This window comes from Xenopus tropicalis, chromosome 4 (assembly GCF_000004195.4).
Source record: "Xenopus tropicalis strain Nigerian chromosome 4, UCB_Xtro_10.0, whole genome shotgun sequence".
Taxonomy (NCBI): Eukaryota; Metazoa; Chordata; class Amphibia; order Anura; family Pipidae; genus Xenopus; species Xenopus tropicalis.
Window position 1 is genome coordinate 135,907,758 of NC_030680.2, and position 288,358 is coordinate 136,196,115.

Consider the following 288,358-nt stretch of genomic DNA (forward strand, 5'->3'; position numbering starts at 1 on the left):
ATAGGTTTGCGTGCTGTTTAGGCCGGGTCTCCATGACCCCTATAAACACAAACACAATCCAATTAATATGTAGAAAATAGTAATAAAAGACAATATTTCAGTGCAGTACATTGGTGGGGCAGCAGGACATTGTTAGTGCACCAAGCTCTATGATCCCAGGTGAGAATAAGGGGGCAATGCCCATTTGTCCCCAGTGTTGGAATAATTCTGTTACATTCGAACATCCCAACAAGAGACACACGGAACTGCTGCGTGCCAAGGGAATGTGGGTAGTGCATTACTACACCAGTGAATTTAGTGATAGTCCTTCAAAAAGCAAGTGGGCACAGTTGTGCAGAAGCAGCGTGGCCTGCACAGTTTCTCCTAAATGAGCCCCAGAAACACAAATACAAGAAAACACATGACAGAGCTGTCAAACACAGGCATGTCTGAAAGGGCTAGATTTCATCAACATAAGGCTACCAGTATGCTGAATGAATTGCAAATGGCTGTTTTTATGTTAAACAATGCCCTCTAGTGGCTGTCTTGATTACTGAATGGTTGAATTTGTAAAGCAACCTACCCCCCCCCCCCCCCACCCAGTACTAAGGTGCTGCCAACATTGCACACAACTGCTGCATGCAATAGCCTCTCACTGCATGAACTGGTCACTAGCTTGGAGATGGCTGAGAAACCCCAGACATCTTGGGGCAGATTTAGGAAAATGTGAGTTTAGAGCTCAATATATAAAAACTCACATACGTTCTATTCATTCCTATGGGATAAGTGTATTTATCAATGGGTGAAAGTTAGGACAATTGGATAAATATGCTTCTAAAAATCCCATAGGAAGGAATAGAACATGTGTGGGGGTTTTATGCCCCTGAGGCAAGTGTCTCAATTTGCCTCTCACAGCTGGGTCAGGCGAGTCATAATGTATGACATGGATACCTGTGGGGCTGGGGGCGGGTCCACAAGGGGGCATGTCATTATGTCAATGGGTGAAGCTATGGCACTGGGGGGGGGCGTCATGACGTCCATGATGAGGGCACAGTCCTGTTGTGGCAAATTTTGTAAGTATAGGAGCTAGGGAGGGGAGAAGAGGTAGTTTACAGTATATTTCTGGTAACTCTGTAATACCGGCCCCAGGCTTAGCTGGTGTTTTACTGCCTCGCCGGGGAAATACCGGCCAGTTGGCAACCCTAATTTGTACATGTATGGTCAGTTGATATACTAACCTTTCAGTTACAGAATATTCTTTACATACATTGTAGATTGTAAGCTCTTTTGGGCAGGGCTTTCTTCACCTCTTGTATCGGTTATTGATTGCTTTTTATGTTACTCTGTATGTCCAATGTATGTAACCCACTTATTGTACAGCGCTGCGGGATATGTTGGCGCTTTATAAATAAATGTTAATAATATTAATAATACAGACATTGCTAGTCACTGCACTTGGCACACCTGGTAAAAAAAAAAACATAGTAGAGATCAGAGGCACCAGGTTATATGTTTTAAAATCAGAAATTGGAGCCAGGAAGAGTGTAATGCACACAGTGGAGTTTTGTTACTCTGAACCCTAACCGTACTCATCTCTTCTTTCTCAATTTTTCTTTGTTTTAAATCCTTTGATATTAAAATCAGTGGCGTTCAAGCCCCTAGTGCCACCCTAGGGCGGCTGATGTAATACTGTCCCCCTTGCCCCTTTGCATCAGAGAGGACCAAGGGGGGGCTTCTTTGCTAGTGCAGAAAGCACAATAGCACTCTCTGCACTAACTGAATAAAAAAATTGTAATTTCAGGTAACTTCATTGCCTCTGGCGCCTGAGGCGAGTGTCTCAACTAACCCCATGGCAGCAGCGCCCCTGATTAAAATGCTGCCATTCTCAAATGTCATTTTAGAATAATGATTACAGCAGCAGCAGCCAAGCAGATGGGGCTTAAATACTAAAGTATAATTACAATGAGGTCTATACAGTTTGTTGGAAATTTGAAAAAAAATGCTGTGTCATTTAGAACAGAAACATTGCCAGGATAGCTCACATCCCTGTACAGGTTACAGTTCTAAATATTCATTTTTAAAGCTCCAGGAATGGTGGAAAATACTGGTATCTCTGTACAGGGTCAGACTAGGCCACCGGGAAAAATCTCGGTGGGCCTCGGCGGCCCAAACCCGACCCTTGCCGGCCCTCCCCCTGCCGTGTTACATTTACGTGAGCTCAGGGGAGGACGTCGGGTGGGGGCCCCTGTGGGGGGTTAGTGGAGCCCCTGTGGGGGGGGGGGATAGGGGATGCGGCCAGCGGGGGCACCTGCAGGGCCTACCCAGTCTCTGTAGCCCCATTAAACACAAAATACATGTTCCTTGCAGAACTATAAAAAAAAAAACAAAGTGCCAGACCCAGTAATCCAATAAATGCACTTCATTACCATTTTATGGGCTAATGTAATTAAAGACACAATAGGGCTGATTCACTAAGGTGCATTCAAACAAGCGCTATTTATAGCATGTGTTAAAAATGTTATCGTGTCTAATTTTTTGCGTTTTAACACACAATTCACTAAAAGGATATTTGCGTTAATTTAGACGATAAGCTGTGTGCGTTATTTAAGTCGCGAAGACTATTTTCGTGTGGTATTTGACACAACACGCGCTAATTAACGCAGAGCGCTACTTGTTGGTGCGCTAATTAACGCACGTGCGCTACTTATCGCGTGCACGCCATATTAGCCATACACACCATTACGTTCATAAAACTACTTTTTTTGAAAATGCCCATTTCCCTGCAAACTGGCGGCTGCATCACTCTGGGGCCAACACAGACTTGAATAAATAACACTGCAAAGTCCTTATTGTGTTGCCAAAAGCTCATTAACTGTACTTTTCTGTAATTACCGCCTCCCCAAGTAGGTGTTAATTTTCACACAGACTAATGTGATATTTAGCGCGTCTAAGTGTTTGTGAATCATGCGTTAGTATTATTTCTGCGCAAGAATTAACGCAATGCAGTAAAATTAACGAATTTGGTTGCACGCTATTTAACGCACGCGATATGCAACTTAACGCATGCCATAATAATTTAGCGAATCACTCGCTATTTTAACGCAAAAAAGCATGCGAATATGCTTATCGCACCTTAGTGAATCAACCCTAATGGGGCAGATTTATCAAAATCTGAGTTTTTGCGATAGAATATTCCCACGCAAGTTTGTTGCATGCTGGCGAGTCACAATGATCCATTTATTTTCAATAAGGTTAAAAAACTCCTAAACTTGGAAAATAAATAAATAAATAAACAAAGTTGGCCCAGACAATTCCCATTGACTTACATTGAACCTTGGCAGCTTTTACTTGTCAGGTTTTTTCTGGAGAATTTTTTCAGATTTTTTCTTTAACAAATCCAAACTATTTGTGGTTCTTAAGAATATTCTCAAGTATATTAGCATTCCCACTTTTTTTAGCCACATTTTTTTCCTGAAAAACGCAAACTTGAACTTTTGATAAATCTGATTTAGTTTGCACCCAGGAGCACTAACCCATAGCCACCAATTAGCAAGTAAAATTTATTAATCACCTGTTTAAAAGCAAACATCTTATTGGTTGCTATTGGGTTACTGCTCCTGGGCAAACTTAGCGCCCTTTATAACATATAGGGGATAGAGTTTTCCAAAAAAGATTTCTTAATTCTCAAAAAAAAAACTCAACAATCACAAATGTATAGATAAAAGGAACTTTATTTATGTTCAGGTTTGTTAGCGTTTTCCTATATTTAGGAGATAGTTTGATCGCCCCTTTAGTTTCATTGTAGTAGCTGGCAAGGGGTTCTTTCCATGTTTGTTTTAAAAAAATTAAAAATCTATCTTTTAAAAAGTTTGAAGAATAAAATACTAGTAATACTAGGGGCCTGTCCAACACTGATACTGTGCTTGGGGTACCAGTGCCCACTGCCACTCACTGTTTAATGCATTAAGGATGCCACATATGTTCTACTGGTACTAGTCCAAAATCTATCTCTTAAAAAGTTTTCATGATTAAAATACTAGTATCTTGTACACAAAATGGATTTCCACCCACGTAAGTGAAAGATTGAGCATTTGTCCTTGTTACTGTAACACTTTCCATTGATGCTTCTCTTAACAAAGCCAAGAACTCTTGTTGCAGTCGGCAGGAATCATATCTTCGTATTTAGGCAAGTCTAAAAGAGAATTTCAATACGAGAAAAATGAGAATTAAATCAATCATATATTTTTGTTGTTCAGTTTATCCAATGAAATACTGAAGTGATGGGGCTAAATTTGTATATTTTTTAGGGATCAAGGGATAGTTTTTTGAGAATGGGGCTAATTAGTGCCTGTTTGTATGAAGATGGAAAAGAACCAGCAAAAAGTTGGGTCTCCTTCCCAACCATTATTGCCCGCTAGTACCAAGCCATGTCATTCTCATTTTTCTCTGGCTGCAGCTCTCATGCAAGAGATAGCACAAAGAACAGGCCCACTTCTGTTTCAAAGCAAGGTGCAAAAAGCTAAAATATCTTTGATTTTTTTCAACCAAACAGCCAAAACCAGGCTGTCAGGTTTTCAGAATGTTGGAAACAGGCAGATGGTTTTAACCTGGAAATCCTGTGAAAACACTGTCTGTCTAGGTCAAAACTGGATAGGTGGCAACCCTACTTCTGGTCCTCCTGACATAGCAATTGAGCTTTCTACTCTAAAGCCGACCATACACGCACCAATAATATTGTACAAAACCTTGTTTTGTACGATATTCAGTGCATGTGTATGGCGGCTTGATGAGGGGACTGATATCGCAAAAGGCTGCTGATATCGGTCAACTCATCGATCGGCCAGGTCAAAAGATTTTGTTTGGGCACCATTGAAGGAGCCCGAGCAAAATCTATGTTCAGGGCTGAATCAGCAGAAGGAGGTAGAATTTCTATTGTTTCTACCTCCATATCTGATGATTCAGCCCTAAATGTCAGTGGAGGGTGGGTACGACCATTGGTCGCATGAAAGATCGAAATTGCTACGTGTATGGCTACCTTAAGGCTAATGGCACACTGGGCTGATTCTTGGCCTGTGGATAAATGCAGGCTGAGAAATAGCCCCTACACTGCCACCAGCCTTTCCCTGTGCCTGCACCAGGAACTATTGTGTTGGCCTGGGTGTGGGCACACAGAGCGGTTTTCTGCCACAAAATGCATGAGCAAAACTCTTCTCCTTGTGCCTGCATTAAGGCCAACGCAATGGGTCTGGATGAAGGCACAGGGAAAGGCTGATGCCACCGTAGGGGCTAATTCTCAGCCTGTGTTTATCCACAGGCTAAGAATCAGCCCAGTGTGGCATTAAAATGCCTTAGTGTAGACAGCTCAATTGCTACATCAGGAAGACCAGAAGTAGGGTAGCCACCTATCTGGTTTAAACCCAGACAGCCGGTTTTTCATGTGGCTTTCCAGGTCAAAACCGTCTGCCTGTTTCTCAACAGAAATCCTCCAAATTGCATTCTGGAGGATGCAATAACCCTGCCCCCGACATCATCACATGGCCAGAAACGTCATTGATGACACAAGTCACCGATGTCATCACGCACAACCCTTTGTCCAGGTTTATTACCGACAAAGGTGGCAACCCTAACCAGAAGCAACCCAGCAAAGACTTAACAGGCTGGACATAGTCTTTGCATGAGCGCTCCAGCCTATCAGGTCCTTGCATTACCCTAAAGACAGCCTGGAGCTGGAGAAGAAACACTGTATGAGTATTTACTAATCTGACAGGAATAAACACAAATGCTAACAAGACACACTTACATCACTGTCTTTCATATCCTGCCGGCTGTGTGTCCTGGAGATGTACATGACTGCATCGTGGACAGAATTAAAGAGAAGGTTCTTGGTGATGGACTTGGAGAAAAAGTTCCCAACATCCAGTTGTTCAATAATGGATGCTGCAAAAATATTCAGCATTTTAATTACTCAATTTCCTTATTATTGAAAATAATGCACCGGGTTCTGTATTGCTGTTCTTTATTATTACCTTGGCATCCAGTAAGGTAAACCTGCACGTCGATTTCTTGGAAATCTCTAAATATCTGAAACACCAAAAGGAATCAAGGCAATATTAAAATATAATACAACTTTACATTTTATGATGTATTCAAACACCTTTTACAATATCATAGTGCATGTATTGTGTTTTTGTGCATGCTGAATTCACAGCAAGACTAACTGGCATTATTTACAAAAAGAAAGAAGTAAAAAAGTCTAAAGACCTTTTATTCTCTAGGCTTTATGGTGTGTCCCATTGCCTGAACACCAGCAGGTTAATATTAGTAATTGTGTATACTGTATGTCAATGCAGCCAGTTCAGGCTGTCTAAAATGCTTTTTACCCAACACCAGTCTAGATCTGGTACAACATTGCCCATTAATTGGACTATTTCCATGTAAAATACCAAGCTAAAGACTGGATCACTGTCCAAATTAGGCACTTACAGGAATGGCCCTATTACACTGATTAGATGGTTGACCTGTGTGTAGTCAGAATGAACAGTAAGTACAATGGAATGAAGCTGCTGCTATGTACCATAGGCCTGTGCCCTTCCACAAATATAGATGTAATGTATATTCATTCACTGCAAAGTGTGTACTAAACAAAGAAACAAAAAAAAAAAAGATTTTTACTCTAAAGACCAGACAACCTTTTGGTCTTAATTCAGCCTTATGAATAGCATACCAGATGTGTATCTGTTTACGCCTATTGCTTATGTTGAAGTAAAAAAAGATTGTTTTTATACATCTTTTTACTTTCAAAAATATTTTCTTATATTTTTAAGCCTTTGCATTTCTGTTTTTTCCTTGTAGTCCTATTGGATAAATGTCTGGGCCATGCCCCCTGGTGGGTATATATTGTATGAACTGTGAGTTTTGTACCCAGCCCATGAGTGCTCTGTCACAAAACACATAAGGCTGCTACGTGTCCTACTCATATCTAATTTTAAAGTTCTACAATTAATTGTCTTTGCCTGTTTGGGGGAGTCTGTGTGCAATAAAACATTCTTGATGGTAAACTATAAAAGTGAACTTACATTTTTTAAAACTTTAATGCTGACTGTATCCAAAAAGCCGGCTGTGCTTAAGTCCAAGATAAGAGAGTGGAAGGTGCATTTTTCAGAGCCAAAGTAGTCGAGGCCAGCATCCTCTAAGGCTTCATAGCCTGGCGCAATCTGAATCTCTGGCTCTTTGGCAGCAGGACTATTAGAGACAATGGAGTCCAATTCCTTTTCCTATAGAGAGTACAATGTAAGGAACCAATTTATTACCATTTAAATATTCAGGTTTTTCTTTTATATATCACATTATGTCTGATTATAACAATGCTACTGAAGTTTTATTATATAAGGAGACACTATCAGTGAGGGTGATACACATGGCCACATTCTAATTCTGTCCGTACTTACTTTTCTCTTGTTTTCTTTCTTCCTCTGTTTCTCTGCTTTCTCCTGCAGCTGCTTCTGCTTCTTAATTGCTTTCTTCTTAAGTTCAATCAGTTTATCCACCTCAGCACCGCACTGTAATACATACAACATATCCATCATACTATCATATCATACCATCATCATTTGAAATCCTGATAGGGAAGAAGGGATTAAACCCTGTTAGGGGAGGAGGGACTAAAACATTGATGTAACAAATTGTAACAACTTCTCCACAGCTTACAGACAGCATGCAGGAACTGCATAACCCACAATGCATTGCACTGTGATGTTCCTTTCTTTATTGACATCACATGTACAGGGAATTGTGGGATTGGGAGGATGCAGGCTGAAGGCAGGCTGAGGACAGTTGACTACTGTTACATTTTATTTGAGTCTGAAAGTAGTCAACCAGATCAGCAGGGGTGGGGCTTAGGGAACTGTTCCAAACCATATTATTACACCACCAATCCCAGTGATTTTAACTTTCCTTCCTCCTTAAGTTGTGTTTGGGTGGAGTTCCCCTTTACCGATTTGCACAATTCTTTTCCACTTTAGAACAGTCATTCCAGTGTAGAAAAGAAATTGTTACAGATGAAATCCTGAGTATTCTCTATGGCAGTGATCCCCAACCAGTGGCTCGGGGGCTACATGTTGCTCCCCAACCCCTTGGATGTTGCTCTCAGTGCCCCCAAAGCAGGTAGTTATTTTTGAATTCCCGACTTGGTGGCAAGTTTTGGTTAAATAAAAACAAGATTTCCTACCAAATAAAGCCCCTGTAAGCTGATAGGGTGCATAGAGGCCCCTAATAGCCAATCTTAGCCCTTATTTGGCTCCTCCATGAACATTTATGGTGCTTGTGTTGCTCCCCAAGTCTTTTTACATTTGACTGTGGCTCACGAGTAAGAAAGGTTGGGGATCCCTGTTCTATGGGTTGGAAGCATTGTTAGTGACTGGTGAGTTGTTATCTTACATATAATAACATACTATTTTGTGTGTGGGACTAGGTGTGAAATTTCACTAATCTTTAGTGAATCAGGTCCTAAAAGTTTCACACACTTACCATCCTTTTAACAGACTCTGCATACAGATTGGCATTGGCAAAGTAAAGGGTGCAGGATGAGCGGAAAATCTTTATTCCTTGTATTTCTGTTACCTTTAATAGAAGCAATAAGATACGTTTTATAATGTTTAGATCATTTAAACAGACGTGAAAGCATTTATTTGCTGTAAGATGGGGAGATCAGAGAACTCAACAGCAGCTCAGGGGCTACCTATACATAAGTACGGGGCATATATATATATATAGGTGAGACTATACTCAAGAATAGTGTTTCTCAAACTGTAAGGCCAGTTTTACAAAATGAGGGTTCCATTGAATTTTTTTAAAAAAACACTGCATTTTTTCTTGGCAATTTAAAAATGCATATACATAATGTCTGAAGACAGCTGTAACCCTTATTGTAATTTTAGAAGTTGATGTTTCAAAAAGTGACCCTGGACTTAAAACCTTGTACATACATACAATACATGTGGGGCCACTGGAATACAGACACAATTCTACAGATTGTTTAAAAGTGCAGGTGAGAGAAGTGATCCCTCCGGGTAGACAAGACAACCTTATGGTGCTCATAAACTGCAAGAAGACCTTTTGGATCTTTCAATTAGAAACCAAAGAATCTTAATGAAAGGTGGGATATAAATTGTCCTATACAGGCCAATAATAAACTGCTGCTACATTTGAATGGTATTGTGACATGTATGAGTTGATAAATGACTTACTGTAAATGAATGATATTATTTAGTGGAATAGTTCTTCATTGGCTCAGGGGTCTTTTTGAATAATGATTTTAGAATCCGATTTGTCATGTATTTTACCTGTCTTGTATTTATCCATGTTTAGGGGCATCTGTTTTATGCCTATAACTAAGGACCAGAGCGGTTCGAAATGCGTCAGGTGATAAGGTACCTGACTTTCTTAATGTATTTTAATAGTCAGCAATAAAATATATAATTTTAACAAGATACTTTTGGAGGTGTGGCTTACTCCTTGGTATGCCTTAATACTCTCCATATATAACAAATGCAACAAAGAATATGTAGCGGGTGAAATAGCAGTAAAACCTAACAATACAGTTACCTGGTCAAACTGGGCTACGTCTCTGTAGATATCTGTATTGTCAACCTTTCCCAGGATGGAGTAATGGGGTCTAAAGAAAGATCAAGATTTGTTTGTTTTGTGGATAATTCAGGATACGAGGATACCTAAATACACAAAAAGTGGGGTTGTGGGAGCATTTCAAGGCTAAATAAAATATATGAGCCCAATGGAAGTACAAAGTTATGATCATAACATTGGCACACCCCATATGGTGGTTGGTGGTAAAAACTGTATATACCTATCACTGTAATCTGTTCCTTCAGATTAATGAATAAATACCATTTTATATGCTGAAATCCAGCTGCAAAACAGTTCTTCTCTTTCTGCATCATTTAAACTCCTAGCAAGGGAGGGGGGACTAAAACAGTGATGTAACAAGTTCTCCACAGCTTACAGACAGCATGCAGGAACTACATAACCCACAATGCATTGCACTGTGATGTTCCTTTCCTTATTTTGTGAGGAGGGGTACAGGCTGGGAACAGGCGACTACTGTTACATTTTATTTGAGTCTTAAAAGTAGTCAGTCAGATCAGCAGGGGAACAGGGGGAACTTAGGGAACTGTTCCAAACCATATTCTTACATTGAAAATTGTGAAAAGACTGCAAACTTTTTAATTGATGTATATTGCAAAGTTGCTTGAAATTATGTTTCATTTTCAAAAAGCTTAGTTGTGTTTGGGTGGAGTTCCCCTTTAATGTACACAGTTCAGCAGCTATATGTTCCCTGAAGTCCAAAATACCAATATGACGCACCAATTTAATGGCTTTTTTAACTTAGAAAAACACAAATAATATGTTGGTGCAGAATTGCTATTGTTTATCTGCTGTTCTTATTGCTTTTATTTAATAAGTTTTGAAACCATTGCAATCTCACAATGACTCTTATACCTAAAATTGGTTTATGAAGAGATTTAGCTTAGTGTTCAATAACATAAAACAGAAAGTATAAAATGAGTATGGAATAACTCACTTCTGGGTTCTGAAGATAACAGTTAAGAGTGAAAACGCCACAGAAACAGCCAGTCCGATATCCAGGTTCAGCAGAATTGTGGCAAGAAACGTAACCACCCACACCAGCTGTAATGAGCCACAAAGACAATCACACACAAGCAGATTTACACAATGCCGTGTCCATACTAATGCAGGGTAGCCATACAGCTAGCCCTGTACATGATTATCCAGGTATGGGACCCATTATCCAGAATGCTCGGGACCTGGGGTTTTCTGGATAAGGGATCTTTCCGTAATTTGGATCTCCTACCTTAAGTCTACTAAAAAAAAATTATGTAAACAGTAATAGGATGGTTTGGGCTCTAATAATGATTAATTATATCTTTGTTTGGGATGGAGCATAAGGTACTGTTTTATTATTACCTATAAAAAAAAAAATTAAAAATGTGAATTATTTCATTAAAATGGAGTCTGTGGGAGACGGCCTTTCCGTAATTTGGAACTTTCTGGATAATGGGTTTGCAAATAAGGAGTCCGATACCTGTACTGTCATTTTTGCTTTTATTTTCTCAGAATGTTCATTTGCCTTTGGAATGGACCATAAGGGCCTTATTTACTGTATTAAGCATCAAAGCAGTACTATTTGTTAGCAGTTATTTGTACTCCTTTAGGAAACTGTGCATTTTTGCAAGCGGCTTAGGGACTTATCTTTGGTCGATTAGGTTCTTTAGGGGGAATGGTTCTTGTATAAAAACAAAGAGGTTTGGCCAGTTTAGCAAGAAAAACAAAAAAAACAAAATCATAACTGCACTATAATGGCATGCCCACGTTAAAAACATTAAGATTAAGTCCTTACCAGGTCAATTTTGTTGGATCTCCACAGCATTGGCACGTCAGTAAACTGCTTGTAAATACCCTTGAGATTGACTACAACAACTGCAGCCAGTATTGCCTGAGGGGAAAAATAAATAGAATTGTGATACTCAGATCATATATACATACAGTACAGGTATGGGATCCATTATCTGGAAACCCATTATTCAGAAATCTCTAGATTACAGGAAGGCCGCCTCCCATAGACTCCATTCTAATGAAATAATTAAACATTTTTTAACTGATTTCCCTTTTCTCTGTAATAATAAAACAGTACCTGTACTTGATCCCAACTAAGATATAATTACCCCTTATTGGGGGCAGAACAGCCCTATTGGGTTTATTTAATGGTTAAATGATTCCTTTTTCTCTGTAATAATAAAACAGTACCTGTACTTGATCCCAACTAAGATATAATTACCCCTTATTGGGGGCAGAACAGCCCTATTGGGTTTATTTAATGGTTAAATGATTCCCTTTTCTCTGTAATAATAAAACAGTACCTGTACTTGATCCCAACTAAGATATAATTACCCCTTATTGGGGGCAGAACAGCCCTATTGGGTTTATTTAATGGTTAAATGATTCCCTTTTCTCTGTAATAATAAAACAGTACCTGTACTTGATCCCAACTAAGATATAATTAACCCTTATTGGGGGCAGAACAATCCTATTGGGTTTTTTAATGCTTAAATGAGAGCTCGGATATGGATATCCAAATTACGGAAAGATCCTTTCTCTGAGAAAGCCCAGGTCCCGAGAATTCAGGATAACAAGTCCTGTCTCTTTATTTACTTATATACACCACAGCCAGTATTTATTCAATATTCAAACTGCACTAGACAAGGTCTTTGTTGATTCATAGCTGAGCTAACACTGCTCTTGTTAATGTGTATCATTTCCCTTTAGTAGATTTATATTCCTGTGGAAACAGATTCAACTGCTACTTTATAATCAGACACTTTATAATCACAATATTTTTACTCATACTAGACCCAGGCCATAAATATATTATATAAATATTAAGTTACACATGGAATACAGTTTATACAGTAATTCTACAGTAGCGCTTCTGAAATATTTCATACAACAGTAAAGAAGCAGAACAGGAGGTGAAACTCACCATGTGATTAAACTCACTTTTGGTAGGGTTTGAAACAGCTCCCCAGCTCTTAGAATGATAATAAGGATGACCAAGGATGAGACAGCACTGGCCACCTGAATACAAGCAGATATGATTTTTTTTGTGGGGGGGCACATAAAGTGAGCACAATCAGGGCCATATTGTCATTAAGAAGAAGAATGTACCTGGCTGTGCCCTCCTGTGCTTTCTTGCACCAGACTTCTCGACATGGCTGTCCCAATTGTGAAACATTGAAAGAAGCTTCCTATTGAATTACTCAGCCCCAAGGCTATCAGTTCCTGCAGGAGAAGGCAAACAGTTGTAGGGATGCATTTGTAGTATTTACTTACAATAACATGGAAACAAAATTATATATAAATATATTGCTATATAGGGTCATCATTCTTAAAATAATTTCTTTCAGAGCTGAATTTGATTTATATTTCACACTACCCATAACTCACTGCAGCTGATTGCTCATTTTGTTCTTTTAGCAAATTACTCCTCAACTCCTTGCCCATTATCTCTTCACACATGCATTCGAACTCTGGCTACATCTGCAACCCTTAAAACTACAATTAATGGAGGGCACTCCCTTTACACAAGGGTGCAAGGCACTTACCCAAATAGAGCCAAAAATGAATGCGAACTAGAAAAGCTCACTCTGCACACCCCATCATGAATGCAGACACACAGGCAAGCAGAAAGTTATTTAATAAGGCAGATAAGTTGGTGAGTGGGAGATGGGTATAGGTGGGTATTCTCCCACACACCCATGTATCTGCCTTATAAGCCTGAGTGCTGCTGATTTCTTCTGGGACACTGTGTTTGGTATGTACAACATGATATGTTTTAATGATTTTGTAATTATACATTGTTAACACTGTATGCTTTATTAAGTCACTTTTCTGCATACCTGTGTGTCTGCATTAATGATGGCGAGTGCAGAGTGACCTTTTGTAGTTTAAAGCTGCATCCTTCTCTGGGATTTCCGTCTACACAAAGTTTCTCTGCATTTAAACGGTCTCTTAAATCACATTGCTTTAGAAAAGATTAACCTTATCTAGCAAAGCATTTCTTTAGTATGCACTAAATGCCACACCTGCTAAGTGAATGCTCAATGCCACATCTCTCACTTTACTTAATCCTGATCAGGTCCATACTGAGATTCTAAAAGGGCCCTGGTATTTCATATACACAGAGCTACTTCATATGCCTACAGACCCAATAAGTAGACACCATCCATAGCATTTTACAATAGCCCCTCTGGTATTTGCAATTTGAGTCTACAGACTAGCAGGGTCGGACTTAGGCCCAATGGCCTTTACAACCCCCCCCCCCCCCACAGGGGCCCCCCTCACCTGTCCAACCCCTCCCCCGAGTACACGTAAATTAAACTTACCTGCAGCGCGTCAGGGGAGGGAGAACGGAGGATCGTTGGAGCGCCCTATGGGGATCGGGTCTGGGCGGCCCAGTCCGACTCTGCAGGCTAACAGCCCAGGGCTGCTCCTGATCTTGCCTATCCCCAGGGAATTATTTAGGTCTGGTGTCAACCTAAACACAGGACATACATATGACCCCCCCCCTAGATGGCGGAAGTGATGTCACTTCCTGTGACATCACGGCAGAAAATGTGGAAGACCCCTTGCCCCCCTCCCAGCTGGCAGCAGCAGTGATGGGTTATTTTTTTCATTTTTAAAACTTAATTTATTATATAGGCACCCAAAGGCTGCCCCCCTAGGCACAGGCCCTCAAGTGCCTACATATAAATACAGCCCTGCCCATCCCTGCATCTTGTGTGTCATACCCTTTTCTTCTTTTATATGGTGAGCTGTATTGAGCAGGACCCTATTTACCACTTAAATCAATATTTATAATACTTATAATCCGCATAGAACTGTGGAATATGTTGGTGCTTTATAAATATATGTTTATATCACAATAATGATTCTAATATAACTTCCACATGGAAGACGTCAAACATTTTATGTAATAGGCAATATAAATATATATATATATATATATATATATATATATATATATATATTAGAAATGTATGTATATCTTTATTTATAAAGCGCTACTTACAGTATGTACGCAGCGCTGTACAGTAGAAATAACTAAATATTAAAATATATGCAACTGAAAAAAGCTATGCCAATAGAGAAAGTGTAAAAAAAATAATAAGTAACCCACCTGATTGCTGTCAACATTGTATCCATGTTTAACAGCAAACATCTTAGCCAGGGATATGGTAAAGGCATAGACCACAACAGCAATGGCAAAGGCGTTGCCAACCACACTAGCAAAAATACTGGCATTTGGTACCATTGGTGCTTTCATCCTGTAATGAGAACACTGCATAAAATCTAAAGTTAAGGAAAATAATCTATCATTTTCCATTAGATTTAGAGTAGCACCAAATCAGTGGTGCAAAGATGACCTGTACAGGCATGGGATACATTATCTGGAAACCTGTTATCCAGAAAGTTCAGAATTACGGAAAGGCTATCTCCCATAGACTCCATTATAAGCAAATAACAAATAAAAATGATTCCCTTTTCTCTGTAATAATAAAACAGTACCTGTACTTGAACCCAACTTAGATATAATTACCCCTTATTGGGGCAGAACAGCCCTATTGGGTTTATTTCATGGTTAAATGATTCCCTTATCTCTGTAATAATAAAACAGTACCTGTACTTGATCCCAACTAAGATATAATTACCCCTTATTGGGGCAGAACAGTCCTATTGGGTTTATTTAATGATTAAATGATTCCCTTATCTCTGTAATAATAAAACAGTACCTGTACTTGATCCCAACTAAGATATAATTACCCCTTATTGGGGGCAGAACAGCCCTATTGGGTTTATTTAATGGTTAAATGATTCCCTTTTCTCTGTAATAATAAAACAGTACCTGTACTTGATCCCAACTAAGATATAATTACCCCTTATTGGGGGCAGAACAGCCCTATTGGGTTTATTTAATGGTTAAATGATTCCCTTTTCTCTGTAATAATAAAACAGTACCTTGTACTTGATCCCAACTAAGATACAATGAATCCTTATTGGTGGCAAAACAAGCCTATTGGGTTTATTGAATAGTTAAATTATTTTTAGCACACTTAAGTTATGGAGATCCAAATTACGGAAAGATCCCTTATCCGGAAAACCCCAGGTCCCGAGCATTTTGGATAACAGGTCCCATACCTGTACCTTAATCCAATCTAAAGCTCCCTCACGGTTCACCTAAGGAGACAGAGCACCCCTCTCTCCACCCCATTGTCCCATAGTAGCCACAATAGGCTACCCTACCCTATTACCATAACGGCACATGGGGCAGTTTTGGGCACTATAAGCACCAAGCTTTTAAGAAGCTGGGGCAATAAAGCATCTAAAGCCCACCAATAGAGTTCCATTTGCTTGACAACAACTGTACTTCATAGATATTTGCCTGAAAAAGTTAAGCCCTGACATGTAATGATACGAGCACTTGTGAGTCAAGTGATTGCAATGTAAGTCTAGGGTGGCTGTTTCAGGAACTATAAAGTACATAAAGTACTCATGAAAAATTTATTTTATAATATTGAAAATATTAAGTCTAGACAAACATTTTAAAATTTATAGCTTTTAAAAATTTTGCAACGTTATGGCTAATTATGGAAGCAGCCTCCCATCCGTCAGTGACACAGAAATGTGTGAGTGACAGAACAGAGTGAAAGCTGATTTGCTGTGGCATGTCATGAGGCCACACCCCTCAACGGCAAACATGTGCAAAGGGAAAGTAAAGGAATGGAGCCGGCCTGGGTGCTGATGAAGCTGCATTTGTACATATAACAGTAAAGCAGCTTATTGTTTATATCCTTTATATCCTCATATACACAGCACTTCAGGCTCTTTTGCATTTGGGTTTGTGCTTCTCACCAGCAGGCTTAGGATGAAGACACACAGAGCTACTAGTAGCAGCTACTTGTCATGGCTATTAAGATAGACAACGCTGATCATTTACTGATAATTGTCTCTACGTGTGTTTTAGCAGAGGCAATTTTCAGTATTGTCTATGGCAGGGGATTTTCTGGTATTTAGTAGCCATGAAAAAGTAGCTGCTACTAGTAGCTCTGTGTGTCTTCACTCTTAGTCATCCTCCTACAATTTACACATGCAGATACAAATCTTAGTTCAATAGCCAGATACTGGGTAACAAAAGACACTCCCTCCATACCAATGCCAGTGCCCAAAACAGCCAAGTGTATAAAATATAAAGGAGAACCAATACTTAAAAACAAATATGGCAAACCTACAGCACCAGGCTAAAGTTTCAGAATCTCTATATAACAGTACTGATTCAGGCCTTTGATGTTGTGCACAGGAGCTCCCTATCTTGGATTTTGCTAGTGTCAGTGGCACTGCACATGCTCAATTTGCTCTGAGAAGCTGTTGAGAAGCTAAGCTTAGGGGTTGTTGCCAATCATCAAGCAGAATATGAGGTGTGTCTGTCTTAGACGCTGAGGCTACATGGCTGCTTATTCATTTCTGATGCTAGTAGTAGTGGTTTTAGAGCTGCCATGTATTGAGAATCTGAATTAATTACTAATCAACCTTATATTGTTGCCTTTATAGTCCATGTACACAGTATATTGTGCATCAGCATCACAAAGTATGTGCAGTGAATCAGGAGAAAAGAAGATGGGGGGCTACTAGGGGCATCTTTGGGGGCACAGATCTTCCCTGCTGTGGTTGCCTTGAGCTGGTATGGAATCTTAAAAAAGTAGTTTACAGCATTTCTAACCTACTTCTTTGGTAAGCACTTTTGGGTTAATTTATCTGCTACTTGATGTCTCTACCCAAACTACAGATATTTGTTCTGAAAGTAATAAGGTATTCCAGAATATGTTTTACTTCTTATGCAAGAATGCTTACCCAGTTGGGATCTCCCCTACAATGTCCACTCCATAGACTTGGTTGAGATTGGCACCATATGATATCCCAGTGGCTACAATTAGCTTAAAAAAAAAAAGAGCAAAAGATCAATAATCAGTAAAAACACAAATCCAAGTACAAGTGATGTGAAGTTAACAGAATGAGCACAACTAATACTCTAGACTACTGAATTAAACCGGAGGGGCATGATATTTAGATATGAGCTAAAACCCATGGAACTTTTACAAACAACGATTTTGTTCCACTTAAAGTATTGCGTTTGGATGCATAGAAGTGTCACAGAAATGTTCAGCTGAGGGCCGTTGGGTCGATGGCCTAAAACCTTGGAATTCAGCTATCATTTCTAACTGTATATGACAAATTTATTGAGAAATATTCAGATTATTGAGGGGGATAGGATAAGGCTTTGTAAACTGATAATGAAAGCTTCTGCCTGAGCTATGCCATTTTTTACTTTAGCAGGTAAATACAAGGAACAAATACTATATGCAGTGGCATTTGTTTCCCTTAATCACAAACAGGATAATCCCACAATTGGGAACCATTGCCTCAGCATACATACATATTAGCAAGAGTTACAAAGGTCTCTCACCGTGATGAGTTCGATTGGAATGGGCATTCGGATCTTTGAGCTGTATTTGTCGTTTAGAAACTTTACAACAAACAGAACCGTGATGGCGATGCCTCCAATGAGAAGAGAAGCAATATTTGTCTCAGGAAGCTTGGCACAGAGATTCACAATGGCCTAAAGAAGAAAGAAAGAGTTTATGTGACACCGCAGGCATATAGGTACCCAATGTGTGAATTTATAGTTTCCTTTATCCTTATATACACTATGTGACATGTAAATGCTATTCTTCATTGTATAGAATCATGTCCGTGCAGATTTTTTAACTATTGGGGTCTCTGGAGGTAAATCATTATGGGATATATTTCATTAATACTTTCTAAAGATGATGTTACACGTATGTTGAGTATCTATATGTACTGTATGCTTTGTGTATATGATCCATAGCAGTATATCATTAAATGGAAGCAAGGAACAATACATTCTGAATTCTTACATAAATTAGAGACAGTGGGTGACTTCTCTGGCTGATCTGCACACCTAGAACACTCTTCATCTGAGACACAGTCACATGGATTGCAGCTGCACTGGTGTAGCCTCGGATCAATGGTTCAGAGAGGTAGGTTACAACGAAGCCAACTTGCACCAAACCCAACATAATCTGTGAAAATTAGATGGGAAATGACAAATGAATATGAATTACTTATCAATTAGTACACGTTTGTTAAGAGTGCTTAACGTCTGGTAGGCAAGGGTAGCATTATATACGGGGTGGTATTTGGTGTGTAAGTGTATATTGTATCAGTGTATCATGCTCGGTTAAATCAGTGGATGTAGTGGGAGCTTAATTCAATAGCAGTCATGCCACTATTTCTAATATTTGTGAATTTCACAAACAGGAGACTATAGACTGGTATATCTTAAATCAGCAGTAAGGAAATTTTTTAAATGGATATCAAGAGATGTAACTCAAGACTACATTAAAGACAACCAGGGGTGTTTCTAGCATATGTGCTCTCTTAAGGTTGTATTTTGGATGCCACACCCCATTATTACTTTTTTTGCTTAAAAGCTGGTTGGGAATGGTGCATTGCATTCCTTGCACTAGAAGATACAACATTCCAAAACTGGCATTTCCACTCTGAAAGTTACCAGGAGCAGTTTTTTTCCACCCCTGGTAACCCGTGGGGTGCTGCCACCTAAGGAAAGATTCTCAACATGCCTTATGCCTGCAGAGCCCCTAAAAAACTGACTACAAAGACAATTCATGTTTTTAAAGGATAATTCACCCAAAAATTTGGAAGCAAATCTGATCAGTATCACACATGTCAGTCTGTACTTAATGATACTGTAGTTAGACTTACAGGAAAGGAAAGCAGAATTAAGCTCTAGCTCTACTGTAAAAAATGATGAGGTTACAGAATTCCCTACCAAGAGAGTTGTCAGTCAGTGACTCATTGGTGCAGAAAGCAGACCCTGCAATTCTAGGTGAGGGGTTGTGGCAGTGATTGATTTGTTTGAAAATATGTTTATGAAAAATGTCTTATTCACAAAGTTTATGGGGGCTCCCATATCATTTCGCTGTGGGCTCCAATGGCTCCAAATTCTACCACTGCTCGTTACATCACTCTTAGTTAAAATGGCTTAGAGAATAAGATCAGTAAATAACCTGGAATACATTTTCTAGGTAAGAATGAACATTGCCTTCTATTGGATCAACTTGTAGAGTGTTTTTCGCTGCTAATAAACTTGTGTTAATAAATCTATTAGATTGTGTTAGACCATAAACATGCACCAAGGAACCATGCATTCTGTATAGATAAGAATAACTGCTAAGAGTAGACAATGTAGTTGCAGAAACCCTGATAGTGTGATGGTTCATGTAGATTTATGTTCCACATCTATATCAAGCTTTGATATAGACTTGGGATAGGTTTATGTATGCTTGGCCACACCATTATACCAAAGCCTTACAGCCATAAAGCCATAATGTATTATGTTCTCACAGAAAACCTTTTACCTGAAAGAGTCCAACTAGGAATGTCAAGGCTGATGCCACCGCCACTCTGTCATTATCTCTTGCAGTTATATTAATCAGCGTTTCATTTCCTGGCAACGTGTAGAGTTCTGAGGGCACAAGTGATTCCGTCACACTTCCAACCATCACAGAAATCACAGCAAAGGTGCCTATGGTAAATAAGAGTGGCATTAGTGAAAACATTATTGGGCTTAGAAGCTGTTTAAAACTTCAGAAGCTTAGTAAAGTGTAAGTAAACACTACTGATAACATTAAGGTTGCTCTTGGCATATTATCTTATACTGTATATTAAGTTTTGTTTACTACTTAATTTGCTTCAAAAATATAATAGAATCATTTTTTAAACAATCTGTCTCAAAGCAAATTGCTGAAGAAATATTCCTACCAGGAGAAATATGTCTTGATGTCCCAAATATGGCATAGAGAAGCACAGGGAAAAATGAAGAATACAAGCCATACACTGGTGGAACTCCAGCCAGCAAAGCATAAGCCAAACCTAAAGAAACAGGGAAAAGTAAAAACAACAAAAAGTGCATTAAAATATTGCACCTAGCAAAAATGTTACATGTAGACAGCTGGTCAGAAGTTCCATATGCCTAATGAATATATAGCAGGCAGGCCCAGCCCAGGTTTACTAGGGATTGGGTGGGAAAGGGTGAGTCAGACCTCAAAGATTCCTTGCCCAATTTGTTAGTATTTGACTTGATAGAATGTATGGAATCCCTGTGTATTCATCTAAATAGGGGGGGCTTGAGCCTCTGGGACACTAGAGATATTAGTAAGTATGACTGGGCCCCTAATAGCATATTTATTGCAATTTCTAGGTTGCCTGCAGCTGAGCAAGCACATTAAATAATATAGAAAGGACTAGGTGCTGCTGTAACCAAGCTACTCTCTCAAGCATATGGGAAAGCATTTAGAGAGTAACATAGGGACCTCAGTTCTGCAGTTTGTTTTTATGTAACTTCAAAACATTACACCACCTATTAAAGCTATACGACTGTGGTATTTACCTTGTGGGAGCTGAATGATGCCAACGCTAAGCCCAGCTACTATATCACCCAGCAGCCATTCCCTTACTGGGTACCTTGGTATCCAGCCAAGGATTGGAATGAATTTAAGGAGCAGGGACTTTGCAATTGATCCGGAACATCTGGAACAGACAATATATGCAAGTTTAGTGGAACCGCTTAGCACTCACAGGTATGCAAACACCATGAGAAACCAATAAAAATTGGATATGCTCTAACTGCTTTGCCTAGCACACCCCTGTACCTTATCCTCTTCTTCATTCTGGCTAACGTGGAAGGACCTACTCGCTGAGATCTGGGTGCTATTTCCTCCAACTCAGCCTCACTCAGCACTAGCTGCCTTGCTGCAGGATCCATCACTGCCCCATTACCAAGATCTTCTTTTCTCCTTGCAACACCCATCTTCTTCCAGATCTACAAGACTACTATCCTGGTGCAAACCTAAAACAAGATAAAAAAAAAAAAAATAATGGTCACCAAAAAGTCTTTTTCTGCCTATAAACAGTTGATTGTTTCTGAATAATGTATTCCAGTTAGGAGCGGCCAACCCAACAACTGCATAAAACACAGTTGTTTTTGTACTTCAGCAAGAATTAGAGAGATGCTCAGTGTATTTGGTTGGAAAAAGTACATCAAATTAAAGGACAAGTAAGGCCCATATATTGTTTATTTTGTTTGGCCCCTTACCAGTGCCTCTAATTTGACAGTCCCCAAAGCAATCCCTTCTTACATCCCATATACTGCCCTCCTTATTCCAGTTCTGGCACCCAGCACCATGGGCAACCCAGTCCTGGTAAACTCTGAACAAGATGGCACAACTTAAGATACATTCTTTTGCATTGTATTATTTATGTAATTTTTTTGAGGTCTCAGTTCAGAATAGGATTAAGAGATGCCCTTTTAGCATTGCCAACCCAGTTTACACCACAATTGTATATCTTTGCTTCAGCATTTTTGGCTGTGGCATTAAGATGCTGCTGATATTGGTGAGCCAAGCAAGGTTGATTAACTTTACTCAAGTGGTAGGCATGCACTTTCTGCAAACATTTACATGTATATGAAGCCCATATTTATCTTCTGTGGTCCTGTGATTCAGTGCCTTGGTCAGTGCCACAGAGTCTCCTAATGATTTGCAAATAAAGCTACCCCTATGCCAGCCCATCACATGAATCCATGGCAGTCGTTTTTATACTTGGTTCAAGCCCCACTTAATATTGCAAAAATTGGTATTTAATGTAGTTCTGTTATATTCCCAGTCATATCGAGTAATTAAGTGTTCCCTAAAACTAACCGTAACTGACCTACAGAACTGTTGTTCTATGGATATTTCTGGAACCCGTGATTTCAAGAAAATGTAAACACAATAACGGTCTGTAAAGGGGAAACAGCACACCTTAGAGACAAAAGATAAAGAAAAGTGTGCAACATTCCTACCTACACAACAGGAATCCCTGAAAGGTAAGTCTCAGCAGTCCTAATGATCAATCCTGAAGACTGAGAGGTGGGGGTTGAATCTCTGTCCCATGTCTCTTCTGACTTTCTCAGCAAAAGAACTTTGGACTTTCTCTTGCTGTTTAGATGTCTTGTAAAAAAAATGATTACTCTGTAACTGCTGGCTTGCCCTTTAATCCTTATCAGTGCAAAATGCACAATCATGTTAACCTCCTTGATGCCGGAGTTGTTTGGCAGCAGCTCATTTTCGTCCCATAGCAATATATAAAGATATTGGAGTAATGAAGATTTAACCTATTTCTACCAATGACAGAGGTACAATCAGGGATGTTTTAGCCTCTGCTGCCCTGAGGCAACTGGTAATGACAGGCCTGAAAAATGCTGCCATGCCTGTTTCCAGGACGCTAGTAAAGTAAAATACTGTACCTCCTAAAACACCTTACAGGATAAAGGAAACATGGCAGGAAAGATACAGTAGTGTCAATTCCATATACAGTATAATACCCCCAGAACTCATGGTAGCATAGTGGCAGTTTTTATGTACAATACCCCATATCAGGGCATGAATAATATACCCAGAATGCACAGCAGGATAAATACAGTACCAATATTATGTATAATAACCCAAGAGCACCTAGGAAAAATGCAGTGCCCACTTTATGTATAAGGCATAGTGGCTAAAGGTGGCCACACAAGGGGCTATAAAAGCTTCTGAATCGGTCCGTCCATAGCGAGCCAGCAGATTATTGGCCCATCTGTCGAGCCTGCTGACTTGTATCTGTCCGAATATTGGCAACTCGATGCAGTCTTCGTCCTGATGGCTGGCTTTTCCTTGATTGTGATTTGACTGTTTGACTCGACGGTCACAAAAACACATTATCTTGCTATCACTTTTGATCTGCTTGTCTGGTGACTTTTCCAGACTAGTAGGTCTTTAAATGTATGACCAGCTTTAGCCCCTCCAAATCTTGTAAAATCTTCCCATGTAGAGCAAATTCCTTATGTGCCATGGGCTTTAATACCAGTTTTGTGAATTGCGCCCACAGGCTCATCAAGCAGAGAAGAAAACCCCACTCAGACACTAGAGCAGCATTCCTTAAATACAGTGTATACCATGGAAAATAAAAAGCACAGGGACATCAAGGCATTATGCAGCTTTTAGCCTTACCTTATAAATCCCTCCACTTGGGGGGAAAGGAAGTTGCAAGAACATCAGAGATTCTAATAGGCCCCAAATGTTGTGGTGACCATGAAGGACAAGGTTGCCTAAGTGCTGCCAATGCAGAAGGAAGGTGTCTCAGGCAAATGAACGGATACTCAGTGTCCTTGTAGTCAAGCAGAGAACCCTCTAATCATGGAGACAGAGAGCAGATGTGCCAGATAAAATAACATCCCTTTCTTTCAACTAAGGAACTAACATCACAGTCCTCTAGTGGGAGGGGGAATGCAAAGAGTGTGGGACACCCAACAGCTTTAGACTGGTTGCACTGCACGAAAACCAGGAAACAGGATCCTAGGAAATCTCTAATGTTTGCTGACGCCAGTTAGGCACCTCTGGGTCCTAAAACCCCCCCTTTCACACACAAAAAAATACATTCCAGACTGGCTGGTCTTAATTAAAGCAGTGGTTGTCAGACTTTTCAGTTTAAAGGACCTGTGAACCCAAAAAATAATTTTGCCTAACAAAAAAACCCCATAATTCTAAGCAACTTTGCAATATACATTCATTACAAGTTTGTAATGGTTTTTAAGTTATTTGTATATATTATTTCTATTAAAGGGGAACTCTGGCTTCCAAACCAAAATTTGTTAAAGAGCCCAACACAACAAAGAAACCTCTTATATACTTATTACTGCAATCTGTTCCTTCAAAAAGTATAAATAAATACCATTTTTATATGCTGAAATCCAGCTGCAAAACAGTTCTTTTCATTTGAAATCCTGGCAGGGGAGGAGGGACTAAAACATTAATGTTACAAATTGTAACAACTTCTCCCCAGCTTACAGACAGCATGCAGGAACTACATAACCCACAATGCATTGCACTGTGATGTTCCTTTCCAGCGCTGGATTTCAAATCCGGGCGCCCCGAGGCCGCCCACCATTCGTGCCCCATCCCCCTGCGCACGCATGCACGATCAAATCCAGGCCTGTTCCTTTCCTTATTGACATAACATGTGCAGGGAATTGTGGGATTGGGAGGATGCAGGCTGAAGGCAGGCTGAAGGCTGGGGACAGGCGCTACTGTTACATTTTATTTGAGTCACAAAGTAGTCAGCCAGATCAGCAGGGGAACAGGGGGCGGGGCTTAGGGAACTGTTCCAAACCATATTATTACATAAAAAATCACGAGAAGTCTGCATATTTTTTAATTGCAAAGTTGCTTGAAATTATGCGGGTTGTGGGCAGGTTCACGTTCAGCTCACTGACCTTACACTGCCGGCTTGCACTTCTGACTTTCAGATTTATAGGATTTATAGTTGCAGGTCTATAAATAAAGGGAAGAAGCCAGGTCAGGTAGGGTCAGGTTGGGAGCGGGCGGGTTAGGGTCAGGTGCGGGTTGAGTTTTTTTCGAGTTTTTGGACAGTGCACTTTTTACACAGGCTGCCCAGTTCAAAACTGCCTGTCCTGATTTCAGTAGTCTGGAACCCTGTCATGGACTCTTGGCCAATCATGGACTGCTGCCAGGGCTGCTTTTAAAGGGTGGTTCACCTTCAGGTTAACTTTTAGTATGTACATTTAAATAGCCTATTTTTAGCAACTTTTCATTTGGTCTTAATTTTTTATGTTTTATAGTTTTTGAATTATTTGCCTTCCTCTTCTGGCTCTTTGCAGCTTTCAAACCATGGTCCCTGACCCCTGAGCCAAAAACACAATTGCTCTGTGAGGCTACAATTTTACTGTTATTATTATTATTATTATTAACATTTATTTATAAAGCGCCAACATATTCCGCAGTGCTGTATTGTTACTTTTTATTACTTATATTTCTATATAGGCCTTCCTCTATCAATATTCCTGTCTCTCTTTCAAACCACTGCCTGGTTGCTAGGTTAAATTGCACCCTAGCAACCAGGTAACTGTGAAGTTACAAAAGGTGAACAACCCCTTTAAACCTTGGTGTACCCTTGGCAAAGTTTATTGGTTGCCTCCCTCCACCTGCCCATTGCTGCATCATAGCCCCACCCCTGTGACAGCGTGACCTGCCCCTCTGATGTCAAGCCCCGTCTCCCTGCCTGGAGTTACCGGGCAGGAGAGGTGGTAACCCAAGTTCCAATCTAATGTTTGTAAGCACATAGCGAGAGTGAGGGGGCAGCAGCAGCAGTACCAGAATCGCCGCTGGGTATTTGGACCTAATTACATTTCATACTGGAGGGTTTTTTTAATTATAGGTGAAAGTCCTAATTACATTTTATTAGCTGAAATAATAATTCTGATCAAACGTTAAAGGGACATCGAACAGCAGAGGAAGGGGAGGGAGGATGTTGGGCGGGCACTGGGGGCCATGTGGGAGGTGCGGCCAATGGGGGCACCTTGGGGGGTGTGGGGCGGCTCCCCCAGTCCAACCCTGGAGTCAAGATTTGTGTAACTCATGGATAAATGGGGGAGGTTGACAGGTCTGCACACCCACACAATATGCACACAATATGCACGCAATAAGTTAAACTTAATACAGTTTTTTATTTTTGCACATTAGTGTAGGGAGGCTGTGATTACCTGTCTCTCTCCCTCTGTTTTGAGGTAATATAGAGAGACAATAGTGTAAGAAAGACACACAGACATTCTCCATGCAGGGAGTGGGAGGAGTCCCCACCTCTGTGAGCTGACAGGAAGCAAGGCCTGCACAGGAAGTGCTGGGAGAGAAGCAGCAGGGTGCTGTAAGGTATTACTGTGTGTGAAAAGTCAGCAGGAAAACCCAGTGGCAGAAAAGCGCACTCTGTATAGGGTGGGGAAGGGGAGTCCTTGTTAGAAAAACAAAGTGTGTTCTTTTCAGGGCACGGAAAGCCAAAGAAATTCCCCCTCAGGACTCTGAAGAAACTGCCACATAGGTAGGGATCCAGCCAGCAGCTCAGAGACCAAATATTCTGTATTATTATGTGAAGTTGGTCCTGGCTGGCACACTGTACGTATGCACGTTATGTAAAGGTGCAGTGTCCTGCAAATAAACCTATAAACCTTCCTCTGTGTGGGATTGTGAAGGGACAGACCTGTCAACTCCCCCTATTTTCCTGGGAGTTACTTGATTCTTGACTCCCTCCCCCCTGTTTCCCCTCACTCTACAGTGTGAGTATGCTCTCCCAGGTTACCCGTCAGTAAAGCCGACCGCTCTGGAGGGTTACTACATCCCAGTCTGTCCTGAGTGTGGGTGGATGCTCGCCAATTTATAGTGTACCTGCTCTCCCATATATAAGAGGCACAGGACTCAATCGGACATCCTTTTGCTTTACATACACACACATTGCTCTTCTCCTGCTCTGCAAAACTTTGGGTGGAACAGGGTGGAAATAGGCCGTGACTCCTGTTACTCACCGATGAATACCTGTCTGCAGTCCATTCTCATTAAATGATAAAATATCCTTCCTAAATGTATGGACATAGAGAGCCATCTAAAGTGTGCTCTGGGCAAATACCCCTCTTGCCCCTTTATAAAAACAGCCCTGACCGCTGCATCATAACCCTGCCTTAAACTTGGATGAAGCATAAGCGAAACGCGCATCGCTGTGTAATGATTTCTTTTAAATTAATGTCCACCTAGGAAGGTTAGGGGAAGCATGGGGAGCTTGTTAATGTATTAGTCCGGCGAAGTAGACGCTCTCAAGGGACATACGTCAATTAACTCTGTATTAAAGGAATATGAAGCCTTTGTTCAGGCATGAGTAGTAGTAGTGTAGTAGTGTAACCCCTATTTGGCTGTAAAAACAGACAGCGCTAGCTAGAATGGCTTTAGAGCATGGGGTACATAGGACTCTACACATCAGATGGGCTTTCAATTCACTGATGCTGTGTGCAAAGTAAATGGAAAATAATGGATGCCAGAAGGTTCTTGCTGATGAAACAAACTGTAACTTGGGTTATCGTCCCACACAAATAGCTCACAGGGTTATAGATTATACTCACATCCTGAGGACAGCAAGAGTGGATACCCACCAGTTTATCCCGCCTCTAATGAGCAGGGTAAAGACACCTGTCAGCACAGCACCATTATGGAGGGCAGTCTGGAGAGACACCTCAGGATGAATACCTTAGCTGTATTAGGATCCCGACAGCCGACTATGGATGAGGGGTTAGGTACTAGCCTGATTCCTATGTCTTAACCATGTGCCTATACTAAGGCAACAATGCCTGTAAGGAAGAGTACTTCCAGCTACTTGTCCTGGTTGGAGCCAGAAACTGCTCTTACTCCCTTTCCTATCTGCCTCACTTTCCTAGAAAGGGCTCTACTGAGTGCTTCTCTCCATCTATTCCTTATTCGTGGGGTCCCTGTTCCCTGACTTTGCTAGAGTTTGGATGGTGACTCTAGGGTGTGGTCAAACTAAGAACCAATAGGCACATAATGCAATTTGTAAACTAGATACATGAGTCTTTGCCCAGTAACAGCATAAAGAAGGAGATGGTAGGGTTTAAAGCCATAGGGGCATATGAACCCTATGGGTCCCTACACAGGCTAAACTTCTGATGTTATATTGGTATTAGCTTTAATGATTTGGCTGTATAGACTTGATCCCTGATACTAAACAGTGTTCATCAAAGTTGTTAAGTGTTTGATACAGTAATCAGTAAAAGTTATTTTTTTAACACAGGGAATGCCCTATTTAGTTGCACCTTGGTCTAGTCTAGTGCCTAGAATTATAAAAACATAGTCAGAACCCTGCTGCTAATGTCACGCCCCCCCCCCAAAAAAACATCATCTTTTCTCCACCCAAAAAACTCTTGATATCAGGTTCTCTGTTGGGAACTTGGTGTCCCAGTCTGACACTGATGCCCACCGGAGCTGCTGGGAGCCCCCCACACCAGTCACAAGCTCCTCGACCAGATGCCAAACCCCCACCACATACAGCACCTCCTCCTTGCAATGGAGGGGCAGAGGGTGCCGGCACCCACTGTTACCAGTGGGGGGGAACTGGGTTGGCCCATCGAGTTTTTTCCCAGTTCCCCGCTGGGCCAGTCTGGCCCTGCACTCAACTAACCTATCTAATGATCTAGTTTCTCTTTTATTTAAATATCATTTAAAGAAACTATAGGGTTCCTCTTGTTTTTTTAGTCGATAAACAGAGGGGTATGGGTGCCTGGGTGGCTCACCAGTACCTACCTATGTCTCTGATTTTTTCATATAATTTAAAAATGCTTCATACCTGTGTGCCAATCTTGCCCTGGCATAGCGGCATATGCTTTTTATATCATGGTCAAGACCGCACACAAATGTAGATTTCCTGGCCCCATGTTTTAAAATGCAATGATCTTTGCCTGGGCTATTAGGAACTCTGCTAACACAGCAGAGGCATGTGTTTTAAGCAGCCATGGTCACTACTGGTAACTTAAAGAGCTGAAATTCTGTTTTTTTAAATTGGAATTTTGGCTCCTCTAGTGCAAAGAGCGCTATTGTGCACTTTGCACTAGCAATGTGCCCACCCTAACCCCTGTGGTGATGCTGGGCACAGTTAGAGGGTGCAATGGGGGGGTTATGCAGCACTTGGAAGAGAGTGACAAAGGGGACCAAGTGTTAATTGCTCCATTTTTAAACCAGAAATTCAATTTTTCTAGTGCAGGGAGCACAATCAAGCTCTCCACACTAACGATGTTAGAGCTAGAAATGGCACTGGAGGGGTGCCTAACATTTGGCACCCCCCAGTGATTGAACCTTTCCTTCCAGTGGCGTAACAAGAATGCACAGGCTCCCCTCTCATGAATATCTTTATAAAGGCCAGGAGTGCACAACTGCCTTCCCACCGCCCCCTCCTCTGCCTGCTCACAAGTGGTGATAGCGCACATACTTTCCTGGGACAAAAGTGGCTATAGAGGAAGCGAACCCCATGGTCCGGGCCCCGCCACTGCTGGGTCTGGTTCCTCTATAGTTACGCTACTGTTTCTTTCTTCTTTAATAGTATAAATACCTATACAGGTGTAGGATCTGTTATCCAGAATGCTTGGGGCCTGGGATTTTATGGGTTAAGGTGTCTTTCCTTAGTTTGGATACCTTAAGGCAGGGATCCCCAACCTTTCTTACTCATGAGCCACAGTCAAATGTAAAAAAACTTGGAGAGCAACACACGCACCATAAAAGTTCATGGAGGAGCCAAATAAGGGCTTTGATTGGCTATTAGGCAGCCTCTATGCACACTATCAGCTTACAGGGGGCTTTATTTGGTAGTAAATCTTGTTTGTATTCAACCAAAACTTGCCCCCAAGTCAGGAATTCAAAAATAACTACCTGGTTTAGGGGCAACGTCCAAGGGGTTGGTGCCACTGGCCACTGGTTGGGGATCACTGCCTTAAGGCTTTAAAATGGTTGAAAATGGTTCTGGTTAAAATCTGATATACCATAGACTGCCCAGCAGTACCTGAAATCAATAACATTTCACTAAAGAAAGGAAAAACAAAACTCTAGCAGTGATCCCCAACCAGTGTCTAGTGCCATTATTACATTTCTGGCTTGGAGACAAGTTTTGGCAGCCCAGAGACACAGTTTTACTCCAAGCAGAGTCTCCTGCAGGCCAGCAGTCCCCATGGGCCTACCAAAATATACCAAAATGTTCGGGGACCCCTGCTCTAAAGCAATCTTTCTAACTGACTTAACTCCTCAGGAATTGCCCCTTCCCAATGCATAAAAAAGGCTTATTGTCCTAACAATCCTAAATGCAAGAAAAAATAACTCATTAAACAAATAAATAAACAGAAAAATGTGATATTTTATTTATACAAGAAGTAGCAAGTGGTTATCTGGGAAGTTAACTTCCAGTCATCTGACTGACACTTCCTTATGGATGGTTCCCTCCAACTGATACGCCGACTCCTGAAGCTAGAAAAATTCTAGATTTTTTTTAGCGTTTTATATGATGGGGATCCATCAAAATCTTTTCTTATCTTCTGATCCATTACTGTAGTTACTAGTGATTCTGTTTGGTCATTATTCTCTCCTCTGCATATTTTTCTGTATTTTTAGTCCATCTGTGTATATCACTAATGACAAAGGTACTCAGAGGTAGTCCCCACTCCCTGTTCCGCTCACGTGAGGAAGGGCAACTGTCCTTCCTCATCCAACCCACCCTCCCATGCGGCACAGAGATTCAAAGAACGATAAAATGTGGGGAATATTTTCATGTCAAAACAGTCTTAACATGCAGCCATGATCATCTATCCTGAGATAGAACAGGCATGAAACGGTTATGATCAGGCGTTATTCCTTGCACTATTCTGAGTACCATTTATGTTGTCTCTTCTTCTTTCTTCTCTTCATTTTCTCACTGTTATTCTCATTACTTATTCACTTTTGGTCTCTTTAAAATATCTGAGGGAAAACCAGTACTCACAAAAGCTGGTTTCTTAGGCTTGGGGCAAGTACATATTTGCCCTTTGCAGAATATACATGGATGTTGTTTAAGCTTTTCTTTGTCATCAAGTTTTTTGACTGTATCATTTACCTTAAAAGGCTTTTCTAATACAGGTTTGGTGTTGGAGAGCCTATACAGGCTCTCATTCGCTCTTTCATTGCTTCGGTCTCGTAGTTGTTTAGTCTCTTTCCTCTTTGGCTTTGCTTGGACAGGTTCTAGTTTAGGAAGCTTTAGATCTATAAAGTCTCTTTCCTTATGTAACACAGATTCCTTCACTTTTAGAGGCTTTTCTGTTGCAAGTTTGGTGAATCTTTGGTTGTCTCTTTCTTTGCTATGATCTCTTACTTTCTCTTTTCTCACTATCTTTGCTTGATCAAAATTCACATTAAGGAGCTTTAGATCTTTCTTTGGCACCACAGGGTCCTTTGCCTTTTGGATTGTTTCTGGTATCTGTTTGGTGCACTGCTTGGCTCCTTCTAGGCTTTCAACTTGCACTTTAATGCTAGGTTTGACACTAGCTTTCTGGATGTCAGGCTGGGTGTCCCTAGCAGCATAACGCTTTTCTAAGAGATGTGGTTTTCTAATAGCCGTTCCTTTCACTAGCAGGTCTGGTCTTTGAGCTTGAATTGTTTTGATGACAGGCTAAAATGTAATGTGTTACAAATTGTTAGAACAGAAGTGCATTAATGCAATGGTAGTTTTAACCCTATGATATGTGTAACCTTTTCAAAACAATATTTAAATAATGGCTGCTAATCATTAAAAGGTTTTCAGACCCAGTTTACTCCCTTGAATGTAACTATGCATTTACTTTCCCAGTTATTTCAAATAAATTTAATTGATTGATATATACATACCTGTTGATATAGGAGCTCAAAGTCTCCCACATAACACTCGCTGTCTTGTTTTCGGTCAAGAATGACACGTAGGATGTCTTCTTGGACCTGTGCACTGAGCCTGCTGCTTACTGATGTAGCTTTTGAGAGTGCAGGGCTGGCATTGATTTCTATCAGCCATGGCTGGAAATTCTCGCCAAACATAAAGTCTGCACCGTATAGATGGAAAGTATTTTTCCTGTGCTCGACTTTATCCTGTGCACTCTTCATTGTTTGGATGATAATTTCTTTCATTCCTGGCAAGATTATGTCATCCCAAGCATTGGTTGCTCCTATCTGCTGCAGATAATCCTTGAACTGGTGGTCGAACCACATGTTCTCAGCAGGAAGATCTGGGTGACGTTTTGGGGAATTCTTATAATGCTTCTGTACGGCATTGTTGCATAGATGTACAGAGCTGCAAAGACAAAAACAATAATGCATCACGGTTTGTGTGCTTGTAGCTCAACAACGAGAAAAACCATCTTATAACTTATATCTTATATAGTTTATGTATGTGAGTTATATAGTTTATGTATGTGAGTGTATAGATTGGTAGGTGTGGGTTGTGTGTGCTGGGTTTACTTGGATTATATTATATAATGCCCATATCAACTGCAGGAAATGATCTAAGACAGGGCATTGCTTACTAAATATGCTTTTATATCTAGTGTTAATAGAAGGTCCCACATATATATATATATATATATTATTTTACCTGTGTAGAGTCTCCAAAGAGAAACACTGAGATGAGAAGCGGAGATAACACCTCTTGTAGAACCATACAGTCAAAGGGTTCCAATCCGTTACCATGAACCACTGACGCACATCAAATTTGGTTCCATGGATTAGGAGTGGCCGCTCAATGTATTTCTGCACTACACATAATTCATCATCTACCATCACTGGATCAAAATCCACAACTGATAGTATGCGTTCCAAATTATCCTTGCACGTAATCCCTAAAAAAAGAATGTACAGTTAACAGCAGAACAATTTCATATTATTATTATTAGACATATTATTACCAATTATATATTTTCTAATAAAAAATTTACAAAAGGTCTCTCACCTTTTCCTTGGGATCTAGCTCCGGGTTTTACAATCCAGATGTTCCTTCCACCTTCAATATCTAACTGTGGGAACACTGCTTCTAGCTTATTTAAGAGATAACGGCACTGCTCTGCATAGAGGTGAGCATGGTCTATAGATGCGCCGTCACTGCAAAAAAGACACAGATAGGGGTCAGGTTGTGTTGCAATTATCCCTTCCCCCTCCCCAACACACTGATTTTAGGTTTTGTACTATGTATAATAACATGACATTACTTACTGGATGACCCGGTAATAGCTATGTAAGAATTCTTTCCAGAGTTCAGGTGATTTAAGTTTAGACACTTTCTGGTCTATGTCATTGTGCTCCTTATTGTTAAGGTACGTCTCACATATTTCCATAGCTGTGGAGAGGACGTCTAATCGCACACGTCCTCCGCGAGTCGACCTTTTAGCTTTTGGTAAAAAAAAAAATACAGGAAAAGGATCAATAAAATGCATGAAATAGAACATGGAATAAACACAGTTAACAACAAAGAGTATCCCCTTTAAAAAAACAACATTTCTTTCTTCAGAATGTCTAAATAGGGATTTGTGAATCTCTTAGCTGGTAGTTATTGTTCATAACACCTATATGGGGCACTTATGATGTCTTTTTTTCGATTTGGATGCTAAATGTTGTGGAGCCACAGTATAATATGGATCAGGGATCCCCAACCTTTTTTACTCATGAGCCACTCAGATGTAAAAAGTGTTGGGGAGCCACAGAAGCATGAAAAACGTTCTTTGGGGATGCCAAATAAGGGCTGTGATTGACTATTTGGCAGCCCCATGGGGACTGCTGGCCTGCAGGAGGCTCTGCTTGGAGTTATACTGTGTCTCTGGGCTTCCAAAACTTGTCTCCAAATCAGAAATGTAAAAATGGGCACCTTTGATATAGATCATTGACTTTGAATTTTTTAAAAATTACACAAATTCCAGCAAATAAAGTTATGGACAATATCTTGACCAATGAAGAAGCTGTAATATTCCAGGACACTCATGGTAGAAGAACTGATTTTTTTTTACTTACCAGTTTTTGCCAACCACTGTTTCTGTGGGAATCTGCTTTTTTCAAACACATATATTGGAGCGTGTGTATCTGAAACCCATTTCAAAATTCCACGGGCAGCTGTTTGCAAAAAGTCATCTAAAGGAAAAAAGGAAGACATCATTAGAATATATATATAAAGTGAGGTTAGATAAACTGTACATTAAGCAAAATAATGGGCCATTATTCATACAGTGCTTTAATAAATCAGCGAAATACCTATCGCTTAGAAACAACAAGATTGGTCTTCCTTCCCCATATTATAGGGCGGATAACCGAGGACATGTGCACTTACCGATAAATTCCTCTTTCTCACTTTCCTTTCCCAGTTTGTAGCAACGTGGGATAAAGGAGTGTGGATTAACATCTGAAAACCAATGCATTTCGCCTACAAGGTCAGACAACCCCACCTAGAAGAAAGATACAAAAATGAGATGATATAGTATGAACTAAGATTTAAAGAAAAGTATGTACATGGGTCACTGAACAGCATTTCATTAAACGATCAAATAATTATCCCCAGCTCTTAGCTATAAGGCATATATGAATATTATAGCGTTGTGGTAAGCTGTTATATACCAAAGATATACCAAGGGGACCCAAAGAAAGGAGAATTATCAATCAAGGTGCCAAGGTATATAAGAGACCCCTATAGAACTGTACTACTTTGTATTCATAAGAATGATTTAGGTAAGTAAAGCCGTTAAAGGGTATTTACCTTGGTTGTAAAGCACTTGGAATTGCGAAATTGGTTTATTAGTTGATCCTTTTTGAGTAAGGAATAGTCCATCATGTCAGATCTTGCAACCCAGAAGAAGCTGGGTTCTTCATTGCAGAGAAGCTTTGCCTACAAAATGGAAAAAAGGTTGATTATTAATAATGATAAAATAAGTGTTCACCCAACATCTCATGCTATTTGATCTTTAATCTGGATTTCCAGGGGTGTCATGAAGGGTAAATAGGCATTTCTCCCAAGTCTCATGACTGTCCCCCCCCCATCACTGCCTTAAGCGAATTTAAGAAGCCAACCCCTATACTCTATGTACTCATATAGCAGCACAAAACAAACTTCACATATAGGTTTACCAACCATGTGGCTGTTTATGAGAGAGAGCAAGTTCATTTTATATTTACAGATTAAAGGTTTTATTTACCTTGATAAGCTCTATTCCTTCTTCTTTTCTGGCATCTTCACCTAATAAACCAAAACAAAACATGTTTATGATCATGCTCTAAAATTCAGCATATAGGAATTGGGAATTTAGGAATGGTATATATCTTTTTATAAACAGAGAAAAACATCCTAATACTCTCAGGTTGTTTAACTACAACTCCACGGAGCTTGGCTCATGAACAGGTTATGACAATAAAGTCCAAACATTCACTCAACATTTCCAAGGCTCAAAATAAGTTCTTATCCCATATCTCATCCACCCACTCTTCAGTTTATCCCTCCAGGGTCGGACTTGTGGGCCCCGCCGGCCCAGAACAGATCCCTGCTGGGCGCTCTAGGGCCCGCAGGTCCCCTCCTCCCAAAGCGCCTAAGTATGCATGCTCGGGGAGGGGCTTGGGGGTGTGGGGACCATGGTGGGGGACCCTTGGGGGAAAGGTTACACACAAAGGTTCTTTGTGTGATCTTACCAGTTTTGAGGGGCATTTTTTCCACCCATCCTCTTTTCAGCAACAAGTCTTGCAGAACAGGGTAACAGCCACGCATAGTGAATATCTTCTTATTCTGTGAGTTTGTAGAAAGACACATTATTATATATATTGTCATTTTTTTCTTAGTTATATAAAAGGCTAACAGTTATGAGCCACCATAGGATTAATGGTTTCCACTAAACCTTTAATATAGAGAACTGTAATCAATAAAACATAGGGCAAATATGCTCTGATTGGTAAATGAGCAGGACCCTGTGATTGGACACTTAACTGTGTACTCTGAATGGTGCTTGTAGCTTTAAATACTGTATGATTTCAAAAATTCTTTAGCCTATGATTAAGTGCCTAACCAAGCTAGAAGGCTGAGGATTGGACATGCCTAACCAAGCTAGAAGGCTGAGGATTGGACATGCCTAACCAAGCTAGAAGGCTGAGGATTGGGTATCCCTAATCAAGCTAGAAGGCTGAGGATTGGGTATCCCTAATCAAGCTAGAAGGCTGAGGATTGGGTATCCCTAATCAAGATAGAAGGCTGAGGATTGGGTATCCCTAATCAAGCTAGAAGGCTGAGGATTGGGTATCCCTAATCAAGCTAGAAGGCTGAGGATTGGGTATCCCTAATCAAGCTAGAAGGCTGAGGATTGGGCATCCCTAATCAAGCTAGAAGGCTGAGGATTGGGTATCCCTAATCAAGATAGAAGGCTGAGGATTGGGCATCCCTAATCAAGCTAGAAGGCTGAGGATTGGACATGCCTAACCAAGCTAGAAGGCTGAGGATTGGGTATCCCTAATCAAGCTAGAAGGCTGAGGATTGGACATGCCTAATCAAGCTAGAAGGCTGAGGATTGGACATGCCTAATCAAGCTAGAAGGCTGAGGATTGGACATGCCTAATCAAGCTAGAAGGCTGAGGATTGGACATGCCTAACCAAGCTAGAAGGCTGAGGATTGGGCATCCCTAATCAAGCTAGAAGGCTGAGGATTGGACATGCCTAACCAAGCTAGAAGGCTGAGGATTGGGCATCCCTAATCAAGCTAGAAGGCTGAGGATTGGACATGCCTAACCAAGCTAGAAGGCTGAGGATTGGGTATCCCTAATCAAGATAGAAGGCTGAGGATTGGGCATCCCTAATCAAGCTAGAAGGCTGAGGATTGGACATGCCTAACCAAGCTAGAAGGCTGAGGATTGGGTATCCCTAATCAAGCTAGAAGGCTGAGGATTGGGTATCCCTAATCAAGCTAGAAGGCTGAGGATTGGACATGTCTAATCAAGCTAGAAGGCTGAGGATTGGACATGCCTAATCAAGCTAGAAGGCTGAGGATTGGACATGCCTAACCAAGCTAGAAGGCTGAGGATTGGACATGCCTAATCAAGCTAGAAGGCTGAGGATTGGACATGCCTAATCAAGCTAGAAGGCTGAGGATTGGACATGCCTAACCAAGCTAGAAGGCTGAGGATTGGACATGCCTAATCAAGCTAGAAGGCTGAGGATTGGACATGCCTAACCAAGCTAGAAGGCTGAGGATTGGACATGCCTAATCAAGCTAGAAGGCTGAGGATTGGACATGCCTAATCAAGCTAGAAGGCTGAGGATTGGACATGCCTAACCAAGCTAGAAGGCTGAGGATTGGACATGCCTAACCAAGCTAGAAGGCTGAGGATTGGGCATCCCTAATCAAGCTAGAAGGCTGAGGATTGGGTATCCCTAATCAAGCTAGAAGGCTGAGGATTGGGTATCCCTAATCAAGCTAGAAGGGATTAGACATCCCTAATTATCTTACACCTATACTTTTATATGCAATGGAATAAAAAAAACAGTAATTTCTTGTACTGGTAGGTAACTAACCTTTATAGCTGTCTCTACCAAGGTCCTTGTGCTCTTCAGAAGATCGAGATCTTCTTTTGTGTTCCTGGTGGTATTCTTCACAAACGCGTTATGAATAAATTCTAATAACAAAATAGATTTCGTTTTACTTATTGCCAACATAACCTGTTTTTTTCTATATATTGATGGCATTTTACTATAATATTATTTATTCAATTAGATTCAGTATTATGCTCACTATGTTCCCCTTGCTATGTTCAAGATGGAACTAAACCTGCCAATAATATTGGTATTTCAGGAAGTATGCATAATTGCTTTTCATTGCAATTACATTTACAAATAACTGCAAAACCACGTTTTTAAAGTAATCCATATATATATTTAATAGCTGACATGTAAAATAATGACATTATTTTCCGTCATTAATAAAAAATCTGTATTTGGGTGGATACCCCCAAATAATATATATTAATATATAGTGGAATCACAGACTTTGGCTACTTGTTAAATGGCTACCTACCATCGCGTTTGGGCTTCTCTTTTTTGGTACAAGTTTTTCTTGTAAAAGTTAAAGGTTTGGTTTGCTGTGTTTCAGGTTTTTTCTGTAGAAAAAAAATGAACTGTTATGAGACCATTAGAACAATTAGTGCCTATTTCATGTAATAGGGCCACTAGCATTGTTTTGCCTCCAATAAGGAGTAATTATATCTTAGTTGGGATCAAGTACAGGTACTGTTTTATTATTACAGAGAAAAGGGAATCATTTAACCATTAAATAAACCCAATAGGGCTGTTCTGCCCCCAATAAGGGGTAATTATATCTTAGTTGGGATCAAGTACAGGTACTGTTTTATTATTACAGAGAAAGGGGAATCATTTAACCATTAAATAAACCCAATAGGGCTGTTCTGCCCCCAATAAGGGGTAATTATATCTTAGTTGGGATCAAGTACAGGTACTGTTTTATTATTACAGAGAAAAGGGAATCATTTAACCATTAAATAAACCCAATAGGGCTGTTCTGCCCCCAATAAGGGGTAATTATATCTTAGTTGGGATCAAGTACAGGTACTGTTTATTATTACAGAGAAAGGGGAATCATTTAACCATTAAATAAACCCAATAGGGCTGTTCTGCCCCCAATAAGGGGTAATTATATCTTAGTTGGGATCAAGTACAGGTACTGTTTTATTATTACAGAGAAAAGGGAATCATTTAACCATTAAATAAACCCAATAGGGCTGTTCTGCCCCAATAAGGGGTAATTATATCTTAGTTGGGATCAAGTACAGGTACTGTTTTATTATTACAGAGAAAAAGGAATAATTTAACCATGAAATAAACCCAATAGGGCTGTTCTGCCCCCAATAAGGGGTAATTATATCTTAGTTGGGATCAAGTACCCTTGTATAATTACTCCAGTGGGCCCTTCACCCCCCCAGTCCGAACCTGTTTATAATCATAGTATAGTATAGTATAATCAAGTATATTGTCCCCATGAACACCCCCAACTTACCCGAAGCATCTTTGTGCTTCAGTTGATGTTAAAGGCCTGTAAGATAAAAACAAGATATCACTATTGGGTTCAACAGTATACTAAATCTTCTGAGAAAAATGCACACAAAAACACCCATTGACATTAAAGCATTTTTAATAAATGTGAAAAAAAACACCCATTGACTAATGTAGTTAACTTTAATGCATTTTGATAAATTTCCGGCGTTTCACCAATTTTTCCCCGGTTTCACAAGCTTTTCAGTGAAGCGAATTGGGCCAGATTTGTTCGTCACTAATCATAAACTATGGGGGTCATTTATAGTGATGAGCAAAATTTTTCAGCAGGCATGGATTCGCAGCGAATTTCCGCGTTTCGACTTTTATGCAAAATGGGTGTAAAAATTCACCACGTAAAAATTCACATCACAGCAAAAAAAATGACGTACACTCGAAAAATTGACGCACAACGTTCAATTTTTCTTGCCGTGCATCATTTTGGCATTTTGCAAATTTTTATATTATATTTTATATATGTAAAACCGGACAAGACTGGTGCATTTAATGCGCAAACATACTTGCAAATTTTTATGCGCAGCGCAGCAAAAGCTTTTTAAATATGGCAGATTGTCAAATTGCAAATATATATGCATACACTCTGCGTCCAAGTTAGGCCACAACTTTGGTGGCAGAAAAAATATTCGCTAAACTGATTTTACAAATTGCGCATTTCTATTCGTCAAGTAAAAATCGGCGCTATATTTGTGCAGAATAATCTGGAACAGAGGGCTCATGCAAATCCCAATCTCATTTCACTGCGATCCGAAAAAAAAAAGGAAAATCGGGCACAGCCGCGCAAAATGTAAATGTTTAGGGGTAAACATGAGCAAAACAACCATTTGTGAAAAAATATGCGCTGCGCAAATTTAATAAATGACCCCCCTGTATGTTGTTATGCAACGTTCATTTCTTTGAAGTTAAGTTTTCATATTACAAATACAAATAAGTATATTTTGTATTTTTACAAAGTATACAGGTATGGGACCTGTTATCCAGAATGCTCGGGACCTGGGGTTTTCCGGATAAGGGATCTTTCTGTAAATTGGATCTCCATAACTTAAGTCCACTAAAAATCATTTAAACATTGAATAAACCCAATAGGATTGTTTTGCTTCCAATAAGGGGTAATTATATCTTAGTTGGGATCAAGTACAGGTACTGTTTTATTATTACAGAGAAAAGGGAATCATTTAACCATTAAATAAACCCAATAGGGCTGTTCTGCCCCCAATAAGGGGTAATTATATCTTAGTTGGGATCAAGTACAGGTACTGTTTTATTATTACAGAGAAAAGGAAATCATTTAACCATTAAATAAACCCAATAGGGCTGTTCTGCCCCCAATAAGGGGTAATTATATCTTAGTTGGGATCAAGTACAGGTACAGGTATAGGATCCCTTATCCGGAAACCCATTATCCAGAAAGCTCCTAATTACGAAAGCCCATCTCCCATAGACTCCATTTTAATAAAATCATTCAGAATTTTAAAACTGATTTTCTTTTTCTCTGTATTAATAAAACAGTACCTTGTAATTGATCCAAACTAAGATATAATTAATCCTTATTGGATGCAAAACAATTCTATTGGGTTTAATTAATGTTTTATTGATTTTTTAGTAGACTTAAGGGTATGGAGATCCAAATTACGGAAAGACCCCTTATCCGGAATACCCTTGGTCCCGAGCATTCTGGATAATAGGTCCTATACCTGTACTGTTTTATTATTACAGAGAAAAGGGAATCATTTAACCATTAAATAAACCCAATAGGGCTGTTCTGCCCCCAATAAGGGGTAATTATATCTTAGTTGGGATCAAGTACAGGTACTGTTTTATTATTACAGAGAAAAGGGAATCATTTAACCATTAAATAAACCCAATAGGGCTGTTCTGCCCCCAATAAGGGGTAATTATATCTTAGTTTGGATCAAGTTCAAGGTTCTGTTTTATTATTACAGAGAAAAAGGAAATCATTTTTAAAAATTCGAACAATTTGCTTATAATGGAGTCTATGGGAGATGGACTTTCTGTGATTCAGAACTTTCTGGATAACGGGTTTCTGGATAAGGGATCCCATACCTGTAATATATATATATTACATATACAAATAAATCGAACTCGTCCAAAAAATTACAGGTTCTCACCCTCACACAGCAGGAAAAAGTAAAACAAAAATAAACTGCAAAAAGTTCTTGGTTCTAGACTAAAAACTAACAGGACAAAAATGCCTGTCTGTCTTCAGTCCTCGCACAAGAAACAGTGAAATAAACTGATGCCGCCCAGGAGGAGCTAAACAGGTTACCAGAGTAAGCATTATGATGTCATAATGCCAGAGAGCTTACCATGGTTAACCACTGTGACATCATAATGTTAAAATGAAAACATTTTGTTTTATATGTTTTGATCATAAACTGAATTGTAATTGGTTAAAAGTTTATTATTCTCTAGTCCTTACACAAGCAACAATAAAAGACAAAAAAAAATGCCAAGGTAAACAAGAATTATAAGACAAATAAAGCTTACTGCAAATAAGCGAAAATATAAAAAAATATTTAAGAATTCTCACCTTTACACAGCAAAGACAAAATTGAAAACAAAAATAAATAAATGTCTCTTGATTTTAGACTAAAAACTAGCAGGGAAAAAAGTTCCCGTATGTCTCTAGCGCTCACTCAAGAAACAATGAGAGAAAGTCACATGACCCTGAAGGAGATAAGCTGGTGACCATGGCAACCTTTGTGACATCACAATGGTAAAGGCCACACCGGGCCTGAACGCTGGAATGCCCTAAGATGTATGCAATAAAGGTGTTTTTTAATAAGAAATACAAATGGTGCTGTTCGAAACTGTTTGTCGCCATCATAATGATAAAGTAAAAAGAAAAAAAAATCCTTTGATTGTAGAGTAAATTGTGAGATTATAATGGAATATCCTGTTCCAAACTGAAGTCCCGGGTTGGTTCTGTGGATGAGTGTATTGATGTCTCTCATATTTACAAATTTATATATTCATGGATTCCTTCCTTTCCATATACAGGCATGGGATCCCTTATCCGGAAACCCATTATCCAGAAAGCTCAGAATTACGGAAAGCCCGTCTCCCATTTTAATCAAATAATTCAGAATTTTTAAACTGATTTCCTTTTTCTCTGTAATAATAAAACAGTACCTTGTAATTGATCCCAACTAAGATATAATTACCCCTTATTGGGGGCAGAACTGCCCTATTGGGTTTATTTAATGGTTAAATGATTCCCTTTTCTCTGTAATAATAAAACAGTACCTGTACTTGATCCCAACTAAGATATAATTACCCCTTATTGGGGGCAGAACAGGCCTATTGGGTTTATTTAATGGTTAAATGATTCCCTTTTCTCTGTAATAATAAAACAGTACCTTGTAATTGATCCCAACTAAGATATAAATAATCATTATTGGATACAAAACAATCCTTTTGGGTTTAATTAAAGTTTTATTGATTTTTTAGTAGACTTAAGGTATGGAGATCTAAATTACGGACAGTGCTTATACTGTGGGTGAATTGCTGCCTATTTTGCAGTGTAACACACAAGGGGAGTACGGCCTGATGCAGGGGTGCCCTCTGTTTAACAGTTGCCCAGGCAGTAAGTGCACAGCCTGTCTATAAGTGCTTCCATTTGTGGCAGTTGCATGGGCAGTGGGCTTGAAACTGAATAAACAAACTGTGCCCCAATTCTTACCCAGGCAACTTAATTGTCTGTAAATAAGAAAAATCAGCCACAGGGGAAGAGAATATATGGTTGGCTACTAAGCTTTGTGGGGTTTTGGATAAAATCAGAAAAAAAAGCAAGCAAAGGGGACTCTGGGTTTGAAATCCTAGAAGACAGATGCCTAGAATGATGTTAGAATCCATAAATGAATACACATTTATACCCCTTTTTATTATTATATTTTATCGTTAGGATTTTCCTTTTACTGACATTGTAGCTATCAGTAGAGGCTATATGCAGACGGCTGTGTATATTATATATATATACACACACCTTTCATAGCATTTCCAGATGTCCTACATAGTCAATGTGTATGATGTAGTTTTTGGCCCAGACCTGACCCTTGCTGGTGCTCCCTCGACCGTTCCTCCCGACGCTTAGGGGGGCCCCTGCGTGGGTTTTACGTACAAATTACTGCTGGGAAAAGTGCAAGTTGCACGCTGCGCTTGTGCGTGTAAATGGTCTATGGTTTCTGTGTCTATTGTGTATACCCCTGGGGTCAGTAAAGCGGCTCCTGTTATGTTTGTGGCCCTATATATATAGCATTACGCATGATACACAGCTTTATATCAGCCGACAAAAAGACGGTAATAACAAAACAAAGACTTTTATTTGAAACAATATTTCACTGCTGCAGAGTGTTTAATCTATAATTAAATTTCATTCATTTAGCTGATTGTCCCAGGGAAAGCTAGAGGGTCAAAGATCATTTAGGCCAAGTCATAAAGTTCATCAAATAGTATAAAATTGTTCCATAGAAGTGTTGCCCAAATCATGCTGGGGTACCTAGCAAGCTCGGTAATAGTAGCAATGGTTAGAGCTGTCATTTAACAACACCACAGTACTATGTTCTATACACACACACATACTATATATATATATTTATATACTGGGAAGTGTGTGCAAGATAAACTACATTGTAGGGCGAAGACACACGGGGCGGTTAAATCGCTGTGATTAGTCGCCGCGACCAAGGTTTTAAAAGTCGCAACGACTAATCGCAGCAATTTAACCATCATAGTAATAATATGTGAGTCACCACTACTAATTGCACATTATTTGCGATGGCCAGATTAGTCGCAGAGACTTTTTAAAGAGTCATGGCGACTAATCTGCACCTGTAATGTATGGCCAATTAGGTTATAGATAACAGCAGAATCAATTTAGGGATGGAGTTAGTGGACGGAGTTTCAGGGAAGGTTTGTGTCTTTGGATTAGTGTGAAAGTGAGGAGCACGGGGCAAAACTGCTCAACATAAAACATAAATGGGCAGGCAAGGTGTTGAAATGTCAGGTCAGATTTCTGTAATTTCTTGGAGAGAGCTGGACTCGCTGGTACCAGAGGAGAGATAGGAAACTGCGTCATGGACCGAAGCGAAAACTGAGGCCTTGCCGATGGATCCTTTAAAGAAATGACTGTGTTCCAACTGCCTGAAAACTGAGGCTGCAAAAAAAACAAGACAAATAAAATGAAAATTTAGATTTGAAGTTCAAAAAAATTCTCATGCAAACCCCCCCCCCCCCTGCATTTGATATTCCAGACATTACAATCAATGGGCTCAAGCTGACCTTAAGGCTGGAGCTTAACAACCAACAACATAAAACATTTATGAATGCAGTGCAAAGTGAATTGTCATGTTTTTACCCACAATGTAGTGCCCCCCCCATGAATGTCAGAGTAACTGCAACTGCCCTAAGATTTCTGCAATTTGTCTTTAGTATTTATTCTTTATAGTTTTTGCATTATTGGCTTCCTCCTCTACCTCTTTCTGGCTTATAAATGGGGGTCACTGACCCTGGCAGACAAAAAACTATAGGGCTGATTCACTAAAGTGCGATAAAACGTGCGCTATTTATAGCGTGCATTAAAAATTTTATCGCGTCTAAATTTTCGTGACTTATCGCACGATTCACTATAAGCATACTTGTGCTAATTTACGCGTGATATTGCATGCGTTATTTAACTCGCGAAGACTATTTTCGTGCGGTATTTGATGGTACATGCGCTAAATAACGCCCGTGTATAGTCGCCGCATATAAATAGTGCATATAAATTGTCGTCGCATATAAATAGTGTATATAAATAGTAGCCACATATAAATAGTGTATATAAATAGTAGCCACATATAAATGGTAGCATATAAATAGTAGCATATAAATGGTAGCATATAAATAGTAGATGCTTATAAATAGTAGCCACTAGTGATGAGCAAATGTGTTCTGGTTATCTTTGGTGAAAAATTCGCAAATCTTTCAAAAGATCCATGAAACATCAAAAATGTTGTGCAGCCAAAAAAATTGTTGCCCGCGACTATTATTTTTTGACACCTGTGTTTTTGGACGTGTGGTGAATTTTTGCGTGGCAAATTTTTTCATGCGTTTTGCCATTGGCAGATTGTTTTGCGAAACGCATGAAAAAATTTGCCGCACGTCCAAAAATTCGCTGCGAATCCATGCTGTCACTGGGCCTGGAGAAACTGGATTTCCACTCCCTGATCTTGGACTTCTCCGCTGTCAGTTTCATGTGGATAGATAAGTCAGTGTGGGTCTGTATGTGAGTGGATAGGTCAGTGTGGGTCTGTATGTGAGTGGATAGATAGGTCAGTATGGGTCTGTATGTGAGTGGATAGATAGGTCAGTGTGGGTCTGTATGTGAGTGGATAGATAGGTCAGTATGGGTCTGTATGTGAGTGGATAGATAGGTCAGTATGGGTCTGTATGTGAGTGGATAGATAGGTCAGTGTGGGTCTGTATGTGAGTGGATAGATAGGTCAGTATGGGTCTGTATGTGAGGGGATAGATAGGTCAGTATAGGTCTGTATGTGAGTGGATAGATAGGTCAGTGTGGGTCTGTATGTGAGTGTATAGATAGGTCAGTGTGGGTCTGTATGTAAGTGTATAGATAGGTCAGTGTGGGTCTGTCTGTATGTGAGTGGATAGATAGGTCAGTATGGGTCTGTATGTGAGTGAATAGATAGGTCAGTGTGGGTCTGTATGTGAGTGGATAGATAGGTCAGTATGGGTCTGTATGTGAGTGGATAGATAGATCAGTATGGGTCTGTATGTGAGTGGATAGATAGGTCAGTATGGGTCTGTATGTGAGTGAATAGATAGATCAGTATGGGTCTGTATGTGAGTGGATAGATAGATCAGTATGGGTCTGTACGTGAGTGGATAGATAGATCAGTATGGGTCTGTATGTGAGTGAATAGATAGATCAGTATGGGTCTGTATGTGAGTGGATAGATAGGTCAGTATGGGTCTGTATGTGAGTGAATAGATAGATCAGTATGGGTCTGTAAGTGAGTGGATAGATAGGTCAGTATGGGTCTGTATGTGAGTGAATAGATAGGTCAGTGTGGGTCTGTATGTGAGTGGATAGATAGGTCAGTATGGGTCTGTATGTGAGGGGATAGATAGGTCAGTGTGGGTCTGTATGTGAGTATATAGATAGGTCAGTATGGGTCTGTATGTGAGTGGATAGATAGGTCAGTGTGGGTCTGTATGTGAGTGGATAGGTCAGTGTGGGTCTGTATGTGAGTGGATAGATAGGTCAGTATGGGTCTGTATGTGAGTGGATAGATAGGTCAGTATGGGTCTGTATGTGAGTGAATAGATAGGTCAGTGTGGGTCTGTATGTGAGTGGATAGATAGGTCAGTATGGGTCTGTATGTGAGGGGATAGATAGGTCAGTGTGGGTCTGTATGTGAGTATATAGATAGGTCAGTATGGGTCTGTATGTGAGTGGATAGATAGGTCAGTGTGGGTCTGTATGTGAGTGGATAGGTCAGTGTGGGTCTGTATGTGAGTGGATAGATAGGTCAGTATGGGTCTGTATGTGAGTGGATAGATAGGTCAGTGTGGGTCTGTATGTGAGTGGATAGATAGGTCAGTATGGGTCTGTATGTGAGTGGATAGATAGGTCAGTATGGGTCTGTATGTGAGTGGATAGATAGGTCAGTATGGGTCTGTATGTGAGTGAATAGATAGATCAGTATGGGTCTGTATGTGAGTGGATAGATAGGTCAGTATGGGTCTGTATGTGAGTGAATAGATAGGTCAGTGTGGGTCTGTATGTGAGTGGATAGATAGGTCAGTATGGGTCTGTATGTGAGGGGATAGATAGGTCAGTGTGGGTCTGTATGTGAGTATATAGATAGGTCAGTATGGGTCTGTATGTGAGTGGATAGATAGGTCAGTGTGGGTCTGTATGTGAGTGGATAGGTCAGTGTGGGTCTGTATGTGAGTGGATAGATAGGTCAGTATGGGTCTGTATGTGAGTGGATAGATAGGTCAGTGTGGGTCTGTATGTGAGTGGATAGATAGGTCAGTATGGGTCTGTATGTGAGTGGATAGATAGGTCAGTATGGGTCTGTATGTGAGTGGATAGATAGGTCAGTATGGGTCTGTATGTGAGTGGATAGATAGGTCAGTGTGGGTCTGTATGTGAGTGGATAGATAGGTCAGTATGGGTCTGTATGTGAGTGTATAGATAGGTCAGTGTGGGTCTGTATGTGAGTGGATAGATAGGTCAGTGTGGGTCTGTATGTGAGTGGATAGATAGGTCAGTGTGGGTCTGTATGTGAGTATATAGATAGGTCAGTATGGGTCTGTATGTGAGTGGATAGATAGGTCAGTGTGGGTCTGTATGTGAGTGGATAGATAGGTCAGTATGGGTCTGTATGTGAGTGGATAGGTCAGTATGGGTCTGTATGTGAGTATATAGATAGGTCAGTATGGGTCTGTATGTGAGTGGATAGGTAGGTCAGTATGGGTCTGTATGTGAGTGTATAGATAGGTCAGTGTGGGTCTGTATGTGAGTGGATAGATAGGTCAGTATGGGTCTGTATGTGAGTGGATAGATAAACTTTGGGCTTTTTTCAACCCAACTTAACTATGTAACATGGCAAAATTTTTGCGAAGATTTACATATTTTTTTAGCACTCATCCCTATCCCACCATCCTATGTTGATTAAAGAAACTTACTGGGGCAGCTGGCAAGATAAACATCCACTTCAATCTCACGGAACTCTTCAAAAATCTACAGAATCAGGAGCAGAAAGTAGTAAGAGTCATTGGAGTGTGTGCATCATAGTGGAAGTAGAACAACTATTTCAAGAACGTGGGTTTGGGGAGAATTTGTTCTTTTACTTCTCTTTTTAAAAATATGCTCTAAATCCTGTCTGGGAAATCCAAAAAGGATCGGGCCCCATGAGGAACAAATCTGCAATCAGGGTTGTGGGCATCATATCTGTATCTCTTATACATCACTCAGTTACCTGACAGATTTCGGAACTTACGTTTTTTAGCTTCTTTACTCCGACGGTGTCTATGAAACTAACAGCGGAGAAGTCCAAGATCAGGGAGTGGAAATCCAGTTTCTCCAGGCCCAGGGACAGCAGGGTAGGAGCGTTCGGTATGGTCTCGGACAGAGTTCTAAGACTTCCCAGCATGCCATCTTTGTTTGTTAGAAACTCCAGCCCAGTACCCTGTGGTGGAAACCAAATGACATTCACAGCACAGCCTCACTATATAAAGAGAAACATAATGACTGTGGTTGATCTTATATTGTTTTAATACAGCACCGCACACTGGGAGCCGCACTTTAGTGGGGCCGGAGAAATGAATAAAATGGGTTTTGATTGCTGATCCCTGCAGGCGGAAGGAAAGAGTTCTCTGCCCTGTGGAGCCTGGATAAACTCTATTCTTTATAATGGGGAAAGCTGTTACTTAGAGGTCACTTACAAGAAATAAAACGTGTGAATCTGGGAACTGTGCAAGTGATGCAGCACTAAATGGCGTCCCTGTGCTTAGTGATACCCCTTGTGGTATGTGTGTGGGTAACAGGAATAGCAATACAAATAAATGACTATATATACTTTATATATGGCAGGTTATAAATATAAACTGAAGGGGGAATGCCTATTGTATCTATTACAATGATGTATATCGGTGCTATGTAGTATTGTAAGGAAAGTCTCTTACCATCTGTGTTTTTGCCAAGATGTTTTTAGCCAAACAGATTACTTTTTGTAGCCCTTTCTTCCTCTTCATTACTGCTTTCTTCTTCTTTTCAATAAGTTTGTCAACATTGACACCCATCTGAAAAATATAGGTGTAAAATAACTATGGATGCACCAAACCAAGGTTTTGGGGTTCGGCCAAACCCCCAAATCCATGTTAAGGGATTCAGCCGAATACCGAATCAAATCTGAAGGAAGGGTTAAATTTCACACTTCCATGTTTATGCGGTGGCATATGCTAATTAGGATTCGGATTTGGTTCAGCCAGGACCGTGGATTTGGTCGAATTTTGAACCCAGTCGAAAAAGGCAGAATCCTGAACCGCGGCGGCCACCTTGCCCTTCGTTTGTTTCACCCGTAACGCACTGATTTCTCGTACCTTAGTTTTGAGAGCTTTGCTGTACAGCTCCGCGTTGGCAAAATAAATTGCAGTGTTCCAATGGAAAATCTTTATGCCTGAGATTTCTTTGACCTGAAACAATAGGGGGAAAATATTCACATTAGAATGACAGCTGCATATTTTATATACAAACAGCAAAGTGCACAAATCAGGCCCACTTTTTATTCTCCCTCCCCTGGAATTTGTACCCACTGAAGTGCTATCCCTAGGGCTAGACTTCTAAAATATATTGATGACTATCTGTATAAGTACTTAGGGCTGCAGTATAACACTTAACCCGGCCCTTTCAAGCAAATATCAAAATATTACCCCAGTGCCAACAAATGACTCAGATGACAGCTGGGATTTCCTCTGACTCTTCACTTTGCTATTACAGGGCTTCTGTGTCTCTGGCCTTTGACAGTTACAGCCCTAGGCTTAGGGACCATTGTTTTAGCCTTATTTGTTGCAGTCCCTCCAGCTGTTGTTAAATATGATTCCTGTACCCGAGAAGTGCATTTCAACCATAAGTGTGTGTGTGGGGGGGGGGGGGCAAGATGTTTTTTCAACACTTAAAGGGAAGTAGGAAGGAAATCTGGTCTTAAGTACCATGGAGCTTTCTTCAGGATCCCTGTAGAGGTCTGTTTCAAAAACTTGTCCCAAAATGGAGTAATGAGGTCTGTGACAGGATATAAACAACTGTTAGATGGTCCATCAAAGTTTTGCTAAATATTAAAAAAATCTATATATTGGTCTTGTATAAAAAATGTAAATGCACATACTGTACGCCAGTCCCTTCCCTCTAGTAATTGTAGATTACAGCTTCACCCCCCAAAATTATCAATACCTACAGTATCTATAAGGGGGCCATCTATTTCTATTTGGCTTCTAATGTGTTCAGGATAAGGACAGCCCTTTGCAGCATTACTGGGGCTATGGGAGCCGCAGTTCAGTTTGTTGCCTCTGGAGAAGAAAGGACTTACAGTTGGCTCCTGAAAGTGACTGTAAACAGGCCAAAGACAACGGATACGGCCAGCCCTATGTCCATGTTCAGGCAGATTGTTGACAGGAAGGCCACTAGCCATATTAGCTGAAATACAGGATATTTATGATCAGTGACTGGTCAGTTATATAATCTAAAGTGAAATACAAGAATTTCAAGTTCATCCATTAAAGGGATGATGCCATGCCATTGGCTATACCCTCTAGGGAATTTCAAAATAGAACAGGGGCAGCGAGTAGCAAGGGGCTGAATATATAGCTCTGTGGGACCCCCAACCAGCTACTCCGAGGGGCAACTTATGTTCCCTGCATCTGTTACAAGTTTCAAGTTTTATTGTCATATGCCCGGTTGGCTGTTCTAGAAGGCACTGTGCTAGTTAGCTTCTCACTTGGCACCGCCCATAGCACTGGTCCCTTCTGCTATGGAAAATCTCAGGAACCCCGTAGTAAATGTATTAATAATTGTTATTTTTGTTATTTGCTGCCCTTAAGCTACAGTATTTGCAGCAGGATTCATGTTATATAGAGTCAGACTTTCAGTCAGACAGTTCTGTTCCTCACGCAAAGTGCATTCTAATCAGTTAGGAGGATGTTGTCTTATTAGTGTAGGAGACACTAATAAAATTCAGTAAATGCTTCTAAAATTAACAGTTGATTTTTCACTATAATAAGCAGTTCATATAAATAGTTTATCTTCTAATTCCATCTATTTAGCCTCTTTGTTTTCATACAGGAATAGGGAATGACCATGAAATAAGCCAAATGGTCAGGAGCAGAAGGGCACATTGACACCTGGGCCCACCGGGAGTTTTCCTGGTATCCCAGTCCAACATTGCTTCTGCCCCTTCTCTGCATTGTCCTTTGCTTGTACGCGAGTTACCCAAGTTTCTAGGCAAGTTACGTCGGTTTCTTAAGTTTCTAAACAACTTTTACAAAAGTTACGGAAATTGCATAAGTTTTAACGTAACCTTATGAGCCTGGGCCCCATTCCAAAGATGATTTTCACAGGGCCCTGCACAACTGTATATAACCAAAAATTGCCTCAAGAATCAAAAAATAAGCACCTGCTTTGAGACCTTTGGGGGCAACATCCAAGGGTTTGGGGATCACTGCTCTATAATATTACAACTGGATAAAACTAAGTGTGTTACTATGTGATGCTGAATTAAATGCTATGTAGTGTGGAGCTAGATAGAAACATATATGTTACCCTTCTACTCACCAGATCATATTTGTTGGTTCGCCATAGGACGGGTATATCCATGAACTGTTTGTACATTCCTTTCAGATTGGCGATAACGATAGCTGATAATATGGCCTGTGGAGGAAAAAGTTATGTTGGCCATCTGTTTTACTACTACAGTCCATATATCATTATCAAGTACCATATGGAATTGCATTGTGGGTGCATAGCTAAATCCCTGCATACAGTATTCACATTGATGGATATGAGCGGGGTGAACCATTCACCACAGAGGGCATGTACTAAATCCCCCCTAGTGGGACTTGATTTAAGAGTCTGTAGAGAATACATTGACCAAAACCACCAATAGAGGAGCTGTTTCCTAGCTTTATAAATACTATTACATACACCTTGAGCAGCTATGTTTCATACTGTATTAGTCAATAAAATAAGAGTAAATGAGATATTAACTGGCGTTACAAGAAGGGTACAAGCAAATACTTACTCTGGGTAGGCATGTAAAGAGCTCCCCCGCTTTTAGAATAATTACCAGGATAATCAGAGCAGAGACTGTGCCAGCAACCTGGAATATAGCGATGTGCAACATTAGTCCCAATAACTGAAACCAAGTATGACTATATGAGATAGCATATCCCCTCCTGTTAGTAATATACTGTAAGAACATTAGAAGTCACCTTGGAGATCCATCACTATATATAAGGCACAGTGCCATAGGCTGGTCAAGTTACTCTAAAATGACTTAAGATACTCCGGTATTATACAAAGCAATGAATAATGTATAACTTATAAACAGTAATGAGCAGTACTTAGTGGCTTAGTGTTGTCACATAAATCAACGAAATGTATAATGTACAACCTACATTGTTTGGGGGTATAGTTTCCCTTTAACATAAACCAGATAGGGAGAGAGTGTAAGCACAGATGGTCCTGCTGTTTTCCCATATTGGGATCCAGCAGCCCCATTTGGTGCCCTCATATCTGGGACAGGTACATATTCACCTTGATTCATCACAGAACTGTCCCTGCTTTATGGCATTGATATTTCATTACCTGGGTGTTTCCTCCTGTGCTCTCCTGCACAAGGGTCCTAGACATGGATGTTGTGACAGCAAAACAATGGAAAAAGCTCCCAACAAGATTACTAAATCCAAGGGCAATCAGCTCCTATAGTGATAAAAAAATATACTGTATATTCTCACTTTTATCCTAGGGTTTGAATAAAAACATCCAACATCCAAAAACATCCAAGCAATTGGCTTACACATTGTACAATTTAATGTTATAGCAAAGCCCCGTGCACATCTGTATGGGCAATAGAAGCAAAGAGACTTACCTGGTTGCTGTCCACTTTGTAACCATGCTTCATTGCAAACATTTTTGCCAAGGAGATAGTGATGGTATAGCCAACCACAGCGATAGCAAATGCGTTGCCTACAACTGCCGCAAAGAACTCCGCCTTGGGCACCATGGGTGTAACCAACCTACAGAGAGGCAGATTCAACATACACAATATATAATAATTCTTAATAGAAGTATCTAAGTTATTTTTATTTTTTTAATGGCTCCTACTATCTCCAAAGGCATAGGGGCCACTATAGGGGGTCTCCTTTGCCCCCCCATATGCCAGCCTCTATATGAAGTTGGCAGGAGCAGCCCCGCAGAAACTCTAGGGTCCTTTTTGTATTTTGCCAACCAGAATGACGTGAATATTGTATTTACCGTGACTCATGATAAGTGTAAATTGAGTTTTTAGATGTTATTTCAGAAGGGGGTGTTTCTGGAAAAAATTGTTTCTCAGATTCTTATGAAGCCCACTGTGGGCAACACAATCCTCTGCGCTGACACTAGTCATCCGCGACATACCGCTAATAGCATCCCCTTCAGTCAGTTCTTACGCTATAGATGGAATTGCTCCTCTTTAGAAGTATACGATGAACAGGCTGTTGTGCCTAAGAATAAATTGATTCAGAGGGGCTATGCGAAACCATTGGCTGAGGCAGCTTATATCAGAGTTTGTTTAAGAGATAGAGAGGGCTTATTTAACAAACTTGCTAAAGTTAAAAGGAGTTAAAAGGATTCCTCAGTTTATTTCAGTACGGAGTATAACACAGAGTTTTAAGATGTTTGTAATGTTATTCGTAAATGTTTAGCAATATTTTACAGGTATGGGATCCCTTATCAGGAAACCCATTATCCAGAAAGCTCAGAATTACGGAAAGCCTGTCTCCCATAGACTCCATTTTAATCAAATAATTCAGAATTTTAAAACTGATTTCCCTTTTCTCTGTAATAATAAAACAGTACCTGTACTTGATCCCAACTAAGATATAATTACCCCTAATTGGGGGCAGAACAGCCCTATTGGGTTTATTTAATGGGTAAATGATTCCCTTTTCTCTGTAATAATAAAACAGTACCTTGTAATTGATCCCAACTAAGATATAATTACCCCTTATTGGGGGCAGAACAGCCCTATTGGGTTTATTTAATGGTTAAATGATTTCCTTTTCTCTGTAATAATAAAATAGTACCTGTACTTCATCCCAACTAAGATATAATTACCCCTTATTGGGGGCAGAACAATCCTATTGGGTTTATTTAATGGTTAAATGATTCCCTTTTCTCTGTAAAAATAAAACAGTACCTGTACTTGATCCCAACTAAGATATAATTACCCCTTATTGGGGGCAGAACAGCCCTATTGGGTTTATTTAATGGTTAAATGATTCCCTTTTCTCTGTAATAATAAAATAGTACCTGTACTTGATCCCAACTAGGATATAATTACCTCTTATTGGGGGCAAAACAATCCTATTGGGTTCAATTAATGTTTTATTTAGTAGACTTAAGGTATGGAGATCCAAATTACGGAAAGACCCCTAATCCGGAATACCCTTGGTCCCGAGCATTCTGGATAATGGGTCCTATACCTGTATAATGATTCAGTACTTAAGGATGTACTGATAAAGACTCCTATACAATTGGTTTGAAGGCGAGCACCTACCTTAGAGACTAAACTGGCACCAAGTTTGGTTTCCTTCCCCAATATAATGTGTCTGGAAACTGTACTTTCCAAACATAAAAGTGTTGTAGAGTTCCATGCAAAATGTGTCAAGTGATTACTACCACTTCAGACTTTAAATCGACTATTACCGGTAGAATTTTTAAAAATAGAACATTTTGCAATAGTGACACGAACATGAGTGCCATAGAATCTAATGATTTGAGATCCCCTATAGGAAGACATTTTAGCATGTGTGGAAAGTGTGCCATAGGGAATTTAAATGTTAAAGGGGTGGTTCACCTTCCAGATAACTTTTAGTATGTTATATAATGTACCATTTCTAGCAACTTTGCATTTGGTCTTCATTATTTATTATTTGTTTTTGAATTATTTGCCTTCTTTGTCTACATCTTTCCAGCTTTCACATCCGGGTCACTGACCCCGCTAGGCAAAAAATAAGAAATCTGATGATACTACTATTATAAATACATGAAATTACAAACCTTGTAGTGGATACAAACCCTGTAGGAATGTCACCCACGATGCCAACCCCATACTTTTCGTGCAGGTTTATTCCGTATGATATCCCAGTAGAGATTATTAACTGAGGAAGGAAAGGCAGATATAGATCAGTTAGTCACCTCTGCTATTTTAGGGCAGGTATCTGATAGATAGATAGATAGATAGATAGATATACACTACATGGCTATGTTATTTGGGAAATAAACATTTTGCATGGCACATTTAGCATTCACTTGAGATATGGTAAAATGGTCATCATATAAAGATCCATGTGTTTGGCCAGAATCACCAAACAAAGGGATCATTGTCTGATTTGGTGGTCAAACTGGGCTCATCTGAACCTTTAAACCAATATTCAGAACGCATGGACTAACAAGGTCTTCCTTGTTAGTCCTTGGCTGGTGGTATTTTCTCTATTTCTGGTCTATATCAAGGGGAAGACCAATGTTTTGGTAATGAACATGGCCAACAGATTGTCTGAAAATAGTCAAGTTGACAGCCAATCCCTTTCGGTGTATGAGCATCATAAATGTGGTTTAATGGGGACTTGGAATTATGTATAAACACCATGATGATATATATCACCTATAAATGCACAAATGCATCAAGTGGCTCTTACCACAATCAGCTCAATAGGGATGGGCATCGGAAACTTCCCTCGGAGTCTTTGGTTGACTTCCTTAACTGCAAAGAGGCATGTCAGGGAGACAAGGCCAATAACCAGGGTGCCAATATTTGTCCTGTGGATCCTGCGGAACAGACTGATCAGGGACTAGAAAGGAGAGAATTGGAAATGTACTGATTACAATTCCCAATGAGAACTTTCCATTGTTATATTTTACATAAGAGGGGGAAAAATGTATGCCTTTAAAGTTAGAAGCTGGGCAGCACCAGAGGAACCAAATGGATCAGTGGGGAGAGAACCAGTGACTAACGTTAACACTAATGTAGCAAGGATATTTTCATTAAGGGGGGCAATTACATTTTTTTAAATAATAACACAATTAGAAAACTCACAAGAATCAGAGACAGCGGCTGAGACCTCTCACTGAGGGGGAGTCCAAAAATGTGTTTTAGTTGGGACACAGTGACATGGATTGTGGCTGCAGTGGTATATCCGCGGATCAATGGCTCCGATAGGTACGTAACCACAAACCCAAACTGCACCAAGCCGAGAATGATCTGCGGGAAGATAAAGAAAGATGTGCGCATGGTTCAGCATATGTTAATCAGTGACTATTAAAAAATGTCCCATATAGATATCTAGTAGCCCTAAAGAATCCTCTGCTAATAATTCTCTATTTTAACAAGACCTCTGGTCTTATTTATTTAGAACAGTAGTCCTGATTTGTATTATATTCAGAGTTAAACTGGGGTACCTGGGGCCCACCGGGTACCTGCCTCAAGGGCCCACCCCCCAGCCACCACAGGGCCCACCACCCAGCCACTGCCATTCCTTGCTCCCGCTCTGCCCCCAATCACCACCACTCCCACTGAGCTACTTACAGTGCATTCTGTGGAATGCACAGCCATCTAGAGATATACTGAATTCTATATGTGCAGTTCTGGCTATATACAGTACAGCTAGTCTCCCACCTATGTGACTAGGCTGCTGAATACTTCACTAAACATTGCATTTAATCACTATGCCAAGGTACAAGGAAAACTGGGGCACTACAAAACATAAAAGGATTTTCTAATGTTAAAAAAAAAGTGTTTTCAAGAAATATAGAAATGTATATTAAGTAGTATATATATACATTTTTACCTGGAACAGACCCACCAGTAAAGTCATGGCAGCCACAACTTCAACCCTGGCTTTATCTCTTGCAACTGTATCAATATGTAGGCTGTCATTTCCGGGCAAAATGAAGTTATCATTGGGCACCAAGGACTCGGTCACACTGCCAATCATGATGGAGACAACAGCGAAGCTTCCTGTAAGCAGAGTACATGGGCAGTGTGTGTTTAAAAAGATACTACAGCAGAACAGATGGGCCAAAGTTGGTGTCCCAGCTTGCTAGGAGAAGCAGCCTGAGTTGTGGTTTATATAATTTGTTTCTGAAACATGAATTTTAAACACATGGATATTTTAAACTTTTATTGCCCTCTGTACTGTTGTGATGAAAATGCCCTGTGTGTGTTGACAGTGCCGCACATTCATGGGTGATTCACATTTACCAGCAGAAGTGTCGGCCATAGTCAAATTGTTTGTGTTTAATTGCCATGGTTCTCCCTAAGAGGACCTCAGTGGCCTAGAAATCTTGAGTGCCAGCAGGCAGGCTTTATAGTGGGACCAAAATTAGTATCAGTTGTCTTCTCCAGTTCAGATTCTTTACCACAAAGCTATAGCTTAGGCCAGTGATCCCCAACCTTTTTTTACTCGTGAACTACACAAGCATGAAACAGTTCTTTGGGGATGCTAAATAAGGGCTGTGATTGGCTATTTGGTAGCCCCATGGGGACTGCTGGCCTGTGGGAGGATCTGCTTGGAGTAAAACTGTGTCTCTGCGCTTCCAAAACTTGTCTCCAAGCCAGGAATTTTAATATGAGCACCTACTTTGGGGCCACTGGGAGCAACATCAAAGGGTTTGGTGAGCAACATGTTACCCCTGAGTCGCTGGTTGGGGATCACTGCCCTAGAAAATGCCACAAGCAATATCATGTCAGCGTGGCCCAGTAGTATTTTTTGCATAGCCACAGGTTGGAAACAACCCAAGGGAGAGGAAAACAGCTTCTGCAGTTTTCAGGGTGAATGAGATTCTTTATTTGTAACTAGCAGGTCATGGGATCTACTGTACCCATTAATTACCCATTAATTTTCACTCCCTTTATCTAATGTCCCGTATCTTACCTATAGATACATGTCTAGATGTCCCAAAGATGGAATAGACCATGACTGGAAAAAAAGATGAATACAATCCAAACACTGGGGGCACTCCAGCCAGTAAAGCGTACGCCAGACCTGTGATCAAATCAGAGTGGTATACTGTTGATTATATATATATATATATATTTAAATGAATTTTAATAATAAAATAATATCTCTGTTTAGCAGTATTTGTATTTTTGTGCATGTGATTTTCATATGGGTGCATCCGTAAAACATGGAGCAGTTCCAAAGCCCGACAGACTGTATAAATCATTGTAATTACTGCAATTACTGGTTCCTGCTTTACCCTGGAGTTGCACTGGTCCCAAATTAACTGTGTAATATCTATTCACATAGATAGATGCCCTATATAAAAAACCTAGATAGCAGACATACTAGAGGTATGGGATCTGTTATCCTGGAACACGTTGTCCAGAAAGCAACAAATTACAGAAAGGCCATCTCCCATATAACCCGTTTTTATCAAATAATTAAAATTTTAAAAAATAATTTCCTTTTTCTCTGTAATAATAAAACAGTACCTTGTACTTGATCCCAACTAAGATATAACTAATCCTTATTGGAGGCAAAACAAGCCTATTTATTTCATGTTTAAATAATTATTAGTAGACTTAAGGTATGGAGATCCAAATAACAGAAAAAAACCTTTATCCAGAAAACCCCAGGTCCTGAGGATTGTGGATAATAGGTCCCATGCCTGTATGATGACAATGTCCATTTAAGCCCTTTGTGTAGGTCTTAGTCTATTAATGGTTGGGACAAAAACAGGAGCCTGTTTGGGGCAGGAGCTGACTGTACAATGAGATTTTAACCCCCCCAATACAGAATTCAGATGTCCATGTCGCATACCTTGTGGAAGCTGGAGAATTCCCACGCTCACCCCAGACACAATATCGCCCAGAAGCCATTCCTTGACAGGGTAACGGGGCAACCAGTGGAGAATAGGAATGAACTGAAAGAGTATGTGCTTAGCTGCAGATACCGAACATCTGGAAAAGAGAAAAAACATGACTGGAACTGGGGCTCCAGTGGCACAGGTACACGGGTGCTGCTATTAATCAGCATGGGCATGCCAGTAGCTCCAGCCTACACTCATCTATAGTTTTCAAGCTTGGGCAAACCAGAAATCTGTTATGGATGTTCCATTCCGCCCTTGATAATACTCTGCTGGCGGTTTTGCTTGCCATCAGCAATAAATGGAAACCTACCTACTCTTCTGCTCCTACCAGCTACATCTTGACATTAGACAGGCCAAGCGATCCAAGCTCAGCCTATAGATCAGAGCTGGGCAAAGCTAAAGGCAGGGGAGACTTTGCTTTGTCTCCTATGTCAAGATTACATTTGTTTTTGTCTTACTTGTAATGTAAGGCAAAAAGGCAGTTGCTGAACTGCAAAGCAAATTCCAGAATTCCCTGCCAGTAAAGCCATATGGGGGGGGGGGAGGGGGGTACCATATACCTGCTGTAAAAAAAATCATCATGGTGTTACAGTCCTTTTGCTTATGCTTTTATTTTCTTCCCAATGCAGAATTTAGGTGAAATGACTTTGCAGATATAGGTTTTGGACCCATTATCCAGAATGCTCTGGACCTGGGGTTTTTCTGGATATGGGATCTTTCTATAATTTGGATCTCCATACCTTAAGTCTACTAAAAAGTCATTTAAACATTAAATAACCCCAATAGGTTTGTTTTGCTACCAATAAGGATTAATTATATCTTAGTTGGGATCAAGTACAAGGTACTGTTTTATTATTACAGAGAAAAGGGAATCATTTTTAAAAATTAAAATTATTTGCTTATAATAGAGTCTATAGGAGATGGTCTTCCCGAAATTCGGAAATTTCTGGATAATGGGTTTCTGGATAAGGGATCCCATACATGTAATAGGTGCTTTATCAATTTCCCATACCCACTCCCATCCTGGAGAATTTTTAACGGGTTTCCTTGCTTCATTTGTATTCACTCTTCATCCCCATTTCTTTATTATCACTATTTTCCTCCTCCACTTACTCCTACACTCAGTCTTCTCTACTTTTCTTTGTATCCCACTAAGTTCCCGCTGCTTCCAAATATTTGGGGTAATGTAATAAAAGCCTATAATTAAGTGCCTATTGCACCAAATGCATCAGGCTAGTTTAAGAATATTATGTTAATAATTATTTAGAATTTTTATAGATACATTTGGCCCAAGTGGGTCCTTGTAAGTGCCTGTCTCTATTTTTTGAATTGTTATGTTAATTCCATAAGGTTGTGGATTTGGGCTGCTACCTTTTTTGCAAACAAATTTAGCCTTTGGGTTGGCGGTAGGCAATAATGGCACTTGGGGCAGTGATGACATAACAAGCCAGGGGAATTTGGGGGGTGTTGGAATGGGTGGATGGGGCGGGGCACAGGCCGGCCTGGAGGGTCTGGGAAGGGAGGGATTTATAGATACACTATTAGGTACAAAATTAACTGGTAACTGGCCGCTAGGCTGGTCAACCTGACTGAGGATATGAGATTTGGACCCTGGGTTTCCATATTATGGCAAGTATTTTGATTTTGTTTTCTATATTAATCAGTCTGAAGAACATTGTTTTGGATATCTTTAAAGGAGACATTTTGGATAAATGGGAAAAACCCTAATTTTGTAGGCAGTTATGAATAATATACGGTGCTGGTTTCCCTTTGGGCTAAACATTAATCCTATCTGTAAAAATGGCCCCTTTACTGGAGCTCCCTATAGATCCTATCACTTCTCTGTCCAAGTTTGAAATGGAGAGTGGGCGTGTCCTAATGGTCCCTGCCAGAAGCACAGTAGGAGGGGGAGAGCCAATCACAACCCTGCACTCACAGAAGAAAAGACAGGCTTCAGTTCCCTATCAAGTCAGCCTAGCTGCTGATTGGTTCCTATCCTACAGTGCAGTGTACTGAGGGCCGCCGGCCCCCCTGCACACCCAGAGAATTCAGCCAGCAGGAAGTGGAACAGATAGGCGGGACTTTTGGTGGAATTTCTCAATAAATCAGTCTGAAATACAACTTTTTTAAGCACATTCCTTCTATATCTATAGGAGTATAATTCTCTGGTACATTCTTAATTTTTAAAGGATATGTCTCCTTTAAGCGTGGACAGTGGTGGGCAAACTGTGGCTCTTTAGCCCCTTGAATTTGGCTCTTCCAGCTGCGGGCTTGCATGTACAGTGCGATCGCATTTTCGTTGCTCGTAGCAAAAATCAGCAGGAGGGGTTGGTCTTTGGGCTACGGGAGACACGGCGCAGGCGGGGGGCGGGATACGCAGTGCAGGGGAGGCTCGTTTTATGCACCAGTGAGCCAGTGACAGTCTGCAAAAAATGTGGCTCTCAAAAGAAGTTTCAGTTGCTGTTTTGTTGATATTTGGCTCAGCTGACTAAACTAATTGCCCACCACTGAGCGTGGAGATCACAGACCATGTAAGTGGTTTGGTCAGTTCCCTCACTGTGAGGGGCAGTGAGGTATAAGTAGTGTGAGGGCAGCGTTGTTTCAAAATGTTTGTTGGGGAACATCCAAAAGAGATCTTTGCCCTGGATCCCCGGGTGCCCTAGTGCGGCCATAGGCAGATTTTCAGTAAGACTAGGGGAAGCTGAGCCTCCCCAAACCTGCTTGGCACCTTAAAAAAAACAACAACAAAAACCCTCACTCCTTTTCTGCACTGTTCTGGTAGCTCCGGTTCTGCTGTAATCAGCTGTCTTGATTGGATCTTTCTTCTTGTAGATTCTCCAATCAGAGCACAGCTTTCTTGACAGATTGTAAAATTGGCCAATCAAGGCACAGGTGCAGACAGGGCTCGGGAGATGTTACAAACTGCAGGCAGTGACTGAAAAGAAGAATCTGCAACTCACCAACTGTGAACTTTTGCTGCAGATTTCATCCCACAGGTACTATACACAGATACTATACACAGGTACTATACACAGATACTATACACAGGTACTATACACAGATACTATACACAGGTACTATACACAGATACTATACCCAGGCACTATATACAGATACTATACACAGGTACTATACACAGATACTATACCCAGGCACTATACCCAGGCACTATACACAGGTACTATACACAGATACTATACCCAGGCACTATACACAGATACTATACACAGGTACTATACACAGGTACTATACACAGATACTATACCCAGGCACTATATACAGATACTATACACAGGTACTATACACAGATACTATACCCAGGCACTATACACAGATACTATACACAGGTACTATACACAGATACTATACACAGGCACTATACACAGATACTATACACAGGTACTATACACAGATACTATACCCAGGCACTATACACAGATACTATACCCAGGCACTATACACAGATACTATACACAGGTACTATACACAGGCACTATACCCAGGCACTATACACAGGTACTATACACAGATACTATACCCAGGCACTATACACAGATACTATACACAGGTACTATACACAGATACTATACCCAGGCACTATACACAGATACTATACACAGGTATTATACACAGATACTATACCCAGGCACTATACACAGATACTATACACAGGTACTATACACAGATACTATACACAGATACTATACACAGATACTATACACAGGTACTATACACAGGTACTATACACAGATACTATACACAGATACTATACACAGATACTATACACAGGTACTATACACAGGTACTATACACAGATACTATACACAGATACTATACCCAGGCACTATACACAGGCACTATACACAGGCACTATACACAGGTACTATACACATACACAGGTGCTATACACAGATACTATACACAGGTACTATACCCAGCCACTATACCCAGGTACTATACCCAGGCACTATACACAGGCACTATACACAGGTACTATACACAGATACTATACCCAGGTACTATACCCAGGTACTATACCCAGTCACTATACACAGGTACTATACACAGGCACTATACACAGGCGCTATACACAGGTACTATACCCAGGTACTATACCCAGGCACTATACCCAGGTACTATACCCAGGCACTATACACAGGTACTATACCCAGGCACTATACACAGGTACTATACCCAGGTACTATACACAGATACAGGCACTATACACAGGCACTATACACAGGTGCTATACACAGGCACTATACACAGATACTATACACAGGTACTATACACAGATACTATACACAGATACTATACACAGGTACTATACACAGATACTATACCCAGGCACTATACCCAGGCACTATACACAGGTACTATACACAGGTACTATACACAGGTACTATACCCAGGTACTATACACAGGTACTATACCCAGGTACTATACACAGATACAGGCACTATACACAGGCACTATACACAGATACTATACACAGATACTATACACAGATACTATACACAGGCACTATACACAGATACTATACACAGGCACTATACACAGGCACTATACACAGGCATTATACACAGGTACTATACACAGGCGCTATACACAGGCGCTATACACAGGCACTATACACAGATACTATACACAGGTACTATACACAGATACTATACACAGATACTATACACAGGTACTATACACAGATATTATACCCAGGCACTATACACAGGTACTATACACAGGTACTATACACAGGTACTATACCCAGGTACTATACACAGATACAGGCACTATACACAGGCACTATACACAGATACTATACACAGGCACTATACACAGATACTATACACAGATACTATATCCAGGCACTATACACAGATACTATACCCAGGCACTATACACAGGCACTATACACAGGCACTATACACAGGCGCTATACACAGGCATTATACACAGGCGCTATACACAGGCGCTATACACAGGCGCTATACACAGGCACTATACACAGGTACTATACACATACACAGGTGCTATACACAGATACTATACACAGGTACTATACCCAGCCACTATACCCAGGTACTATACACAGATACAATACACAGGTACTATACACAGGTACTATACACAGGTACTATACACAGATACTATACCCAGGTACTATACCCAGGTACTATACCCAGGTACTATACCCAGGTACTATACACAGGCGCTATACACAGGTGCTATACCCAGGTACTATACCCAGGCACTATACCCAGGCACTATACACAGGTACTATACCCAGGCGCTATACCCAGGCACTATACCCAGGCATTATACACAGGTGCTATACCCAGGTGCTATACCCAGGCGCTATACACAGGAGCTATAGACAGGCATTATACCCAGGCGCTATACACAGGCACTATACCCAGGCATTATACACAGGTACTATACCCAGGCGCTATACACAGGAGCTATAGACAGGCATTATACCCAGGCGCTATACACAGGCAATATACCCAGGTGCTATACACAGGTACTAGACACAGGCATTATACCCAGGTACTATACACAGGTACTAGACACAGGCATTATACCCAGGTATTATACACAGGCATTATACCCAGGTACAATACCCAGGCGCTATACACAGGCATTATACCCAGGTACTATACACAGGCATTATACCCAGGTACAATACCCAGGTGCTATACCCAGGCATTATACCCAGGCACTATACACAGGTACTATACCCAGGTACAATACCCAGGCGCTATACACAGGTACTATACCCAGGTACTATACACAGGCATTATACCCAGGTACAATACCCAGGTACTATACCCAGGTACAATACCCAGGTGCTATACCCAGGCATTATACCCAGGCACTATACACAAGCATTATACCCAGGCACTATAAGTTAACTCTTTCCCCCTGAAAAAACTAATTGTGCTTTTATATACTTGTTGTTTTTTGCACTTACAATTTTTTTTTTTTTTTGTCATTGTTTTGTTCATTTCTACTTCTTTACAGTGGGGCCAATGTTGTGTATCAGTGCCAGTGTTATAGTGCCAGGGCCTAAATATCTGCCATCTGTACCCACTGCGTCTCACTGTATATAATGTGCTTGCTCTGTACATACAGACTATTCCTAGCAACTTTGCAATTGGTCCTCCTAATTCATTTTTTTTTATAGTTCTTGAATAATTTACCTCTCTTCTGCCTCTTTCCAGCTCTCAAATGCGGGTCACTGACCCCGGCAGCCAAAATGTATTGCACTGCGAGGCTACAATTTTATTATTATTATTGTCATTTTTTATTACTTATTTTTCCATGCAGGCCCTTTAACTATTCATATTCCCATCTCTTGTTTAAACCACTACCTGGTTGCTAGGGTAAATAAAACCCTAGCAACCAGATAGCTGCTGAAATACCAAATGAAGAGCTGATGAACAAAAAGCTAAATAACAAAAAAAAACATTAAAAATCAAAGAGGACCAATTGCAAAGTGTCATAATATCAATGTCTACATCATATTAAAAGTTAATTTAAAGGTGAACTACCCCTTTAAGCTAACTGATAACAAACACAAATGGATGGAGAACCCCTCACAGAAGTGCTTGTATGAATACTTTTACATCCTAAGCATCCTAAGTTTAGGGTAAAAAAAAGCCCCCCCACCCGCACTTTGGTGCAGTATCCCTGGGAGTCAGTGGGAACGGCAACAGGTAGTTGGGAGGTTAATTTTTCTGAACACAGAACCCATTAGCTTTAGATCAGTCTATGTATGGCTCATCTTTAGCCCCCCGAACAGAAAATTTACCCTCCACCAATGAGTGCAGCCCTGCTAAGTACCTCTAGGTTGGTATAGCTACAAGGGGTAAATGAAAAAGAGCTGGTTTGGGGCAGTTGTTCTGTGCTTCACTAGCCAAAAACAAATACAATTTGTTACAGGGCATTCATATTTTTTACTATTTACCTCAGCTTCCTTTTTGCTGCGCCAAAAAAAGAACGTACTGAACTCGTTGGGTTGGGTGCTGGTCCTCCCAAGTCTTGTTCATGGAGCACGGAGCGATTAACGGTGTAGGCCACGTCGCGGAAACGCATTTCCTTGTTCTCCATAGCGGGGAGAACTGATGCCAGGCAGAAACTCTATTCTTCTCATGGGAATGTATCTTCCTGCTCTGCGGGAGTACAAACTCCTGCAAAACATTAAAAAACAAATGACACAGACGCACAATATTTATTGCTGCCCCATTTAGAATTTTTATTAAAGCACAAGGAAAGCTAGCAGGCACCCTGTTATATCTTATTTTGCTGATGTTCAGCAGGTTCAGTATAGTGAAGCTGAGCCATACTCTTCCCAAGCTCCAAGCATCTCACCAAAAACTGTAACTGTAACCCTTTCTTGGCTGTAACCAAGCCAACAGCACGGCTAGATAGGTCTAGAGCATGGGGTACACGCGACTCAGTCCTTCAGGATGGGCCTTCGCTATGTGGAAGTGACCAAACGGAGCTATGGTGTAGTGCAACTACAACCCACTGTAGCTGTGTGCAGTGCAGAATAACAAATGGGCGCCAGAAGGTTCTTGCAGTTGAACAGTAGAACTGGTTTATTGTCAGAGACAATCAATATTCAGGGTTATTGCAATATACTCACACATCAGTTAGCATAGCATTTCCCTGAGGACAGCACAGAGAGGGTGTACACCCGCTCCCCCCAACTCCACTTGAGCCTGGGCAGGATCAGTGCCACCGGTTCAGTTGCCCACCTCTTGGAACAGTCAGCTTGGGTACCACACTCCTCAGGCCCCACGGCAACTCTGGATCAGGGTTCACACACTACCTGCCTCCTATGGCTAAACCGTGGCCCTACGCTGAGGCAACAGTGCCTGTCTGGAAGGGACTCCCACAGCTACTTTCCTCTGAGCCAAACTGCTCTTCCTTCCCTCACTATCTCACTTTCCTAGAAAGTGCTCAACCAAACTTGCTATCTAACTGCTCCTCATTCATGGGGCCCTGTCCCCGACTTCACCAGAGTGGATGACAACGCTCTGGGGCAATAAGGCTTTACTGGGGCCTAGTCCTGCTCCCAGGCTTACTGCTCCTTCCCCTGAGAACAAAAGCAGCCAAAGAGGCAGCCCACCCCCCTGCTAAGCACTATATCAGAGTGCCCAGGAAGTGGTCTTCCTATTAACCAATAAACACACACATGCAACTCAAAACTGATACATGGGTCTTTGCCCAGTAACAGCACAAACAAGGAAGCTGCAGGGTTTAAAGCCATAGGGACAAGTTAACCCTATGGATCCCTACACAATTTAATATGGAGCTACAGAAATTGGCCAACCCTGTCCCTAAATTGCTAAATATCAGTATTTATTGCATATAGTCATAGGGTCTCTTAGCACTTTGGAATATAATTCTATGGCAGCACAAGGATCCATTGAAGGGCTCATCTAATGGAGCAGAAAGATTAAAAGGTGTGGAATTCTGTCCCTAAGGGCAATGGCACGTGGGTAATATGGTTGCTCTGGCCGCAGCATTTTTAGTTGCTTCATAGGCGTAAATCTCCCACCATTGCCTGCAGTTGCATTGAGTTGTTGTGTTACTTGGAAATATGGCAGTTAGCATTTCTAAGAGACATTCATTGGTCAAGTCCTTGCTCTAGTTCAGTGATCCCCAACCAGTGGCTCGGGGGCAACATGTTACTCTCCACCCCCTTGGATGTTGCTACAAGTGGCCTCAAAGTAGGTGCTTACTTTTGAATTTTTGTCTGCCAAATAGAGCCTCCTGTAGGCTGCTAGTCCATATAGGGGCTACCAAACAACCAATAACAGTCCTTATTTGGCACCCCGGGTTTATGCTTTTGTTGCTCCCCAACTCTTTTTACATTTAATGGAACATTTGGGTAAAATAAGGTTGGGGACCCTGCTCTAGCATGTTTAAGTGATCACCATGATAGCAGGCTAGGGGCCAGTAGGCCAAGAGGGTTTGATGCCTAGGACATAGGATGCCTCCTTGCTCCTATCCTTCTCCTCTCCATAATGTCCCCCACTTGCCTTTGTCCATACATACAAACAGCCCAGGGAAGCTGCTACCTGTTAATGGACCCAGGCACACAGGCTGCAGGTAAGGATTCATGAAATCTTACTTAGGATTACGTAGAAGATCATGTTTTATTATTACAGATTAAAGGGAAATGCTGTTTAAAAATTTGAATTACAGGTATGGAATCCATTATCCAGAAAACTGTTATCCAGAAAGTTCTGAATCATGGGAAGGCCATCTCCCATAGACTCCATTATAAGCAAATAATTCAAATTTTAAGTAATAATAAAACAGTGCCTTGTATGTGATCCCAACTAAGTTATAATTCATCCTTATTGGGGCAGAACAGCCCTATTGGGTTTATTTAATGCTTAAATGATTCCCTTTTCTCTGTAATAATAAAACAGTACCTGTAATTGATCCCAACTAAGATATAATTACCCCTTATTGGGGGCAGAACAGCCCTATTGGGTTTATTTAATGGTTAAATGATTCCCTTTTCTCTGTAATAATAAAACAGTACCTGTACTTGATCCCAACTAAGATATAATTACCCCTTATTGGGGGCAGAACAGCCCTATTGGGTTTATTTAATGGTTAAATGATTCCCTTTTCTCTGTAATAATAAAACAGTACCTGTACTTGATCCCAACTAAGATATAATTACCCCTTATTGGGGGCAGAACAGCCCTATTGGGTTTATTTAATGGTTAAATGATTCCCTTTTCTCTGTAATAATAAAACAGTACCTGTAATTGATCCTAACTAAGATATAATTACCCCTTATTGGGGGCAGAACAGCCCTATTGGGTTTATTTAATGGTTAAATGATTCCCTTTTCTCTGTAATAATAAAACAGTACCTGTAATTGATCCCAACTAAGATATAATTACCCCTTATTGGGGGCAGAACAGCCCTATTGGGTTTATTTAATGGTTAAATGATTCCCTTTTCTCTGTAATAATAAAACAGTACCTGTACTTGATCCCAACTAAGATATAATTACCCCTTATTGGGGGCAGAACAGCCCTATTGGGTTTATTTAATGGTTAAATGATTCCCTTTTCTCTGTAATAATAAAACAGTACCTGTAATTGATCCCAACTAAGATATAATTACCCCTTATTGGGGGCAGAACAGCCCTATTGGGTTTATTTAATGGTTAAATGATTCCCTTTTCTCTGTAATAATAAAACAGTACCTGTACTTGATCCCAACTAAGATATAATTACCCCTTATTGGAGGCAGAACAGCCCTATTGGGTTTATCTAATGTTTAAATGTTTTTTTAGTTAAGGTATGCAGATCCAAATTACCGAAAGATCCCTTGTCCAGAAAACCCCAGGTCCCAAGTATTCTGGATAACAGGTCTAATACCTGTATTTGCTTAAAATGCAGTTTATAGGATATGGCCTTCCTGTAATTCAGAGCTTTCTGGATAATGGGTTTCCGGATAACAGATCTGTACAAAAAACCTTATCTAGAGACTGCTCTGACTTTGCAAACAGAAATACATAAGCTAAGCTGGGACTGTATAAACAAATGATTGAATCCAATGAATGTGAGCATTATTCCATCTGACCAAAGAGGTTAGTTTGGCTTTATTCTTCCCGGCTTTACTCAGCATCACGTAGGGGCCATTCACTGAGTTTAAGAAAATAATTTCCAAAACCTTTTTACCATGTTGTGGCCACCATAAAAAAATGATTTTCCATAAAATAAAAGAGAATATTTGCACTTTTGCATAAAAAATCCAATTTGTCCAGGAAATTAGAGCACGAAAATTGGCTTAAATATTAGTAAATGAGCCCCTTACTATTTTCACGTGCAAATAATACCTACAATACCATTCACCCCATAAAGCTATAAATGAAGGGCAAGTGAATACTGACAGGCTTACCTGTGTGTGGTGCTTGTGGCTCGGCTGGTCTGATCTAACTTGCCCGTCTGGCTTTCATTTATAGCAAGGGGAAGAATGCCCTGCAAGTTAGGAGCACGTATGTCTGTGAATAATATTTTACTGCGATCTTTAAACCTTCATTAAAGTGCTGATTCAGTTGGTCATGAAATGGGAGAATACTAAGCTCTGGAACACTGGTGTCACTAGGCTAAAGTGTAGGTTAGTGGGGGCGGGTAAGCTGGGTATTTCTCTCTATTCCCAGTTCCATAAGTTGAGTGGCTAACGACCCATACATGCCATGAATATCACCTGATTTTTACCTCAGCCTTTTGGCATTGGGTGTATGAGAATTTTTTAAATCCAGCCATTAGGCTGGGGCCACATGTGGTATCTTTTATGATTTTATCATTTATTTGATCTGATTGGAGGGGGGGATGTGTGGCCATTAGGTTCCTTTCCCCCTTTAGCCCGGCCTTGCGGGGGCACAAGGACATAGGGCATTTGTTGTTCCCGACCCCTTATATGCCTTTTGGCTTGCAGGGGAAGGAGAAAGGGACCCCCCAAGGGAGGACTGAGGACCTTTGCCTTCTAGGAGCCTTTTGGGGACAAAGGGGCTCCTCCTAGCTTCTGTGAAGGGGAGCCCAAAGACTTCAAGGTTATTTTTGTGCCTTTTTGACAGTGACCTTGAGGTTTTTATGGACTTAGCCTTTTTTAAGGCCAAGTCAATTGCATTCTTATGCATTGTGTGTTTCTTGGGCACTGGGTAAATTGAGGCATGCCCCGAGCTTCAATGGATACTATAAGAAAAAAAAAGTGCGAAGCCAAACAGGCCAATATGAGGCAATTTGAAGCTTGAAATTGCCCCCATTTACCTGAAATCCATCAATCATTTTGCTCTTTTTGCTTTTAGTTGATTTTTATACAAATTGAATGATGGTGGTTGGGTGATATTAAGCATTTTTCCCACACACATGTAGATATAAAAGCTGGGGTGACAAAACATGGCCTTGTGTGCCAAAGCCCTCAGTTAGATTTGCTATTGGAATGTTGTTGGAGTTAATGCTCCGTGTAAGCACTCTGGCCCACTGCATATTTACTAGTGGCTTTAAATAGTAAAGTCCATAAGGCAGGAACAATGATTTCAGGGTTCATTGCACGTAATTCAACAGCATTCCACGCTGTATACAGGTATAGCACCTATTATCCAGAATGCTTAGGATCTGGGGTTTGCCTAATAAGGGATCTTTCTGTAATTTGGGTCTCCATATCTTAAGTCTGCTTAAAAATTATTTAAGCATTAGATAAACCCAATAGGAATGTTTAGCTCCAATAAGGATTAATTATATCTTAGTTCGGATCAAGTACAGGTACTGTTTTATTATCATTACAAAGAAAAAGGAAATAATTTGTAACATTTTTTTAATATAATGGAGTCTATGGCAGATGGCCTTTTTGTAATTCGGACCTTTCTGGATTACAGGTTTCCGGATAACGGATCCCATGCATCTATATAAATACACAAGGGCTGGAGACAGAAAAGATATAGCCCTTGTGAATTCCAGAATGCATCATGCTATGCCCCCCACCCTCCTCCATGGAATGTGGGCCAAAGCTTGGAAACCCCCACTATTTAATGCTCTAGGGGGATTCTTTCATGTAGATATTGTATACTGGTGTCTCCAGCTCGAAGGTGCAATGGGCAACAAATAATCACAAAATACTACCTTTCAGACTCAGCCCCTTAGCTCATAACAAGGTTACCGACATATAGATCCAGGGGTACCCAGGGCACAAATAACCAAATCTCCCCCTAACTGGCCTTCAGGCTGGGCCCCCTTAGCTCATAACAAGGTTACAGATATATAGAAATATTGGGGTAACAGTCACCCTGCTATATTATAGTTCCAGGGGTACCCAGGGCACAAATAAGCACTCACCCCAAATCTCCCCCCTAACTGGCCTTCAGGCTGGGCCCCCTTAGCCCATAACAAGGTTACAGATATATAGAAACATTGGGGTAACAGTCACCCTGCTATAGTTCCAGGAGTACCCAGGGCACAAATAAGCACTCACCCCAAATCCCCCCCTAACTGGCCTTCAGGCTGGGCCCCCTTAGCCCATAACAAGGTTACAGATATATAGAAACATTGGGGTAACAGTCACCCCGCTATAGTTCCAGGGGTACCCAGGGCACAAATAAGCACTCACCCCAAATCCCCCCCTAACTGGCCTTCAGGCTGGGCCCCCTTAGCTCATAACAAGGTTACAGATATATAGAAACATTGGGGTAACAGTCACCCCGCTATAGTTCCAGGGGTACCCAGGGCACAAATAAGCACTCACCCCAAATTCCCCCTCTAACTGGCCTTCAGGCTGGGCCCCCTTAGCCCATAACAAGGTTACAGATATATAGAAACATTGGGGTAACAGTCACCCTACTATAGTTCCAGGGGTACCCAGGGCACAAATAAGCACTCACCCCAAATCCCCCCCCTAACTGGCCTTCAGGCTGGGCTCCCTTAGCCCATTACAAGGTTACAGATATATAGAAACATCGGGGTAACAGTCACCCTGCTATAGTTCCAGGGGTACCCAGGGCACAAATAAGCACTCACCCCAAATCTCCCCCTAACTGGCCTTCTGGTTGGGCCCCCTTAGCTCATAACAAGGTTCCATCCATCCAACCTCCTTTACCCTACCAGTGACCAATCAGAAGCCGGGCCTGCCCAGTTCCACATTTTCCCATCATTAGAATGGAATACTAGAACGTCTCTGACATACTCTCACTTTCTTGGCAGGGAATTTATATCACCGTCTGGGAATTTAAAGTTTACCTTTATAAAGCTTTAATATTTTTCTTTTTTTAGAGCCTGCCATGCTTTCTGAAACGCGGATACTGCTTAAAAACTGGGTGTGGTTAAAAAATTCACTTTGTGCCAAAATGCAGAAACTTGCTGACACAGTGTAACCAGCAGTGGCCCTCAGCTCTCATTGCACTTATATTACTATCTATCTAGGGTTCTGCCACTATTGGGTGATTGTGTAATGTAAGCATTTGGTTTTAAATATTGGCCAATAGGTCATCTGGCAGCAACCCATGGTGGCCATTATACTGTTGGTGCCTGGACAAGGTCTCTATGAATCTTACTGGTGTTGGCCTTGAGCTTTTCTTGACATGTTTCTGTTTCCAGCTTTTCCACATAATAATTGAATTGACTATGTTGTCGCTTTAACTGACCATTTGATTCCCGACCTACCTGCATAATACTCCTGCCCATTGCCAGTTACTGCCTTCTTAGCCCCTGAGTGTCTATGATTAAAGGGGAACTCCACCCAAACACAACTTAAATGTTTTTAAAAATTAAACATCATTTCAAGCAACTTTACAATATACATCAAATAAAAATATGCAGCCTTGTCATGATTTTTAATGTAATAATATGGTTTGGAGCAGGAGAGAAGGGCTGCTAACACCAAAACAAATCCTGGCATTGTTATGATGTTTGGTATCAGTCCCAAATCTCTGACCTGCCCAAAAATGATCCTCCGAAGTTGTTGATACACCATCCAGATTTAGCTGCCAATTTACTCCCATCGAAATCAGGTTGGTTCCTATTGGACCATTTATGAAGCCATGCTGATCCTCATCATTTATTTATATATGGCCTCTGCCACTCAAATCTGCCCAAAGATCAGCCAGATATCTATCAGGTAGTTTTAAAAAGCCTGTTGGGCAAAAACCCAATGGGTTCTTTCCCAGTAGGTCTCTATATACCCCTATTGTGATCCACTATTTGGTCCAGGGGGGAAATTATGTCATCATTTTGCCAAGCACGTAGGTGTTCTATTTGGGCGAAGATCTGCTTATTATATATATTTTTGGACCTTGCTGTGTGTGCCACTGGGTTTGTATTTTCCATGTTTGAGGTATTATAGCTACTATTTCTGTATCTAATCTATTTATCTATTATATGTGAATCTGCCACTTGTAGCACCGTTGTGCAGCTATTTGAGTGTTGCCTTGCTGAGCCTTCCAGACTCACTTCTCCTGGGTTTCTGCTGGGTTGTATTATGGAGTCGGCCGCTCCCTGGGATCATAGGATTCACAGTGCACACAAACAAGCCAAGGCACACATACATGCTAGGTCTCATCAGCCAATGAATGGGCAGAGTTCTGTCTTTTGCTCCCACACTTCTTCCTGTTACAGTCAGAGCTGCATTATTTCCTGTCAGCTGATCTCTGAGGGAGCACACAGCCCATCACAAAATGGCGGCTCAAGGGAAACTATGTATAATGGCAATATTTACTGATATATATATATATATATATATATATATATTCACTTTTGAGACACACTTCTCCTTGGTTTGTGCCAGGTGTATAGAGGAGTCGGCTTTAGGAAAAGGAACGTTGCAGCTGTCTCAACATTTATACCTTTTGCCATTTATACCTTTTCAGGAATGCAAACTGCTGTTCAGGGGGAGTCAGATTCACTTCAATCTGTTTATAAAATACATGAACATAGAATGTGACAATGACAAGTCAGATTGTTTTTTTACAGTATTTTATTGTCAAAACTGGCACTTTTCATTTTTACAACTTTACAAGAAACAAAATGAACTGCTTTCAGATTTCAGTCTTCAACCCACAAAATGAAAAGAAAGGATGAAAAGACGTTTGATACAAAAAAAAGAGAGTCTTAACCGAGTTACAATCATCTCTCTGTCAATCTGCTAGGAACCCAGTCTTACTGGGGGGTAACCCTCCCCTCATAACCTTATAAATACATTCTAAGCTCCAGGCCAATGCTCTGAATGAAGCAGAAATACAGAATATGGGTTTTTCCCAGATGTCTGCGTATAACTGCTGATCCTCATTGATACGGTTCCACGTTGTGCTTATAGGACCCACAGTGGCATTGTGAATTGTAAGGAACTCACCACTGTGACTTCACAACGCTCAGAACCTGCTTTTTGGCACATTTTTTGTAGATTTGGCTTTAATTTGACTTTTGCATAACCCTGTACATATTTCTAACTGTGGATTTTGGAGCATAAACTTGCATTTCAAGTCAGGTTATAGCATTCCCGGATGGGATTTGTTTAACAAAACAATATGGCACGTTATTCTCTTAATAACAGAAAAGTATGCGGCTGGAAAAAAAATAAATATATAAATACATCATTAAATAAACAGGTTAATACATTATTATTATTTTTGTTGTTCAGCTTCAGTATCCTAATACAGTTACAGGCAAACTGAAAAAGAGTGCATATCGTTGAGCATACAATTAACATTTATTTCAAGTAACAGCAACCTGCCTTGAAAGTAATAATTCAAAATAAAAAATTCCAAAATAGTAGAAGTGCAATTAAATTGTAAAGGTATTGTGTCAAATAAATAAAGCTAAATAGCGTGAAAGTAAAAAAAATCATTTAACTAAAATCATTATATAATTCATATTTAACCAAACAGGGAATTTCATAGACTGAGTACAGGATATATTGATGACATATAAATTTAACTGAAATAAACATGAGCTAATGAGCCGCTCTGTAGCCAGTAAGATTTACTCATTTATGTTTTAATATATAAATTAGGGATGTACAGAATCCAAACATTTCAGTGCATCCCTATAATATAATTTCCGACTTCAGAATGAATCATCACAATGTAAAAGTTAAAAAAGGAAAATCTAGTTTTTCTAAAATGTGTGGGCAAATAAGAAATATACGGCCAACTGCTTAATGACAAAAAGTGGGAGAATCGGAGAAATGGAGAGCGCAGCTCATGTAACACAATTAGGGTTCCATTCTTATCTTTCCTTATATCCAGTGTTGTATAAAAAATAAAAAAAATGCTTTCACTATAATGAAAAAAAAGTGTAAAAAAAACAAAACAAAAAGATTTTCTATTTTCCTTCCGTAATTTACAAAAATTAAAAAAAAAAAAAAGATCTTTTTTGGTGAAAACAGTTTGAATATTTATCAAAAACACAAAAAAAGTCGCTTACAAATGAACCACATAATGAAAATAATCAGGCCGTCATAGAAATATGCATAACAAATAGAATTTCCAGTTTCTTTATATACATCCTGAAAAAATAATGTAAACATGTTTCGTCCTTTCCCTCTGTTTCTACAGATAACAAGGAGTCCAGAACTGAACAGAGCAAAACCGCGCACACACACACACACATTAGGGTTGCCCGGTTTTTGGAAAGGCTGCCTGGGTTAAAACCTTCTGCCCGGTTTCCCAAATTAGGAAAACCGGGCAGGACTCAGTAACATTGATGTGGTGATCAGCCAATCACTGCGTCATAGCCCCACCCCCATGATGTCACATCATTATATAGTTTTAAGAAGGGGCTGGATGGCTTCTTAGCAAGTGAGGGAATACAGGGTTATGGGAGATAGCTCTTAGAACAAGTTGATCCAGGGACTGGTCCGATTGCCATCTTGGAGTCAGGAAGGAATTTTTTCCCCTCTGTGGCAAATTAGAGAGGCTTCAGATGAGGTTTTTGCCTTCCTCTGGATCAACTAGAAGTCATGCAGGTTATATATAGGCATTATGGTTGAACATGATGGACGTATGTCTTTTTTCAACCTAACTTACTATGTTACTATGTCACAGCCCCACCTCCTCCCTGCCCCGCGACACCAAGGCCCTGCCCCCCTGTGACATCATCCCTGCCCCCTGCCTGGCTAAGAAAGCAGGCAGAGGTGGCAACCCTAACACACACACATGCACACCTCCATATGTCTGTGTGTGCCCCTTCATATACATACAAACACACCAACACACTGCAACTGCATTAATAGCTGTCATTCAGATCATGATTTACTGCTTAATTTGGGTAAAAACCACATTCATTTGAATTTTTATTAACCTGCCCCTAGTTTCAGGTGTTTGGGATATATTTGGGGTTGGAGCAGTGGAACAACTGGACCAAGGAAAGGCATCCATTAGCAGTTGGGCTGTTTAACGCCCTACTTCATCCCCCACTAGTACAGAATGCATGGAAATGCAAGATGGCAGCCAAAGTTATATCTCGGATTAAGGTTAAGGCCCAGATTTAGAAATTGGTAGATGGGATTTTGACTGAAATTTTGCATGCCTGATAGGTCTAAAGTAGGGCAGAGGGGGCGTTTATGAACACCATTGTTAACTTTGAGAGGCTTATAGTCATCAAATCCCCATGGGTACTATGAACCTTGCAGTTTTTTGGAATATTTTACTGAACAAAAATACTGCAATATAAAAGAGAATATTGACGGGAAAGCTGAAGGGGCAGCTTGTTGCATCTCCTTCACCTTGGCAATATCAAATGCTTCTTCGGGAGAAGCAGGTACAATATGGTGGTTGTTATATTAGGACGGAGTGGAAATGTATGGGGACCACTTATTTCTGTAGCTAAAGGATAACTGCACCAATGGCAAGCACTGGAATAGGAGTCACTGGTTCTACAGAATGGGGAAAAAAAGAAGATAAAAGGGGAAATAATGTTGAGTCTATGTATGTTGGATTTATGGCTCGGTATGAACACAACCAGAGAGTACGTAAAATACTAGTAAATGGAACCTTCCATAGACAGACAATGATTATTTCTATGTAGCATTCTCCGTGCATATACAGGACAGAACAATGTGGGCTGTACGTGTGTGAATGAATTTGGCCACTATATGAGGTAAGCTGTCCGTCACAGAGGGCAAAATGGACAATTCTGCAGTTGCCACAGACTCCCTTTGGAAGCAGGTCGAGCATAAAATCTCCACCAAAAAACAATGTTTTTGACTTATTGTTAACAAACCTACTTCCCATGATGCTCAGTAGTTCGCCAGTCCTACCTTTACACGCATGGTAACTGGGCTGGTAATAAGGCATTTCGCTCATGTCAGAAGAACTCATGTAGACACGAAGGGCAAGCAGAAGCCTCTCGGATGTTATTAGCCTACAACTCACAGTGTCCCAATCATTTTGCTGGACTCCTGTCTGCACCTGATTGGCCTGATGTTACAGATTCTCACTGCTCCCTATTACAGTGAGCAGCTAAAGTCAGACGTATAGAGAAAAGGTTTAAAGCGCCAGATACAAATACCCCTCACACAAATGGAACTCCTTTGCCACTCACTACCCCGGCTCCATTAGGATTCTGTGCTTAAAGGGGAGGTTCACTTCACGGTATGCCAAAACTATTCTGCAACTGATCTTTTAATGAGGATTTTTAAATGCCATTGAAACTCATATACGATCTGGTAACTCATCCTTGCAACCTCGCAGTGGTCTAATGCAAGACAAGAAGATGAGCAAGAGAGGGCCAAAATCAACACAAAGTCTTCAGATTCAAGAAGGCAGAGAAAATAAACAAAAAACCGAAGAGCAATTGTCAGAATATCTGATTTAAGTAAACTTCCCCTTTAAATCCAGATTTGAGAACAGACATGCCCCTCCCTAATCTTGCAATCCAAGCGTCACCAAAGGCTTTTTAGGAATTCACTGGAAATAATCCCAGTAGGAACAGCATCTGCATTGGAATGACAACGACAATAAAATCCGTAAAAATAAGGATAGAAATTTTTCTTTTAGCTCTGGTTACAAACATACAAAATGTATAAAAAAAAGTCTGTTCGGTTTATTCTGCCCTCTCTTCCCCCCCCCCCACCCCACCCCGACGGCAGTCTTTTGAAAGGAATGTGTCACAGCCACGGCGGCCTCTGACTGGTGGAGCCAGTGCTGTCAGTTGCGCCCTATCGCCTTCTCTCTGCTCCGCTCGCACCTCTGTATGTTCTTCTGCCTTAGGTATCCCACTTCCATGTGCTATAAGGAAATACCTGAGGTTCTTGACCTTCTTCTCCTGCTTAGTCACCTTTTGTGGCAACTGGCCAGTGGACTACAGACATCTGTTGGCCAATATTTTGTCGGGTGCTCACATGCGCAGTTGACCACAGTGCCTTCCTTTCTTTTTGACCCAACTGAGTTTTTCAGGAATGAGCATCATTCCTCACTAACCTTTAAAAAGAAAAGCACGTTTAGTAAACTATGCATTTTCATGTGGAGGCATACTGCAGAAATAAAATGGCGGCTAAGCAACTATATAATATTACTTATTGGCCAAGCAACAGGCTTCAATTCTATTTATTGAAACTAAACATCTATTAAACTTCATATAAAAGTATCATCTTCAAGTAAAAGATGATTCCGCAGCGGGTCAGGACCTGTGGGTTACCCACAAGAGAAGCAGGTACCCTGCGAGTTACAGGTAGATTTTCCCTATGTGGGTATAGATGCAGGTCTGTGGGTTGGGTTCAGGTCTTATCTATAGTTCTTATTTTATATTATATTATCTGTATTAACTTTTTTCTCCCCCTGCCCACTTCTGATTATGTCACTTCCTGTTTGCAGCAACAGCATTTACTGTTTAATTGTCATCATCGGGTTACAGATCAGGTTGCTAATAAGGCAGTTGTGGGTTGGGTAAGGTAATGGGTTCAAGTGGGTAGAAATGCAGGTTGCAGGATCAGGTCGTGGGTCCGGGCTGGGTCTCAAAAATTGGTTCCGCGCATGACTCTAGTACAACTATGGGGCATATTTATTATAGTGTCATCACTGCTGATGTTGCCCATTACCAACTAATTGGATCTTTGCTTTAGTTCTCTAACTTGTAGGTGACTAGTCAAATCTAATCTTGCTGGTCGGTTGCTATGGGCAGCATCACCGATGATGTTGGTTTACACCAGGGGTTGGCAAACTACGGGCCATGGGCCACATCCGGCCCGTTCGGCTTTTTAATCCAGCCCGCCGACTCCGCAAGTCTCATCATGTGAGACTTGGACTGACGAGCGGAGACGGCGTAATGCTGAAAAGAGGAACAGGAAGCCAGCATGCAGAGGTTTCAACTGTTTGATCTAAGTCCCAAATCCGGGTTAAAAAAGGTTGGAGCAATGAACCATGATGCAAAATGATATCCTTAGGTCACTAACAGATGTAATTTTAAAAAAATGGCATTTTAAATGCTAAGGGCCGTCCAATATGATCACGCCTCAGTTATTCACGCCACCGTGCCTGATATTTCAGGATCTGCAGAGTATTCAGATTCGGTTCAGCATTCAGCTGAATACATTGATGAAGATTTCTGGATTCAACCAAATGCCAAATAGACGGGTTTGGTGCATCCCTAGTTCTAACACTGAAAAACTCAACTGTAGGGGTTTTAAGACTTTTTTAGATTTAGGCCTCATTGCATTCCAACTTTTCATGATTTCACTGTTAACTGTTAAAGTTTATAACAGTCTCCCCACTACAAATCAGCATGCACCCTAAATCTTCACCCAAATCTAGAGGGCCAGCCCCAAAACAGGGGAACCGCTTTACTACTGTTTCCAGCATAACAGGTAACAGGGTGCCTAAAGCTTACTCCTATAATATCCATAATCTAAAATCATTTGACCAGTTATCCATAATGGCCTCTAACTGTTTTATGTTACACCATTTGAAAAACCAATGCTCTGTTGCATGGATAGAACCCCCCCCCATGGCTATACTTATTCTGCAATAGCATAAGGAACGTAACCTATCTCTAGCCTCATATAGATAAGCCTATAACACTTACTCAGCATCTGCAGACATCTCGGAGATACTTTGCGATGTTGCAGAATGAGGTGTGGATGGGCACAGCACAGAGGGAGTTGAGGAATTCTGTACTGGAGGTGTCAAGGTTTGCTGGGTTGAATTAGTAGTTGATGAAAGAACAGATGTATTAAATGAAGCAAGAATTGATGAAAGAATATCTAGCTGCTCGGTGGAAGGGTGACGGCTGGGAACCGTTTCTAGATTTTCACTTGAAGGATGCCTCCGACAAAGAGGTTCAAGATTATCCCTGGAAGGGAGCCTTCTGGAGAGGGGCTCTAAATTTTCTCTTGATGGTTGCCTTCTAGAAAGAGGGTCTATATTATCCCTTAATGAGTGGGTACTAGGCACTGTGTCCAGTTGTTCTCTGGAATTAGACCTTCTGGATAAAAAGTCCAATTGTTCCCTTGAAGGCTGCCGAGTCAATACCAATTGGTCCCTTGATGGTTGTCTTCTAGAAAGAACATCTATCTGTTCTCTAGATGCCTGTCTATTGAGTAAAGAGTCCATTTGCTCTCTAGATACTTGCTGATTTGGCAAAGTGTTAACCCATTCCCTTACCGGCCCTGGATCAATTTGTTCTTTTGATCCATATCTGCTGTGTAACGTCTCTAGATGTTCCCTAGAGCAATGTCTTTTGGGCAAGGAATTTACATGATCCCTGCTATCGTTTCTGATGTCTTCCTGATCTAGATGTTCTCTAGATCCATGTCTGCTTGGTATACTTTCTAAATGTTCTCTAGATCCATGCCGGCTAGAAATGATATCTAAATGTTGCCTGGAACCGTGCCTGCTTGGTATAGTATCCAGCTGTTCCCTGGATCCATGCCTGCTGGGCACAGCTTCAAGTAGTTCTCTTGAATTATTCCGGCTCAGCTGTTCTCTGGACATCTGCTTTCGCATTAACATATCAAGCTGTTCTCGGGAAGAATATCGGCTGGCCGGCTGTGACAGACTTCCAGTTCCAGAATACATTCTGCCATAAGAAGCTGCAGGAACCGCCCGGTGGCCCAAGGTGGAAGTTTTATACCATGATAATTCATTGGTCATTCTGCCAACAGATGCCAAACCTGGCGGATACTGAAGTCGGTTTTTCAAAATACCTAAATGAAAATGAATTATTGTCACTATTCAGCCATCCATATAAAAACTGGTTCAATAGAAGTGTTTGGAACTGTAGCTATCTAGTCAGTTCTATTTTAGCTCCCAGTTGAGCTGAGTAAAATCCATCCATATCTGAATTTCTATTTGCCTTGGCACGTGCCATTCTATCATCTTTGCTATCTTTGCCTTCTGGCACCCATCTAGGACTGTAAGCTCTCTGGGATAAGGCGTCATTGTCCTGCTTGTAACTAGAAGATCTAAAATAATAAAGACTGTTATATTTTCTGTTTGAGGATGGTAACTGGGCAACTTAGAAGATCAACAAAGAGTTATTTCAAAAGCTAAGCCAAGTGTTTTTGAAACAAAAGTATGACATTTGAAGATATTATTATTGAAGTAGAATTTTATGTCTTATGACCTTCCGTTGCCCAGAGGAGCCAATGTGATTACCTTTCCTTTGCCTGTGGGAATGTGTCAGCGAGTTCTCATCCCCGCTGGTCAGATCTGGCTGGTTGTTATTAGCCGCATCTTTGTTCAGGTCAAGCCCAAGTTTTCTCTCTGACCCCCACTTCTGAAGTGAATTGGGCTGAACCTCCGAATCCCCCAGGGCTGGCCAGTAAGACATGAGGTCATTGCCGTCCACATCTGAGAGAAGAACAAAAATAATGTTTATAACATTCATTATTCTAGGAAGCCCCCAGCACAGACAGTCACATCCCCGGCCTTCCTCATTTTATATTTACTTGTAAATCTACAAGATATGAAGTAAGGCACTTACAAATCATCCACAATGACCTTGCTTAGTTACATATAAATAATAATTTGGCTCTCTAAGTTAGAAGGCTGATTTTGTTCTCCCCCTTGTACATTTGTCTGGCAACTCCATTACTCAGCCCAAAACAAAAGATGTATATTTTGATGTGTAGCATATACTTTCAGGTTTAGCAAACTCTCAAGTTTACTAATTATTTAATCACCATATGTATTCCAAATACTATTTCTACATCATACAAAAGCATAGTGGCTCAGGGGCAACATGCTGCTCCCCAACCCCTTGGATGTTGCTCTCAGTGCCCCCAAACCAGGGAGTTATTTTTGAATTCCTGACTTAGGGGAAAGTTTTGTTTGAATAAAAACAAGATTTCCTACCAAATAAAGCCCCTGTAAGCTGATAGTGTGCATAGAGGCCCCTAATAGCCAATCACAGTCCTTATTCGGCTCCTCCATGAACTTTTATGGTGCTTGTGTTGTTCTCCAAGTCTTTTTACAGTTGACTGTGACTCATGAGTAAGAAAGGTTGGGGACCCCTGATTTAAACTATGCACTCGCTATATGATATGAGTAGCTGTACTCTACCTTATTTATTACTAGTCAAGTGTTGGGTTGGGAATAATCAACTGTAGAAAATGCTAGTCAGTTCTTTAACACCAACTAAAACCTTGAAAGATATCGAATGTCACCTTTAGGGTGGTGGTTAGTTGGGTGGGTAAGAAGCCTTTCACTGTGCGCTGCTTTCTTGAACTGGCGCTGGAATCGGCCACGAGGGCGAAAATTTTCTTCACTCTCTGACGAAGGGATCGATAGACTGCGCTCCTCATCCAGAGATAAATCACTGTCCGAGTCAGAATCCTGACCTGAGTGGAGAATATAAAAGAGAAATTGTTTTACCTGACTGGTAAAAGACTCTGGGGCTTTCTAATGACACAAGTCGTTTTGGTTCTGCCTCCAGAAATAGCACCAGCTGACCTCATATCTAACCCAATAACCAGCCAGAAGAATCACAGTAACCCAGTGTGAGAATGGCTCTCTATGCACAAACCAGCCCTTTAGGATCCTTCATATTGTCTGTACAAACACAGCATCTACAGGTCTTTCCTGCCCCAAGTTGCCTTTATTAAAAAATAGCTTTCTCATGACATATTTAGAAGGACTAGGACTAAATGCCATAAATGGTGCTAGTCTGGTAGTCAGTAGATATGATAAAATAGATCTCTAACACGATGATGTTCATTTAGAAGGGGGGACAGCACAGAAAGCAATAGAGCCAATAATATCAGGGCTACCTGCACACCCTAGTCCCATGTGGCCTTATGGGTACGTAACTGCTAGTACCATGTGGCCTTATGGGTACGTAACTGCTAGGACCCTGCGGCCTTATGGGTACGTAACTGCTAGTGCCACGTGGCCTTATGGGTACATAACTGCTAGTGCCCTGTGGCCTTATGGGCACGTAACTGCTAGGACCCTGCGGCCTTATGGGTACGTAACTGCTAGTGCCACGTGGCCTTATGGGTACGTAACTGCTAGTGCCACATGACCTTATTGGTACGTAACTGCTAGTGCCACGTGGCCTTTTGGGTACGTAACTGCTAGTGCCACGTGGCCTTATGGGTACGTTACTGCTAGTGCCATGCTATGGATTAGTTATCTCACCTCCTCCAGCATCTCGGTGGAACATGGCCACATCTAGGTCTGTAGGGCCTGAATGTTGGCTTCGTACACTCTGAGCTGCAGCAGAGCCGTGGCGAGGGGCTTTATTATCCCTGAAATAAGGCAGAAATACAAAGAGAACAACTGGTTAGAAGCACAGAGAGGTGGGAGTGGAAAGGGACAGTGGCAAGAAGCATGAAATTGACTTTCCTATGGATATGCCTTCATTAGTCCCAGGGTGAGAAAGTGATAAAGTGCTTGACGTGAATGATACTATAGTGAAGCCATTGCCTGCTGTACCTCAGGTAGGGTCTGTGGCTGGAGTGAGTCCGAGCTGAGCGTACGCTGCTCACAGAGGAAACAGTGGAGGCTCCTAATGTGATTCGGATCAGACCACTCTCTTCAAACAGGGCAGTGTTGTTATACGCATTGGGACCCTAGGGGGACAGAGGAACATGGTTAGTCACATACGTTGTACAACTAAAGGGAGACACAGAGGCCTATGAGTTCAAGGAGTTTACCTTCAAGACACTGAACTTTTAGAATTAAATCCTAAGGCAATTTAAAATTGTGAAATTCATCCCGTTATCTGGGTGCTGGGAACTTACCAGGAGGAGGTTTAAACTACAGAGAGGATAAGCAGAAGAATCCAACAGTAAGAAGAGTTTCCTATCCGCCCACCTCAATTTATCCAGTAATGTGTATTAAGTGGAAATGAGAAGAGCACAAAATGGATAATGAGCAGTAAGTTAACCCCAAACATGCCAGTAACATCACTGCACAAAATGGATAATGAGCAGTAAGTTAACCCCAGACATGCCAGTAACATCACTGCACAAAATGGATAATGAGCAGTAAGTTAACCCCAGACATGCCAGTAACATCACTGCACAAAATGGATAATGAGCAGTAAGTTAACCCCAGACATGCCAGTAACATCACTGCACAAAATGGATAATGAGCAGTAAGTTAACCCCAGACATGCCAGTAACATCACTGCACAAAATGGATAATGAGCAGTAAGTTAACCCCAGACATGCCAGTAACATCACTGCACAAAATGGATAATGAGCAGTAAGTTAACCCCAGACATGCCAGTAACATCACTGCACAAAATGCATAATGAGCATTAAATTAAACCCAGACATGCCAGTAACATCACTGCACAAAATGGATAATGAGCAGAAAGTTAACCCCAGACATGCCAGTAACATTACTGTACAAAATGGATAATGAGCAGTAAGTTAACCCCAGACATGCCAGTAACATTACTGCACAAAATGGATAATGAGCAGTAAGTTAACCCCAGACATGCCAGTAACATTACTGCACAAAATGGATAATGAGCAGTAAGTTAACCCCAGACATGCCAGTAACATCACTGCACAAAATGGATAATGAGCAGTAAGTTAACCCCAGACATGCCAGTAACATTACCGCACAAAATGGATAATGAGCAGTAAGTTAACCCCAGACATGCCAGTAAGATCACTGGCCAAAATGGATAATGAGCATTAAATGAAACCCAGACATCCCTCACATCTTCAGCAATCGTGAAGCCGTTTCTCAGCCAATTGTTACTCTACCTGAGCCTGTCTGGATATTTCTTCTCCTGGGCCCTTTTTGCCGAGACAGACCACTTTCCAAGCTTCCTGGACCTCCTCATTCAGCATACAGAACAGAACCAGCACGGCCAGACCCTGCAGATGGAGGACACCCAGCAAGAGATGTTATGATAATAACTGAATGGAGTGATGAATAGGGTTTATAGATCATAAACTCAATTTATCTTGGCAGACTGGTTAATGAGAATCAAATGTCTTCAGAGAGGCAATGAGCCACTGATATCATTATCTGCTGCTTGTTCAAACTAAGGCACCCTAGTGATGCTGGTAAATAATTCACAGCAGGTAAGGATACAGAAAGTACTGAAAGGAAAAAGTACAAGTTGAACCATATCTGCAGTAGAATCAGCAACTTGCAAAGGCCCAAGAGCATCCCCAGACTCCCGAGGGTTATTTATGAAGGGGTACGCACCATGTTGCAGGGCAGAGCTTCCCTGGGTAACACTGTAACAGCGGCACAGCAGTATGGCAGTCACCGAATAATGGTTTTTGCACAATAACAATCTTTGGTGGGTAAAAGTCAATTTAAATATTTGGGACGTTGATTTTACAAGTCTGGATTTGGCAATAACAAAATGTACAAACCTTCAGGCTGCTAAAAACAGTGAAGAGCTGTTTGTTTGAATAAGTCTCAATAGGAACTAAAGTGTCACTGCTATATTTCGGAGTTTTCTGCACAACAGGTTAAAGGGGAACTTCGGCTTCTGAACCAAAATGTGTTAAAGAGCCCCACACAACACACAAACCCCTAATATACCTGTCACTGTAATCTGTTCCTTCAAAAAGTAGGAATAAATACCATTTTTATATGCTGGAATCCAGCTGCGAAACAGTTCTTCTCTTTCTGCTTCATTTGAAATCCTGGCAGGGGAGGAGGGACTAAAACACTGATGTTACAAATTGTAGCAACTTTTCCACAGCTTACAGACAGCATGCAGGAACTACATAACCCACAATGCATTGCACTGGGATGTTCCTTTCCTTATTGACGTCACGTGTGCAGGGAATTGTGGGATTGGGAGGATGCAGGCTGAAGGCTGAGGACAGGCGCTACTGTTACATTTTATTTGAGTCACAAAGTAGTCAGCTGATCAACACGGGGCGGGGCTTAGGGAACTGTTTGAACTATATTATTACATTACAAATCATGAAACGGCTGCATATTATTTAATTGATGTACAGAATATTGCAAAGTTGCTTGACATCTAGTAGGACTGCAAATGGGGCTTTCCCGTAGGATTCGGGACCCTCACAGCTCAGGGATTAATAAACAACAGAAGTGTGAGAGGGCTAGAGGCGCAGGGAACCCGCGGTGGTGGAACACAGGCGCCACAGAGCTATAGGGCACAGTGCCGCAGACCATGACAGTTGTACTATTACATAATAAAGATACAGAAGCAGTAACTTAGTCTGGCAGGCAATGTTCCAGCAAATAGTATGAGTTTCTGGGAAGAGCTGTAAATGATCAATAGTAATGACATGTACTATAACCCATTGGGACTAAGAACATCTCTGCTGCAATTGACTGGTCCCTCGTGCATTCTTATTTCCACCAAAGGGGACACCATCATCCTAAAATGTCAATTTCTATTAAATCTGTACGCGTTTATATTGCCTGCCGGGCAATTTTCTGCTGCTAAATGCAGGAGTATTATTGGAGTTCTATTGTATGAGTTCTGAACCCTGAGTTCATGGAGACTTGACTATGAAATAAAGTATAATCATCTTTATATATGGGAACAGTGCAACATGATCTGATTCTGTAAAATGTTCTCAAACGCCCCATCTAAAGTGGATCTAACTGCCCAATATATGAATGTCAAATTACTCAGAATGTTCCTTATTCAGTTGGGAAGGAGTTGGATCCCCTTCAAGTGCCTTTGGGCGTTAAAATTGGATACAAGCGGTTTCTGCCAAAAATTACCAGCGTTATAAAGCTCATAATGCAGAGTTTTGTTCAGACTGATTCAAAAAGGTGTAGCTAGTCCAGTTTTGACCCGGAAAGCCAAATTGGGTAATCGGCAATTGCTGCATCGTAGCCCCACCCCCTAATGTCATTGAGCCACCAAGTGACATAAGGGGCAGGAGAGGTGGCAACCCTAGGTGTAGCAATAAAAACTATTGGTCTGACCTGGGAGGCCTTATTTACAAATCCTATGGACACTAGTGCTGGATTTTTTAGTGACCCTTAGGCTAATGCCACACGGGGCTGGTTCTCTGCCTGTGGAAAAATGCAAAGAAAAGCAAAAGTTTGTTTTTCAAGGTGATAGCCACCATGCAGAGGCAAGGTAGTAGGCTGATGCCATCAGAGGGGATCATTTTTGGCCTGTGTTTTTCAGACCTAGGTGCCATCTGCCTAAGGAACCACCCATGAAGCCCTTGCACCCATGAGATGTCAGTGCAGTTTGCACCTTGTGCCAGCCAAAGCTGCCCCTCTATGGGAAAACCACAGGGCAACAAGCATGGCGCTTTGTATCCATAATTGCACTCTGCACCATGAACCATGTTTTGCAGATACCTCCAGTCTCTGACCCCTAGGATGGAACAACTTACTATATCTAAGCAAACAAGCTTTCCCCAAATTCCTCTATTTTTATGCTACACACTGTTTAATTTGATCTAGATGATGATGATCTAAATGATCTAGATCAGGAATCCCCAACCTTTTATACAAGTGAGCCACAATCAAATGGAAAAAGTGTTGGGGAGCAACGCAAGCATGAAAAAGTTCCTGGGGGTGCAAATAAGAGCTATAACTGGTTATTTAGTAGCCCCTATGTGGACTGGCAGCCTATAGAAGGTTCTGTTTGGCTTTATACTGGGTTTTATGCAACCAAAACTTGCCTTCAAGCCAGAAATTCAAAAATATGAACCTACTTTGAGGCCCCTGGGAGCAACATCCAAGGGGTTGGGGAGTAACATGTTGCTCACAAACCACTGGTTGGGGATCACTGGTCTAGCTGATAGTTTATCTTAAAGTCAGCCCATGGTTAAGAACGTGTACAGTATCCAGAATAAAGATTTTACCTGCAAGCAGCAGAGGATAACATAGAGGTAGTGAAAGGCCAGGACACTGTTATTCACAGCCAAAAGCCCGAATAACCAGGTAATGCTGATAAACAGGAGGAGAATGAAGGAGCTGCGGATAGTCATGCTAAAGGGAGAGAGGAAGAAGCACACAAAAGGGAAAAGGAATTAACATTAATAGAAATGTAAAAAGGAGGGAGCAAGAGAACTTACACATTATGATATACATGTTCATACATGGGAGCTGCCATATTGTTTGCTTGGCATAGGTAAGCTTGCCTTAACAACCATAACATAATCCAATGGCTGTATATAAATGATGGCATAATAGGGTTATCAAGGGAATTTTTTTAAGGGTTTATTTCAGTGGCAACATATAGATATGCTAATGTACTATGCCACCAGATTTATAGATACAAAGGCCCTAAGCAAAGCAGAAAGGCAGGTCTCCTAAACTATGGCTAGTGGATTTATGTATTACAGGGACATATAACCGGAAACTACAACTCCCAGCATTGCCCCCGCTGCCTATAGCTGTCAATGGGATGATGGAAGTTATAGTTCAGTGACAGCTGAAGGGCCACCGGCTACTGACTTGGTCAGGAGTGACCATCTTAACGAGTGCTGTGCTTGCAAGTCCTATTATTAATAGACAGCTCCAGGTTGAAAAGGCATTATACCAATAAGAAACCATCACTGATTGGGAGAGGAGGTTATTGCAGGTACAATAAAGGGAGGTAGAAGAAAGGATCAGAGACCAGGTTTAGGGGTGGGAAGAAGGAGTGAAGGAGAGACAACTCTCACTATACACAATGTCCATTAGCCATAAATAAAGTGGTAACTTTCACTAATACTTGAGTTTAAAGGGGAAATTACCAAGGGCAGAAACTATGAAGTAGACACAAAGTACTTTTTTCTGGGGACTTATAAGAAGATAAATGTGGGAGTGACCATTATGATGGTTCCATACATAGTAGAGTCCTGCAGGAGACTGATGATAAACCCAATTCATGGAAGCACACCAATCCCTTAGCAGCCTCCATATCTTTGCTTTCTTATAAATGTGGCACTAGGGGGCAATGGAGACATGGAAAATGCTGTGACAGATCTGTACTTCATGTTCTAGAAGGATACAGGATCCCATATCCAAGCTGAGCCTGAATGAAAGATCCATCAATGTACATAAAAGTCTACATACTTCTGATAAGGAAAGCCCCAGCCAAGGTAGCCTTAAGAAAAGAATTGTGGATGTCTGTCCTACACCTACTATGGTTGGGTGGAAGTAGCCAGACCCCCTTCCCGCATAACAGTAAGGCTTTCTAGAGGGAACCTATATAATTACTGATGGTCAGTAGAGGCATCTGGTACCATCTGTCTCTATGGCTACATCCCACAGAAGAGCTAAAGGACAAATATGCAGACTGGCCGCGGTGCAAGGAATGTTTATAAGACAGCAAAGGAGGTTTATCCAAACTACATTTCTGTCTCCATCTACATCTCTGTCCAGATAAAGGCCTGCACGCCTGAGACTCCATGCATTTTTGTGACCCTGCCCTTCTTATGGACATATATACTTCTGGCCAATATCATCAGTTTAAAGTATAAATCATGAATATGTTGGCATTGCTACCCTGGTTTAGGACCCAGTTAAAAAGAGTGAATTACACAATTTCTACACACTAATTAGTAGCAATACAGCTCCTACAGTCTACATGGGAATGGGAGCATCCAAGGTCACAAATGGACTTTATGTACAAGACAGCTTAGTTTGTGATTGGTTCCTCAGGTCCCGCTGATCGCGGTAAAATACCGGTTCTGTAAATACAATGAAGGGATATTAATTCTGAAAAGATACTCACAGAACTGAATTTTTCTTCGTTTCCTTTTGTCCCGGGGAGCACAACATCTTGGCCACCAAGAGGAACATAACTCCATTCAGCTGAAAATCAACGGCACAAATCAAATCAAGCACTTTAGTAAATGAATAAAACAAATCCTGCCGTGCAACTAATGCACCACATCCAACAGCAGCAACTACTGAATCTACAGCAACGCTATCTGCAGAAAGTCAGTTTCATGGAGGGAAACACAATATAATTGGGTATTTGCTCCTCTGTTTGATTTAGAATGGTAACATTTTACAAACTTCAATCTGTGGCTTCAGATCTAACGTAGAAATAATAATAATAGGCTTACTATACACAGCATTTAAAGGAAAACTAAACCTTAAAAATAAATCTGACTATGCCATATTTTATACATTGAACTTAAGGCACATTTTTGCCTTACTTCTTAGGCTTTAGTTCTCCTTCAAATGAATAAGTTCTGAACATGGTTTAGGAATACGGGGAGGTTGTGTTGTTGCACGCTCCCATTGGCTGGCTAACTGCTATAAGTAATAACAGATGCAAACGTTCTCACTTCTAGTTACCAACAGCAAATAGCTGCCCTTGGGAAGCAAACATCTAATTGGTTGCTGTAAATTGCTAAAGATCCCCATACATGGGCCGATTCCCTTAGACCGATTTGGCAACTAATCAGCCCGTGTATGGGCACTACGGACAGGCCTGCCTGACCAATATCTGGCCTGAAATTGGCCAGATCTCGATCGGGCAGGTTAAAAAATCTAGTTGGATCAGGGACCGCATCGACTTGTTGGACTGACTTTTCCTATACCCGTCGTTATAATTAGCCTGGATTCTCCTGTAGGTGGGGATATCGGGAAAAGATCAGCTTGACGGCACCTTAAGACCTGACACAAACTTTGCCCCTTTTAGCTTAAAATAAATATATTTACCACAATAACAATAGCAATGGGTCCAGCAAAACTCCACACTAGCTTATCATGGCTCGATATCCAACAGAAATCTGGATTTCCAAAGCCTTCTGGATCCAGTCCCACTGCCAGACCTGGGGAAAGAGAAAATGACAATAAATTGACAACTAAAAGACTTGGCTTGCTAAACATTACGGCCAATGCTCATAGTGACTTAGTACGTAAAAATCAGAGGCAGAGAATTCTAATGCAAAGTATTATTAATTATTACTATATTTGGGGCTGGTATAAGGAGATAAGGGAATTGTTCATCATGAAGCCGTGCAGCTTTTGAACCCTAGAGTCCTGTCTAATTAAAGCTTCCTCACTGCTACGATACAAATACAGTGGTACAGATACAAATGAACCAGAGTCAGACTGGGGTACCCAGTGAGCACTGGGTAACTGACTCAAGGGCCCAGCACCCAGTCCACGAAAGGTCCACCACCCAGCCAACGCCACTCCCCACTTCGCCCCCTAGCCACAGCCACTCCCCACTTCGCCCCCTAGCCACAGCCACTCCGCTGCGCTACTTACTTAGCTGTTAGAAAATAAAGATAGGTGCCTTCCATAGCAGAACACATGGCAGTGGGGCAGGGAGGGCAGGTGGCAGGGCCCACCACGATTTCTCCTGGTATCCCAGTGGGCCAGTCCAAACCTGCAGTGATAGGGTTGCCAACTACCCAGCATTTTACCAGCCTGACAGTAAAAATTATTCTCATTGCCAATGTTATTAATAGAAAAAAAAGGCAAAAATGTAGGCAGGCCGGTATTTTTTTTTTCCCACAATGGCTGGCGACCCTATGCAGCGAACAAGGCATCAGTAGGGATCACTTTGAAACCTTACGTACCAGTGATAATAGCTGGAACACCCCAGCCAATGGCAAAGTAGAACCTCATGGGACCAAAGTTGACGTTCCTGACCTCTGTCTGCATGCGGTAGATATGGAGGCCTTCCACGAACAGCCAGGCAAATGTTGAGAGGAAGAAGTAGTGCAGTAGGATGGCTATCACAGTGCAAAGGAACTGCCAAGAGCAGGAGAAGGAACAAGTTGTAGGTTGCACCAAATATTTAATAATAAAGAAAATTAAGTCGTTACACTCACTGATATCCCGAGCACCTCCCCCAATTCACCCTAAACCCTTTATAAATATGCAGTTCTGGATTGTCCCCCAAAATAAGGACTACTGCAAGGTATTATGGTCACTTAACATGCCTGCAAATTGTTTTGTATAAGGCTCCCTATTACAGAAGTCTTGTGTAAGGTATCAGTTGCACTTACCTCGCTCTCTGTGCGGTTGATGCCCAGTACAAAGACAAGCTCAGAAAGAAAGAGGGCCACGGCGATGTTGGAGTGGATTCCACGGGTGTTGGATTTCAGCCCCTTGAGAAAGGTGAGGATGGAGAAGGTGGCCACGAGAGCCGCCAGTGAGATGGACAAGGATGTGTAAGAGACAATGGCCAGGGTCTCCAGGTCTCCCTCCAGCTGCTGTTTGTCCAAAGCAAAAGACCCAGAACAATAGTTAGAGCTCCATAAATTCAAGCTGACCAAGAAACCTATCTCCTGATTTTAATTACTGGAATTGTCATTTTTACCTCTCTGTGGGAGCCATCCATCAGGACCCCATAAGTACCAAACTGAGGACAATGACAGCGTACGTGTGTGGTATTTCTGTACACGAGCTCACAGTCTTTAACTGTCCAACTTCCAAGAGGATCTACTCTGGAAACACAGAAAGATAGAAGAACATATATGTGAATAGAAGCCAGGTAATTATCCGCAGAACTTTGCAGGCAATGTTAATGTACCCCCTACTGTAAATGATAAGGATATTAGAAGTCACTGAGGGGTTCTGTGCCCATATAAAGGCACAAGGCTGCAGGCTGAGTTATACAGGGAACTCTGAGTATCACTCATGTATTATAAGGGATAATGTACCCCCTACTGTAAATGATAAGGATATTAGAAGTCACTGAGGGATTCTGTGCCCATATAAAGGCACAAGGCTGCAGGCTGAGTTATACAGGGAACTCTGAGTATCACTCATGTATTATAAGGGATAATGTACCCCCTACTGTAAATGATAAGGATATTAGCAGTCACTGAGGGGTTCTGTGCCCATATAAAGGCACAAGGCTGCAGGCTGAGTTATACAGGGAACTCTGAGTATCACTCATGTATTATAAGGGATAATGTACCCCCTACTGTAAATGATAAGGATATTAGCAGTCACTGAGGGGTTCTGTGCCCATATAAAGGCACAAGGCTGCAGGCTGAGTTATACAGGGAACTCTGAGTATCACTCATGTATTATAAGGGATAATGTACCCCCTACTGTAAATGATAAGGATATTAGCAGTCACTGAGGGGTTCTGTGACCATATAAAGGCACAAGGCTGCAGGCTGAGTTATACAGGGAACTCTGAGTATCACTCATGTATTATAAGGGATAATGTACCCCCTACTGTAAATGATAAGGATATTAGCAGTCACTGAGGGGTTCTGTGCCCATATAAAGGCACAAGGCTGCAGGCTGAGTTATACAGGGAACTCTGAGTATCACTCATGTATTATAAGGGATAATGTACCCCCTACTGTAAATGATAAGGATATTAGCAGTCACTGAGGGGTTCTGTGCCCATATAAAGGCACAAGGCTGCAGGCTGAGTTATACAGGGAACTCTGAGTATCACTCATGTATTATAAGGGATAATGTACCCCCTACTGTAAATGATAAGGATATTAGCAGTCACTGAGGGGTTCTGTGCCCATATAAAGGCACAAGGCTGCAGGCTGAGTTATACAGGGAACTCTGAGTATCACTCATGTATTATAAGGGATAATGCACCAACTGAGTTCAGAAGTTTAATACATACATAATACCCATTTTTTCATGATTCTTTCTATAATATAGCATTCCCTACAATAATAAATACATAGCAGAGACTTCCACAAGAAGTGTTTCTTGAGATTTAAAGCAAAAGTTAAGGCCATAAAACAAGTCCCATATAATTAGAGGATCAAATAACTTGGGGGGGTCTTGACTCTGTCCTTGTCCAGTGGAATTTTCCAGACTAATTTTCTTGTTAGACTGGGGCCATAGCCTTCTAGCAATTTCCGGGCCCCCTATCTTTATCTCAGGTCCTGTTATTAAAGGCTACAGAGAGCTAATAAATCTATAGAAACCCCAAATCAACCTACTGTTCGGACTGGTTCCACTGCACACAGACTGGTTTGCTCCGATTCACCGTCTCCAGCAGGCGGAACTCCAATACGACCGGGGTGTCCAGGGCCCCCAGAATTAGAGACTGATTGCGCAGGACAGAAACACTGACGATGGGCGAATTCATTACGGGGTTCTTGGGCAGCCTGCAGAGAGATGTGCCGTCATTCCTGTGTCTGGAAGCACTTACAGCTATAATTCACTCACAAAACTAATGAGGATAAATTGATTATCTGCTGGCTAGGAATGATTGCAATCTGATAACCCCTATCTAGGCCAGAAGCATAATTCTATGTACTCGCTGCTCTTAAATTATAACTCACTAACCATAAATTCATAAAAATGAAAAGAAATAATACATAAAATATCTAATTACAGAACAGAGTCATATATAGAATACCCATATTACGGGGCAGGTTTATCAAAATGTGAGTTTAGCGCTTAATACATAAAAACTCACCCACGTTCTATTAATTCCTATGGGATTTTTAGAAGCGTATTTATCATTGGGTGAAAGTAAAAGTTCACCAATTGATAAATACACTTCTTGAAATCCCTTAGGAATAAATAGGATGTGGGTGAGTTTTTATGTATTAAGCTCTAAACTCACATTGTGATAAATCTGCCCCTTAGAAAATACTAAACAATACATAAAATATCTCATTACAGAACAGAGTCATATACAGAATACCTGTACAGGTATGGGACCCCTTATCCGGAAACCAGTTATACAGAAAGTTCCAAATTACGAAAAGGTCATCTCCCATAGACTTCATTATAAGCAAATAATTCACATTTTTAAAAATGTTTCCCTTTTCTCTGTAATAATAAAACAGTACCTGTACTTGATCCCAACTAAGATATAATTACCCCTTATTGGGGGGCAGAACAGCCCTATTGGGTTTATTTAATGGTTAAATGATTCCTTTTTCTCTGTAATAATAAAACAGTACCTGTACTTGATCCCAACTAAGATATAATTACCCCTTATTGGGGCAGAACAGCCCTATTGGGTTTATTTAATGGTTAAATGATTCCCTTTTCTCTGTAATAATAAAACAGTACCTGTACTTGATCCCAACTAAGATATAATTACCCCTTATTGGGGCAGAACAGCCCTATTGGGTTTATTTAATGGTTAAATGATTCCCTTTTCTCTGTAATAATAAAACAGTACCTGTACTTGATCCCAACTAAGATATAATTAATCCTTACTGGAGGCAAAACAATCCTATTGGGTTTAATTACTGTTTAAATATTTTTTTTAGCAGACTTCAAGTAGGAGATCCGAATTGCGGAAAGACTCCTTATCCAGAATACCCCAGGTCCCGAGCATTGTGGAAAACGGGTCCCATTCGTGTATTAAGAAAATACTGCTGCTAATCCCCGGTTGGCTGACTATAGGTGAATCACCCTATGTAGAGTAAGTAAATTATATAACCCTAAATACTTTTCTGCATATGTCTCCTGTCCAATGTACAGAGCTGCTGTACCCCTCCCTGTGTAAAGCATCTCTCAGGTTTACCATTTGGCCGAGCACTTTTGGAGAGAGTCTATACCCAGCCCATCACTGGCAGGGGGTCCAATTCCTATAGTAATGATACTTTTCTCACCTAAGACTCCGTTTCTCTGTGTTGTAACGAGCAGGAAGAAGCTCTCCCAGAGTCTGGTAGATGATCAGGATAATAATGGTGGGCGCTGGCTCTTGGGCAATTCTTTTTGGCACAGGTACCTTGGCTGTGACATTCATGTCAGCGGTGGTTGGTGTTGGCACTGTGGTAGGTTGTGCTATAAAGGCAAATAAAATTATTTGATAAAATGGAATGATACAGTTTCCTGTATAAAATAAAACAATTAAAAAGCTATAAAGCTGATGCCACACATGGCGTTTTTCCACTGCGTTTTTCTAATTCTCTCAGCGGCTGAAAAACGCCTGATATCATCATCCATAGAAATAATTTGAAAAGACTCTAGGCAAACCACACAATGCGTAAATACGCTAGAAAACGCCTTAGCACGGATTTTTCAAGCTTTGGCCAAAATACGCCAGTATTTGCACAGCAAGCTATTCCTATGTATACACAAAGGCAGCTGCCAGACCTAGCGGAAATATGCGGCGTTTTTTTACTATTTCGCACTATTAGCACCATGGAAATGGGATTTGCTTACGTCACCAGTACTAGGCTGAAAAACGCCATAGTCAGGGGCTGTGTGGCTTGTGCGGCGTTTTTAGGCTGAGAAAAAACGCAGCGGAAAAACGCCACATGTGGCATCAGCCTAAGCTCAATTTATCACCCCGAAGGGCACAATTTTGCATTCCAATTTGTAAATAAGCCCTTTCATTGGGCAATGCAGCTTTCCCCTATAATTACCAATACTCATTTCTGACAGGGAGTCACATGATAACCAGGAACTGAGCCTAACCATGCACACAGGAACAGAAATAGATAAAATTAAGATTATATTAATTTATTACTGTTTTACAAATGGTACCTTTTGGCTTGGGTGGCACGAGGACAGACTCTGGCAGCACCACGTGAGTATGGGGATCCCAGAAAGTTTGGCCCCGAAAAAGGTGACTGTGGTATCTGGGAAACTGTCTCCTGGCAGAGTTTTGGTTTTCCACTCTCTCGATATTAAGCACTGTCAGAGGAAAAGAAGAATTTTAGCTATTTAGTATAATAATAGTATATAATAATAGTATATAAGTATAATAACAGCTCATGCTATGATGGCAATAGGAAGCTGTTAATGTATTTAAGGAATAAATATATATTTCTAGATAAAGAGAAATGTATGTGGCGACTACTTACTGATGTTTGGGGTCACCAGGCCTACAGGATTCAGGTAGGTGAGCTTCATGTTCTTGGCCAGAGTGCTGCTGTATTCCCACAGCAGGTTCATAAGCCCGGCACTGCCATGTTCATTGTGCAGCAGAGCCTCCCAGTGCTCCCGGTTGCCCAGAGTCAAAATGGAACTTCCAGTCTTCAGCAGGTTCTGAGGAAGAGGCCATGTTTTATTTTAGCGGCACACATACAGGCATCTAGGGGCTCACATACTCACTTACTGAGGGCACGTGTAGTTCTCCATGGACTTAATACAGTTACTATTTATTAACAGCGGAATATAGAGAATTAAGACTATTTGGGGCAATGCACTACAATACGCCTGACATTCACTCACAACTGATTTATTCCATTTTGCAACTTTAATACTCAGTTTGCAGCGTTGGCATTTTTTCTGCATATGTCTACACAATCTGGCTTTCCATTGCCAGTTCTCTCCATGATGTCAATATGATGGACTATATTGCCTCGTGGGGAGCCTCTGGAATAGAACTTGGCAAGCTTAGGGCAAGATTGTTTGAAGTCTAGTTAAAGGAAAAGTGTTTTGCGAAAACTCTCTACACCTTCAGCGACGAAGCAGTATGAAACACCAAATACATGAAGTAGCCAGAGAAATCCTTCTACTGTATGTACTGCCCCCGGTGGAGGCTGCGTGAGTCTCATATGTCCATTTTGTTTGCACATTAAGCAATGGAACTCCACAAACAGCCAGAGACCCAGTGATATTACAGTTATCTTGGCTCATTACCAAGAACATTACATTGGTTGCTAGGGTCCAAATTACCTTTGCAACCAGGGAGTGGTTTGAACGAGAGACTGGTATATGAAAAGGACAGGGACTGAATAGAAAAATAAATGATAAAAAGTAACAGTAACAATAAAACTGTAGCCTCACACAGCAATAGTTTTTTGGCTGCCGGGGTCAGTGGCCCCCATTTGAAAGCTACAAAGAGTTTGAAGGAGAAGGCAAATAATTAAAAAACTACAAGATGTAAATAATGAAGACCAATTGAAAAGTTGCTTAGAATTACTTGGATCAAATCAAGTTACCGACACTGTTTTCTCATATACACTGTTTTCACAAAAGAAAATATAGTTTCTATGGGGTTCTGTACATAGGAGCCATAAGCTATGAGCTGGATAATAACATTGCGGCCATTTGTACCTCAGTAAATTGCGCATCCTGCGTGGCGGTTAGCCCAAACCCTTCCTGCTTATTCTCATACTGCATGAGATAGGACAGCAGGCGGTACGTGATGTGGACGTCGTTGCCAAAGTACTGATCCATCTGGTCTGTCACTGAACGCAGACGCAAGGCCAGCTTCTTGGCTTCTATTGTGTTCAGTTCAGTCTCATTTCTCTCCAGGCCGTCCAGCTGGGGAATCAACCAACCAACCAAGTTATTGTCACACATTAAAAACTGGGTCCGGCCCCCATTAGTCAAATATTCAAGTTACTTATATTGTAGTGTCACCCACTGTGACCTACAGCACTTATATCTGCCTATTTGTGTCTGTAAGTTACCCTCCCATATAGATTGTAAGCTCTACGGGGCAGGGACCTCCATCCTCTTGACTCTTAACTTATTGCAACTGTACCTTGTATTTATCTGTATTTATTGTTATACTGTGTATTTATCTATTATTATCTGAATTACCCCCTGTTTGTATTAATGTATTCTACTGTACAGCGCTGCGTACATAAGTAGCGCTTTATAAATAAATATATACATACATACATACATACATACATACAACTTTTCATTTTCTCCATTAATGCAACTGACCTATGAGAGCTGATTGCTGGTTACTATGGGTCACTACCCCAGACCAGTAACTACCCCAGTTTTGTGAATTCCACTTTCTCCCCACCCATATAATATGCTTACGTCTATCATGCCTTACCATAGGAGAGAGCTCCACAAAGGCCGGAGAGGTGCAGTTGAACAGATCTGGCTCCAGCCAACCCTTGACATCATCGCAGTGTCGGATGGCGGCCCCTAAAATCGAGGAATATGATTAGAGGAAACCATATCCCTATGTAATCATCATGGCTGCCAAACAAGGGGCACAGGTACAGGAAGCAAACAGCTAAGCACACAGTTGTACTACATGTGGCACAGCCCAAGCAGCTGCTCAGAACACAGGCACATCAAGACAGTGACCCTGCAGTCCCTGGAGACTGTCTGATAAAGCTGGGAGTTATAGTTTGAGGGTGCCAAGCTGGATATCCTTGTTATAGTGCATTTGCCGGTAAGGTGTTATAACAAGCCTGGGTGCAGGAGGGGGTCGGAGAGGTACTGATAGCAAAGGTTTAAACAAGCAGGGCAATGGTTCAGTCCAGGAGGGAATTCAAGCCATAAAGCGCAGAGAGGTTTGGGGCAAGGAGGTTGGGCACAGAATCCTCACCTTTACCCCTCAGACCTGGTCAGTGTTTGGTGGGAGAAAAGTCAGAGGAAAAAGAGCAAAAGAATTAGGACAAAGTACAATAAAGCACAAAGCATAGAAAGTGCTCTAAGCAAGCAGCAGAATTACTGATCAGAACCTTGTATATGAGCGGGGCTGTGCATTTATAGGGGGGCCATTCTACAACTACAGACCTGGGTCTAGTAATGGCGAGCGTGCCCAGCCTGGGGGCAGCCATCTATGGATCATTACTGAGCAAGCGACTGCGAGCCAAAAGCCTCGTATTGTGCTGCATTAATGATGTCTGCAAATGTCTGCTGATGTTTGTGCTCTGTACTGCCCTAAGGCATCTTCCCATGCAAAATGTAATAAGTACAGCATGAATTAAGCATTACTTTATTATTAAACAAAACTTCTAGAGGCCATATATGTATACGGCACAGTGAATTCAGTCGCTCCTCTGACCAAGCAGGGCTGCTGCCCGGGGTAGGGTGAGATTAGAGAGTGTTCTACGGCCAATATCCCATAACACTACAATGTATATGTATATATATATATTTATAACAGACACTGTTGCCATTGAATGATGCAGTGAGTGCTATGTTGAGACAATTTAAAACTGGTTTTCATTTTTTATTATTTGCCATTTCTGATTTATTTGGGTTTTTGTTCAGTAGCTCTCCAGTTTGGAATTTCAGGTTGCTAGAATCCAATTAAACCAAGCAACCAAGCAGTGGTGTGAAAGAGAGGCAGGAATATGAATAGAATAGGGCCTCAGTTGAAATAGAAATAAAAACAAACAATAACAATATAATTGTAGCCTCACAGAGAAATAGTGTCAGTGACCCCGATATGAAGCTGGAAGTGGTAAGAGAAGGGCAAATAATTAAAAAAGAATAACAAATAAAAAATGAAAACTGACTAAAAGGTTGCTAAGAATATAACATACTAAAGTTAAGCTGAAGGTAAACCACCCATTTAACACAAGTTTACAGTAAGTAGGTGGATTAGACCCCTTTAGCAGGATTTTTTTGGATTTAGTTCCAAATGTACCTGATTCCTCTGTTTTTACTTGGCTCAAGTAGACCAAATGCCCACCACTAACAGCCCCCTAGTGATAACCTTAGCCCCCTAGTGCCAACCTTAGCCCCCTAGTGCTTTCAGATGGTTTCAATAAAAGAGGGGACTTGCAGTACATTTAATACCATGTCATCTGTCATATGGTGACAGACTGGCAATCTGTGGGTTCAGGCAAATGCCAGAGGGGCTGCTGTAAGGTGCCATAGACACTCACTATTTATTGGGCTGGGGGGCTGTTTGGGTCTCTGTGTACTTGAAATGCCAGGGTCTATTTTGAATCCCACTCCAGGCAGGGGGTTACATCTAGAGAAGATGCAGTAACTTTCTTTACAATGGCAGGGTACTCCCAGGAGCAAGAATCTCAGCCACAAGGATCTCACATTTCACACTGAAAATCAACCAGTTTTTCCCTAAAATAGCCATCCTTTACTCAACATTACTCTTTTGGTTCCAGGCACATATACAAACTATGTTTTGTGATGAGGGCGTCCCATTAAAAGAAGCTCAGCTTGAGGAAAACAGATTTGTACAGGAAGGGGGCGCTATAAATCTTCCATGTACAAGTACAGGGTGTATTAGCAAAAAAAACCCAGTATTTAAGTAAGTTTTAATGGTTAGTACTAGATGCAACAAATCTAAGGTAAAAAAAAAAATTGTTCCCTGAGTGTTCAGTTCCACTCAGATTAGCAATTCAAAAGGCAGAAATGCACAGAGCGATCTATAATTCAGAAGATAAAAATCAGATCTTTAATAGCATTTAAAATCACTATTCACATAAATATGCAGACAGGAGAGTTTATGTGGATGTGGGAAATGTATTTCTTTTCTCATTTGTATTCCCCTGTCAGATCTAATGGGCACTTGATATGTATGGCTCATTCTAATATTGCACCTGTATAGGAGTCTGCACTGTGCCCCCCCTTATGATAAACAGGTGGGCTTATAACAAGAGGCAGCCATGGGAAAATATTTTGCTTCCACTGACATAATCAAGAGGTGGCTCCTTCCATCTTGCCAGATATATTTGTATATAATGTGGCAGCTCCATTGTCTCCTTTTGTGGGGGATTATAGACATGAAGTTACACAGGTCCAGGCCAGAGCAGTTGCCTTTGAACGGATGTTTTGCACAAAGGAAACAACTTAGGTTGGCCACACACATTAGGCAGTCAAACCCAACTGTCATCTTTATGCCATGTTTTCGGGAGGTTTGAAAATGCCCAATGTTAGCCAGTGCATGGTGCACCAAGCAGCTCCTCTTTAATTCTTCCTACTCTAGAACTTAAACACAATACCAACCTGCCCTGGCTCATACACAAGCCCACCCACACATGCTTCCCCTTCTCTTTGAGCCAGCAAGGGAGCGGGCCTGGTAGACAGGGCCCACTAGGGCTGGGGCCCACCGGTCTGAACCTGGGCATAACTGAATTGCCACAGATCTATGTGATCCAAGGCAGAGAGAAGAGACCAGCGGTCATCCAACAAATACAGCACTACCAGGGTTTGGCAGCACTGTATTCATGGAGGGCAGGAAGGAGCAGACACGTAGGTACTCTCCACCACCAGTTTCCTCTAACCCAGTGATCCCCAACCAGTGGTTTGTGAGCAACATGTTGCTCATCAACCCTTTGGATGTTGCTGCCAGAGGCCTCAAAGTAGGTGTTTATTTTTGAATTTCTGGCTTGGAGGCAAGTGCTGATTGCATAAAACCCAGTGTAAAGCCAAACAAAGCCTTCTATAGCCAGTCCAGATAGGGGCTACCAAATAACCAATTATAGCTCTTATTTGCACCCCTAGGAACGTTTTCCATGCTTGTGTTGCTCCCCAACATGTTTTCCATTTGAATGTGGCTCATGGCTATAAAAGGTTGGGGATCCCTGCTCTAACCCATCACCCAATTTAGGGGCCACTGGCATTCATCCACCAACACTGAGCTTGGCACCTAGAGTTGGATCCCCTATTAGTACCAAATGCAGAATTCAGTAAGACCCCAGATGCAAGAGCTTTTTAAAGAAGGTCTAAAGGGGCACAATTTTGCACACTTGCATCCAAGTAAATGACCCCTAATGCTCTCAGTATGCTGAGCAGATCCAGATGCACTTGTAAAAAATGATTTTTCCCAAGGGCTGTTGGAAAATCCAGTTTGTTTAGAATTACTTAACAAATTTGGGAACGTCTCGTTTGAAACCTTGCCATTCCGTTCATGGCTTCTCATGTTGCATGATAATAAAAAGCTACAGAGATTCTCTCCTGGTTGACAGGCAATTGACAGGCAAAGGGAAAACAAAGTAGGCAGAAATTAGCAATGTTTAGCGACTGTGAGCCAAAAGCCTGGCAGCCATGGTACAAATATTTGCAGAGCAATGATAGTAGGAGGCAATCTGTTCAAGTCGTAGGTGGAGAGGTTTCTAACAAAAATCACAGAGAATCACTCACCCAGTGATCCTTTTGGGCACGGCACGGCAGCAGGAAGGCCAAACTTGGTCCTGGGCCACCAGACTCCTGCTGTTAATGTTTTGGGGCAACCGTCATAAATCACTGTGAGAGGGAAGAATACAGAGAAGGCACCATTACATCACGGAAACCATATGGATCAGTACACAGTACTACACCATTCTGATCCTGTATGCAGCACTGCCACCACTATACCTGCACAGTGTTCCTTTATTGTACACTAATGTGCCAGGTACAAGTCCCTTACCCGCAAAGCATTACAGCCTGAGGCACAGGTAGATCATTCATATCATCATGAATTAAACACTGGCTCCTATGAGTTAAGATTTATTCCTTATTAAAGTGTATTTTATAGTTTTACTATTTGCCTTCTTCTTACTCTTTGCAGCTTTCAAATGTGGGTCACTGACTCCGGCAGCCATAAACGATTGCCCTGTGAGACTACAATTTTATTGTTACTCTTCACACCACGTTCCCTGTTATGCATTCCCATTCTTAGTTCTTATATTCCCTTATTAAATCACTCTTCATATAAACTCTTTCCCTCATTCTTTTTGTCTTACTACTACTCTCCTCTTCTTTTATCCATCTTTCTGCTATCTCCTATTCTGCTGTCCCCATACCCGTCCTTGTTTATATCTCTTCCCTATCTTTTCCTTTTGCTCTCCCCATCTTTATTACAAGCTCTGTTTGACTGTGATGCATTCCCATTGCCAGTTCCTACAGGGACATTGGTAGGTGCCAGACACCCTACTTATATCACTTTCTGTTATGATCTTCTACAACCCCTGCCCCTAATCTCCTAATATGCTCTTCCATACTTTCCTTTGCTGTTTGCTACTTACAGTCCTAATGCTTTTTGCTCTCCCCTTATTATTATTTTTATACTCTGCTTTTCTTTGATCATGACTTTTACTCTTCCCATTCTTACTATATCACAGCATGTGGGGCTTATTCCACAAGCCAGTGTTTTTTATATAGCACAATATGGAACCCATGCCTTACCTTCACAGCCGCTTGGTGAGACCTGAGCAAAGGGGCTATCGCAGTTGTTACACTCACGTCCAATCACGCCAGGTCTGCAATAGCATTGGCCAGTTTCCTGATCACATGCCCTTGATGAGGAGCCAATAGGATAACAATCACAAGGCAAACACGTCTCGCTGCCTTTGGGGCGGTAATGAAATTCCTGCAGGTGTCAAATAAAAGGAGTCAACCCAAAGGGCCAGAAATAGAGATGTTATACCTTGGGCAAGAGCAGTAGCTTTAATAAGAGACACTAGGAGGTAGATATCCCACTGTGTGCTCCTACTTACCTTACAGTTACACTGCCCATTTGTCTTGTTGCAGTCTGGGTCAAACCCTTTATTCACATCACAGTGGCACGGGCCGCAGGTTGCATTCCCCCACCATCCCTTAGGACATTGCTGGTCCAGCCTATGAAAGATATTTATATAAACTTGTATAACAAAGCTACATACCTACAAGTATAGCTTATTAAGTCACCCACATAGTTACTGCACAAAGCAGAACACTTGGATCCAATTTACACTACAAACCTGCTAAGGAGAGATTTCACTGCACCTATGGGCTCTGGGGCATTTAATAAAGATCTAACAAAAGTGTGTAGAACTAACGGCCTGCAATAACAATGCTTCTATAAGCTGGGCGGAAGTTTATGTGCACGTGCATTTGGGTACCAGTGCATATGCACATGAAGTACTTTGCACCCAAGGCACCTCGCTATATTTGTACTAAGTGGACAAAGTACAAAAAGATGAGGCAATCTGCCATGTTTTTTCCACAATACAGTGTCTCCCAGAATCCCAGCATTACGGTGCCCGCAAAACCCAATTTCCCATACCAGTACCTCAGTTTAACCCACCTGTGCTCGCAGTACCGGCCAATGTGATTCTTGCTGCACTCGCAAGTGTAGCCCATAGGGGCACTGGGCTGGTGCCGACATACGCCTCTGTTCTCACAAGGGTTTAGCTGGCAGACATCGATGCAGTTCTCTCCATAGTATCCTGCAGGCAGAGACACTTTATCACTCAGTACAAAGAGCTGTCTAAGTTGATCGAGTTACTGCACTCATCTCGTCGTTTCATGAAGAACATCAAACTACTAAGTACAAGTGATGAAACAGATCAATCATCCCTAACTATCCTATAAGCAGCAGGGTAACCGCGCGCGCGTACAGTTTTATTTGTATAATTGCCGATCATGCCGCGGAATTCTACAGGAAAACGAATCAAAGGGAAATCTTAAAATGAAAGAAAATTTAGGATGAAAGTCGGATGTATGATAAGCAGTTTAATTTCCATAGGTTAGACATTTTATGCAGATCTTATGTTATTATATATTACACAGCACTATACAAAGGAGAGGTGGAAACATACAAGGTGCAAAGGCAACAGAACCCAGCAGCTGTAGGGGCTTAATGCTGGAGAAAGAAGAAAAGGACATATTTTCTAGAGAATATTTTCCACACTGCTAGAAAGAGTTTTACCATGTAACATAGTAAGGTTGAAAAAAGATTCACGTCGATCAAGTTCAAAATTGTATGTCTATATGAAGCCTGCCTAACTGTTAGTTGATCCAAAGCCTCCAATACCTCTTGAATTTGCCTAAGGGAAGGAGGGGGAGGAATTCCTTCTTGACTCCAGCTATCTCCCATAACCCTATATTCCATCATTTGCTAAAAAGCCATCCAACCCCTTCTTAAAGCTATCTAATGTATCAGCCAGTAAGCCTATCTGAAGGGAAGGATGGGATGGGATGGGAAGGATAATATGACCTCTACTTTCACATAGAAGGTTATTAGAAGTCGCCATGACCATAGCAACTTAATAAGCCACAGGCTTTATACAATGGCGGCCTTCTCCAGCAGTGATCCCCAACCAGAGGCTCGGGAACATGTTGCTCACAGCCCATTAGATGTTGCTTTTTTTATATTTCTGGCTTGGAGACAAGTTTTGCAAGAAAAGAGACACAGTATAACTCCAAGCAGAGCCTCCTGCAGGCCAGCAGTCCCCATGGGACTACCAAATAGCCAATCACAGCCCTTATTTGGCATCCCTGAAAAGCTTTTTTTATGGTTTACGGTTAAACACTTTTTACATCTGAGTGTGGCTCACAAATAAAAAAGGTTGGGGATCCCTGATCTACAGTATTTGACTGATTTGCCCAAGGGCTGAACAGATGGATATGAGTTGGGAAACAAGGCTGATTGGTTTATGATAAGAAACAGATTCTATCTGCAGACAAGAGTTGGGTTGAAAAGCAGCTAAGAAATACCGACCTGGATGACAGACACAGGAATAGCTCATCCACTCATTCACACAAGAGCTGTTCCCCGGACACGGGTTGGAATCACACATGTTGGGAACACCGCAGCCAGGCTTAACATTTAAGGCACTGCTTGGCTTAGGCAAGGTTATTCCACTCGGTGTCTCTCCTAGGCGCACCCCCTGATAAATAGAAAAAAAAAATCACAGAATTTTATTTCTCACAAAAGTCACGTGACTTTGCAACAGCAACAAAGCGCAAAAATCCTATTTCTTACCTGTATGCAGCCTTCAAAGCCATTCTGCACCTCTCGCGGGCCGGAAACTCCTCCGATGTACAAGTTCTTGACCCTAAGGCCATGCAGCTCACTGCCAACTGTTACAGTGTCCTGTGGAGGAACATTCAGATGTAAACTTGGACTGACAAATCAAATCAAGCGACTAGCTAGAAATACCTATGCATACCCATGCAAAACAAAAACATTATCAGAAGGGAATGTTTTCCTTGTTGAAAGCTACACTACACGTTACTATATGACTATATATAGTAGTTGCAAAGAGGGTACCTGATAGAACCCATAGTCCAGGTTGATGCTTATAACATAACGCGTTTCACGCCCACTGCGCACATCTCGTAGCTCCATTTGAAGGTCGTGCCACTTCCCGTCATTCACTAACATTTGATCCAATAGAAGGGCGGAGGTACGGCTGGAGCCCCGGCTGACAGAGAACGAAATCAGGCCAGAGACAAGCTGGGAGATTTAGGACAAAGCACCATTAGGAAAGTCACAATGGAGATGAATAAAGAGCACAACACAGCTTCATGAGCTTTAAAGAAGTGGTTCAGCTTTAGGTGAATCTTTAGTATGTTATAGTATGCCTTATTCCTAGCAGCTTTGCAATTGGATTTCATTATTTATTTTGGGCCCTGAAATAAATAATGACATTTTCTGCTTTTTTTTGCCAATGTTGATCACACAGGCATTATGTATATGGCCATTGAAGGAGTGGTTATAGAATGGCCTGTTCTTAGCAACATTTCAGCCGGCCTTCATTTTTTCTTTTCAATAGTTTTTGAATTATTTGCCTTTCTCTTCTGACTCTTTCAATGAATTGGGGGTCACTGGCCCCAGCAGCCACAAAAATTTTGCTCGGCATGGCTACAATTTGATTGGCATTGGCATTGTTACTCTTTATTACTATTTTTCTATTTAGGCCCTTCTCTATTTATATTCCTGTCCCTTGTTCAAACCACTGCCTGGTTACTAAGGTAAACAAGACCAAAGCAACTATATAGCTGCTAAAATACCAAACTGCAGAGAAAGTGATCTGTGCCTTCTGAATTCAACTATATAAGTATATAGTAATTCATAAAAATCTCTGGGTAAGTATCTATGGAAGCTATACTTGCTTGTGGTGTATTCCAGAGGGTCAACCACCCAGAAATTGGTTGCATCTTATTTAGCCCTGTCACTCTGTATCGAAACACAAAAAAATAACTATTACAAAACTATTCCTGCATGCAGGAATAATAAGCTCTACAGGGCAGGGACCTAGTTCCTATGGTCTCTCTTACTACATGGCACTTAATCCCTATGTATTTATACACATGTATTGTATTGAGTATAACACTTTTCATCCCTGTATGTATACATTGTAATATTGTAAAACACTGTGTATCCTTGCAGCGCTTTATAAATAAAGTAATATATACATACATACATACATGCAGTGTTGGTCTTCATCCCAGTGAGAACAGAGCCATATTGCTAAATGGTAGCAATACTTTATGTGCCCCTGGGAAAGCACTACAATGCCCACCATGGCAATTGCAAAGCCAAGCACTTGTGAATCTGTACCCTTAATTATCCACTAATGGTTCTGTCCTTCTTATTCTCATATAAAATTGTTATAATATTAGAATGTAACAGTGAAAACCATGATTTCTTAGCTATGGGCTGCTTGACTGAGAGCTGGTATATGCAAGTTGGCAGGACCCAAGCAGCAAATCAGGAGGGCAGATAAGCAAAGTAATTGGGCCAAGGAAGGGATATCCGGTAATTATATTTACCTGGCACAGGATAGTGGTGTATTGCCCTGCGTGGGCCTGCAGCAGCACCCCGTCTGCCCTGCGTGTTCTAAACGCCAAACCCAGAAACCAAGGAACGGAGATTTTCACATCGTTCTTAAAATCCCAGGACAGGAGGCTGCTTCCATTGAACTGGTATGCGTATTGCAGTGCTGGGAGCGAAGAAAAGAAATGCTGGGTAAGGCAAAATGAAATACCCGTACTACAAAAAGTGCTTGTAAGACATGACATATATATATATATAATTATTCTTCCTGCAAAGAGCCTGGCTAGGCACCAAGTAACGGCATGCCATCTGCTTGCCTGAGAATAAAGGATTAATACATGACGTGAACTGATATTGGGTTGATAACACAGGCTGCACTTGATTGTCTGATTGCACTTATGTATACACACATCTCCATCCCAGGCCCATCTGTATGCTATGGAATGAAGTACCCCCTACTGCACTTAATCAGAGCATTGCAATTCACTGCACACTTCTGCCTCCAAACTACAGGCGGACTTGCAATATCCTGATTACCTTCCAAAGAACATACTTTATTTCCGATAATATATCGGCATCTTAGCAGAAATGTGAGGGAAAAAATTCAGATAAATACATTTTTATTAAAATGGCAAGTAGTTTAGATGACAAGGAAAGATTAGGGAATCCAATCCAATCACATCACTTTCTGGACTGGGTTTCAGGATGGCAACATCTTGCTGGAAATGATTTTTGAGAGTATGAATATTTTACATTTATTAATCATTAAAGCTTCCATCATTTTTGGAAGCAAAGATTTTGCTGACTTTCTTTGGTCATATCAGAAATTATAAGTGGAGGATAAGAGAACCCCTGTATTGTGGGTTCCAGAGGGGCAGTAGGTACTGAATAGCAGGATAAATACCAGCATGTTGGGTGTGTTGGATTATTCTCTAAATGTAGCAACTCTCCATCACTAACTACCTTGCCCCAATCCTTCTTACAGCATAATGTCTTTGCTTTGGGGCCAGTGACGGGCTTGTGGGTAAAGGTATGAGCTGCAGGTCAGAGGGGTTTGCAGGTACGTGTGGGTTAGACCCAAAAGGTCTAGAATATGTTCTTCTGGATTCTTATTAATGTACACAGAACTAATTCACCCAAGTTAGCAAGTGTGCTGTCCATACAAACCAGTATGTTTAATATATAATATGATTATTTATATGGACAAATGGTGAGAAAATGTCATGTCACCACTTGAGGTGGTTTGACTCAGGGTCTGGGCATGGGCACCTCCAGGCTTGTGTTAGATGGAGTCTTTCTCCTGCATTTACACCGCCAGTTTATGCACTGGCTCCATCAGCGCATGGGGGACCCCACTGCAATGCCAAGGACCCCATTTAGTCTTAGTCTATCCCTGTGCATTTAGAAGCAAATGATAACAGTTAAATAAACAGGAATGTGAGTGATACAAAATATAGCTTTACAATGAAGCATCCGTTTGGGGGTAAGTGCCTACTCACCTATCCGGCAGTCTTTGCCCCCAAATCCCAAAGGGCAGTTGCAGTTGAAGGAGCCCCAGGTCACAGAGCAGGTGCCTCCGTTTTTACATGGGTTGGAGTCACAAAAGGTATGCTTTCCATGGCAGCCTATAGAGGAGCATAAAGCATATGGGTCCCATCTGGCAGGCACAGTATATAGCAAGATTGAGTATCACTTACTGTGCCACACTCTTACAATACAAGGCTTGCTATTTGTTTTATACTAGATACAGTGTAAATATAGATCACTGCCCATATCACACTCTTACATTAAAGGCAATGTTGTCTCTTACATACTACATACAGTATATATAGCACTATTACTGACCCCCAGCAGCCAAAAACTATTGCTCTGTGAGGCTACAGTTTTATTACTTTTTATAACTTTTTCTATTCAGGTCCTCTCCTATTCATATACCAACCTCTAAGTCAAACCACTCCCTGGTTGCTAAGGTCATTTGGACCCTAGCAACCAGATAGCTGCTGAAACTCCAAACTGAAGAGCTGCTGAACAAAAAGTAAAATAACTTAAAAAAAACCCCACAAATAATAAAAAATGAAGACCAATTGCATATTGTCTGAGAATATTACTCTCTACATTATATGAAAAGTTAACTCCAAGGTTATACTAGATACAGTATATAGGGCACTGCCCGCATCTTGCTGTTATATTACAGGCCATGCCATGTGTTCCACACTAGCCATGGTAAATATGGCACTGCCCATGTCACACATAAAAAGCCATGTTACAGGTTCTATAGTAGATAAAGAATATATTTGGGTTTTTATCCCAGGGGAACCGAGTCAGATTCAGCTAATACCCAATAATAAAGGCAAAAGCAAGCGTTAGTATTGCAAAACAATGTCCCCCCCGCTAGGATATAGCGGCTGCCATGTCCCGCGGTGGCTGTATTTGTCCCGCCATCTGTTTAACAGTAGATAGAGTTCATATCTCTGTGCCGATATCTCACTGTTACAGTTCATGGGCAGCCATCTGCTTTGCACAGGACTCAGTATATATCTCAGGCCCGGTGTCATTTTTACTGTATATTTTAGTGCCCAGGAGCCGTAGTACTAACGCTTCCATTTGTTCTACACTAGATACACGGGGCTCGTTTCTTTCCCTACTTGTAATACACACAGTACAAGCTCGGCAATCTGTTTTCCTTAAACCCTAATTTAAAATATACAGTACCTATATATACAGACTAAAATACACTGTATGGCGGTGTCAGAGGGATAATGCTAAAGATACGATGGAATCATTTAAGTCCACAAGCACATTGGGTAACTTGTATTTTTCCCCACAATGAGCTGCGTGTAACACCACTGTCATCAATACCTGATCTTTGCACTTTCCTATAGTTGCGCTCAACGCTGATCTGCCCTTCCTGCCTCCTGTTCTGCATTGGGCACTGCTGCGCCTATTGATTCATAAGGAACCATAGAGCTACTGCCTCCTCCTGACCAGGCAATCGCTGCAGGGTTCCCTGTGTCAATAGGCGCAGTGCCAAACACCAGAAGACAGACTACCACACCATTGCTTCTGATTTGCAATGAAATGCACACACAGTTGAGCTGAATTGTGGGGGAAAAATGACATTTGCGCTTGAAATTGCACTTTTCTTACTGTGTCTGTTAATGAGCCCTCCAGTCACCATCTAGACATCATTAACAACACGACTATGCACAATAATGGGCCCAAACTTGCATAGTCGTGTTGTTAATGATGTCTAGATGGTGACTGGAGGGCTCATTAACAGACACAGTAAGAAAAGTGCAATTTCAAGTGCAAATGTCATTTCCCCCCCACAATTCAGCTCAACTGTGTGTGCATTCCATTGCAAATCAGTGGGCAAAGTGCAAAACTTTGTAGCGTGCATGTTAATGTCCTACCTGCAGAGGTGCCGTTGTTTGCAATGTAGGAGGCAAAGTCAATCTTTTTGTTATCAACGTAGAGATCCCTCATGCACCCTATAAACTCTCTGTGTGCTACTGGGAAATTCTCGGGCAGATTGGGCACACCCCCTAAGAGCAGGGGTCCGGTGAGGTCCAGAGATCTATAGGAAAGCAAGACGTAAACTCATTTAATCATACAGAGAAACATGGCAGGTTTATGGCATTGTCTCTAGGATGAACCTTCAGATCTGTACTGAATATAAGGCTAAACCATCAACAAGAAGATTATCATCATAAAAACAAAAGGGACCAAACAGGCTGACACATCTGATCCCACTCCCAATGGTTTTGCGCTTGATAACGAGCCATAGAATACTCAAATATATTGATCCCTGATGACATGCTGTGAGTCCCTTCTAAGCAGAGTACAATCTGTATTGATAATATAATCTCTTTGGCTTTTTACATGGCATCGTTAACTCTATATTATAAAAGAAATGTGATGGCAGGTATCTAGGCTTGCATCTAGTCCAATCTGAGTGTGATGTCCATTTATAGGATGCAAGCTGCACCCTACAGGAGAGGTTGGGCTTCCTTGATTTGGGCACTGGATCTAAAGGTGCCCCTACATGGAAAGTTTTAGGTGCCAATTGGGCTCCTTCACCTCAGCTGGCCTAACTGACTGATATCTGGCCATCGTTAGGGCCAAACAATTTGATTGGTTTAATATTGGCCAACTCAAGTTGTGTATATTGGGGAAAGATCTTCTCATTTGGCAAGGTCTTTCAATGTATGGCCAGCTTTACACACCAAGAACAGAGAGGGGGCTTTTAAGCCCATCACTAATACACTATTGATGACTATTTTAGACTTATATGAACTCTGCTTAGCTGGTATGTGCTTCCATCTTGATATTTTAGATGTACAATCCAGTCTATTAATGCTGGAATTCAAAAATAATCTGCACAAACACCTTTTATTCTGTGATTAAGCTGATAAGTCTATACCAGGGGTGGCCAAACTACGGCCCGCGGGCCACATCCGGCCCGTTGGCCCTTTCAATTCGGCCCCCTTAAAAGAATAGCAGGCCCTGACTGGTTGCGCCCCGTGCATGTGCAACCGTATAAAAGAATGCAGTGGGGAGTGGGGGACAGAAGCAGCCAAGAACGAAGGAAGCAGCGGGTCACTGGAGGAAGGAGCCGCAGGGAGCTGCAGGTCATGGAGGATGCTGGGGGGAACTGGTGGGAGGATTTTGAAGCTAGAAGATGCTGGGGGGAACTGAGGATGCTGGGGAGTGGAGTTGCAGGATGTAGGGGGGGGAGCTGCAGGATGCTGGGGTGGGGAACTGCAGGATGCTGGGGGGGGAGCTGCAGGATGCTGGGAAGTGGAGCTGGGGGATGCTGCAGGGGAGCTGAGAGGCCCATGATTTCTGATGGCAGCCCTGGGCGTAACGCTGGCCCAGCCCGTCTATGTGTCAATGTGGCCACAGAGCCAAAAAGTTTGCCCACCCCTGGTCTATACCTTAACTCATACTCATACTTCAACCTGCTTTGTCTTCTTATGCAAGTCTGTATGCAAAGTGACTATGAAGTATTACACGGGGATGATCACACTACCACTTGGCTTTTATGAGTATTAGTCTATAATCAAGAATAAAGTCTTCTTACTTTTTGGAGCTGGACTGCACCCCTTCTGCTGCACATGAATAGTTCCCAATCTCACTGCCAAATTTTAAGGCTACAGAAATGTCACAATCATCAACAGCCAGGACAGCGATTTTCTCTCTGGAGGGTCCCTGGGCCACCCCCATGGATCCGGTCTTGGGCTAACAAGGAAAAAACAGAAGGGAAATATTGTATAATACATTGTATAAGAAGAATGTCAGTAATAACCAACTACACTTGAAATGATGAGAATTATAAAAACGTATGGGGTTGATGTTGCTTTGCCATTAAATATGAAACTTTATTACTAGAGAGAATATGTTTGGAATAGCTGTACAGCTGTTACTGATACTCTCATTTGCCCCCTGAACCCAAAAGCTTGCACTCAAACGCCCTAATGCTGGGCCCTCTCTACTTTCCTGAATGAAACTTTGACATAGTCACAACCGAGGGTAGTTAACAAATAAAAAATATTGTCTATAATATAAATACAAGTAAAGCTTGTAGACAACACAGGCAGGTCATAGAGGGTCATGTTTTACAATGGCCACAAACACAAACACTCAGTGAAGGATCTGATCTGCCGTTAGATCTTATTAAAAGAGGAGATGGGGGGTGTGAGACAAAGCAGGGCAGTAGGGTGAGAACAGCAATGGGTTCTGGGAGAAGGAACGTTATTAATTGAGGTTCATATCATAAACCTTGTCTGGTGAGATCATTTGTTCTTTCAGCGACTGGGAAAGAATATCATTTACTGCAATGCATTTTTTTAACCCTTCGTGCACGTCTACTCACCCCTCCCTTCCACCAGAAAATGCAGTCACATGAACACCTACATCTATAAAATAACTTTATACAGAATATAGGAAACTGCCATCTACAACTCAATCACCGGTACAGGGAAGTCTAGAATTGGCCATAAGCATCTAATCATAATTCTCAAGGGTAGGTGTTGATGGACGCAGATTAGGGCTATCACTTTTATAGAGTGACTCTTGGACTGTCTTTACTTGTCCCTCGGGAGAGACCTCCCCCCCCTCACATTCAAGATAATGCGGTGATTTCTCAGAAACGTTTGGTGCAGAAGATCTGATCAAATCTATGAATCAGAGAGAAATGTTGACGGTGATGGATACCTTGTTGTAGTACCGCAGTAACACGGTGTGCCATCTTCCATCGCTGACGCCCCCGGCCACATATGGAGTCACCAGGGTGCTGGATTCACCTTAGAACGACACAATGGAAATACACGTCAGGAGTCAAACAACATTACACAGTAATTGGCCGGGAATTCGAGATAAGGCATCTTTATATGCTATTATAAGCAATGACAATAACCTCCTTATCTCAGCACTGGCCATACACAGCAGGGGAAACGCTGCCCTTTCCAGCCCAGCCAGTGCACTAATGAAATCCATACAATGCCAGTCCTGTCAACTGCCCTTTGACCTCCCCATCAATATCCAACAGATGTCCTCATAGCCCTGCTTCCTTTTGCTGTTCTGGGGCAATAATTCAGAAATGTTGCTGCACTGATTCCTGAGTCCTTCTTTATAGCCTTTTCACTGCGGTATTTCTGAGAGTCAACATTGTTCAAGTATTGTGGCCTTTCAGTTTAGTTCTTCTCTCTACCCTTGTGAGACATGTATGTATGTATGTATGTATATCTTTACTTATAAAGCGCTACTTATGTACGCAGCGCTGTACAGTAGAATACATTAATACAAACAGGGGGTTATTAAGATAATAATAGATAAATACAAAGTATTACAATAAATACAAGATACAGTTGCAATAAGTTAAGAGTCAAAGACACAAGAGGATGGAGGTCCCTGCTCCGTAGAGCTTACAATCTATATCAGGGATCCCCAACCTTTTATACCTGTGAGCCACATTCAAATGGAAAAAGTGTTGGGGAGCAACACAAGCATAAAAAGGGTTCCTGGTGGTGCCAATAATAGGAATAATTGGCTATTTAATAGGCCCCATGTGGACTGGCAGCCTACAGAAGGCTCTGTTTGGCATTATATTGGGTTTTTATACAACCAAAACTTGCCTCCAAGCCAGGAATTCAACAATGAGCACCTGTTTTGAGACCACTGAGAGCAACATCCAAGGGGTTGGGGAGCAACATGTTGCTCCCGAGCCACTGGTTGGGGATCACTGATCTATATGATGCCATTGCCCTGGTTTTTATACTGGTTTTCAAACAATATAGTGATTCCGAAGCTGTGGTACTTGATTTTCCATTACTGTTGGAGAGCCCCAACCAAGGGCCCATGTTTCTTATTCTCAACAGTTTCTATAACCTGCCTACTTACTTCTAGACTCCTTATGCCCCAACCTCTGTATGTGGGATTGTATATTGGCCCCTCTACACCTGTGCCAAGGGGTACTGCATATTTTCCCAAGGCCTTTATGCAATCAGAACCCCAGCAGCTATGCCCCTGACTCTGCAGAAGCTTCTGTACACATAAAGAGGAGCCGCTGAATAAAGTGAACCTGACCAAAATACAGATTAAAGCAGCAAACTGAGAGATCTCACTGATTAACATGTGGTGCCCTTAGCTGAACCCACCAAGCCAAGCCAAATGGGTTTTCCCTGGGTGTGTTCTCTTAACTAATTCATAGCTGGTTTGATCACATTAGAGAGATCCCTGGCATGCCAGCTGGAATGAATGTAGGCATGCCAAAAATAAATGGAGTTATGGGAGATATCAAGGGTTGTACAAGGCTTTGCGACTATTTGGTATTACACATTAAATAACCCCCACTGTCTCAAGAGAAAGCCATCTTGTTTATTCTTGTTTAGTGTAGCTCTGAAAAGGCAATACATGAAATATGCATGTTCCAAGGCATCTCCAGGGACGGCTAGTGGTTTCCCTCTTAGATATGCAGGCTTTTATTGACTGATCTGACCAAAACACACAACTGTGGCCTTCAAGAGCTGCCTACTGTGAGCAGACAAAGACATTCATGAGGCTCCCCAACCCAGACAACAGCCCACCCGATACTGCTACACTGCAACTCCCATATCCCACTGACAGCTCTAGGTGAGTAGGGGTGCTTGGGGTTGGCCCCTATGCCATAAACCTGTTACCTTGTAATACAAGAAGGGCTTATATTTCCTTTTATAAATAAAGGGCAACTAGAAGCCTAACAAAACATATTTTTATTTGATTAAGGTATATAACTGCTGGGCTTACCATGAAGACACAGCACATACCTTCTCTATGCATATACATTTGTATCTATGATATATATCATATAGTGCTTGCCTTGGTTGGGCCAATGTACTCAACCTCATCCCAAGTGATCATAAAATGACTTTACTGTTGCTAGTCGTCTCTAGCGCATTGGCTTACTACAGTTATTTCCAATTTTTTTTTACATTTCTGCAGATTTGTAAGTATTAAAATATAAATATAATGTATTTATATATTTTTCACATCTGGGTAAATATCAGCTCTCAGGAGGTCCTGGTTCTGTTTCCATTAACATCAAAAGAAGAGATGTAACCAGAAGTGACATACAGTTTGTAAGGAACTGCTACTCTATCAAAGCGAGATCTCCATGCCAACAGACCAGGGGCACGGAGTTAAATGTGCTATTTACTGGGTGCTCTAACGCCAATCTCCGTGCATGTCTCCGATGGTCTGTGAGATATGGAAGTGACAGACAGGCCTCGCCGAGGCCCCCATCACAAGGCTAATACTATTCGCACCAGACTCTCACTATGAAATATTAATGGAATCATGTTCAGCCAAGTGATATATCCAAATATCCTTCAGCTTCAAGCAGCATTGAACATGATTGCTGATTATTTGTGTGTGCTGCTAAATCATCCATGTTCCAAGGATGTCACCTTAGAATAAGGATATTCAAGGACTCCAGCTGTTGCTAAACTACGAGTCCCATTACCCTCAGCTAGTTGCTGTTGAGTGGAGCATCATGGAAGCTGTAGTTCAACAAACTGTCCTTCTAAATACTGCACTTTTATTGTCTTATTTGTCACTCTGCCACCTACCATACAATGCTATGCTTGTGAGGATGCCTGGATCAGGAACATCCAACCTGTTTCCCTCCAGCTGCTGCAGAAAATCAGCAACCTGCCGTTGCTGACAGTCAGAGAATTCTAGGATAGTTTGGGTTCAGACGGAGATGCAGAAGTCTAGATTTGATGTCACACTGCGCTCAGAGGGATGTTAGTGCCACTGAGCACAGTTGGTTCCACTATTTTAATACACAGGAACAACTCGGCCCCTAGTGCCTCCCCAGGGCAGCCCAGGGGATGCCGCCCCCCCTAGTCTATCCACGCTTAGGTTTTCCTGTTTCAGAGGGGCTGCATCGTTAGTGCAGAGAGCGCCATAGCATTCTCTGCACTATTAGCCGAAATTCTGATTTAAAAATTGGATTTTCAGCTTTTGCTGCCCCTGGTAACTGCCCGGCAGCAGAGCCCTTGTGAACACAAAACATTACACAGAATTAAACGGCAGTGAAGATTTTAGCGGGATCAGTTGGCTTCAGTAAAGGTTTAATTATGGCTTAAGGTGCCCATACACGTGAAGATCCGCTGGCTTGGCGAGGTCGCCAAGCCAGCGGATCTTCACCCGATATCCCAACCTACGGGTGGGCGATATCGGGGAACATGTAGGATAATTTGATCGTCTGGCCCTGGGGCCAAACGATTGAATTATAATGGCGGCAATGGGGCAGTTGGTTCAGGGACTGCATCAACGAGCCAATGCAGTCCCCAATCCAACTAAATCTTTTAACCTGCCCAATCGATATATAGCGAATTTCAGGACAGATATCGGTCAGGCATGCCCCTCGTTCCTGACCTACGCGGGCCGATAAGCTGCCGAATCAGTCCAAGGGACCGATATCGGCAGCTACAATCGGCCCGTGTATGGCCACCTTTAGTCTTCACCCTTTTATAGACTGTCAAACCAATCTTGCAAAACAAGATTTGGTTTAGAATTAATTACATTTCTTAATTTAGACAGTAGTTCCAAAGAAAAAGGATAAATTCATTGTTGGGTCTGATTAATTATTAAATAGGTATTAAATAGGAATACAGTGGCTTATCCAGAACTGCATGGGAATGTATTGTGGCCCTGACCCATCAAACCCCTGATATTAAAATTTACACTTAATTTACACTTAATTGCTTACGCAAGTCTTGACCCCGACTGTCAGATTTGCTTGCAACATAATGCAATACACAGCCGTATAATCTATAAATGGGTCAAAATGGGCTGATAAACATAATGCTCAGTATCTGTGCCGAGGTTCTAGTTGGGACTGAAAGTCAGAAAGCCTGAGGTGAAGCTGCTGCTGCGGAACACAAACCTGTGGAGTATTTCAGCTGCACCTGTCCGTCATTTATCTCCACAGCGATGAAGTCGTGTTTCTCGTTCAGTCGCCCGTTGTAGAACAGGAGGCCGTTCCTCTCCTTCGTGGCAAACCTGGAGGAAAAAGCAAGAGGGAGAAAGTTCTTGTGTCATGTCTGGGCACTCCGAGACTGTATAGGGAAAACCGAGAGCAAGAGACTGAGATAGATATACAGGCGAATGATAGACAGACAGCATGAAAATATACTCTGTTGTAAAATACAAGGAGAAGCATCGCTATTGTACAATCATATAAAGACATCAGCAATTCATACAGCTGTAACGGGGGAACATGATTTTTTTTAATAAACAAGAATTCAGTGAGCCATGTGACACCACTGGGCACCAATTATAACTGATGACATCACTGAGCACCATTTATAAGGATATATTTGACATGTTATTCTTGGTTCTTGCGCAGATAATTGGCTCTATTGTGTTTTATTCATCATTATCTTCATCATGGCTCATTACGCCGGCTGGCGTGTAAGGCAGCAGCAAAGATTTCCACTTCTGCCTGTCCTTGGCCAACTTTGTGACTATGCCCCATGTTTTTGTTCAACTGTACATCTCCTTTTCACTTTGCTTCCCATCTGGTGTCCAGTGAAGGATAATGTGGTTGGTTGAGTCTGTGTTACACCTTAGTTGCCACCTTTTTTAACTCATAAAATTAGCCAGGGGATAGGAGAGGGGGCGGAGTTATGCCATTAAATGGGCAGAGTTTTGATGCAAGAGGGGGCAGAGCAATGACATGATTGGGTGGCACAGGGCAGATCCTGCTAATGATATAGAATTTGCACTGCGGACATCTTTTCATACAATACTGCCAAGGTAAGCGATCTATGAATGGGCAGTTCTTTACCATAAACCTTTATTCTAATGTAACCTACTGTTCCCTGCACCCAAGCAGATAGGTAGTTGAATAAGAATGATTGTATTGATAGAATACTCATTGAGACCGCTTCCTGTAATAAGAGAAGCAAGTTATATTATAGCAAGACCATTACATGACAATATATTGATTGGAATCCAGCCTTACTCTTTGATGGAGTATGGCCATTAAGCAGAGCTTAGCTTTAAGCCCTAATGCTTAGACACATGTAAGTAAATTGAGATTTTATACGTTTTTTTTTTCGCTGGGGAAGTCAAAAGTCACAAAAAAAAATTTGTGAAATAGTAAAAAAATAGGCAACTACCCCCCACCTTTCCTATAGACTGCACAAGTGATGTACTGGTCTATTAGCACAGCAGTTGGTTGTCTGCCCTGTATAAAGAGCCAGATTGATTATTACATTGAACAAAAATAAACAGGACCCAACCAGTCCTTGATGTCTTAATAACATTAACAAGTCATTTACTTTTTTATTTAATAACTCAGTGCATTAATTAGTGAGCCAGGGATGTGCTAAAGTTCTGCGTAAAGCTGCTCCTATTTAGTATGATTTGTATAAACAGTAATTAAGCCGCCCCCGGGCTCAGCGCAGTCTGGCCCAAGCATGCGTGAACATAACAGCAGCACTAAACTGATGGTTACTGGATCGGCACTCTTGGATATCGGCACGACTGTAACCCCCAGGGAATATTTATATAGAGGGGCTGCGGGGGCAACAGGGGGGTCTGGCTGTGGCTTGGTGCTCAGCAGGCAGGGGAGGGTCAGGTGAGCAGGCAGCATGGCCTCTCCCTTCTGGGTCTCCTTATGAAGGCAGAGCTGTGTGTTGCTGACATGGAGTTCATGTTTATTCTGTTGGATGCAAATCTTTCATGCTGAGTAACTGCCAGCTTCCCTGTTATTATATGTTTATATCGCGCCTCGAGAGAAAACACAAGCAAAAACTGAACCGCAAACAGGAATTTCCTTATATAAAATAGCTTCTAGGAGGATTCACAGATACATACAGGTATGGGATCCCTTATCCGGAAACCCTATATCCAGAAGGTTCCGAATTACAGAAAGGCCGTCTCCCATAGACTCCCTTATAAGCAAATAATTCTTAATTTTAAAAATGATTCCCTTTTTCTCTGTAATAATAAAATAGTACCTGTACTTGATCCCAACTAAGATATAATTACCCCTTATTGGGGGCAGAACAGCCCTATTGGGTTTATTTAATGGTTAAATGATTCCCTTTTCTCTGTAATAATAAAACAGTACCTGTACTTGATCCCAACTAAGATATAATTACCCCTTATTGGGGGCAGAACAGTCCTATTGGGTTTATTTAATGGTTAAATGATTCCCTTTTCTCTGTAATAATAAAACAGTACCTGTACTTGATCCCAACTAAGATATAATTACCCCTTATTGGGGGCAGAACAGCCCTATTAGGTTTATTTAATGGTTAAATGATTCCCTTTTCTCTGTAATAATAAAACAGTACCTGTACTTGATCCCAACTAAGATATAATTACCCCTTATTGGGGGCAGAACAGCCCTATTGGGTTTATTTAATGGTTAAATGATTCCCTTTTCTCTGTAATAATAAAACAGTACCTGTACTTGATCCCAACTAAGATATAATTACCCCTTATTGGGGGCAGAACAGCCCTATTGGGTTTATTTAATGGTTAAATGATTCCCTTTTCTCTGTAATAATAAAACAGTACCTGTACTTGATCCCAACTAAGATATAATTACCCCTTATTGGGGGCAGAACAGCCCTATTGGGTTTATTTAATGGTTAAATGATTCCCTTTTCTCTGTAATAATAAAACAGTACCTGTACTTGATCCCAACTAAGATATAATTAATCCTTACTGGAGACAAATCAAGCCTATTGGAGTTAGACTTAAGTTATGGAGATCCAAATTACAGAAAGATCCCTTATCCGGAAAACCCCAGGTCCCAAGCATTCTGGATAACAGGTGCCATACCTGTACATGTATTGGGGGGAAGCGGTATCAAAACTAAAGTTTTACTACACTTTTCAGACATCGTGTCCACTGTACTTTTTAAAAAGAAAACACATTTTCAAGCAAGTTTGGAACAAAAATAAATGTAATAATATTTCATGATTTTTAATGTAATTATATGGTTTGGAACAGTTCCCTAAGCCCCGCCCCTGTTCCTCTACTGATCAGCTGACTACTTTGAGAATAAAATTTACCAGTAGTCGCCTGTCCCCAGCCTTCAGCCTGCCTTCTCCCAATCCCACAATTTGGGGATATTTGGGGTTAATTTGACGTCAAAGGCACATACACATACCAATAAAATCATATGAAACCTAGTTTTGTACAATTTTCAGGCCATGTGTGGGCTCCGAATTATTTTAATAATTTTCATACCATGGTGATTGATCGTTTAGACGATCGGACAGGTTAGAACATTTTCGGTATGATAATGATAAAATCTGTGCATGTATTGTGTATCTGCCGATACCCTTGGGGGGGCCTACGATGGAACTCGCTTTCATATGATTGGTGCCTGCCAACTATTTCACACAGAACATTCTCCGATTTGTATTTTAAGGGCTTTATCATATAATTTCAGGCTGAATGTTAGTTTCAGAACGTTGCGTTTAAACCTACGACCAATACGTTCGTCGGAAGAAGACTAAAATCTGAACGTGTATGGCCAGCTTAAGGGGATACAGGTATGGGATTTATTATTCGGAATCTTAGTTGGGATAAAGTACGAGGTACTGTTTTATTACTACAGTGAAAATGTAAATAATTTTTAAAAATGTGAATTATTTGCTTATAATCGGCTCTACGGGAGAAGGGCTTCAGGTAATTCAGAGCTTTTCAACGGGAATCCCATACCTCGTGAGTGTCCCTTTCCCAGCCGTGCCCCACTGTGGGGTTAGGGGTTGGCAGATGAAGCCTGCGGTTGAGTGGAAACTGAGCACTGTGCTTAAAGCCACAAGACAGAAAGACTATATTAAGCCCATGAATCATGCAATGTTAAATTCATATATTCACGCTTTCATCTGATTTCTGCTTCCGAGCAACTGAAGTTGTATAACTGGGTTTTCTGCAGCAAGAATCTTGCCCTAGAACTGACAGTACATATGTAAAATGTTTTCCAAATGAAATACCGGATTTAGTTATTAGAGAGAGGCAAGTACCCTATACAGGAGAGAGGCGCGTACCCTATACAGGAGAGAGGCGCGTACCCTATACAGGAGAGAGGCATGTACCCTATACAGGAGAGAGGCGCGTACCCTATACAGGAGAGAGGCAAGTACCCTACACAGGAGAGAGGCGCGTACCCTATACAGGAGAGAGGCGCGTACCCTACACAGGAGAGAGGCGCGTACCCTATACAGGAGAGAGGCATGTACCCTATACAGGAGAGAGGCGCGTACCCTATACAGGAGAGAGGCGCGTACCCTATACAGGAGAGAGGCACGTACCCTATACAGGAGAGAGACGCGTACCCTATACAGGAGAGAGGCATGTACCCTATACAGGAGAGAGGCGCGTACCCTATACAGGAGAGAGGCGCGTACCCTATACAGGAGAGAGGCACGTACCCTATACAGGAGAGAGGCATGTACCCTATACAGGAGAGAGGCGCGTACCCTATACAGGAGAGAGGCGCGTACCCTATACAGGAGAGAGGCATGTACCCTATACAGGAGAGAGGCGCGTACCCTATACAGGAGAGAGGCAAGTACCCTACACAGGAGAGAGGCGCGTACCCTATACAGGAGAGAGGCGCGTACCCTACACAGGAGAGAGGCGCGTACCCTATACAGGAGAGAGGCATGTACCCTATACAGGAGAGAGGCGCGTACCCTATACAGGAGAGAGGCGCGTACCCTATACAGGAGAGAGGCACGTACCCTATACAGGAGAGAGACGCGTACCCTATACAGGAGAGAGGCATGTACCCTATACAGGAGAGAGGCGCGTACCCTATACAGGAGAGAGGCGCGTACCCTATACAGGAGAGAGGCACGTACCCTATACAGGAGAGAGGCATGTACCCTATACAGGAGAGAGGCGCGTACCCTATACAGGAGAGAGGCGCGTACCCTATACAGGGTACCCCACTGTGGGGTTAGGGGTTGGCAGATGAAGCCTGCGGTTGAGTGGAAACTGAGCACTGTGCTTAAAGCCACAAGACAGAAAGACTATATTAAGCCCATGAATCATGCAATGTTAAATTCATATATTCACGCTTTCATCTGATTTCTGCTTCCGAGCAACTGAAGTTGTATAACTGGGTTTTCTGCAGCAAGAATCTTGCCCTAGAACTGACAGTACATATGTAAAATGTTTTCCAAATGAAATACCGGATTTAGTTATTAGAGAGAGGCAAGTACCCTATACAGGAGAGAGGCGCGTACCCTATACAGGAGAGAGGCGCGTACCCTATACAGGAGAGAGGCATGTACCCTATACAGGAGAGAGGCGCGTACCCTATACAGGAGAGAGGCAAGTACCCTACACAGGAGAGAGGCGCGTACCCTATACAGGAGAGAGGCACGTACCCTACACAGGAGAGAGGCGCGTACCCTATACAGGAGAGAGGCGCGTACCCTATACAGGAGAGAGGCGCGTACCCTATACAGGAGAGAGGCAAGTACCCTACACAGGAGAGAGGCGCGTACCCTATACAGGAGAGAGGCGCGTACCCTACACAGGAGAGAGGCGCGTACCCTATACAGGAGAGAGGCATGTACCCTATACAGGAGAGAGGCGCGTACCCTATACAGGAGAGAGGCGCGTACCCTATACAGGAGAGAGGCACGTACCCTATACAGGAGAGAGACGCGTACCCTATACAGGAGAGAGGCATGTACCCTATACAGGAGAGAGGCGCGTACCCTATACAGGAGAGAGGCGCGTACCCTATACAGGAGAGAGGCACGTACCCTATACAGGAGAGAGGCATGTACCCTATACAGGAGAGAGGCGCGTACCCTATACAGGAGAGAGGCGCGTACCCTATACAGGAGAGAGGCGCGTACCCTATACAGGAGAGAGACGGAGAGAGGCGCGTACCCTATACAGGAGAGAGGCATGTACCCTATACAGGAGAGAGGCGCGTACCCTATACAGGAGAGAGGCGCGTACCCTATACAGGAGAGAGGCGCGTACCCTATACAGGAGAGAGGCGCGTACCCTATACAGGAGAGAGGCGCGTACCCTATACAGGAGAGAGGCATGTACCCTATACAGGAGAGAGGCGCGTACCCTATACAGGAGAGAGGAGTGTACCCTATACAGGAGAGAGGCGCGTACCCTATACAGGAGAGAGGCGCGTACCCTATACAGGAGAGAGGCGCGTACCCTATACAGGAGAGAGGCACGTACCCTATACAGGAGAGAGGCGCGTACCCTATACAGGAGAGAGGCGCGTACCCTATACAGGAGAGAGGCACGTACCCTATACAGGAGAGAGGCGCGTACCCTATACAGGAGAGAGGCGCGTACCCTATACAGGAGAGAGGCACGTACCCTATATAGGAGAGAGGCGCGTACCCTATATATTTATTCATACTTTACGAAGGAACAGATTATAGTAGGTATATATACAGATTAATATATTAGCGGATTCTGTGTTGTGTGGGGCTCTTTAACAAATTTTGGTTCGGAAGTTCGGCTGGAGTTAAAAACCAAAGAACCAGCATTGCTCCTCCACCTCCATGCTGCTCTTAGTGTTTCAGACATAACCTCATTTTATGTGACTGCAATAAAAAATCAGAACTTATTGACATTATCAACACTTGTACCTGGCTGCAAAGTGCCTCTAATATCTTCCAATTAACCCTAATTTTTTTGTAATGCCTCACCGACAAAGCAGTATTGACATTGCCCTATTACTGGAATGAAATATTTGGTACATGCTGATACATTTCAAATGCAAGTTGATCCAATGTGAAAACAAGCTTGCAGGGTGGGACTGGCCTACAGGGACACTGAGAAAAATCCTGGTGGGCCGACCCTGTTGGGCGCTGCTATCTGCCGGCAAGCCTGTGCACAACTCCAAATTTAACTAAAATTAACTAAAATTAAATATGCCCATACCTTCCACTGTGAAATGCACAGGTATCTTTAATTTATTTCCCCGGAGGGGCAACATAATGGACAGTGAAGTAAGTAAGTAGCAAAGTGGAACAAGGGTTGGCAGGTTGTGGGTCTTGACTCATGGTTTCCGGTGGACCCTGTGAACCCCAGTCAGACTCCATATCATGAACCACATTACCTCTGATCCAATCAATCCTCTTTAGATGCAGTTGGAATAGACACTTGCTTGAATCAGGCCCGGACTGGCAATCTGTGGGTTCAGGCAAATGCCAGAGGGGCTTCTATAAGATGCCATAGACACTCACTATTTATTGGGCTGGGGGGGGGGGGGTGTTTGGGCCTCTGGGTACTTGGAATACCAGGACCCAGGTCCGGACTGGCAATCTGTGGGTTCTGGCAAATGCCAGAGGGGCTGCTGTAAGGTGCCATAGACACTCACTATTTATTGGGCTGGGGGGAGGGGCTGTTTGGCCCTCTGTGTACTTGGAATGCCAGGGGCTATTTTGAATCCCAGTTCGGGCCTGATATGGCTGTACAGAATCTGGTCATTATAATCCAAGAGAGCTGAACCAGGTTAGCTATAGAGAGAAATGCCATATGGTTATAGGAATAATTATACAAAAACTCAATAATCCCATTTATTTTCAAGCTGACTGAATCCCCCCCCCCTCTCCTGGATGGCTTTTAATGAGTTCTTCACCAACGATCATTTTTATGTGCAACAATATTTTTAACAAAAAAAAAAACCTTTTTATTGAAAGCCATAAACACAGTGAAATGAAGGCACCCCGGGCAGATCTACTTAGCAAAATGACTAGCGCAGGACCATTAGTCATGGCTTTAGATGAGGTAATGCTCTGACAGAATGAGGGGCCCTGGAAAGTCTCTGATTGGATGAAACAGCTGCCCACGGTGACATCACTACAAGGAGATCAATTCTAATCTAATCACTAAGGGCTCGGCTTGTAGCAGTAATGTTTAGATAGGGCGTGCCTGACAGCACAGGGACAAAAACAGTTTGGGTCTGGGGGGCAATCAATAATGGTTATCCTAATAAAATGAATGTAGGGCAATTGGCTGCCAAACAGATGTTTCTGAACTACACCTGTCAGCAGCCTCTAGCAACCTACCTGTTACCTAGGGCTACCTACTGTACCCAATAAGGAGTAATTATATCTTAGTTGGGATCAAGTACAGGTACTGTTTTATTATTACAGAGAAAAGGGAATCATTTAACCATGAAATAAACCCAATAGGCTTGTTCTGCCCCCAATAAGGGGTAATTATATCTTAGTTGGGATCAAGTACAGGTACTGTTTTATTATTACAGAGAAAAGGGAATCATTTAACCATGAAATAAACCCAATAGGGCTGTTCTGCCCCCAATAAGGGGTAATTATATCTTAGTTGGGATCAAGTACAGGTACTGTTTTATTATTACAGAGAAAAGGGAATCATTTAACCATGAAATAAACCCAATAGGGCTGTTCTGCCCCAATAAGGGGTAATTATATCTTAGTTGGGATCAAGTACAGGTACTGTTTTATTATTACAGAGAAAAGGGAATCATTTAACCATTAAATAAACCCAATAGGACTGTTCTGCCCCCAATAAGGGGTAATTATATCTTAGTTGGGATCAAGTACAGGTACTGTTTTATTATTACAGAGAAAAGGGAATCATTTAACCATTAAATAAACCCAATAGGGCTGTTCTGCCCCCAATAAGGGGTAATTATATCTTAGTTGGGATCAAGTACAGGTACTGTTTTATTATTACAGAGAAAAGGGAATCAGTTTTAAAATTCTGAATTATTTGGAGTCTATGGGAGACAGGCTTTCCGTTATTCAGAGCTTTCTGGATAACGGGTTTCCGGATAAGTGATCCTATACCTATAGTGTCCCAGATATAAAAATATATATATACCCTTGTATACTAACATTTAGTATGTATTAGAATGCCCTATTCCTATTGTTCTTAGAAACTTTGCAATTGGTTTTCATTATTTATTTCTTATAGCATTTGAGTTCTTTGTCATCTTCTTCTACCTCTTTAAAATGGGGGCTCATTGGCCCCAGCAACCAAAAACTATTGCCCTGTAAGGCTACAGTTTTATTGTTATTGTTAATTCATATTACTCATTTTTCTATGCAGGCCCTCTCCTATTCATAGGCCAACCTCTCATTCAAACCACTGCCTGGTTGCTAGGGTAAATAAGACCCTAGCAACCAGATAGCTGCTTAACTACTACACTTGGAGAGTTGCCAAACAAAAAGCTAAATAACTAAAAAAAATGAAGACAAATTGCAAATTGTCATCATACAAAACATTCATATAATGGTGAACTATCCCCTTATAATAATGTATGTATATCTTTATTTATAAAGCGCTACTTATGTACGCAGCGCTGTACAGTAGAATACATTAATACAAACAGGGGGTTATTAAGATAATAATAGATAAATACAAATTATAATAATAAAAACAGATAAATACAGCAGCAATAAGTTAAGAGTCGAGGACACAAGAGGAAGGAGGTCCCTGCCCCGTAGAGCTTACAATCTATATCTATATCTATAATAAGAATGAAAGCATACAGTGTCCGTTAAATCTTATCTTCCTGTTTCTCAAAAATATTTTGAAATTGCCCAGAAAATGATGGACCCCATTTTCTCCCTGAAACCAAGCAGAGTGTATTGTCCATTTATTGTGCAGCAACAGCTGAGTGACCCACATACGGTATTATTTGTGGGGCCCTGGGATGTAACCCTGCCAGTAGCCAAACAGACACCTATAAAGAGGCCTAAATATCTCCCCACATGAAAACGGCAAAAGGGTTATTTATTTTCTCAAGTCTCCGAAACTCTCTGCGGTTTCCTTATCGGCAACGGGCACTGAGCGAACACATTAATTACACACAAATAGCTGGCCTTTCAACAGCAAAACTGCCAATGTGATTCCCTCGTCCATTACAGTCACAGAATGAATATAATCTGCCACAAAAGAACTGGGAAATCACAGGCAAAGAACTGGGCCAGCTTTACTTAGGTGTGACAAGTCATATAAATGGATAATTACACGTATTTGTATTAGGGCTGTGCAACATGGGGCATGGACATTACAAATGGTTTCCTTGTGATCCCTCACATTTATTTAGGGTTAAATCATTAAAACCTTCCCCCCCCCCCAAGGCAAATGATTGTGCCAGAGCCAAGTTTGGTGTTTGGTTCATACCCATACACACACACAGATCTACTCACAAATGAAAGGAACACTATTTACAGTTAGGTGCATAGTATTCCGGGATGGCATCATTTAAACTATACCCCTGAACATTGCAGGACTCTATAAAAATATATTGTATAAAACAGCTCATGAGTAAAATCCTGCTTCATATAAATAAACCATTTTCACAAAAATATACTTTTTTAGTAGTATGTGCCATTGGGTAATCCTAAATAGAAACCCTCAACCCCCCCCACCCCTTCCTCTTCTACAACACAAACAAACCAAGGACACACATACATTGTACGTTACATCAGCCAATAAACTGGCAGAGCTGTGGCTTTTATTTCAACTCTACTTCCTGTTACAGTCAGAGCTGCATTATTTCCTGTCAGGTGATCTTTTAGGAAGCACACAGCCCATCACTAAATGGCGGCTCAAGGGAAAAGATATAAAAGAACAATAATTACCAATATACATATTCCTATTTTCTAAATTTCTTTAAAGGAGAAGGAACGGTAAAAACTAAGTAAGCTTTATCAGAAAATCTATGTAAATACAGCCAGAAGTCCTCACAGAAACGCTGCACTGAGTTCTCTATCAAAAGAAACAGGATTTCTTGTCTCTTTGTTTTCCTGTGCCAGCATCTGTGTAGTTCTCTCCTCTCCTGCTCCCCCCTCCCTCAAGAATGCTAAGAACTCCCTCCCCCCCAGGGATTGTGTGATCTGAGCCAATCAGCAGGAAGCTTCCTCATAGTCTTACTAACTGCCCACGTACACTGGTCTTAGTCTTGGTGCAGGAGTGAGGCATTATGGGAATTTTCTTTACAGAGCTCAGTGGGGCTTCTGATCATCTGAACTGGCGAAATATGGGGAGACTTAAGGGCACTATTGAGGCAAGAAGGTATGCCTGCAGCTTGGGATTAACTCTTTATTAGCCTTTCCTTCTCCTTTAATAGGTTACATATTAGGATATAATTATCTGCTGGCTAAATATAAAAATATATAAAATAGTACAGTTTTCCTTTAATAACCGGCCAAAGCTTTTGCTAAACAGAAGAAATGTGACTCTACCCTCATTGCTCCCCAGATTATTTTGGGCTTCTGGAGGGGTCTGCAGCTAAATTAAATTAACATGGACTATCTGTTTAAAATAGGTTCTTAGTTAGATGAGGTTTGTGCGAGTGCCTCCCTAACAGCACCAACAATATCTAGAGACACTTTGGTTACACATTATACTCATGCAGCATGGTTGGACAGCACACACAGCAAAGCTTGTGGATCAATGGATTTTGATTGGATCCAGAAAGTGGATTTACATATTCAGCCCTATGTAGCCTGCTTTAGTCACTGATATCAGTGGCTTCTCCACAAGAATAAGGAAACAGTTTGACATGAACTAGTAATGATGTAACGATTGCCAGGGAAATGGAAACAGTTAATCCCCAGTGTAAGAAACCACTTGTAGAACCCTCATCTCCAGCTCAACTGAGAAGTCACCGCCACCAATTAGAAGCTTTTTATTTACTCCAGACACGTGTACTATTGCTTGAACTTATGTTACAATCCACAACAAATGCCAGTGTACTTACGAGAGGGAAAGACTCATGTGAAACCTCTGCCGCAGCCCTCGGAACATGACAAAAGACTTTGGCGGAAAGGAGCGCGTCGACAGCTCACAAAATGGCTTCTCAAAGCCTCCAGATGGACATTGACATGTAAAACCCCCTTCTGCTAGGTTGACACAGGTTCCTCCATTCCTGCACACACCGGGGACACAACGTCCTGAGCCACTGTCCACTTCACAGTTGTCACCTGGGGGAAAAGAAAATGGGAGGGAATTAGAGAGAGCCCAAGTGTAGGATAGTTTAGGCATTCTGTATCTCCAGCTGGATTGTGAAAGTTGAACTGGTTACAGATAAACCCTGCGGTATGTATTTTACATAAATGAACACACTTCATAATAGTAGGTAGATGGCCTACATTCTTTCTTACGCTGGCCCAGACTGAGTTGGACAGTTTGGTAGTATTGCAGTCTGGGCATGTACGTCAGCTCAAGGGTTAGACAATTTGGTCCAGTGTTCATTTGGTCCAGAAGGTCCATAATCTGTCCAAACTAAAACTTTCATCTGCCAATGCACCTTGTAGGCCAAGAGGACCCACCGCTCTCAGCAAGGGAATGTATAGTATGGCCATCTGCACATATGGCCAGTTATACATCCATTTGGCTGATGGAATTATTGGTTGCCTGGTCATGGCCATATTTGACCGGATACAGAGATTTCTAATATAATGGAAGATATAGATAAACCATGTTTTTTTGCTATTCTCTTTAAATGGGAAAAAGAACAATCATGGCCTCAGTATACTGTGAACAAACAAGTATAAAGACACTGCGATGTGGCAGAGACCAACTGTAACTCTCCAGTTGCTGCAAAGGCACAACTCTCAGCATTCTTGATCAGCAGTTCAGGTAACATTTTCTGTAAGGAATCAGAAGCGTTGGCCATCTTTAGCAGAAGTGTCAAAACTGGTTTTGCAGTAGCCCAAAATAAGTAGTAGGACCCTCCAACCTGGAGTCCTTTCATTTTGATGGGTGTCGTTGTACAAGGGCAACAGGCTGGGTAATAGTGATATAAGCTGCTACCGTATCCTGACCTTCTACTATTTCCCTATTATTATAATTCCACTATGGCCAGCGTTCTTGGTAAACACTTCTATTGAGACCCCCTAAAGACAAACCTGAGCATTACAGGCCTGAGGGGAGAAACCAAAGGGGTTTTAGATGTTGGCAGGGCAGATGGCTGCTACCACCCCTGGCCATGTACACGATTCCCTAAATTAACAAACGCATCACAGAAACGATTCCACCACTGCTTGTCACCATCATATATTCATGTTTTGCCATTTTCTGTACCTAACATACCCCAGAAGCCTACAAAACAAAACAAAATGCTATGGCCGTATTACAGCTACCCAATATTTTTGGTACTGGGGATTCTAAATATTGGTCACCCACCCCCCTTCCTTAGGGAGGGTCTATGGGAGTTCTGTGCTGACTAATACATAGGAGACAGTCCATCAGACAACCCTGTACGGCTGCATCTAAATAGAATTTTCTCTTTATTACTGTCACCGTGACAAATGGCTTGCCGGACCAGTCACATATACATGCAATATAATGCAATTTGGCACATATGTAGCTTCCCATGGAACTGGATACATTTGCCACATGCAACTGACACACATCATTCATGCACAGGGAAAATATGTAACCCCAGTGTCAAACTGCTGGAAGGCATCGCACAATAACATGAATTCATACGCTCTGAGCAGGAACACAAGCTGTTATATCGAGGTTCCCAACTACACTTTAATATTAGTGGCATTCAGTACAACAATGAGAACCATCTGCCCCATCTGCTGCAAAACTAAACTATAGGAGGGCACTATTGCCCCTAGCATTAATAAGTGCAGGCTACGCAGGGTGCAGCTTCCACAGGCACATGGAAGCCCTGTACTTTAACCCCTGTTTTGGGTGGTCTTTAAAGCCCCGTGTATTTTTGGAGAGCCCTCCATTGCTCCTAGGATTCTTAGACATTCCTTACCCATGTTCTTCTGTCTGTATATATATATATATATATATATATATGTAGGTTTGGGATCAGTTATCCTGAAACTGTTATCCAGAAAGTTCCAAATTACAGAAGGTTGATCTTTCATAGACTCCATTATAAGCAAATTATTCTTGTTTTTTAAAAAATATTCCCTTTTTCCTTGTAATAATAAAACAGTACCTTGTACTTGATCCCAACTAAGATATAATTCCCCCTTATTGGGGGCAGAACAGTCCTATTGGGTTTATTTCATGGTTAAATGATTCCCTTTTCTCTGTAATAATAAAACAGTACCTGTACTTGATCCCAACTAAGATATAATTACCCCTTATTGGGGGCAGAACAGCCCTATTGGGTTTATTTAATGGTTAAATGATTCCCTTTTCTCTGTAATAATAAAACAGTACCTTGTACTTGATCCCAACTTAGATATAATTACCCCTTATTGGGGGCAGAACAGCCCTATTGGGTTTATTTAATGGTTAAATGATTCCCTTTTCTCTGTAATAATAAAACAGTACCTGTACTTGATCCCAACTAAGATATAATTACCCCTTATTGGGGGCAGAACAGCCCTATTGGGTTTATTTAATGGTTAAATGATTCCCTTTTCTCTGTAATAATAAAACAGTACCTTGTACTTGATCCCAACTTAGATATAATTACCCCTTATTGGGGGCAGAACAGCCCTATTGGGTTTATTTAATGGTTAAATGATTCCCTTTTCTCTGTAATAATAAAACAGTACCTGTACTTGATCCCAACTAAGATATAATTACCCCTTATTGGGGGCAGAACAGCCCTATTGGGTTTATTTAATGGTTAAATGATTCCCTTTTCTCTGTAATAATAAAACAGTACCTGTACTTGATCCCAACTAAGATATAATTACCCCTTATTGGGGGCAGAACAGTCCTATTGGGTTTATTTAATGGTTAAATGATTCCCTTTTCTCTGTAATAATAAAACAGTACCTGTACTTGACCCCAACTAAGATATAATTAATCCTTACTGGAGGCAAACAATCCTATTGTGTTCATCTAATGTTTAAATTATTTTTTGTAGACTTAAGGTATGGTGATCCAGATTACACAAAGATCCCTTATCCAAAAACACCCAGGTCCTGAGCATACTGCATAACAAATCCCAAACCTGTGTATATATATACACACACACAAACTTTACATCTTGTCCCTACACCATAATGAGCCCTGTGCGTAAGTGTGCCCTTTCCTTTCAACTCTATGTGGAAAAGCTGTTACTCTCAGATTTTTGTTTATTCTTTTATCTATTATATAATTCTTTATGTATTTGTAATGTATGTATGTATATCTTTATTAATAAAGCACTACTTATGTACGCAGCGCTGTACAGTAGAATACATTAATACAAACAGGGTGTTAATAAGATAATAGATAAATACAAAGTATAACAATAAATACAAATAAATACAAGATACAGTTGCAATAAGTTAAGAGTCGAGGACACAAGGAAGGAGGTCCCTGCCCCGTAGAGCTTATGGTTTGTTTCCATATGAGTTTTTGCTGTGCTTGCTATGGGGCTGTTCCAGTATATTCCATGGCACGGCACCACGTGTGCTAAGCTGTCCATTTCGCCCTTATGGCTCTGTAACCATGGCAATGGAGATGAACGTTGAATGCAAAGAAATCAAGACCTGTGTTTTCTGCTCTCTGTGTTGGTTTCTGCCCAATTGAATACAGAACAGGTGGGATGAATTGGACCCACTACTACATACGGTTCAGCCTGGTTGGATGCACCAGAATATACCCCTTGCCAGAAGCTCAAAGTCCTTAGTAGACTTGCCATCTTTTTAAAGCCAGACACTGATAAAATCTTCATACTGTATGGCTATTTATCTGTGCATTTACATGCATGCTGCGGACTGCACTGAATTCTATGCAGTAGTGCAAAGGCAAGTACTTCCCCTTTAAACATTACATTATTCCATTCAGCCAGTTGAACACTGCCTTTGTTCTGTGGAACTGATATACTACAAATACATTCACCCAAGCCTGCTGAAAAGGAGTTAATGCTAAAAACTGCCCTGTTACAGGGGAAAATAAATGATGTGTCGTTCAAGGGTGTGCAACCTGAAACCCTATCGCTGAACTACAACATCCAACAGCAAGCTGGACACCCAACAAAAGACATCTAATCAATTCTGAATTTAAGAATATTTTCCCTTGGGTTCCCTATTATAAAGGGGGCCCAGGGGAGGGGTACTCTCTACTCCTCGCTACGATGCACTTGCTCTTTCTGTCTCTTTAAAGGGGAAATCTAATTATAACTGTTCTGTATATAACTGTGTGCCTTTCTGTGGAAGCGCAATGTGCAGGCAATAATATTCTGTCTCCAGCCCAGGCACAGACTCCAACAAGTTCATTTAATTTATTAATAAGAAATCTGCCTTCCGGGCACCAACAGACCAAAGTACTTACTTTCCTGCACCGCAGCCGCTGCCCTCTTGTCTTGTCTCGTCTCCCACATTTGCCTCCCACCCCTCTTTAAAGGATAAGTAATCATGGAGCTTCTACATAGAATACATGCTGTTTCTTAGAATTGCTTCAGCCAAACATTATCATGCTAACAAAGACATAAAGGTTTATTTATGACAGAAAGCCCAGTTGCTTTCTTGCAGTGAGTTGTGTGTTAAACCCCATTCATTAAGGCGCTTGCATTAAAATGTGCAGTCATTCCTGCATTCTATTCTGAACTAGGGTTGCTACCTTTTTCTGTCAATAATTCTGCCCTTCAGGTTTTGGGGCGGGGCTATGATGTAAGGGGTGGGGTAGTGGGTGGGCGGGTGGAAATAAGTTTGATGGAGCCAGGAGATAGGCAGGGTCATAGGCAGAGGTTGCCCAAGGTTATAAAGGGTGATTGCCAACGGAGAGGGTCAGGAAAGGGAGACATTTATAGGGCATTACAAATTTACTAACAAATACATTACCAGTAAATTTGTAATACTGGTGCCAGCCATTAGATTGTACGCTCTACAGGTCAGGGACCTCCTTTCTACTGTCTCACACCACATGGCACTTAATCTTATACTTATTTATTGTATTTAGTATAACACTTGTCCTCATCATGTATAATTGTGTATATTGTAATATTGTACAGTGCTGCATACCCAGGGCTGCCGCTCCCTATACACAGAGTACTTAGTCTACATAGGGCACCAACTCCCAGGGGGGCACCATCCCAGCTGCTCCAAAAAAAAACCATTTTTTTATATTATAACATACCCCCCAACACTGTCCCGCCGTTTTTTATAGCGCATCCCGCTGTTCCGGATAGTTCAATCAATCTATGGGGGCAATTGGGGGCACTTACTATGGGGGCTATTGGGGGCACTTACTATGGGGGTATTGTCTATGGGGGCAATTGCGGGCACTGTGTGTGGGGGGGAGGGGGCACAAAAGTAAATTTCTGCTTAGGGCACCCATTTGGCCAGCAGCGGCCCTGTGCATACCCTTGTAGAGGTTTATAAATAAAGATACATACATACATACAGTCCTAGCTGGTGATTTACCGGCTAGGCAGGTTAAATACCAGCCAGGTGGCAGTCTTATTCTGAATCAAGTGCTGATATGTCTACTGATGCCAAGGGACCCTGGAGCTACCATCAGGCAGTAGCTCCAGGGTTCCCTTTGCACCTTGTGTAAACATGCGCAGCACACTTACGCCTAAAGAACAGGTGCAGATGCCACTCGCACTTGAAATGCACACACAGTGGCATTAATGTGAATCAGACGCAACTGCATCAGGCACAATACCCCCTTGTGACCGTAACGATGTCGGAATTCTCTGAAAAAATTAGGGCTGCGGAGTCAGTACATAAATCTTCCGACTCCTTAGTTTGTGGTACCTCCGGCTCCGACTCTGAATCTGTCTGTTTTTAATATACTATTGTGTTTTCCATGTTGATATGTTGATTGAAAGAACACTACATACAGGGCATTATACATACATACAGCCGTATGAAGATAGTGTCTGCTTTTGGGAACAAACATAATAACTACTAAAAACACTCCTTAAACCTAAAGTTTAAATAAAAGACAAAAAATTAAATAATAAGGTTTGAATAGCTCACACTAGTGAAACAACTAAGCATTGGGCTTTATTATAGCAGAGAATTACTTTATTGTGATTATTATCTATAGAATAAGAGTTGTTTTTTTCATTACAATTTAAATTGTAGGAGAATGAAAAGGAGACGTACGGCTCCAGGTACCCAAAATGGCTTCTGACTCCAACTCAACAGCTCTGGAAAAATGCTGTATTGTGGTAAAAAACCATGGCAACAGCACTCAAAATTGCACTTTGCTCACTGAACATAAATGATCCTTATAGAGTGTTGCCAGTGGGGCAAAGAAACAGTCCCCACTATATGTTTCTATAGATGAAGCTGCCTGCTCTTTTTTGGTGTGGCTGGAACCTTTCATGAAGTGGGCCACTATCCAACAATGCCCACAACAAACACTTGTTTATGCCCGAGGCGGAAATGATTCTGATGAACACTTCTGGGAGAGTTATTAGATTTCCTTCCTGCTTCTGGCTGAGCTGGAATCACTAACAGTTCATGGAAACCCAGAGGAGGCAATTTCTTGGGCATACGGTGGAACGTAGCGCTTCTGGCAAACATTGTTTTGTGAGAGATTAACCAGTTCCTCCCCGGGCAGCAAAGCCGGGACGTGTGGGAGAACAGAGCGTCGGCCCTGCGCGGCAATGAGGAACTTAAGCGGTCTTCTGGCGCGGTCAGAATAAAGAAGCGTAAGACTTTGATGCCAGCACAGCAGATGGCATGGCTAGAAAGCACTTCTTCTTCTGCAGTCCCCAAGGCTTCACATAAGGACAACTCTGTATTACTTGGTACAACCAAACTTATTCAGTAGAAAAATACATGAAAAATTAAAGATCAAAGGAGCAGTATTATTTCCTACCTGTAAAATCCCAGATCCAAAGCACTGTGGATAACAGGTCCCATACCTGTATCTGTAAATTCTGTTGGGCAAGGTCCCTATTACTGATGATATCCTATCTCGATAGGTCTGCTTAGACTAGAGTTGCCACCTGTCTGGTTTTGACCTGGACAGCCTGGTTTTCGGAAGGGCTGCCCGGTTTCCCTAACTAGGAAAACCGGACTCAGTAACATTGACGAAACGATCAGCCCTCATAGCCGCCGTGACGCCACGGCCCCGCATCCTCCCTGCCCTGTGACATCATGGCCCCGCCTCCTCTCTGCCCCCCACGATGTCACCCCCGCCCCCTTTCCAGCTTTCTTAGCTGGCAGAGGTAGCAACCCTAGCTTAGACCCCCTACTGTGATCCAATCATTGGCTCAGGGTGATACAATCACATCAGCCTACTTTGTCTGGGGGGCCAAATTAGGCAAAGAACCATTCAGGGGGTCATTTACAGAATTTGCAATGTGCAAAAAGGAAAACTATACTCCTGAACAATGTAGGTCTCTATAACAATATATTGCATAAATCAATAAAATACATAAATGTAAAACCCTGTTTCATCTAAATAAACCATTTTCATAAAAATATACTTTTTTAGTTGTATGTGCTACTGGGTAATCCTAAATAGAAAATTGCCGTTTTAAGTACTAAAGGCCGCCTCCTGGGATCATGTGATTCACAGTGCACACAAACAAGCCAAGGCACACATACATGCTAGGCCCCATCAGCCAATTAATGGACAGAGTTCTGCCTTTTACTCCCACACTACTTCCTGTTACAGAGCTGCATTATTTCCTGTCAGCTGATCTCTGAGGGAGCACACAGACCATCACTAAATGGCGGCTCAAGGGAAAAGATGTAAAAGGGCAATATTTACTGATACAGATTTGATTAAAATGGAATCTATGGGAGGCAGGCTTTCCGTATTTCAGAATTTTCTGGATATAGGGTTTCTGGATAAGGGATCCCATACCTGTATAAATTCCAGTATTCCAGTAAGATTCTTTAATAGGTGACTTAACATAATATAAACTACCTACTGGTTAAGTATTCATTCTGGGGGTATAGTTTCCTGCTCTTATACTCCCCCCCATGGATAGGTAAATTACCCCTCTTGTGTGAAGACCTTACCAAATGAGTGGCTGTTTCTGTGCATGGCCAGCTTTACTCCGCTTTAGTGCCATCATTTAGCAGCTCTCACACATGCGGAACATTAAGAAGATGCAAATGAGCAACAAATGAGCAATATTTGTGTTTATTTGTTTGTTTTGAGGCAAAACTGCAAAATGTTGCTCCGTTTTTTGCCATTATAACACAATTAAAGGCATCATTCCTGAAGGAAGTACGGAGTGTAATTTTGGAGAGGAAGCGCAGTAATATCTGACTTGCAATTATAACTGTATTACTGCCAATCGTGTATTGAGCTACTAAGCAAATAATTGCTGCGCAGAGAAAGAAAAAACTTGCGATGCTCTTCAGAATCTTATTACAGCGGCCACTTACACTGCTCGCTCTCGCAAATATTCTAAGCGGATGTTTTCTTGCCAAAATCTCTGTATTGCTGCAATATGATAGCGTTTCCTGGGGAAATGAATGGCAGAGCTGGACAGAGGCAGAGGCCAAGGAAGGCAGCCAGCTCCGCATTAGAGCAATTACTGATTTCAGCAGGAAAGAGGCAATTGGCCTTCCACTAACCCCACAGAGCTAATGGCCTTCCCTAAGTGGGCACAATCAATTGGACGGTATTTCTCAGGGATTTTATACTCCGTTACAGTAACGCCGCACTGAAGAGACACCACTTCCCCTCCGGGAACACTGGGAAATTTGCGGCAATATATCTTTAGTGGTGATTGGGCTGACAGCTTGTTCTAGCAAGTTACTGCTGGGTTTTATGGGGAATTTATGAGCAGTCTTTTATTTAAGCACCTGGTAATAATCGATAATAACTAATATGCATAGGTGAATCATCCTCCATATTACTATAATGATGTGACACCAGTTTATGGGGCTTTTGAGAAGGTTGGGGCAATAAAAAATCACTCAGGAGGGCAACAGGCAGCCTGTATGTCTCAGGTTGGGCTTTTCTGAGCTATAAGATTAAAGGAAAACTGTACCCACAGAATGAATACTTAACCAACAATAGATGATATCATAATAAGTGGCCTATTAAAGAACTGAAATATTATATATATATATATATATATATATATATATATATATATATATATTTATTTATATCACTAAATATTGCCCTTTTACATCCTTTCCCTTGAGCCGCCATTTAGTGATGGGCTGTGTGCTCCCTTAGAGATCAGCTGACAGGAAGTAATGCAGCTCTGACTGTAACAGGAAGTAGTGTGGGAGCAAAAGGCAGAACTTTGCCCATTCATTGGCTGATGGGGCCTAGCATGTATGTGTGCCTTGGCTTGTTTGTGTGCACTGTGGACCTCACTTTGTACATTGGGAAATTATTGTGTACCGGCAGTTACATGTGGAATGCACAGCTGTATTTAATTTTTCCCTGGAGGTACAGCATAGTGAAGTGCAGTGGGGAGGGTGGAGAGTGAAGGTACAGCATAGTGAAGCGCAGTGGGGAGGGTTGAGAGTGAAGGTACAGCATAGTGAAGCGCAGTGGGGAGGGTGGAGAGTGAAGGTACAGCATAGTGAAGCGCAGTGGGGAGGGTGGAGAGTGAAGGTACAGCATAGTGAAGCGCAGTGGGGAGGGTGGAGAGTGAAGGTACAGCATAGTGAAGCGCAGTGGGGAGGGTGGAGAGTGAAGGTACAGCATAGTGAAAGACAGAGGTGCAGCATGGTGGTACCTTGACTCAGGTCCCCTGTGGACCGCGGGCACAATAATTCCCCTATGCAGAAAGTGAGCTCCATACAGTACGGGTTTGCTGAGATGAGAGTGGAAGTGCAATGCCCTAACCTCACCCCAACTGAACCCCTGTAGGATGAATTGGAACGCTGACTGTGATTCAGCACTGATCCCCAACATCAGTGCCCAACCTCACTAATGCTCTTGTGACTTAATGGAAACAAATACCACAAACAATGTTCCAACATCCAGTGGAAACCATCACAGAAGATCGTCCAAGTGAGGACCAACTTCATATTGATCCCCTTAGTTCCCAGATTTGATGGCGGACAGGCAGTGTACCAGAGGCAGCATACAGCACGTACAAAACATTTGGAGCAAACCAAAAAAAGAGCAAACCGCTGCAGTCTTGATTATATCCAATTTGTAACTGTCTGTTGCTGTTTACTTCCAGACTGACCTTAAATGCACTCATCTAGAAATGCAAAAACAGGTTTCCCTGTAGAAAAAAGTGTCCTAATTCACATTTAATCTTTCTCATTCAGTAATGTGCAGCTGCTAACAAAAGGGCAAGTCTACCTCCCCACTGTGCGGCCCGACTGGCACTTGGCTCTAAGGCAAAGCAGAAACGGCTGTCACTAGATACTGCCAGCGCTCTGCCTGCCCTGTGTGTCTATCTGCTACGCTCTCGCCCAATGCCGCTGTCAGAAGACACCAATAAAGAATCCTGAAGCCTAGCGGCTGCCATATCTTTCGGGAAATTATTACAATGTTTATTTGGTCACCTCTTTAATTAACAGGGATCGGTTCAGCGGTTTCTATTGAACCACTGATGGTTATTGGGCTGGCTGTATGTTAATCATCCAAGAAGTGAATTGTAATAATGACTAACTGGAAGAATTATTGCCTTATATTGTTATGGAATCTATTATCTGGAAATCTGCTTTCCAGAAAGTACCAAAACGTATGTCTTATAATAAAGGAAACATCTGCTTGGTTGCAGAACCCTACGTAATTTTATATGAGGGAGTTTTATAGACCATTCTTCCCTGCTTTATATCCAGGCCTGGACTGGGCCAGCGGGAGTCCAAAAAAAACCCGGTGGACCCTCTGACCCAGAACCAATCCCCACGAGAAAGCATTGGTGCGCCAACTCAGACCTCCCTTCTGTGATCACGCCAAGGTCAGTATGAGCGATGCACGCTTGGAGGAGCCCTCTGGGAGTTGGGGAGCCCCTGGGACCCCATTGGGCCCCGCACACTCCAGTCCAACCATGTTTATATTATGGGCTTATCTTCACACTACAGTCACAGTTGTACACAACAGGGAATGCTGGGAATATCAGGTAGAAGCCCCTCGGTTGGTGAGAATTCAGTGTATCTTTTCTAAAGACTTCAGAAGGGCTCACTGGATGGATTAATCCACATAAGCCCCTTCCCTGGGAACAATAATTAAAAGATTAGTGTATTAAATACCAATTAAGTCTAACAAAAATGTCAAACCTCAAGTGGGCCGTGCCCTTATGGCTAGCAGAGAAAAAGATTTTCTGCAACCAATTACCCACTGTAAGTGGGATTGACTGGAGTAGAGGCAGCATCACAGGGTCCCACAGAAAGGAAAGGTTCTGGTGGAATACCGGATTCTTCTGAACAACCTTCGACTGACATCACTTTGATCACCATTATCCATTAATCCCGGCACGAGATGTCTATTGATCCGCTGTCCTACTCTCCGTTTTGCATGATCATTCTTGCACCCACGCTGCATCTCAATCTGAGCAAGGGCAGGTGCACTGTCTCTTTTATCTGTCAAACTAGGGATGTCGACTGCTCAGCCCTCCAGCTGCATCTCCCTGCAACCCCCCAGCAGCTCGGCACCATCAGGGGACTGAGTGTGTGTGTGTGTGGGGGGGGGTTATTGTTGGAGAGCAGCTGGGGGTGAGGAATGAATAAATGACAAGGAAGGAGGAATCCAATAAAATACTTGGCCACAGCAGGGGAACATGGCTCTCCTGATGCTGCTATTGGCCATCTTCCCCAAGTCCAGCTGTGCAGAACAACATCTCTAAGGGGGGAAAGTGATGCACATTGACTGTACATCCATCGTTTCTGAGCAGAGAAATCTATACCACTTTGAAGTGCAAAGAGTCCTCCAGTAAGAACACATGAAGGTTTCCCACCAGCCAATGGTCAGACACACATTTGTCTTCGAACCCAGAGGCCAACGAAAGGTCTAAAGGTGGCCATACACATTAGAACGATGGGTATAGGCGCCCGTCAGGCTCATTAATGCGGTCCCCGAACCGACGGACGTCTATACTCATCATTCTAATTTGATCGTTTGGGAATTAGCCCGATATCGCCCACCTGTAGGTGGGGATATCGGGAAAAGATCCACTCAATTTGCGACCTTGCCAAGCGAGCGGATCTTAGTGTGTATGGCCAGCGGTCCCCGAACCGACGGACACCTATACTCATCGTTCTAATTTGATCGTTTGGCAATTAGCCTGATATCGTCCACCTGTATGTGGGGATATCGGGAGAAGATCCACTCACTTCGCAACCTTGCCAAGCGAGCAGATCTTAGCGTGTATGGCCAGCTTTAGTGTACATAATTAGCTGCAATTGTGTCAGGCACATTGCCCCCATTGTAGCTGCATGTTGTGAATTTTAGAAAGGTTTTAAGGCCATAATTTCATGAAAATACTATAAAGTATTTTGTCAGTTTTTCTCTGAAGCAGTAGTAATTTATGGATGTCCTTCAGCCAGTTCATTAATAACATTTTATCATGTGACCTGCAAATGTCATTCTGCCCACAAATCATTAACGTGTGCTAGCCCTGCGGGAGTATCTGGGTAACTAAGGAGGGGGTACAAATTACTGAGGACTTGGCACAATTACTATGGTACGTACAATAAGTACACAATGGCACACACTATGCCTGTAGGTACAATAGTGCACACACATATGCCAATATACCCACACAAACACATGCCCCATTCATAGTGCTGTATGCACTTCCCCTCCGACTAAAAAGCACCCACCCTTCCATGGCCCCAGTGTAGGTGCTAAGCATGCTGGGTAACAGAGCCAAATTAAAATAAGGAAAGTACCATATGAGCAATGCACTACAAATAAATCCAGCCCACACAATATATATCAGGGTCCCCATAAACACAGCAGCTTTGCTGTAGGCACAACAAAAAACTGGGGCCCAATATAAAGGTTGCTTTGTGCAGTCTCTATCTGTGAGATGAGGCAGCACCTGCTAAGCACCCTCCCTTCCCAATGTTCCGCAGACTTTATGGCTCAGCTAGTGATCCCGGCGCTTCCACCGGGGGTTCTCATAACGGCATCATGTTGTCTGTCTATCCTAATGCACTAGTAGAAATAAACACGGCAATAATCATCATCATCATCATAAAAACAAGTTTATTTTATGAATATAGCATCTAAAAGCTAATACAAATTGGGGCACTTTACAACTACAATAAAAAAAACCCATCTGAAGGCACCAAAGGGAATAAGTGTGTTATAAAACCCTGAATGTAAAAAAGCAGCAAGGGGAAACTTCAGACCTCGCTGGTGGCAATCTTTTCCCTTTATGAAATAATCACTCTGATTGCTTTAAAGGCAAAATACGCCTCCAATATAACCTTTTTTTTTTTTTTTTTACAAGGTATCTACCTTGCAAAAAAATGTTATATTGGAGGCATATTTTGCCTTTAAAGCAATCAGAGTGATTATTTCATAAAATCTTATTTTCTTCTTTTTTTATATCACTTTCTCAACTCAGCAGCTCTCCATACAATCTATATGCTTGTATATATGGGCTGATAGGGTCCTCGAAACATACCCAGTATCTGATCAGATAAAAGTCAACTGGTTTGATTTCCATACCTTGGCCAATAATCCGCCTATTTCTTCTGCCAAGCCATCACCCAATGTCTCCCATGTACAGTCTGGCCAACTCTCTTGTGATATCAAGCGTCTTTTGAATTTTTGATGCAGAATAAAAGAATTCCACTAACCCCCCAGAAGGAAATCTGACTTTTTGCTATGGATTCTTAACATACAGGGTCAGACTGGGCTGGCGATACACTGAGAAAAAGCCAGTGGGACCACCAACACAGATCTAGATCCGATATCTGCCTGCCCTTCCTGGTATCTCCAATGCTGCCCTCCTCCCCCGATCATGGCAAATGTAAGAAAAAGGTGCCCGCGTGGAGGGGGGCTGGTGGTGGGTGAGCAGATGGGTGGCAGGGGCCCCTGGGGTAGTAGCACCAGTGGGCCTTGCACACCTAATGTCCAACAATGGTAACATGGGGGTTAATTCATGGGTGGGGGAGCTGGCAGTAGGGTTGCCACCCATCGTGTTCTGACCCTTCCCAATATGGAAAACCGTACAGGACTCTCCAAGATTGACGCTGCAATCAGCCAATAGCTGACCAACACGTCATAGCCCTACCCTTGTGACATCACTGCTCCACCCAATGATGTTACATCCCCCCCCCACCCTGAGTAAGAGACGGCAAAAGGTGGAAACCCTAGCTGACAGTGGGTGAGCAGGTGGGCCCCTGGGGTAGCAGCTCCAGTGGGCCTCGCACCCCAGTCCGACACTGTTAACATAGGGGTCAGAAGCCAAAAAATGAGTTCTACTTATATAGAGTGATATTTCTTCTTAAAAAAAGAACTTATTAAAAGGAGATTTTGATGAGACTAAGTTGGAAATCTTACAGTAATGCAACAGGTGGCCTCAGTTTTACAATGATCATAGTTATATTTCATATTAAAATGTAATTAGTTTAATGACAGTACCTATATGCGAGATTGGGTCTAGATGGAAATTGTATAAAGTCACATGGAAGGCTAAGCAGCTGGCAGCGAGGAGATTGCCAGATCTACAGCAAAAGATTAAATTGTATCCATCTCCCGCTTGTCTAACCTCACAGCATGGCCTGTGAATACTAATGGGGAAATACTACGCATTATTATATCAAAAGTGAGATTTTAGATTTTTTTACCTTTCTGTTTAATAAAAATAGGTTAATATCAGATGGTTAGGTACAGGGTCGGACTGGGGGGTGCAGGGCCCACCAGGGCTTTGCCTTAATGGCCCCTGCACCCCCCCCCCAATGGGCCCCGCCGTGACATTCACACTCCCCCACCAGTCTGACTCTCTCCCTTGAGTGGTTGTAAATTAAACTTACGGTCAGCGCATTGGGGGAGAGAGACTGGCGGCTCAGTAGAGCACCCTGTGGAAATCGGGTCTGGGTGCCAGGGCCCACCGGGTTTTTTCCCGGTGCCCCAGCGGCCCAGTCTGACCCTGGTCAGCTGATATGATGTTATAAAGGGTAGAATGATGAGCCCATTTGCCCATCAAGAGAGCCACAACTTGCATCTCCAGTTAGACAACTTTCAACTCTAGCTCCCAGGGCTACTATAGGCACCATCTCTCCCTACTATACCTGCTATTCCACAGCCCCAGTCCCTTCCCAGAGGCTATTATCCCCCCACTGCTACTATAGGCACCATCTCTCCCTACTATACCTGCTATCCCACAGCCCCAGTCCCTTCCCAGAGGCTATTATCCCCCCACTGCTACTATAGGCACCACCTCTCCCTACTATACCTGCTATCCCACAGCCCCAGTCCCTTCCCAGAGGATATTATCCCCCCACTGCTACTATAGGCACCATCTCTCCCTACTATACCTGCTATCCCACAGCCCCAGTCCCTTCCCAGAGGATATTATCCCCCCACTGCTACTATAGGCACCATCTCTCCCTACTATACCCGCTATCCCACAACCCCAGTCCCTTCCCAGAGGCTATTATCCCCCCACTGCTACTATAGGCACCATCTCTCCCTACTATACCCGCTATCCCACAGCCACAGTCCCTTCCCAGAGGCTATTATGCCACTGCTACTATAGGCACCATCTCTCCCTACTATACCTGCTATCCCACAGCCACAGTCCCTTCCCAGAGGCTATTATCCCCCCACTGCTACTATAGGCACCATCTCTCCCTACTATACCTGCTATCCCACAGCCCCAGTCCCTTCCCAGAGGCTATTAACCCCCACTGCTACTATAGGCACCATCTCTCCCTACTATACCTGCTATCCCACAGCCCCCCCTTCCCAGAGGATATTATCCCCCCACTGCTACTATAGGCACCATCTCTCCCTACTATACCTGCTATCCCACAGCCCCAGTCCCTTCCCAGAGGATATTATCCCCCCACTGCTACTATAGGCCCCATCTCTCCCTACTATACCTGCTATCCCACAGCCACAGTCCCTTCCCAGAGGATATTATCCCCCCACTGCTACTATAGGCACCATCTCTCCCTACTATACCTGCTATCCTAATCCCACTGCTACCCTAATATACTGGCTAGACCCCTGTTGCAATTTCTTGCAAGAGTTTATTATTCTAACTACCAAGTACAGTCACCATCACACTGCATCAACATCAACTGCTACTCTTTGGGGCCCCACTATGTGTAGAGCCCATGGTAGTCTCTCCTGTTTGAAACCCCTAAAGCCAGAGTCTCCATGGCACGTACATATTAATATATGTTGATAAGCCTCCTAATAAACAAGTATAAACAGGATTGTAATCATTTATAAATGTGCCAGTCATATCACCAAGGAACAGTGCGATTGAAGAGAGGTAAAACATTAAACTGAGGTGTCAGGTTTTGCAACAAAAATGTGTAAATTGGCAAACTTGACATACAAGACAGTTTATTTACTATTTGTCTAATAATGTGTCATGTTTCATATCAAAGGATAATTTGTATAATGACAGCTTCTGAGCAGGCACACCGTTGGTGGGGACAACGTGTCTGTGACAAGAAGAGATCCAATGAATCTATTACCTCCATGCCCATGCATACAGATGTGAAATGAAACAGAAAGCAACAGAATTATATTTCAAATAGTTCTATTTGTTGGGGGGTTTTATACCCGGTTTGCACACATCGGGGGTACAAAAAGCAATGATATACCTGTGCAAGATTTTTATGCATTGCTTTCTTAGTCACACAGGGCAAAGTGCTGCAGAGTATCAGGTACCCAGCTTAGTACTTGAGTAGACACTGCCTAGAGTTGCAAAGTCTTTCATCCACAATAACCCCCCAAATCCTTCTCCATTCAGTGAGCCCTAAAATGTATTTGATCCCTAACAAGAAAACCCATTATTGCCAATTTCGCTCAGTAATATTCAGTAATATAAGAAATACTGAATCAAGTTACTTTGTTATTTGTCTGTGTGCCATGGGACCCTTTAAATGGAAGATTTAATGGGCTTTTCACATTCCCCCTCGACTGCAACATCTTGTAATCTCCTCGATTCTTTCTTCTCTTTAATGAATGCAATGCCTGTCCTCTGCGATCCTAAGCCGGTATATAATATAAGGCAGATACTATAGAGTGTATGTGTAGATGTTAGTTAAGGTTTTATAAAGCCCAGGTTAATTGCTGCCAGCTTTTCTTATCTAGCAAATAATTAAACCCTTCTCCTGAATTGAATAGGGCCGTGGCCAAGGCTCTGGTGCATTCACTAGCTCATCAATTCCATTTTCAGTTGTTCGTTTAATACATTTGTGTACAGTATATGGGCAGATACCGGAGTTGGCCTGTCAGCAGAGTGAATGCCAATACAGCCGGAGGGAGGAATACAGGGAAGGGACCAATGTGCTGCCAGAAAAAAAAAGTGATTTATTACTGTCTGCAGATGGCTGTCTCTCCCCCCCCCCCCTCGCTCCCACCCAGTTCCCTTTAGCTGACATGCTACCTCTTGTACATAAGATGAATACATGCAACACATCATGACATATGTACGATATACTGATCTGTTGGCCCTGGCGTAACTAATGGCCCACATTGGCCAATTGTTCATTTTCAGCAGTTCCCAGCAGGAGAGGAGAGGCTGCCGTCAAAGCTGCGGGTCTGTGCAATAAGCCCTATGTCACGTTGAGAAAATGCTGATGTGCCGGTGGATGGACATAATGTACGACTAGGCCAGATGTAAGCAGGCGCTGATATATGTGATAAATCTCTCTACATTACTAAGAGAGATACCAGGCAAGGCACACAGATCTTTCCATCTCTTCATTGACATGAAAAATGGAATATATCAGGGATTGCAGAAAGCTGCAAGGAACACTCAGAGCTCAGAGCTAAGGCATTACCTTGCAGACTCATACATCAGTAGTGCCAGGCTCTTATGCAATGCTATGGGCACCAGTGGGACCCCAAATCTCTGATTGGTATATATCACCTCCATCACACAGATGGGTTACCTTCCCAGTCAAGTAGCAGAATACCACAAATGCATTTCCCTGCTGGCCTATCTATAAAAACCGCAGACATTACCCATAGTGCATGATGCTCCATCAATGTCCATGAAAATGTTTGCTGGGACAAAAAAAACATAATAATAAACAGGTTTAAGTCACACGTGCATTCATTCTCACAAGGCAAGCAAGCCCTTAAATACTACCAAATGCTTCACTGGAACCCCCAGTGGATGCAGTTATTCTGTAATGGATGGTTTGTGGTTGCAGAAAACCTACTATAATAAACTGAAACGATTTACAACAAAGAGAGAATCCACCAGCTTCTACTGCAAGATGTCAACTTACAGATTTCTATTCACAACACTCAATGGATCAGCCCTTTGTAGGCTATTCTGCATCTGACAGAGGCAATATGGCAGGCAGTAATTCCAGAGTTCTCTACGCACACAAAAGGTGCAGACCAGAGAAATTAAAGGGGAACTCTGGCTTCCAAACCAAATTTTAAATTTGTTAAAGCACAGAAACCTTACTGTAATCTGTTCCTTCAAGAAGTATGAATAAATACCATTTTTATATGCTGAATTCCAGTTCTTCTCTTTCTGCGTCATTTCTGCATCATTTGAAAATCCTGGCAGGGGAGGAGGGACTAAAACATTGACGTTACAAATTCGAACAACTTCTCCAGAGCTTACACACAGTATATGGGAACTACATAACCCACAATGCATTACACAGTTATGTTAATTTCCTTATTGACATTGATGTGGAGGGGCCTGGAGTACAGCAATCCCTACCAGGGTGTCATGATACCCGCTATGATCACTGGGCCGATTACACCAAAACAGTGGGAGGTTGTGCAAGCAGTGGGACAGAGCTCATTAAACTTCTTAGCATGTACAATTACAGAAATGGAGAGAACATATATAACATGAAATAAAAACATATTTAGACATATTAGAGCAGTGTTTCCGAAACTGTGGAGCTAGCTACCCTAGAAGGGTCTGGAGAAGTGGCTGGAAGGGGTTATACCTAGGCTAGTTGGGTGTGACTTGGGTAGAATGACTTGCCTTCTCTTAGATTGGCCTGAAAGCCCAGTCCAGGTGGCCATACACGGGCCAATTGTAGCTGCTGATATTGGTCCCTTAGACCGATTCGGCAGCTTATCGGCCCGTGTAGGGGCAGGAACCAGGCGCATGTCTGACCGATATCTGGCCTGAAATTTTTAGTCAGATCAGGGACCGCATCATCTCGTTGATGCGGTCCCCGAACCGACTGTGCCCAATGCTCCTATTATAATTTGATTGTTTGGCCCCAGGGCCAAACGATCGAATTAGCCTACATTTTCCCGATATCACCCACCCGTAGGTGGGGATATCGGGAGAAGATCCACTCGCTTAACATATATGTCCACCTTTAAGCTCATGTAGGATAAGACTTAAGACAAACACTTCTTTGCTTCTTCTATTGTCTTGCAACAATGGCTGATATCTGTAACCTTCTAATGAGCTAAGAGGCCCTGACTATATACTGAACCTTACAGGGGAGGTCTTGAAAAACAAAAGTCTGAAAGCCACTAAATGAAAGCAATAACACAGTAGAATGAGTAAACTGACCTGTAAAACGTTCACGGCACATACAGGTGTAGCCACCTTCTCTCCTGGCGCAGACTCCACCATTCTGGCAGGGGTTGGAATAGCAAAGGTTGATCTCTATCTCACAGTAATCCCCAGTGAAACCCTGTGGGCAGCGGCAGCGTAAACCCGTAATAGGGTGAATCGGACGAAAAAGAATGGACTCCGAAGCAATGAAAGGGGCAGAGCTATCAAATTTGAGCACAGAGATACATTTCATGTAATTCTCACAGGGCTCCCTCAGGCAAACATTGTCATCAAAGGGAAGAACTTCCAACATGGAGGCTGAAGTCAACGTCATTCTCTTCATGTACAACTGTTCCTGAAGGTCCTCCGAGCTGAGGAACTGAGAACGGTCACCGTGGGGCGCCAAGGCTGAAAAGCTGACGTTCAGTACAGAGCCAGCTACATCCGTGTCATTCTGAATGTTGAAGATGAAGATGTCTTCCTTTGGGGTGGCCAACACCGTAGAAACTCCTTCCAAAAAACTGGTCAACAAGGGGGACAGGAAACGTTCTTGGGACATGTTCTCCAGGCGTACGGTGATGCTGTTGGATAACATGTCCTCGGTTATGATCAGGACACGCAGGACACACTGGGCTGTTACACTGTGTATTCCATCTAGAATGGAGGGAGGAAACACAACAACAATTATACATATGGTTCTGTGCTTAAAGCAACAACATGGAAGTCACCAAATGTTATTTCTTTCATTTTGTTTAGTAAACTGCAAAGCCTTTTCCAGTGAAGTCTTACAGTAAGTCTTTAGACAAGCAAACTAGGGGGGAGTGTTTATTACCAGCGCCCCAGCATCATCCAATAGATAAAGTCTCCATACACCCCAACAATTACACCACACAGCCAGTTTGTGTTCTGCAAGTGAGTAGGCTCCCCCCAGGGGCCCTAAAGATTAGCTTATTGGTCACCTGAGTCCTCTGAGTAATGGTACCTGTCAACAAGTAGAATAAAGCCCCAACAGAAAAATAAATGCTCTGGGTATGCATAATTATGCCCCTGATCCATCCTGACCATGCCCCATTATGTCTAAACGCCACCCATAACCTGCAGAAACCCCACCCACTCTCTCACAAGACCCAGTGCCTTCACGACCTGTGAATAAAGGTGGCCATACATGGGTAGATATAAGCTACTAGATGGGTGCTTCAGACTTATGATTTATGGGGCCCTTTGACAAGCCTACCCGACTAATATATGGCGGAAAATCATCCAGATGATGATTGGGCAGGTGATCTTCCCATCAGATCATTGCTCATTGATGTGGCCCTTGCTCCAACGGTTCATATTGCCCTCCTTGTAATCCAAATGCTCGGCCCGCATATCAGAGAAATGATCCACTTTTTTGGGGACCTTGCCAAACAAACAGATCTTATAGTATATGGCCAGCTTGTCTTATGCATATCTTTCTACCCTCCTCTGCCATGGGGCCTCTGACTGAAACCCCCCTTATACCCCCCCCCCCCCCCCCGATAACAACACTGTCTGTAAGAATCTGTGCACAAGGTACAGTATATGACAAAATAATAAGAACTCAAAGGCAACTATCTGACTCCATACTGTACAGCAGTGATCCCCAACCAGAGGCTCAGGGGCAACATGTTGCTCCCCAACCCCTTGGATGTTGCTCTCAGTGCCCCCAAACCAGGGAGTTATTTTTGAATTCCTGACTGGGGGGCAAGTTTTGGTTGAATAAAAACAAGATTTCCTACCAAATAAAGCCCCCTGTAAGCTGATAGGGTGCATAGAGGCTGCCTAATAGCCAATAGCCCTTATTTGGCTCCTCCATGAACATTTATGGTGCTTGTGTTGCTCCCCAAGTCTTTTTACATTTGACTGGCTCACGAGTAAGAAAGGTCGGGGATCCCTGCTTTACAGTATGTGGATAGCCTTCTGTAGGTCTTTATCAATGACACAAAAAAAGTTCCATAAGCATTCATTATTAATGGTATCAGCTGCTGGAAACAAGGGTAAGCCACTCCCTAAAATACTTTGGACTACAATTCCCTGCATCCTCCAGTAACACTAGGCTGCCAGGAGGATGCTATAACCTTATAGATTTCATATCAATGGGCTAAAAAAATCTCAACATGAAAAATGAAAGCATTTTAAAAAAAATATGCATGTAGAAAATGATGAATCTGAGGTATTTACGGGCAGGAATTCATCATGCCCTATTGCAGGAAGCTCTTCAGTTAAATACCAGGGGCTGTCACCCTCCCTACAAGTTGAAAGCCATTGATTTCTCCTACCTGTGTTAAGATGATTAATGAGAGGCAGTGCGAGTAATCAAGACGTGGCTATGTTTGCTGCACTCTCATCCTTACATGGAACACTAACGTAGCCACGGACTTAATTAATGTAATAACCTATACATTCTGTTGGAGTCCCTGGGAGAGACGCGCTTAGAATGTTAGAGTGCACTTTCCCTAGCAGGTGTAATCTGGGCTGGCGCAGGCAATTCTCTTTATACAGTCGACATTACCGCCCAATATGCCCATCTAATAACATTGTACTTTATATAGTACTCTGACTTTTCACTGCAATATGGGGAATTTAAAAGGAAACTCCATTCAAAAACAATGATTTTACATAATGACAAAATGTAATTCCAATATAAGTTAATTAAAAACATTTAATGATTTTCAAGTTATTTGCAAATGTAATTGCTACTGAAAGCTATATCTGCCTGGCTATTCCTATTCTCACCACTTTCTGGTTCTGACTTTAGAAACAATGTAGTAGAAGGCAGCAGATTGACAGGCCTGGAGGAGACTGGACTTCTGCTACATTGTTACATGAATCAGAAACGGACCAACAAACACTGCCTGCAAGAGCAGATCTACACGTTACATGGCTAGCAGGGAAAAGGCTTCTCCTAAGGAAGGGCATCCAGCCAATCAGATCCTTGATATAATGGGCAAAATAAAGAAGGGGGTGTTTGGGTGGAGGCTCTAGAACAGGGGTCGGGAACCTTTTTGGCTGAGAGCCATAAACACCAAATATTTCAAAATGTAATTCCGTGAGAGCCGTACAATATGTTTGGCCGCGGATGCTGCGGGGCAAGGTAGGGTGGATCCCAAGGAGCCGCATGCGGATGCGATGGGGAGGAGGGCGTGGCCTGCGCTCGGCAGATAGAAGACGTATTCTAAGGCTTAGAATACGTCTTCTATCCGCCGAACGCAGGCCCCCCGGTTATTTTTTTTTATTAAAGATTTGGCAGCGAGCCAGATGCAGCCATCAAAAGAGCTATTCTGGCTCCCGAGCCATAGGTTCCCTACCCCTGCGCTAGAAGAAAAGCCCGGGGTCCAAGAGTAGCAACCTATATGTGTAGTGTCTAACATTGGCATTTTTTAAACAATGCTCATATTGTTATACTTTGAACCTATAGCAGTCAGGGTGGCAGGTTGGACATACTAAAAATGTCTAACAATAGTTAAACAATCACATGCCCCCTTGTGATTTCAACTTCATTATTTTCTGCCCCAGGGGCCCTTGTGATGCCAATGCCCAGGGCAAATGTCCTCCCAGCCCTTCCCAACACCCGGCCCTATATTCACGGCATACAAACCCGCTGCTTTCAGTGCTACAGACCTGCCCAGCATCACAATGGGCACCGAGTGACTGTTTCCATAGTAGTGTCAGTCTCGGCAGCTGCCTGACAGATCCCCCCAAACTCTCCCGTGCCCTAGTGGGAAATCTGTTTCCGTTTGAAGAACAATGTAATCCATCATGTACACCCGTCCCCTTGGGCCTCCCTAGTGCTCCATGTAGAAACGTTCCATTTCTCCTACCTGGAACATTAGCCAAGGGTGGCAGGGCGAATCCTAAATATAACATCAAATTAACAGAGTTTTTAAAATAGAATTGAGATTAAAAAGAAATGTAGCAAAAAGAATTCTGGAAAATGATTCAGTCACGAGGATAAATGAATAGATGTTTGCTCCATTCTTCACTGTAAATGGTTCAACTAGATAGAGGGTCTGAGATTGTGGTATAGGCACAAGTGCCAGCCACATCATTAGCCAGGTATAAAGCACAGGGATCACTTTGTGCCCTTTAACCAGGAATAAAGTACAGTATGGGATCCCTTATCTCGAATCCCGTTATCCAGACAGTTCCAAATTACAAAAAGGCCATCTCCCATAGACTCCATTATAAAAAAATAATTCTAATTTTTAAAAATGATGTCCTTTTCTCTGTAATAATAAAACAGTACCTGTACTTGATCCCAACTAAGATATAATTACCCCTTATTGGGGGCAGAACAGCCCTATTGGGTTTATTTAATGGTTAAATGATTCCCTTTTCTCTGTAATAATAAAACAGTACCTGTACTTGATCCCAACTAAGATATAATTACCCCTTATTGGGGGCAGAACAGCCCTATTGGGTTTATTTAATGGTTAAATGATTCCCTTTTCTCTGTAATAATAAAACAGTACCTGTACTTGATCCCAACTAAGATATAATTACCCCTTATTGGGGACAGAACAGCCCTATTGGGTTTATTTAATGGTTAAATGATTCCCTTTTCTCTGTAATAATAAAACAGTACCTGTACTTGATCCCAACTAAGATATAATTACCCCTTATTGGGGCAGAACAGCCCTTTTGGGTTTATTTAATGGTTAAATGATTCCCTTTTCTCTGTAATAATAAAACACTACCTGTACTTGATCCCAACTAAGATATAATTACCCCTTATTGGGGGCAGAACAGTCCTATTGGGTTTATTTAATGGTTAAATGATTCCCTTTTCTCTGTAATAATAAAACAGTACCTGTACTTGATCCCAACTAAGATATAATTACCCCTTATTGGGGGCAAAACAGCCCTATTGGGTTTATTTAATGGTTAAATGATTCCCTTTTCTCTGTAATAATAAAACAGTACCTGTACTTGATCCCAACTAAGATATAATTACCCCTTATTGGGGGCAAAACAGCCCTATTGGGTTTATTTAATGGTTAAATGATTCCCTTTTCTCTGTAATAATAAAACAGTACCTGTACTTGATCCCAAATAAGATATAATTACCCCTTATTGGGGGCAGAACAGCCCTATTGGGTTTATTTAATGGTTAAATGATTCCCTTTTCTCTGTAATAATAAAACAGTACCTGTACTTGATCCCAAATAAGATATAATTACCCCTTATTGGGGGCAAAACAATCTCATTGGGTTTAAATGATGTTTAAATGATTTTTTAGTAGACTTAAGGCATGGAGATCAAATTGTGGAAAGAACCCTTATCCAGAAAGCCCCGTGCCCCAAGGCATAGAGGCGGGGCAGGCAATATATGACTGACAGCTCAGTTTTTTCAATTACAGTAACTTTCATTTTCCATTCAGCACTTCCTAGATATCACCCAGATGGCAAATGTATAAGATTTTGAGATAAAACACAGTTTGCCTTAATAACAGCATACACAAAATGGCGGCTGCCTGCTTGCTGTGACTGTAAATTCCAAAACTGAAGGAAAAAGAAATGCAATAATTTTTAAAGTGTAAGTAAATTTTATTTTGCCCTACTAACATGGTACAAAAGGATTTGGAATTATTTCTTAGGGTGACAGGTCCCCTTTAATTTCTATAAACGAAGAGTCTACGGCAGGAGACTGCCGATAACAGAGACATTGCTGCTGTTGTTACAGACAGACAAAACTTTCTAGACAAATCCATTCTCCAAGAAAGAAAAATCCAGCTTTATATAGATCTTTCTCTCAGGCTGACACACAGTGCTTGTGACTGCGTTGGTGTCTCTTTAAGAAGTTTGTTCCAATTCATTACAGAGATCCATGCTAGATGTGAATGGCAGCGGAACCCTATTTAATCTTCTGGCCTTCACTCCACAAACTCTGCCCTTTAGAAACTGTCAGGCAGCCATGTCAATATTTACTGCCACCGCTTTGTGCAAAGGCATCAATCGATCAGGCGGTGTCCATCTTGCAAGGAAATAAGTACATCAATCATTATCATGGGGCTGAAATAAAACTCTAACAATGCAACAATCAGCATTTAAAGAGACAGCAGAGCTAAATTACAAGACATCTTCACATTTTCTCTCTAAAGGGTTTGAGATTCTGGTTTTCCCCATTACAGTTAAGGAAGCAGTTCCTATTACCAGCTATTACCAACCCATGAACATTTGAGACTTACTGCAAAAATGGAAGTATTGCGTTAACAGCCAACCCAGAAATAAAAAGTCTATGGTACCCCCACTTCCCCTAAGCGATCCAAGAATTCAGACCACAGCCCAATGTCAGATCAGTGCAGTTAGTCCCTCATACATGCCCAGATTCCATTGATATCTGCTTGACTTTGTCATTGTGTCATTAGTCACAAATTCAGTAAAGGATGGACTGGCCTCTTCTCCAATCTGGTTGTAGCCTGGGGCAGAATGATTGGATTACAAATGATTGGATCTTCCTGTGTGCCGCCCAGACTGGCAATCTGTGGGTTCAGGCAAATGCCAGAGGGGCTGCTGTAAGATGCCATAGACAGTCATTAATTAGTGGCCCCGGTGGCTGAGTGGGCCTCTGTGGCCTATTTTGAATCCCTGCTGATGTATAACCAACTTTTATCAGACTAACGGTGGTCATCGTTTGTCTGTAAACCCTAGAAACAGTGACTACTGTATGGTAGTCCCATCTCCTAGCCCCTTCTACCTTCTAATTTTCACTACCCACTGCCACAAACAAACAAACAAGCAGGCAGGCACATAGGCAGCCATTGGGTGGGAGGGGCCAAAGGAGAATTCTGCACACTAGTCCCAGGCCCTCGTGCGTTTTTTCTTGCGGGAGGGGCCTGGTCCAAAGTTGTTACGCCACTGCTAAAATACTAGTAATGCCAAAAAATAAAAATTATTTGAAATGGCAAATTTCTATTTCATATTTCCTCCCCCATTTACCATGAAAGCAGAAGCCATGGGTTTGATTGCAGCTTTGTTGTGTTCGGCCATTTTTATCTGTTTTCTAAGCAAAGCCCCACCCAGTCTAACACAATCAATGGAGATGATATTCTTGCACTGAAGTCAAAGTCTTAACTAAAGGTAAATAAAAATAATGTGAACCATGTCACAAGGGAGATAATGATCTACTACTGGTCTACTATTTCTAGGTGACGTCTCTGGTCATGCTCCTCAGAAAAAGATGAATTAAATATATAGGCATCTAAATAAGTATTTGTATATGTGCCAATGTGCTAACTGCAGAGAAAATACTTAGTCCTACTGGATGGGGAGAGGCATTGTCTCCTACTGGACACAATGGAGATCTCTGTGACTATTTCTCAAGTGAGCTCTCGTGGCTCTTTATGGAATTACTGTTCATTGTAGAAAGAGAAAGGCGCATCCCGCCGGAGCTGAAAGGGTTGCTGACGATGCCTACATAGCCCATTAATGATGGTGAGAGTAATCTCTTATCACTGCACTGTTCTCATTAGTGCTGTCGGTGATGGTTTCATTTGTACCGCGGCACCGCGCTCCCAGGGGAATAAAATTAAGGTATGTTCAGGACTTAGCCGTGATGTAATTTGTCTCTCAGACAAGGCTCCATTGACCTAAGTACGGCAGTATTAACAATTAATGGCTTTTAGGAAGTAAAACAAGGAAAAGCATTTTACCTGAAACCTTATTGTGGTAAAGTCTGGCTGAAGTGCAGCGAATACGAGGGGCGCATTAAATGAAGGACGAGAGGCCTATTTAGACACAAACCCTACAAACAATATTGCTCATCTGTAATAATCAGTTCTGACTTCCGAGGGTTGATGGCCCTAGTAATACCAATGGAGACATACTGTATGTGTATACAAAACCATGGGGGCAGATTTCCTAACATTTCTCATTTTTTTAATTTTAAAATTTGAATACATCCAACTGTCACACAAAAAAGCAAAATCCAAAATCCAAAACCTTTAAAGCAAAAGAAGGCTCCTCCAGGGAAGGGAAGGGACATCTGCCACTGACTTCTATATGATCTCGGCAAGTTTTAGCTGGCCAATTGTCGGATTTGGATTTTTAGCCATTTTGAGGCAAATCTTGGAAAAGTCTCAACTTTTTTTTTCCTGCGACTTTTAATGCTAAAACCCCGAATCAGAAATAAAAAAAATAACAAGGGTAGTAAATGGGCCTCTTAATAATTGTATTCTCTGTTTGTTCTTGGAACTCTTTCTATACATAGTTACACACATACACTCACATACATAAATATACTAACATCAATACTAACTGAAGATTGCAGTATCTCAACAGCAGTGGTATCTATCCTATTGACCTATCATTTACCCATTGCACCCTGTCTTGCCGCTGCTACAACCCATTTTCAAACAGAGAGAGAACCCTTAGGCAAATCTTCATTACCGCGGGCGACTAATCTCCCCGCAATGCCATCCCACCAGCAAGAATGTAAATCGCCGGTGGGATGGCATTGCGGGGAGATTAGTCGCCCGCGGTAATGAAGATTTGCCTAAGGGTTCTCTCTCTGTTTGAAAATGGGGTGTAACAGCGGCAAGACAGGGTGCAATGGGTGAGTGATGGGACAATAGGATAGATGCCACTGCCCTAAAAGCATCCAGAGTTGTGACATACCTCCCCGAACACTCCATGTCTTGTTGTATTTGCTGGAATTCCAAAAGAAAATATTACTAACTATATTATATACTGTAAAATTTTAAAGCGGACCTGTCACCCTAAGAAATAACTCCAAATTATTTTCTATATTGTTAGTTGAGCAAAATAAATGTTACTTACTCTATATAAATAATATAAATCTTGTTTCCTTCCGTCTTGGAATTACTCAATCAAAGCAAGCAGGCAGGCACCATTTTGTGGACACTGTTATGAAGACAAGCTTTGTATCATGCCAAAATCTTGTTTATGTGCCAGAATGGGGGACCAGATGCCCAGGCCCATGCACTGGCTACACAATTAGATAAGGAGGAAGGAGGGTAAAAGTGAGATGTGCAGTGACATTTAGGTAGTGCTCAATGGAAAGCTAAAGTTATTGTCTGCCCCGCCTCTACGCGGACGGGGCAGGCAATATATGATTGACAGCTGTGATTTTTAAATGCCTTTATAATGGGTTTGGATGTGTTAATATAAAAATGAATTTGGGTTTCATGTTTAATTTGAAAAGGAGTTTTATTATACAGCTTTTCATGTCTGGGTGACAGGTCTTCTTTAAGAGTGGTGGGAACTTTTCCTTACCTACATGTAACTGAGCACACATTATTTTACCCCCTAGGGGTACTAGAGGGTACTATTGGCACATAGTGCTGAATTCACAGACCAATAATCCTTATAATACAAACGATTGTTCTCACTTAACATTCAAAGGACTGAGCAGTGAAAATGAATAACACTAATAACCTGTCTGCTTCCTCGGTGACTCAGTGCTCTTCATTTGTTATCAGAGTCTCAAGCCGTGGGGGATCAGAATTAGATTTATAAGTCTCATCATAGTCTGGCAACAATACAAGCACCAACATAAGCGCCTCTGAAGTCACATAACTACAGTCAGGCCACATTTTACATCCTACCCCATGTGGGAATGGATTTTTTGACCCACGACAATGCATTTTTTTCTTTCTTTTTAATTCTTCCCTGGTTCTATTGTGCAACACTTATGGACCTCTTCTCTCCATGCCTTCAGCTTCCCACCATGAGCCTCTTAGTACTATAGGGCTTGGTGGGCTTCGGTGAATTCTGACCCCAGCAATGTAGCTCTCCTCCCAGTCGAACCCACCAGCGGAGCAGCCCCAACTTGCAGCTCCACTCGTGGGCCCATGAAAGGGCAAGAGAGGTTATGGGATATGGAATAAGTGGTTATGGGATATCAGGAATAGCCTCTGGGAGTGGACAGGCTCTACACACATATTCAAAAGGCACAAAGCAAGATCAATTACCCAACCATTTATAGAGTCATGGATTGAATATACTCACACCAAAGTTCACTAGGTGTAAATGTTTGCCACAAATCGTGCATCTTAAGTCCATCACACTAGCCAGCTATACATTAGCAATTGGGGCTCCCGTCCCAAAGTAACTAACAGCTATGATACAGTCTTCTGTCTCCTTATACCAAACAAGGAGAAAGCCACAGTGCTTTAATCTCAGCAGTCAATTCAAGGCTATGGAATAATTCTAACACCTAGAGCTGGAGTATGATGTGCTTGGCACTGATATGAGTTTAATTAACCCCTTTTTTTAGCAGAAAGTGGAACCTTAAATATGAAGGTGTCGATGAGAGAGCATTAAATGTCAGCAGGCGACGTTTCATACGAGCCGTCATGGTCACTCACTCAACCAACAAGGATCACAGGTTGTTGAGCGGCGAGCTTGGGGGGGGGGAATAAAACGAGATGACTAATGGATTCATGTTATTATCAGAGCCGGTGCACTCGCATATGTGCCTTGAATACACAGCCCGGAAGGCAGGGCCCTTACATATACACTGTAATGGGCTTTCTCTTTCAGCAAAGGCAGTGGGTTGTGAGTCGCCTATCCCTGTCCAAAGGCAGATAAACCATTTCTAATTTGTCACAGTGAAGCCACAGAAGCCGGCTCGGAGCTTTGAAAGAGCAGCTTGAAAATGAGCGCCTGGTCTGCATATCTATCTGCCCGAGAGCACCCGCGCCTGTCCGTTTGATAGGGGCCCATGAAAGAAACCTGGGGAACTTTTGAAAATGGTGCAACAAAGGCCCCCAGAATAATTACATTGTTTGAAGAACCATTCTGGCTCTTTATTTTCCCCAGAAATGACATCTGTCAAAGTGAAAAGCAAACGTTATAATCAGGCTGTGAAATTAGGAAGCAAATCTGAAAGACAGATACTAATCAGTTCCATAAATAAGGCCCAGAATCTTTCAATCTCTTACACCGGAGGAGAAAGGGAAATGGACGAGGATAATACATTTAACCCTTAGCTGCCAAGAGCAGCGCGCGGAAACCAACAAAGGCATAAAAGAGCCAATTTTGCTCAAACAATAGCTACAGTGAGAAAAAGGGGGGACGAGGCACAGCATGGGCTGAAATTTACAGTTAATTAATAGATTGCACTGGCCATACACCGAACAAAAGCATCTCTGACTGATTTGGCCACTCAGATGCCTGGATAAATCTGGCTGATCCAAGAACTAGGTCCCCGGGCCAACAATTGCATGAATGAGAGGCCTGTTCAGACCTGTCAGGAGAGGACGGCAACCATGGTCCAATGTGGTCCTCGCCCAATCAGTATCTTGCTGAACCCTAATCAGATATTTCCATCTTGTGATTTATAAGTGAGCTCTTGAATCTGTAACCATTACCTCCCTATGACTTGCCCAGGACCATCCACCACTCAACATGTCAAGAGATTCTGCTCTTCTTAATAATAAATCACACAACGATTTTTTTTTCTATTGCTCTTTGTATGTGACATTTTCTTGGCTTTTGAAGAGAAGATGGTGGAGCATAATGTTCAAACAAAAGGTGGCATGTCATGAAGTGTCAATAAACTTTCTCTCACCATTTTCTAATACAAGAGATTATTCCCATCATCCTCCCACAGCCTGTCATTATAACATTCAAATGGGATAGCAGTTATAGTAGGGAGAGATGGTGCCTATAGTAGCAGTGGGGGGATAATAGCCTCTGGGAAGGGACTGTGGCTGTGGGATAGCAGGTATAGTAGGGAGAGATGGTGCCTATAGTAGCAGTGGGGGGATAATAGCCTTTGGGAAGGGACTGGGGCTGTGGGATAGCAGGTATAGTAGGGAGAGATGGTGCCTATAGTAGCAGTGGGATAATAGCCTCTGGGAAGGGACTGGGACTGTGGGATAGCAGGTATAGTAGGGAGAGATGGTGCCTATAGTAGCAGTGGGGGGATAATAGCCTCTGGGAAGGGACTGTGGCTGTGGGATAGCAGGTATAGTAGGGAGAGATGGTGGCTATAGTAGCAGTGGGGGGATAATAGCCTCTGGGAAGGGACTGTGGCTGTGGGATAGCAGGTATAGTAGGGAGAGATGGTGCCTATAGTAACAGTGGGATAATAGCCTCTGGGAAGGGACTGGGGCTGTGGGATAGCAGGTATAGTAGGGAGAGATGGTGCCTATAGTAACAGTGGGATAATAGCCTCTGGGAAGGGACTGGGGCTGTGGGATAGCAGGTATAGTAGGGAGAGATGGTGCCTATAGTAACAGTGGGATAATAGCCTCTGGGAAGGGACTGGGGCTGTGGGATAGCAGGTATAGTAGGGAGAGATGGTGCCTATAGTAACAGTGGGATAATAGCCTCTGGGAAGGGACTGGGGCTGTGGGATAGCAGGTATAGTAGGGAGAGATGGTGCCTATAGTAACAGTGGGATAATAGCCTCTGGGAAGGGACTGGGGCTGTGGGATAGCAGGTATAGTAGGGAGAGATGGTGCCTATAGTAGCAGTGGGGGAATAATAGCCTCTGGGAAGGGACTGTGTCTGTGGGATAGCAGGTACAGTAGGGAGAGATGGTGCCTATAGTAGCAGTGGGGATAATAACCTCTGGGAAGGGACTGGGGCTGTGGGATAGCAGGTATGGTAGGGAGACATGGTGCCTATAGTAGCAGTGGGGGATAATAGCCTCTGGGAAGGGACTGGGGCTGTGGGATAGCAGGTATAGTAGGGAGAGATGGTGCCTATAGTAGCAGTGGGGGGATAATAGCCTCTGGGAAGGGACTGTAGCTGTGGGATAGCAGGTATAGTAGGGAGACATGGTGCCTATAGTAGCAGTGGGGGATAATAGCCTCTGGGAAGGGACTGGGGCTGTGGGATAGCAGGTATAGTAGGGAGAGATGGTGCCTATAGTAGCAGTGGGATAATAGCCTCTGGGAAGGGACTGGGGCTGTGGGATAGCAGGTATAGTAGGGAGAGATGGTGCCTATAGTAGCAGTGGGATATTAGCCTCTGGGAAGGGACTGTGGCTGTGGGATAGCAGGTATAGTAGGGAGAGATGGTGCCTATAGTAGCAGTGGGATATTAGCCTCTGGGAAGGGACTGGGGCTGTGGGATAGAAGGTATAGTAGGGAGAGATGGTGCCTATAGTAGCAGTGGGGGGATAATAGCCTCTGGGAAGGGACTGTGGCTGTGGGATAGCAGGTATAGTAGGGAGAGATGGTACCTATAGTAGCAGTGGGGGGATAATAGCCTCTGGGAAGGGACTGGGGCTGTGGGATATCAGGTATAGTAGGAAGAGATGGTGCCTATAGTAGCAGTGGGGGATAATAGCCTCTGGGAAGGGACTGTGGCTGTGGGATAGCAGGTATAGTAGGGAGAGATGGTGCCTATAGTAGCAGTGGGGGGATAATAGCCTCTGGGAGGGGACTGTGGCTGTGGGATAACAGGTATAGTAGGGAGAGATGGTGCCTATAGTAGCAGTGGGGGGATAATAGCCTCTGGGAAGGGACTGGGGCTGTGGGATAGCAGGTATAGTAGGGAGAGATGGTGCCTATAGTAGCAGTGGGGGGATAATAGCCTCTGGGAAGGGACTGGGGCTGTGGGATAGCAGGTATAGTAGGGAAACATGGTGCCTATAGTAGCAGTAGGGGATAATAGCCTCTGGGAAGGGACTGGGGCTGTGGGATAGCAGGTATAGTAGGGAAACATGGTGCCTATAGTAGCAGTAGGGGATAATAGCCTCTGGGAAGGGACTGGGGCTGTGGGATAGCAGGTATAGTAGGGAGAGATGGTGCCTAAATAGTGTTAAATAAATAGTGTTAAATAGTGTTGAAACTCCCATGGGAAAAAGCCAAAAGCACAATATCTAGACAACTTTCAACAGGCAATCTACACACAAGTCAGTCAATTCTAAGTCAGTCATTATTGAATCTTGGCCTTATTCTAGCAAACTCCATGCCAATACGCCCTGTGGCCAGATCCATGTGTATTCATAAGGAGTGACAAAAGAAGAGAAAAAACAAAAAGGCCGCAGGGCCAGTGCTTGTGTATTCAACCCTCTTATGTGCACAACAACTGCCATCATCTCCCATTTCTTGACTTCAAAGGGACTCCATGAGTTTCCTTTCAGCGAGCGAGGCATCTCTTTGCCTATCCAGCCGCCCCGGCGGAGGAAGCTCCAGACGGAGGAACCTGCTATTCTAACAGCAAAATTGATCTCCTAGGGATTTTAGTTAAACTTTCCCTCGCAGTGATGTTGTCTTTGCGCTAAGGCCCACACTTTGTAAGCTGAGTGCTTCATATGGAGAGCAATTTGCAAAAAGAATGGGGGGGTCGACGCTAGAAAAAAAAAAAAAAAAAGAAAGAGGACCAAGCAGAGAAGCTATTTATAACATATTAGCTAAACTAATGCATTATAAATGATTATTCTATGAGCTGTATTTCAGGATTAATTAAAACCCTAAGCTGCTGGAGGGGCCAAACATGCAAAACTTTAAATTTTCATACGGTGAGCTAAGTGGGTCATTTAAACATTGTTGCTAAGTTACCCACACTTCCTTCTCCTATAAGAGCCAAGGTTGTTCCGTGATTAAACGTTGGGAGTCTAGTTATGTCACTTAATGCCTAAGAGATCTCTAGATTTTCTAATCAAAGGTTTGGCTAATATTTAAAAGAAAAAGGGCTATTCTTTCTCAGTGCAACAGCGATCTGCTATCCAATTAAAGGAAAGCTATACCCCCAAAATAAGTAGCTCTCTATAAAAATATCTTGCATGAAACAGCTCATGTGTAGAAGCCTGCTTCATCTAAATAAACCATTTTCATAAGAATTTACTTTTTTAGTAGTATGTGCCATTGGGTAATCCTACATAGAAAATTGCCATTTTAAGTACTAAGAACCGCCTCCTGGGATCATATGATTCACATTGCACACAAACAAGCCAAGGCACACATACATGCTAGGCCCCATCAGCCAATGAATGGACAGAGTTCTGCCTTTTACTCCCACACATTTTTACTCCCACACTGCATTATTTCCTGTCAGCTGATCTCTGAGGGAGCACACAGCCCATCACTAAATGGCGGCTCAAGGGAAAGGATGTAAAAGGGCAATATTTACTGATATATATATTCCAGTTTGGTAAGATTCTTTAATAGGTCACTTAATATAATAAAAACTATCAGTTTGTTAAGTATTCATTCTGGGGGTATAGTTTTCCTTTAAAAAAAAACAGCCTTGAAATGTATAATAAATTGATTTGGGTACTGTAAGGAAGAGGTAACATGGTTGGTGTTCATCTGTAAGAATCATGCCTGGGCAGCTGGATATTTAAAGACAGAACAGTATTCATCAACAGTTAAGGGGACAACCATATTGAGATGACCATGCCTGGCTAGTTGTTCTTGTTAGTGTTGGTGTCCAAAAGAGCAGAAATATGCCTGATGTTGGCCATACCAGACAGGCTCCATCATTCAGACCTTGGGTAAAAAAAGAGGATAATATTCCTCAGCCACAGTCCATGCAGTTGCAACATTTTCAACATCTAACAGAACCCTAGCCAGAACCCAATCAAGGAGGGCATGCTTTGGGCCCATACACTGGTCAATAGGCTGCCAACTACATCAAATGTGGCTGAGCCTATTCAATATCACCATCATTTTCAACATCTAACAGAACCCTAGCCAGAACCCAATCAAGGAGGGCATTCTTTGGACCCATACACAGGTCAATAGGCTGCCAACTACATCAACTGTGGCTGAGCCTATTCAATATCTGCTCATATATGGGCACCTTTAGACTGTGGAAAGCAATCTGGTCCTGTTGCCATAAAGAAAATGAAGGAAATCTTCTCTTATCTTCCCCTTCCCAAATTCACAATGAAATATATTGGTTTGAAAAGCTGCCCCTCTGGTGTTTCAGCCACAGATATAGATTCAAAGATCCTTAATATCCTCATAAGCCTATTGCTTACAGATATCATCTTCATAATAAAAGTGGAGCAGTTATCTTATCATCTATGTTATATCCATGGGAACTGTCAAGGCTTCCATACAGACCCTGGAAATTTCCCCAGGTTTCCAGAAACTTCTACCAGGTAATTTCTGAAAGGTCTCAATAGCTTTTACTTTAGGAATTAATGTGCACTAGTATGGAACGGCATTGTGCCTCTAGAACCTAAACATATCTTCCAGCCTGCACTCTTAAACTGTGACCATGATGGAAAAAATACCATAAGTACATCCTAGTTGTCCCTATAAAGGCACAATGCCCCGAATGATGGACTCAAACAGGCACAGGCTAACAGAGCTGAGGGTAGATCAGGGGAATATCGGAGAGTGGAGACATCCCAGTTTTCAAGTTGACAGGCATGGAACACAACTCAACGTCTGTCCAAGTGCCCCTATTTAAAGAAAATAGAGTGGATAAAACTTGCGCAAATAGAACTGAACTACCATGAGTGCTGCAAACGCAGGGGGCATTTTATATTATAATTACTATAATTAGAAATGTAATTTTTTTTAGCTATTTACAAAATAGATTTAAGAAATAAATAAGACTTGCCCCATGGACTTTAGGCCCATATTTTCTGGTATAAAAAGTAAGTAATGCTTTATTGCTATCCTCAATTATACTAAAGAAATACATGCCCTAGGAATGGCAACAAAGTTAAGGTCCCCATACACCTTAAGATCCACTTGCTTGGCGATGTCCATGCCCTGGGGCCAAACGATCGAATTATAACGATGGGTATAGGCAAAGTCAGTTCGGGGACCGCATCAATGAGCCGATGCGGTCCCCGATCTGACTAGATTTTGAAACCTGCCCGATCGAGATCTGGACGATTTCAGGCCAGATATCGGTCGGGCAGGCCCGTCGGTAGTCCCCATACACGGGCCGATTAGCTGCCAAATCAGTCTAAGGGACCAATATTGGCAGCTAGAATCGGCCGTGTATGGGGACCTTAAGATACAGGTATAGGACCCATTATCCGGAATGCTCGGGACCAAGGGTATTCCGGATAAGGGGTCTTTCCATAATTTGGATCTCCATCCCTTAAGTCTACTAAAAAGTCAATAAAACATTAATTAAACAGGATTGTTTTGCATCCGATAAGGATCATTTATATCTTATTTGGGATCAAGTACAGGTACTGTTTTATTATTACAGAGAAAAGGGAATCATTTAACCATTAAATAAACCCAATAGGGCTGTTCTGCCCCCAATAAGGGGTAATTATATCTTAGTTGGGATCAAGTACAGGTACTGTTTTATTATTACAGAGAAAAGGGAATCATTTAACCATTAAATAAACCCAATAGGACTGTTCTGCCCCCAATAAGGGGTAATTATATCTTAGTTGGGATCAAGTACAGGTACTGTTTTATTACTACAGAGAAAAAGAAAAAAAAAATCTGAATTATTTGATTAAAATGGAGTCTATGGGAGACGGGCTTTCCGTAATTCGGCGCTTTCTGGATAACAGGTTTCCGGATAAGGGATCCCATACCTGTATAACCAGTGCCCTGCATGGTCGACTATAGTCCAGCACCAGAGAATATCTTGCCACTTTATATACAGAGAATGATGCTGTGTTATTTGGAGGTATTATAAAGAAAAGGATTGAGAGTCCAGTTTACAAGCAGATAGCAAACGTGTTCCGCTAAACCCTATTTCCCTGGTGCCTTCAACATAATGGCTTACTGGGGGGAAAAAATAATAGAAAATGATTTTTTTTTCCTAAACACGAGGCAACAGAACAGCGGGTATGTGACTATCACCCCAGGCATCTTGCTGCAGGATCAATCAAAGCTCTGAACCACTTGCTTGTGATAGGCTGCCCAACATGATCTGGAGAAGGAAAGCAATCGAAGGTCTCAGCTGCGAGGCAGGCGCTCTGGCTATTGCATGTGATTGTGATGAAGGGCTTTGGAGGAAATCAGAGGCAATTGTCCTCGGGTCCATTTGTCCTTTCCTCATGCTGGGTAATTTATAGGGCATTTTGTACACATTCGCCTGGAGACCAAAATTGCAGGGTTTGTGTACGAGCATGGATGTGTGTAACAACTCCCTAACTGGATGGGGGTCTCGCTTTTACCACAAGTGAGAAATATGTGGTTAATTTAATCATTTTAAATACAAGTCAGGTCTACGAGGCCTGTTTAACTACACTGGTTCAGCTGAGGAAATATGGAACCCACTAAAGTAACAGGACCTATAGGGCAGATAAATTGTTGGGAAACAAACCCATCTAGTGAGTAATTAGAACTAGGCTGACCAGGGTTTCAAACTATGGCTTTAGAAGCTAAAGAGAAGTAATATAAACCTCTGAAAGGACATCTGAAACACTGGTGAATACCCAGATTGGGCCTTTATCATAACAAAATCAGAGTCAAGCAAAAAGACCAGACCAACAAATTGGGGTGGGGGGAAGCAACACAGTCATCCCATATGTTGCTGGGATATCAGGAAAACAATAATTTTCAATAAACATTGCATTCCTGTGTTTTATTAAACCCAGTAACACCTTGAGGCAAAAGACCCAACACCAAACCACGTGAAAAGTAATGTGGTCTATGCCATATAGTGTAGTGAAGTATAGTGCTCAGATCTGTACATTGGGGAGAATGGCCCAACATAGGAGGCTAACTCCTCAGGACAAGACTCAGCCATCTATCTACATCTCAAGGAAAAGGGACACTCCATTGAGGACTGCAATGTGCATATTTTGGACTGAGAAGACAGATAGCTTGAAAGAGGTGTGAAAGAGACTATTTATGCCAAACTGGAAAAAAAAAACCCTGAACAGAGAAGTTAGGCTGCAACACTGCTTGTTACCAACATACAATGCTGCTTTGGCATCCTTACCCCGGCAGTTTCACAACTATTCACACTTCCAGTCATGTACATTGAAATATTGCCACCTGCCTTAATGAAAATCATGGTACAGGTATGGGATTCCTTATCCGGAAACCCGTTATCCAGAAAGCTCCGATTACGGAAAGCCCGTCTCACATAGACTCCATTTTAATCAAATAATTCAGAATTTTAAAACTGATTTCCTTTTTCTCTGTAATAATAAAACAGTGCCTTGTAATTGATCCCAACTAAGATATAAATAATCCTTATTGGATTCAAAACAATTCTATTGGGTTTAATGAATGTTTTATTGATTGTTTAGTAGACTTAAGGTATGGAGATCCAAATTATGGAAAGACCCCTTATCCGGAATACCCTTGATCTGAACGTACTACCCTTAAGGGTTTAAATGCCGGGGAATTCCCTACCACTCATTTGAACTGAAGAAGCCACTCGGATAAGTGGTAAAACGTTTCCAAGAATACTCAGAAATTACATTTACAAATATCTTTGAAAACATTGAAAATGAATATTGAGAGATTTACTTAGAATTACATCTTCTTTCAGACAGAGTTCCCCTTTAATTCTAACCTATGGGATCCACACCAGTCAGAACTACACATGAACAAAGCTCTCACTCTCTGCTCATATTATATCCCCACATACAGCTCTGTACTGTACATTAAAGTGTAGACCGGATCTCATTTGTGCCATTTTCTCTTCTCCCCCGGAGTGCTGCCTCTGCAACCAGAAATAGGTAAAAAGGAATTGCCGCCAAGATGAGCAGTCAATTTTTCTGCAAGTGCAGTTTTACTTAATGAGCCACTTATACATTTCAAATTGCATGAGTTGAATCCATGGCCGGATGAATCTAAGCAAAAGCTCTTCCAGGTATTTCAGACTCACTGGCTCAGTCTGACAAAATGAAGCATCTTGTACAGCAGAACATGAGCTCCAAAACACAAGCCAATGTGCCCATATCTACATGGAAAGAAGCAAATCCTTCCACATTATAAGGCTCCGTCCTTCCAACCACAAGGTGACTTCTTTTGTATACCTGTAATGCAGTAAAGCAAAATACCAAATCCTCCACCAAAGAGCTGTGCAAGCACCAAGCTTGTGTGGTCTTTAGCTTGAGTGGAGTCATACCATACATTTCCTGTAGATAAGCACATGAAAATCCATATAAGTGGCCCCAGCTGGGAGTTCCTGAGAACCACTATTAATGGTAGCCTAATAGGAGCTTGACATCCATAGAGCTCTACATATATAATGTCAGGGTAGGCTTGATGTTAGGTACATGGCTGCACATTCCTCTGTGTACTCAGAGCCTTTTGGTACTGCCCTTTGCCCCTATGCTACCCCACACTCCAACCATATCACTCACTGCACAGCGGGTCCAATGATTGACAGTAACACAACGGGACTGGATGCTGGGCAAGTAAAAATGCTTCTCCACCTTACCTAACTAACTAGAAAGTTGGAAATGACTTAAGTAGGCCACTGGCCATGGTTTTGGCTGACTAAGGGGTCTAAAATGTCTTAATTGTTCAACCAAAATTATTGGGAGGTGACTACAACAGAAAACAGAAAACTGGGAGAAGAGTCAAGCTAGACCGCCAGAGTACCGGATGGTCACACATTGGACCCCAGCCAGTTCCCAATAACACCTTCTTAAAGGGGTGGTTCACCTTTAAGTTAACCTTTAGTATGTTATAGAATGTCCTCTCCCTAGCATCTTTGCAACTGGTCTTCACTGGGAGTATTATTATAGTTTTTAAATTATTTTCCTCTTCTACATCTTTCTATCTTTCAAATGGCATCACTGACCCCGACAGCCAAAAGATTATTGCAGCTACAATTTTATTACTATTGATTCTTTTTATTCCTTATATTTCTATTCAGTTCTTCTCATAGTCATATCCCAATCTCTCTTTCAAAACACTGTCTGGTTGCTAAAGAGAATAAGCATCCAAATAGCCGCTAAAATTTCAAACTGGAGAGAAAACCACAAAAGATAAAAAACAAAAACCAACCCTCTCCCCCCTCTTCTATTCTTTCCTATCTCTTCCTCGAAATTTTATCTGTGAAAAGTTGAAAAAAAATGAAAACCAATTACAAATGGTCACTATCAGTGTCTATGTCATATTATTATATTATGAAATGTATAATATAGCTACCTGCTTGCTGGTGGGCCCTAGGAGGACTAGTCCAACACCGGTTGGGAGACGCTTAACCTACAGTTTGTAAATGGTCAGTGGTCTATATAAATACATCTCTTGTCATTGTTATTATGTGCTTGATTGTACCTGTTTGTTTCATGTCACTCTACCGAAGCCACACGTGTCAGGAAATTATCGATGACCCACATCTCTGTTACATAGCAACACAGTATAGAACAGAGACGGCCTTGAGAAATCAACAGGGGAATGGAATACATACTGTATATATTTTATACACACACAAACTATTCCTGCAAGGAAGTATCATTATTTTCTCCTCTCTATTCCCACTATTGAAGAGCAGTTTATTTGCTGAGAAAGAAGCTACCTACTGTGTAATTTAATTAGTGCACCTTGTATAAATATGCAGAGGGCCAATGCAGCGACCTCTCCGCAGATCTCTATCAACAGAGCTTGGAGAAATGGCACAGGGTTATTGGAAGAAAGGGGCTTTCATCTTCAGTTCTATAAAAGGTTGAGCATAAGAAGACTCCTCAGCTTACTGCTGATTTCTGATGGGTGCAGGGGGTAAAATACATGGACTTGGAAAAGAGATTTCATACCAGGGGCAAGCTGCAGTGATTTAAGGCAGAGGCTCTAAAAATATTGGGGGAGAACTTAATCCCAGAGGGAGGTGGGGTTGGGGCAACATGTTAATTTGGATACCCCTGAAACTGTAACAAGCTATTATGACAGTAATTTCATCTATTTGTAACCTTATGAGAAAATGCAGCTGAAAAATGAACCTAAATCAGAAACCATTAAGGTACTGGCATTTTTCCCTGTACCAATAGCCCCGCGTGCTACTTTTTTGAGGGGAGGGGGCAATTGGTTTTGTGACAGTTGGCTGCCTTCTTTTAGGGATGGAAGTCAAATTGGCCTTCGGGTTGGGGGGCAGAATGTAATGCCATTTGGGGTGGGCTATGACATAATAGGTGGGAAAATAGGTGTACTGGGGGAGGGGGAAGGTGAATGGGGTGGCCTGTGATAATAAAGGCTGATTGGCAGGAGAGAAGTTGAGGAGAGGGAGTGGTTTATAGGGTGTTACAAATTAAACAGTAAGTACATTGCCGGTAAGTTTGTGATATTGTGCCGGCCCTAGCTGGCGATTTTCTAGGCTGGTAAAATACAGGCCGGGGGCAACTCTAGGCAGAACATGTGAGTAACCAAGACATAACTGAGGCCTTCCAGCTTATTCTCAGTACAAGGAACTGGGGGTTATTGGGAAATTGACTGCTGACAATGATGGATGCGGGTATTTCTCAAGATAATGAAGTAACCAGCACTGGAGATAGAGAGGGAGAATGGTCTCTTGACCATACAGCAAAAAAATAATCATAGGTGTCTAACCTGTGACCTTCCAGCTGTTGTTGGACTGCAACTGGCGGTTATAGTCGAATAACAGCTGGAGGGATAATAATGACAGCTGATGAAAATAAAACTATAATCTATTATTAGAGGGAAATCTGTACTTGGGCAGATTGAAGGCCAAAAACCAGTGCCTTTTATGTCCTGCCTTAAATACATTTCATTACCTTTGCAAAACTGTATGATGAACTGTATGCTAACATTCCCAAAAACACTTCCTCAGGCTTGAAGGGCAGTCCATTGGTACTGATTTGGCTGACTGACCCCCAGTATTATTGGTTCAATACAAGGTCCTGTTGTGGCCAGACCTCTTATGGGTGTAAGGTAACAGGTCTGGGGACTTGGGTGACCCAGGATTATAATTATATTTACAAGTAATTGTAAGACCACTACAATTTTACATCCCTTTTAAACATATCTGATATAAGGTAACAGATATTGGGGGTTTAGTTCCCCTTGAAAATATGTTTCTAGAAGAAGTCACTTCTTTTAGAAAACTCTAATTAATAGTCACCTTGGTACCCAGATGTTCTTCTTTCCCTGGAACGACAGTCGGCATTGCCTTCATGAGTCTGTAAGTGTGTGTGTGAGAGAATAATAACCGCGTAACCTGTGGTCTGCCTACGCCGGCCCATTTGTACATTAATAAGCAAAATACTCATTTTCCTTCTCTCACTCAGCTTTAATGTGAGAGATGAAGGGCATCGCACAGGGAGAGGTGACATTACGGAAGGTAACCCATTGTATTTCCGTGGCTCCTACACTCCTCGCTATATTAAGAGGCTCCACTTAAAACCAATTGCGAATAAGAAATATTTCTGATGTCCACACTGCGAAATGCAGATTTTTATTGGCCTACTGGGGATTGCCGCTCTTCCCCGGCTGGTGCTTATTCCCAGTAATAACTAGATCTACTTTGCAAATGTTCTGACTCGCTCCTTAAAGTTAATGGAAATGAAAATATTTGCTTGACTGAGCAAACATAAATCCAACAATGGTCTTTAAGAACCTTCTAATTTAGATACAGTTCCCCTTTATAATAAGTGACAGCGCTGATGTACAAACTGCCGCCATGGCCAGAATATAATTAGTGGGGGAGCTCAAATAGCTGCTGCTTAGCCTGCCCCGGTCTATAAAGTCTTAAAGGGGCGACAAATACAAATTGATCTCAATGGTTTTAAAAAATTTTTGTAAATGTAATTGCAATTGTACCCCCGTGCCCTCAGCTCCACCTCTTAATTTAGCTGCAAGTATCTGGTGGCAGGCATCATTTCTATATTTTGTGAGCTTTTTTTTTTATTTACCATATTGGAACCCAAGTGCCACCCCTCTAAAGTTGCCAGCATATGAATCGCCCTCAGGTGCCTATTTGGTAAATATGACCCTGGGTGGAGGACCCATGTAAAAACAGATGCCGGCACCCCCAGAGTTTTATCTTCTGTGGAGAAGCTGCTGCCTGTGATGGGAAAGGGACAGCTTCCCTGCAGCTCAGTACAGCTCCATGTTATGCCTGAATGTCTTCCTTCTAACAGATCATCAACCTACAATGAGCAAATACTCTCTGTAAGGCTTTAAACCTCATTCAGGGGTTAATTCCCTATACAGGAGGCATCTCCAATAAGAATTCAGTTTACTGTGCTGGGATCTTGAGAGATGGAGATGTGTACCTGAGCCCAGCACAATGCACTGACAGATGGTGGCAGCGTCAGACTGAGGGGTTCAAGGCCCACCATTCTGCTACCTCAGTGGCCCCCACACCCCCTCAGTGGCCCCCGCCCAGTCACTTATCCCCAGCCCCTTCCCCCCACTCCCAGTGCATGTACACCTTATATCTTCAACGTGATCGGGGAGGGACGGCTGTGAGTAGCGATGGAAACAAAGCAATGACCATACTTACAGGTGTGGATTAGGTCTGGGTTGGTGGGGGCCCCTGAGTTTTTCCCCCGGTGTCCTGCCAGCCCAATCTGACCCTGGATGGTGCATATCTCTTGGTACCAGCAGGGTATCTCTGACAGGGACTAGCTATAGGGTTCATTACCAGCAGCACCTTTTTGTGACAGAGACACTCAACCATTGTGAGGAGGTGTTGGAGATACCAGTCCATCTCTTCAGATCTCGGTGCCATGAACTGACAGCAGTGGGAGGGCTCCCTATGTAGGAGGCTCTTGATTGGCGGGGGCTCTTGCATGGCTAATTAACCATGTGCTTCTGGCCCTGAAGTGGTCATTGGCTTAAAACAGCTCATTTACAAAAATTTTACATTTTTGAATCTTGACGACTTTGTATGCATTACAGATGGCCCCTAAGGGCCATGTCATATGGGGCATGTCCCTTATAGCTGCAATATTGCACCCCTGCTTAGGGTTACCCCCAAGCATGTATTTAACCGGCCCAGCCTGTAAATCACCAACTAGGGCTAGGGCAAATACCGGACCCACTCCACTAAGAGACTACTCCTTATAAGTACAGACCTGCCTATACCCTGCCCATTTTCCCACCCAATCCACCCATTTCCTTGTCCACTCCACCCATTTCCCCCAGTGACATCATCACATCACCTACTGCCCCGACCCAAAGGCCGCTATTACAAGAATAAAGGTGGCTACCCTTCCCCTGCTGCTTCCCATTGTGTTTAAGTGTCAGCACTGGAGCTTTTCTAGGTGTTTTTGGTGTTTCTTCTTCCCTATAAATGCACTAGCCCAGCTGGATCACTTTTTTTAGTTTCTCCCTATTGAATACAGTGCCTGGTGGCAGACTCAAGTGATTTGAGTGAAGTGACTGTAAATGCCCAAGGATCACCCTTGGTGCCATAGGTTAAGCTGGCTTCACAAAATATTGTTTAATTTAAACAAACTTGAAAGAGAAGCAACACAGAAACGTATGAAACTAGGTCAGGCCTGGGTACCCTCACTGTAGGGCTTCACAGCCTCTCCTCCACCTCGCTCGCCCTCCACAATATCTCATTATCTCTCTCGGAGAAGAGCTCACGTCTGTTTGATGTAGACGGCGTTTATGCAAGCCTTCCTGGCAGAGGAGAGCCGAAATAAAGCATCTCCCTTTGAAGATATCATCTGTTCCGTGTGTTCCTTCTCTGGTTCTGCTATCCCCGCAGAGTTAAATGGATCCAACTTCTAACAATGCACTGCTAGACTAGGCTAAAATATTAAAAGCACCATCCCATCCAAAAAAAAAAAAAGTTTTGCTTCCCACAGCAAGTTAGAGCCCTTTATGATTCCAAACTTCTACAACCTTTTGGTGAAGAAATATTAATGGGCAATGCACACAAGTACAGTGGCTTCCACAGGTGCCGGGCACGGGAGCAGATACATATGTCCCGGTGTCCTGCCGGCCCAGTCTGACCCAGTAAGGTAGCAATGCCTTGTTGACTTGAAGTTCTATTTTTTTAAATATTAATGTACATGAAATGTTTCCTATAAGCCATGCTGATTGTTTTTCATTGATACTGCTGCTTGTGTAAGTAATTGTTAGTGGAAGTCCCTAAACCTGACTGTCTGTCCCTTCCCAACCTGTCAGTTATAGCTTTTAATGGTAACGGCCTACTGCTGCACCAATATGGCCGCCCCCTCATAGAGGAACATGGGGGATCAGATAGGTAATGTAAAAGCATTGGGCAAATACTTTTAAGGCAAAATTATAAACAGCATGCAAAGACAATGTTACATAAGATTAAAAAAAAGTTTAAATGTTTGTGTAAGTATCTCTTTAAGGCTACAATATCTTTGTTACTTTTTATTTCATATCTTTCAATTCAGACCCTCTCCTATTCATCTACCGGTTTTCATTAAAACCGCTGCCTGGTTGCTAGGGTAATTTAGACCATACCATCCATGCCAAATGGGGAGTTGCTGAATAAAAAGCTAAATCTTTCAAAAACCACAAATAATAACAAAAGAAGACTAAATGCAATTGTTTCACTCTCTACAATATACTAAAAGTTAATTGAAAGGTGAAGAAGCCCTTTAATGGCGAGTGTCGGCACGTACTCTAGGCTGTCTCTGGCACGGAAGAAGTGATATTTGCTGGACCCGTAACTCAGAGACACTTGCCAAGTCCCACACAGTCTGTCATGAGGTTTCCCAGTGTCCCCTTGCCCCGAGCTGTCAGACACACACAGACTGCACTCCCCTTATTCAATCCCATTGGTACGCTGCTAATGATGCGCTGCCGGTGTGTAATCCTTACCCTGCAGCAGGGAATAGCAGGATATACTCCTCCTGGTGATGTTGTACTGCAACTCCCACAATCTCTAGACAGTTAATACAGCTTTTAAATGAGAAGGAACGGCTAGTAAAGAGTTAATCTCAAGGTGCAGGCATACCTTCAGTTCTCTCAATAATGCCCTTAAGTCTCCCCATATTTGACCTGTTCAGATGATCAGAAGCCTCATAGGAAAAAAAATTCTGAGCTGTGTAAAGAAAGTTCCCATAATGCCTCACTCCTGCACAGACACCCAGACCTAGTGAACATACTCAGTTTGTAAGACTATGACAAAACTTCCTGCTGATTGGCTCAGATCCACATTCCTAAGGGGGGGGGAGTGAGTTCTTAGCATTCTTGAGGTAGGGGGGAGCAGGAGAGGGGAGAGAGTGTGTCTCTGGCACAGGAAACCAAAGAGACAAGAAATCCTTTGTTTCTTTTGATAGAGGACTCTGTCCTCTTTCTGTGAGTGCTTATGGCTGTATGTACATAGACCTTTCTGATAAAGCTTACTTAGTTTATACCTTTCCTTCTCCTTTAAAGTATTTACCTTCCTATTTTTGCTACTATACACTTTCATAAATTTACAGTACTAAATAGCCCCAGAAAAATCTGAAACACAATGATTTCAAATTGGCATTTTTTTGGTTGTTGACACATTACTGAAGGTAATATCAGAAATTCAGACAGCTGCGTTCCACTTGCATTCAGCACTTGCCCTTCAGTGAGTAAAATGCCATTTGAAAGAAAGGGCTGAACTCTAAACTTGACTTAAAATGGTTTCCCCCACCAGACAGAGCTTGCACTCCAGATGAGACAAACAATTGTATTTTTCTATGATAATTCCCCTTTCAAGAACTCTGTCCCCCACACCAGGAGGGAGACGCTGGTGTTGGGCGGCCATGTTGGGGCACACACTTGTGTGTGATGTAGTATGAGGGGACATGCTGATCGATTTACATCACACTCACATGCATAATAGTTACATAGTTAGATAGTTACATAGGGTTGAAAAGAGTCCATCAAGTTCAACCCTTCCAAGTAAACCCAGCAAAAGAGTGAGCTATGGCAGTTTATGAGTACGTGTGGGCCCCAACATGGCCACTGCACTGGCAGCTTCCCTCCTGCTGGGAGGGCCAGATGCTTAAAAGGAGACTTTTCTTAGATAAACACAACTGAATCCCCCATTGGGCAGTGTTAGACCGCACTACCAGTGGGGGCAATTTTAAGGAGATAGCTGCCCTTCAACTTCAGCGTTTAATTTTGGGGACCAAGTGGTTACAAGGTTTCCTGTATAGACACAATGAGACTTATTATTAGCCATATAATATTAGCAACTACACATCTCCATGTTATATCTGGGGGACAGAGGACAGATGAGTAAATGGGACATGAAGAGACAAAATCGTATGAGGGAATCAGAGGGAAAAGGGAAGGGAAGTGCCAAAGGGAATGACACAAAGGGAGAGAAGGGAAGAAGGGGGGAAATAATATAACTGGGGAGAAAAGATACAGACTGAACCCCAACAGAGCGGAGAAAGAGAAGGGGACAAAAAGAACAGGGGAAGAAATACAATGTGAGGAAGGGGAGGAGGAGGTTCTGTGCCTGAGTGCCGGCTGCCCAGGGTATAACCTCCTCCTCTCCTCACTCCCCCCTCCCTCCCCTTTCTCTTTCTAATCTTTCCTCTTCCCCCGGCCTCACATTTAACCCCGTCCCCACTTTCTCCTCTCCACACTACTCAACACACTGCTTCCCTTCCCGACAGTCGGCATTCTCACAGTATATTTCTATTTCGCACAGGGCCAGGCGATCGTATCATCTGAGCAATCAGGGACACGGTGACAAAAACACAATTTACTCGGCGGCAGCGGCTGCATTTACATTAAATGCAATCAGCTCAGCCATGCTAATTGCTTTTTGAAGAACTGCCTCTGATTTTTTTTTTAAATAGTCTGGTCACCTAAGCACATTCCCCCCCATGTACATGATTTATAGACAGATACACACACACACTAATATATACAGATACCCCATGCACATAATCCATATACCTGTGTGCGTCTGTTATATATATATATATATATATAAATCATGTAGGGATCCAGGATTCAGTTCGATATTCAGCCAAGATTCAACCTTTTTCAACAGGATTTTCAGAGAAATCCATGTGTGTGGCTGAACCAAATCCTTAAAATCATGTGACTTTTTGTCACATAAACACGTAAGTTGAAAATTTTTCACCATGTGTATGGTTCTCTTTAACCCTTCTATCACCTTTTTTGTATATGCAAACTAGGACTTAGATTCGGTTCGTTATTCGGCTAAATCTTTCAGCTAAAGGTTTCAGGGTTCGGCCGAATCCCAATATAATGGTTTAATAGTAAATGATAGCAACCAATCAATAATTAGCTGCCAACTAAAGTATGTCTGCTGAAAGCAAAGTTCTGGTTGGTTCCTAAGGATCACCTGTTTGTGAGTTTGCCCCCCTGAGTTTGCTCCATGTGAACTTGGGAGGGGAGACAATCAACTACCACCCTACCCACTCGTCACCATTGTGCACCCCTCCAGTCACAGCACTCAGCTGCCGTTGTTGAATAAAGTCAAACTAGGGGTAGGCAGGCAGAAGAGGTATGTGCTAAGTGCCCCCCCCAAAACTAGGGGTAGGCAGGCAGAAGAGGTACTGTATGTGCTAAGTGCCCCCCCAGTTGCATCTTAAACACGTGCCATGGACAAAGGGAGCCTTGTACTCACTTAAGGCTAATGCTACACATAGGGGCACATTTACTAACCCACGAACGGGCCGAATGCGTTTTTTTCGTAATGATCGGTAATTTTGGGATTTTTTCGGCGTCTTTACGATTTTTGCGTAGAAACGCGAGTTTTTCGGCGTCTTTACCAAAGTTGCGCAAAGTCGCGATTTTTTCGTAGCGTTAAAACTTGTGCAAAACGTCGCGCCTTTTAAGTTTTAACGCTACGAAAAAGGCGCGACTTTGCGCGCAAGTGTTAACGCTACGAAAAAATCGCGACTTTGCGCAACTTTCGTAAAGACGACGAAAAACTCGCGTTTTTACGCAAAAATCGTAAAGACGCCGAAAAACTCGCGTTTTTACACAAAAATCGTAAAGACGCCGAAAAAATCGCAAAAAATACGAAAAAGTCGCAAAATGTTCGTTTCCAATCGGAATTTTTCCAATTCGAAATCGTGTCTTAGTAAATCAGCCCCATAGTGTATTCTCGGCAATACGTCCCTGCACTTCAAAAAACTTCTTTATCCTTACTGCCTGCCGGCGAACTCTAACTTGCGCATCTGAATGAAGCCTATATACGTATCCCAGCCCCGCCCCCTCAGGAATACAGCATTGCTGTACACAGGCAGCACTGTATTCATCTGGAAAGTGCAGGTTCTCGCACTACATTCCGGAGCACAAGGAACTGCGCCCACAGGTGCTCACGTTGGGGAAGGATAGCAGCTTGCGTCTGTTTTTGCACTTTGCACCCTGCCCCTCTGTTGTTAAATGAGCCGTTAAATTTTGCCCCTCATGCACAAAAGCAGAAGCAACTAACAGCCCCTAATGGAGATGAGTGCAATTAGAAGCAAGCAGTTTATGTATAGTGATTACGTGGGTGCAGTTCTGTGCCTGTTTGTGCCCCTAGTGTTAGTAAATGAGCCCAGCGTAGGACACAGCTATCGCTCCGTTTCTAATATGGCTCAGTACACAGGGCCGGCTCGGGATCAGGTGCTTAGGTTAATGAATGAGCCCAACTGATTAGAATTTACTAGTTTCTCCTCAAAATGGATTTTGCATCTGAGAAAGGCGGCATCATTTTCTAATACACGAACACATATATCCTTAGGGCACGGCGGCAGCAACTCCTGTCTCTCAGCTGGGAGCGGCAAACCCACGGCCAATATAAGTCTATAGAAGCATTTTGCCTGTCAGGAATTGCTGGGATTGGGGAGACGGGACTGAAAATGACAAATTGCAATTACAAGAAAAAGCTCACATGAATGCATTTCATATGTTATAGTAATGTAAGCGCTTAGGGACTCATTATAATTTGGTTTCCTGCTTATTCTCCTTTCTATATTGCAATGCCTTCTGGTTGCTAGGGGTCACTGACCCCAAGCAGACTAATTACAAGACATTCAATCATTAATTTTTTAAAAATTGCCTATCTTTCAATTCACACCCTTATTCTGGCATGCATAGCTAGTTACTAGGGACACTGAGCATAACAACCAGATAGTGTTAAGGTCAGAACGTAGAGCTACTGTATTAAAAATATGTTCATTATAAATGGGCAGAAAATAAATAAAATCCTTTTTTGCATCAGAGCCGTGCAGCCGAGGCCCCATGAGATTTCAGCTCGGATCACTCAACTGCCATAAGAAAAATTCCGGTTGGTTGCTATGGGTTACTGCTCCTACTACTCCTGTTTAGTTAATCCACCCCCCACGTGTGGCGCCGAAGGGTTTTCTGTTATTCTCTTACTGCCTATTTGTTTTGTTGGTTTGTAATTCCCAGTATCTTAGCGTTCTGAATCCAAAAGAATTTGTGTTCTAGATTGTGTTGCTTTCCTTGGCAAAGGTTTATTTGATTCTATCAGAGATGGGTAGCGCTCTGACGGTACCTGTGGGTTATTGGGGCATCGTTATTGGGGCAAGAAGCACCATGTTTTTCCTATCATACCTGCTGGACTTGTGATTTGGGCTCTGCACTATTAGGCAGCACCGGGCCTATTCCCACATTCTCAGCTGAAACAATGCCCTCTGGCTGCTTATATGGAGCAACGGCTATATTCTTCATATATGAGCTTTGCTGTTCCTAAAATGCAGTTATGCTCTATATCAGTGATCCCCAATCAGTGGCTCAGGGGTAACATGTTGCTCCCCAACCCCTTGGATGTTGCTCTCAGTGCCCCCAAACCAGGGAGTTATTTTTGAATTCCTGACTTGGGGGCAAGTTTTGGTTGAATAAAAACAAGATTTCCTACCAAATAAAGCCCCTGTAAGCTGATAGTGTGCATAGAGGCTGCCTAATAGCCAATCACAGCCCTTTGGCTCCTCCATGAACTTTTATGGTGCTTGTGTTGCTCCCCAAGTCTTTCTACATTTGACTGTGGCTCACGATTAATTGCCTGATCACACCAATACCATGAGCACAGCTGAGTACCGACTGCAGAGTGATTGTACCTACAGTAAATGAAATGCACATAATCGGCAATCAGTGCAGCTCCAGCAACTTTAATTAAAGTAAAAACTACAGGTCATTTATAACTCACGTTTACCTTTAGGTTATTTTCTTTTAAAGGCCCACAAGAGGCCACTAGCTTTTAAAGGGAAAGTAAATACTGCTAACCCAAGTTAGTTGGTATATCTAGTATAAGTAAATCTGAAGCAAAGTAATCATTGAAGACGTTTCACTACTCATCCGAGCAGGAAGCTGCTTGGATGAGTATTGAAACGTCTTCAATGATTACTAAGCAAGTCCAGTTGCTTTAGAAATGTATTGTAACATACAATATAAATATATTTACTTTGTGTTTAAAGGTGAAGTAATCCTAAATATAATGATGTCATTGGCAAATTTAAAACAAGTAACTTTCCCTTATACACAAATTACAAATGTTCAAGAATTTTAATGCTATTTGCTATAAGTGTAATTGCTACTGAATGTCATTCTTCTCTGCACCGCCGGTTCTGACTACATATACCAGAGTCAGTTTCCCATAACATGAATCTTGTTTTTAGAGGTATGTTAATACCAGAACATGCAGGGCATTGTGTAAACTGCAGTCTGAGCTGGAGGAGAGCTGGCTACTGCTACACTGTGTCGTTGGTCAGAACCATCAGTGAATAGAATAGCAAAAGGCAGATAAACACAAGAATGTATTTTGGAAAGCTACTTTGAATTACATTCTCTTTTATTAAGGAACATTTTATAATAGGGTTTACTTCCCCTTTATTTACAGTAAACATTTTTTTCCAAAAGCCACTGAACATCTTTACTAACCTGCCTACATCTGTGGCCCCCCACAGTAAGGAACCATTTCTGCAACCCCTCCCCCCCATCCCAATGGCCTAGGTAAAATGCATAGAACATAAACCCAACTAACTTAGCAACATTTACTTCCTCTTTGAAAGATAGTGGCCTGTTATGGGTCTATAATGAAAAATAACTTGCACACCTCCCACCCACAGTAGGGATCAATACCCTCTTTGTCTATTAAAAAGAGAAAATACATAGAACAGAAACCCCCTTTACTTCCCCTTTAAAAGCTGATGGCCTGTTTTGCAAGAAATGACAGGCAAACTAAGGACACATTGTGGACAGATTTAAGGAAGCTCTTTTCCAGCATTTAGAGATGTGATGCATAATGTATGCACATATGGGTTTGTTACCAGCAGACCAAGTTTAAAGGGTTTACTACCTTTTAGTATGATGCAGAGAGTGATATTGACAGACGATCTGCAATTGGTCTTCATTTTTTATTTATGGCTTTTTAATTATTTTGCTTTTTATGTAGCAGATCGCCAGGTTGGAATTTCAGCAGCTATCTAGTTGCTAGGGTCCAAATTACCCTAGCAACCAGGCACTGCTTTAAATAAGAGACTGATATATGGATAGGAGAGGTCCTGAATAGAAAGGTAAGTAATACAAAGTAACAGTAAAGGTGGCCATACACGTTAAGATCCACTTGCTAGGTGAGGTCCTGGGGCCAAACGATTGAATTCTAACAGCGGCAATGGCACAGTTGGTTCGGGGACCGCATCAACCAATTTCAGGCCAGATATCGGTCAGGTATGGCCGTCGTTTCCGCCCCTACACGGGCCGATAAGCCGCCAAATTGGTCCAAGGGACCAATATCGGCAGCTACAATCGGCCCGTGTATGGCCACCTTAACAGTAAAATTGTAGACTCACAGAGCAATCGTTTCTTGGCTGCCGGGTCACTGACCCCTATTTGAAAGCAGGAAAGAGGCAGAAGAAGGGGGCAAATAATTAGAAAACTATAAAAAAAAAATAACACCAATTGAAAAGTTGCTTATAATTAGCCGCTCGATTACTTGGTAGGTTAATATAAAGGTGAACAACCCCCTTGAGGATATGAAAGCCAAAACCAAAATGCTACTGCTCGAGCCATAGTACCTACATCTACATTTTGGGTACAATATTGTTCCCTGGGGCTGTAATTTACCCCTGGAAAACCCCAATGTGAGACAGGTTCTGCAGTGGAACGGAAACATCAAGGCACAAAAGCACATATTACATCTTCCAAAAGGTAACATGGGACTTATTTTCCCATCAGAGTCTATGAGCTTTAGGTGAGAGCATTAGAAAGGCAGCACCGGGGCTTTCTACGTTCATGAATAATGGAGAAGCTATAACAGAGCGTGGAAAAGACAGCTGACAGTTTGCTGCTGGTTCAATACGCCCAGATAAGAATAACTGCCCCCCAGAATACTACGCTCCTTCCCTACTACATGATTGCTAGCAGATACATATAGATTCATACATCCTGCTAACTGCACGCATGTTGTTAAAGTCATTAATCATCTCTGATTTTTGCACTCCTCAGTATAATTAGCAAATTCCTTTCCTCGCTGGGATTCCTTAAAGCAGAGCCAAGCAGCCTTCAAAACACCAGCTGTTAAGTCTAAACTGAAACGTCTAATAGTACTGGAGAAGCTTAGCTGCTGGGAGCTGTAGTTCTGTAAAAGCTGAGGCACCAAATGTGATCTCTTCCTTCAAAAGAATCCATGAAACTGAAACGTTAGATAACCAGTTGGTTCACATCCACATGTTGGTCTATCTATCAGTTTAAGTCTGTGCCAAATGCAGGTAGATATGGCTTCTTTTATTTCCATGCAGGGTCACACCACATACCACATTTCCTCCTTGCAGCCATGATGGGTGGGAGGGGTGTCACAATTGGGGTGGGGGGGCTTAAGTCGCCAGTCCCAGTAGGCATTGGACACCCCAGTGTGACCCTGCAGTTAGCGGAGGGATCAGGCCTGGGTTGGCAAGGGCTACAGGGTCTATGACAGCTTTTTCCCCGGTGCCCCGCCAGCCCAGTCCAACCCTGCCTTCATGCATCTGATGCCTTAATCCTGGGGCCACTTTTCAGTCTCCATCATAAGTATGTCCCTGCGTTAACCCCTTGTTATCAGAATGCCCCAGAAGGAAACCCATGCACAGAATAGGTCTCAGCGCAAGTCTTTGCAGCTTGTCAGCACCAGTGGGTTACCCACAAAACAGCGGGTAACCTGGCTTTCGGATGTGGGTATAAATTTGGACTGGTGGGTCTGTGGGTTTGGTTGAGGGTCTTTTCTATAACAAGTTTTACTGCTTTAAACATTTTAATAACTTTTTTTTCCACCACTCCCCCACCAACTTGTCACTTTTGGTTTGCAGCAACACCACTTCCTGTTTAATGGTGGACAGCAGGCTAACAATCAAATTGTGCATAAGGCAGTTGCAGGGTAAAAATGACTGTACCTACGTTGGATTTAAAAAAAACTGTACCCAACTCTACTTTGTAGGAAAAGATGCTCCACTGCACAAGATTATATAGGAAGTTAGCAGTGCAAAGACAAACAGCACCACTCAGCCCAAAGTTACTTCTTTAGTCTTAGATTCAGTGAACACAACTGGCCAATAGCTGATGAGATTTGTATTCCAAAGGCACCTGTATGTATTAGCCAACACAGCTGCAAACCTTTAACAAGGTACACCTATAAAATATACATACGAGAGGGCTGCATTTTTAAAGCAGCTATGCACACGTCTTTATTTAAAGGTGCCCTTGTCAAAGATGGCTGTTGGTAACCCTAATGTATATGTGAGTGACCATATTCATATGCAACCATATGCAACTAACCATTAAACTAGATAGATACATACAGATCGATAGACAGACAGAGACAATAGATAGATAGATAGATAGATAGATAGATAGATAGATAGAGATAGATGATAGATAGATAGATAAATAGACAGAGATAGATAGATAGACAGACAGACATTCAAAATATTTTTTAAACTTGGATTTGTTGGATGGAAATTTGTTCTTACCTGTCACCGTTACCAGCATGGATGCCACCAATGGGCGGTTGTTGTCCAGCTTCCTGCTCAGCCGTAGTTCCCCACTGGAATGGTTCACGATTAATAAACTGAGTTCATTCCCACGCTCAAAAGTGTACAGTAATCTGTCTGATACGTCGGGGTCGTAGGCTGGTATCTTTCCAATGACGCCCGATGGGAAAGTATTGGAACTGTTGGATATATAATTGTTGAAAAGTATCTGGAAATTTTTTAGGACCGGGCTGTTGTCGTTCTGATCGATAAGCTTAATACGGACCGTTGCCCGGCTAACAAGGGGAGCTGACGTTGCCTGCACTACAATGACGTACTCAGGTTTTGCTTCGTAATCCAAATCTATGAGGGCGGTGAGCTCTCCAGAGAAAAAATCCATTTGGAATATCTCAGGGATGTTGCCTTCAACAATCTGATACATAATTTGTGCATTGGGACCTTCGTCTGGATCCGTGGCTTTGATTTTACCGACCACTGAACCCACAATGCTGTTCTCCTTCACATAGACTTCAAATTCATCTGCTGGGAACACGGGTGCATTGTCATTAACATCCTGGACAGCAACCTGGATTCTGACTGGACTTCTCAGAGGAGGCATCCCTCTGTCTACGGCGTAAGCCGTCAACTCATAGAAAGGAACACTCTCCCTGTCCAACTTCCGGACAGTGCGGATAATCCCAGATGTTGGCTCAATAGTGAAATCCCCATCTCCATCATCTCCATTCTGAAAAGTGTATTGAACCCTTCCATTGGAATGGGAGTCCCGGTCTGTGGCAGAGATCTGGACAACACTGGTAAAGGGGGGCGCATCCTCTGAGACTATTCCATGATACTGTGTGTTCGCAAACTGGGGAGCGTTATCATTCACATCATTGACCATAATTTCCACATAGGTTGTATCTGATTTCTGAGGGATTCCATTGTCCTTTGCAATGACGGCAAGTGTGTAGGTTACCTGATCCTCGTAGTCAAGCATTGCTCGCAAGGTGATTGCTCCCGTGTCTGGGTCTATACGGAACTGAGGGATATTGTCTTCTAAGGAATAGGTAATTCTGGCATTCTCCCCCACATCCTCGTCTGAGGCACTGATAATAACCACTGTGCTGCCAATGGGGCGGTCCTCGTTGATATCTACGGGGTAATGGGCACTTTGAAAAACTGGCCTGTGGGTGTTTGCATCAGTGATGTTGATGTGAACGTAGCAGTTGTCGTGAAGAATGCGGTCAGAGGCAGTGACCGTGAGCACGTAGCGCCTTTCCTGCTTGTAGTCCAGAGGCAAAGAGAGAGTGATAAGCCCTGAACCCCCTTGTGTACTGATGGCATAACGGTTGCGCGTATTGCCCCCAGTGATTTGGTATGTAATAGCACTGTTTACATCTCTGTCAATAGCAGTCACACTAAGCACACTGGTCCCTACGGTGGCATCTTCATTTAGCCGAATAAAATACTCCCTTTGCGTGAATTCAGGACGATTATCATTGACATCCATAATTGTGATGGTAACACCAGCCGAGGCTGATAATGAAGGATTCCCATGATCCCTAGCTTCGACTCCAAATACATACTGTTCTACCATTTCCCTGTCCAAAGGCCCACTCACAGTGATCCAGCCAGTAGCACTGTTTATCACAAATGGGCTTTCAGGCTTCATACCTGTTAACTTGTATTCCACACGTGAGTTTTCTCCATAGTCTGCATCTATGGCTTGGATATGTATGATGGAGTGGCCCAAAGGTGCATTTTCCAACACAGACACTTGAAAGGGGGTACTGACAAATATAGGGGCATGGTCGTTGACATCCACAACTTGAATACTTATGGTGCCTGTGTTGTTGGACAGTGGAGGGCGCCCTGCATCCTGTGCACGAACTCTGAGTGTGTACTCCCTCTCTGTCTCAAAGTCCAGGGGTGTCACAATCTGCACCTCCCCCGTAACACTATCAATGGAGAACTGCCCTCTGCTGTTACCACTTATAATGTTATAATGGACTAAAGCATTGCTGTCCTTATCGATGTCAGTTGCTGTAACCCTTACGATCTCAGTATGAGTTTTGATATCTTCCCTCACTTGAACTATGTAGCGCTTCTCGCTAAACTGTGGCACATTGTCATTTTCATCCAGAATGGTAATATCAACTTTCACAGTAGAGGATCTGGGGCCGGGGTCCTTACCTTGGTCACTGGCCTCAACAATTAGGGAATATTTCTCCCTTTTTTCCCTGTCCACTTGCCCACTGGTGGTAATCAAGCCAGACCTTGCATCAATTTCAAATACAGAGTGGGCTGCTTGCTCATTTACAAAACGATATTTGATGTTGGCGTTGGCTTGGGAATCCATATCTGTGGCTCTCAACTGCAATATAGGGTATCCCTCCTCCACGTTCTCTCTAATGCTCTCCCTGTATTCTGACTGCTCAAACAGTGGGCTATGGTCATTCCTGTCTGAGACTGTAATGGCAACCATGGTAGTGGCTGAGAGGCGTGGGGTGCCATGATCTATGGCACTGACTCTAAAATAATGCAAATCCATGCTTTCCCTATCTAGAATTTCTATGGTGGAAATTAAGCCCGTCACTGAATCTATACTGAACAGCTCCAACGACTTGCTGTTCATGAGAGCGTCCATGGTATAGCGAAGCCTCCCAGCCTCTCCTGTGTCTGGGTCTTGTGCTGACATGGTTATGACAGGAGTCCCAGGGGGCTGATTTTCAGCCACCTGAACCTGATAATTATACTGGGGGAAGTGAGGGTGGCGGTTGGCTGCCCTACGACTCCTTATTAATGGCAGGGATGCCCTTTCTCTGTCCCTCCCACTGCTCCTGTGCTTGACACCCTGTGGATGTGTTCTAAGTGGGGGGTGAAACGGATCTGGTTGCATAGCTTTGCTGGACTGTAACTGAAGGAGAGAAGTCAAATCGATATTTGGATGCTTCCCAAGATCCTTTATGGGAAAAGTAGTTTTTAAGCAACCTTTGGTTGAGTTAAAGGGGAAGTAAAGAGAGCAGGCTTCCATTTCAGGCGGCTCATGCTGAACCCCCGGGGCAAAGGAGGGAGGATTGAGCTCAGCAGCCGGCTGTGAGGTGGGAGCTGTTCCCTCGGCTGGTGCTGAAATCGCCTCTGCTGATGTGCTGCCCTCAGTCTGCAGCTTAGACCCCCCATCAGAACAGGTCAGCCTATACATGTCCCAGGTGAGGTCAGGGACCTTGTTACAGTTAGGGGTACAGGGGCCCCAGACAGCAGAACATCTGTGCAAGCAACAGCAGGGATTCTCCAAGCATTTAGCTAGGGATAGACATTCAGTACAATTTGCCCGAGTTATGCTTACGATCCACACAGATACATACAAGGATTTATTGTGGGCATGCTGATGGGTCCCAGGCTTTATACAGTCATTTATACAAATCCTACACAGATCAAAGCTGGCATGACTTAATTTATCCAGGGAAGGGTTGCAATATGCCTTCTGACATCGTTTCACAGACTGGAGCACACGTTGCCTTACCCCTTGCAGGGAATCCCTGGTCTCCTTCCGAAGATCTGAATAGACAGAAAGGAGCAGGCAGTCCCAAATGAAATTCCTACCCCAGGCAGAGCACAGCCCCCCCTTGCCAGCTGCACAATGACACAGGCTTCTTGCACACTCACACAAAGCTGTCCCACCAGCAGAGTCAGGGGGGCTGCTATTCCCAGCCTGATGCTGACAAGTCCTGCTAATAATAGGGATTAAATAAACTAGATCCAAAGGTCCTGCCTCATTAGAGGCTCCATCCTGACGTGCCTCCTTTCCACATTCTACGCCCCATGTTAAACTAGTAGAAAAGCAGTGTAAGAGGAAGACAAGGTTTGTGTTTGAAAGGCATCTGCTTTGTATTATATGAGCATGGACATACCTGTCATCATTCGGATGGAGATTTACAGGGCACACACTTGGGTTCAATGTGCATCGTATTAAATTCCATTGGTTTGTTCTCCTATTGCTTGAGGTGGCACGACTGAATTGTAATCTTGGCTGGCAGTGATGTACAATATTGTCTTTGCTGTAATTGTTAAGGCAGTGGGGTTCAGAGGAAAGCAGGAATACCCAGTGTTCCCTGGAATGGCTAGGCAGCTCTTTCCGTTTTGTAATCCAACAACAGGGGCATACGGTCCCACCGGCCCCTCGTGCATTTGGGTTCTGTCCGTTTAAATCTTCCGTCTTTCCCTTGGTCCTAAATATACAGGATGGAGGCACAAACATGGAATTTGGCAGGCAAAGGCAGACGCTGGGTGCATCCCCTGGCTTTCCAGGGCAGTGTAGGGAAATCCGCCAGCCCCCGCTGGGTTGCTTTCTGCCAGCTGTCCTGAGTAGACACTTGGCAAAACTGCACCCCCTAAATCCATCAAGCGTCCCTGTGGCATTGGGTCCTGTGGAGTTTCCTTGCAAACAAAGGGTTAAATTCCAAGGGCCCCCCAAGAGCCCCTCCTGGCTGCCATTCCTCTTGGCCTCACACTGAGCCATAGTAGCCCAGTAGATCTCCCACACAAGCCCTTGAATGGAAGACCTGTTGTGGGCAAGGCTGTGCCGGTCGGTGCCTAGAGGATGGGCAGGGGGCGGCCCAGCTGTGTCCCAGGTCCCTGCATGCTTTCCCCGGCTGGAAGTGAACAAAGGGATGAGGAGGATGAGAAGCAGCGGGAGGAGATGGCAAGGCAGGCTGGCTCCCCTCAGCAGAGCAGCCATAGTACCTTGTCTCATGTTACAGCCCTCACTGGCCGGCAGGGCACCCCTCCTCCGGACCTCCTTTCTGCCTCCTGGCCCCGGCAGCTACCATCTACTCTGCGCTCCCTTTCCTCACAGGCTGGCTCTCCGGGCGCAGCATCTCATCACCCTCCCTTCATTCAACACCAACATGGCTCCCGGCAACCCTTAATGGTCCGCTCCACCCCATCTTCCTCCCCCCCCTTCACAAGGGGCAGTAGTTGGTAGATTCTGGCACGCCTGCGCACTGGAAGCCAATGAGTCAGACGGTGTGGCTTTCGCCGCCATTTTGGTTCCTGGCGACTGAGAGCGCTGACCCTGGTGCTGAACAGAGTAGTCCGCATTTCTATCAACGGTAATAATAAGTGTTTCATTCCTGCTGCTTAGATTCTAGTATAGGCGCCCTGATTTCAGCCATGTGTGCAAAGCACCACAAACTATAACCCCCACCATTTCCAAACACAGAGGGATGAGAGTTTCCAACCTTTGAGCCAAATGCAGAATCTGGCAGTTTTGCACTGATTCTTGTGACAAGTTGCACTGTGTGTGTGTAACCCTATGGGTCCCTACATGGGCATTCTATTTTGCAGCGATTGTGTAACCCCAGGAAGGGCCTGAACTAGAGAAAAGGTAACCCCCCCACATACCCCATACCCCTGAGTAGGGGAGGGCTACATAAATCCGTAATATTTAACATAGTAACATAGTAACATAGTAAGTTAGGTTGAAAAAAGACATACGTCCATCACTTTAATGTTTGATTAACATTTATTTAATTAACAAAATGCAGTGGCCATATAGATAAATCAGGCATGGGTTACTGGACTACAACTCCCAGAATCCCACTGGCAGCCTCTCACTTCGTTTATATACGACAGGGTGGATCCAGTCAGCGCCGATCTAATTCAGCTATTTCTAGGCTGATAGTAATGTTAAGTCTAAATATCAACAGACTGAGGGGGGTGTGATTTAAGATTTTGGCATTTAACGGGTCAATGGATAAAATACTTGCAGTGTGTTCTAGGTATATCTGATTTCTGGAAAGTTCCAAAATACAACAAAGTGTTTCCTATTTAAGCACTAAAACAATGATTATTTTTGGCTGATTTGCTTTTCTCTGGGTAAAGCCAAACAAATCAATTATATTTTGTAATATGTTAATGTTTTATTAACCTTGGGGGTATGATGCTCCACATTGTAGTACTCAGGGGTAGTATCCTCTTGCCAGTTGTAATGATGGCTGCACTTGGTATGTCCCAAGTCCCCCCTGGAACACAAGTGGTGCGGCCCACACCTCATCTGGCTAATGAGAGGCTGCTGAATACATTTAACAGAGGCTGAGTCAGAGTTGAAAGCAAAGTCTTATTGTCCTTAATATCACAATGGAGAGGAACTGCCCCCTTTTTCCACATGAATGCTCACTTGTGCTCATTGGAGCAGGAATCTCATTGTGCGGCCGATCCTTTCACTTCAGAGAATGAGTCTTCCACTGGCCACAACGCAGCTCTTGGCTCACTTTACACAAGCCATACATTATACAACAGACAGATGCGCTTGAGTCTTTAATCTCAGGGAATGATAGTATATTTGCACGTTGGCTGATACACAGAATTGACCTATAACCATCCCCTTACGCTTGTATGTGAATAGCGGTGCAAGTGGCGGCTGTAAAATAAATCTGATGTAGGAGTTGGATGATAAACAGCATGTAAGTAAATACATGTCACTGGCGCCTAGCAACATGGGTGGCTGCAACCTTGAAACTACAACTGCACTCCAAGGGATACTGTTGTTAGATAGGACATTAGAGTTGGACTCCCCTTAACAGAGTGAAGTATGAGAACATCACTTACTCTGCACACAGCCATCCCTTCTTTGTATGTGATAGGTGCATTTGTGCTTTATTTAATAGAGTTATCCTTCATAGAGACCAATGCAATGGCACTTCTAGTGGTCCTTGGTAGATTGCAATTGCAAGCAGTTTGACTCCTGCTTGCCCCAATTCGACATTTGACTCCTGCTTGCCCCCATTCTGCCATTGACTCCTGCTTGCCCCCATTCTGCCATTGACTCCTGCTTGCCCCCATTCTGCCATTGACTCCTGCTTGCCCCCATTCTGCCATTTACTCCTGCTTGCCTCCATTCTGCCATTGACTCCTGCTTGCCCCCATTCTGCCATTGACTCCTGCTTGCCCCCATTCTGCCATTGACTCCTGCTTGCCCCAATCCTGCCATTGACTCCTGCTTGCCCCTATTCTACCATTGACTCCTGCTTGCCCCCATTCTGCCATTGACTCCTGCTTGCCCCTATTCTACCATTGACTCCTGCTTGCCCCCATTCGACTATAGTCTGCTGCTTGCCCCCATTCTGCCATTGACTCCTGCTTGCCCCCATTCTGCCATTGACTCCTGCTTATCCCCCATTCTACCATTGACTCCTGCTTGCCCCCATTCGACAATTGACTCCTGCTTGCCCCTATTCTGCCATTGACTCCTGCTTGCCCCCATTCTGCCATTGACTCCTGCTTGTCCCCATTCTGCCATTGACTCCTGCTTGCCCCCATTATGCCATTGACTCCTGCTTGCCCCCATTCTGCCATTGACTCCTGCTTGCCCCATTCTGCCATTGACTCCTGCTTGCCTTCTTTCTGCCATTGACTCCTGCTTGTCCCCATTCTGCCATTGATTCCTGCTTGCCTCCATTCTGCCATTGACTCCTGCTTGCCTCCATTCTGCCATTGACTCCTGCTTGCCCCCATTCTGCCATTGATTCCTGCTTGCCCCCATTCTGCCATTGACTCCTGCTTGCCCCCATTCTGCCATTGACTCCTGCTTGCCCCCATTCTGCCATTGACTCCTGCTTGCCTCCATTCTGCCATTGACTCCTGCTTGCCCCTGCTCTGCTGTTAACTCCTGCTTGTCCCCATTCTGCCATTGATTCCTGCTTGCCTCCATTCTGCCATTGACTCCTGCTTGCCTCCATTCTGCCATTGACTCCTGCTTGCCCCCATTCTGCCATTGATTCCTGCTTGCCCCCATTCTGCCATTGACTCCTGCTTGCCCCCATTCTGCCATTGACTCCTGCTTGCCCCCATTCTGCCATTGACTCCTGCTTGCCTCCATTCTGCCATTGACTCCTGCTTGCCCCTGCTCTGCTGTTAACTCCTGCTTGCCCCCCATTATGCCATACCTACTCTTTCCATATACTTATTTTTTATTGTTGCGATTTAAAATTCAAAGATCAGAATAATCTCCCTCGGTCGTGCCTGTGCCCAATACATTTTCATGGCTCCCTGTGTTTGAGTCTGAGTGAGTGAGCGTATAGTGTAAAACCCCCTCATGCTTCGTGCCATGCTGCATGTAGGCAATTATAATGCTGAGGTGTGCCTGATTTCAGTTGGTCGTGTTGATGTGAGCGTTTCTGGCTGCAGCTGGATTGTGCTTATGCAAGCTGCAAGCTGCTGGCGTTTGTGTCAATATGCATCTCTATAGTGAGACAATGGATCGCTGGTGACATCATGACCTATGACATAACCGCAAGCTGTTGCCCTGAGGCATTTTATTTACTGACACCATAGTCACGGCTGGGATGTGGGGCCCTTTTATTCTTCTCCTATGACGTAACTGCATGTTCTTAGGGGGTTTATTTATTGTGTATTGTTCTGAAATTTGGGAATAATGTTTGGGCTGTCTCTTATTGTTTCAGTGAAAATGTTTTCCTTTATATTGTTCTGAATTCTCTACCTATGGATAAACCCATGGTTAAAGGGGAACTAAAAATTAAAAAAAAAAAGAGTAGAAGAAAAGATGAAAACAAAAAACAAAACCATAAAAATAGTAGCTATTTAAGGGGGTAATGGTTCTCGGTATTATTAATATGTTCCCTTATTCAACATATTTACATTACTTTATCCTACAGAGTGTACACTATAATGCCCACTATAATTACACCACCCCCACCCTTAAGAAGCAAGGGTACTGCAGAGATAAAAAGTAATAATTAGTTTCCTTTCCTTTTTTTCAAGCTTTGGTTTAGTTGCCCTTCATCACTTTCTTCTTGGCTTTATCATATATGTGTTTTGTGCCAATCTAAACCTGATCTGTCTACATATATCACTGATCACTTTGTGATTAAAGATGTTGTTTAATTTGCAGCTGGTTTTCCTTTTTTATTATTTGTGGTTTTTCAGTTATTTAGCTTTTTGTTCAACAGCTCTCCAATTTGGAATTTCAGCAGGTTGCTAGGGAGTTGTTTACCTTGTCAACAAGGCAATAGCTTGAATAAAAGACTGGAATATGAATAGAGGAGAGCCTGAATAAAAAAAGATAAGGAATAAGAAGCAACAATAATAATAGAATTGGAGCTTACAGAGGTCATAGGTAGATGCATTCCACCTGCGTTGGGTGCCTGCGTGTTCCTCCGTGAGTACAGAGCGACCGGCAAGAAAGGGCTGCATTCCCTACTGCATTCCCTGCGGTGGCGCACGTGAAAAATGCACAGCAGGGGAGTGTGGGCCTGTGTATTAGAGCCTTAAATCACTAGCTGAAAAATTTTAGCTGTCAAGAAATGTTCCTGTATCATTATACCAGTATATTTTCCTAAGTGAAATGATGTTAAAAAAACATGAGTTCCGGGACATTCCCATAGACTTACATTGTGAAAAATCTCCCGCGGTGGAGCGTATTCATTAAAAATCACATTTATTACACATGTTTATGAAAAATCTCAACTGGGTTACTTGTCATCGAGTTTTGTCACTTCGTAAACTCATAAAAAATGCACAAATTTAAAAAAAGCTGGATTATAAACTTGCTTTAACGTGAATGCTGAATACACTTTCCCTTGACTTCAATGCCATTTTGACGGGTTTTTGAGTGGTAAGTTTTTTTTGTTGATTTTTTGAAAAGTTGCTGGGAATAATTTGAAAAATGTGCTTATTAAAGGAGATCTAAAGCCTAATTAAAGTAGGCTTGACATGTTATACATTATATTTTTGGCTCCTGTACCAGCCCAAGGCACCCACAGCCCTTTAGCAGGGAAGATCTGTGACCCAAAGATGCCCCAGTAGCCCCCATCTTCTTTTCTGCTGATTCCCTGCACATACTCTGTGCTGCTGGCACTTACCTGAGCTTAGGGACCCACTCACACTATACTGTATATATAGAATATAAATGGCACACTATACTGTATATATAGAATATAAATGTCACACTATACTGTATATATAGAATATAAATGTCACACTATACTGTATATATAGAATATAAATGGCACACTATACTGTTTATATAGAATATAAATGTCACACTATACTGTTTATATAGAATATAAATGGCACACTATACTGTATATATAGAATATAAATGTCACACTATACTGTATATATAGAATATAAATGTCACACTATACTGTTTATATAGAATATAAATGGCACACTATACTGTATATATAGAATATAAATGGCACACTATACTGTATATATAGAATATAAATGGCACACTATACTGTATATATAGAATATAAATGGCACACTATACTGTATATATAGAATATAAATGGCACACTATACTATATATATATATATATATATACTTGAACAGAAGGACCGCTTCACACAGGACTTATGAAGAAATATCGTTTTATTCACGCATCACAAATGGAGACTAGTCTCCATTTGTGATGCGTGAATAAAACGCTATTTCTTCATAAGTCCTGTGTGAAGCGGTCCTTCTGTTCAAGTATCTATACAGTTGTGATTTGGACTGCACCCAGGCCACTGATCCTCTACATTATTGTGAGTGCCGTTCCTTCTACAGTAATCTATATATATATATATATATAGAATATAAATGGCACACTATACTGTATATATAGAATATAAATGTTACAATGCAATCAATGCTGATTAGAAATTAATTCAGATTCTTATTCCATGGCAGCTCAGAAACCAGTGCATTGTACGTTCGAATGTAGTAATCATCCCTGTAGCATCAGCTTAACCATAATTGAATGCCTGGATCAATACTGTTACAGAGATACTGATATGGCATTTCTATTCGTAATTGTTTACGATACTTGTTAGTTTGTTTGTGTGCTGATATCTTTTGAGGAGAGAAGCGCCAGGAGACGCTTTCCTGCATCAGTAACTTTAACCTTTCTATCCTGCCCCCCATCCAGAGAGAACAGCAGATGGTGCCTCGGCTACACACATATGCAATATAAGCAGCGCAATAATGGAAATGTTTGCAAAAATAGAATTGCTCAGAAGAGCAGCGTTACATTACATCCCCCCTTACCCCATGCTGTATGACAATATTTCACCTTCTGCTCTCACTGTGAGTTGTTCATTGCCCTCCAATTCCCCCACTACTCTCAGGGCCTTCCCCACCTGTTTTTCCCATTAACAACAGGTAGTAGTTTGCCTGGTGGAGTGTGTGACCTCGGTATCCATGGTAACAACCTGCTTTGTAGATATAAGCAATATTCTTTCTATAGGCCCTTTCTTTGATACTCTTAAACTTTTATTCTATATTGGCTGTATCTCATGTTCATTCTTTATTCAGCAGTTCCGGGGCAAGCACAGCGACAATGGGAGGTGCTGTTAGGGTTGGCACATGTCTGTTTTAAAATGGACAGCCCAGTTTTCAGGGGGCTTTGTTGTTCAAAACTTACTGCCTGATTTTCAACAGTCTAAAAACTGGGAAGAAATCCAGTTAATCATGCCCAAGCAGTGTGGTAACCCCACCTATTCCCTAATAACCCCTCCCCAAAACATCATAACCCCACCTCCGACATCAATGGTTCCGTTGACACTGATGTCACTACAGCCCCCCCCCACACCACCCATCAATCAGCATTGCCCTTTGTCCAGTTTTAACTACTGGTGAAGGTGGCGACCCTAGGTGCACTATAGGTACACAAAGGGCAAGCAGTGGGGGGAAGAGGGGCCTAAAGGTAGGCAGACAGAAAAGGTGAGTACCTAGCTCCCTCCCACTGTTATGACCTAGGCACGTGTCTCTTCTGCCTACCCCTAGTTCCGTCCTGGTTATTTATATACAGGAGTAGTTACTATCCATCCGGGCTAGTATAAGTATTCGGTATTGGGCCATAAATTATTGGTAAGTTGACCTATTCCACCAAGATGAAGATTGAAATCGCTCATTAATTAGGATCTCACTGGGCCCTCTACACTCCTGGGACCCTGCAAGCCCAGTATCTGCTTCCTCTGTAGTTACACCCTTTCTTCCAGTACAAACGGAGGGGCCCAGAATAAGAACCAGTTGCATGTTGGGGATAAAAGGAGACACACAGAAAATCCATTACTGGCAGCAGCCAGTTGCTGGGAAATACTGGGAGTTGTAGTCCACAGGCAGAGGGGAATAAATCTGACCTCCCCCCTAGCATGAATACAACACCCGAAGTATCTCTCTCTCAATATATAATTATATGTGTCTATAGGAGGCTCCCAGTGGGCAAATATGAACAGCGATGGTGCTGACAAGAAATCAATCTCTATGTTTACATCAAATATCGCTGAGAGGGGAAATGAGTCCCAGGATCATTTACTCCACCAAAGGATTATATACAACATCATCCAGGCAGGGTGTACCCTAAGCATGCTATATTGGGTAGTGATGCTCAATATGATTTATACATGTTTATAAGAAGCCCCCTCTGTGGCATTTTTTGGGCATTCATATTGCACAGGGGAGGCTCTTAAATAAAGATACCCCATGTCCTTTAACTGCCTTATAACCTTCCCTGTAAAAACAGCACATCATTTATACCAAAGAGTCCGTGCATAGGGAGCTGAAATGTCTGAAGCCAATTATCATTGGTTAAACATATGATATGGGACTCTAGAGAGGTAGGTAGGGAGGTAGGTAGAGAGGTAGGTAGGGAGGTAGGTAGAGAGGTAGGTAGGGAGGTAAGTAGGTAGGTAGAGAGGTAGGGAGGTAGATAGGGAGGTAGGTAGGGTAGTAGAAAGGTAGATAGGGAGGTAGGTAGAGAGACAGATAGGGAGGTAGGTAGAGAGGTAGGGTGGTAGATAGGGAGGTAAGTAGAGAGTTAGATAGGGAGGTAGGTAGAGAGGTAGGGTGGAAGATAGGGAGATAGGAGAGAGGTAGATAGGGTGGTAGATAGGGAGGTAGGTAGATGGTGCTTGGGTGGAGGCTGGACATCTCAGTGAACTACTGGCCATAGGGCCCTTATCTGTGTGTGCCATGTTGTGAATTCTGAGGGTTCCATTTTAGGGCAAAACAAAGAGTTAGACCAGTATGGGTCTCCTTTCCTTATCTTATTTCAATCTAAAATGGTATGTAAGGCAAAAAGTCAACTAAGATTCTGATCCTGATTCTGCTTTACTTGGTCTTTTTCATGTAGGTCCACTTTTGGCTGCCCATGCCCCCACTTCAATCAATCAATAAAATGCAATTATTAATAGAGATGCACTTTTAGTGCTGTAAGGGTTAAGTATGCATCGAGGGGTATTATTGGCTCTGCCCTGGGGCGTCATGGGTGGAGAATCAAAATTTATAAGCAAAACTCTGCAACTCTGCCTGGACTGGAATTCAAAATAGGCCCTGGCATTGCAAGTACCCAGAGACCCAAACAGCCCCCCCAGCCCAATAAATAGTGACTGTCTATGGCATCTTACAGCAGCCCCTCTGGCATTTGCCAGAACCACAGATTGCCAGTCCGGGCCTGGCTCTATATTCCATTTGACAATTAAAATAAGGAAGCTGCCATCAGTGCAAAGCCCCATTATGTCTTTGTGTCCCTTATGGGTTACTGTACATTATTTCTAATGGAAGGTTTTGCTGTGACTCAGTAAAACAATAATGACACATATTAATGCTGAGTGTTTCCATTTCCAACACTTTCTAATTCTTTGGCTAAATGCTGCCTCTTCCCAGCAGTATCAGTAATTGGATGTTTGTATCTGATCCAGATTCTCTTTTCTGACTTTCTGGAAATATGAGCTTTTACCTCTAAATGAACTTTATTGCCTCGGGACAGACTTGGCTTTAGGGATCCTGGCTGACTCTGCATTGGGGGGCCAAAATCCCCTGAAAATGTCTCTTACTGCCCCCCGTGTTGGTCTATTTATTCAGCTAAGTGTTGAGGAAAAGACGGGTTCCCAAGTGGCGACCCGTGCTGGGAGTTTTAGCTCTGGCCATTATGGTTCCCTTGGATAGGTTTTAATAACGATTCTGCCCTCAGAACACACAAAGAAAAGGGCTATAAGCAAGATGTTTGTTCTCCCTTGTCTGCCCATTTGTTATTAGCTAATGTGTCTGATCTGCCAAGTTTTAGGCTTGTTTTGCCTTATGCCTGAGCGCCTGGCGTGTAGTGAAAGATGAATCAGCAGCAATTCCCCAAGTCCTGCCGACACCCGGTGCTCAGGTTTCTATCATGCATTTTTTTTTTTTAAAAAACTGCCTTTTGAAAAGTTAGTTATCTGTACTTGTTATTGCCTCTGGGTTATGGGCTGTACATTTACCTGCCCTTGGTTGTGTATTATACCACTGCCACAAGAGGGAGCACCTATAGGTGTAAGTAGCACTATTAGGCCCTGCACATCCCAGTCCGACCCTGAGCCTCAGTATGCTTTGCTAGCTGGCTGGAACGTTGCAGTGTTCTGTTGTGTGGCAGAAGGTCCAGACTAGACAACCCTAGTCTGGGCAGGAAAGGTTGGCATATAGTTTTCCATTTCTTTTGACTTCCAGCAAAGCCCGGCCTTGCACAGTACTTTATTATGTCTGGTGATATCCTGCACTATAGGACTCTGCTTTCTAAAGGATCGATTTTTCTTTCAAAACAGTAATTTAGTGAATTGGTGCTGAGCTGCCCAGTTGCTAGCACTGTATAATTCATTTCCTAAATGCTTTCCCCTCTGAGCAATATTAGTAATGGAACATTTGCCACTGATCCAGCAGCCCGTCTCTCTCTTCTGGGAGGATGAAACCATTACCCACAATGAACTTGTGCCTCAGTGGCCCTTAGACAGCATTGACAGCAGTAGCGTTAGGCAGTTTTGGACTGATAATCAAAATAGGCCCTGGCATTTCAAGTACACTGAGGCCCAAACAGCCCCCATCCGATTACCAGTCCGGGTGGGGTTAGGAGCCATATTCTCAGTACATTCTCATATCACAACTCAGTACACCTTGGTACCTCACTAGGAAGGAATCTGCTAAAAAAAGAATCTTTGGGTTTGAGCAATAGGAATGTCTGGGTAAAGAGTAGGGATGATCTGAATCCAGTTTTTTGGGTTCAATGTCGATGCACGCTTTGCGGGTGGCGAAAAAAATTCCACTTCTGTTTTAATGTGACAAAAAGTCGTTTTTAGGATTCGGATTCAGTTCGGCCAGGACCATGGATTTGGCTGAATCCGAATCCTGCTGAAAAAAACAGAATCCTGGCTGAATACCGAACTGAATCCTGGATTCGGTGCATCCCTAGTAAAGAGAAATTTGGAAATTATTTCCAGGGAGAGAACTGAGAAATGTTTTACCCTTGTACCAGTGTGAAACCCCTCGAGGTAGCTCCATAGATATTGGGGTGTTAAGCCCACAATGGGATTGTCCAGTATGTTGCTGCACATTCCAATTGGCCAGACTGATTCAGATTGGCACAGTGATAACGAATTAGAGCGCATTACTGAGCCACAAGAGGGGTGTTGTAGAAGTTTGTTGATCACTGAGCCACTTTATGCCCCAATAAGGACACAGGGGGGTCTTTGTTGCCAGTGGGAAATCACCCTTTGTTAGTGATGTGCGGGTCAGGAAAAATCTGCAGAACCCTCACCCGACCCTAATCCACAAAATGTGCCATTGTAGGACACACCCAACCCATCTTTCCGCTCTATGTGCTACCTCTGTGCGTGTCTCAGGTTCCAATACAGGGAAACTTTGGGAGCAGAGGAGGAGTGCCCTTCCCCAGTCCGACCCACACTCAACCCGAACTCTTAATGGTCTCCCAAATTTCATCCATAATGTTCCCGCACATTACTACTCCCTGTGACCGACCAATAGAAGTGTTCAAAAATACATTTGCATTGGAAATCTCCATTCCTAAAACTGCTGTATTGTGTATATGCCTGAAAATGCCCCATCTGATACAATTTAAAGGATTTTCAGGCAATTTGCTGCTTGCAGGGAGTGTAATTTCCCATGGGCTCTTTCTGACACTAACGAGTCTATCTGGCTAATTGCCACCTGATAACACTGACCATAGTGAGCGTGTGAAAGTGATAGAGACCCAAGATTATCCCCTCCACTGGGGCAGGGACTCGTGTAAGTGATGAACTATTTCTCAAAAGTGCTGCAGAATTTATGGTTGCTATGTAAGGGGTAATAATAAGAAGAATATCTAACTGCTGCAGCCGGACTGTGAGCGTGAAGTTCTCCTGGTAGAATGCAATTGCGCCAGACCTGGGATCCATTTTTTAGCTCACATAGTGATGTGAATTCTGATTAAAGGGATAAGGGTTGATTCACCAAAGTGCGATAAGCGTTATTGCATGCTTTTTTGCATTAAAATTGACGCGGAAAAAAAGTGTGATTCGCTAAAGTATTATCGCATGTGCTAAGTCGCATATCGCGTGCGTTAAATAGGGCGCAACCGAATGCGTTAATTTTACCGCATTGTGTTAATTAGCGAATAGAAATAATTATAACGCATGATTCACAAATACATATGAAGCGTTAAAGACGCTAAATATTGCATTAGTCTGTGCGAAAATTAACACCTACTTGAGGGAAGGTGGTACTTAAAGAAAATCGTGAGCTTTTGGCAACACAATATGGGCTTTGCAGTGGGATTTATTCAAGCCTGTGTTGGCCCTAGAGTGATGCAGCCGCCAGTTTGCAGGGAAATGGGCATTTGCAGAAAAGTACTTTTACGAACGTAATGGCGTGTATGGCTAATATGGCGTGCGTTTTTTTGTCACATGCGGCGACAAATTGTGCGCGCTGCATTAGTGTGCGGTGCGTCAATTACCGCACGAAAATGGTCTTTGCGCCTTAAATAACGCAAACAGCATTGCGTCTAAATTAACGCAAGTATCCTTTTAGTGAATTGTGCGCTAAGACGTGAAAAATAAGACGCAATAAAATTTTTATCACATGCTATAAATATGCTCGTTTTAACGCACTTTATTGAATCAACCCTATAGTGTCATGATTTTTATGGTGTACTTTTTATTACTATACAGTGGAGGAAATAATTATTTGACCCCTCACTGATTTTGTAAGTTTGTCCAATGACAAAGAAATGAAAAGTCTCAGAACAGTATCATTTCAATGGTAGGTTTATTTTAACAGTGGCAGATAGCACATCAAAAGGAAAATCGAAAAAATAACTTTAAATAAAAGATAGCAACTGATTTGCATTTCATTGAGTGAAATAAGTTTTTGAACCCTCTAACAAAAAAAGACTTAATACTTAGTGGAAAAACCCTTGTTTGCACAGAGGTCAAACGTTTCTTGTAATTGATGACCAAGTTTGCGCACATTTTAGGGGGAATGTTGGTCCCACTCCTCTTTGCAGATCATCTCTAAATCCCTAAGGTTTCGAGGCTGTCTCTGAGCAACTCTGAGCTTGAGCTCCCTCCATAGGTTTTCTATTGGATTAAGGTCCGGAGACTGACTAGGCCACTCCATGACCTTAATGTGCTTCTTCTTGAGCCACTCCTTTGTTGCCTTTGCTGTATGTTTTGGGTATTGTCGTGCTGGAACACCCATCCACGACCCATTTTCAGTTTCCTGGCAGAGGGAAGGAGGTTGTCGTTCAGGATTTCACGATACATGGCTCCGTCCATTTTCCCGTTAATGCGAATAAGTTGTCCTGTGCCCTTAGCAGAAAAACACCCCCAAAGCAAAATGTTTCCACCCCCATGCTTGACGGTGGGGACGGTGTTTTGGGGGTCATAGGCAGCATTTTTCTTCCTCCAAACACAGCGAGTTGAGTTAATGCCAAAGAGCTCTATTTTGGTCTCATCAGACCACAGCACCTTCTCCCAGTCACTCACAGAATCATTCAGGTGTTCATTGGCAAACTTCAGACGGGCCTGCACATGTGCCTTCTTGAGCAGGGGGACCTTGCGAGCCCTGCAGGATTTTAATCCGTTGCGGTGTAATGTGTTTCCAATGGTTTTCTTGGTGACTGTGGTCCCTGCTAATTTGAGGTCATTAACTAACTCCTCCCGTGTAGTTCTAGGATGCTTTTTCACCTTTCTCAGAATCATTGACACCCCACGAGGTGAGATCTTGCGTGGAGCCCCAGAGCGAGGTCGATTGATGGTCATTTTGTGCTCCTTCCATTTTCGAACAATCGCACCAACAGTTGTCACCTTCTCTCCCAGCTTCTTGCTAATGGTTTTGTAGCCCATTCCAGCCTTGTGCAGGTCTACAATTTTGTCTCTGACATCCTTGGACAGCTCTTTGGTCTTTCCCATGTTGGAGAGTTTGGAGTCTGCTTGATTGATTGATTCTGTGGACAGGTGTCTTTTATACAGGTGACTAGTTAAGACAGGTGTCCTTAATGAGGTTGACTAATTGAGTAGAAGTGTCTAACCACTCTGTGGGAGCCAGAACTCTTAATGGTTGGTAGGGGTTCAAAAACTTATTTCACTCAATGAAATGCAAATCAGTTGCTATCTTTTATTTAAAGTTATTTTTTCGATTTTCCTTTTGATGTGCTATCTGCCACTGTTAAAATAAACCTACCATTGAAATGATGCTGTTCTGAGACTTTTCATTTCTTTGTCATTGGACAAACTTACAAAATCAGTGAGGGGTCAAATAATTATTTCCTCCACTGTATAACAATGTATATTGCAAATAATTCACTCTACTATTGAAAAACATATTCTTGAACCAATAAATGTATTTTTAGCTGTAATATTGGTGTGTAGGCGCCATCTCAGTGCATTGTGCCTGAGTCTGAGCTTTCTGAAGGAGCCAGCGCTACACATTAGAACTGCTTTCAGCTAACCTATTGTTTCTCCTACTCCCATGTAACTGGAGGAGTCCCAAGCTGGACTTGGATTTCTTACTATTGAATGCTATTCTGATACCTACTGGGAGCTGCTCCCTTCCCATTGTTCTGCTGATCGGCTGCTGGGGGGGGGGGGGGGGGGATATCACTCCAACTTGCAGCGCAGCAGTAAAGTGTGCCTGAAGTTTATCAGAGCACAGGTCACATGGCTGTGGCACCATGGGAAATGAAGAATATGGCTAGCCCCATGTGACATTAAAAAATTAAATATAAAAATATGTATTTTTGAAAAACAGATAACAATACAGAATCCCTTTGAGCCGTGCCTTAGAGGCGGCGATGACTGTTTAGTGGTTTTGTCCCTTTTTATTTTGTTTGTGTGTAAATGACCAGAAATTGCAGAGATTACGGAAAGTCCCAGGAATTCTGGATCCCAGCCGACCCATTACAAGGCTGACAGCAGTAATTAACCTGTGCAATGCCCTGCTCCAGCAGCAAAACACATATTTATGAGGCTAAAGCTGGAAATAGCTGGGCTCACGTGTTGCCAAAGGTCTGCCCCAAGTTAATGGGGTTCAAACTATGTGCTTAGCTAGCCAGGTTGGGGACAGAATTGTACGTGGGCGGGGCAGTGACTGCAGGGGCGGGGTTATGATGATGATCGGCAATGGGCTTAACACCACATCAACCTAAGAGAGTTTTGACCAAGACAGCCCTCCGAGAGCGAGTGCAGTTTTGGTTCTGCATGGCAAAGTTTCCCTGGATCAGTAACCCATAGCAACCAATCAAAGGTTAACTTTTACTGGTCAAAAGCTACAACGCAAGAAAAATTCTCCCCATGTTTCTGAATAGCCCCTACTTATATATCATTTCTGTAATGGGAATTCTGTATGGATGTATAAAGCCAAAAATTCTGCCATTCAAAACAGTAAAGTAAAACCCACAATGCAATACAGCGTAGGTGTATGTGTATATATAACTGTGTATTTGTACCACAGAGACACACATATGGAATGAGCAGTTCATACCTTTGACAAAAAAAACCCCCAAAAACAAATAATATTCAGTATTTTTTTAATTTTAGTTGAATCTTTATTAATAAAGTCAATCTCCAGCAGATACACACTATTGAAAATACTTTAAGATATCTATGTTATCAAAATAAATAGATGTGTGGGGGGGTTTAGAGTCTGCCCAGGGAGCAACGTGGTACATTCCGTGACCCATGCTTTCTGGCGGATGCGCATTCTGCTCAAGAGAAAATAGACGTATGTATAATTATACTTTATGAAGAGCCTGTAGCGCTCTGGTCAGTTCCCCACTCTGTCAGTGAAATCTGATTATGGGATAGGACAGCAGCAAACGGTACCCCGTAATAGGAACGGTCACCCCAAAGTATTTGAAAAGGTTCCCGCTGTCAGCACTAACTCTCCGTGCAGTATTTCCTTGGCAGATGCTTTACGGATACACTGCAGGGACTTGGTTTCCCACTAGCAGATATAAGGGGAGATATCCCTAATTGCAAGGGCTCACATCGGCCTAGCGGGAAACTATTCCCTGTGTAATACTGTTTACTCAGTGGGAGCTGTCATTATAATAATAACTCTGCAAAAACTCTAGTGGATGTTAAAAAAAAAAACAAAAAACTAATTTTAAAAAAGTGTATACTGTTTTTCCTTATACAATTTGAGATCTTGAATGGCCAATTAGTCTGCTCACTGCTGCCAACTACAGGTGGCCATATACGCTGTGATCCGCTCATTTGGTGAGGTCGCCAAACAAGCGACTCTTCTCCCAATATGCCCACGGTGGGCATAGGCAGCATCAAACTAAGGACTGTGTCAACGAGCCAATCTGGTACCGATCCGGCAGAGAATCAAGATCTGCCCAATTTTAGGCCAGATATCGGTCGGGTAGGCCCATACACAGGCAGATAAGCTGCCAAATCGGTCTGAAGAACCCGAATCAGCAGCTGAAATCTACCCAAGTATGGCCACCTTTACTTATAGGGGAGTATTTATTAACAGTGAAGACAAACATCACTGGTAAGGCTGCCCATAGCAACCAATGAGCAATTAGATTTGAACAGTCACCTACGAGTGATAAAAAACATAAGCAAACATCTGATTGGTTGCTATGGGCGATATCCCCGGTGATGTTTATCTCCAGTGTTAATAAATATATCCACCTCAGGGAGTCTGGGTGCATCCCAGAGAGACAGCAGGAGCAGTTGGTTGACCCAAGGCAATACGGTTAACTTGAATAAGTATGCTACAGTATGCTCAGGGCCAACAACCAATTGTAATAGAAAATAAAACCATGTTTGTGGGGAGAAAAAACAGATTTATTAAACATCCACTATGGTTTGGGTTCCCTTTCCTGGCCATGACAGGTCCCGTTTGGTTTATATATGAGATGACTGTAGTTTAGAGCAGGGGCAGGCAATCTGGATGGGAGATATAACCAGAGGGCCAAACACTGCCGATCCCTTTTAAAGACATTTTCAGCACAATTCCCTAACGTGACATTAGCAGCACTAACTGTCTGTAATTAAACAAAAGTTTTAATATTGAGATAAAAATCATTAGAGGAGCAATAGTAGGAAGTGGGATGTAAACACTCTATGCAAGAGACGCCTAACCTGTTTCCCTCTGCCTGAGGCAGAGACACATTTCCCAGCATTCTTTGTTGGCCCTTTCCAGGAGCCGTAGTCCAGCAATAGTTAAAGGACAGTATGTTAGAGACCCGGCCCTACACACTAGTCAGGGACACAGGAGAAGAGGATTAATGTGGTTAGTACAGACAGGCCTATTATCTAATTGAATCCAGTTAGTAATGATTTAGCTAGCCTGATCTGCCATCTGAGGGAACTCCTTGTATATTTCCATGATTATTATTTTGTCCATCTGGCAATGAGGCTCCGCCTCTTCTTCCGATAGGATGCGCTGCAGAATCCCATGCAGGTCGGTTTGGCGGTGCGCGTGCTGTAGGTAATCGGTGGAGCGAATGATGGCGTGCATAAGTGACAGGTACTCCATCCGTAGCTGCAACACAAAGGGATTCAATGTGATGAATATATTCATTATTCCCTGCAGGGAAACGGAACCCTTTGCATCACTATGTGGCATAAATATGATTAGATTTTGTATATGGAGCTTTTGTGCTAGAAGGTGGCAATTACTATGTCATGGAAACTTCTACATTCTGCCATTTGCTTAATAGTTTTTATTTGGAGATACAGCAAAAAGGGGACTCCCTATTTGACATATACATTAAAGAATAAGTAAACTTTTTTTTCTTTAAATCTCTAAAATATTACTCAGTACATACAGTACATAGTACAGCCCCCAGAATAACAAACCTTTCTCCCTGCATGCAGATTTATTTTGTTTCTCAGTTACAAGCAGCGGAACTGCAGCTCTTTTAGTTACTTCCTTGTCTAACATGAAGCTTTGCCCCTTTTGCTTTTGAGCAAGTGCCTACTGCGTCTGCCTGATTTTAATTAGAGCAGAGGCAGTGAGCATGCCCAGTAGGCACATCTTTGAGGTCTTCACAGTTGAAGAGAAATGGCATGCTCAGACAGCAAAAGGGGACGGAGCTTCACACTAGACAAGGAAGTCAGTAAAAGAGCTGCAGTTCAGCTGTTTGTAATAGAGAAAGCAAATAAACCTGCATGAACGGAGAAAGGTACGTTATTCTGGGCTGTACAGAGTAATTTTAGGGGATTTTAAAGGTAAATAAAGAGATTATATGTCTCCATATCTGCGAATGTTTTGCAGTCCCATCTAGTCTGCATATTCAGTTACACCACGTGACACATGCAATGAGAATGGTGGGTGTGTAGGTGTGGTGTATTGCACAGTTGTTACACTCTGCCTGGGCCTCACCTTGTCCCCCGGTGACAGGTCGGCTATCTGGCGCACAATTATATCGATCATAACCATCATGTCTGTGTGGTAAAAGAGATGAGCCGTGTCCTTGCTGGCGAAAACGTCTTGGAGGATCTTCAAAACAGAGTGCGGGGGCTGAGGCTGATGTTTGAAGATAGCAACTGGGTCGTCTAGTAGGAGAGAGAAGAAGTTAGAATTCAACATGGCACCAGTGGAAGCTTTCGCCCCCAAGAGAAGTTAGAGGAGGAGCGGAAGGGGATGAATGGTACGCGGCTGCTTATGGAACTATACAGGCTGCAGCAAGAACAATGCTCTAAGGCAGGGGTCCCCAACCTTTCTTACTCGTGAGCCACAGTCAACTGTAAAAAGACTTGGAGAGCAACACAAGCACCATAAAAGTTCATGGAGGAGCCAAATAAGGGCTGTGATTGGCTATTAGGCAGCCTCTATGCACCCTACCAGCTTACAGGGGCTTTATTTGGTAGGAAATCTTGTTTTTATTCAACCAAAACTTGCCCCCAAGTCAGGAATTCAAAAATAACTCCCTGGTTTGGGGGCACTGAGAGCAACATCCAAGGGGTTGGGGAGCAACATGTTGCCCCAGAGTTACTGGTTGGGGATCACTGCCCTAAGGGCAAGGCTGCTTTACTTCTTCTCAGGGGACCAACATAAAGTGGCAGAATCAGCTTTCTGACCCAAATACTATATTAGAACCACTAATGCAGCTCCTTTTAATAAATATATTTTCTGCTGAAATTAACATTCTACATGATTAAAGCATAAGGAAACCTCAGTCTTTGGGTGTCCGCTCTCCCCTGACTCTAATTGCTTAGCTCTTAGTTTAGCGTTCCTCTACATTAGAGGAGAAGGAAAGTTAAAAATCACTTGGGGGTACAAAATGTTAAGCAAATTATGGGGGGGGGTGTCTAAAATTTGGCCATTTATGAAAGCTAAAAAGAGTTAAGAGAGGAAGGCAACTAATTTAAAAACAATAAAAATGATAAAATTAAGTTGCTAAGATACTAAAATTGAACCTAAAGGTGCACTTATCCTTTAATTACACAGGCAACGTGTGGCCCTACAGACACTGTAGAACCACAACTCTTGGCCTTTGGCTGTCAGGGGAATCTGCAATTAGAATGGAAACTCCCAAATACAAATAAAAGATCTATAGGATGCCAAGGTAACATATTGTCGCTGGTTAGTTAACTAAACCTTCCTGCAAAGTGTAAATGCACAGCTTTTAATGAAATTGTTTTCCAGACCTCTGATTCCATTAATCAAAGAGCAAAACATAATATATGTGACCTTCCTGCATGGCCCAGCAGCCGGCTAAACTCCGAGCATTTCTGGCCTGTTTAATTAGCTTCCATATGCTCCTGTTATTCTCCAAGCTCCACATTTTGGAAGCGGCTAATTCTCTAGATTTAGATTTATACTGTGAAATACGCTGATTCCTGCACCATCGCACATTAACGGGAGAGGTGGGGTATAATAGGGATAATGGCACACAAAGCTGTTTTATTGCAGACGTTCGGCAGAGACAATTCAATGACAATCCCCAGAGCTCTTGAAAAGTGATCCAGCCCCCCCTCCCTTCTATTTAACGTCAACTATCTTGTGCATCTTCGGCAATTACTTCTTGGCAGAGAATGCAGGGTGCCTTATGAATTGTCACTGTAATGGTCCCTAAGGAGTAGCCGGCCCTGGAGCACATAAGCAGATTGAAATTAAGAATCACTGTATGCTTACCCCCTCTGTTAAAAATTAGCAGCAACTTTTCTGTAAACACCTTCACATTGGGTTGCTTGACCAAGGTTTTCATGATGACGTTGTTTGCAGGAACTATAAGGGTAAAATTGCAAAAGTAACAGTCAGTGTTAATCCAATAGCAAATGCACTTACTGTACTGTATGTTCTGATGCAGGTAATGCAGAGTTTGCCCGCAGTGGGTGGCTCTGGGCTGTCTGGAACCTTGGACTGGGACCAGACAACATATAGTCACTGTACAAACTACCTCTCTGCTCCTCCCCTAGTGATGTGCATGGTGACCTGCGGGTTAACCCTTAGTTTAGGCGGGTTAGGTTTGATATTTGGGCGACCACTGCAGGTTCAGGATGGGTGCGGGTCAGACTGGGGAAGAACATTCTACTACCTAAGTTTCCCTGTCTTGGAACCTTAGGAACACACAGAAGTAGAATAAAGAGCGGAAAGACGTCGGTACGGGTTGGGAACAGGGTAGGTCCTATAATGGCATCATTTTGTGGATTAGGATTGGTTGTGGGTTAAGATTTTGTGGGTTAGGGCCGAGTGCAGGTTGAGTTTTTCCTGACCCGCAAATCACTACACTCCAACGGGTAAGTCAGTGAATAGAAGACATCACCTGGACCCAACTCTGCCTTCCAAATCTATGCAATTGCTGATGTTGCTACCCCTAACTGGAGCTAGCTACATCGGGCTGGCCCACTCTGAGTGATCCAGTTCAACCTATTTGTTTCATTTCGTCTTTTGACAGAGCTGTAGAGATACATGCTCACCATGTATTTAATTGGAAATATATAAAAGGTATATGCCCTTCGTATATTAAGAGGAACATGGTGGCAGAAGACAATGGAGTGTCCAATGAAGGCTTACTACACCGGCTATGGTCACTTCATTTCATTTCATTTTATTTACACCTACTGCTCTCACTTAACATTGTAGACTTTTTGTAATGGAACTATTGCCAAGAAACTGCCAGACTTTATATTCTGGGTTATGTCACATAAACTTTTTCATCCTTGAGGTCCTCACTGGTGCAATTACAACACCTTTCCATGCTGGTAGCTGCCTCCCATTGTAGCCATTGCAAGCTCCAATAAGTAGAACTGTGCCTACAAGAATAATAATAACCCAGCCTCCACCAAATTTCTTCCTATTTCTACCTGCAATTGAAATTCCACCTCACTCCACAAAAGAAAACTGCAATCATTTTTCCCCTGCTTTGTGAGCTTTTTACTTTAAATTACAGCTGATGTTTGATGGAAGCAGAATAGAATTTTGCATATGAAAGAAAGAATTTGAGTGCTCTCCCCCCTCTGCTCGGAATGAGTACAAATGACTCTCCCCTCTCCTGCTACTGAGAGTTTATTGCGGCTACAAGCTCATTTGTCTCATGGCGGAGCTGGGAGGACGACAGAAGGACTAGTAATGGTTTCCTTATAGCGCACCTGGTATGTGCAAGTTGAAAGCCAAGAGCACATTGATAAACAGGTCAGGTAACTGCTCGGTAATGTCGGAAGGCAGGCCGTCTTCGATCACTTCCAGCAGGAACTGGACAAACTGGGAATTCAGATGCTCTGTTGGTAATGAGAGAGAATGGAATCAAGATTCCCAGCCGCTCTACATCAAACGGCGCGAGTCATGTCTTGGTTCATTGCTTGTGAATACCATAACAAAGGTGAACATATGTCAGCATTTGCGTAGAGAGGGAAAAAACCAGATCACAACTAAAGCCAGGAGAGCTTTAAAGCGTGCCTAAAGGACAAGCAGGCACTGCAAAGCAATTGGACACACAAAAACCTATTGTGCACGGACGTAAAAGAGCAATGCTGGAAACCAACCCATGTCAAAAAGAAGTGTATGCTGTATTAGATCTAAAACCCCTGAAACCCAAATATTTTAACAATAAAAGTGAGGGAATATTTTGGGTTTATTGTAGAATCCTAGCATCACATTAAAAGAACATAGAGGTAGCATGTTTCTGACCCAGACACATCAGTTAAGCCTGGTCCATCCCCATGTTACTCCATGTCTTTTAGAGAAAGAGGGAACCTTTAAAACACCACTATACTTTATATGGATATAGTATATATTCTAAACTTATAATACACAAGAGACATGGATATCCAGTAGATGATATCCTTATAAATGGAGCTTAGCCATCAGTTATAATCAGTGTAGTGATGTCATTTGACGACACGTCATATGATTTCCTGAAACTTGTCAATTATAATTAAAAAAAAAAAAAGTACCCCCTGTTGTAAAATATTAGGATATTACAAGTCACTTCGGAGTTCCATGACCTGTATATTGTGCTGTTATATGATCATGAAACCCCTCTGTGACTTATAATATCTATATATTTTACAATACAGGGTACATTATTCACTACATACCACTGTCTATTAAAGGAGAACTAAACCTATCCCCACCAACCCCAGGCTCCCTCCATCAGCCCCCATCCCCGTAACACCAATTACTGTGAAAAGTGTCCCTATCTCTGTAGCTGGTATAAAAATGCATCGTTCTTCATAGCTTTTGCTAAGAGATCAAAGCTCACTGTATGAAGCTCTGTGCCTAGGCACATTGTATATTCCTAAAAAGTCTGATGGACAAAATGATGCCAATGTGTTCAATGGCAGGTAGCTTCCATAAAAGAGTTGTGTTTATAGGCAATGTTCAATAATACTTATCTCTGTTCGCCTCCCATTACACACAAAATATGTATCTCCAGACTCGCTGGGTACCTAGGTCTGTCACTGCCGGAGTAAGATGAACCAGGCTTAACAGCTATTAATATCATACCAGCACAGACAATCATGCATATAAAGAAGCAAGGTAAGACTTACCATAATGATGATAAGGAAGAGGCTCTCCCATGGAGAAGATCATTGCTAGAACCAGTGCAGAGTAACACATCTTCTGATGTTCTACAAGACAAGGTCATCAAGTCAAATTCCATGACACACCAAACATGCAATTTTCTGTCAATGTAGTGCAAGTATAGTTCCCTGATTACCCTTTCCATCACCATTTATTCTTTAAGACTATACAAGCTGAGAAACATACAAATACAGGTATGGGATCTGTTATCCAGAAACCCTTCTTAGTTACGAGAAGGCCATCTCCCATAGACTCCATTATAAGCAAACAATTCTAAGTTATTTGTCTAAAATGATTTCCTTTTTTTATGTAATAATAAAACAGTACCATGTACTTGACCCTAATTAAGAAATAATTAATCCTTACTAGAATCAAAACAATCCTATTGGGTTTAATTAATGTTTAAATGATCTTTTAACAGACTTAAATTAAGGTAATTACAGAAAGATCCCATATCTGAAACCCCCCAGATCCTAAGAATTTCGGATACCAGGTCCCATACCTGTACAAAGAAACTGTATAGGTTTTTGCAGACCCCACGATCTAGAGAGGAAGAATCTTGGTGGAATTATCGGAGTACAAACCAAATAATCACAAATGGGTAAGTATGTTATCCAAAATCAGATTTATTGGAAAATTTTAGGTATTCCAATTATGCCTGATGAGAATACTTGTGTAGTTGGCCATTACCAACTCATTTAGCTTCTCATTTTGAAAATGAATTCATACTATCCTGCTGGAGACCATCAAGTCATTCTGGTGCAGAGAGTGTTTGGGATGCTGAGGTGCTGCCCAAGAAACGGGGGGCTTTATTCACATATACAGGGTAGCACCTACAAAAGTATCTGCTCTTCATCGGATAGGTCCACAGTTCATTCATTATATGAGAGGAACATGGAATAACTATGAGCACCATATTTAATATGTGCAGAACATTAGCAGCCTTAAGAAGCTCTAGAGTCACGTGGGCCTATCTGCTGCTCTTCTAGATAAACCACAGGAAGAGCATTGAGGCAGAAAACTGGGATCTGTAAATAAACTTGGCAAGAAAATCACTAATTTTAGTAGCGAGGCACAGAGGGAATTAAAGTCAGGAATTAGTGTTTATATGTTTACACTTCGACAGACACAAAATGACATACAGTTAAGTCTGTGCTGCCGTTAGTCGCTTTCACGCATTCTGTCCGTGGCACTTTTTCATTTTGAAGGATAGAATTGTACTGTGTTGGCAACCTGCTTGACAATCAGTCCCTATGGTCTTTTTATACTTCAAAGGTCTTAAAACGTTTAACCAGTTGGCTTTGGCAATATTAAGTAGTTGACACGGATCCCAGGGAGTCCAAATAGAAGACTTTATATTCCCCTACTGGAGAAGGGCACCTACTGTTTTACCAAGCGTAAAAAGGATTATGGTAGACAAAGGAGCAGCCATCAGCCCCAAGTCCCCAAAACAGCTTAAATTTTCTGAGCTTCAATGTCATTTTGTTGCAAAGGACCTATATTCTTTGGAGGATTTCATCCAACAATAAGGCTGTTTATTTATTTTAAGATGAAAATAAATTGAACTTGAAGGGGCAAAAGGAGATTAGGAGTAAATACATTTGAAGCAGTTCTGGGTTTGGAGGTAAATGTGATTGAGACTGTTACTTATTGTGAGTCAGATGTAAGCGCATGAGTCTTGAGTTGGATGATTGGCATTTAAACAGCATTCAGTGTGCTGGGATACAGTGCGAAGGTTTATCTGGTTATATACATAGAAAAAAATGTACCGGTGGCAGCACTCCAGCAGCCTGTAGTACGGTAATGATGCAAAATAAAGCAATGTACTGTATAAGAGCAGCACTCACTTATTCTGAATTGGATTAATAAAGCATTCCAAAATATATGTCCATGAGTTACAATGAGTGTTGTTTTGTTGATAAAGATATGTTTGTGTTTGTGCAAATCTGTTGGCTTGAAAAAAATCAAGGAGTAACAATAAGTGAACCAAAAAATCACAAAGTGATAGTATGAGGGGGTCCTAGATGCAAAATGGGTAAGGCAAAAAGAAGTAAGGATCCAAGCTGTATCTAAACAAAGTGAGCATCCAAGAGTGAGCCTGAGTGGAGTAAAATCCATATAAACTAAGCCAGAAGGGAGAATGGAGCCATGAAGAATGAGCCAAAGCAGAGCAGGGAGCCAGGAGCCAAAGGAACAAGGATGCATAAAGTATAAGCCACAGGAGAAAAATCCAGAAAGGATGAGCCAGAGGGGAGCAGGGAGCAAAGTGGGGCATGCAAAAGGGGGTAGGGTTCCAAGCAGGGCAGGCAAGGATTCAGTAGGTCCATGATACACAACAGAATGGAGGTTCCGGCCCTGTTGAGCACTAGCCAACAGTAGCAAGGATAAAGGAAGATCCAGAGAAGAAAGAATAAAGTGAAAAAAGAGAGAATAAACCAGGAGGCAGCATTAATGAAAGTCTCCAAGAAGGATGAGGCAGAGGTAAGCAAGGAGAAAGGGAGGGCAAGTGAAGGAAGGGTAAGGAGAAAAGAGGCATAAACAGAGCACACAAGGGGATAGAGCAGGAGAAAGTCTACAAAGAAGGATGAGCCAGAAGGCAGCAAGGAAAAATGAATGGCAAGAGTCAAGAGTGAAAGGAACGTGTCAGCGGGGCATGAAGACAGTCTGTTTGCACAATTGAGGTTTTTACTGGAAAGAAATTGTGTCAAGTCTTCTTGGCTTGTGCAGCATAGTAGGACACGTATAAAATGTGTATGTAAAGGATACAGAAAAAAATTGTAAAAATAAAGGGGGAGGGTATATATAGTACAAATAGGTCAGAGTAACACAGCTAGAGGACATTAGCCTTACAGTGATGCTTCAAGGACCACAAGAGAAAATAACAGGTAATAGAAAAATGTGCCAACTCGGTTCTTATAGATGCACATGTAGCATTCAGGAACCAATGCACTGATCCATTAGGAATGATCTACAGTTGTACAGAAATAGTCTGATAAGTTGTTACAACAATAATAGAGACTGGCACAGGGAGAGCACAGGGAGACCCCAATATATCCAGCCTGTGTGGATGTGGCCCTTTATTTGTATAGGCACAGAACATGGAATGCAGACAATACTATCAGGGCCTAAACAAACAATTCATTATTAGCAATTTGCCAACTAAGCAAATAAATCAGTGTTTTGTCTCTGAGAAAGGCTTTGAACTCCAGAGCTGACAGTTCATTAGTGTTTATTGATTTATACATTTACATTACATTTCTGGTGAATTACTATGAATCATGTGCAGGTGAGTACTGCAGGGCACCCGCAGCTCCTAGTCTTGCAATGATTAACACATTGTTCTGCAAGAAATGACTTTGCTCCCCACATCCCGGCCATGCAATGCTGGTATAAGCCCACGCTGAGCCTTTCATTCCCCTGCATCAATGTTTCACTCGCGGGCTTTGAAAATGAGGTTACATTCACTTATTGAACAATAAATACTACAGCTAGACTATGGCGTGTATTGAAAAATGACAAAGGCCGACATAAAATGAACTAAATGGAAAGGGTCTCCCGGAGTCAGACTGCATTGTCCATTTACAGCACTTAGATACTCTTGGATTCAAGATGAAAATCATTTCATTCGGGTTTGCCACTGGCAGAATAACAGATGTTTAGCCACTAATGAAGCCATACAGAATAGATGCTATTAAAAAGATAGAAATGCATTGAAAATGACTGTATATGGTTACTGAAAGGATGCACCATTTATGTTTGGAAGCAGGGGGAGCTGTCTGAATGGGACGCGCCACATCCTGGAGCTGAGGAATGGACAATCATCATGATCAAAAGGCCCCATACCACCGGCAGCTGCTTCCCGTAGGCCTCATTGTGCTTCGGGCACCAATATGTAGATTGTAAAATCAATGATTTAGGAGCTAAAGGAGTCTAATTAACTAAATGAGTCCAACGTCTAGGTACTGCAGAAAGCTGTAGCCATTACTTTTAAACTGGTCACTCACTGTGTAAAACTGCTAACATGTTCAAGGGTATAAAAAGCACTTATTGGCACAGTTTATGAAGCGCAGGGCGCACACAGAGCGCTACTATAAAGGGGACATTCACCTTTGGGTAAAAGTCCCAAAGTAAAAACATTTTTCTAATTAATATTGGTCTTCTAAAATGAAGTGCTATGATATTAAGCTCTGCAGCATGTCTTTGTCGGCCCCGAACAAACCTTTGATTCCCCATCCAGCTTGGCTTTCTTTTTCTGCCCCCTGCAGAGTGCTGGGAAACCCCAAGCGCACGTGCCTTTATTCTCATTAATCTGCATATGAGTGACCCAGTTGGCCGGCACACTTCAGCCACTCGGATCAACGGCGTGCAAATTAAAGGGGCACGTGCAGTATCTCTGGATCCCAAGCGGAATGCTTCGTCATCCCCTCGGCAGGGGCCACTGTCGTAAGCATTGGGTCAGCGACTCCCCCCTGGGGGGAACCAGACATTTCTCCAAGACTGGCAAAAAGAGCTGCAACGCTAAATATCTTGGTAACGCTTAATTTAAAAAAAAAACCAACCAAACATCAATTAGAAAAATGTTGGTAATGGCACAGGCTGTTAACTTTTAGTATGTTATTGAATAAACAATTCTAAGCAGCCTTTCAATTGGTCTTCTTTATTTCTTATAGTTTCTGAATTATTTGCCTTCTTCTTCAAACTCCTTGAAGCTTTCAAATGGGGGTCACTGACCCCAGCAGCCAAAAAACTATTGCTCTGTGAGTCTACAGTTTTATTGTTACTTTTTTTCTATTCAGTCCTTCTCCTATTCATATACCAGTCTCTCATTCAAACCACTCCCTGGTTGCAAAGGTAATTTGGACCCTAGCAACCAATGTAATATTCTTGAGCCAAGATAACTGTAATATCACTGGGTCTGTGGCCAGATGTGGATTTCCATTGCTTAATGTGCAAACAAAATGGACATGTGAGACTCACGCAGCCTCCACCGGGGGCAGTATATAGAAGGATTTCTCTGGCTACTTCATGTATTTGGTGTTTCATACTGCCTCACCGCTCAAAAAATGCCTTTGTAGGTGTAGTTAACTGTTATAACTCCAAATCAGAGAGTTGCTGAACAATCATTGAAATAATTAAAAAAAACTACAAATGACAAAAAGGAAGACTAATTGCAAATTGTCTGAGAATATTACTCTCTACATCATACTAAAAGTTAACTCAAAGGTGAACAACCTCTTTTACATAAAAACTCACCCATGTTCCATGCATTCCTTTGGGGTTTTTAAAAGCTATTTACCAATGGGTGAAAGTTTAAGCTCCCCATTTGATAAATACACTTCTAAATATCCCTTAGGAATGAATAGAACGTGGCTGCCTATTTACGTATTATGTAAACTCACATTTTGATAAAATCTGCCTCTATTACTCCATGAAGGGCAAATTAAAGCTGGGTGCAGGTAGGCAAGGCAGCCTGACTGATTAATCAGATCACTGACTATAAACATACGCAGCCGAATGACAAATACAGGCCTAGGCCCACGGATTTGGCAGGAGCAGGCAGGTCGGCCATTAACCTCTTTATGCAACGTGTGTGTATGTCGGTGCCAAAGCAATCATCACCAGTACGTATTTACCAACATGGCCAGTACAATCTCCATTATGTTAAGCAGATTCCATTTAGAACCTGGCTTGGTGAGGGGTAAATTCCCAGCCTGGTTGATGGAATATATTGTGTATCCAGCTTAAGTCAACACGACTTAAGCAAACAAACAAACAAATAAGTAATTGTAAAGCCCAGCCAAGTGGAATGGAGATATGTGCAGACAGATGTTGCCTCTGATTGAATTAAGCCGTTCTGTGTATGAAACTGATACCATGTACTACAGAGCGTACGCGCCTCCTATCTGCCAGCAGCGGGCAGGATACCCAGTAACAGCACAGCCTTGCTTGTTGCCTGCCCTGTACCGCGGCTCAGGGAGCAATGAACGGCACTTACATCATTTATCATCATTAAAGGAAACGTTATTCTGAGCAACTTTCATACTTTGACAATTAAAGGGGTAGTTCACCTTTACATTAACTTTTAGTATGACACGGACATTGATATTCTGAGAATTAGTAGATTTGGAATTTCAGCAGCTGTCTGGTTACTAGGTTCTGCTTTACCTAAGCAACCAGGCAGAAGTTTGAATGAGAAACTGGAATATATACAGAAGAAATAGTGAATAGAAAGATAAAGAATATAAAGTAATAGTAATCATAAAATTGTAAGCTCAAAGAGCAATAGATTTTTGGCTGCTGGGGTCAGTGACCCCAATCTGTAAGTTGGAAAGAGGCAGAAAAGAAAGACAAATCATTCAAAAAATAAATAATAAAGACCAGTTGCAAAGTTGCTAGGAATAGGACATTCTATAACATGCTAACGTATAACATGCTAGCGTATAACATGCTAGCGTATAACATGCTAGCGTATAACATGCTAGCGTATAACATGCTAGCGTATAACATGCTAGCGTATAACATGCTAGCGTATAACATGCTAGCGTATAACATGCTAGCGTATAACATGCTAGCGTATAACATGCTAGCGTATAACATGCTAGCGTATAACATGCTAGCGTATAATATGCTAGCGTATAACATGCTAGCGTATAACATGCTAACGTATAACATGCTAGCGTCTAACATGCTAACGTATAACTTGCTAGCGTATAACATGCTAACGTATAACTTGCTAGCGTATAACATGCTAACGTATAATATGCTAGCATTTAACATGCTAACGTATAACATGCTAACGTATAACATGCTAGCGTATAACATGCTAGCGTATAACATGCTAGCGTATAACTTGCTAACGTATAACATGCTAGCGTATAACATGCTAGCGTATAACATGCTAGCGTATAACATGCTAGCGTATAACTTGCTAACGTATAACATGCTAACGTATAACATGCTAGCGTATAACATGCTAGCGTATAACATGCTAGCGTATAACATGCTAGCGTATAACATGCTAGCGTATAACATGCTAGCGTATAACATGCTAGCGTATAACATGCTAGCGTATAACATGCTAACGTATAACATGCTAGCGTATAACATGCTAACGTATAACATGCTAGCGTATAACATACTAACTAAAAGTTGACTGAAAGGTAAAGCACCCCTTTCATTTACAATGGTTTTAAAGTTATTTCTAAATGTACTTGCAATTGAAAATCATGGTTATTTATGTTTTTTCCCCCTTTTTTGTAACAGGAGTCAGGTGTCCTTAAGGTCTTCAAATGGGTTGGTTTGCTCCATTGTTTAGGAGTCAAGGCCAGTAATGGAGAGAATGTAACACAGCCAGGCAGATGCTGCTTTTTGTAGCAATTGCACAATTCCCTAAAACCATTGAAAACTAATATAAATCACAAAGTAGCCTACAATAACATTTTCTTTCATTATTCAAAAAATCACTAATGGGTAGAGGAGATGAACTGCATTCCAAAAAAGTGGGCCCTATTAGAACCTGAATGGAAGCCTCCATGGCTACAAAGGGACGTATTTATAACCCATAATAGAGCTACTAAAGCAAAAATAATCACATTTTATTTTTACCAAGCCAGAGTTACAGCACCCTGTATTTAATGCATAGAAAAGCCATTCCGTTATGGCACCCAGGGGGAAAGGCCAAACCGCTAAATCATGCATTATTTGGGAAACCCCTAACAACCGACCCTAAATGTTTATCCATAACACCTAATGCCTCAAGCTTAATAGCTTTGTTAGGCAGTCAGTACATTACCGATGGGAAATAATTAGCATCTAGCATTTGCCCAATGAAAAACATTGTAATTGTAACAATACACATTCCTTAAAAAATGCCACTGGTTTTAATGTAATTTGTAAATGTAAATGAAAGAAGTATCTTGCTTTTCTATTCATTGCAATACTTATTCTTTTTGAGGAATTTAGCAGGCGCCAGATCTCCTCCAGCCAAGACTCAAATTCCCACAATGCTTTGTCTGCTTCTTTACCGGTCTGGTAATCAGCTGGCTTCAGCTACGTTGTTTCAAGAATCCTGCTTAGATTGTGCCCTGTGATGGTTAAGCTGGGCTCAGGAGAGGAGGTTAGGAGAAAAATCATGTTTCTCCAGCAGACTGCCCAGCTAGAGCAGAGTTTCTATGGGAACCAGCATTCCCGTCTCTTCATTGGCTGCTAGACTGGAGGTGTGTTTGGTAACTTGAGTTAAGAAGAACTGAGCATGCTCAGTAGCCAAGAGCCAAAGTCATTTCCTAAGGGAGGGGGGCTGAGTGGGTTACAGGAGGTGAAGGAATCCCAAGTGATTAAGGGGGCACTGCAACCTTACTATTAACCTTTTAGCAACCAGAGTGGCAGGTATTTACATTTTTTTAAAGATTCTGTTCACTGCTAACATTTTTTGTGGGGGTTTACATGCCTTTTTAGAATTAGTGTACCATCATATATCTGTGTGTAGAACAGAGAACAGTTTCCCTAATGATCCCTATTCTCCCCGTTACTAATTGTAAAAGACAGAGATGTTACCAAGCCCCTTTTTAATTAACACTATTCCCATTTCAATGTATTATTTTTTATTTATGACTGAGTCCTATTTTCCCCACAAAGGGAAATCATGAAGGCTGAATATTCCCGTGGTATCTAAAGGGCAAATGTAATCAGTGGAGTCTCCCATGTCTGTCTGATCTAGATAGTTTTCTATCCTTGGACACTTTCTGGGTAAGTGCCAAAGAAAATAAGGAGCTTGATATGTGACAAATGCTCAGGCTATTGCATTGCCATTCCCCATTAAACCTCTCTTACAGGGATTTAGCACGCTGCTAAAGCCGCCTCCGAGAGCAGCATTAAAGGTTCAGCAGATGCAACTCTTGCGCGAATATCCGGCACTTTAGAGGGTCAAATAGGCAATATCTGCAGCTGACTCAGTGGTACTGTGAAAGCAAGCGATTAAGAGACTAGTATGAAAGATCTAACAGTAAGCAATTAAGCAGCATTTAATATTCCTCGTAAACAAAGAAATTAAGGGCCTTGCTTTGGAAGAGCTACGACACAGGGCTTTGGATGGCTGCTTTGGCGTTAGGGGGCACAGAGTTGCTGGCCATGGGAAGCAGCATTCTAAGCACAGACAGTGATAGTTACAAACAAAGACTTTATTCATTTGAAGTTTTTCCAGTACTTTAAATTACAAGTAAAGATTGTTACAGATATGGGATCTGTTATCCGGAAACCTGTTATCCAGAAACCTCTGAATTACAGGAAAGGCCATCTCCCATAGACTCCCTTTTGGGTTTATTTAATGGTTAAATGATTCCCTTTTCTCTGTAATAATAAAACAGTACCTGTACTTGATCCCAACTAAGATATAATTACCCCTTATTGGGGGCAGAACAGCCCTATTGGGTTTATTTCATGGTTAAATGATTCCCTTTTCTCTGTAATAATAAAACAGTACCTGTACTTGATCCCAACTAAGATATAATTACCCCTTATTGGGGGCAGAACAGCCCTATTGGGTTTATTTCATGGTTAAATGATTCCCTTTTCTCTGTAATAATAAAACAGTACCTTGTACTTGATCCCAACTAAGATATAATTACCCCTTATTGGGGGCAGAACAGCCCTATTGGGTTTATTTCATGGTTAAATGATTCCCTTTTTCTCTGTAATAATAAAACAGTACCTGTACTTGATCCCAACTAAGATATAATTACCCCTTATTGGGGGCAGAACAGCCCTATTGGGTTTATTTAATGGTTAAATGATTCCCTTTTCTCCGTAATAATAAAACAGTACCTGTACTTGATCCCAACTAAGATATAATTACCCCTTATTGGGGCAGAACAGCCCTATTGGGTTTATTTCATGGTTAAATGATTCCCTTTTCTCTGTAATAATAAAACAGTACCTGTACTTGATCCCAACTAAGATATAATTACCCCTTATTGGGGGCAGAACAGCCCTATTGGGTTTATTTAATGGTTAAATGATTCCCTTTTCTCCGTAATAATAAAACAGTACCTGTACTTGATCCCAACTAAGATATAATTACCCCTTATTGGGGGCAGAACAGCCCTATTGGGTTTATTTCATGGTTAAATGATTCCCTTTTTCTCTGTAATAATAAAACAGTACCTGTACTTGATCCCAACTAAGATATAATTACCCCTTATTGGGGGCAGAACAGCCCTATTGGGTTTATTTAATGGTTAAATGATTCCCTTTTCTCCGTAATAATAAAACAGTACCTGTACTTGATCCCAACTAAGATATAATTACCCCTTATTGGGGGCAGAACAGCCCTATTGGGTTTATTTAATGGTTAAATGATTCCCTTTTCTCTGTAATAATAAAACAGTACCTGTACTTGATCCCAACTAAGATATAATTACTCCTTATTGGGGGCAGAACAGCCCTATTGGGTTTATTTAATGGTTAAATGATTCCCTTTTCTCTGTAATAATAAAACAGTACCTGTACTTGATCCCAACTAAGATATAATTACCCCTTATTGGGGGCAGAACAGCCCTATTGGGTTTATTTAATGGTTAAATGATTCCCTTTTCTCCGTAATAATAAAACAGTACCTGTACTTGATCCCAACTAAGATATAATTACCCCTTATTGGGGGCAGAACAGCCCTATTGGGTTTATTTAATGGTTAAATGATTCCCTTTTCTCTGTAATAATAAAACAGTACCTGTACTTGATCCCAACTAAGATATAATTACCCCTTATTGGGGGCAGAACAGCCCTATTGGGTTTATTTAATGGTTAAATGATTCCCTTTTCTCTGTAATAATAAAACAGTACCTGTACTTGATCCCAACTAAGATATAATTACCCCTTATTGGGGGCAGAACAGCCCTATTGGGTTTATTTATTGGTTAAATGATTCCCTTTTCTCTGTAATAATAAAACAGTACCTGTACTTGATCCCAACTAAGATATAATTACCCCTTATTGCAGGCAAAACAATACCAATAGGTTTAGTAGACAAAGTATAGAAATCCAAATTCCAAAAAGAACTCTTCTGATGTGTGGATAGATTACCCCCAATTTAGTAAGTATATAAAGGCTCAGAGACCTGATACTGAGGCTACCTCCTAAACCCAAGCTTATCTTGAAAAATACAGGTGAGTGTAACTACCCATAAAAAGCTATTAATAGTGCATAGGCAAAAAGAAATTCAGGTGTCTTATGTTAATGCTGGCCTGAAAACTTACTCTCCTGCTAGTTCCCAACTCAAGGTAATTTGCTGCCTGAAGGTTCAGAAGTCGCACAGTCAGGGGAAGTAATTAGCTGTGTGCTGACCCAGCGAACAGCTCTCTCCAAAAACCTCTCAGGACATCTGTAATGATGCCCCGTGAACCCAGTTTGCTGGCCAGTTACCCCTTAAGGAAAAGCTAAAGTCGCAGTGCCTCCAGCTACTATTAGGAAGGAATGCTGTAAAATCCACCAATACAATTTAAGGTGGGACTCTTGTAAGGTGGCACAGGCTGAGCAGTTTCCAGGTCAATGGGTAGGTGACAAGACTCTTGCTCTTCATTCATTCCTATGGGAATCGCGTGCACTTGTGGGTCAGGCAACTATTGCTTATAATGCATTATTCGTGTCCAAATTCGTGAGAGGCCATCAAAGCCTGCGCCTGCAGTTCATTCTTACGGGTCTAAAAGCACAATTGTACCAGGACTTACCCTGAGTATGTGTCTGCATGTCCCGCGCTAGCTCCATGGGAAGGACGGAGTTAACAAGCGCAGAAATAATTGATGCATCCAGATTACACATGGCACCGAAACACTTCAACAGCAGCAGCCGTAATGGCACTCGGTGCTCCTATCAAACAACACACTTATGTCAGGGTATGGCTTCAGCAAACATATGTGCACTAAAATATTTAAGCACTGAGCAACTGGCATTATGGGAAGGCAAAGCAATGTATGGGGGGTTTTGCTCTTATATGTTAATTAATTACATTTTCTTCGTACTCAGTACGAGTTCTAATTACTGATTTTATGATCACAGCAATTGCCATAGTATGCTGTACCGAACAATCTGAAATGTACCTTATTTATCTGCAGCATTTACTTTCAATACAGTTCCCTAAACTGGACAGTCAACTGCTCCTTGGAAGAGGCATGCTGCCCGTACCTAAAATGAACTAGCAACTCTAGGGTTAATAAACAGATTGCACCATTTCAATGGTGCCTATGCAGAATGCCTCAGCAAATCAAACAATATGGCAGCTCTCAGCCCCATGGGTAGGTGCTAATACATAAGGAGCTTGATAAATGCACACTAGTGCACAATAGCTACTGTGGTGCAATTTTTCATAGCTTCTCTGTGCACCTACTTTAATGACTATTTAAACAAAACACTCCATATAAGGTGCAGTTTAAAACAATAGTGGATAAAAACTGCAAAAAAACAGAAGCAAAATGTGCAGGGTATCTTCCAAGTGTCCCTGTCCAAGTGCCATGACAGGCCCAGGCTAATAGATCCAAAAATGATCAGTGTGTATGGGGCTCTTTTTGGGCGCTTTAAAAACCCAGTTAAGAAGCTCACAAACCGGGAGCCATAGCACCTGGGAAACCCCACTGACTAGCTTGGCAATCAACAAGGGCACTTTTGGCATTCCATTTCTGGGCACTATAAAGGGAATCTAAACCCAGAGTTTCAGTGAACCTAACTATGTGTGTAATCAGTTAACCTTACAGATGGCATTCTGACTTTCAAAAAGTATTAGCAGTCTAAAACTGCAAATGTCTCAGAAACCACTACAAATACAAAATGCATTTGTGTGTGTTTAGAGAAGGACTTTTTTGGGGTTTATGCCCCCTTTAAAAATACACAGCTCAATGCGGTCTATAAGCCATTACCCTAACAATTTCTTGCTAAGAAATTGGGTTGGAGTTCAGGGTGGACCAGGGCTTGTGAATACGACTGGGCGTGGCCTTTTCTTGTTAGAGGCATAGTATTTATAGGGGAATAATATACCCCCTATTGTAAAATATAAGAATATTATAAATCATCAAGGAGTTCCATGAATATATAATACACATCATGGAACGCCAGGGTGACCTATAAAACCCTCAGATATTAAAACAGGGATTACATTATTTTTTATTATATACAAATTCCAGTAAATCATGTTACACAAATTACATCAAGAAGAACCAATTATATCTGATGACCTCACTAAGCATCACTTATCACATAATACACAAGTCATGAATATCCTGTAAATGATATCCCTATAAATGGTGTTCAGTGAGGTCATCAGTTACAATCTGTGCTTAATGATGTCATTTCTGTTAAATGACAGAAATGGAACTTGTGTATTATAACAACTAATGTACCCCCAGTTCTATGATTCGTATCAAAACGTGAGGCCAATATGGTCATGGAGCTTCTCGATGACTTATAATATCCTTATATTTTACAATAGGGGGTATATTATTCGCTATAAGAGATTCCGTGCGTATGATATGTATAAACTAAGCGCACCTCGGCCGAACGTGCAGTAATATTAATGAGTGCAGCAGAGTAATTAGAATGCGTAGCCATTACTAACTCGATTCACAAAGCCTAATCTGCTATTACACAAACAATTAATGGAATGCTTTTCTTTGACATAAAAATGTGATTTTTCAGCATTCTTCAGCAAGCGCAGCTCAGTTATTAATTACACTGAAACATGAAATGTACCGCAAAATGCTGAACACAAAACAAATACGTGGAACGAGGCCAGAAATTGTTTTTATTTTTTTTGGGAGCCGGCAGATGCTTTCCTTGATTGCGTTCTACACGCCGATAAGCCGCAGGAATCACTGGCAGGAGTTATCTGAAGCACCACTTACCATTTGATAATAAGCCACCAGGGATAGAACGGCCTCAAAATGGTTCCTCTTGCACATCCTCTTGCACACTTCTGGGTCAGCATCTGTCTGAAAGGAAACAAGGAGGCAAACTTGCTTGGATCACTGGAGCTGCTGTGGTGCTCGGGATGAGATTTTGCCAGAATGCGCTGCCATATCAGGGCACAGGCTGGGAGTGTATAAGGGGTGTTCACCTTTAAAGTAACTTTTTATTACTTATCTTTCTAATCAGACCCTCTCCCTTTCATATTGCAGTCTCTTATTCCCACCACCACCTGGTTACTAGGGTAAACGGGACATTAGCATCCAGCTAGCAGTTGTAGAAGGAGGGGCTAATAAAGAGTTAATCCCAAGCTGCAGGCATACCTTCAGTTGTCTCAATAGTGCCCTTAAGTCTCCCCATATTTCTCCCATTAAGATGATCAGAAGCCAAACATGAAGAAAAAAATGCTGAGCTGTGTAAAGAAAGTTCCCATAATGCCTCACTCCTGCACAGACACCCAGACCAAGTGAACATGCTCAGTTTGTAAGACTATGAGTCAGCCTCCTGCTGATTGGCTCAGATCCACATTCCTAAGGGGGGGGGGGAGTGAGTTCTTAGCATTCTTGAGGGAGGGGGGAGCAGGAGAGAGCAGAGAGCTGCGTGTCTCTGGCAGAGGAAAACAGACACAACAAATCTTTTGGCAGGGAACATAGACCTTTCTGATAAAGCTTACTTAGTTTTTACCTTTCTTTCTCTTTTAAATTCCACCATGAGGAAGAAGGTTCCCCATAAGACCCCTACAGGTAAGGGACAGAAACATATTTTGCCTTAAGTGTCATCATCAGCTATGTCCCTAAATGGGATCCACCATTCTAACTGAGCACATCAGAGATGGAAAACTGGAGGCCCTGCAGAATTCCACTGTACCTTCCATTATGCACCCCCAGACTGGGGACTGAAACGCCTCTCTCCAGTGCTAGAACTCCATTGTGACAACAATAAAGGGCCATTAAGCCTCACATTATTCCTGATTATTACAGGGGAAGACCTGTGTTGTATTTTAGTACATGCTATGAGAACACCAAGCCATGTGAGTGCCATAGCTACCAATGGTGTTTGGGTAAATGTACCCTAAAAAATAAACCATGGCTCGCCACCACCCCCAGGAAAGGGTTCAGCTATTTTGAGAGACCTTCACATAGCAGTAAAGCGTTAATCACTCTATTTGTAAGAGAAATATAAATTCAGTTTCTGTTCCCATTAGAAAAATAAAAAATGAATGATTAAGGGCCCATTAATATAATAAAGCGACAGGCTCCAGAGTGATTTATTAATGTGGCACCTTGTTGGTATTCTGTTCCGACCCGCTGATAACAAACAACCCACCAGTATCAGCAGCAGCTCCTCCAGGTAGCAGAGAATGACATTTTCATCTTCATACAGGGCCCAGCTCCGCTGCTGGGCATCATCCTTGTGTCTGGCCAGATCGGCAAATATCACTTCCAGGCGCTGCTCATCGTGGCAAACCTGCCCTGAGGGTAATCCCGCGCCCGAATCCTGGCAACAGAATACACAGAATTTACTTCTTTTGTCCATTTATCATCGACTTAAAGTGGGTAAGCTGCTTAGTGCTGTATAATCAGTGGCTAATCCGCCGATCATATAATTTGTGCTATTTTCCTTAAAATGGATAGCAGGGCTGTACGAGTGCTTTCACCGGGCTTTACAGGAGACATTTTTTCGGATGTTACTTGTGCTTATATCAAATACACTGGGTGTTATGCACTTCATCAGAGGTTGGTGGTTATTTGTTAAAGGAGACATATTGTGTAAAAAAACTAAAATATGCAAGTGCATTATACTCTTCTAAATAGAGAAGCAATGGACTTTAAAGGAAAACTATACCCCCAAACAATGTAGGTCTAATAATATATCACATAAAACAGTTCATATGTAAAACCCTGCTTCATCTAAATAAACCATTTTCATAAAAATATACTTTTTTAGTAGTATGTGCCATTGGGTAATCCTACATAGAAAATTGCCATTTTTAGTACTAAAGACCGCCCCCTGGGATCATAGGATTCACAGTGCACACAAACAAGCCAAGGCACACAAACATGCTAGGCTCTATCAGCCAGTTAATGAATGAACAAAAGCTCTGCCTTTTGCTCCCACACTCATTCCTATTACAGTTGAAGCTGCATTATTTCCTGTCATCACAAAATGGTGGTTTAAGAGAATAAAAAAAAAAATTATATATATATTTATTCCAGTTTGGTTAGATTCTCTAAGAGGTCTCTTAACATGATATAAAGTATCTGTTAGTTAACTATTCACTCTGGGGGTAAAGTTTTTTCTTTTAATAGTTGTGTTTTGGGCTGATTTATTGAAAATCTTTCCAAAAAGCCTACTAGTCCTGCCAAATCCATTCCCAGGCACTGTAGGATAGGAACCAATCAGCAGCTAGGATGACCTGATAGGGAACGGATACCTGTCTTTGCTTGTGTGACTTCCGGGCTGTGATTGGCTCTCCCCCTCTGGCAGGGAGCATTAGAACATTTCCAACCCCTTATTCAGAACCTATTGGGTTTATTTAATGGTTAAATGATTCCCTTTTCTCTGTAATAATAAAACAGTACCTGTACTTGATCCCAACTAAGATATAATTACCCCTTATTAGGGGCAGAACAATCCTATTGGGTTTATTTAATGGTTAAATGATTCCCTTTTCTCTGTAATAATAAAACAGTACCTGTACTTGATCCCAACTAAGATATAATTACCCCTTCTTGGGGGCAAAACAGTCCTATTGGGTTTATTTAATGGTTAAATGATTCCCTTTTCTTTGTAATAATAAAACAGTACCTGTACTTGATCCCAACTAAGATATAATTACCCCTTATTGGGGGCAGAACAGCCCTATTGGGTTTATTTAATGGTTAAATGATTCCCTTTTCTCTGTAATAATAAAACAGTACCTTGTACTTTTCCCAACTAAGATACGATAAATCCTTATTGAAAGCAAAACAATCCTATTGGGTTTATTAAATGTGTAATGATTTTTAAGTCAGCTTAAGGTATGGAGATTCAAATTATGGAAAGATGAGCATTCTGGATAACAGGTCCCATACCTGTAATGCATATATATAGATGAGACAAATAGGCTTAACCTATCCAAATGCAAATATTCTTTAAAAAGTATAAGACCCCAAGGCTGAAATTGGATTACACGTCATGCCTTTCTACACACAATTATCAATGCTTCGCTAACTACGTGTAATATAATATAAACAGAGATAAATTATCAATGCCCTGTTTCACAGTATGCAATATAAATATACATGGAGGTACATACAGTAGGCACAGGCTCTCTCCTTCTCCCATTAGCTCTACTAACCACAGAGTTTGTACTGCACATCATTAGTCTTATTTGTTATTAATTATAAGAAGATTTTTCCACATACAAGGAATATAAAAATAAACTCTGCAATGTGGCTATAGAAATTATATGCAGTTTATATGCTTTAGAAGAAAATACAATTTTTTAAATCAGTGTTGGTGCCATGGAGTACACACAGTGTAGGGGCATCTTACAACCACCAGAAAATCCAATGCCATGGGCACTATCCTACCTTTAGAATTAAATATGCCAGTTTACCATTTCTTTGGTATCATACCTAAATACAGGCCAAATTAAAAAAGAACCAGTTGGTTAATCTAGGCTGTTTATGAAATATGTTTTAGGTCCTTTATTTTCAATTTATTTTCTGTCTAGCTTTTCATGTTTGGTCTCCATCTACTGTGCAGACGGCCACTGTTGCCAGTATCTCCTTTGCACAGGGGCTCTAGCATTGCCATGTAGGCAGAGGGATAGCCTCAGGTCATTTAATAACATAATTTAATAATATACTCAAGGTATGAAGGCTCAGGGCTCAAGAAAATCATCTACAGATAGGAAAGAAACGAGGGATAGGGTCCACCAAGACCAGAATATTTCACATTGCCCTGCAGGCAAGGTAGGCAGTAGCCTCAGTATGAGAAACACTATGCTAGAGTGATGTAGACCTGGGCATCATCAAGGGATATTGAGAGTCCAAGGTCTTTTGTATGGCTGGAGCAAACAGGGCAGCAAGGTGATCCAGACAAAAGGAAAGATGGAAGTGTAGGCTGGGACTGTGAGAAAACTACGAGGAATACATAAGAAGAGATATCCTGTAAATTATACAAATCTAAGGTTCAAAGCATCACACTTTCTCTTCTAAAATGGCAGCTCTCAAACTGCTCATTAATTATATATAAAAGAGCAAAGCTGCAGCTGTTCAGTTTTACTGTGACCACTTGAAAGCCATCTGTAAACTATGGAAGAAGAACACAGCATGGCTGGAAAAGCTTATAAAGCTCACCAAAACAAACATTACATACACATAGCAATTACATGATAGCCTACATAATAGGTCCCCAACAAGTAGGAAGTGCATGCAGTGGGTATGGGTTATTAGACCTGGAGCAATCTCTGTAGATGTTCTACGATTCTCTCAAAATACTGTTACTGACAAGTTGAGTATTACAGATGATATATATATGTATATGAGAGAGGCACTGCGCTCATTGGGTCATCGCACAGTAAAGTGCTTTATTGATCTGCTAGAAAGCCCGAGGTTTTGGTCACCACTTACTGACCTTCATCAGAAGCGTAAGGATAAAGATAAGGCTTGTATAGCCATAACGTCCGATAAAGGTCACTAAAACATATACTTCCAACTTGTAGGTACACATATAGATTATGTACACATTAACAATTCCAACTTGTATGTGTTATGTATATAAAGTACATATTAATGTACAAGGAAGTGGAACTCACATATGATGAATGCCTTTATCTCCACCAACTGACCCACATTAGACAGAACATTAACCTCCCTCCTCAAGGCATTTTGATGACTTCATACTCTCAATCACTGCACCCAAAAGGCAATATAAAAACAGATAGAGGCTGCTTCCACCTTTATCCAGCTGTGCTTATGCACATTAGATGTTGGCCTGAATGCCACGTATGTTGCTCCTCTACTGTAAGGCTCCTGACATCCTGGAGATAATTAATTTATCAAAGCCTCTACCTTTATCAGCATGAAGAAAAGGTCGCCGGAACAGGGAGTTTTGCCGCCGGCGACTAATCTCCCCGTGTGCCAGAGCCCTAACAGTAGAGGCATGGGATGGCCACTGACAGATTCATTAGTATAGACCATGGGGGGGGGGGCATATACATTTCACACCCTGTTTGTAAAACTTAGTGTGAGCCTCCATGGTAATTCCCAAAGATAGAGAAGAAATGTTCCAAATAAGAGAAGGAGATAAAATCATACTCCAGTTTGAACAGTAAAATCAGGGGGCAGAGGCTAAAATTCAGAAAGATCTCTATAAAAGTCGCCATATTCTGAAGCTCAAGCTCTGTTAGGGCTACACAGATCCTAAATGAGAAAGACGCTTTAGAAACCTAATTCTGCACATTAAATAACAATAAGAGAAATGTTACACCTTGTCAGCGTCTGACATATGAAGTAATTTTAACGGTTAACAAATCCAATCCTTATTTCCAGCTCCAATTTCACTCATGAGTGCCGTGCTGTTATTAGTTTATTTTCCCCTACGAGCGGAATTTGCCTACCCCAGAAAATGAGCACAAACTGAAGTATAATGAGACACAGATTCCTGCACATTTCAGCCTGTCGGTAAACTAATTAAAAGTGAGAAAATATGAAGGCTAGCATTAGGCAGTGTCAGGAGTCCGCTCCGCTTACCTGAAGGAAGAAACTTTTCTCAAAATCTATCAGGGGAGTCAAGTATTAGGTACAACATTCCATCAATTGGGAACCCATTTAAAGGGTCAGTTCACCTTAAATTTCACTTTTATATAATGTTTGGAACATGCTAGAGCTCTACACCCCTTTCTGTACCTTACTCAGACTTCATTTAAAGGTAAACTACCCCTTTAGATAAAAAAAAATAAATAAATAATCCATTCCTCTTACCGAAGTAGGGTTGCCACCTGTCTGGTTGTGACCTGGACAGCCCAGTTTTCGGAAGGGCTGTCTGGGTTAAAAATGCCTATTTGGAAAACTGGGCAGGGTTCTTGGACATTGATGTGGCGATTGGCCAATTACCATGTCATAGGCCTGCCCCCGTGACCTCATATTCCCGCACACTCAATACCATTGTCCCGCCCAGAGAAGGTGGCAACCCTATACTGAACTGCCATGAATTCTATCCCAGATTCCCTGCTTCACTTATAGCTTATGCCTTGATAGTCTCCAAATCCCAGATCTAACCAACAGGTTCTTAATGGCACGCATAAACATCCCAAGGATGTCAAAAAAATCTGCCGAAAAACTTACTCTCTTTGCATTTTGTGTCGATTTTTTCAGCAGCGTTTTCACTTTTCCTGCTCTAAGAACTGCCTTTTACTGGCGCCCTAACGTACCACTGGTTAAACATTATAGAGCGTATATAGAGTATTATAGAGTAAGGTGCTGCGGCACTGCATATACATAAGGTCTGCAACTTTATGTCAAGTTTGGTCTTCCTCCAGCTGGGCCAAATTGAGCTACATGGATTGTTTTGCCTTCTGGATAATGATCAGATCATAATGTGGCCTTATGCAGGCCAGTCGGGAAAGGACTACATTAATAGGGTATAGAGATATATAGCCAATTCTCATCCAAATATAGGCTGGGCTTGATAACAGGAAAAGCCCATGTAATATGTTACCAGCTCAGACTAAAGGTGATCTTAAAGGAAACTATACCCTCAGAATTAATACTTAACCAACAGTTTATACCATATTTAGTGGCCTAATAAAGAAACTTAAGGAAATATGTATATATATATATATATATATCGGTAAATAATGGCCTTTTAACATATTTTTCCTTGAGCCGCCATTTTGTGATAGGCTGTGTGCTCCCTCAGAGATCAGCTGACAGGAAATAATGCAGCCCTAACTGTAACAGGAAGTAGTGTGGGAGTAAAAGGCAGAACTCCGTGGGACTTGTGCCCTTAATCGCCTGCAATCTCTGCTACTGTGGACAACTAACTGGCAACAATGGCAGTTCTCTATTTAGGATTACTCAATAACTACTATAATAATACTATCATCTAAATTGTATTTAGATGAAGCAGGGTTTTACATATGAACTGTTTATGTGATATATTATTATACAGATTTGCATTGTTTGTGGGTATAGTTTCCCTTTAAGTTGACTCATATAAGCCCAGCTATACTTCCCCATGGTCGCATAAAGGATTGCTTTGATCTTTGTGCAGCCAACTGACCGTAAAACCCTGCTTTATACACCATCCAAATTAAAAGCTAAAATATATCAAGCCAGCATATACACGATCTAATTACAAAACCACGTTTGAACCAAACACATCAGATTGATCTTATTTCCAACTTTGCGCATTTTATATATTCATTATATATTATGCAGCATTAATTTGGGAATAAACAGCCTGCAACATGTCCGCTGGCCACAGACACAGATATATAGCTTGTATAGCTAAGGGTAATTAAAAGGCTTTGCCACCGGTTGAAAATATTTCAAACATATTTTCAAAATGTTTTAGGTTTTTTTTTGTACAGGTATAGGACCTGTTATCCAGAATGCTCAGGACCAAGGGTATTCCGGATAAGGGGTCTTTCCGTAATTTGGATCTTCATACCTTAAGTCTACTAAAAAAATCAATTAAACATTAAATAAATCCAATAGGATTGTTTTGCATCCAATAAGGGGTAATTATATCTTAGTTGGGATCAAGTACAGGTACTGTTTTATTATTACAGAGAAAAGGGAATCATTTAACCATGAAATAAACCCAATAGGGCTGTTCTGCCCCCAATAAGGGGTAATTATATCTTAGTTGGGATCAAGTACAGGTACTGTTTTATTATTACAGAGAAAAGGGAATCATTTAACCATGAAATAAACCCAATAGGGCTGTTCTGCCCCCAATAAGGGGTAATTATATCTTAGTTGGGATCAAGTACAGGTACTGTTTTATTATTACAGAGAAAAGGGAATCATTTAACCATGAAATAAACCCAATAGGGCTGTTCTGCCCCCAATAAGGGGTACCGTATATACTCGAGTATAAGCCGAGTTTTTGAGCACCAAAAATGTGCTCAAAAAGTCACCCTCGGCTTATACTCGCGTAATACTCGTGGATAAAATGTATACCCCCGTGGGTGTCCGCTCGCACCCCCGCCACCAACCCCCCTCGTGCAGGTACCTTGCTTGGGCGCTGTACCGCTAACATCTAGGCATAACTCAACGGCATAGGCAGTCGCGCCACCTTCCCTAACATGCGCGCACACGAAATATAGTGTACCTGTGTGCTAAATGCGAGGACTTTTGTGCGGGGATTTCGGCGCTGAAGAGAATGCGATTGAAGTAAAACCGGCTTGGTTTGAAAGGAAAGCTCCCCAGCAGAGGAGAGCAGGGCAGCCGAGACGGTACCAATACGACGGGCACGGTAAGCTTAGGCAGCGCTGGGAGACGTTTCTGTCAGGTTGCCGAATCTTTTCCAGGTCACGACCCCTCTTCGCCGTGCGCTCGTATGCCACAGTCCGGACACAGTGACAGAGGAGCGTGTGCCTCGGTCCCCAGCAGCTTCAACCAGCCCCGCTCCCAGCCTACAGTAAACACCCGCCGCTACTCCGAGGCTAAGCTGCAGCACAAGCAGCCCATTGCATTGTCTGTGGTGGTGGTTGGTTGCTAAGCAAAAAAACCACCTTCTAGTACTTCATTGGTTATAGAGGGGGAATTGCCGGCTGCTGGAATCCTCAGACAGATGAATATTAGGGATTTGAACTGGTTGCATAGAACTCAGGACCCGGACTGTGCCTTAACTTGAAAGTGGCTGCTCCCAGCCAAAGAGCAACTCGGCCTTAAATGTATTGCACCCCAGTGCTTTGGCACACCAGGCAAACCTCCATGGCTGCATAAGGCCCCTGTGAACCTGCACAAACTGTAAGTCTACCCTGATGCACTCTCTTAGTAAGTAAGCTGGGCCCCTTGGGTGCAAGATTTGGTAGGTAGATCCACTATCAGGGCTGTGCACCAGGAGGCTAAAGTGCCAGATGCTTCACTCCAAAGAGATTTTTGGGCCTGTCTAGTCATGGGCATCATGCACTTCTCAGCATCATGTAATTGTAGTATCATGTAAGCCCACCCTAGGCTTATACTCGAGTCCATACAGTTTTCCAGTTTTCTCAGGTAAAATTAGGTACCTCGGCTTATATTCGGATCGGCTTATACTCGAGTATATACGGTAATTATATCTTAGTTGGGATCAAGTACAGGTACTGTTTTATCATTACAGAGAAAAGGGAATCATTTAACCATTAAATAAACCCAATAGGGCTGTTCTGCCCCCAATAAGGGGTAATTATATCTTAGTTGGGATCAAGTACAGGTACTGTTTTATTATTACAGAGAAAAGGGAATCATTTAGCCATTAAATAAACCCAATAGGGCTGTTCTGCCCCCAATAAGGGGTAATTATATCTTAGTTGGGATCAAGTACAGGTACTGTTTTATTATTACAGAGAAAAGGGAATCATTTAGCCATTAAATAAACCCAATAGGGCTGTTCTGCCCCCAATAAGGGGTAATTATATCTTAGTTGGGATCAAGTACAGGTACTGTTTTATTATTACAGAGAAAAGGGAATCATTTAACCATGAAATAAACCCAATAGGGCTGTTCTGCCCCCAACAAGGGGTAATTATATCTTAGTTGGGATCAAATACAGGTACTGTTTTATTATTACAGAGAAAAAGAAAATCAGTTTTTAATTCTGAATTATTTGATTAAAATGGAGTCTATGGGAGATGGGCTTTCTGTAATTCGGAGCTTTCTGGATAATGGGTTTCTGGATAAGGGATCCCATACCTGTACAATTGAAATGTTATTATGAACCTAGCAATGCTGCCTTAGCACCTTTTCCAGCTCCTTAATAACTAGATGTTACGTGACAGCTATTAATGAACCTTTAAAAAGCCTGTAAAGCCCCCATTCCGGACATAATACCTACAAGAAAAAAAAATCAATACGGAGTAAATTACAGGTACACAAAACATACTTTTTTGAGATTAACATTAATTTCTTAATGATCGGATTGTGCTCCAGAATCTTATTTTGCTAAACACTGTGCCCAGTTACTGTGAATAATCCCTTCAGCGGGTTCTGATTTGCACTAAAGATGCTAATCATGCATTAAATATTTGATTAGGTATGAAATGGTATTATTAGGCCACTAATAAGTAATTCAGTGCGACATTTGATACAGTTCCAGCGTGAATATTATGGCCCCGTAGCAAAACTGTTGACTGCCCATTTAAAACAATAATAATAAACACAGCCTGGCAGAACTGGCAGCAATTTTTCACGAGACATATCAAAGGCCTCGCCGAGAGCTGAAATGTAAGTTAATCACAAGACAAATTTGAGATTAAATGCTGGAAAATGTAATTTCAAGTTAATCATTGTTTTAGCAAAACATTTGTGTTTCTCCATATAATTTGTCTGTTAAATCAGTTCTCTGAAATCACCAGCGGCACGGAGATAGCTTTGCCTTGAAGCTAAACTCTGCCAACTGCAAAGGTGCTTGGTGGTAGCCATAAGGGATTGGGCTATGGGAAATGGGCAGAGAGGCATCACAGTGCCCCTGATGGAGAATACCCCTCTTGCGCAAAATGTTTACCTGTGATATGTGTGTGAAGTTATTTTTTTTCATAATCCCAATAGAACTACCGTATATACTCGAGTATACGCCGATCCGAATATAAGCCGAGGTACCTAATTTTACCTAAGAAAACAGGAAAAACTTATTGACTCGAGTATAAGCCTAGGGTGGGAAATTGCAGCAGGTACAGGGTCCTGTGACACATTAACCAGGTGTGTTAATAGTGTGCGCGCTAACAGGTACATTCTAGCCTGTCAGGTTGGTTGGGGCAGCGGGAATCTCTAGAAAGGGGAAGTGTCGGACTGGGGTGCCTGGGACACACCAGAAAACATCAACCTAGGGGCTCACCAGAACAATGTGTGTAAACAAGCAGGGCCAGCTCATCAAAATGTGGCAAAAAGTGAAAAGAAAAAGCTGAGGGCCCCAATGTCATAAAACAGCGCTAAGAATTTTAAACCAGTAATATCATTACAGAAATTCATTTACAACACATTAATCCCAAGTATTAACCATTCTGACAGTATGCACTGTTAGACTGGCACACTAAAGGCCCACCACAGGTTCCCTAATTAAATATGAAAAACAACCAGTCAGATTAAAAAATATTACCACATAATTTTAGTAGAATTTAAAAAGTAACTACTGATCAGGTACAGCACAGACAGATTTCACACAACCTGAAATTTTAGCTAAAGTATATACATTTAATGCAAAATGAGAGGACCTTAAAACTAACTAGTCAAAAGAGCTGCTTTCATACCACCTCCTAAGCTTAACCTGTCAGCTCCAAAATTTATTTAGGCAAAGAACGCTTACTTTTTTTCTCAAGAGGCAGCTTGCTGCACTCCCACTGCATCCCTGGTTCCGTTTCTGTCGGACAGCTGAAAATGAAATAGTGCAGTGCAGAGCAAAGTGCATTACTTCCGGCAGCCCCTTACGGTCATCGTTCCCTGCTCTGTCAGCCTGCATGGACTGACGGACGCTGTTGCCAACACTCTGCAATTTATTGCAAAACAGATAAGCTGGAGCCTGTTAAGAACAGAGCACTTCTCCAAACTCAGAGTTGGACGTGCGGTGCACATTCTACACGGAGTATGCTGAGTTCAGAGTTGCGTGTGGTTCAACTAGGTAAGCCAGTGGGCCAGTCCGACCCTGGCAGGGGGTTATACAAACGGGGTCTGGAGGGAACCATGTCACCCGACTCGAGTATAAGCCGAGGGTGACTTTTTCAGCACATTTTGGGTGCTGAAAAACTTGTCTTATACTCGAGTATATACGGTATGTACATAACAGTACTAACCACAGGGGGATTAAACAATAAAGCAATGAATTATGTCCAAATGGGGCCCTTGCCCAGATATGCCCCCCTAAGGTTTTTCATGGCTCCAAACATGCTCATGATCTGCATAGACCTCCTAAAGATTATTGTTTTATAATAATCCAGCCCCAAACATGTTGAATAGTGGATCGTTTGTTACATGTCATATCAAAAGTGATTCCTGTCCTGAAAAGGTTACAACCTAACATTGTCAGCTTAAATACATCAATGTAAACACATAAGAAGAAAAAAAAGGTAGAATCACTGGGAAGGTGACAAATGTTTATGGTTTATAAAACCATATTTTGGGCCAACATTTAGGCAGGACCCCTGATTTAATAAAATATACAAATATTCCCACAATACCTATGTAGATAGAATTCCAAGAATATTCAAGACTACTAATTGGCACCCAACATTGGATTATTGCCTAATTAGCAGGAATGTGTCAGGAATTTCCTAGTCTAAAACCAGGGACCTGCTGTCCTGCAGCTAATCCATGCTGAGCCACTGGAGGCCTCATGCTTTTGGTACCGTGGTCAAAAGTGGGGCTCATTTACCAATACTGAGCAAATTTGTGGGCATTAACGCATAGCAACCAATCAATTTTTTTGTATCCAGCTGCAGGTAGAACAATGAATGCAACAATTTGATTGAAATTGCCCAGTGTTAATAAATGACAACACTGAATAGATTATTAGCCTTTATGCTGAGACCAAGTCATCCAATCTGCCGAGTCCCTGCCCTACCCATTCTGATTCCCCGGATTTGACCTTGGTCCTGAGATTCTGGATTCTGCTTGTCTGCTGCCTGCCCAGACCAATGCCTGTATTCGGACTTGTTTAACCATCTGCTCCATATATACTTTTCTGCTGAGTTCTGCATTTTTTCATTATTTTAGTTAAATCTTGCTTGAGCCTCAGTATGTTGGCAAGAGGTTACTCAGTACATTGTCTCCTGTCAGTTAATTCAGTGGCTAATTCTGACATAAGGCTTGATATCTCATTTAGAATTTTTGCCTCATATTTGAGAGCTGTTCTGTTTTTTTTTTTTTGGACTGCACCAATTTCACGGTGAAAAGGGTACCATATATTGGTACGAACTTGTGGGCACATCAGGCGATGGGAATGTTGTTCCGGCCAACGTCAATGTGCCATTTATGGAAGATATACGTTTATTATTCTTCAGCCAAGTAAAGAAAAAGCCCCAAGGTTGGCTCCAAAAAGACCCCAGTCTTCCTGTATTCCATAAGGATCTACTAGATCTCATCTACCTTCAGAGGTTCTCTCATTGTAACTGTATTTTCCATCCTTCTAATGTTATTACAGTATCAATGAACTCTATAGCCTGTATTTTTCAACCCAAAGTTTTAAAGCATTAAAGAGTCCATTTTTCACAACATTTTTACAATTTCCTATATAGAATGCGGCTGACCTTATAATACAATAATGTTTTCAAGTCTTTTTTTTACATTTCTGTGAGCATGCAAATACTTTTTCTGACTAACCCTGAAGTCCCTACAGTTCTGCGTGGGTCACAGAGACAGATCTTTATTCCTGAGGAAGGAGTCCGCTCGGCGTTGGAAAGTGCACAGGTGGTGGAAGCTGACCCTGCGAATAGCAGCATTCCCAGAAAGGAGGGTGAGGCCTGCCTGCTGAAAAGCCATTTGCATTCCAGGCTTTAAGCCATAAATGCTTTCAGTCAGAGACAGGCAGCCCCATTATCTTGGAAGTCATTCTAAACACATCTGGTAAAGCATCTCATGAAATGCGCGGCAGGCACACTTGTGGGGTGTTTCCCCTGCAGTAACAATAATAACAACAACCCAAATATTAAGAGAGTCCCCATCCCCATATAGTGCTCCAGTAAGGGTAACACAGAAGCAGGGGTGTATAGGTCCCTAGAATCTTACTACACCCTATGTTGGTTAAGGCAGAGACTTGTTGGCAGGGGCTCCTAGAACAGGTGCGCTGTTTTATTACCCAAGGGAACAAATTTCGTATTTTATATTAAATATCCAATTTTATTTTTTTTTTTGCAAGGATTGCAATAAAACTGATTCAAGACAAACCTTTATTTGATCTCTGCAGGGACTCTGCCATAGGGAAAAACATTGCTAATTTAAACAGGTTTTCTTTTCATGGTAATTTTATATAAATGCTCAGTACAGCAATCTGCACATTTGCCCTGAATGATATTAATGGAAGGTGCTCTGTTGCTTGCTTTGGCCAGATGCAGCATTTTTAGAGGTACGGCCGCCCAGGCTTCCAGGCCTGACCCAGATGTGGGGAGAGATGAGAAGCTGCATTTCCCTACACATCCTATATTTCTAAGTCTTCCCAAAAGATCAGTCGGAACCAGAAGCTCTGTCCCACGGTAGAGGAATTTAATTTAATGTGCTGAATACTCCAGGGACGTGGTTTGCAAACAGAGCCCCATTAACAGATTTAGCTCCCTGCTGCGTGCCTTATAATTACATAAAATAATGCTAGAGGTATGGAGACAATCTGTAGGAAGCACAAGTCTGCTGTTAAATGAAGCAGGGGTGGAACAGATTTTAGAAAAGGCTGAGGATAAATTGGTGTGAAATGAAAAAGTGCTATACATTCAATGGCTGCAGAATCTGATGCAATCGTGGGACATACCGTGGGCCCTACCATTATACTATAAGGCAATGGCCCCTGGTAATCCCAGGGGCCCCAGCCTGGTAATCTGTGGATTCAGGCAAATGCCAGAGGGGCTGCTGTAAGATGCCATAGGCACTCACTATTTATTGGGCTGATGGGGGGCTGTTTGGGCCTATTTTGCCTACTAAAAGGCTAGGTCAGACGGGCCTGCTGGGGCACCAAGAGAAAACCTGGAGGGCCTGGACCTGCTGTTGGGCCCCACTGGCCAAGGCATATTGGTAGGCACAACAGTGCAGTATGAAGTGGAGCCAAAATGCATCAAAATTGGCAGTGCTGGTGACAAAGGTATTCAAGGCAATGGCAATATTCATGGGGAATAAGGCCTTGGGGCAGTGTGCCAGCCAGACAGGTGAGCCCTTTCTTAGCCCAGTCCGACACTGCCTAAAGGTGCAAAAAGCTCAGCAAACATTCAGGAAAGGTTTCAGAGGGTGCCTATATAGAGAGCAGTGGATGCAAAGTGGGGAAATTTAGTGGATGTTTTTTAAAGAATCAGTATGGCAGCTCAAACTCATAATGATAAACTCATTAAAGCTGGCCATACACGTGGCGATCCGACGATGTTTCGTACGACCATCGGTCGCACGAAACATCGTCAGATCCGCCACACACCATTCAGGGCTGAATCGGCAGGTAAGGAGGTAGAAACAATAGGATTTCTACCTCCTTCTGCCGATTCAGCTCTGAAGGGAGAATTTTGGTCAGGCGCCTTCTATGGCGCCCGATCAAAATTTTCTAACTTGGCCGATCAGCGAGCCGACCGATTTCAGCAGCTTCCTGCGATATCGGTCGGCTCGCTGACATGCCATACACGCACCGATTATCGTATGAAACGAGGTTTCGTACGATAATATCGGTGCGTGTATGGCCACCTTAAGACAGATGGTGGGGGGGACACACAACCCCTTGCAGGCAGTGGCCTGGCTGGAGTCGATCACAGGACCCTAAGCTTTGATTAAAGGCTAACCAGGCCTCGTCATCTTAAATCCCCATATTTCTTCCCAAGAATGCATGTGTATAATACACTTCCACCTAGGGCTTACTCCTTTTCACAAATATACACATTTAATGAATAAAAACCATCAATGATAATGTGGATGCCATTTAAAACCAAAAAAGCAACATTGGTAAAAATAATGATTTTGGCCTCGAAATACAGGCCAGAGATGGTAATTTAAAAAAAAAAAAAGTGCCAAATCCCCTGGATATCTGCAGAAATTTCACAATTGCATCTTAACCCTTTAATATCTACCCACTGCTTTGCCATTAATGCTGTGCTTAGTGGATATCTCCTCGGCAGATAATACGCTGGCTGACAAATAGCAGTCTGCCACTGGGCTGCCAAGAATAAATGCCTCTGCTAATTTTACAGCAGCCAAACATATCACTGCTACAAACATAAACCATATATTGTCTGCTACTGAATCTCTAACAAGGCTGCAAGCAATGTAATGATGCATTTATTTTCTATAATCATTCTTCTTTAACGTGATTAAGTTGGAAACAGTTGCTGCAAGGCAGGGCTGCTGTACTGTGGGTAATGTAAAAAAATCCTTTGTGTTGATGGGTGGGGAAGGGTAAATACATAGTTGCACAGCTGAGAAACTTAATAAAAAAGAGAAACAGCAGAGGCTAAATCAGATGTGGCAGGGTTTATTTGTGTATATTATGGATAATGGCTGTTTGTATCGCGTCCTATCTCCGTCTGAAGGACACATGATTTCACGTTAAAGGAAATATATTAGATAGAATCCTTTGATACACCAATTCTTTCAACCATTGTTCAGCCAAATGCAAAGCAGCCTTTTTTCTCCATAAAACATGAGCAAAGGAAAAAAAAAAAATCAATTTACGTTTGGATCCAGAGGACATGATAACACTATAAAGTAGCGCACAGGACAATCAGAGTTTTAATAATGTGATTTATAGGGAGAAGGAAATGGAGCTCGGGGTGTTTGCTCTACGCCTTAGATTCAGTGCCAGAACCATCAAATCCTAATCCATAAATCCTCCCCAGAATATGGCCCCATAGCACTTTAACTGATAGACTAGAAATAGTGGGGATATATAACTGTACAGCCAACTGTCCACCATACTTGTGGTGCCTGAGGCAGAGGAATGACTGGTTCAAAGTCACCGGCTCACACAATGAATCATTTGCTTTCCTATGTAGGTATGTGTGAACAGAACATTCTTGTCATGCAATTATGTGTAAAAGGAGCTGCCATGCTGTTTACAGCAACAGAGAAAGCCTTCACAGGAATCCACAGCACTTAACAATTTGCAGGGTCAAAACTAAATAGCTCCCCATACTTATATATTTATGTTATATAGGCTACTTTGTACTGCTGTTCTCAAAAACAAATCTGCCGACTCCAGCCTTTGTTGACCAAGACAACAGCTTCTCGCTCCATGTATAGACTTAACATAACTACCCGGTATCCACAATCAAAATGTGATTGGACTGATGGTGTGGAAAATCCCATCAACTGAGGACCAGACCATAAGTTCTAAAGGGGCCAACCATGTCATCTGATCATTGGCCCTAGTGTCAAACACTCAGAATGGCCTGTTTTGGCCACTACTCGACAAAGTGGCCAGTTTCCTATGCAGCTTCATGATGATGGTTTTTAAAACCCACTAACTGTCATTATTAGCAGTGCTAAGGGAATTCTATACTCAAAATTGCTATTTTGTCTGATGACACAGATCTTTTGTCATGGGACAGTGGAATGTTCCAACTTTAACAGGGATGTGTCACTATGCCTACTTAAATCCTAGTGCCACTATTCTTTTCTGTTGTGCCCCCCTACCTCCCCCAACCTCTTACTACCTGTGCCGATCTCCAGCTTGGTTTTATGTTGAACAAAGTGTAAAGTTAAACAGCTTTCTGAATGACAGAGCGCTTGGAGGTGGGACAATGTTCTTACAGGCTGGGGCACAATTTACATTTGTCCTCCAGCCTATCAGATCATTGTTCCACCCCTAAGCGCACCATCACTCAGGACGCTGTTCAACTTCAAACCTTGATGGAGACCGACACAGGTTAGCAAGGGGTGAGCTGTGGAGAAAGCATGGGGTCACAGAAGTTATAAAAGAATAGTGATGCTAGGGTTTATGTAGGCATAGTGACATTCCTGTTAAGACCTGGAATGTGTCACTATTCCTTTAAGCTATCCACAACAGTTTTGTTGCATTTTTTATATATGACAGCTTTCCTTTAGTAGCAGACAATGACCTTACCTTGCTTTCAACCAGAGTGACCAAGATCTGCTCCATGGCTGAAGCAGTGGATGGGACAGAAGCCTGAATGTGGCCGACGATCACGCCAATGGCCACCCGGGAAAGTTCATAGCTAAGGTTGGTGTTCTTGCGGACCAGTTCAATAAGCTCTGCACCTATTGTTTTCGGGACGGTTACAGCATCATGGGTTGGAGATTCAGGTGCAACAGATTTCAAAGAGGCTTTAACTTTGGTATCACTGTTAATAGAATTAAAAGCCTCAATATTTGGAGGTGGAGCTGGAGCGTTCCGTTTAGTTTGTGTAGTCTGGCCACTCTCACATGGATTTTGTATTTGTGAAGGGGGCCCTGGGGCAGCCTGCTTAGTGTGGGAATTGGGAACAGTGGTGGCTGAAGTGCTACTGGGGTCCACACCCTGGGACACTCTAGTATGTGCACTCCTTGTAGGCACAGGGGGTGGAGTATTGCACGGACTGGAAGTTGTGGTATTATGAACGGAGTCTGTGGATGAGGTGCACAGTGTGTCAAGAGATGATATGCTTGGGTTGGAAGCATTGGATATAGACCTCGATGACTTGTCAATGATATCTGCAATACAGAAAAAAAAAAAAAAGCCTGTAAGTAGCTGACAGATTCTACTGCTCTAACTGGTGGCAATGCACTGCTGATCAACAACATGGCTGCACTGTCTGCACTGGGATAAATAGGCTTGGTTAAGGAAGCACCCTGCTAAGACATTTATATCTCTAAACTATAAAGAAAATATATTTTATATATAATAAAAATAAAGAAAATATATTTTATATATAATAAAAATCATTCGAAAAATAAATTACTAAATAACACCCAGTACGGTTTGGTTGCATATTTATATTTATAGGGGGGGGGTTGCTATAGTACCATGAAAATTTTATATAACGCTTCCTCATACTAAAATAAGACATTTTTTAAATAACATCAAATAAAAATGTTCTGTTTCTAAAATCAAGTTTCTCTTTAATATCCCTCTCTCAGCAACCTGTCTTTCTTCATTCTCTCTGCATGCAGGAGCTGGGAGTCTAACAGATCTAATTTAGCCTTTCGGGGGGGTGCTCCTTTTGCCTAGAGGATGCATTAGAGCTCACTTTCAAAATCACCACAATCCTGTCTCTCTACGTGCAGGATATGTGCCAAAGTGATTTTGTGTGCTAGAATCTGTTATCTGAGTTAGCGCTAATCCTCTGCCAAAGGGAGACCCCAAAAGATATATTGCATCTAACTGTAAATAAAAACCAGACACCACTGCTGCATGAGAAGAGATGGAATACAGACAGATGCTGAAAAAGAAGGAGTGGAAAGTAACTTGGTTATTTCAGAAAAAGGTCAGAATTTTGTTGTGATTATAATTAGAAAGTTTTATTCAGTATGATTAAGCTTATATTAAAGGGGAACTCCAGCTTTCAAATCAAAATTTGTCAAAGAGCCCACACAGCACAGAAACCCCTAATATACTGAAAACTGTTCATGGAGGAGCCAAATAAGAGCTAAGATTGGCTATTAGGCATTCTCTATGCACACTATCAGCTTACAGGGGCTTTATTTGGTAGGAAATCGTGTTTTTATTCAACCAAAACTTGCCCCCAAGTCAGGAATTCAAAAATAACTCCCTGGTTTGGGGGCACAGGAGCAACATCCAAGGGGTTGGGGAGCAACATGTTACCCCTGAGCCACTGGTTGGGGATCACTGCCTTATTGACATCACATGTGCAGGGAATTGTGGGATTGGGAGGATGCAGGCTGAAGGCAGGCTGAGGACAGGCGACTACTGTTCATTTTATTTGTCAGTAAGATCAGCAGGGGAACAGGGAACTGTTCCAAGCCATATTATTACATTAAAATCATGAAAATGCTGCATATTTTTTACTGATGTATACTTCAAAACTGCTTTAAATTATGTTTACTTTTCAAAAAAGCTCAAGTTGTGTTTGGGTGGAGTTCCTGTTAAAAATCTGTGTATGCAATATATTCCTGTGTACATAGAACATGTACAGAACAACACAATGAGACCAAATGAAACATTTACAATTACAGGACAGGAATAACTTTCAAATGGCAGGAGAATGGAAGAATGTGTAACAGAGATGCACTTCAGTTTATCCTTCTGCATGTGGGAAACCTGAGAGGCACCTTTATTTTCATTCTTAAAAGTGAAATTTATTGCAGCCTTTAAAAGAGCGACTTACTTTGAGTACAGAGGGCATTCTGCAGATTCTTCTGTTTCTCAGGCGGCGGAGGAGTGACCGGAGCAGCTCGTCTTGGCTGTGGGGGAATCTGGACAACAACACTGTGCTTAAAATATACACGTATTTAAGGATGCTAAAAAAAGATTTTATTGCATCTGCACATTTCATGTATTTGAAACCGGTTACACCGGAGACTTTATAATCATTGTGCAAGAAAATGTGCAGAATACAAAGGATATTTGTAAATAGTGCCTGAAATCTTAATTATGAGTTTTTTTTTACTCTGTGGCTCGTTCAGATTGTAAGTGTATACCTGATAAAGGCTGGCGTCCTCTAGCTGGAACTCTGGGTTCGGCAAGCTCATGTGGCGTTCTGTCCGGCAAACCCCATTAGACTGCCGTGCCGACTCCAAGTGGTGCTCACTGGAGGAAGTGGTGATGGAATTAGAATGAGCGGAGGGTGAGTGGTTCTTTCGGGTTTGTGTCTCTTTACGATGATGTATAAGCTTCCTATCAGGAAAAAGAAAACAGTAAATAAAGAATGATTGTAAGCTCTTTTGGGCAGGGCTCTCTTCACCTCTTGTATCGGCTATTGATTGCTTTATATGTTACTCTGTATGTCCAATGGATGAAACCCACTTATTGTACAGCGCTGCAGAATGTGTTGGCACTTTCTAAGTAAATGTTAATAATAATAATAATAATAATAATAATGCTTGGCGTTTAACCCCTGCCCCTTTAACCCCTCCCCTTTCTAATCCAAACCCTATCCTCCCATATTCTTTGATCCGTAGGAGCTTTCCTACTGTTTCCAGGTAAGAATGGAGTGCTTGATGGGAGAGTTCTTGGGAACTTGGGCAACAATGTAACAGCACAGGGGTAAGTGCTAATGGCTTTTTATACAAACCAGGAACTCTAGGTCAGAATGGGCAACCCTATCTGCCCGTCATACTGCAGGTAGCTGTAAACTACCAAAATCTCTCTTTAATATTTCAAAAACATACCTAATATTTAGACATTCACTTTAACTGGCACAAAGTAAGCAGAACACTCACTGGACTCTCATTGGGTTTACCCGACCCGTCTCCTCCCCACCATTACCCTCAGCCAGCGGGACACTTACTGCAGTACATCTCGCTGCTCCAGGTTGTATTTCCCTCCATTCTTCATAGCTGCATTATGGATTGTTTCAATCGCCCTGTCAATTGACTGCAGGACCTGATCTTGTTCTTGGACCTGGGTCACAAAGCACAATGCTTAACAAGGAGGGATACATAATTAGCTTTCCAATGAATACATACAATATAGGGCCACTGTGCATTGAACCCAAAAAATGGGTCAGAACAACACTTAAATCTTATCAAATAATTTAAAAAGTAACCATCTCCCCAGCTAAACCCTGCTAAGGCACCACAGAAGTCAATGGGAAGAATAACTTATGAAATATGAATAAATAAGAAAATCATGGAAACAAAGGCATCACAAAGAAAATACCTTGACTGTGAAGAAAACAATTCAATCACATTTAGTCATGATCATTCAAGTCTTTTTTTTAGTTTGGAAATTTTTCAGCTACTGTGGCACATCAGTTGAGAAGACTCTAATGGAAAGGTATATTACTCCAAAATGCTTTATGACATGAGACATGAGAAAATGTGGAAAATAACAGGCTGTGTTCAATGAGACTAGAAAAGCCAGTACAGGTGTTGGGATAAATGAATCATCTACTCAAAAGGGGAGGGGCTGGGGGAGGGTGCAGTAGAGAGAATTGAGGATACAAACTAAAATACTGTATTTTCCTGAATTAAGTTGCCCCCTTATTAGTGGCAAAAAATGGACCAATTTGTTGCTTTTTCTACGTTGTGTGAATTCATAAGTGCCCTGTGTGTGTGGAAAACCCTGCTGTGAAGAAAACACAGCTATTACCTGCATGAAAATGTATTGCTGTCTCTTCCTTTGGAAAATGTATTGTCACTTCTGCCAAGTGGTTAAATTGCCACATAAATTACTTTATAGGTCAAAAAAAATCGGTTGTGTTCTTATAGTAATTAAACTCTGAACATTATATGTAGTTTTTAAAATGTGTCACTTTTATCTACCATTTTTTTTATTTTTTAATAAAATGAAAGATATAAGAGAGCGAGGAGTCAGATCAATAGCAGAGAGCAGTCCAGTTGCAGCGAGACAGATGCCTCAAGCAATATGCTGGTCTATCTGGGACAGGGAAAGATTCCTGTCATTATATAGAATGGAGAATGAATGAGTCAGGGAACACAGGGGAAATGAAGGAGATGCAATATCAACTACGGATACAAGAGTAATATTGAGGCATCATCATTTGTGTCATAAGAGGAGAAAGGGAAATTGCAGCCGAAAGGAAAACTACTGAACTCTAAATAAAGTGGCTGGAAATCATTCCTTCAGAATAACTTCAGTAGTGAGTAATTAAAAAACAGAAGCCAGTGACATATATTATTTGAATTTAAGGGGGTGTGCCAATATTATATACATACATGTATCTCCATATCCTTTAATATTATGCTTGTCCAAGAAGTCAATCACACCAATTTGAAAGGCATTAATAGAATCTGCCCCCCTAAAATCACCCAGTGGGGTATTCTCCAACCTCTCTGCCCCTCCTTACGCTGTTTCAACTGAAAGTTCAGTTCCTCAAATCTAAAGGTGTGGGAAAAAAGTCCCCTCCACTATCTGTCTATAATGTCCTCTTATGTACTTGTAGAGAGTAATTATGCCCCTCACTAGTGCCTTTTCTACAGAGAAACCAATCCCAACCTTGATCTCATAATTTAATTCTCCCATTCCATCTCTGCACTCTTTTCAGCTCATTAATATACACACACCAAAAGGATTATTAGGAACACCATACTAATACGGTGTTTGACCCCTTTTCGCCTTCAGAACTGCCTTAATTCTACGTGGCATTGATTCAACAAGGTGCTGAAAGCATTCTTTAGAAATGTTGATAGGATAGCATCTTGCAGTTGATGGAGATTTGTGGGATGCACATCCAGGGCACGAAGCTCCCGTTCCACCAAATCCCAAAGATGCCCTATTGGGTTGAGATCTGGTGACTGTGGGGGCCATTTTAGTTCAGAGAACTCATTCTCATGTTCAAGAAACCAATCTGAAATGATTCGAGCTTTGTGACATGGTGCATTATCCTGCTGGAAGTAGCCATCAGAGGGTGGGTACATGGTGGTCATAAAGGGATGGACATGGTCAGAAACAATGCTCAGGTAGGCTGTGGCATTTAAACGATGCCCAATTGGCACTAAGGGGCCTAAAGTGTGCCAAGAAAACATCCCCCACACCATTACACCACCACCAACAGCCTGCACAGTGGTAACAAGGCATGATGGATCCATGTTCTCATTCTGTTTACGCCAAATTCTGACTCTACCATTTGAATGTCTCAACAGAAATCGAGACTCATCAGACCAGGCAACATTTTTCCAGTCTTCAACTGTCCAATTTTGGTGAGCTTGTGCAAATTGTAGCCTCTTTTTCCTATTTGTAGTGGAGATGAGTGGTACACAGTGGGGTCTTCTGCTGTTGTAGCCCATGACTGCTAGGAAATATGTTTATAGGCATGGTTGGTTGTCAGACTCACAATGCATAGCCAGTTATGAAACAATAGGAATCTATGTACCCTGTGCCTTTTCTTCTTTTTTTAATTTGAATGGCTACCCCCATGGCTACACAGCAGGGTATTATATAAACTATAGTAGGGTTTCTGTAGCAAACACCCCAGCTGTACCAGTGCAGGAATGGCTGCCCCCGGGGCTACACAGCGGGGTATTTATATAAACTATAGTAGGGTTTCTGTAGCAAACACCCCAGCTGTACCAGTGCAGGAATGGCTGCCCCTGGGGCTACACAGCAGGGTATTTATATAAACTATAGTAGGGTTTCTGTAGCAAACACCCCAGCTGTACCAGTGCAGGAATGGCTGCCCCTGGGGCTACACAGCAGGGTATTTATATAAACTATAGTAGGGTTTCTGTAGCAAACACCCCAGCTGTACCAGTGCAGGAATGGCTGCCCCCGGGGCTACACAGCGGGGTATTTATATAAACTATAGTAGGGTTTCTGTAGCAAACACCCCAGCTGTACCGGTGCAGGAATGGCTGCCCCCGGGGCTACACAGCAGGGTATTTATGTAAACTATAGTAGGGTTTCTGTAGCAAACACTCCAGCTGTACCAGTGCAGGAATGGCTGCCCCCGGGGCTACACAGCGGGGTATTTATATAAACTATAGTAGGGTTTCTGTAGCAAACACCCCAGCTGTACCAGTGCAGGAATGGCTGCCCCCGGGGCTACACAACGGGGTATTTATATAAACTATAGTAGGGTTTCTGTAGCAAACATATAATAACATGTAATATATTCATTACTTGGATATACTTTCATTGTTTTGGTGTTACTGTTCCTTTAATACAAAATACTGGAGGCAAATTAACATTAACATTTTGGAAGTTACAAAGAAAACTAGAGGCTACAAATTCTCTGGCTTCGGGCCCTTAAGGATGATAAAACGCTTGCAATCTGTTACAGCAAACAGCACCGTGTGTTGGTTTAGAGCAGATAAGGCACAGATGTAGATCCCCACACTGATCTAATGTAGGCTTCTCTTTCTGGAGATACAAAGAACCCGCCTCAGCGCTCTGAACATGAACTAAACCCCTATTTAGTATTCCAACAGCCTTTCCCTATAACACTGCTTAGACTGAACCCCCCCCCCCCGCCCCCAACTGGCCCTGACCCCCAGCATCATCAAACACTGAGCAAACGAACCATTCAGCCATGGCTGAGCAGAACTTTGTGATTAATCTCCGACATTAATTAGCATTTTACTTCTTGGGACCATTACATCAATTTCCGCAGAAATGCAAATGATGCTAAATGAACAGAATGGATAAAGCCCGCTGCTTGGCGAAATCAAACCAATAAAGGTTTAATCAGGGCAATTAACGGCGGCACAGGTACATCTGTAACATGGGATGCAACCCTGATGGCAGTAAATCTGCGTGAGGATTATGCATTAGCCTTCGCGGTTACATAGAATACAAATGCCTGTTGGGTTTCAATGGAAAGTATTTTATAATGGGATGAGTGTCTGCTGATCTGATATGGACAAAATATTTCTAATATTTCTTTCAGTCCTGTGAATTGAAGAGCTGAAGGCAAAGCAAATGGCGTATCTACTATCCAAGCTCACATTTAGGAGCACAACTTTACACACTGAATTATTTTGGACAGATATGGCAATATGCATCTATGTGCCAGAAAAATAGGCTTTAAAGGGGAACTCCACCCAACACAACTTAAGCATTTTGAAAAGAAAACATAATTTTAAGCAACTTTGCAATATACATTAAAAAAATATGCAGTTTTTTCATAATATTTAATGTAATAATATGGTTTGGAACAGTTCCCTAAGCCCCGCCCCCTGTTCCCCTGCTGGTCTGGCTGGCTACTTTGGGACTCAAATAAAATGTAACAGTAGTCGCCTGCCCTCAGCCTTCAGCCTGCCTTCAGCCTGCCTCCTCCCAATCCCACAATTCCCTGCACACGTGATGTCAATAAGGAAAGGAACATCACAGTGGAATGCATTGTGGGTTATGTAGTTCCTGCATGCTGTCTGTAAGCTGTGGAAAAGTTGTTACAATTTGTAACATCAATGTTTTAGTCCCTCCTCCCCTGCCAGGATTTCAAATGATGCAGAAAGAGAAGACCTGTTTTGCAGCTGAATTTCAGCATATAAAATGGTATTTGTTCCTAAGTTTTGAAGGAAAAGATTTTCAGTCCTGACCCAAACCAACAACATTTTCCTGCAGAATCACACACTGTCCAACAGGGCAAGTTGTTAAAGAAACGCTAGAACCTTTTTTTTTTTTCAAATCACCCCAAGGCCATCGGGTCCTGGGAGAGGTATAGTAGAAATTTAATAAGCTGTCAATATCCATTTAATCACTGGCCAAAAGGAGTATATGCCAAGGGGCATATTTATTATAGTGTGTAAGCCAGCATCACCAACCAAATCGATATTTGCTTCTTTCTAACTATTACCATTGACCATTCATATTTAATTGCTTATTGGTTGCTATGGGCAACATCACCGGTGACGTTGGCTTACACACTGCAATATATATGCTACGTATCCTACAGGACCTTTAACTGCCAATTTGGCTCACTGTGTATCTTCAGCTTGTGGTACATTTTTGGCTTCACCGTACCTAAGAGTAGATTCAGGTATCTTTTGGCAAAGGATTTCTCTTACATGCATTACTTTCCCTTTAATATTGGGAGCTTTTACCTGAGCAGCAATAAGATCTATATGCTTTCTGGCACACATTATGTGCCATTTGACGGAGCAGATTATATCCTCAACCAAGGTCTTTCCAAGGTCAGAAACCCAAGTGATTTTTACTACTGAGCAAGCCGGACGTGTTTTCAGGCATTCCAAGGGGTTTGTTACAGTGCATTTGAGCCCAGACGCTTTTGTACATAGCACAGGCAGCAAACAGAAGCACAGAAAATCTATTATTCTACTCTGCACAAGGGAAAGCTTAGATAGTACAGTCTATAGCCTTGTACAGGGGGAAACCAATTCACAGGAGCAAAACCTGCCCCAGTTTTGTGATCCACATCAACCAATGAGCAGTTATCTTTTACTCTTCTACTGCAGATAATTTAATAAATGGTAACGGCGGACTGGCTGATCCACAGGTGCTACCGGAGCTGCACTGTTTTTTGGAGCTTGTATTCAATATCTATACAAATATACAGAACAAAATAGATGTTATTTTTCAAGCTAATGTGTCTATTACATATATATTTATATAATACAAAAAAGCCATGAATATCCTGCAAATTACAGCCTTATAAACAGTGCTTGATGATGTAATTTGTCACATGACTCGCTGAAACTGGTGTATTATAATAAATAATGTTCCCCCTGTTGTAAAATATGAGGATATTAGAAGTCACCCTTCGGCCTCATACTTGTTATGTGACTTGTCCTGTAGAAAGTGTCTTATATCATCTTATATACAGAAATAACTACAGGAGCCGTACCCCCTATTAGAAAATTTTATATTATTATACAATAAATCGATATTAAGGGGCAGATTTATCAACATTCAGATTTTCCCAGTTTTAGAGCTATTTAAAACTACGACTAAACTAATTTCTAAAAAAAAACACAAAGTCTAGTTATTTATTTTAAAGATCCATGGAAAAAAGGTGAAAATTGCAACAAAAACCTCTAAAACTATGAAGCAAAGAAAGATCTTGCAAAAAGGACACCTGCCATTGACTTCTATATGATCTTGACAGCTTTTAGATAGTGTAGTTTATTTCTTTCGGACTTGTCAGAGCTTTATTGCATAATAAATGGCACAAAAATTGTGCTTTTTTCCCATGACACAATTGTATCTTTTGTAAAAAAATAAATATGAATCGTGAAAAAAGAAAATTTGAAAAGTTAGTAAATATAAGGGTGAAGACACACTGAGCTACTAGTAGCAGCTACTTTTTCATGGCTACTAAACTCCAGAAAATCCCCTGCCATAGACAATACTGAGAATTGCCTCTGCTAAAACACACATAAAGACAATTATCAGTAAATGATCAGCATTGTCTATTTTTGTAGCCGTGACAAGTAGCTGCTACTATTAGCTCTGTGTGTCTAAACACAAGGCGTTTAGTCGCCACGACAGACTTACTTTAAAAAAAAAACTGGCAGTGACTTTTCTGCCATAGGGTAGAATAGAAGTCGCCGCAACTAAACACTTGCGAATTTTCGCTATGCAGATTAGTCGTCGCAACATTTTAAAAAGTCACAGTGGGGGGGCGTGGTTTGGCGCTGCATGTGAACAGACGTGCATTGAGATAGCTCCGTGTCCCGGTCCTCATAATCCTGCAAACACTCGCACCACAACCGAGCAGAACGGATCCCTGGGAGCATAACAGTGTGCCCTTACCGCCCAGAGCATTAATGGGTCAGAACAAAGCCCAAAAGAGGGCTTCTGAAGCCGCATCGAGACTCGAGAAATTTGCCCGCGAAACGCGGTCCAGCCAAGATGGCGGCGAGGATACCCCGGCGCAGCTCTCATCCCAACCACAACCGAGAGGAGAACCCAGCACACCGCAAGGAGACCCACGAGCTTGCGCAATAACCTTACCGGAGGAACCCACACTATCCGACCTCCTGACGGAGATCCGAGCCTCAAAAGAAACCTGCACCTCCCTCATATGCGCTAAAACCGACGAAATAAAAGTCGAGCTCTCCATAATAAAGCAGGATTTTCAAAAACTGCGAGAGAGAACCTCGCTACTGGAACGGAGGGTCAGCTCCATCGAGGATATCTGCAACCCTGTGCCCGACCGCATGCAACAGCTGAACCAATCTATCACCACATGCGCAGCCAAGTCCGATGACCTCGAGAACAGACTGCGCCGCAACAACCTACGCTTTCTCGGCTTCCCAGAGCGATCGGAAGGTAACTCTCCTGAGAACTTTATAGAAACCTGGCTGACAGAGCAATTCGGCAGGGAATCCTTCTCCACAGCATTCGCGGTGGAGCGAGCGCATCGTATACCAACCAAGGCCCCAATACCGGGGGCGCCCGCCAGACCGCTAATAGCAAGAATGCTGAATGCGAGGGACAGAGATACGGTACTGTCACAAGCCCGCAAGAAAGAGCAACTCACCTTCCAGCAGTCCAGGATATCGATTTTCGGGGACTTCTCAGCGGAAATCCAAAAGCAGAGGGCCCGTTTCTTCGACTGCAAAAGACGTCTACGCGACCTAGGCCTCCAGTACGCCATGTTATATCCGGCACGGCTACGGGTCATCGAGAACGGGACCACTCACTTCTTCACAAACCCGCAAGACCTTAGCAATTGGATCGACGCCAAGAGAAACCGCTAGACAACCGCCAACAAAAACAAAGCAGATCTGAGAACTGAAGGCCCACATATCACTGGACTTTAGAACCTTGACTCGATGGGCCACAAAGCACTGCCAGGTCGTATACTACCATGTACTCTTTTATATGCGGCAGGCATCCTCCACAATATGCTGGGTAAACCCCACTAAACATGGGCACCCGTTGGTGCCAGATAAGCTCCCTGTAATAGGACCGGGACTGAGCACGCAAGTCCAACAAGGTTACCCCCCCTACACCCTCCAGATCACCCTTACGGTGACAGGGTGCTTATCTGAGTTCACGGCCTGATGGCCAAGCGCTACTTCAGCGCCCCATTGATGTACGCAATATTGTTAAAAAATGTTTGGGAACAAATCTGCCAGGAGTTGGGGACATGTGCAGATGGGGAGGGTGTTCGGGGAACGGTTCAATGGTTATGTTTGTTGGTTATCAGCATTCCTAAATTCAGGTATCATACTCTAGATAGGTACACTCAGGTACTATATAAATATACACTGGCCAAAGGGCACATAAGAGGCACCCTGCGAAACCTCACTATCACCCCGTATGGTTAAAATACTAAGCTGGAACGTGAGGGGCCTAAATGACCAGATTAAACGCAGGCTGGTCCTCGACTTCCTTAAGAAGTCAGGGGCCAATATACTCCTAATGCAAGAAACCCACCTCCAGGGGAGAAGAACCCTGGCTCTAAAACGCCCATGGGTGGGCTGGTACTACCACGCAGAATTTTCCACTCACTCTTCAGGGGTAGCCATCCTTATCACCCGCAACACCCCATTCAGACTGGAGAGTGTGGAATCGGACCCCAAGGGCAGATTCCTCTTTATACATGGCTTTCTACAAGCCCAGGAGGTAGTGATAGCCAATATATATATTCCACCTCCTTACCAAGACACCTGCCTAATCCACCTCCTCAGCTTCATAACAAAATACCCACATGCAGCTGTAATTGCAATGGGGGACTTTAATGCCACAATGGACCCCGATCTAGACAGGCAGAGAAGGGCAGGCACTACAACATGTGACACCAGCACCAACCTACAAGCACTAACTGACTCTGCGGGGCTGACCGAAGTGTGGAGGCATATGCACCCGGCCACCCGGCAATATTCATGCTACTCCCAATCACACACTGTGCTATCAAGGATAGATATGGCCTTTGCCAACCAGGCAGCGCTTCCCAGGATATGGGCTGCCAAATACCTGACTAGAGGCATCTCAGACCACGCCCCCCTAGAAATACAGTTCAGGGAAGCGGACCAATGCAAAAAGCCAAGATGGTCACTAAACCCCGCATGGCTGGGAATACTAGATAACTACCAGCCTACAGAGGCAGCCATCCAAGAGTTTATCTCAATCAATGACCATACGGTGGGGGCACTGACCCTCTGGGATGCCCTGAAGGCATATATTAGGGGTCTCTTCAATGCAGAAATTATAGCCTTTAAAAAACAATCCACAAACACCCAACGCAAATTAGAATTTGACATCCTAGAGCTAGAGGCAGAGGTGGCCGCAAACCCGCAAGGGGAACAGTTTAAACAACTGGAAACAGCTCAAGGAAAGTATGCACAATACATGAAGGAAAAGGCGACAGCGCAACACACCTTCATGAAACTTAACATAATGGAATATGGGGAGCGGGCGGGGAAGCTACTGGCCCACCTGGTACAAATGCAATCCTCCCCCAATGCCATTACGGTACTAAAAACAGAACAGGGCACATTAACAACAGACGCCCCCACAATCCAACGGGAACTGACTAAATTCTACTCTAAACTGTACACCTCCACCTTAGACGCAACAAACACAAATAAAATAGATGCCTTTCTGGACCCCCTCACATTGCCACTATTGAGCCCAGAATATAAAGCATTCTTAGACGAGGACATTTCACTGATAGAAGTGCAGGAGGCCATAGAGTCCTTCCCAAACGGTAAAGCAGCAGGTGCAGACGGCCTCCCGGTGGAGTTATACAAAAAACATGCCAAGTCCCTAGCACCGGCACTGTTAAAGACGTATTGCGCGGCCTTAAGGGAGGGCCAATTGCCCCCATCCATGTACCAAGCTGCAATTGTGTTACTTCCCAAGGCAGGCAAAGACCCCACACTACCAGAATCCTATAGGCCCATATCACTACTCACAGCTGATGTAAAAATCCTGGCTAAAGTGCTAGCTAATAGGCTCAAGAAAGTAATAGGCAGTATCATAACAGATGACCAACTCGGCTTCATGCCGGGGAAAACAACGGCAATGATCATTAGGAGGTTACTACTAAACCTTACACTTGTGCATGCAAACTCAGGAGAGAGGGCCATTGCGGCGTTAGACATAGCAAAGGCTTTCGACACGGTCGAGTGGCCCTACCTATGGAAGGTGCTAGACAAACTTGGGATGGGTAGGAAATTTGTCGATCTGGTCAAATTACTGTACAAAGTACCCACTGCATTCCTCAGAGTGGGCACGGAAGAAGCATCCCCGTTCAGCCTAACCAGGGGCACCCGACAGGGATGCCCCCTGTCCCCACTCTTGTTTGCAATCGCAATAGAGCCATTCGCTGCAGCTGTTAGACAACACCCTGGCATCCACGGCTGGGTATCCCAAAACCGAGTAGACAAACTTCAATTATATGCAGATGACACAATTATATATCTGGGGGACAGGGGGCAATCCTTAAACAACCTGGTAGCACTCACTGACACATTTGGCGCTGTCTCGGGGCTCAAGGTCAGCCAAACCAAGTCCTTGCTCTTCTTAGTTGACCCGCAACTGGGGGGGTCTGTACCTACTCCTAGCCCTCTCCCGATAACAAACCAATTCACCTACTTAGGGGTCGAGATATCGCTTCCTATATCCACATATTACAACCTGAACCTGGGCCCCATGCTAAACTGGGCGAATGCTAAACTAGCGGCCTGGAGCAACCTACCATTAGGACCTGCCGGCCGCATACAACTTATCAAAATGTTTATCCAACCAAAAATCATGTATGCTATGTGGCACGCGCCGGTGTCTCCCCCAAAACTGTTCTTTAGTAAACTGGATACCAGTATAAGGGCATTTATTTGGGGCAGGGGCCGCTCCCGGCTAAGCCTACTCCACCTAAAGAGGCCAAAAACCAAAGGAGGATTAGCCCTCCCAGACTTCAAAACCCTGTACTTAGCAATGCAAATATCACACCTATGCCCACTTACCCCTGATGGTCCCTGCTCTGCACTATACAGCGCTTGGAGCGAACTGTTACCTCCCTACATGTCACCAGAACAAGCCATGCTAGTACAGCCATCTATACCCCCCCCCAACCCAATAATAGCGACAGTAAGAAATGCCTTTAATGAGACGCGCAGAATCCTAAGAATCAGCACCACTGACCCAGCTACCCCCCTGTGGCAAAATAAGACCCTGGGGAACCTAGCAGATACTCTCCCCCCAAAGCAATGGCTAGAGGCAGGCATTACCTCCATACGAGATGTGTGGGATGAGGGTGAAGTAGTGGCATTCCCAACCCTTAAGCGGCACTACTCTCTACCAGCCTCCCAATGGCTACAGTACCACAGGGTACAAGCAGCCCTCAAACGACTAAATCGCAAGTCACCTCTGGCTATAGAGGAGGACCCAATACTCTTACTCACTAGAAAGGGACACAAAAAATGCAAGATCTCCACGCTATACAAGTATATTATAGAGAGCAGATGTAAGCTTTCTGCCCTCAAAGGGAGAGATGCCTGGGAGGAGGACTTAGGCTATATATCAGATGACCAATGGAAAGAGGTGTTAGTCTCCCCAAAGAGGGTGTCTATCAACTGCAGGCATGAGATGCTCCAGCTATACCTTATCCACAGGGCCTACTATACCCCGGAGAGGCTGCACAGAATCTACCCAGAATCCTCCCCCCTATGTAACAGGTGCAAGGCAGAAACAGGTACCCTACTACACACTCTGTGGACCTGCCCTCTGCTGGCAACCTACTGGGCCAAAATCCTAAACAAACTAAGCGCAGTGACAGAGGTTGTCCTCACCCCTGCCCCCAAATTATGCATACTAGGTATAACCTCTGGCCTAGACCTGAACAGCAGCCAAAAGGCACTTCTTGCTAAGGCGCTCTTCCAAGCGCGTAGACAAATCACCCTTAACTGGAAAGGGCAAACGGCCCCGTCCTACAACCAGTGGCTAAAGGCTGTAAATGAGGCATGCATGCAAGAAAGGTACTCGCTGTGCAAGAAAGGGAAGGTCGGTACATTCGCCAGCACCTGGGGGAGCTGGACCGCGCAAGCAAGCCCCTAGCCCACCCCAAGCGCACACACCAATCAAGGGTCACCATTACCCCGGACCCCCGGTAGTATGCCCCCACAACATACTCAAGATACCCCACCCATCAGAGGAACAGATAAACCCCTAAGATACAATGGGTATGCATAGAGTGGGCTGATGTCATAAACAATGTTGCGGCAAGCAGTAATCGAAAAAGCCTGTATAACCATTTGCTTGAATGCCTATGTAACAGTAACTGTGCTTGTACCAATGTTAATGACTTGAACTCAATAAAAACTACCTGAATAAAAAAAAAAGTCACAGTGACTAATTGCCCTGTGTGTCTTCGCCCTAAGCCACCTCGGAGTTCCAGGACCTGTTACATGCAGGGCTGCACTAGTGATACAACCCTCTCTGATGCTTATGGGCGAAGACACACGGAGCGATAAGTCCTTCATGGCAACTAATCACCGCGGCTTTTCTTTCATAGGATATAATTGAAGTCCCCGCTATTAAACGCTCGCAGGTTTTTGATACGCAGAATAGTCGCTGCAACTTTTTAACAAAGTTGCACCGACTAATCGGCCCGTGTGTCTTCACCCTAAGTGGGAGAGAGGGAGCAGCATCAGGGCTGCTGCCGCCTCCAGAATTTCCACTGGTTACATGGTCATGGAACTACTCGTGACTTATAATATCCTTACATTTTACAATAGGGGGTATCTTATATATTATACAGATATTCCTTACATTCATGTAAAGTAGTATAGATCCTATTGTCATTCACGTAACACAATTAGAAAGGGGTCGCACTTACAGAGAGCTTTATCTTATAGACAGACAGCCTTACACAGGAGCTGCACAGTGTTCAGAGCAAAGGGAAAGTGCTTGCAAGTTCCTACATTATGAATCGGCCTCTAATCTGATTTCCATTTCAGCAGCGGCTTGCCGGAACGTTCCGCGCTTGAATGACAGGTGCTATCTTTTATTCTGAAGGTGCAGCCATCATATTACTTTGAAATGACAATGGAGAATAAAAAAAAAAAAAACGCAGCAGGAGAAATAATATTAGCTATTTAAATTGTTGTTCTGCAGCCCTAAAATGCCGCGCTGAAAGGAAACCCGATGCTTTCACAGATGATTTATTTTCCCTGAGAGTGGGCTACGATGCTGCGCTTATGAGGCAGGCACGTCTATTATAGCGAGGCTACAACCCTAATAATCTACACAGCCACCATATGTGCGGCGGCCCTTTGTGCAACTTAATTCCCTCATTTTATTGGTTTGTAACTGACATTCAATTTTGCTTCCCCTTGTCTGCATCTGCCGCCGCTCTACACAGCTCGTTTATTAAAACTGAACATGGGTTTTTTCAAGATGATTACAGGCTCTTACTAGATTTACGGGGGGTTAAATTTCAGGTGAGATTTGGGATATACGGAGGGGGGGGGTGGCATTTTAAATGAAAAGCTCTGCTTCGTTCCAGCCATTTTTAAAGAGACTGAAAATAAATGAAAAATGAAAATAAAGTGATGAAACTAAAATAAAGCAAAAGTCAAATATAAGAACTGAAAATCGTATTGGTAAATCCCTGGGCGCGAAACATCAGAAGAGAAGGCCGGCTTTGCATGACAGTTCCGTTCAGAAGCAATCCCAAGCTCCGGGGCAAGGAAGGCCTCCTTTTAAATTCAATCGCTTCTTCCTGTCACTTTATGAGATTCAACAATTTGAGCTGCCACTTGGCCATTTCCGTGGCGGCGCTATTGATTTTTCTGCGCGTCTTCTTTGATTCTCTCAGCAATGAATTTCTATTTTGATATATATATAAGAACAGGTCTGCTCTTCTATACCAGAGATGTAAGAGGGAAACGGATACAAAGAAGATTCACTTTGCCTGTCCCTTCATGTGACGGCTCTATAACCCCGGCGGCAAAAATGCAGCATATAGATATAAAACTTTGTAGTGACTGGGTATGGCACATGAAGGAGCCAACAGGTGTAAGGGATATTTCAAATTTAAAATACAGGTATGGGATCTTTTATCAGAAAACAGGTTATCCAGAAAGCCCCGAATTATGTGACGGCTCTCTCCCACAGACTCCATTTTAAGAAAAGACTTTTTAAGGATGATTTTCTTTTTCTTTATAATAATAAAACAGTGCCTTTTACTTTATCCCAACTAAGATATCATTAATGCTAATTGGAGGCAATACAATCCTATTGGCTTTACTATTTAAATGATTTTTTAGTAGTCTTAAGGTATCAAGATCCAAATTACAGAAAGACCCCTTATCCAGAAAAACCCCAGGTCCCAAGCATTCTGGATAACTGGCCAGTCCTACCCTGACTTACTGTATGTGATTCATTAAGAATTCTACTGCTTCAATATACATTTAACAAAGGGACTGAGTTTTACCTGCAACTTACTTGCTTTTAAAGTTAAATACACACACGTATACATATAAATATTTATGAAGTAGGGATGCACCGAACCCCGGCTTAACCGTCCCCCCATCATGACGGAATCTGCCAAACCGAATCTGAATCCTAATATAAGAGTCTGGATTCGGCCTGAATGGTATCTGTATCCTAATATGAAGACATGTCTATACATCTCTCTTATTTATTCCCTAAGCCATGATACTACGATACTCTAGTAACCAAATTGCTGTTATTATGTCACAAGTCAAGATGTGACACAACGCTACTTTTGTAGCGAGTACTACCTCAAGAAGGTGAGATAAGGGCTCTCTTTTTAATCCATTGATACCACTCGTTACGTATAACTTTATTGGGTTCATGCGTGAGATGTAATAGGAATGCCCCGTCGGTTCATGTCCCCCTGTAGGGGGTACGAATACCATGTGGGATGACCAGTCTCTGCCCTGTTCCACTCAACCACAACATATCCTTCTGAAAAAGAAAAATAGTGTGGTGATAAACGGACCAAGTATTTTCCTATATGATTGCTGGCCGAATAGATTGCCTCATGGTCATGCATATACTGCCTGACTATGAACATCCATCTGGCTGGTAAAACTAAAATCTCCCTGCGCGCAAATATAATTGCGTTGATAGACGCTTTCTAATGCGTTCCACCCGTACCGGCATTCCGCCTTGCCGATATCTAGACTCTGTGCCCTGATTGCCATAGCGGTAAGCTTAGAAGGCTATCTATATTATGATAATGAGTGCTACCGCCACCCGCACCAACGGTATCTGCTCTTACCCTTTTGAGCTATGATGACACTTGTCACGAACTGCTCTGCTTCAACTACTTGCTTGCGAAGTGAAGCTGTTGCACTACATCTAAGGAGCTGGGAGTTTATCAAGTAAGTAACTATTCTTCCACCAGCCTAAATTTCCCCTGGATCTGTGGCCTGACACTAGCCTATTATTTCTCTTGATCCACCACCTGGCAGCCTGATTGTCTCTGGCAACGGGCTACACGTAGGTTTCCTGAGAGCAGTCCTACTGCTAGCAATCGTGCCATGCTGATCGTGCTATTCCACCGTGCACTTTTTCCTCCTTTGGTCTTTTCACACTACTATGTATATCGATGTGGTTATTCCGTAACCAAGGCACTGCTTTCTTTGTAATTCCCGGTGTTGAGGTTTACCGGGTTGCTCTTCTCTTGTTTTTTGTTTTCGTTCTGCTTTTTTTCCCCATTACAAAACCAGCATTTCTTTTTTGTTTAACAGTATTTAGTGCTTTAGTGTATATTATGGATTGCTGTATTAGATTTAACTGTATTGGTATATGGGTTTGCGTGACGTCACATCTACATGTTTTGTGTCTGTATTTTCCCGCCAGTAGGGGTATTTATGGTTTGTAATCACTTTGTGTGGCAACTTTGAGAAAGGCTGAGGTTCAGCCGAAACGTCAGTTCATCATTTGAATAAAATAAGAATATTTGTTGTATATAAGTCCTGTGCAAGTTGCTTCTTTATCACCGATGTCTGTTCCTGTTTTGATGGAGGGTAGAGGTAGAATTTCAAAATGCCTTAAATAAATACACACCAAGACACACAAGTGTCTGCAGGAACACAGTAACCACTACATTCAAATAGCTATTAATGTGTCTCGGCTCTACCCTCTTCCCATAAAGCTTCTAGATTCAAAACAAACTACATTACCCAGAACTTCCTTATCTGAACTGCCCACCTCTAGTACAACCTGGCTCAAGCCAAGTGTATGACAACTGGTATTATGACAGATTCAGATTCTATTAAAGAACATAGGAACTTGAAAATATCCAAAGGCCATATATATGCCATCATAAGTTACACATAAATCAACTGCTTCTAACCCCATTTTTTGTGCAGCATCAGTCAAGTAATTTCTGGATATCCTACACATGCTGATGTCACTGTTGAGTTGATAGCTTTCTCCACCCCCCCCCCCCCCATTGGCATGTTTTGATTTTTTTTAAAACTGTGCCCCTAATGATGGCCTTAATGGCTAAAACACATTGGCATATGTTTTTGAGCATTAGCAGAAGACTTCAGGCTGGCAAGGAAAAAATTCAAAATGGCAGCCACAACATGAAATGTCCTACCCAAGTATGAACCAATCATAAGAACCCAGTATTATAAGGGCAATGGCAATATATCATTGACAAAAATACTGTAAAAAGGCTTTCCTTGTCTGGCTTTTGTGTTTTGAGGGGGATAAGGAAAATGTTTTAGTTAAAGCCCAGGGTCAAGCCGAGCCGCCCACAGCCAGGGAGGCTTCTTACATCTTAATTCATCGGGTCTTTTTCAAGGAACATCTGCCTGCATTATTTAATACTTAGCTTCTATTAATATACAGATTATTTGCTCAGAAAATAAAAATCCCCATATTTTGCCTGGAGTTTTATGCATAATCTTATACAGAATCCTCAAGCTTAGGGTCCAACATTCACATATTAAATAAGTAAAAATGCATTATATGGAACCTCATTATAATGGCACATTCCACTGGTTTCCTTAAGGCACTGTGTGACTAAAAGCACAGGTTCCAATTATTACCACATAATGTTATATAACTTTATACGGTATGACAGTTGTTTAAAAGTGTTCAAAAACGATACCCACGGCAACTCTAAATGAATTAGGAAAACTATACCTCAACTATGAATACTTAACCAACAGTTTATATCATATTACGTGGCCAAACATAACTGGAATATATATATATCAGTAAATATTTCCCTTTTACATCTTTTCCCTTGATCCACCATTTATTGATGGGCAGTCTGCTCCCTCAGAGATCAGCTGACTGTAACAGGAAGTAGCGTGGGAGTAAAAGGCAGAACTTCATTGGCTGATGGGGCCTAGCATGTATGTGTGCCCTTGGCTTGTTTGTGTACACCATATGATCCCAGGGGGTGGCCCTTAAAGTGACAATTTTCTATTTAGGATTACCCAATAGCACATACAGGTATGGGATCCCTTATCCAGAAACCCGTTATCCAGAAAGTTCCGAATTATGGAAAGGCCATCTCCCATAGACCCCAAAATAAGCAAATAATTCTAATTGTTAAAAAAAATTTCCCTTTTCTCTGTAATAATAAAACAGTACCTGTACTTGATCCCAACTAAGACATAATTAATCCTTATTGGGGGCAAAACAAGCCTATTGGGTTTAATGAATATTTGAAAGACTCTGTATCGCCGAATTCCCTTTTCAGAACAGTCCCCAGAGACAGAGGGCTTTAGATGTCATATAAATTTAAAGACTTCAACAACCAATGCCTACAAGTCAAAAAAGAAACAAAAACAGCAAAGCCAATCTTGCTCAAGCTCCTTCCACAGGTAAGCCTGAACCCTGACTGCTGATATGGGGAGGGGGACTTACCTGTATGCAGGATGTAACTAGGACTGACCTGGGCAACAGCAGACTGCTCAGTGCTTGCAAACTGGGATCTCCAGGAAAAGGACAGGAAAGGCTGAGTGGAAGGAGACTATGGGGTTGGCAAGACTACCCACCGCTCTTATAAGGGAGACTCATACAGCCTCTTGCAATCCATCACCCGTGTTTCAGTGACCTTCTCATTTTAATCTCCCTAAATGTAGCTGCTAATTATTGCCCGGCTAGAAGTGAAACAGACCCTTTGAAAGCATGGTATCATTTTCTATCCGCAGCTGGGAGGAAAAGATAATCCATGTAATGTTATTATTGGGGAAGGAACGCAGGCGCAAGTAGCGGGTCAGTGAGAGCGGCAAAGGCAGCGAGGCCTGGAGGGGGTTCCGATTTAGAGAGGGAATAGGGTAAAAAAAATCTCAGCTTTTTGTAGAAAATCCTTTGTCTTGTTTTTGATTCCTGTTTGTATTCTATGCACATATTGTATAGAGACGCTGTCTGACATGTACAAGGAGTTCATTTTCTATGACTATAAGAATGTTTATGGATATATACATTTTAAAATGAAAAAACAAAGGAAAGTGACAATGTCTTGAAGAAAAGCAGATCTTATTGTGCGCACAGAACATTCATTCTATTAGTACTCTTTTTATGGATAGGATTTGGAGCTGTCATGTTGCTTGGCCAATACTCATGTATTACCACAATATGGTGTTCTTTTGTTGTCAATGGAGAATGTCTCAATTAAGGCAAGCTATAGGGGAACTTCCAAATGTCTGTATAAGGGCAAAAGGGTAAGGGTATAATTTATATAGCACTGTTCTCCCATTGGACTTAGAGCGCAGCCTTTCTAGGCACATTTTGTATGCTGGGACACCAGGAGATTAAGTGACTTGTCCAGGGTCAAAAGTAGTTGCCACAAGGAATCGAACCAGGTCCCTAACATGAGATCCCTCATCAAAGGCTGATCATTCAACCTTTTAGGGCAGGGGTACACGGGAAGATTAGTTGCACCGCAACAAATCTCTGTTGACGTGGGCGACTAATCTCCCCAGAATGCCATCCCACCGGCTAGAATGTAAATGGTTGGTGGGATGGCATACGTGCCGCAGCCACCCGAATTTTCCTCTGAAGATAACTTCGGGAAACTGCGGGACATCTCACTGGCCCTTAGGCCAACTCCTCCTCCTTTATGTGAATACCATCCTACATTTTAATTATAAAGTGGTTTAAGGGCGACTAATCTCCCCGGATGGCATTTCGGGGAGATTAGTCGCCCGTGAACAGAGATATTTGTCGCGGGCGACTAATCTCCCTGTGTGCCAGAGCCCTAAACAGGCCACAACAATGGTCCACCTGCCATGGCCCAGTAACATCGCAACTTGACCCTATTTTCCACCTTCTTGGGTGTGTAATTTGGGACTGTTCAACCAATTAGGGTAACCTTATAGGATCTTCCACACAGCACAGCATGCCAGTTGCACCACTGGATTAGATGGCAGGTCCCTCTTCTACATGATCAATGAAGCCCGATAAAGTTAGTCTGCGTGTGGTGACTAGCTATGGCACACATGTACCCCCTTCTATAGACACACCCAAGGGACACCTTCTTCAGGAAAGGGTCAGTATCACTTTAAAATGGGCATTAGCTGGTATAAGACATTGCACTGCATTCAGTATTAGCACAACAAAAGGGTGGTTTCAGAAGATTTACGCCCCATTTTAAGAATATGATTGTTGTTATATTTATCGGAATATGAATGGCTGCAATGAAACGGCACGCCACATTTTCTTATGCAAATTCTTATGTATAAATTAGCTCTTTGCGACGTGGAGGGAAAAATCAAGGCCAAGGCGTTTAAGGAAAACTAAGCAGGAATTAATTTAGTCTTAATTTACCAAACCAAAGCCAATTAAGATTATTTTATGGAATATTTTCTTGCAATTAGAAGCCATCTGAGTGTACATAATGCATTCTAAATAAGTTGCAGACGTATCCCTCCGCAAACGCGTTCAGCTACAAATCTACTGCTCATCAGCTAATAGGCTCTCCCTGTATCAGGCAGGTCTGGGCTTCCACTGATAGGAATTCTCAGGAGTGAGGACATACTATAAAATCAAACAGAACAGCAGGATAAACAGACATTATAGAAAGTGGCTGTTAAATCAAGTATTAAAGTACAGCTTGCTTTGAGAATTCCTCACCTGTATTTATACATTAGCGGGAGCTGCTATGCTGCTTACTTGTACTGCACACAGGTATTGGACCCCTTATCCAGAAACCCGTTATACAGAAAGCTCCGAATTACAGAAAGCCTGTCTCCCATAGACCCCATTTTAATCAAATAATTCAGAATTTTAAAACTGATTTCCTTTTTGTAATAAAACAGTACCTTGTAATTGATCCCAACTAAGATATAATTACCCCTTATGGGGGCAGAACAGCCCTATTGGGTTTATTTAATGGTTAAATGATTCCCTTTTCTCTGTAATAATAAAACAGTACCTGTACTTGATCCCAACTTAGATATAATTACCCCTTATTGGGGCAGAACAGCCCTATTGGGTTTATTTAATGGTTAAACGATTCCCTTTTCTCTGTAATAATAAAACAGTACCTGTACTTGATCCCAACTTAGATATAATTACCCCTTATTGGGGCAGAACAGCCCTATTGGGTTTATTTAATGGTTAAATGATTCCCTTTTCTCTGTAATAATAAAACAGTACCTGTACTTGATCCCAACTAAGATATAATTACCCCTTATGGGGGCAGAACAGCCCTATTGGGTTTATTTAATGGTTAAATGATTCCCTTTTCTCTGTAATAATAAAACAGTACCTGTACTTGATCCCAACTAAGATATAATTACCCCTTATTGGGGGTAGAACAGTCCTATTGGGTTTATTTAATGGTTAAATGATTCCCTTTTCTCTGTAATAATAAAACATTACCTGTACTTGATCCCAACTAAGATATAATTACTCCTTATTGGGGCAGAACAGCCCTATTGGGTTTATTTAATGGTTAAATGATTCCCTTTTCTCTGTAATAATAAAACAGTACCTGTACTTGATCCCAACTAAGATATAATTACCCCTTATTGGGGGCAGAACAGCCCTATTGGGTTTATTTAATGGTTAAATGATTCCCTTTTCTCTGTAATAATAAAACAGTACCTTGTAATTGATCCCAACTAAGATATAAAAAATCCTTTTTGGATGCAAAACAATCCTTTTGGGTTTAATTAATGTTTTATTGATTTTTTTTTAGCAGACTTAAGGTATGGAGATCCAAATTACAGAAAGACCTCTTATCCAGAATGCCCTTGGTCCCGAGCATTCTGGATAACGGGTCCTATACCTGTATAAGGAAATATGTAGAAGGAATGCTTGTGTGTTTCCTCTGAGGTACCAGAGTTTCCCCCCATAGGCCAAAATCACACCAGCAGGTTAACTGGCTCCTGATAAAATTCCCAATAGTGTGAGGGGGTGATTATGATTAAAGTTTGAATTTGGATTCTTTTGACGATTCAAAAACTCAAATGTCTGATATTTATAAGGTACAAAAAAGCCCAATTTAATTTAATATAAAACTTCAGCATCTAAAAGCTTGCGAGTTTATGTAGAAGTCAATGGGAGTTGCCCTAGGCAAAGCCAAGCCATATTTTTAATTCACGTTTTTCGAGTTTATAATCTTGCAAATTTGAGTTATTCGAGTTTTTTTATTTGATATTAATAAATAAGCCAGCATTTGAATTTTATTTAAAATGCCAGTTTATTTAAGTTAGAAAAACACTCTCAAAAAACACTCTAAAATTGATAAGCCCATTAGTGTATATTATAGGACACAGAGTGGCTTATTCTATCAAAATTTGAATTTGTGAATTTTTACCCATAGCTGTGGAGTCAAAAACAATTTTGGATACCTGAGTCGGCAAAAATTTGACAATTGATTGAAATTGTAATGAAAAAACTATATATATTACAATGTCCTATTTCACAAATTATAAAGTACTTCTCTGCTGTCCTTGTGTCACCAATAGGGTTTCCACCTTTTTCTGTGACTAATATCAGCCTACGGGTTGGAGGGCCGAACATGATGTCATTTGGGGGTGGGGTTATGACATAAGGGGAGGGGAAATGAGCAGGCTGGTGGGGGGGAGGTGGATGGGGACTATAAATGGGCAGGGAATTGAGCTAACTGGGTGGGTTTATAGTGTTTCAGCAGGTAACAGAAGTAGGGCAAATGAATTGCACAGAGAAGAAGTCATGGAAGCTTACCATATTTTCTATTTCATTTTTGCATTGTACGGGTTGGGGTATTTCCCACCACATTACAGGTTCAGATTTAGCATAACTTTTACGACTCAATAGCGCAGTAAATGTTAGCAAGCCTTTTATATAAAGGGTAATTGATTCTGCTTTAACCTGTGGCTTGATAGCGAGAGGCTTATTTGCATTCAACATTTTAATCACTTTTTTTCTTCCATTGCTAGCATATTTTTTTTTTTAAAAAAAAAGGTTAAAATTCTACTATGTTTAACAGGCAAACGGTAATCACATTGTTCCATTCATTTTCAACGAGGATGTATAATCTCAATAGAAACCCAAGACCTCAAACATCAACTTGCACAAATGCTTCATATACGCCCCCATGACTTTTATAGAATCTCAAAATCACAAGAAATTTGAAAAACTATAATTCAGCTTTTCAAATTTTGTCCCAAGTGTATATCTAGAATTCCTAGCATAATAACAATAGCACATTATTTATGTATTTTTTAATTGGCCCAAACATGAAGCACTAAATTTGCTCACAAGGAACCCCACTGAATTCTACAGAAATCAGCCACGCAATCACTTGTTGGGCCACAGTGGGAAATGCTGCCGTCACACCTATAAGTGACAATGGCCTGCCCAGCATTGCAAAATGGTTTCAAGATAATTGCCATAGCAGGCAATCTGAGAGGGGCTATTGCATACCTCCCAACTGTCCCGCTTTCCGCGGGACAGTCCCGGTTTTTAGAGCGCGTCCCACTGTCCCGGATAGTTCCATGAATGTCCCGCATTTCCGTAATAAATTACGGAAATGCGGAACATTCATTGACTTACTCGGGACAGCGCGATGCGTTGGCGCTCCTTCTTCCCCAGCGGCTCCTCAGTGTATGCGGCTCCTTCTCCGGCGGTCCCAGGCCCTTTTATAAGGTTGCGCCCTTACGCACGGGTGACGTCATTACGCACGGGCGCAACCTTATAAAAGGGCCTGGGACCGCCGGAGAAGGAGCCGCATACACTGAGGAGCCGCTGGGGACGAAGAAGACGAAGGGAGCGCTGTGTATGGGGGGGGGAGGAATGTCTCTATTGGGGGCACTGTGTATGGGGGGGCTGTCTCTATTGGGGGCACTGTGTATGGGGGGGACTGTCTCTATTGGGGGCACTGTGTATGGGGGGGCTGTCTCTATTGGGGGCACTGTGTATGGGGGGAGCTGTCTCTATTGGGGGCACTGTGTATGGGGGGCAGTCTCTATTGGGGGCACTGTGTATGGGGGGGACTGTCTCTATTGGGGGGCGCTGTGTATGGAGGGGGGGCTGTCTCTATTGGGGGCGCTGTGTATGGGGGGGCTGTCTCTATTGGGGGCACTGTCTCTATTGGGGGCACTGTCTCTATTGGGGGCACTGTCTCTATTGGGGGCACTGTCTCTATTGGGGGCACTGTCTCTATTGGGGGCACTGTCTCTATTGGGGGCACTGTGTATGGGGGGACTGTCTCAGTTGGGGGCACTGTGTATGGGGGGCACTTTCTATGGGGGGCATTGTGTATGGGGGCACTGTGTATGAGTAGTACTGTCTTTTAGGCTATTGGGGGCACTGTGTATGGGGGGGCAAACCGGTAGATAGTTATAACTCACTAATAACTCACTGCCTTCTCTCTATATTTGTATTTTATATGTAGGAGTTGCTATATTGTTACCCTATACTCTCATACTATACAGTATGAGGGTATAGCACATTTGCGTCTGATCCTGCCATTTCTACTATATAAAAGGAGAATTTTTTGAAAAAAAAAAAAAAAAAAAAAGATGGGGTGTGGTAATTGGGGCGTGGCCACAAAAGTGGGCGTGGTCAAAATTGCCGCGCTGCGCGCACCAAATCTTTTTGTCCCTCTTTTCATTTTTCAAATGTTGGGAGGTATGCTATTGTAGGAAGCAAGGGTCGTTCACTTATAGTTCCGGGTCTTTGCAGGCTGAATGGCCTCTCTTATGACAAATTTAATTATAATAGATTATCTGGAGAGGAGCCAATCTGACAGTTGGCTAAAGACTAGTCGTGGGAATGCATAGCCTACACCTTATTCAGAGAGGCGCCCGGCCCGTAACATAGTAATTACAAGAACTGTTTTAAATTACGCAGGCAACACCGCTATGTAAATCAGAAGCAGAAACCCTTTATCTATCCATTATTTGGTGGCATCACATTTTCATTTCATATTCCCGATATACCTACACTGCGTGCTTATTATGACTGGAGAATAATGCAGTCTGTGCTTGGCACTAAGGGGGTGAAGATAAGATCCCCCCAGGGAATGCCCCACTCGGGGCAGCCACATTTAGGGCAACAATAAACATATTTTCCACTCTGTTTTTTCCAGAAAGTCATCATTCCTGGCCTTTTTTTTTTTCTACCCATCAACATCTACACCCTGCCTGGTGCCCCTAGGTCAGGGGTGGGCAAACTTTTTGGTTCAGGGGCCACATTCACTTACGGGGGGGACCTGATACCCAAATCTATGCACTGGCTACACAATTATGGTATGGGGGGACCTGATACCCAAATCCATGCACTGGCTATACAATTAGATGATGAGGAGGGAGGGGGAATGAGAGGAGGGCAGTGACATCTAAGAAGTCCTAAATTGAAAGTGAAAGTAACTGACTGCCCCACCCCTATGCCTAAGGCATAGAGGCGGGGCACACAATATATGATTGACAGCTGGGACTTTTGAATGCTTATATAATGGGTATAGATGTGTTAATAAAAAAATGACTTTGGGTTACATGTTTAATTTGAAAAGGGCTTTTATTATACAGCTTTTTATGTCTGGGTGACAGGTCCACTTTAAGGGGGCCGTGTCGGAGGTCCGGATTAAAAAGACCAACGGGCCGTAGTTTGCCCACCCCTGCCATAGGTGAACAGACATGTCAACTGTCCCAAAGGTCACATGGATGTGGCCCCTTTCCCCTCAGTCACACCAGAGCGGCGTAACAGGGTGGCCAAGTTGATATCTGTGTGTGAATTCACATGGTTGTCTAGCTACTCTGGCATATGAATACTAGGCACTATACTGCTGGCACTGTGTACTTACAGTACGTACGTACAGTATGGGATCTGTTATCTGATTTTTAGTAGACTTAAGCAAAGGAGGTCCAAATTACAGAAAAACCCCTTATCTAGAAAACCCAAGGTGCCTGGTACTTGATCCCAACTAATATATAACTAAAGTTTACTGAAGGCAAAACAATACTATCCAAAATGATTTTTAGTAGACCTAAGCTAAGGAGGTCCAAATTACAGAAAGACCCCTTATCCAGAAAACCCAAGGTCCTGAGCGTTTTGGATTACAGGTCCCATACCTGTATACATAGCTACATCAGAATCACTGACAGGAGGCCAGCCCAGTGGTAATACAAGCAATGGCTGTGAGAGAATGTGGGCCAGCATGGAGGGCCTGTATAGAGCGGCTGTACAAGCACTGGTACAGCAGCCGGATGCTCTAGTTTAGGTTTGTATCAGAACATATCATATGATAACATATCAGAACATAAAACTGTATATCTGATAGAAAGGGAATAGAAAGATTTGGCTGCACGGAATCACTGTTGCCTAAGGGACAATTGCTCTTCTGTTTCCTTAGTGTTGCTCTTGGGCGCTGCTTGGAATAACCCAGTGGGCACTCGCTCACCCCCAGTACAAAGGGGCTTTATATTCAGTTTCATGTTTAATCAGCGCCAGTGGACTTTACTGTAGAAACACACTTAATAAATATCTAATCCGGGGCTTATGAGGCCGGTAATTACTTGCTGTTGCACTGAGCAACTGATATTTCATTTTGCAAATGAGCTGATCTAACAACTAATTGGCACTGATGTGCGGCACGCAGGACACACCATTACCCCTTGCTTGCTTAGCGATCTCAAGCGGGTCTGTCCCTGCCCATATCTATGTACCAGTATCTTAGTTGGTTTGTCCATTGGGCAGCCTTGAAAATGTAATCTGCCAATGTGCCGTGTTGGTCAAATTATGGTACGTATGGAAGCAAAGAGCTTTGCAGAGTGCTAAATTCCTTTTTTCTATTCAGGCCCTATACATGTTCCAGCTTCGACAGCATGCAGGAACTACATAACCCACAATGCATTGCACTGGGATGTTCCTTTCCTTATTGACATCACGTGTGCAGGGAATTGTGGGATTGGGAGGATGCAGGCTGAAGGCTGGGGACAGGCGACTACTGTTACATTTTATTTGAGTCTCAAAGTAGCCAGCCAGATCAGCAGGGGAACAGGGGGCGGGGCTTAGGGAACTGTTATTATTAACATTTATTTATAAAGCACCAACATATCCCGCAGCGCTGTACAATAAGTGGGTTACATACATTGGACATACAGAGTAACATATAAAGCAATCAATAACCGATACAAGAGGTGAAGAGAGCCCTGCCCAAAAGAACTTACAATCTGTCCTAACCATTAAAAATCATGAAAAGGCTGCATATATATTAATTGATGTATATTGCAAAGCTGCTTGAAATCATGTTTACTTTTCAAAAAGCATAATTTGTGTTTGGGTGGAGTTCCCCTTTAAGCCGACTCCTGAGACTCTGCAGGCTCACTTTACATCATATGTATAACATCAGATCCAGATCAGATGTAAGATCTGACAAGCAAGGCTTCAGCAGGGGATTTTCATAATGAATACAAGCTTTTTCCGGAACATTTAAAAGTGAAAGATGATAAAAGGCCCCCATTCCCAGTGGCACTTTCCATTTGAGTATCATTTCCCTTTTAACCCTAGAACAAATTCCCACCACTTTCAGTTCCCAGATATAAAACACGGAATTGATTCCTGCCGTCTGCACCCCATATTTTTTATAGACACCTATGATATTAAATAAACAGATACCATATATATTCACTGTATGGGCCACCCGTTGTTTAGAAGGCAACAATCTATGACATGTGACTGGTTGGGTTGTGCCTCTTTTGCTACATCCCTGTACTAAAAATCAAATTCTTAAAAAATGAATAGCATGTTTCCTGTTGTCACGCATGTAGTTTCCATCAGGAAACAGGTGTTAGGGGCGCTGTTATATTAAAGCGGTAGTTCATCTTTAAATTAACTCTTAGTATGATGTAGCATGCTGCATTTGGTCTTTATTTTTTATTATTTGTGGTTTTGAATGATTTAACTTTGCAGTTTGCAATTTCAGCAGCTATCTGGTTGCTAGGGTCCAAATTACCCTAGCAACTGGGCAGTGGTTTGAATAAGAGACTAGTATATGAATAGGAGAGGGCCTGAATAGAAAGATAAGTAATATAAAGTAACAATAACATTGCAGCCTCACAGAGCAATAGGTTTTTGGCTGCTGGGGGTCAGTGACCCCCATTTGAAAGCTGGAAATGATCAGAAGAGGAAGTCAAAAACAATTAATAAATAAAAACTGAAGACCAATTCAGTATGAGACCAACTACTCCTAATTGGGAACCAATTGCTGTGAAGCCACAAGATACCACCGTGCTGTAGCACCGCCACGCTCACCTACCAGCCTGCCCATATATATGCCCAATACTTACTAAGCCTGTGCTTCTCAAACTATGGTACCAGCAGCAGCCATTATATGGTTACAGAATCCCTCACTGACTTCTAATATCCTTATACTATAATGGGGGGGACATTATTCACTATATAACACACAAGAGTCATAAAGATCCAGTTGAAGATATCCTTATACACTGTGGAAAGACTACTTTGTGAGGAAGGAAGGAATCAGTGTTGCACAGGGAACACTTCACCCAAGCACAGATTTTATATGGCTTTCTCTACTTTCACGCAAGACTCCATTGTGCCAATAATGTCCCTTGAGGAGTGACAGTGACAGCGCATCAGATTGGGGGCTGCTAATAGGAGCGGCCAGACTGTGCATTTACTTTCCCCACTACTTCTCTCTGTATTATCCTACTCACACCAACAGCCCTGGGCTCAGCCATTCATCCTCTTCATGGCCCAGTAAGTACCCAATGCAGGCTAATAGCCCTCACAGCATAGACATATATATATTAATTATCTGGTGAATTTGGTACATTATTTATGTCTAAACTGACAGTTGGAGGGGGCAGTTGGGCATTCCATGTATTGATTCTGGTATTGTGTGTGACCAGTGAGTAAACATAATGGGAATGTACCATTGGGTAGCATATGACGGGGGCAACACAGTGAGTGATAACTGGGGGGCAATAATGAAAGCTCTATTTGTTTGCTTTCCTATCTGGTTAAACCCTAAGGCTGCCAGTGCCTTTATGCCAAGGCTACAGCTTTGGGCATAATTACAGGGTATTTTTTGTTACTAAAGGCTGCAATGTGCCCTCTGACCATTTACACTCCCTAAGGGAGCGGAGTGCAGCTTACCCCATGGAAAACAGTGGGGCTTTAATCCCTGACAGCTCTGCAACTCTCAGCCATGGCACTGAGCCAAACAGGCACCGACCCATACAGGCACCGACCCGCACAGGCACCGACCCGCACAGGCACCGACCCGACCCCACAGGCACCGACCCGACCCCACAGGCACCGACCCGACCCCACAGGCACCGACCCGGCACCGACCCGACCCCACAGGCACCGACCCGCACAGGCACCGACCCGCACAGGCACCGACCCGACCCCACAGGCACCGACCCGACCCCACAGGCACCGACCCGACCCCACAGGCACCGACCCGCACAGGCACCGACCCGACCCCACAGGCACCGACCCGACCCCACAGGCACCGACCCGACCCCACAGGCACCGACCCGACCCCACAGGCACCGACCCGACCCCACAGGCACCGACCCGACCCCACAGGCACCGACCCGACCCCCACAGGCACCGACCCCCACAGGCACCGACCCGCACAGGCACCGACCCGCACAGGCACTGCCAGGCCCCAAGCTGCTCTGCAGAGGTTTGAAGCTGCCATAGAGGAGCAGAGCCCTGGCAGGGAGTGAGACTGGCATGATGGTTACACAGCGCTATATACAGGCACTAACAGATACAGGCTGACAGCTCTGCTCCCCAAGATGTTCTGCAGCAGTGTGGGGCTGCTCTAAACCAATAGGCTGCGGACACAGTGGGCGGGACATGTTGGGGTTCTGGGTTACAGGCTCTAGTGTTGGGGTCAGGCTCTAGAGTTGGGGTTCTGGGTTACAGGCTCTAGTGTTGGGGTTCTGGGGTACAGGCGCTAGTGTTGGGGTTCCGGGGTACAGGCTCTAGTGTTGGGGTTCTGGGGTACAGGCTCTAGTGTTGGGGTTCTGGGGTACAGGCGCTAGTGTTGGGGTTCCGGGGTACAGGCTCTAGTGTTGGGGTTCTGGGGTACAGGCTCTAGTGTTGGGGTTCTGGGGTACAGGCGCTAGTGTTGGGGTTCCGGGGTACAGGCTCTAGTGTTGGGGTTCCGGGGTACAGGCTCTAGTGTTGGGGTTCTGGGGTACAGGCTCTAGAGTTGGGGTTCTGGGTTACAGGCTCTAGTGTTGGGGTTCTGGGGTACAGGCGCTAGTGTTGGGGTTCCGGGGTACAGGCTCTAGTGTTGGGGTTCCGGGGTACAGGCTCTAGTGTTGGGGTTCTGGGGTACAGGCTCTAGTGTTGGGGTTCTGGGGTACAGGCGCTAGTGTTGGGGTTCTGGGGTACAGGCTCTAGTGTTGGGGTTCTGGGGTACAGGCTCTAGTGTTGGGGTTCCGGGGTACAGGCTCTAGTGTTGGGGTTCTGGGGTACAGGCTCTAGTGTTAGGGTTTTGGGGTACAGGCTCTAGTGTTGGGGTTCTGGGGTACAGGCCCTAGTGTTGGATGCTGGGAGATGTAGTTCTGCATTCACTGCCTTACCTGGATCCTCTCCAAATAAGAAGCCGGCACATACCCCGTCTCCCCGCTGCTGCAGCGACTCGCCAGCCACCAGTGCTGATTGGACCTCTCCAGGATCAGGAAGCTCTCTCCGGCTCCGAACAGCAGCGAGTTGGGCTCCGGGGAGCGGAAAGCGTACAGGGCTCGGTACATTGCGTTCCTATTGCTTCCAAGTCTCAGCAGCGGAACTGTCTCACCGGACCGGGCCAATCGCAACTAAAGCGCGTACTCGTGCCAAGGCCGGTCACGTGATCTCCAGTCGGGGCCGCGCACTGTGCGGGGAAAGCCCAGGAGCAGCCCCGCCCCTGCTCAGGTCATGTGACCTACAAGCGCGACCGGCGCTTCTTTTTTTCACCAAACTTTATTGTTCGTCTGACACTGAATACATACACACTGTTGTCTGAGGGAAGCAGCGATATCCATGCACCGCCATAGCACACACCGGCTTGTTAGCGTGCAGAGAGCGCCACCCCGAGTCCATTCCGCTGCCTTACACACCGGGTTTTAGTAAATAATTCCCGAAAATATCCGAATGTGCTGAAATTCTTTACAATGAATGAATTCAACAGAATTGTTTCATCCGCCCAACAATAAGTGTTGTAAACCAGTATAGGGAGCGCAAAGGTTACCAGTAAAACAGTCACATGATCGTCAAAAAAATGGATATTCAGAATGACTGAGATAAAGATCCGTATGTGACTGAAAAACACCGCGTCCCTGGGTGGGCTCGAACCACCAACCTTTCGGTTAACAGCCGAACGCGCTAACCGATTGCGCCACAGAGACGGTGCAGCCCTGTTACATTAGGCTCCCTATTGGATTTCTCACACACAGGCTTTCCGTATCCTTCCGCCGCGGCGCTGCGCTCACTAACACCGACTCCCACACAAACCGCTTACATATTCTCTACCAATCAGAATAGCGTTACCGGATACATTTAGTTACGTCATAACAGACACCGGTGCCCGGTACCGACACGGCAGCCGAAATAGCTCAGTTGGGAGAGCGTTAGACTGAAGATCTAAAGGTCCCTGGTTCGATCCCGGGTTTCGGCAGAAGCTGGCTGCACTTTTTGTTTTAAAGCCTCATATAAGCGCAGGGCTGAAGGTGCAAGCAACTTGCTTTATTTATAGATATTAGTGCAAAAAAAAACCCCACAATGTAATATATATAGTTACATAGTTACATAGGGTTGAAAAAAGACCATTGTCCATCAAGTTCAACCCATCCGAGTAAACCCAGCACCCACACCCTATACTAACCAATCTATACACTCACATACATAAACTATATATATACAAACATTAATACTAACTGTAGATATTAGTATCACAATAGCCTTGGATATTCTGATTGATCAAGAACTCATCCAGGCCCCTCTTATAGGCACTAACAGAATCTGCCATTACCCCATCTATATGAAAAGCTTAATGCAATGTACAAAGAAGAGCGGGCTGCGCACTTTTACATTGAGTTGTTTATATAAAGGGGAAATATGCTAGACATTCACATTATTTTTCTTGGTCAGTAGCCGTAGGGCCGCTGGTTGATTTGCACCCATCCTGCCAAAGTGTAGCTATGGCTCCATGTAATGAAGCAGCGCCCCCTAGAGGCCAAACAGCAAAGCAAAATAGTTAATGAAATGGCAGCTTGGGTGTTTAAATGAGACATAGGATAGATGAATAGATATCTAATCTTGTAGGCAGTTATGAATAATATATGGTGCTGGTTTTACTTTGTGTTAAAAACTGTGGGGTGTGAGGCCCATTGGGACTGCTACTATAGGGCCCCCCACACCCCCTCAGGGACCCGACCGCCTGCTCACCCACCTGCTGACTGCCAGCCCCTTCCCCCCATGTGTGTAGGGGGTGGGCAGTGGGATCAGGTCCGGGCTGCATGGCCCATAAGGCACAGGGCCCATCGCGTTCTTTTCCGCTGTCCCTCAGGCCCAGTGTGACCCTGTTCCCACACATACCCCCTGTCACACTCCTTGTTCCAAATGATGGTCCCTACCAGAAGCACAGTGGAGGGATAGCCAATCACAGCCCTGCAGTCACACAATCATGACATATTTCAGTTCCCTATCAGGTCGGGCTAGTTGCTGATTGGTTCCTATCTTACAGTGCTGCGTGCCCCCTGCTTCCCTGTGCAGCCTGGGAAAGAAGGGAGCAGGAAGTGGCACAGATGGGCGGGACTAGTAGGGTTTGGGGGGAACCCAACTTTTTTAAGCACATTCCTTCTATATTTAGAGAAGTATAATGCACTGGCACATTCTTGTTGTCACACAATATGCCTACTTTTAATAATAAATCTTTATTTAACCTAGTGGGAATAGCTGTAGGACACTGCCAGGGCCTGTATAAATGTACTAGGGGCTAAAGCAATAGGGACAGTCTTTTGCCCAGAATATAGTTAGGACTGGGCATATATAGCCTTAGGTGGTACTTCCAGTGATTGGCCACTAGATGGCGATATATCTACAGAAATGATGGTTCAGACACAGTATTGTGATTATAACACAAAACATTACTCTTTTCCAAGTTGCAGTTTTAAGAGAGGGTCCCTTAGAGCTTGTGTCTGAGCAGCTTTAGACGGATACATTTCTCCTCTACCCCCTTGAAAGAATTTGTAATACATTGGCGCTTTATTCATTTCTCAGTTAAAAGTACAGAGGCAATGGATTTCTACAGTGTTTAGTATTCTAGAATCTCTTGTCAGATGATCAAGTGAGACATAAACTCTTGTATATACGTATATTTATTATATTTATCCCATTATGCTTATAAGGGCTCATTTACAAACATAGTGAGAGAAACCACAAGTGCCCTTGCAACCACTCCGCAATTAGTTTCAATATTCTGTATTACAGGTCCCTACATTACTGCCCCCTCACCATAAATATGCAGAGACTGGGGGGTGCAGCGCCCACCGGGGCTCCCGCCCCAGGGGCCCTGCAGGTGCCCCCGCCGGTGGCGTCCCCTAACCCCCCCCCCCGCAGGGTCCCCCACCCAATGTCCTCCCCTGAGTGCACGTATGTTTAATGCTTCAGGGGAGGAACGGTCGGGCAGGGGGAGCGCCGGCAAGGGTCGGGTCTGGGCTGCTGGGGCCCACTAGGGCTGGGGCCCACTAGGGATTTTTCCCAGCGTCCCGGCGGCCCAGTCTGACCCTGTGCAGAGCTTCTCCATAGCACCATGCGCCAAATTCTCCAAACAATTCCACAATATTTGAAATGAATTGAATCCTCAGCAAACTGAATCCTTACTGTCATGTGACCGTAATGGCGGAGGCTGCTGAAGGCAAGACATTTTGCTTATAGATGCAGTTTAGTCTTAGACAGAAGTATTTGGGCTGTGGCTAGGGTTGCCACCTGTCCAGTTTTGACCCAAACAGCCTGGTTTTTCAAGGCAGAAACCCTCCAGATTGCGTCCGGCAGATGCAATAACCCCATTCCCTGGCATCATCACAAGGCCAGAAAACATCATCACGTGATGTCTTTGTCTGGGTTTAAAACCTGGCAAAGGCAACCCTAGCCACGCCCCTTATTTGGGCTGTGGTCCTTGGTGGCCCTTCATGCCAAATGAGTATATAGTACATATAGTACATTTCTGATGTGCCCCTGGCGCCCCAGTCCAACACCAACTAAACAACTACCCGGCAGTCATGTTTCTACAGGTCAGGCAGTGGATAAACTAGGAAGGCGCTACCCTTAGGGACCCGTATCTATGTGCACCATGTGCCCTATGTGTAATCCTCCCGACATATTAGGTTTCCTCACATTATCTCCAGCCTGTGATCCCGCAGCCTCCCAGGAATCCCCTTGCTCCATGGGCCACACTGATGGACATGTATTTAGCCAGATTCCTAAACCTATTTACATCCCGCTCCCCTCGCTGCTGCACCGAGAGCGCTTCATTAGGAATGTTATTCTGGGCTTGGTACCAACAGGATGGGTTCCTTTAAAGGGTTAAACATCTCATGCCGCAGTTTTGATCTTTAAGCTCATTTGCTAATTTCTCCCCCATGAGTTTATTGGCAGCTGCCCTGGCCCCAGGGACCCATCCCCAGAAGCCATCTCTCACTAAGCCTGGCACACAGGACAAAAGGGGGAACATAGCCGTCATCTCCGTGTCCTTGAATGGTGGAATTTTTCCTGGCAAGACACAAAGTGCGAATTGTTTCTGTCTCCGAGGGGACGGCATAGGTTCTTCTTATCAGTGCCATCGTCTCCTAAGAACCTCTGTGTGTCCTTCTCCAAGCTCTGCCCAAGCTCTGAGGCCCAGGCAAGTAAAGGAATAAGGAGAGAGGAAGGTTAACCCCTTGGGAGCAAGGAAAGTTCTGCCCCACCAGTGGACCAAGACCTTCTGTCTAGTGACACGGAGATAATTAGGAGCAGTCATTATGATTAATGATATCAAAAGAATGATTATTATATGGATACTGATACATTTATCTGCAATGTCAGATACTCTAGACCTTCTAGGCCTTACATATTCGGGGCTCTTAGGTATCTGAGAGCGTTGGGTACAGATATATGAGGCCTTCTAGATCTTTTAAATGCCCTGGATCTAAAAGGTCTAGAAAGTCTCAGATATCTGTATCCAGTGAACTCTCTTTTTCTTACTCTCCTGATTTAAGCATCACACATGAAAAACCCAGTAACCACTATCTGCCCTTTATCTGCTCAAGATCTGTCCTCTGTCTGGCCACTATCTGCCCACTATCTGTCCACTATGTTCCCACTATCTTCCTTCTATCTGCCCACTATCTACCAACTATCTGGCCATCTTCCTACTATCTGTCCACTATGTTCCCACTATTTTCCCTCTATCTTCCCTCTTTCTGCCAACTATCTGCCCTCTATATTCCCTCTCTACCCTGACTGTGCCCTCTATATTCCCTCTCTGCCCTGACTGTGCCCTCTATATTCCCTCTCTGCCCTGACTGTGCCCTCTATATTCCCTCTCTGCCCTGACTGTGCCCTCTATATTCCCTCTCTGCCCTGACTGTGCCCTCTATATTCCTGCCCCCCCCCATGATCTTTATGGTGAGTTGTTTGGCCTTTAGAAAACCGACACCAGAGAGGGTCCCACTAAGCCACCTATAAGCCACACTGTCTGCCGCATCTATTGTTACCCCTCTGCATCCCTGCGATGTTAGATCCCAGTCGCCCCATGTTGGCACAGCTATCAGCTTCCCCTAATAAGGAAATAGCCCACTTCTACCCACAATAAGGCCCCCAGTGCCCCCGGCACACACTCTGCACCTGACGCCACATCCCAATCCCTCACACAGAGCTATGCTGTGCTGCAGAGGGTGATGACAGTGCTGTAGTTTATGGCTCTGAGTTCCAGGCTCATCCTTTAAAAAAGAACTTTTTTTTTTACAAACAAGCCCTTATGCCAGTTGTTTCCCAATATAAATACAATACCCATCATCCTGACAGGATACAAACTGGGAGCCAAACTGTCTGTGGAATCCAGGCCCTGCTTCGCCTCCTTTGTGTAACACTGACGCACATATCTGACAGGTCGCTCCATATTTATGGGGAAGGCTGAAGCGACACGGACTAGCAAGTAGGGTTGCCACCTTGCCAGTATTTTACTAGCCTAGACAGTAAAACACCTGCCATGGCAGGGGCTGGTATTACAAATTAATAGGCAACATAGTAGCTGGTGAGTTTGCAATACTCTTAATATCAGCTCCCTGGCCTTCCCCCCGATTCTCCCCTGAAACACTTCTCCATTACGCTCCATCCACCACAATGTCATAGCTCCGCCCATTTTACATTATTGTTCTGCCTATCTTACATCATTGCCCCAACCCCTTCCGTACCCGCCCCCCATTAAAAACTCTTTAGAAAAGTGGCAACCCTCCTAGCAAGCTACCTTAGGGTTGGCACCTTTGTCAGGTTATATAAACCCAGAGTCAGTGATGATGTGTGATGACATCACGGAAACATCATCATCACATGATGACGTTTCTGGCTCGTAAGGATGTCATGCAATTCAGAGGGTTTCTGCCTGGTTTTCTGAATGTTGAAAGCCACTTGATAGGGCAGGTGTATAGTAAGTGCCCCCCTAGTGCCCAGGATTGCACCCACCTCTGCAGATACTACATCATTAGGTTTGCCACCTCACTTGCCCGGGAACTCCGGGCAGGGAGGCGGGGTATGACATCACAGGAGCGGGGCTATGACGCAATAATTGGCAATCACAGCGTCAGTCCTAGAGAATCCTGCGTGGGTTTTCCTATTTGGGGAAAACGGGCAGGTAGTTTTGATCCAGGCAACCCTACTGAAAACTGGGCTGTCTGGGTCAAACCCAGACAGGTGGAAACCCTATACACCATAATGACTGCTGTTTATTATTTAACGTGCAGTAGGGTGGTCAAATCATTTCCCATGGGGTCCCGGCTCCCTACCATCACTTGTAAGGATCAGTTACCTTAGTCCTTGATTTCGTGACTCCTCTACTGAGGCCTATCTCCTCCTCAGGCCCTCTGGCACATCCACCTCCTGTTATTGTAGAGTCCAGAGAGGGTCACACCACTGAAGATGAATTATTTTCAAAAGAAAAACCATCACCGCTGCAAAAAATACCAAGAAATGTCACTAGATATCCAACATGAGTCAGTAATGTGACCCCACTGACCCACAGCGTGGCTGGATTGTTCTAGAGAAACAGATTCCCATTAAGGAACCTTCTCTCTAAGAAAAACGGATCTGTTTACATGTAATTAGGCCAGAGGAAGGTTCTGCCTGTCTCAGGTCTCACAGCCACAAAGAAATAGTGATATTATGTGCACACAGACCTCCCCGTGCGTGACTCGCGTGCCATGCAAAGGGACTACTGGGTAGACTGGTTATACTTAGGTTACTGAGCGTTCATTACATACTGGGTGCACCCAGGGCTGCACTTCCTGCATACACACCCGAGGGCCCATGCCTGGGGGGGAACGGCCCGTGGCCCTGTGTCTCAGTAGCCTTAAAGACAAGGGCTTAGAACTTTCAACATCACTTTACATTGGACCTATTATTGGTGCCTGAGGTGTAGTCAATTCATCTCCTGCCAGGAGCATTAACTGTACTCATTGTTCAATAATTATAGCAATAAAGATATTTATAGATGGCTATAATTACATAATCTCCCATTTAAATACTGAGATTGTCACACCAGCTATGTGCAGATGGATTAGTATGTTAATTATACTCCATGCCTGCCACAGGCAGTGTTGACAAGGCCATACATAAATGACTGCAGTCGGGTGACAGTCAGTCAGGCACAGTACATACTTATAGGAAATAAATAGTGTTGTCTGTAGCAGTCACGGGGCCAGAGGCTATTATTACACTACTACTATAGGCACCATCTCTCCCTACTATACCTGCAATCCCACAGCCACAGTCCCTTCCCAGAGGCTATTATCCCCCCCCCACTGCTACTATAGGCACCATCTCTCCCTACTATACCTGCTATCCCACAGCCACAGTCCCTTCCCAGAGGCTATTATCCCCCCCACTGCTACTATAGGCACCATCTCTCCCTACTATACCTGCTATCCCACAGCCCCAGTGCCTTCCCAGAGGCTATTATCCCCCCACTGCTACTATAGGCACCATCTCTCCCTACTATACCTGCTATCCCAAACCACAGTCCCTTCCCAGAGGCTATTATCCCCCCACTGCTACTATAGGCACCATCTCTCCCTACTATACCTGCTATCCCACAGCCCCAGTCCCTTCCCAGAGGCTATTATCCTCCCACTGCTACTATAGGCACCATCTCTCCCTACTATACCTGCTATCTCACAGCCCCAGTCCCTTCCCAGAGGCTATTATCCCCCCACTGCTACTATAGGCACCATCTCTCCCTACTATACCTGCTATCCCACAGCCCCAGTCCCTTCCCAGAGGCTATTATCCCCCCACTGCTACTATAGGCGCCATCTCTCCCTACTATACCTGCTATCCCACAGCCCCAGTCCCTTCCCAGAGGCTATTATCCCCCCACTGCTACTATAGGCACCATCTCTCCCTACTATACCTGCTATCCCACAGCCCCAGTGCCTTCCCAGAGGCTATTATCCCCCCACTGCTACTATAGGCACCATCTCTCCCTACTATACCTGCTATCCCACAGCCACAGTCCCTTTCCAGAGGCTATTATCCCCCCACTGCTACTATAGGCACCATCTCTCCCTACTATACCTGCTATCTCACAGCCCCAGTCCCTTCCCAGAGGCTATTATCCCCCCACTGCTACTATAGGCACCATCTCTCCCTACTATACCTGCAATCCCACAGCCCCAGTCCCTTCCCAGAGGCTATTATCCCCCCACTGCTACTATAGGCGCCATCTCTCCCTACTATACCTGCTATCCCACAGCCCCAGTCCCTTCCCAGAGGCTATTATCCCCCCACTGCTACTATAGGCACCATCTCTCCCTACTATACCTGCTATCCCACAGCCCCAGTCCCTTCCCAGAGGCTATTATCCCCACTGCTACTATAGGCACCATCTCTCCCTACTATACCTGCTATCCCACAGCCCCAGTCCCTTCCCAGAGTTTATTATCCCCCCACTGCTACTATAGGCACCATCTCTCCCTACTATACCTGCTATCCCACAGCCACAGTCCCTTCCCAGAGTTTATTATCCCCCCACTGCTACTATAGGCACCATCTCTCCCTACTATACCTGCTATCCCACAGCCACAGTCCCTTCCCAGAGGCTATTATCCCCCACTGCTACTATAGGTACCATCTCTCCCTACTATACCTGTTATCCCACAGTCCCTTCCCAGAGGCTATTATCCCCCCCCACTGCTACTATAGGTACCATCTCTCCCTACTATACCTGCTATCCCACAGTCCCTTCCCAGAGGCTATTATCCCCCCCCACTGCTACTATAGGCACCATCTCTCCCTACTATACCTGTTATCCCACAGCCCCAGTCCCTTCCCAGAGGCTATTATCCCCTCCACTGCTACTATAGGCACCATCTCTCCCTACTATACCTGCTATCCCACAGCCCCAGTCCCTTCCCAGAGGCTATTATCCCCCCACTGCTACTATAGGCACCATCTCTCCCTACTATACCTGCTATCCCACAGCCCCAGTCCCTTCCCAGAGGCTATTATCCCCCACTGCTACTATAGGCACCATCTCTCCCTACTATACCTGCTATCCCACAGCCCCAGTCCCTTCCCAGAGGCTATTATCCCACTGCTACTATAGGCACCATCTCTCCCTACT

General features: G+C 42.5%; 6 protein-coding genes and 2 non-coding genes across 13 annotated transcripts; 1 reads left to right on the plus strand and 7 right to left on the minus strand.

Annotated features, from left to right (window-relative positions):
• Nucleotides 1-3,692: 3,692 nt before the first annotated feature.
• slc26a6 (solute carrier family 26 member 6) lies at nucleotides 3,693-24,021 on the minus strand. Of its 2 annotated transcripts, none has more exons than NM_001079448.2 (20): nucleotides 23,757-24,021; nucleotides 21,381-21,577; nucleotides 21,119-21,258; nucleotides 20,491-20,601; nucleotides 20,088-20,254; nucleotides 18,564-18,728; nucleotides 18,092-18,244; nucleotides 17,479-17,561; nucleotides 14,750-14,897; nucleotides 12,739-12,852; nucleotides 12,571-12,648; nucleotides 11,414-11,509; nucleotides 10,577-10,683; nucleotides 9,583-9,652; nucleotides 8,506-8,598; nucleotides 7,428-7,538; nucleotides 7,056-7,253; nucleotides 6,006-6,060; nucleotides 5,780-5,916; nucleotides 3,693-4,171 (listed from the first exon to the last, which is right to left on the minus strand). In NM_001079448.2, exons 2-20 carry the CDS (start codon nucleotides 21,536-21,538, stop codon nucleotides 4,148-4,150), a joined length of 2,208 nt encoding a protein of 735 aa, NP_001072916.2. In that variant the 5' UTR covers nucleotides 21,539-21,577; nucleotides 23,757-24,021; the 3' UTR covers nucleotides 3,693-4,147. The 2 variants fall into 2 exon arrangements, with proteins under 2 accessions (NP_001072916.2, XP_017948602.1); XM_018093113.2 differs by lacking the exon at nucleotides 23,757-24,021 and adding an exon at nucleotides 22,571-23,687.
• A 6,454-nt stretch (nucleotides 24,022-30,475) lies between these two features.
• LOC100489248 (tubulin monoglycylase TTLL3) lies at nucleotides 30,476-33,519 on the minus strand. The gene is made up of 5 exons (XM_018093253.2): nucleotides 33,345-33,519; nucleotides 33,085-33,233; nucleotides 32,731-32,974; nucleotides 31,995-32,430; nucleotides 30,476-31,779 (listed from the first exon to the last, which is right to left on the minus strand). The coding sequence occupies exons 1-5, from the start codon at nucleotides 33,464-33,466 to the stop codon at nucleotides 31,063-31,065; spliced, it is 1,668 nt and encodes a 555-aa protein (XP_017948742.2). The 5' UTR covers nucleotides 33,467-33,519; the 3' UTR covers nucleotides 30,476-31,062.
• Nucleotides 33,520-34,857: 1,338 nt separating this feature from the next.
• LOC116410514 (protein monoglycylase TTLL8-like) lies at nucleotides 34,858-39,166 on the minus strand. Its single transcript, XM_031901356.1, has 6 exons — nucleotides 39,158-39,166; nucleotides 38,162-38,243; nucleotides 37,663-37,763; nucleotides 35,796-35,889; nucleotides 35,309-35,349; nucleotides 34,858-35,001 (listed from the first exon to the last, which is right to left on the minus strand). The coding sequence occupies exons 1-6, from the start codon at nucleotides 39,164-39,166 to the stop codon at nucleotides 34,858-34,860; spliced, it is 471 nt and encodes a 156-aa protein (XP_031757216.1).
• Nucleotides 39,167-43,534: 4,368 nt separating this feature from the next.
• On the minus strand, nucleotides 43,535-69,901 carry LOC105947015 (solute carrier family 26 member 6-like). Of its 2 annotated transcripts, none has more exons than XM_012961686.2 (19): nucleotides 69,807-69,901; nucleotides 65,836-66,058; nucleotides 58,819-58,958; nucleotides 57,931-58,041; nucleotides 56,845-57,014; nucleotides 56,094-56,258; nucleotides 55,696-55,848; nucleotides 55,076-55,158; nucleotides 52,884-53,031; nucleotides 52,601-52,714; nucleotides 52,035-52,112; nucleotides 51,569-51,664; nucleotides 50,328-50,434; nucleotides 49,954-50,023; nucleotides 49,345-49,437; nucleotides 48,928-49,044; nucleotides 48,243-48,431; nucleotides 47,929-47,983; nucleotides 43,535-44,386 (listed from the first exon to the last, which is right to left on the minus strand). In XM_012961686.2, the coding sequence occupies exons 2-19, from the start codon at nucleotides 65,976-65,978 to the stop codon at nucleotides 44,238-44,240; spliced, it is 2,181 nt and encodes a 726-aa protein (XP_012817140.1). In that variant the 5' UTR covers nucleotides 65,979-66,058; nucleotides 69,807-69,901; the 3' UTR covers nucleotides 43,535-44,237. The 2 variants fall into 2 exon arrangements, with proteins under 2 accessions (XP_012817140.1, XP_012817139.1); XM_012961685.2 differs by having other exon boundaries at nucleotides 55,058-55,158.
• Nucleotides 69,902-77,608: 7,707 nt separating this feature from the next.
• On the minus strand, nucleotides 77,609-191,442 carry celsr3 (cadherin EGF LAG seven-pass G-type receptor 3). 3 transcript variants are annotated; one of them, XM_031901179.1, is made up of 36 exons: nucleotides 186,498-191,442; nucleotides 150,819-151,457; nucleotides 131,070-131,292; nucleotides 119,238-119,353; nucleotides 115,022-115,110; nucleotides 113,889-114,046; nucleotides 112,219-112,382; nucleotides 110,305-110,430; nucleotides 108,802-108,971; nucleotides 107,297-107,482; nucleotides 107,009-107,119; nucleotides 106,745-106,913; nucleotides 105,329-105,470; nucleotides 104,760-104,880; nucleotides 104,449-104,632; nucleotides 103,426-103,527; nucleotides 99,914-99,928; nucleotides 99,410-99,504; nucleotides 98,671-98,880; nucleotides 97,473-97,656; nucleotides 97,153-97,302; nucleotides 96,273-96,447; nucleotides 94,638-94,805; nucleotides 93,032-93,158; nucleotides 92,718-92,924; nucleotides 92,286-92,460; nucleotides 91,417-91,529; nucleotides 90,479-90,558; nucleotides 88,620-88,746; nucleotides 85,554-85,667; nucleotides 84,268-84,404; nucleotides 83,971-84,080; nucleotides 82,998-83,171; nucleotides 81,988-82,182; nucleotides 80,417-81,536; nucleotides 77,609-78,816 (listed from the first exon to the last, which is right to left on the minus strand). In XM_031901179.1, the coding sequence occupies exons 1-36, from the start codon at nucleotides 191,248-191,250 to the stop codon at nucleotides 78,789-78,791; spliced, it is 11,157 nt and encodes a 3,718-aa protein (XP_031757039.1). In that variant the 5' UTR covers nucleotides 191,251-191,442; the 3' UTR covers nucleotides 77,609-78,788. The 3 variants fall into 3 exon arrangements, with proteins under 3 accessions (XP_031757039.1, XP_012817136.1, XP_031757040.1); XM_012961682.3 differs by lacking the exon at nucleotides 99,914-99,928; XM_031901180.1 differs by lacking the exons at nucleotides 77,609-78,816; nucleotides 80,417-81,536; nucleotides 81,988-82,182; ... (2 more) ...; nucleotides 84,268-84,404; nucleotides 88,620-88,746.
• A 14,870-nt stretch (nucleotides 191,443-206,312) lies between these two features.
• Nucleotides 206,313-279,346, minus strand: nckipsd (NCK interacting protein with SH3 domain). Of its 2 annotated transcripts, NM_001129942.1 has the most exon segments (14): nucleotides 206,325-206,869; nucleotides 206,902-208,299; nucleotides 209,143-209,315; nucleotides 210,898-210,990; nucleotides 212,355-212,483; nucleotides 213,756-213,836; nucleotides 225,510-225,648; nucleotides 227,673-227,759; nucleotides 229,060-229,230; nucleotides 245,665-246,251; nucleotides 247,886-247,973; nucleotides 248,199-248,394; nucleotides 249,008-249,120; nucleotides 279,087-279,346. In NM_001129942.1, coding segments are annotated over 13 exon segments (2,232 nt in total). In that variant the 5' UTR covers nucleotides 279,258-279,346; the 3' UTR covers nucleotides 206,325-206,869; nucleotides 206,902-208,095.
• Nucleotides 279,347-279,816: 470 nt separating this feature from the next.
• trnan-guu lies at nucleotides 279,817-279,890 on the minus strand. Its single transcript has one exon. It is a non-coding gene; the product is annotated as a tRNA-Asn (tRNA).
• A 196-nt stretch (nucleotides 279,891-280,086) lies between these two features.
• Nucleotides 280,087-280,159, plus strand: trnaf-gaa. The gene has a single exon. It is a non-coding gene; the product is annotated as a tRNA-Phe (tRNA).
• The last annotated feature ends 8,199 nt before the right edge of the window (nucleotides 280,160-288,358 follow it).

Bases quoted from the DNA above. Each gene is read 5' to 3' on its own strand.
- slc26a6 (NM_001079448.2), bottom strand. From the start codon at position 21,538: ATGGGTGTTGCAAGGAGAAAAGAAGATCTTGGTAATGGGGCAGTGATG. The intron at 14,898-17,478 runs GTAAGCATTCTT...TTCTCATTACAG, and splicing joins GTAGGGGAGATCCCAACTGG to GATGAAAGCACCAATGGTAC. The intron at 9,653-10,576 runs GTGAGTTATTCC...ATCTTTCTTTAG, and splicing joins GTTATCTTCAGAACCCAGAA to ACCCCATTACTCCATCCTGG.
- LOC116410514 (XM_031901356.1), bottom strand. The intron at 37,764-38,161 runs GTAGGTAGCCAT...TTTTGTTATTAG, and splicing joins AGAGAAGCCCAAACGCGATG to AATTTATTCATAACGCGTTT. The intron at 35,890-37,662 runs GTTAGTTACCTA...ACAAACTCACAG, and splicing joins TGGTAGAGACAGCTATAAAG to AATAAGAAGATATTCACTAT.
- LOC105947015 (XM_012961685.2), bottom strand. From the start codon at position 65,978: ATGGAGAACAAGGAAATGCGTTTCCGCGACGTGGCCTACACCGTTAAT. The intron at 56,259-56,844 runs GTAAAAATGTAT...ATCTTCCCGCAG, and splicing joins TACTGGTGGGTCTGTTCCAG to ATCATTCTCGGCTTGGTGCA. The intron at 47,984-48,242 runs GTAAGTTCCGAA...CTGATTCTGTAG, and splicing joins GAGTAAAGAAGCTAAAAAAC to ATTTTTGAAGAGTTCCGTGA.
- celsr3 (XM_031901179.1), bottom strand. From the start codon at position 191,250: ATGAGACAAGGTACTATGGCTGCTCTGCTGAGGGGAGCCAGCCTGCCT. The intron at 103,528-104,448 runs GTAAGGCATGGG...TCCCTCTCACAG, and splicing joins CTCACCAAGCGGCTGTGAAG to TGATTTATGACGGTTGCCCC. The intron at 90,559-91,416 runs GTAAATATATTT...GTTGATTTTCAG, and splicing joins CCATTGCTATTGTTATTGTG to CTGAATGGAGTTATGTTCCT.
- nckipsd (XM_031899895.1), bottom strand. From the start codon at position 279,257: ATGTACCGAGCCCTGTACGCTTTCCGCTCCCCGGAGCCCAACTCGCTG. The intron at 247,974-248,198 runs GTATACACTTAC...GTTGTTGTCCAG, and splicing joins AGGACGCCAGCCTTTATCAG to ATTCCCCCACAGCCAAGACG. The intron at 212,484-213,755 runs GTAAGTCTTACC...CATTACCAACAG, and splicing joins TCTTCCTTATCATCATTATG to AGCATCTGAATTCCCAGTTT.
- LOC100489248 (XM_018093253.2), bottom strand. From the start codon at position 33,466: ATGGAAATATGTGAGACGTACCTTAACAATAAGGAGCACAATGACATA. The intron at 32,975-33,084 runs GTGAGAGACCTT...TTCTTTTTTTAG, and splicing joins AGCTAGATCCCAAGGAAAAG to GGATTACGTGCAAGGATAAT. The intron at 31,780-31,994 runs GTATGTATATAT...ATTACATTTTAG, and splicing joins TTGAGCTCCTATATCAACAG to CCTGTCATCAAAACAATTCA.